This window comes from Tauraco erythrolophus, chromosome 9, assembly GCF_009769465.1.
Source record: "Tauraco erythrolophus isolate bTauEry1 chromosome 9, bTauEry1.pri, whole genome shotgun sequence".
Taxonomy (NCBI): domain Eukaryota; kingdom Metazoa; phylum Chordata; class Aves; order Musophagiformes; family Musophagidae; genus Tauraco; species Tauraco erythrolophus.
Genome location: NC_141473.1, coordinates 15,403,990 through 15,628,981, shown reverse-complemented (window position 1 = coordinate 15,628,981; position 224,992 = coordinate 15,403,990). Strand labels below are relative to the sequence as shown.

General features: G+C 46.1%; 2 protein-coding genes across 7 annotated transcripts; both read right to left on the bottom strand.

The window, feature by feature from the left end:
• Window positions 1–16,665: 16,665 nt before the first annotated feature.
• LOC104374396 (solute carrier family 2, facilitated glucose transporter member 5) lies at window positions 16,666–24,261 on the bottom strand. Its single transcript, XM_086616228.1, has 12 exons — window positions 24,124–24,261; window positions 22,962–23,060; window positions 22,332–22,492; window positions 22,127–22,251; window positions 21,781–21,926; window positions 21,565–21,697; window positions 21,004–21,191; window positions 20,764–20,874; window positions 19,438–19,539; window positions 18,810–18,885; window positions 17,140–17,267; window positions 16,666–16,905 (listed from the first exon to the last, which is right to left on the bottom strand). The coding sequence occupies exons 1-12, from the start codon at window positions 24,259–24,261 to the stop codon at window positions 16,666–16,668; spliced, it is 1,647 nt and encodes a 548-aa protein (XP_086472354.1).
• A 7,050-nt stretch (window positions 24,262–31,311) lies between these two features.
• On the bottom strand, window positions 31,312–154,119 carry BTRC (beta-transducin repeat containing E3 ubiquitin protein ligase). 6 transcript variants are annotated; one of them, XM_086616227.1, is made up of 16 exons: window positions 154,048–154,117; window positions 136,963–137,031; window positions 125,462–125,569; window positions 104,535–104,612; window positions 91,599–91,688; window positions 60,063–60,294; window positions 55,304–55,490; window positions 50,800–50,896; window positions 49,825–49,962; window positions 49,229–49,347; window positions 46,698–46,947; window positions 45,887–46,005; window positions 41,513–41,623; window positions 40,827–40,905; window positions 37,315–37,508; window positions 31,312–36,277 (listed from the first exon to the last, which is right to left on the bottom strand). In XM_086616227.1, the coding sequence occupies exons 1-15, from the start codon at window positions 154,093–154,095 to the stop codon at window positions 37,347–37,349; spliced, it is 1,887 nt and encodes a 628-aa protein (XP_086472353.1). In that variant the 5' UTR covers window positions 154,096–154,117; the 3' UTR covers window positions 31,312–36,277; window positions 37,315–37,346. The 6 variants fall into 6 exon arrangements, with proteins under 6 accessions (XP_086472353.1, XP_086472349.1, XP_086472348.1 ...); XM_086616223.1 differs by lacking the exon at window positions 125,462–125,569 and having other exon boundaries at window positions 154,048–154,119; XM_086616222.1 differs by lacking the exon at window positions 136,963–137,031 and having other exon boundaries at window positions 154,048–154,119.
• Between the last annotated feature and the right edge of the window lie 70,873 nt (window positions 154,120–224,992).

The following is a 224,992-nucleotide window of genomic DNA, read 5'->3' as shown; positions in this document are numbered from 1 at the left end:
TGGCTGGGGGTAGTCCTGTACCGAAGGGAGATTGGATGGGGCCTCCCTCTCCCTGCAATGCTGCTGCTGAGATGATCCTGGAGGATTTTTCCTAGAGCCTTATGGCTGGCAGTCCTGGGCTGGGACAGGGAGCGGAGCATGGGGCTGGTCACCTTGGCCCCTTGATGAACACAAGTTTGCCTCCAGCTCTGGATGCCAGGATGAGCTGTTCGTGGAGGGCTGGGGCTGTCCAGAGTCTGGGGCTCACCAGAGCCGCGTGCTGGGGGCATCACTGAAGGTGGGGGAGATATGGCAATGCTGGCACCCAGCTCCTTCCCCTTCATCTCCCCCCTCTCCAGGGACACAATTCACACCCTGGTGCCAAACAGGTGCTGCTGTAGCAGCGCATCAAAGCCCTGGCCCTGCTGTTTGTGCTGCTTATACTCGGGGGGAGGCCAGGCAAGGGCCTGCTCAGGAGCGGGACGGTTCATGTGGAGGCTCCTGGAGAAGTCCACCCAGCCCCCTGCTCTGTGAGGGAAGGGGCCTGATGTCTGTTTGTCCCCTCCCACCCCACAAATCCCTTCTTAGGAGCTTAGGAGGGGGCAGAGGACCCTCCTGTGGCCAGCTGCAGCCAGGTGGGCCAGGGGTGGATGGGGGTCATCTCCCCTGGGTGCAGCTGCGGCAGATGCAAAGGGGCAGGAGGTGAAGGAGCGCAACCAGAGAGCAGCTGCGGGTGACATTTCTGGGTGCTGAAGGCTCCCACTTCTCCCTCATCCTGGTACATGGGGAGAAACAGGAGGAGCTGGACTGTGCTGTCCACTGTGAGTCAGCCCTGGGCTGGATAGTCCCTCCTGCCCTGGGTGGAGGGGACAAAGCTGCCCCACACAGTCTCTTCCTTGTGCCCCTAATCCTGCCCTCCGTTCTCCTGGTCCCCTGAGGACCCCAAGGCAGGGGCTGACTCCAGCCCAGCATCCTCTGAGGCCACGTGCTCCTCTGAGACCCCTCTTCTGCCCTTTCAGCAGGGCATTACATGGCCACCTCCTTACCCCAGCACACCCCCACTCTTCTCAACCCTGGGATGCCACAGCTGTGAAGAAGGGATGGGGCTCCTGGGGTGCCTGGGAGGACATGGGTGCTGAGCCTCCAGGATAGGTGCAGGCAGGGTGAGCAAAGACAGTTTTAGGCATCTCTAATGAGGTGTCACCTCGTTCCTGCTTCCCAGGAAAGGGCTTCAGCTATTCCCCCTCCCCAGTGCACCCCCTTCCCACTCTCCCTAGCTGTGAGTCTGATCATCCTGAAAATTAAAAATAAACTCAAATGCAGCAGCACTTAGAGACTGAGGGGAAAGTCGGGGAGCAGGGACGGAGGTTCAGCAACTGTTGCAGAGCCCCTTGCTCCCACCCCCCCTCCCTGCTCCCCAAGGTGGGTCCAGACTGGGGACTCAGGCAATTCCTGTCCCCTCATCAGGCATCCCTCTGCCCCCCTCCAGGGTAAAAGGAAAAAAATCCTGGGCCAAGCGCTGCAGCTCTGAGCATTCGGCAGCAATTCCCACCCTGCTCCATACCCTTCCTCCGCTGTCCTGATGGTCCTTGTGCAGGGGTGGGGGGGTGCCGGGGCTGGAGGAAAAGGGGTGCAGAGGGGTGGTTTGGTTCCTAACGCCGGCACTTGGTATTCACGAGTAAATATTTGCTAATGGCAGCGCGGCCAGGCGAGCGTAAGGGAGCTGCTCCCCCCGCCCGAGCAGGCAGGGAAATGAATATGAATTTATCATGATTAGGTGAACCCAGCAGGGAGAGCCAGGGCCAGGCAGGGAGGGGGCGGGCGAAGATGGATCTGTGCAATAAAATTAAATAAGGACACCAAATAGAGTCACTTCTCACGTGCCTGCCCGCCCTCCCGCGTGCGGGGCCTCTCCCGCCTCCTGCGCTCCTCTGGCTTTGCTGATTTCTCTCTTTTCTCAAATTTATGAGGCCAATTACGAAGATGAGGTTGGAAGTTCTCGGAAGTTCACTAAATGCAAAGTGCGGTCCCTGCTGTTCCCATCAAATTAATTAACCAAGCGCTATTGATGGCCGGGCAATGTCAGCGCGGCGTGGAGCGCCAGGGAAGGGCTGCTGGGGGGCACCTGGGGGTGCTCTGGCAGGGGGCAGAGCACCCTGCGGGGTGTCCCCAAGGCTAGGGGATGCAGGGTGTGAGCCCTGCCTGGGCAACAGCAGCAAGGGTTGCAGCAGGGGATGCACCAAGTCCCGGCTTCGATGCTCAGCATCACAATCCCTGTTTCCAGCATCAGTGGTCTCCAGCTGAAGGAAGATCCAGCTGGGTGAGGGCAAGGCTGCCCTCATGGGAACGTGGTGTGGGTATGTGGCAGGATGCCATGCTATGTCCCATGGTGCAGGCTATGGCAGAGGCTGGTGTCAGCATGAGCCCGTGCCTGCAGGAGCAATGCCTGGAGCTGGTGCCCTCTTGGGCACTCCAGGATTGTCCCCCTAGTCAGATGGAGGGATGCTGACCCTGATCCTATGGGGGTGATCTGCACAGGGGCCTCACAGGTGGTAGACAAGTGACTTTCCCTATGGCTTAGCAGTGATGGTGCAGCCAGGACAGGCCCACTGACACCTTTCCCTGCTCCCCATGTCCCAGCAGCCCTCCTTGCCTCAATTTCCCTACCCTGGCTGTAGGAAACAACCTGCCTGTGATATGCAGGTAAGATCTCATAAGCTGAGTGCCCTGATCTGACACAGGCCCTTGGCCATCCTTCATCTTTGCATGAGGCGTCCCAGCTCTGCACAGGGCTCACAAAGAGGATGGGTGCCTTTGTGTTGGGGGCAGCAACCACGTGCCTAAAGCACTCCAGCTCTTATGGGGCAGTTCCTGTGCCTGGAGAAGCCATTGCCTCCCCCAGCGGTAGGGAATAGCTTTTGGGAATCCGACATGACCTGCATGTCTGCCATGTCCCATGGTGCTGAGATGCTGCCTCTGTGCTCGCTGCACGTGTGAGCAGCTGGGATGCTGCTGCTGCAGCGTGGGGGCTGCGCGTCCCTCGGCTGCTCAGGTTCAGCGCAGACACTGGGCACATGGCCCTCCCTTTGCCTCTCTCTGTGGTAAAAAATCACCCAAAGCAGCATATTCACTGCCCAGTAAGTGTCTCAACACTAGCTGTGCTACAGTGAGTGCTTGTGGTTGTAAAAGGGTCCAATACTGAGGCCCTGGATCAAACCCAGGGCATCTCCACCTGCTACACTGCTGCTCTGTGCTTGTGTCCCTCTCTCTTTCATTTCCTGAGGCTGTTTGCTCTTTGGGCAGGATCTGGTTTTCACTTGGTGCTAACAGCATTGCAACTCCTGAGGAGTCTTGGTAGCTTTTAGTGGCTGTGAGACATGGCCCCCAAAACCAGCCTTGTTTCACACTGAATATACGTGCCATAAGGCTCCCTGCTTGTACAACCCTGGCATAGGGACCATCACCCTGTAGTGCCATCGGGACCTTGACTTAAACCCTTTTTGCTGTCCAGGTCCAAGCAACCCAGCTTGTTGGAGGGGTAAAAGATGCAGGCTGTGTCCTGGGACCAGGGATCTCCCAGCAGGGAAAGACTGGAGGGCCCAGGGGTGGCCAGATTCAAGCACCCCTGCATGCACCCAGCTCCTGGCACAGCATGGCTGTGTGTCCCACGAGGATGGGTGCACGGCTCTGACCATGTGCCTCCACCTTTCCCTCTCCTGCTTCTCTTTGCTGGCTTTACTCCTGCACCAGTGATCAATGGGCTCTGGTTGGTCTGGAAAACGGCACAAACAGAGGCATTTACAAACCCACTGTCTCTCCAACAGGGCCATAACTCAGGCTCCCCGTCACCGCAGGGAATGGGAGGCAGGCGCTCCTGCTCTGGCAGCGGCAGCAGTGCCGACGTTTCCCCTCTCGTGGTAAATGTGTTACTTGGGGATAATTTACCTGCTTATGTCAAGTTTTAAAAAGAAATAGACTGCTCTGCAGTTCCTGACACTCGCAGCGTGTGTGCCTGGACACACACGTCTACCTGGAGAAAAAAAAATCACCTAAGCTGAAAGGAGTGGTTTACAAACGCCTGGACTTCAGAGCTGAAGTCCCTGCGTGGAGTCTCCGGTGTCTAGTACTGAGGCTGAGCTCTCGCCATGGTCTGTCCCTCCTTGGGGTCTCTGGGGTCTCCGGGCACCCACCTGGCTCCCCAGTCGCACCGAGGGCTGCTCAGGGCTGGGTGCCCCATGTTCCCCGCAGCCCGCCGGGACCATCCCCTGCGCACAGCCCTTCTCCGGGGTGGCAGACCGGGCTGGTGGGGGAATGCTGGTGCAGCCGCCCGTGGGTGAGGACCTTACTGGAGACCTGGGGCGGCTGAGGAGCTGCTGCCGGCCGGCCCAGCCCCGGCGCGGTGGGCTCGGGCAGCCGCCACCCTGGCAGGCAGCAGAGGGAGCTGGAGGACCGGGTATGGGCAGCGGCGGGCAGACTGCGGGCAGCACGGGCCCGCGCGGGGCCCTTCGGGCGGGCAGCTCAGTCAGCCCCATTGGGAGGATACCCCCCCTTTCAACCAGGCTGCCCCCCAGCAGGAGGTTCCCCCAGCCTGCAGACTGTCCCCTCAGCCCCGAGGTGCCACCGCTCTGACCCAGCTCCAGGCGTGTCACCCCCTATGGGCACCAGATCTGCTGCAAACACCTCCTGAGCTGGTCCTCCATCCCCCCTCTAGGCTTTTAGGGGCTCAGCCCCCCCGATTCATTTTGTGGAGCCATGGACTTCTGTCTGACCGGATCCCACTGTGTCCCTTTTTCGCCCATAACCGGCTAGGGTGGTGGCACAGTGCTTCCCACCGCCCTGAGGACCAGATGGGGGGACAGCATGGTTCCCAAGAAGCCTGGCTGGATTTGGGGGGTGGGGGGGTAAAGCCTCCATCCGTGGGCAGCATCCCAGGTCTGAGGCAGGGAGTCCTGCAGCACGTGACGGGTGCCTGTCACTGCCATTCTCCGGTCTCCTTGCCCATAGGGAGCTGATTTATGTCCAGGCCAGCCTGCACTGACCTCCTGCTTTGGCTCAGGCATTATAACTAATGGCAGGTCAGCAGAGCTACAGCGAAAGTGAAGTGGCTGGTAAGGGGCTGGGGTGGGGATGCAGGGCAGGGGGGAGCTGCCGAGGCTCCGCTTGCAATGGCACAGCTACCCAGAGCCAGCTGCAGTAGGGCTGAAGCTGATGTAGCTCTCAGGCTGTCCCCATCCACCCTGTCCCTGTCACCTCTCTTGAGGGCTCTCCATGACCATGCGCTCCTGCTTTACCCGCGGCGGGGTGCTGGGTCAGCAGCATCAAGCCTGGAGGGGTGGCTCATTGTTGGGGGGAACTGAGGCACCCACAGACTGATGGCTTCATGAACATGAACGGGAGGGCACCAGGTATCTGAGTACAGCCCTTGCCCAGCCCAGGCTTGCTGGGATAAGGGACCAGGAGGATCTGACACAAGTACAGCAGAGTGCGATGCCACAGTCGGTGGCCTGAAGCATCTCCCTTGGTCTATTGCCACCACCTTCATGATCCAAGAGCTCTGGGGTGCAGAAATCTCCTGGGGAGGTTACAATCCTCCTGTCCTGCCCCTTGGGACACACGTCCTTCCAGATCCCAGACCCCCCCACCCCAGTGCATATGGACCCCATGTCGCTCAGCCCCATCACAGCACATTCTCCATGTGTTTTGGCCACCCCAGCAATGCAGCCAGGCTATAGGAGCTGAGCTTTGGGGACATCTATTTCAGCTGCCACCCCAATCCCTGCCTGCAGCAACTGCTGAGATGGGACCTCATCATGGCTGTAAACCCTGATATTCATATACCCACCAAGCAGCTGCTCCCCATCCTGGGATGATGCCAGCCTGACCTGCCAGTCTGGGTGGTCTAAGAGGGTTGGGGAAAGCTCTTGGGGAAGCTATATAGAACATCTGCCCCTCTCCTGGCTGCACACCGAGAGCTCCCCACTGTCCGGCAATAAGGCAGAACAGTTCAAAAAATGTCAAGAGCACAAGGAGAACAAGGTTTCTGACTCCTGAAGCTCTGTGGGAGCGTTTGCACAACACAGTGATTCTCTTGCTGTCCTGTGCTTCGGTAGGATCTGAGTGTCACCCCCCCCAGGGGTGGTACTGCCATGTCTGATGTCATCAGTGCTCCCTGGGCTGGGGTTTCCCTGCCCCAGCAGGAGACCCGCTTTGCCCAGGCAGTGGAGGATAAACTGGGAATGAACCCAACCATGGTCCTGTTGCTTGGAGGCCTCCCACCCCTTGGCTGCACTGCAGGAGCTCTCTGCTTGCCCAGTCTCCTGATTCTCCTGATTTGGCTTTATTTTGCCGGAAGGAGCTCTCTCTACAGTGTATTTTCTACACAGTGTGTGCTGGGTTGACTGGGGACTCATCCACGGGATGGCACATGTGATCCCGGGGCAGTGCTGGATCCTGGGGCTGAGAGACAGTCCCTGGGGTGAAACCCACATCCCATGAGATGTCTGCACAAACCTCTCTCCTAACACCACCTCTGAGACTGAGCCAGGGCTACGTTTTGCCAAATGTTTGTACCACTGTTGAGTGAAGTTAAATGCCACTGGTCTTGCCTAAATTTCAAGTTGATGCTGGGTACTTGACGCAGCCTTGCTGACACCCTGCCTGTGCTCTCTGCTGGGAAAGGTGGAGGAGGTGGCAAACCACCTCTGTGTAAGACATCAGGGCTTTCCCCCAGAGGGCAATACCTGCCTGCTTGCCTGCGGAGGGAAGGGCTCATTTTTGGTGGGCTGTATTGCCAAGGGCTGGGATGTGCTGGCTGCCACCCCCTCGCCCGGATGCTCAGGGCTCTGTGAGCCTCTCCCAGCACTGCATGGCCATCCCACAGGTGTGATGGGTCTGCCTGGTCCCACCAGGCTTCCTCCTGCTGTTTGCAAACCAAGGGGTCCGCTGATGACCAAACTGACACTTTTTGTGATTCCCAGCTGATAACACGCATTTCCGCTCCCCTTTTCTCTTCCAAGGAGCATTAATTTTGCAAGGCTGCAGTGAAAGCTCACATGCTTGCCAGCAACCCCTCCCTGAGATATTTATCACATCCTTCACATGACCCCATTGCACGTCATTTTGCAACATTATGGGAGTGATTTTTTTTTTTTTTTTTTTTAGGATCCTTCTTAAGGCTAAGCTGGATTCAGGCAAGAGCAGCTTGTGGCTTGCACCACCCTTGACCATTGGCCACTGACAGGTCTGGGTGCAGCATCCAAAGCTCATCTCAGCTGGGGAAGGACGTCCTCCGGTCTGAACCTGCTGCGGAAGCAGGAGCTCAGTGTGTTCCCAGACGGCTCTCAGCAAAGGTGATTTGTTTGAAATCATTCCCATGGCCTCGGCACTTCTTTTGGCTGCTGGCTTTAGGAGAGCAGGTTAAATCTTTGCTGCCAGACAGCACCAGAGGCTGAGCTTTGTTCAGAAGAAGCCACTGGACGACGTCACTCAGTGCTTGCTCTGAACAGGCCTAAAAATAGATCCGGGATGTAAAAGTTCATGAGTACAGATAGGTGAGTCCGGCTCCAGATTAGCAGCTTTTACCACAGAGCTGGGATGCTCCCGCTGAAGATGGCTGCCCTTTGGGATCAGTTTTGCTCCAGCAATACTTCAAGTTTGTCAAACACACTTTTAAGACCTGGACAGTGTGGAAGGGGCATGGAGAGGTGTAAATCAAGTGGGAGCTTTAAAAAACTCCCTGAAATGACCAATAAATCCCCCAGGACATGACAGGGATCACTCATGGATCCCTCCAGAGGAAATCCATCTCTGTACTGAAAAGAAAAAGTACTTTCAAAAGCACGGTCAGTGCAGCACAACGCAGTGCCTGGGCAGGCAGCAGCCTTCATCCGAGCCTCCTTCTCCATCACCCAAGGACAGTGACATCCCCTGGCATCCACCTGCTCCACGGTGCAGAGTGGGTGGGGAGACTGCATCCCCTTGGCATCACCCACGTCAGGCCTGGTGAGGGCTGGGGGCTGCACAGATCTTCCCTGCGTGAGGAGAAGATGGAAAAACTCCAGCAATGTGGCCTCTCACCACGTCTGCAGGGTGCCAGTGGGGCCGGATCCAGCCTTGTCCAGGGACTCTGATGGCAGCGCAACTGCTCCATGCTCTGCGCCTGGACTGAAGGTGCTGGTGGAGGTACCCACAGCCCACCGAGACACCCCGTGAGTCTGACCACATCTGTCGATGCTCTTCAGGTCTCTGAGGAGAGGATGGGGAATGAGTTGCCCCTTGCACAGCTCCTTCTCCTGCACTCCAGTGAAAACACCCAAGGGGGCTAAAGATGTGGGGTGGGCAGAGGTGGGGAGGGAGAGCAGACCCACTTCCTTGCTGGGGTGCTGAGAGGGCAAGAGGGGCCTGCGGGCAGCTGGGCGAGTGAGGGACACTCGGCTGCAGTGGGTGGGTGGCAGCGGGGAGGTGCAGGGTCCATTGGGAGAAGTGCCTCCGTGCGACACCATCCCTGGGGTCATGGAGTGCTCATCCTCAGTGTGCACTCCCCCCTGCGGGGCTCACAGCCCCTCTTCCCCAGTGGGTGCTGGATGTGGCCCTCTCCCACCCTTGCTGGCAGCTGTGGCTGTCCCCTTGCCACTGAGGGCACGGCCGTACTACGTAGCACGTAGTACTCAACGGCTACGGACGACCATGTTCCCCAGGGTGGAGTCTGCCTCCTCCACCCCAACCCCATCCCAAAGCAAGTCACTGCTCCCCGTAAACATCCCAGGGACCCCCCATGCACTGTTCAGCCCCCTGTGCCCACCCCATGTCTGTCCCCGCAGGACAGGTGGCCGATGTCAGCGTCTCCGCTCCACAGCGACTGAGCTTCCTCCTGAGGTGACACTGTCCCAGCCCCTCTCCGCCACACAGCACTCCCCCCCAGCCTCGCCCGCTGCAGCAGATGGTGGAGGTGACATTTGTCTGCGAGTGACGCACTTGACGGTGGCCGTGTCCCTCCTCCTCCCTTCGCCTTGGATGGAGGAGCCGGGAGCCCACCTGGCAGAGGTGAGTTGGGCAGGCACAGGCTGGGGGGTCCCCCCAGCCTCCCACCTCTACTGCAAGCCCCCCCACACCTGCACCTCTCATCTCTCTGCATCCACCCAAATCCCCTCTCCCAAGGGGTTGGGACACCGGGGCGGCTGGAGGGGAATCGTTCCCGAGGGCAAGCGCCCATCACCGCGAGGTGCTGGAGGTGGGGGCCAGGTGGGAGCCGGGCACCAGGGACTCCTGTTCGTTCTCCGTTTTCTGCCTTAATTAGAACCCGGAGAGACCAGACGAAATCGCATTAGCGCGGGGCCCCGGTGCGCTGAGCCATCCATCTTTTTTTATTACAGCGTAATGGGGCTGCTCGCGAGGCGCCGTGCGATTTGTCACAGGCCTCGTTCCCTGATAACGGGCATTTGTCATCACTTTCTTCCCGTGTTAATGTCATCATCGGCGAGCTGACAGGCAGACCCGTTGAGGGAGCACTGGCGACAGACCACATCCGTCAACCTAATATTTCCATGGCTGTGGGGATCAGCCGGGCTGCGAACACACATTAAAGTGCTTATGAGGGGAGAAAAAAAAAAGAAAAAAAAAAAAGAAAAAAGACGTTGTCATTAATTAAAATGTTAGTGCGAGCGTGCGCGCGGGTGGTGCTGCGTGGGGACGGGGGGGGCTGCAGTGCGGTGGGCTGCGGGGTGGCGTGGGTGCGATGCGGTGGCCTTTTAACGGAGTGCGCATCAGCTCCTGAAACCCATTTAAAAGATATTTGGGACTGGGGAATCGGCGGAGAGCACGGTGGAAAGGTCATTGTTAATAAGGGAGAGCGCGCAGGAGCGCGCGGGGAGGGCACGGGCACGGCCGGAGGAGGATGGTGGAGACAGTCACCCTCCCTGCGCGCGGGGGAGGTTTGTCCCATGGGGTAAATTTGAACCATTCCTGTCATGAAGTGAGCGGCCTCAGCCCTGCATGGCAGCAGGATGAGATGGGGAGAAGGTGCCACCGCAGTGGGGTTGTCCTGCGGCTGAGCAAGGGCAGGGGTGGGCTGGGGTCAAGATGTGGGAGTCCGGGTGCCCCACTGCAAGCTGGGTACGTGAGTGTCCCAGGAGGGTGCAAAACCACTGCAAGGGGTGGGAGAAGCCTGGAGGGCCAAACCTGTGACACCTCCCCACTCCCTTAAGCAGCCGGCGAGGACCTCTGCCTGGGGCCGGCTCAGCGGAGAGGGGGCTCAGGTCCTCACCCCATAATATTTGGCTGTTGCCATGGAAATAGGTGGTGGTGATGGGGATGAGCGTGGGCAGCGGAGGGATGTGCGTGGCACCCTGGGTTTTCGGGCTGGGGGGCGGTCTGTTTTCTGCCCTTTTCTGGAATTCTTTTCATCATACAGAACTGGAAGGTTTGGGTGGCTTTTTTTGCTGTTGTTGTTAAATTAGTTTTTGGGGTGTCTGGGAAGATTTTGGGGTGGGGGTCTCTTGGCCAGCTCTGCCCACTGCCCTTCCATGACGTCCCAGTACAACCCCAATTTGCACGGCAAAACATGACTCCAGGAGCTCAGACACAGCCCAGGGAGGGTGTCCGGAAGCAGGGACCAAAATGCCTCTTCCTCTGCACAAATCCTGTCCGCAGATCCCCTGGGAAAAGTCCCGATGTTCCTGACGTGGGGCTGGAAGTAGTGCCAGAGGCTGGGGTGCTGGCAGAGAGCAGTAGCTGCGGGCAGTGTCAAACCCTGCGCAGTGCTGAAGGGGGGCACCAGGGCTGGCACACGTGGCTGTGCACGGGGGCATCCAAAAGTGTGGCTCCCCAGCCAGAGCCTGGGGCTGTCACCCAGGTTGGGAGTTTCTGGGGTGGGGATTGCTGGGAGAGGGGTAATTACCTTCAGGTGCTGATGGGGAAACTGAGGCACGGAGCAGGGATTTGTGGTCCTCATCCATGCTGTGGTTATGAGTCATCCCATCACAGACAGCACCCAATGAGTCTGCAGATGTCAGGGAAAAGATGTCTGGGAAGTTTTCTCAGAGCTGCCTGGCAGTGGCTGGGCTTCCCCATGACATTCCCGGCCAGGTCCCGCCCCCCCCCTACCCCCCCCACCCCCCCCCCCCCGGCAGCAGATCCTGCCACCAAACCCTCCCTTCACCCCAGCTCCCCACCATAAATCACTGCCCTCCATTGGCCAAGGACCTTTTAAAAACGATTTATTAGGGGGGATTTAAGCACAGGCAGAGATACGGTTTCATAAATTGAGAGACAACAGCGCTCATCATCACCAGTTCATTCGGGGGGTGGCACCCCCACTCCCCCCGTTCCCACGGCCGTGCTAACAGCCCCCTCCCCAGCACCGCTGCCTCTGCCGCTCCCCTTCGCCTCCCAGTCTGTGGAGACCGTGAGCGTGGAAAATCCCCAGACAGGGAGTGTAAATGCTTGTTCTTTGTAAATGAAGAACATAATTAACATTAAATTAAGGTAATACAAATGAAGACAACACAGAGCCTGACAGGATGAGTGTTTGGGGAGGCAGTAGAGAGAAGTGATTCATATTTTTAATTTACTGTACAAATAGACTAGCAGGGCTGGGGGGAAAAGGGCCATCCAAGTGGAGTGGGGATTTTTTTTTTTTCCCACTGTTGTTTTGCTGTGCTTTAAGCACACAATGACTATTAAAGTCAACTGCCCATATAATAGGACATCTCCTACATGACTGCTCTCCGAGAGGCAGCTTGCTGTAGCAATAAATTCTGAGAGTGCCATCTGCTGGTGCGCACCCTCCGATGGGCACCCTCGCCCTGGCCACTCTGACACTGGGCACCCACACCCAGACCAGCCCCGGCACCCCATGCCTGCTGCCGAGCCCTGCTCGATCTGAGCACCGGACATGGATCTGCCAGCATTAATACAGAACAATTATTTTTTCTACAGGGTAACAAACACTGTTTCCCCACCCCACCCCCCCCCCCCAAATATACCCCTAAATAGTTCATTATCTATTTTTCATTAAGAGTTTGAGAGCGTCTGGTTGATGCCAAGGAATTATTTTAGGCTCTTAAAATCTTAAGATTGCTGTTCTCCACCCCGCCAAAGTGCTGAGTTTCAGCCCGTTACCCAGAATACAGTAAAAAATCACCCATTTTAGGTTTTTCCCCTGAAAGAAGGCTCTTGACCAGACTCTGTGTGAATCGCAGGCTCAGCTGGAGCCAGCTCTGCACTTTGAGACGATGAGAGCTGCGGGCTCAGCCCAGCTAGACCCTGCTGCAGGATGGCTTCCAGCCGGGAGCGAGCCAGGTTTGCTGCAGGGAGAGGGTGTGTGTGGGGCGGTGGCATCTGGAAGGGACACACAGCCACTGCCACGTCCTCGTCCCTTTCCCTAGGAGACTTCTGTCACCACTGTGCAAACGGAAAAACAAGAGAAGGTGCCAAGAGGACCCATTCCTGGCTGAGATCACCCTTCCCAGGCAGAAGATGCCCTCAGACTGTGCCGAGAGACTCTTGCTGCGTTCCCAAACGGCTCATCTGGGAGGGGTGTTCCTGATTTTGGGGGTGCAGCCTTTGCTCTCTGGGTCACTCATGTCCTGGCAGTTATTACCATGAGCAGTGCCCATGGGTCTGGGGCTGGCTGGGCGGGTGGTGGAGAAGGGCTGATTCCAACCTCTTGCTCCATCATTTGCCACATCCTCCTCCTTTCCCATTTTTTCCTCTCCCCTTCTACGCTCACATCCCCAACCACCCCAGGATGCCTCCAGCCCATCGCTTTAAGCTTTGCCAGCCCCAAAGTGCAGCCAGGGCCTCTTTAACCACCACCCAGGAGCACTGGGGAGGGAAGAGAGGCTGGTGCAGGACAAACTCTGCATCCAAAGGGAAGAGGTTCCCTTTTGCCCTTCCCTGCTTTTACTGAAGGCGTGTTTGCACCCAAGGCTGTGACTTGGGGGGATGTGGAATGCCCCAGTGTGGGCACTGGGAGGTGGGGGGGTTTCCATCTTGCAGTCTCAGACCCCTCTATGAGCATCAGTGTTGAGTTTAGGTGCGGGGTCAGCTGCCCGTCACCATGGGCTGCTCCCAGTGAGGTGCTGTGCCAGGTGCACCCCATCCTTGCTGCTGTGTGGCCCCATGACTGGGTTCCCCCCGCTCCCAAGGAGAAACCAGAGAGGGCCAATGACGGAGCTGCGCTGGCTCCTCCAACAGCTTCACCCTACTTTGAACGGCCCCGAGCATCTGGGGCCAGCAAGGGCAGGAAAAACCACCCCCAAATGCCTCAAATGTGTCCCAGATGGAGGCTTCAGACACAGGGGCAGTTTGCAAACCGACCTTCCCCTGGACAGTGTCGCCATGGCCAGCACCCTCCTCCCACGACTGCTGCACTGGCAGTGTGGCTGAGTAAAGCGTGCATGAACCCACCCAGACCAAAGGAAACAATGGTGCCAGCCTGGTCCAGGAGGGGTTGTGCCAGGGGGCTCAGTCCTCCACCGCAGCACCTCGAGTTGTTTTGGGGTCCCCAAGGCGAGGGCATGGGGCTGTAGTGTGGTTTTGGGTACCATTGAGCAGCAGGGACCAATCCTGCACCCGCCTGGGCAGGGCAGAGGCGTGCTGCTCCATCTCTCCTTTCTCCATACGGAAGGAGGCAGGGTCAGGGTTTTCACCTTGCTCAGAGCGGGCAGGAATGGCACCCCTCTCAAAACTGGTCCCTGGTGGAGCCTCCACAGTCGGGTGAGGTTTTGGGGGAGCGAAGGCAGCCCTGTTGAGGTGACAGGGATGGTTCGCTGTTGCAGCATCTGGTGAAACCAGGGCAGGAAGGTTTCAGCCTCAGAGGCTTAGTGGGTCCCTGTCGTTAGCAGGAGCCATCCTGCTGGAGCCACAGGGACCATGAGCACTGGCAGGGCATGAATGCTCCTTGGCTTGTCTGGCCACAGTCTGGGGACACTTGCTGCCTCACCAGCCACTGGTGGTGGCACAGGGACACGGGGGTGTGTCCAGCAAGCTTTCATCACCTTCCCGGTCAGGCTGTGACCATTCACCCTGAGCCAGGCACTCTCCAGGAGAGCTTCCCTGTAGGATCTGGAGATATTCAGTGATGGGCCACCACCATTTCCTTGAGGAATCCATTTCAAAATATCTGGAGAGTTCAAACTGGGGCCTTCTTTCCCACCCCAGTTTGGCTGGGGTGAGCTCCAGCCCCGCCATGTGTATACCTCAGTGCTTAAACTCATCCACCCTTTAGCATTGGGTACATCACGAGAAGGCACCTAAGCTTTTGGAGAAAGTTACCTTCATCTTTGTTTCTGCAAATCTTAAGAGCATCAGGAGCATTTCCAGGCATCAAAGTAGTTTCTTGGGCTCTTCTTTGCACCTTCTCCAATCTCTCAAGGTCTGTTTAGACACTGCTAGAGGATATAGTCAAGCAGAACCAGTGATTTTGGAGGTCTGAATCCAGAGACCAGCTTCGGACACAGAGAAGCAGCTTGGAGTCCAATCCTCCATACCTTTCCCAAGAAGTGTGCATTGGAGCAGGTCGGAATGCCTCCCTGGGCAGGGCAAGCAGAGAGGAAGCCCAAATCCTGCTTTTGCAAGAGTACCAGACCTGTGGCAGGAGGGCCAGCTTGGACTGACAGTCCCAAGCAGAGATCCAGCCCCAATAGCCTAAAGAAAAAGCTAATGAGAAGCTAGTGTCCCATGAGCACCGGGTTTCCTTGCTCCCACTCTTCCACGTCCTGATGGAAAGAGGTTGGACATGTCCCTTGGCATGGTACCCTCACAAGGTCCCCAAGAGCAAATGCATCCAAAAGGCACCGTAAGATTCTCCCAGTGACCTCCAGTCCTTGGAAAGAGGCGACTTCTGGCCCTGGTGGTATCTGAAGCCCTGGCAGAAGCGTTTCCCGACCCCATGTTTCCCAGGTCTGCCCCATCTCACCAGCCAGGACAGAGCAGTCCTTGGCCATAAGGCACCACTCCAGCCCCTCAGATGGAGCTGCACCCAGGAGGGCCATCACCCCCCACGCGGAGGGCAGGGGGCATCTTCCAAGCCACCCTGCATGCTGGGTGAGATAAATAAATACCAGAATAAATAAATACAAGTGGCAAAGAGGCCTGAAATGATGCTGTCGTTTGCTGGGAATGAGAGACACAAGTGTAATTTAGGTTTTGATATTATGAAAGTCTCGCTGCTCTAAAACAGCAGGGCACTCAGTGCCTCATTAATAAAGGATAAACTTGGAGTCTATTTACAATGCACTTTTTGGGGTTATTTACACTCCATTATACATATGTAATGCTGCACATATTTACCGCTCTGTTCTGCTGCCGAAAGCAGCCGAGTCGGAGGGAGACGGCGTAGGAAGCGGCTGGTGCTGTGGAGCCATGACCCCTGCTTTGGCTGATGTCCCTTCAACAGCTCCAGCTGCAGGAGAGCCCCAAGCTGGCTGCTGAGGATGGAGGGGCTGGAATCAGGCACTGGGGTACCCAGCATGGCTCAGTCCCTGCCCCCCCCACCCCCCAAGGCTTTGCCAAGTGATGCGGGAAGGGTGAGCTCCTCGCGTGGGCTGGAGCCCAGCACACCGAGTGACCACGAGCACCAGACACACAAGCTGTGGGCCCATCACGGAGTAGGGAGCTGGAAAAAAGAAGGCTACGTTATTTGTAATGAAATAAATTTTGTCTCCATTGGCGCCAGAGGGTTGTGGTCATCCCGATCACCCAGCTTTTACCTCTTCCAGAGCAAAATTTTGTACTTTCCCTGCAAACTGCGGCTTCCAAGGGTCTGCTGGCCTGGGACCCCTGACCCCATGGTGTTGGTGGGAGCTGTTGTGAGGGTCCTGGGTCATGCAACTGCTGTGCCCATGGCAGTCCTTGGAAACGGGGCAGCCTCCACCACGGGATTCAGGGCAGAGACGTGGGAGAGGTCATGCTCAGTGGGCACCCCAGGTTCACAGCAGTTCACAGGGTGCAGCAAGGGGATGTGGGTGCACCCAGCATGGCTTTACCCTCAGCGGAGTTTGGGAGGGTGCAGAAGTCCTGAGGGAGCACTCTCTGCAGGGCCAGCGAGGGGCTGCCAGCAGGCCGGAGCCGGGGGCACAGTGACTGGATGGTCACCCCCAGCTCTGAGCTGCTCCACGTCCTTTTTGCAACTCAGCCTGTACTTGCATGACCAATGTGGCATAAGATGCAAGAGCATGGCAGCCACCCTGACCCCTGTCCTAGGAAATGTGGGGCGACTCTGACCTCCCCAGCCAGGCACAGCAGGGAGGTGAACAAGTCCCCAATCCCATCCTGGTGCTCCCCAGTACTCCCTGGCACCGAGGGAGCACCCACCCATGTCAGCATGCTCCAGCTCGCTGCCATCCCAGGCAGTGCTTGACAGACACTGGCTCTGTAGGCAATGCTCTTTATTAAACACCTTGCATGGGCAGCTCTTGGCAAGTCCACATACCCAGGAGCGATGGGAACTCCCTGCTCCCAGGAGGTCTCCCCGTTTTTAGGAGAGCATCTCTTTCAGCATGGAGGCAAGACACAGCAGCCAGTGCCACTGTGGCACACCATCAGAGCTCGCCCTGGCCACAGGCTGCGGTGCGGTGAGATATCCCGGGAGACACACAGTTGATTGAGTCTGAGCAAATTGGCCCCCACTTCCCTCCCCAGCCCTGAGCCTCCTCTGCCACCCCTGTCCGCCCCAGCCCACCCAGATTAGGGCAGACAGGAGCCCGAGCCCTCCGGGGAGCTGCTCTCCAAGGCCCCGTAGCCATCGAGCTTCATCATCCCGATGAGGTGGACTGGGATCGAGAGGAAGGAGCGGCGGGTGGCGAAGATGTAGCTGATCTCCATGAAGGTTTTGTTCTTGGTCTCGGGGATGATGAGGTAGACATACAGAGCCACCAGCAGGCAGATGCTGCAGAAAACTAGGTAGCAAAAGGCACCAGCTGACATCTGGAGACAACGAGAGAGCAGAGACGGGACAGTGAGCCAGGCACCCTCAAGCTGGACACGACATGAAGCAGAGACCCTTCCCATTCCCTCTGCCTGGGCTGGCCCTGGCCAGCACTGAGCTGAGCCAGGATTATGAGCATCCCTGGCGTTAAGCCTGGCTTGGCATCCCATCCTGAGGGAGCAGCAGGGCTGTGTCCATCCCCTCCTCCTCCCATGGCCCCTCCAGACCAGTACCTGCAAGAAGGGGAAGACAAAGCCAATGGTGAAGTTGCAGAGCCAGTTGAGGGACCCCCCCACGATGTAGGCGGCCGGGCGGTGCGACTGCGTGAAGAGCTCAGCTGTCATCAGGAAGGGGACACCGGCTGTGGAGGGAGGGGACAGATTGAGGGTGTAGGGGATGAGCTGCATCAGGCACCCCTGGGGCCAACAGTTCCTGCCCACTGCAGTCCTGTGTGTGGCCAAAGGGCCGGAGCCCAGCAAGACCCACAGGTCAAAGTGGTGGTGCGCTGGCAGGGCTGGACGAGCTGGGGAGCGCAGGGATGGGTGAACCAGTGTCCTGCCCTTGGTCTTCCTTTGGGATCCATCTTGGTGGGTGGGTGATGTCCCCGCTGGCCTATCACAGTTGCACTTTGCTGGGTGCTGAGGCCAATTTCACAAGTTAGAAAGTTTCAGACTGAGTCAAAATTGAGGGAGAGCACTTCATCTAGACCCTCATTTTGTAATAATTTGCCTAAATGCTGATATATTAAATCTCATATAGACCACAGGCACAGAGAAATGTGTTCCTGGTGCCCTCCATGAAGCCCTTCCCAGCCTCCCTTGATCGAAAGAAACGGTTTAGAAAATTTCCTTCTATGGCTGATTTACGCAGGAAAGAAGCGACCACATTTTCAAGCATCAGAATTTCCCGCAGGATATAGAAATGCCATTTTCCAACCAGCTTTTCTCATGCACGGTGAAAAAAACCCAGAACGACCAAAGACGATTGCCCAAGCCAACCTGGCTACTGAAAACTGGACATGGGTTTTGGCTACTTCTCCCAGAAGGACCCAGCTCCCCCCACCACGTGTCACTGGGCTGGAACCCCTGGGTCCCAGGGCTGTCCCTTTGCTGGAGGGCAGGATTCAAGGATTTGAGGATTTTGGTCCAGGGCACATCCCGGGGCACACGGGGATCTAGCAGAGGACTGTATTTGATGTGGTGACATGACTGGGGTTCCACTGCCTGGGACAGGGCTGACTATGACCTCTTTATAAAAGATGCTCCAATGGAAAAGACAAATGAAAAAAGTGCCAGTAAGTGAGGGAGAAGTGGAGCCCCTGACGGACTCTTACTCACAGCTCACCCAGAATAGAGATATATATTTTTTTGTTTTAAAACTCCTATTCATCATTGTTTGTGAACAATGAGCCATTAAAATCCTAATTAAAGATGTAATTACAGTGAATAAAGTCTGGGCTGAGGATGAATTATAGATCTGTTAACAGCTCTGCTAATACATCAACTGGGTAAACCAGTCCAGGTTTCACTCCTGGCTGTCGGAGCCTGCGCTCGTGCCGGTGCTTGGTTAGGGGCAGGACGATGCTTGCCAGCTGCACCGTGATGGGAGCGGGTGACACCTCCAGAGAGGTGTGGGAAAGGCTGCCAGGGCTCTCTCCCCGTTTGGCCCAGAAGCAGGGATGAGGAGGAGGAGGTGGTGCATGACCCGGGGATGTGTGGGGCTGGAGGGGCTTGTGGTGGGGTCTTGCTCGCAGGGTGCAGCTTGATAAACCCAGGCCTGGCCACAGGGAAGGGGCCAGAGCACCAGTCCTGCCACCTGCCTGCAAACCCCACTGCTTCCCGCTCCCCTGGGGCCCTGATTCCCACCCCACCACCCCCACAGCTCCCACCGGCCCCAAACCCACCTGGTCCCATGCAGAAGCCAGCGATGATGCCAACCACGCAGGCGACACCGACGTAGCGCATCCAGGGCAGGGCAGTCTGCGAGGGGACACGGGGACGGGGGATGCTGCTGGCATGGTGGCCCTGAGCTTTGTGCCCAGTGTCCCCAGGACGGGGCTTCCCTGACCCTCTGCTTGGTGGTAGCCCTCGGGGATGTTGGCCGTGCGGGGCAAAGCTGCTGAGTTTCAGCCTCAGCAAAGCTCAGTGACTTGTGATGCTGAGCCACCCCCAGAGCTGCAGGTGCATCCATGGGAGCAGGCAGCAGAGGAAGGACCCTGTGGACCCCTCCATCTCCCCTGGCATTTGAGAGCCTCCTCCTTGGGGACAGCTATTCTGCAAGAAAAGCTGCCAAAAGTGGCAGGATTCTTCTCATGTGGATTTGTGGTGTTTGGGGTTTTTTTGTTGTCATTCTTTGCTCGGAATTTTCCTTCCCTTGAACTTTAAAGGGAAAACATTGCTTGGAAAGAGCCATCTCACCTCTCATTTCCATGCACTCTCCCTCCCCTGGGGTGGTACCCACCCCTTCATCACCCAGCCCTCATTAAGGTACCTGGTGCTCCATCCCCAGCCGTGGCAGTGGCCAGACCCTACCTGCAGCAGCAGGGAGAAAGTGATGCCGGCCGAGCAGATGCCCATGGCGCAGAAGCCGGTGATGATGAGGGGCCGCCGGCCCAGCTTCTCGATGGTAAAGCACTGCCGAGGGAGAGCAGAGACCAATGGGGTGGTGGGAAGCTCCCCACCGAGATGGGGGCACGCCCTGAACCCCAGATCCAGCTCCCAGATGGAGGGATGCTCCTGGTGGCATCTGGGGGGGTGGGGGCAGCCCCAGCTCAGAGCTCCTGGGTTGGGGACAGGGCACGGGAAGACTCAGGACTCCTGGGTCCCAGGGGTGAGGGTGCACCAGGCAGCAGCAGGGTCCCACAGAGCCCTGTTAGGGTGCAGGGTCGGGGCTGGCTGGGGTGGCCCCATGGCTGCATTGGCATCAGCACTGAGCGGAGGTGCTGGGCTGGGCACGGGGCGTTTTTGGGGCAGCAGGCAGAGGAGGCAGGGTGTGGGCAGGCGGCACGGCAGCGTCTGGAGCAGGCAGGGTATTGACAGCAGAACAAATGCCTGTAATTTTATAACCAATCTCGGCATGTCCGTTGGGGGCCGTTTTGCGGGGCTGCTCCCGAGCAATCCGGCTGCACGCTGGGCAGCTGCCGGGGGCTGGGGCTGCCCCCTAGCCATGGCAGGGGAGAAGGGGGCGTCCCGCGGAGGGGCAGGGGGGGTGGCTGGGGAAGCCCCACTCTGCTGTGAGTTGAGCTACGGGGAGAGGGGAGCAGCCTTCTGCTCAGCTCCATTTTTCTGGGAGCAGCCACCCCCTATCCATCTCTCTAATTGTCAGGGAGCGGATTTAGTGCCGGGTGGCTCGGGCTGACCCCAAGTGACACTTGCAGATGGGACGAGGGCCATAAATCTGCCCGGCCCAGTGCTAACTCTCTGGCTAAATGAGGCCTGGCAAGGGGGAACGGGGCTGCTAGCCCAGGGCTAGGCTGGTGCTCGGCTGGGGGGGCAGAAGGGAACATGCAGCTCTGCTAACCGAGTGACAATGAAATCGGGAGCCAGAAGGAACTACTTATCCCCCTCCATCATCCCCAACCTGCTCCTTGCCTGGCATCTCCCCCCAACCTCCCTGCTACCCACTTACCACAAAATTTTCCCACCTCTCCTAGATGTGACCCCACAAATTGAGCCCCTCTTGTCTCATCTTCCCATCCCATTTCCCTGCCAAACCCTCTACCCTCCAGAAAAGGGGCTTTGCTATGGCATGGACAGCATTTGGGGTCCATCCAGTCCCCCTCTGTTTGATGGTGCAGGGAGCTGGTAACAAGGCTCTGGCACCGAGGGGCTGCATCTGTCTGTCTGTCCGTCACTCACTCCGATCAGCCCAGCAACAACTTCAATGGCACCGGTGCCCACAGTGGTGTAGGGAATCTGGGACACAGGGATCCCGGCGTTCTCGAAGATGGTGTTGGTGTAAAACCAGATCTGCCGAGAAGGGGACTTAGTGTGAGCTGGGGGGGCTGGAGACATGAGGCACTTGATGAAATGAATTGCCAGGTCTCAGCTCAGCCTCTGCAGAGCCAGGTCCTGGGCTGAGGACCCCACAGGGCTTACGGCGTCGATCCCCGAGAGCTGCATGCCGGCATTCACCACCACCACCGAGAGGGTTTGCCAGCAGATGGAGCGGTCCCGCAGCAGCTGCCAGACGGAAACCATCTCCACGGAGGAGAGCGACCGCTGCTCTTCTTTCATCTCCTTGATTACATCCTGCACGTCGGGTGTCCCCAGGAACTGGTGCAGCGCTGTGGAGAGAATGGCGGTCACAGGCACACAGCTCCCCATTGCAGAGTGGATGCTCATAGGCATGACACAGGGCAGGGGCAGGGGCTTAGCTCTGCCCTGGCTCAGCCTTGCCAGGAGACCTCCCTGACCCATGAGGCTGAGCATCCACAGGAACAAAGGAGATGTTTTACATGATGGTGATGGGCACCATGGAAATGCTACAGCACAACTGGGTGGGACAGAAGGGCTGAACCATACATAAGGACTATGGTGGGCTGTCAGGTCTGGGGATGGAAGGATGCTACAAGGCTGCACCTTGGTCTCAGGAGACCTCGGCCCAGCACCCAGCAGCTACCAGGGCCAATCTCGCCCAGGACACCCACACCCCCTCACCCTTGGTGGCCCCACAGACGTCGTTCCTCTCTATCAGCAGGTACCGCGGGCTCTCAGGGAAGCAGTGCAGCAGCAGGAGCTGGAGAGAGGCAGGAATGACCACCATGGACAGGAAAAGGGGCCAGAACCTGTCCTGAGAGGAGTTGAAACAGGACGTGTCACGGGAATGGCAGAGCAGGGTCCAGCGTGTGTGGGCTGGGGTATTGCTGTGCTCACCTCACCCAGCAGCTCTGGGAGGCCCAGGACCTGTGCAAAGAAAACCCCCAGGCAGATGAAGATGCTGGGCATGAGGCCCAGGAAACCTCGCAGGTTCTTGGGGGCGATTTCTCCCAGGTAGAGGGGGACCACACTGAGACAGATACCTGGGGGCACAGGAGAGACAAGGACGGGAGAGGCAGTGGGGAGAAGAGTGCCCTGCTGAGCCCTCTGTGCATCTCCTCCTATGCCCAGCACCATCCATGGTGGGGACCTCATGACCAGGGAGCTGGCCCTGTCTGCCCCATGGAGACCCCCACTGCAAGGAAGGGCCCGTGCACAGCCCTATAGCCCGGGAAGCACCTACCTGAGTGGATCCCCATGATGGAGCGGCCAATGATCACCATCTCAGGGGACCTCAGCTCCCGGCTGAAGCCCATGAAGCCACCGGCCAGGAGGACAAGGAGAGCACTGCGGCTCAGCGCGCCCTTCCTAGAAGAAGACAAGCAGTAGGGCAGCCCCTCCATCCCCAACCTGTCCCTCAACCACCCTGTCCCACGCCACCCCCTTACCTGCCGTACCGCTCCACCAGCACCCCCACGAGCAGGGAGCCCACCAGCCCACCCAGGGCGAAGATGGAGACAGTCAGGGAGTAGAGGAGGGTCAGGGAGCCAGGGGCCAGCCCGTGCCCGTACCGCTGAGACCACGTGGCGTTGTAGAAAGCCTTTATGTGCTGTGGGGCAGAGAGACACATACAGGCACCGAATGTGTTGGGAGAAAGGGGAAGACAAGGGAAGATGGGTCCTGTAGGGAAAATGTCATGGGTTTAACAGCATTGCAGGTGATGCAGGACTGGGGATGACTGAGATGTGCTGGTCTGGTTGCTCAGCCAGCCTCAGCACCACTGGGGTTTAAAGACAACTTAGAGATGCCGCAGGCAGAGCTGGAGCTGGAGCAAGGAGGCTATGGGGAGCTTTCCCCAGCCCCTGTCTTCGAAGGGGAGACCAGTTTGGGAGGTACAAGAACACAGGCTCCCATGTCCCTCCTGTGCCATCCCTCTCCTCGGGCTGCTCTCTGCAGGTGACTGCCCAAGGGAAATGCCAGCATTTTGATGTGGGGATGCTGGGTAGCGGTCCCTCCACCCTCCCAGGGAGGGATCCAGAGCCCTTCCTGTGCTCCCGGAGAGGCTTGCTGTCCCTTACCACCGCTGGCGAGTTCACGACAGCCAGGTTGTAGCCATAGAGCATGGAGGAGCTGAAGGACACCAGGAGAGCGACTGACAGCAGTGGGAAGGTGAGGTGCTGGGAGAGAGGAGGAGGAGTCGGCACAGACCCTGCCAGTGGAGCCAGGGGCCACAGTCACGCATGGCATGAGCTGTGTTGGGTCACCGCCCCTTTTCTAGTAGGGATGTCGCTGGCCCAGAGCACAGACCCCAATGCGACAAGAACCCTGTGCTGAGCATCACTCCAGACCATCACCCAGCCCAGCCGATCTGGCTTCCCTGTGGCTGGTCTTGTGGCTGTGGCACAAGGCTTTACCCTGGCAGTGGCCCAGCTCAGGCTGCCTGGCCTGGCTGCCAGGCCAAACCAACCGTGTCCCTGGGTGGGGAGGGGGCAGCAGGCAGAAGGGGGTGGGTGAAGGAGAGGGAGACACCCGTCCCCTCCCGTAGATGGGGGCACCCGAATGGCATGGCACTGCTGCAAGCTGCCTGCATGTACCTCCTGCTGGGGAGGCCCAGAGCTGCTGCAAGGTGCAGTTCCCTGCAGCAGGTCCCAGCTCTCCCAAAATGCCACATGCACCCACCTCCTAAACACTCGCCCCCCATCAGCACCTCCATCACCTGCTCCGGCTGCGTGTGAACAGGCAGGATGGGTATCCTCGCTGCAGGGAGCCGACGGACACCCTGCAGCCCCAACCCAGCTGGGGGGCTTGAGACCAGCCCACCCCGGGACCGGGGTGCCCAGCAGGACCCCCTCAGCCGCAGAGGCACCCCTGAGTGCTGCACCCGGCTGTCTCCCCTGGAGCAATGAGCATCCCACGGCCCCACAGTTATGGGGCTGTGGCGCAGTGTGGGGGTGTCTGTGTCCCCCGGGGGCAGTCCCGTGTTCCAGCACCCGGACCTCAGCCCCGCCGGGGGGAGCAGAGCCCGACTCTGCCCGCAGCCCCCCCAGCACGGTAGCCGGATCCGTAGCACCCAGCAGCTCCCGGCTCACGCACACCAAATCCCCACTAATTCCACCAGGAATCCCGAGCCGGGAAAGGTAGGGGTTAGATCGGGGCTGGATGGGAGGGACGGAGGGGGGACACCGTGGGGCAGATGGGGAGCGGGGATGGGGCAGTCCCCCCAGCCCGCAGGGAGCTCACCCCAGTGATGTCCCCGCCGGGCCGCGGGGTCCCTTCCCCGACCGTCGGGGCGAGGCTGCAGCCGGAACGGGGGGAGGGAGGAGGAGATGGAGGGGAGGAAGGCAGCCCCAGCCCGGCGACCTGGCTCGTCTCTCTCATTTTCAGATGGAAGAAGGAGAAGGAGAAGGAGAGGGAGAGGGAGAAAGAGAGGGAGGCAGGACAGGGCAGGGAGCCCAGGTGCCCCCGGGGCTCATTGGAGGCGCCCGAGCAGCGGGAGGAGGAGTCCGGGGGTGTCCCCCTCCTCGTCGGGGGCGGGGGGCAGAGGCAGGCCGGCACCTTCGAGCTGCCCAGCCTGCCGAGAGGCCACGGCCCGGGGACAGAGGGACCACCGATGTGGTGCTCTGCCACCCTTTAGAGCCCCTGCATGTCCCCTCCTAACGGGGGTGGTCCCGGGGAGCGTCCCTGCAGCACCCCCGAGGCTTGGGGCGAAGGGGCAGCCCCACATCACCCAACACCCCCGCATCCTCCCCGGCCCCTCTCCCACCCTGTCAGATGTGTGGGGCAGATGTGCCCCATCCTCTGCAGCTGGGGCAGGAGGGCCGGTACGCACAGGGCCATGGCTCAGGTCAGCTGCCTTCCCCGGGCACCGAGGGGCACAGTCCCCGGCCCCAGAGAGGAGAGACTCGGCTCATGGCAGCTCAGAGGAATCCAATTTTGCTGCGGCCAGGAGCTGCCTCCCCTGCTGCTAATGAAGTGCCTTTAATTAGCAGCCTAATAGCAAGCTCTTAATTTGCTGAACAGCCAGTTGAAAGGATGGGGACCCCACTAAGCCAAGGCTGGCAACGGCTCCAAGGGCTTAAAAGGGACAGGCCCTGGCTGGCCCCACCTCGGGAGGGTTCCCGCAGGGACGGGGGCTGAGGAGCAGGGCTGGGAGACCCCCATGGGCACCTCTGGGCCTGCTGTGCCCAACTCCAGCCGGGCTGTCTCAGGTGAGGGAGAGCCCGGGTGTCTCACACATGATGCTCCAGCTCCTGTCTCTTCCCTCCACATGAGCTTCCAGCTCTCCCCAAAAACACCGTGCCCTCTCACTAGCCATAATCTCTCACCAGCCTGCCAGCACTCAGCTTTTCCCAGGGCTGGCACCTGCTCAAGAGCTCCTATGTCTGGCTGAGACTCAGTTTCTTTATGTCTTGACCAGGACATGGCCTTTACCTTCATGCAGGTGTGCTGGGTGGCTGCAGAGGCCTTGGTGAAAGGACCACAGTGAGGGAGAGCTGCAGGGAGTCATGGTCCTTCAGGGGATGGTCCCATTTAATTCCCAGAACAGCAGGATGATCTATTTATCAGACATGCCCACAGGTGAGATGACTCCGCAGGAGGAGGATGTGCAGCCTGTGGGTACCAGCCATGCCCAAAGCACTTGCAGTGCTGCGGGGCAGCCCTTAACACCCCCAGGACTCACTCCAAGCCCTGTGCTAAGACAGGGCAAAGCAGCAAACCCAGGACAGCACAGTAAGCCAGGCCATGCTGTCCTACAGCCATGCTCCCAATCTGGTCATCCAGGTACACGTCTCACCTCTGGGACCAGCACCTGGAGAGTTATATGTGCCCAGCCAGTGGTCTCTGCCACAGGGAGAGGAGGAAACAGCAGCAGCCATCTCTCCCCCATCCTGAGCCATCCCAGCAAGTACCCACCTAAAAACCCTCCTGGAGCTTCCCAGCCCCTCTGCACTGAAGTCCTTATCAATCTCCAAACCCAGTGCTCAGCCCCATCGCCATAGCCCCTCTCCTGCCGCACAGCCTGATGCTGAGAACCAAGCAGGGACATCCTCAGGACGCTGCTCCAAGCCAAGGGGGTGGCCACTGCCTTGATTTAGTGGGTCAATCTGGGTTACTGTCACTGGTTCCCAGCAGCGGCTGGGATAATGGGAGCTGAGGTTTAGCAGCTGATATACAGGTGAGAAACACTTGCAGGGGGAGGGAGGAGGAGGAGGAGGAGAGGAAAGCCTGGGGTGCCAATTAAGGGTCACCAGGGAGCTGGGTTAATTGGAGACACTCCTGTGACCTGACCTGGTGACAGCAGCACACTGTAAGACAGAGTGCTGGCGAGAAACACCTGCTGCTCTGTGCTTCGAGGGAGCTCATCTCCGCAATTTACAGGCGTCCCCATTCCCCTGCCTCAGTGCAAGGACTCCCTGGCTAAAACACCCCCCTTGGCTGGGAAAGTGACTGTGAGCCCACAAACCACCCTCATCCCCTCCCACTGTCACTCCTTGGGGCTTCCATCCCACCTTTGCCTCGCTGCTGACCCGGTCCCCAGATGCAGCACTGGGTCTGTCCCTGTTTTGGTGCTCCCACCATGGGATGCTCATGTGGGTGCTCATACACCTCGTCTCCTTGAGGCATCACACACACAGCACCTGGGGCACACAAGGAAACCCAGGAGGAGCAGGAAAGGCAGAGCAGCAGGAAGAGCCGGTCTCAGCACACATCCTGCACAGAGCCATGGCACCTGCCAAGGCCAGGAGGACAGAGATGCTGTTGGGAGCCCCACATTCTCCTGAGGGCTTCCTCTGAGCTGATGGCGTGGTGCTGTGCAGGGTCCCAGCAGGGCTCAGCTGCCTGTGGCGTGGGCAGAGGCAGGATCCATCCTGCCCCAAGGAGCTTGTGTGGAGGGGAAGGACAGAGCCAGCCAGCTGCAATGGCAGAGGGCCTGGTGCCTCCTGGCTCCCTGCCCAGCTCCCCAGGGCCAGCCATGCAGGTCCCCACACCACAGACACAAAACACTTGCAAAAAACTGGTATGAGGAGTTCTGCAGGACTGGGGAATGCAGCAGCGGAAGACCGACTGGGAGACACCACCCCCTTTTCCAGGATGAGATGGAAATCCTTCGGAGACGACATGGTCTTCAGTGCTGCCTCTTGGTGCCAAGCACCGTCCAGTAAAAAACAGAACAAAGTCCACAAGGAAGCAGTAAGTGGCTCGAATAAATGCAGGAAAAAAGATGCATTGTTTAGCAGCTGCTGACCCCTTTCCCTGCGCTGGAGGGGAGGGAACTTGGCGGAATGGGTGCAGCAGGCAGAGCTGCTCGCAGACATCTCTGCAGCTTGAAAGGTCAGAGCAGTTTGCTGGTGCTGCCCTTTTGCAGCTGACACTGCAGAAACGGAGATGGTCCGGCAGCCTCCCCACCTCGCTGCCCCCTCGGAGGAGAAGCCTTCCTTGATCTGCCTTTGTAAATGCCAGCACGGTGCTTTGGGCATGGGACAGGGAGTCTTGGACACATCAGCTGCGTGATGTCAACCAGGTGCTGGAGTTTCTGCAAACCACAGTGGCCTCCAGAAGAAACTCAGCAGTGTCCCTAGTGAAAGCTGTCTCTGCCTTGTTGTGCTGGAAAGCCCATCTGACTGTTCTCCAGCTGCAGGAAGGCTAGTTATCTGTACGTACAGCTGAGACCTTTTCAAGCCCAGGTTTTCCTGCTCATATCCCTTATCCAACTTCAGTGGTTCCCTGCAGATCAGCCCCACAGCTCAGCAACCTCCCTGCTGGTTTGGAGATTTCTAGCTGCTCCTACCAGCCGGGTGCATGTCAGCAAAGCATTTTGGAGACAAAACTCAGGATGGGAAGATAACACTGATGAGAAACAAAGAATATCCTTTGGGGATATAGCGAATGTGTGTCTGAGCTCTCTTGGGGCAAAGCGAAGTGGCTGGTACTCACACACATGCACTGCTGGGAGCTTGCCAGAAGAGCATCACATCCCTGTCCATCAGATGTCCTCAGCCATACTCACCAAGGAAGGACTGGCCAGCAAAGGGGACAGGCTGAGACCTCAGACGGCTGCAGCCCCTTACGTTAGGTTTGCATGGGATACTTAGCTCAAGCAGGATCTTGTTTTCCTCTGCTAGTCTTCTCCTCCAGCAGTGCAGCTGCTTTCCTCCTGGGACAGTGTCCTGGGCAGTGTGTGCGTTGGCTGTGAAGCAACTTCAGCACTTGGAGAAGAGGAATCTTCTGCAGGCACAGCTAAACGGAGCGAGCACCAGGCTCTCAAACCCAGGTGTGGCATGTTATTCCCACAAAACGCTTAATCATTCCCACACCCTCCTGGGCGCTGCCAGGTCTGCCATCGCACAGGGGGAGCTCCGCCGCACACGGCCTGCGAACAAACGGGACCAGGATGCTGCCGGAGCAGGCACAGCCCGTCCCCGGGCGCTGCCGGGACCGCTCGCCCGCAGAAATCAATGGCGGCACTAGAGCACGTCTATCTGCTCAGGGCCTTTGTCTCCCTGGCCATGCTGCCTCCTCTGCCGAGAGCTCCCCATCCTAATACTCCTCAAACCGGTGCAGCACTACCCAACTGCTGAATTAATCCTGAACATTTCTTGTAAGAATTACATTAATTCTAGCCTAGCAGGTCTAAACTGTCCCATTTCCTCTTTCCAAAAACTAGCTTACTATACTCTTGAAAGCATATATATAATATCATAAAAAAAGAAACCAACTAATTCATTTTGAAGCTGTAGGCGGCGGCTCAAATGCTGTTAATTTGAAGCTATGGTAAACATTACTTTCCTCCTTCATTTGAAGTGGAAATAAGGCACACATTTTTAAACAGAAAGGGTAATTAACCACTGAATCTATTTAAGATAAGCTGTCTGGTGTTCATTCTTTTCCAGTGGAAATTTACAATTGAGATTGCTTTTCTTTCTCAAAGACTCTCTTTAGTACTTGAGTTTTTGGATGCCATGCCAGAATTCCTGGGAGAAGTTTTCCAGCCAGTGCCTTGCAGCACAGCACTGTCCCAGTCCTGGAAATCTGGAGTAAATACACTGATCCTTATCTTTAAACATGAAGGAGAAGGACAGGAAGGACTAGCTACAGAACAGCTAGAAATAACCCACAAGGAGAGCCTGTTTTTTCCATAGGACTGGGTAGTATGTGGGTCATTTGGGTACACACAGAGACCTGGGGCTGTGAGTACAAAAGCAAAGGGCTCTCATTCCTGTGTGCTGGCAGTCACATGTTGTTTAAGTCAAGATGCATCCTGCGTTACAGACCAATCCAAAACGATGGATGAAGCCTGTCACTGCAATTCTTCTTCCAAATCTATTATCGGATGGGAGGAAAGAGCAGGGAGGGAATAGAAAAGGTTAAAGGGATGTAAAAATACATATATATACACATCACTATATATATATATACACATATATATATACACACGCATATGTATATACATATATACATAAAAATGCCAAACCCTTTCCAAACAAAGCATGCGGCTGCTGGGATCTCTGTCACAAGGAGAGACGAGGATTGGAAGTGACGGGAATCCTGCTCCCAGCGCTTCAGAAAAGCAGGAGCCTTCGCAATCTCCAGTCACCCGCTGGCTCCCAAGAATGGAGCCAGCAGGGAGAAAGATGGCGGGAGCGCGGGATTTGTTTGTTTTCTGACCACCCCAGGAGTCAGGATTTTAAAACTGCGGTGGCCTTTGTTTTAAAAGGGGCTGTTAAGTAAAACGGAAAGATCCAAGGCTGCTATCCAAGAAGCATTTTTAAGAGAAAGGTATTCTGAGGGCAAGGGTGCTTGCATTAAAATTCAGGCGAGCCCTAAGCACGACAGCAACCCCAGCCACGGAGCTGCGTGGCGGTGCTGCGATATGTCAATTACTCACTCATTATTGAACAGCAGGATTCTGATTAGCTTATAAAACAAATTTGTGCTTCTCCTGCCAGGATCTTGCAACAGTACCCAGAAACACACAAAGTCTTTATAGCTTCGCCTCCCCACTTTTTTAATGGGCAGGATGGCTCCAGCTCTTCTGTTTCAGCCACATTCGTTCTCTGGCTTACAGGGTGGACTCATTTGCCCCAGCCAGAGGCCATCAGCTATGAATGGAGAGTTTGTTAATTAAAAAGTATGCGGTGGTTTTAGGAATAAGTGTTTTTCCCCACTGCCAGAGCAGTCTTTTATGCTGCATTCATCAATAAGCGGCAGCTCAGAGGTGGGACTGGCGACCGCAGGCTCCAGGAGTCTTGTGAAGCTGCATCTACCCAGGCCTGGGGGCAAAGACGTCCACCTGACAGCCGCAGCACTTCCAGGAGTTCACACTGCAAACGTGTTCACGATGTACAGTGCACGTGTAGCAGAAGTGTGACTCACATACACAGGGCTTGAAGAAGATACAGGCTTGGTATTTTAACAGTGTCGTTCACCCCGAAAGGAAAACAGGAGAGATTCACAGCTTAATCTTTGTATTTGTATTTAAGTTATTTTCTGAACAGTTAAAAAAAAAAAAAACAAACCACACTGTTACCATGATCCTAGCTCAAGTGAACATTAGTACATTAACTACACATCACCGTAACATAATCACAAAATTCAAAGCACTCATTACTTAAGAATCCAGATAACAAATATAGCAGAGTAACAAACAGAAAACTCTGGAGAAACCATGTTCTTTCTCACCTCTCCCACTTCCACACCCACCTCAGCCTGAGCAGGCAGAAGTGACGCAGCACAGGCTGGCCTGGCAGGCACGCAGCTCTCCTAAACGTAACGATGTAAAATGACTGGGAGAAATGGGACCTGTTATGCTTTGCCGAGGTCCACATTATTTTTCTGCCATGCTAAAACTGTGGCTAGGCCGAGCCCTGCAATGCCTCGCATGATAAAGACAAAGTAGCTGAAAGCAAACTTTTACGCTCAAAAGCAGCTCCAGATTTTCACATTGAATTGCCAAAAATTCCCACAGCTATCTCCTTGTAAAAGCCACTGCAAATAGCCCAGGACAGGCTGGCCTGCCTTCCTCCTGCATGTGGAGCTTTGCTCAGATGTAAATCAGTGTTTGAGTGCCAGCAGACTAAAACACTTCACCTGAAGAGGCAACAAATTGTTATTCATCATACAGGTACAAGCAGAGCTGCTCTGTGACGAAGACTGGTATTTCATGCTGATTTTCTGGCCACAGCTGCACTTGGCTCCTGTTTGAGCAGAAATCTGGGTATCTTTCAGGGTGACAGGCTATTAAAAAAAGAGATCTATTTAGGAGCTGGCTACAATATCTAAAGAGCTCGTTGTATATCCCTGTACATCAGCATCCCTCTGATTTTGAGAATATCAGCTGAACATCACTACGGATTAACCAGTGTTGCCAACTCCCATGGGATATCCTCTGGACAACAAATGTGGAAGTCCAGCGGTCTTTGGAAAGTCACAGGAAGAGTCTTCTGACAAGACAAAAGACAATTTATTCTGGCAGTGTGCCAAGGCTCACCCTGGGAGAGGTGCTTTGGGAATTTGCCAGCAGTTTGGCTACACCTCATTTAAAAATAAAATGGGGTGAGGGGGAAAGGAGAGGAAGCCAAACGCTGAGCCTCAGCAGGCAGCCGTTCCTCTCAACCTGCTCTGCTGGGGTTGTGGAGAAGGGACGCACCCAAGGGACCTGCTCCTCCTCTAAGTCTCTGAATTAAAAGTGGGGACAGAAAGACTGTGTCCCCCTCATGCCAATCAATCCAGTAGGGATTTACCGGCAGGAGGATGGAGGGATTTCATATGGAGATCTCCTCTGGGGACAGCTGGGTCACGTGCTGTTCCTCCTCCTTCTGGGAAGCTGCTGCTTATTGCTTCAGGAGGAACAACAGTAGGGCACAGCTCAGCATGTCAGGTGCATCATGCATGCCACTTGGGAGACCCTGGCAAAGTTCATTCTTCTCTTGGCAAGTGTAGTGTAGTCCATCCCTTTCTCCTCATGCCCTCAGGACAACCTAAAAGGGGCATCAACCGACAAGTTCAATGGTTGGAGGCCTTGCCTTGCTTTATTACCTCCTGATGACTTTTCATATTCTCATAGAAAACCTCTATTCTTCTGAGTCAATTACACAAGCAGAGAGATCTGTTTTCAGCATTGTCCCCATTTCTGTAGAGATCCATCTCCATCCCCGCACTCCCTCCTGGCTCTCAACTATTTGGGTTGTTTTCTTTTCCTCCCGCAATTGAGAGAAATCCTGCAGTAGGAAGGCTGGCTGCTCCTTCTCATCTGCTTCTCCAGCTAGGAGGAGCTGCTAGTATTTGTGATTTATCAATCACAAATATTCCCCCCAAAAGTGAGTTTATGAATTGTCAGCCACAAAAGGCAGATCTAAAATGGTGTTAAAGGAAGCTCACAATGTTAGGAAAATAGCCCAATCTGGAGATGTGCTTCCCATTGGAGCTGGGATGCCAAAAAACTCAGAACCAAGCCTGGAGAGCTCTGCTCAGACTGAGAATGGAACATGTGGCAGGGGCAGAAAACACATACCTAGGAGTGAAGAAACGTACATGATACTCTCCAGCTTTTTCAGTGTTCAAAAAAAATTAAGAAAAAAGGATCCTTTGGAGCAGGAGGCAGGTAGGTAGAGCATGGTGGTCCAAGTCAGCTTCCAGTTTAGAAACAAGCGTAAAGCACGTCAATGTTTCTGATGATCATGGACTTCTCAACTTGTCACCTGAATCCTTCCATTCCAACAGTGGATGTGTCTGTCCCTGAATGTTAATGGGGAGCAGAGGGAGCTGCTGCAGAGGAGACAGCTGCAGAAGTTTTCTCGCTGCAAATTCCTTCATGCTATTTTCTATTTGCATATTTTAAAGCAAGCTGTATTTCTCTGAGGATGAGAAATATTTGCAGCAAAACTGTGCCCTATTGCAAAGGAGTCACAAGCAGGAGACAGCATGGCCATAACGGATTGTCCTGCTCTGAATGCCCCACACCTCCAGTACTTCCATCCCATAGTCCAAGCGGGAAGGCTAGTGTGAGCTTCCTACTCGTGGGAGAAGTGCTGATCTCTATGCAGCAGAGGTATTTCATTTTGTTTCAAAGCGATGTGCAACACTTAAAGCCCACAGACACTCCCAGCCCTTTTTTATCTCCTTTCAGCAGACACGTTCTAGTTCTTTTTCATCATAAACTCTGCAATTACTCCAACCTGGCTGAGGGATTATCCATCCAGTTCATGCTGAAACCTCTCTCTCACATGCACTCTTGCACACTCACACACACACGCACACATACCCTAAGGGGGCGAAGTCTGAAAAAGCCACTTTCTTCTGACATTGGGAGATCTACTCACCAGATTGCTCCTCCCTGGGTGCACAACAGACACCACCAAATGTCAGGCTGTGGCAGTTTCAAGTTCAAGTTAGATCAGTTAACTTCAGTTTCCTTCTTAGCTATCTGAAAATTTGTACAGCTCGGGGAGTGGGAGAGGAATCCTCGTCCTTCTGCAGTTCTGTATGAAGTACCCAGACACACTCCCTTCTTGATGGTAAGACACCGTTCTTGTCATGTGCTGAAAACGGATTTCAGCTGTTGCTCTCTAGTTGTACCTTAACAGCTCTATACAGCAGAGTTCAAACTATGGTACCACTTGAAGACCCATCAGTGCCTAGAAGTTACAGAGTAGCAGTATGGAGCAGCAGGGCTATGACAACCAAGGACAATCTGCAATGGTGTTGTCTCTATGTTTGGCCAGCCAGTCTTCCAGTTCTTTCAAATACTCTCAACCAGCAAAATAAAATACATCCTTGCAAGTATTGTCCACAAAGATGCAACTAAAACATAAGGAAGTTCTTCAGCCTTCAGAGGCTAGAGCAACTGATCATTGTTTTCTACAATAACCTACATGTAAAAGACAGAGCATGAGCAAACTGAAGAAAATAACTATTAAATCTGCAGCCAAGGTCATATAAACCCCTGCTGATAAGCAGCCATGCTGCAGATCTTGTAATAACTGAACTTAGAGGAATGGTGTTCAAATAACACTAAAAATAAGACTCAGAACTTCAACTCAGCAAAGACTGGGATGTAAACTTTGATTCTCTCCGCTCCCTTGCCACTTTGGCTTCGGGACTGCCGTATGCCTGATACGTAGAGCTGCCCAAAACACAAAACAGCCTTCCTAGACTTAAAAGTAGTGCCAAAATTAGTTGTGGATGAACTTATCATTGTGACTCAGAACTTTTATGACTCTGTAGAGGCAAGTCATGCTGTTAGTGTTATCTGAACAGAGACAACTTGTTAACCTGCTTGACTCTTTCACAGTAATAGTTCAAACAGAAAACAGGAGCATCACCGCACACTCTGAGACGCTCCTTAGAACTGATGTAGTCTCTAGGCTCAAGGAAAATACAGGGAGCTGAGTGCTCAACACTGCGGCCCATGTGCTGCAGGAACTGCACTAGGTACTCCCCAAGCACCAGCTTTCCCTTCCTCTACAACTCCACTGCCTTCTTGTCTGTCTTAGCTGTCACCGAAATGAATTAAACCCTCTGGACTGCTCTTTGGGGACTCTTGGCCCAGCTCCTTGCAAAATTTCATTGGTGGAAAAAGCGCATCCCAAGCAATTAGAAACAAAGCAACTGCTTCCCCAGCAAAGTGAAGTTGATGAGAATAGCTTAAAAAAAATTCCCATCTGCCAAGTTCCAAGTTTAGAGGGTGTTAACAAAGCCTGTTTAAAACCCCTCCAGCCCAGAGACAAAGCGCCCCAATTTCCTACTGTGGCACTGGAGCAACTCCCCACTAAGGCAGCCGGGGTTATTCAAGACCTACAGTGGAAGATCTGGGCCCAAATGTGGAATGGCCAGGGACTGATTTCCACCGTCTTTCCTGATCTGAATGCAGGCCTGCTGCAATTCCTTCCAGCTCTGTGAAAAGCACATTTTTCTCCCACACCTCTCTGTCTAGTTCAGAGACATGCAAAATTGTCTCTCATGTCCCTCCTCTTCAGGGCTATTTTTATTTTCTAAACAACGGCAATTCGCAAAAGCCTCAGCTAGAAAGCAGAGATCCAGCTCAGCTATCAGCAAAGGGACTCAGCAGCCTGTATCCCTAAACCGTAATGCAGCATGCACGTAGGTTAGAGAAGCACACCAAAGGCTCTCCCTCTGAAGGCTTTCTAGCAAGGCCAGCCTCAGAAATGCTGCACAACTGGCCTGGAGCCACTGCTAACTGTACTGATGGTACTCATGGCCATACTCATTTCACACATCTGCCATCACCGGGGAACTGTGCCCCACTGGTGTTCATGTGAGCGAAATATTACTGTCACAGTCAAGAGTGTTTGTGTAGTGTCTCCATTCGAGGGTGGCTCAATCTCCAAAGCTCCACAAGGTTTTTAGCAGCTCCCTCTTTCAGCACCCAGCTACAGCCTCTCTGAGGGGAGAAAGAATGGAAAGGAAGGATCAATGTTCAGTTTTCCTCCTCACCCCAGCTTCAAACTTCCTCCAATTTACAGAATGATTCGTAAGCCACCAGCAACACACTGTCTTCAGGGAGGACAGCAGGAGGAAGATGGTACAGACAATCCCTTTGCCAGTGAAATAGCGCCCTGGGCCAACATTTCACCCAGGGTGGGGGTGGACAGGATCTCAGCCCCAGTCTATCATGCTTGGGACTTTGGCAGAAGAGAGTTTTAACTTTTCATTGACTAGCATTCCCCAGCCAAGCAGATGTTAAGGAAGAGTACAATACACATCCAGCTTCCAAAGGGTTAGCAGAGCAGGCAGGAGAGGAAAGAGATGGATTTTGCTCATAATAGTCAAATTTCAAGGGTCCCCTCTCCACAAAAAATAGGTCTGCAGTCAGAACAGCCAAAAGCCTCAGGGAAGTCGGGGTGGGAGGGGGCTGGTCTGGCTGTTTTAAGTGTTTCTGTTACTCTTCAGAGCTGAATGCTTTTTTGAAGGCCTAGCAATGGATATTGATTTCAGTCTGAGAGTAGCAGCCTCCCACCCACTCACTTCAGTGACTCTCTCAGCAGGATGCACTGTGGCTACGTGTCTTCTGCTTAACAGCAAAGCAACACATTCTGGCAACATCTTAAATATATTCATAGGACATCTGTGACTGGGTTTGGAGGGGAACCAAACAGGGTAAAGGGAAGAGGAGTGAACAGGAAGAGGGGGACGAGGGAGGAAAGGGATGGGAAGGTTTAAAAATGTTAACTGTTCATGAAAGATAAAAGTCATCTTCTGATATAGCAGCACTTTAGCAGTCAGCCGCGCTGAGTAGACCCTGTCTGAGATCAACCGCATGCCAACTTTGTTCCAGAAACAAGTCTGAGAGACTCTTCAGCAAGTATTGGTTACGTGGATAGTTCTTTTGTCCTGGCATTGGCAGATAATTTAAATACTGCAGCTTAAATGAGTCCTGGGAACAAAAAACAGAACAAAACAAACAAACCCCATTTGTACTAAACCTTTTAATGATTTAAAAGAACATCTGATTGACCAGAGTGTTTGAGAAAATCAAGATGGCTGATCTGACAGCTCTAGAGCATCACTGTATATTTACCAATCAAACAGATTTGATACAGGATGTGCCCCATGACGGAGTATTTTCATGGGAAAATGTCACTGTGGACACTTACTTGCAGAAGCCTGTCAGCTCTTCTGCCATTTTTCTCAAGCTATTAACAATAATTATGCATGTACCCACCAAAGTGGGCAATCATGCCACGCCACTCATATACATCAAATCCACTCTACAACTGACTCAAACATGTGAAACATTATGTCCTCCCCACACTGTGCTGGCCAAGACAAAAGGGTAAGGTGACGTGCAAACCAGGCAAGCTCTGATATGAACAATTTAACACCCGTGCTATGTTACAGAGAACGAGGGCTAGGCCCTATCAGTAAATGATTTTGCACATTGATGCATCTCGATTAAACTTGCCTGGGCTTGTGCCTCAGTGTCCCCTCCCCGAGCCAAACCGTTCTCTTGAATCAGCTTGCTGCAGAGTGAGAAGAATGGTCACCACTTCAGAGGGAGCAAACAAAGCTGACGCTTCTTGGCAAAACCCTCCCGTCTGGTGACAACTGCCCAGGGTCACACCATCTGCATCCCCTTGTTAGGCAGCAGCTGCTCTACTCACTCTGCAGAAATCTTTCTTCCTTTTGGACAGCAGTGATAGCTGATTTAATTATTGATGATGATGGACAGAGGAGTTCTTCAGGGGAACTCACACGTGCCACATGCCGCAAATCCTAAAATAAAGTCCCTATCCTAAGTTATCAAAACCATTCCTGTCCTTTTACAGGACACTGTAATTACTGTCCAATCAAGACGAGAAACAGTGATAGACCCAGCTAATTATCCAAGCAGCATGCTCACGCTACATCCAATATCACCTTTGCACCTCGTGTTTTTTGTTTTTTTTTTTTTTTTTTTTTTTTTTTTTTTACCTGTGCGAGTGTGAGGTACAGTGTAGTGTTATTTATCTTGAGATGTAGGTGTATGTTCTGGATGGGGAACGAGTGGATTCTGCTTGGGCAGCTGGGTCATTCAGAAAATCCCAGATGAGGATGGTGTCATCATGTGAGCTGCTGACGATCTGGAACTCATCAAACTGAAGTCGAAAGACTCTTCCAGAATGCTCCTAAATGCAAGTGGGAGACACAGCATGTTACAGAAGATGAACTTGGGAGTGGATTCTAGTGTTACATTAATTTCTCAGTAAACCCCACGTGATACACTGTGCATCGCCATCACATCGTGTAAATTAAGTCCTCTTTCAGTGAAAAGGGTTTGCCATATCCGAGTATTTGGCTCACAGGGAGTTTACATCACAGTTATCCTGTTACTCCTTAAATCCCAATACTGGACACCCACTGTGCAGAACAAACCAAGCTCCCTCCACCACACAATTCAGTCTGCTGAGGCTGATGGGAGCGCTGTCTTCCTTGTTCCATGGTGAAACTCCTTCCTGAAATCACAGCATTCCCAGATGTAGCAGGTTACAGGGGGAGAGACAAGAACTTTACATTGAAGACTTGGCACCATTGCCACTGCTGAAGAGGAAGAGTTTAATACTGGAGGACGCTAAGGAGCCTGTTGCAAAGTCCAATGACACAGTAGTAATTCCTCTTAAGCAGTTCTAAGAATATGAACTAGAAAGGGCATTCTTTATAGGCAGTTTGCATTCTGCTCCGAGGCTGAGTGGAAATGGCATGACGACTTGGCAAGAGTTCAGACTGTAATTAACAGAAGGTAACGGCAAGATCCTGGATATCACTATGCTTTCCCTTTTGTGTTGCTTATTTTTCCTTGGTGCTTACACTGCTGCAAGAGTGAGCAGTGGCCTCCTCCTCAGTCAGGAGGGAACAGAAACCATGCAACTAGGGCGAGCCCTATCTCTTCCATTAATACCTATTTCTCTTTAGTGCTCACATGTTGTAAGGGGCTTAGGGTCAGGAAAAGACATGTCTTAAAATATTTTAATACTGAAAACACAAGTTTCTCAACCATTTAGACAAATCAGAATTGTTAGCTACTAAATGGGAAGACTCTGTCTTATGGCACAGGACTATGAAAATACATCTTGGTTTGCAAAGCACAATAGCTGCTTTAAAGTGAATCTCTGAATCTTTACATTAAAATTAATGGAAAATACGCACACACAGAAAATTCAGATTCTAATTTTAAGATAAATTTTTAAAAAAGCCTGATCATTGAAATCTTTCTGATCTTCTAACTGTAACTCGAATTTGTCTTAAAAACACCTTATGGGTTTCTGTCTTCCCACCTATTCCAAAAGGAAATGTTTTTTCCAGAGTCTGTTGTAGCAGTGAAATAAAGAAGTTCTTGCTAAAAAAATATCACTACAACAGTCAAGTCCACGGAGGGATTGCTCACAGAGACACCGAGAAAGAGAGGTACTTCCAAACATTGTTTCCAAAACTCTCTTTTTTTCTCCCAGGCACTGGGGGCTAAGTAAGGTTGCCCTCAAAGTTCCATATAGCACCTGCCTTTTGCTGTTGCAGTGGCAATAAGCAGAATGCACACCCTAAGCTGAGACCACAAGGACCTGGACTCCTTAGCTGAACTGTGTGCTTATTCTGTGCCTGGAAAGCTTCTGTCAAATTCATGTAGCTGCTGTTCCAGCTAACGGAAGACAAAACTGGAAGGGACTTGGCATGCAGAGTGCATTTGTTATCTGTGCACTTTCCTCCTACTGTTTGAAAATTGAACATGAGCAGCAGGAGACTCACGATGTTCATTGTGCAGCCAGGTTTAATTTTGGAGGCCGAGGGAAGAGAGAGAAAAAAACAAACCATGGGTAAGCGAGTATAAGGACGCCCTGTTGTCATAAACATGAAAAGTCCTAAAAGCACCACAACTGCCTTCTCTGTCCCCCCTCTTCTGGCCCCCTCCATTGCTATCAAACAGGGATTTATGAGCATCCATGTGTTGAGATTCCTACAGTGTTTCCATCCCACCGCTTCTGATTTATAATATAATTAGCTGGGGCACTTTGGCTGTCCACTGCTGGAAAATGCAGAGGAAATCACACCAGTTAAATTAAGTCTACAGGTTAGTAGGCACACATTTGTCTCAGGCTGGAGCAGGAACACAACTAATACCAAGCTGAAGCCTTAGACTCTCAGGATATGTGCTCACGGGCACAGAGTTGTTCCATAGTTTGCAACTGGGTGGCCAATGACAAAGGGTTTTTCTGGATTTCAGCCATGAAACTATTTGCAGTTCTATTTGGCTAACAAGAAGGTTTTTCACCATAGTACCTGCAGGCATCCAAGGCTCTCTCAGACTCTTACTCTGCAGCTTACGATCCAAATACATGATTGGAAAAGAGTTAGCATGGCTTAATGATCTACTGCCTGTCAGCAGTCACAGTAACCCTCACAGCCTGCACCAAACCTGAAGTAAAATACTTCAGCGAAATCTACAGCAACAGCAGCAATTCAGGTGGCTGATGAGTGTGCAGAAGGTCAGCTAGCACAGCTCAGCTGGTGAGAGGCAACCACACTTTTAGAGAATCAGACAGCCCTAGTACAATCTTGGTTTAGAGCACAGTCTATAGTCACACACCACAGCAGGAAAAGGTCTAACATATACCAACTCCAACACTGCCCAAATACTTCTTAGCTAAAACTATAAATACATTTAGTATTTCTTTTTCAATGAGAATTCGGTACTAGATTGGAATCTTCCTTTAACCCTAGAAACAGTGCAAGTTTTTCAGGGTGAATGTGATGGAGGAATGCTTATAGGAACTATCCCGTGACCTCAGCTGTACTGGCATTTTTCTCACCACCTTCCCACACTGTTCTAAGACCAGTGAAGAGCTGCTGTTAACAACATTAACAGTCATGCTTAACACTTACACAACAATGTTTTAACCACACCATCATCAGACCCGCGCTAAATGTCAATGGACAGCATGAGAGGAGTAGCTGTTGTTTGAGTCAATTTCACTGGCTGTTCTGGTCCTTAGTCTCTCTTTCCTTAAACACCCAAAAGCCAGTTAAAAGCAATCCCAAGGTTGTTTTGGTTCTTGTTGCTCAAATTTGGAATGTACTACTCTTCCGTAAGAAACTCCATGTCAACTACTCAAAAAATGTACTACTGCATCATTAGGTACACACTGGTTGAAGTAAACCCACTGGCACACATGGATTCCAGGAAGGAAAAGTCTCAAATACAGATTTAGTTGTTAACTTCAAATCACAGAACAGAAGTGTTAAAAAGTGAATGAAATCTCTACAAGTTCTAATTTTTAATGCTTTATAGCTTGCAAGATTAAAAAAAACAACTGAACACCCAAAGAAGCCAGATCCCTAGAAATGATTTCTAGGTCCTGCAGACTGAGCTAAGCTGACTTGAGTTTTCATGGCTTAAGAGCCCTGATCAAGCACACTTTTCTACCCTCTCCACCACTCCTACCAAAAGCTCTTACCACAAGGGTTCGCAAGCAGAGGGTCCCAGCTGGAGCACGGGGGTCCAAAGCAGCCACAAGATCCCATACTTTAATTTTCCTGGTAGTGAAAAAATAGAAAAATATCACGGCTTTGTTAAAGAGAAAAGAGCAAGTGCTCATAGAAAAAAAATAACTGTTGATACATCTTAGCTAATACATCACTTCAAGGAAAATTACAGCAATCCTTCTGCTCTTGAGATCTGGTTCTTGCATTTCCTCTTTGTAAAGCTTACAGAACTTCATAGGAGAAAAAATATGCTGTCAACAAAGTAAAATGCATAAAAAGCAGGTAGCAATAACTAACAGAAACACGTGGAAGTGCAGAGACCTAGTCTGTAATGGCAAATGGTCCAGAAGACATAACCATGGATGGGAAAGATTGTTCTTTCCAGTGGTTCAGCTAGAATAGGTTTCAGGTTGAGTCAGTCAGATATTCTTACAAGCTAAAGAACTGGACCACACACATCAAATCACACTGACTTATTTCAAAAAAAAGAAAAAAAGGTATACTTTGTTGCATGATCCTGATTTACTGGTGATGAAAAGGTCCTCTTGGTATGACAGATAAGGAGTCTAATATTTATAAGGAAGATAAAGCAAAGTGGGATGTGAGACACTAAGACAGACAGGAAGATGCAAGGTATTGACTGCACTGACAGTCTCACCCATCATATGCCCCGCTGACTATCCTCTTGTTATCAAAGCGTATGCATCTCACCAACTCTTCATGTCCTTCCAGTACTCGTAAACATGCCCCACACTCGATATCCCACAGCCTAGAAGAGAGTACAAAGCAGCAAAAAGAATTTCTGAATATCTGGTCATTGCAATGAAACATTCAGTCTTTGCTTGTAATTAATGGAAACTTGGAAATAAAGATTATGATTGATGAGATAACAAAGAAGAAACAAACTACACATATCACTCCTTTCCTACTGTCAAGTGGATGCACACTTTTCATCACGACCCTGTTAGGTTACAGTACCACACAGAAAATGAGTCAGTGACTCAAAAATTTTGAGACCAGTTGTGTCTGGTATCTACTGTTCTAGTAACACAGGATATGTCCCAGTTGCATGAGCCTCGTAACTTTCTTTAACTGAGGCTGATTTTTCATAAAAGTATCCTGCCGTGATTTTAAGATGGTAAGAGGAGACTTACCAATTCACTTGGCAGCTTACTCCAATGGGTAAGATGACCTTCACAGGGCACATGCCCCTTTCTGTACCCCTACATGCCCGTTTCTGATTTGAAGACTACCATCAGACAAATGAAGACACCAACAGTGGTGAAAGGTGTAAGAATTAATCGTCCCTTTCTACTTGTCATTTCTCCCACTGAAGGTACATTTCCTCTGTAATCTAGACATCTTATGCATAAGCTAAAATGGGGATTCTATGTTTATTATTTGGTAATGCATTTTCTCCTTGCTCTCAAATAATTTCTGTGGCTCTCTGCTAACTGTTTCTAGTAATTCAATATTTTAAAGGAGTTCTGGCACCCAAACCAGGACACAATATCCCCGTAAGAGACCCAGCAATGTGTTATTCTCTCAACTGTAAATATTCAAGAGTTCTGGCCTTTGTGAAGGATTTTTAGCATGGAGAATAAATTAAAATACATTAAGTTTTACAATTACACAGTATCTTGAAAAAAATTTCAGAAACACTTGACAGTTATGAAGTAAGTCTATTTGCTCTCCATGCTTTTTTCAGCTCTTCTACATGACTCCAAATTACCACGCATAAAAAGACTGTTTGCCTACAAGAACTGAAACTCTTTGACACGCATTGTCTAGAGGCGTTCCACCTCTGGCAGAAACATGCTCTGCTTACACAGGAATCTGCTGTGGTTCCCTGACGCACAGTTGAAAGAAAGCAGTTGCAAATGTTTTTAACTACTCATTCAGTAAGAGTTCAGACTGACACGAACTTCACAGTAGTGAGAAATACCAATGATTCATGGAATTCCTCTGGGTGACACATCTCAAAGCAGCACAGCTGCTGAGGGGTCAGGTCACTTTTCCTTGAGACATACAAAAAGAAAGAGATAAACTGTTCCCACATATTTTACTCCTGAGGTCCCCCAGGAGTGTGGATGTGTGCCCAAGGATCCAGTGGATGTGTGCCCAAGGTAGGCGGATAATGATTGCAGACATCCTGCCACAACAAGCTGCTCTCACTTTGGACAACAGAGAAATGAGCAGAACTTTCTTCACTGTAGGACTGGGAAAGGATTTGTCTATGCACACGTCTGAGGCCAATGAGGAGCACAAGGTGATTCTTTGCTCCGTGAAGTTGATCTTTCAGGAATCTGTGAAGATCCCAATAGTCTTCACAGGAGAATCAGTGTAACAGTCAAGGTCAGAGCAAGTAACTCCATGGCAAAGGTCAGCCAAAGGCACTCTGGCTGGTCAGAGAGCATTAAGTCTCTCAAGGACTGTAACAGGATGGACAATGCCAGAAATGAACTGGCGCAGAAAGGTTTGAAGAGCAATCTTGTGCCAGGAACTTTCATGCCATGTGTTTCCATTCCTTGCCATCAGTCCAGAGATTGCCAGCAGCTCTGGGAGGCTGTACCACACTAATTCAGGCCTGTGTTTTCAGGTCCCAGTTTAAGGTTTTAGCTGAATCTGATTAGAAGAGATGATCATACCCCTACCCATGTAGGGAATGGGCCTTCATGTACAAAAGGGATAACTGCCATGTAAGAGCAGAATCTCCTTGCAGAACTGGTGCTACGGGTACCTCCCAGATTTGATAACCTTATCAAATTTCTACTTCTTTAAATAGTCAAAGGACCAAAGAGTAAGAGAACTACTCTAAAGGCTTAAAAACTCACTAAAGAAACTTACTACAAAGCATTCACAGTTAAAAACACTACCACTCTTCCTTTCTACAGCTTTGAGAGAACTTCTGGAAGTAGAGGGAGGTCTGCAATTATCTCAGTCTTTAATTTACTTGAAGTCCTGGCAGAGATGGAAGATACACAGAAGGCAAGTGACTTCAAATCTCCATCTCCTAGAGCAAATGCTGTTGTCTAAACAGTCCAGTATCAGATCCCCATCAACACTGGAGGTTGAACATGCACATGCAAATCAACCACTTGTTTAAGTATTAACCCAAGATAATGTAGTCTGATTCTATTTTCTTGCTCTAAATTATCTTTTTTGTTTTTCTTTTTTTTTTTTCTATACCTTGCTTGTCTGTAGCAATCAAGAACTTTAGCCCTGGAGGCTAAGATATTAAAGTGATTGGATTAAACTTGATGGACCAGTTTCTATCGCATGGAAATGGGCACAATGACAGCTATGCCTATGCAGCTGTGCCCTCTTACATTAGTGAAATTTCTGGCCTAAACCAAAACCTAAATAATTTCTATACACGGAGTCTCTCTACAGAAGGAAGATTATTGACTTCTCAGCTACTTCACATGTCCTTACGTTTGCAGTTGCAAAACTAGAAATCACAGAGTCATCTTTTGGAAAAAAGTTCCCCTGCTACTGAGGAACAATAAACTTCAAATTCTGTATCAGGAGGCAGCCCCTACTAAAGGCCAACACACAACATATGGCATTTTACAGCAGATTAAAATCAAACATTCAAAACATCAAGCCACCCACAAAAATTACTTAGTAACCTGTCCTTTCTTAATTACCCTTCCACTGACTTGTGCCCCTGCTAGTGGCTGGGAGAAAACAATGTGACCAGGTAAGTCTTTTACCTTTCCCACACACTTGCCAAACTTGACTTCCATTACGATTCACTGCCAACATTCCTGAAATTCTAGAACAATTTATCTGTCAACTAGGGATTTTGTCCAATGTAAGCATAAAAGTAACCGCATTCCTCTTTAGCATTATCACTATCTTGGCATTTATTTTTATTAATATTGCAAGTCATATTTTAGATCCTTCCCCAACTGGAGTAATATTGAACTATTTCTTAACCTAATTCTGAGACCAAGCTTCATCGAACAATGGCAGAGGGTTATTTTTTTGTATTTGAAGTGCAGGAATTCTCACCATGTATAAGTGGTGCTACTCCTACACAATACCTGTAACGCTTTTTCATCTGATTAAGAGACAGAAGTTCCAGCTCTCTTGGTCACGCTCTCAGACAGCCCTATACTAAAATCTGGCACAATGACCTGGTGATGTCAACCAAAGGACCACCATTTTCCTACAGAACACAAAGCAGGGAGAGGCAGCATGTTGCAAGCAAAGTCCACAAGCAAACAGTAGCATGAATCATTCTCACTGAGGAGAAATTATTACTGACATGCAAAGTGAAGGGTTTCCGCTTACACTGTTCAGATTTTAAGTTTCATCAGAAGGCAGACAATTATTTAAGGCAATGATAAAGACAAAAGAGAGGTTGCTCTTACTCCTATTTGCACAACAGACCCATTTCCCTATGTCACGTACACTACTATTCAAGCTTGCTACGTACACCCCAAGATTAGTGGGACATCTCTCTGCCAGCAGCTGCAGGATGTAAGGAGAAATCCTGGCTCATGATACAGAAGGAGTTAAATCTCAGATTGCAACCAGGGCAGCTGGAGAAGTGCAAAAGGCAGCAAACTGAACTTCGTCCTCTAAACCAGCTGTTCCAAACTTAACCAGGTGCCAAGTACCACAAGAAGAGTTTGGCAAGAGCCCAGGAGGATTTCTGCAGAGGATTAAATGCCTCTTAGTGCAAATCTGACCCCTTTAACTAGACACATTGCCCAATTAAAATATCACAAGAGGACATCACAGAAAGCAGTACTTGCCAGCTCCTTCATACACTAGAATTGTCAGAGTAATGCAACTTGTTGCATTAGTATGGGACTCTTGAGATCTAGAGGATGAAAGACAACACAGCACAACAGGCTTCTAATATCTCTTTCCAGCAGTTCCCAATGTTCTATACCAAGGAAAGCATATTTCAAAGAGGACAAGGGTACGGAGCACTTCAGTTGCCTAACCTCTGCACATCCCAGGGAATCAGAGACAATGTGCTGGCACAGAACTCTGCAATGGGAAGTGTGTCTCTCACCTGATAGTATTATCTGAAGAGCCGCTCACTACTAGCCTGTCTCTGTACTGCAGACATGCAATGCCTCGTTTGTGGCCATTTAAGGTGCGCACAAATTCGCAGGTACTAGTGTTCCATACCTGTGACAGGAAGGGGGGAGGGAACCACAGAGACAAAATTATTAAGAAGAGGCCAACAAAAGCTGATATTTGTATGATATATAGGTGCATCCAGAATGCTCTTAATTGAAGATGCTATCATTAAACATAGGAAAATTACCCCTCCGATGACTTGTGAATATAGCTGTTAGCAGCCTGGGTCACTGCACACAGAAGACTTTTGCCACACCGTATGAGAATTAGCTTCCAAAACCAGGCTTTAGCAGTCTCGGGCTATGATACAGTCTACACAGGATCTTGATTTTCCTCAGTTTTAATGCTGCAGATTGAGATCATAGCAGTAATGCTTAGGTGACTCCTATCCACTCACCTTTGCTTTTGCCCCCATGCTGCCCTGACAACTGCTGCTGACAACTGTCTGAATGACTGACGCTGAAACAGATTACGGAAGCGGTCAAATTGAAAAAGAACACAGAAAAAAAAGTCCTTTTTCAACTGCATCTGTACCTGGACCTGATTTGCCATACAGTTCTGTAAACAGGTTGTGCCAGCTCAACAGAGGAGGGACAAGTGGATATGAGCAGTAGGAAGAACACTGCTTCTAAAGAAAGATCTGCCTAATAACTGCCATGGATCATCTTCCCTGTCTCGTCACTGTTCTTAGTTACTAAATACTCCAGTGCTGCAAATAAAAACCTTCTGAAACACCTCACCTTTATAGTTCTGTCACCTGACGCCGATACAATGTACTTGTCATCAAAGTCCACTACGTTGACGGCAGCTCGGTGCCCTACTAGCACCCTCCTCAGGGTGATGTCTGTTGGTGAAGCCATGTCCCACACAGCAATGGAACGGTCTTTGGAACATGTCACCATCATGCCGTTATTGAAGCGGAGGTGCAGTACTGCTTCGCAGTGGTGAATCAGTGTATTCAGCATCTCGCCTGCATTCACGTCCCACACCCTGCAGTTTCAAACCAGAGAGAAGAGGGTTAAAAAACTGTACAGTGGAGAAGCAAACACCACAAGTTATATCTACATCTATTAAATAGTTCATCAAAAGGTGCATTATATAAACTTGTTGATTATGCATACATTGAGACAGTCCAGCAGCCAAAAACACTGCAATGCAGTTAACACTGTAAAAATAACCCAGTCAGGAAAAAAGCGTTCTTTAATTAAGGGAATTTAGTGTTGAGGAAAGGTGAGAGATGATAGCCTTAAAGACTTATGTTTCCTGGTTGTGTCAGCCTACCAAACACTCCATTTCCAGACAATGAGTACTTAATCATGACCTGTGGAGAAGCAAGTTTGGTGACAGGTTTAATTTTTGACCTCTCTCCCAGGAGTATCAATTCAAAGGATAATTTATACAGAAGCAGAAGACAAGATAATGCTTTTCAAACAAATATAAGTATTTGCCACAAGTTGCACCACGAATTGCATTTACCCTGCAGCGCGCCTGGTACACAGCTACATTCCAGGAATATGCTGAGTACCCAAATCAAGACAGAGCATTTATGTCAATTTAATGTTATTGGAACCAACTGTTTCAGCTGAAAGAAAATTTAAGATGAAAGTTAGATAAAGACTTCATACAGAACTTCTTGGACTTGAAATGAAGATTTTAAGCCTTAAAAAAGTTTTTTTTTGGCTGTTCTGTTGGCAAACTTCTTTTACCCTCCATAAAGAGATTCCATTTGGCACTATCACACCTGTATCCCAGATACGCTATGTGAGAGCAGAAAATGGCTGCATCATCAGGCACATCAGGCATTGCCGAAGTTAAAACTTTCCTCTGCCAATAAGGCGAGCAATTCGAAAAGGCAAGATGTGAGAAAGACTTCTAATGTCTTATTTTCTAACTTATGGAGGCTGAAGTGCATCACCTTACGGACTATAAATGAGAAAGAAAACTACATTCCAATTACAAAATGCAAAGGAGAAAACCTCACAGACTAAAGACCTGAGCCATCAACATATGAGCAGTTTGCGGACAGGGCTGCCAAACTGAACAGGAGCTGGAGACCTACTGACTTCTTTGGACAAGTGCATCCCTGAGATCTCAGAAGCATTAAGAGCCCATCTGTACTGTCTATTGGATGAAGCCCCTCTTCCTGAGGAGACCCAAGGATAAAAGTGATGCATCCTATGTGCCTCTGGGGTCTGTACAAACATTTACAGATACAGTGGGAAACAAAGTACTTCTGGGCAAGTAGCCAGTCTGCAATTTGGCCTGCCTGGCCTGATATGGAAGATGATAGTGCTTGTTACAAAAATCACCTTCTCCTTTTGCTATCTGTTTAGCACAGTGCAGTTCCCACACCAACCCCAGACAGGCAGTGTTGCCGTAATTCTGGATTCCTACTAATGATAAGACCCCAAAAATTTAGCATGCGCAAGTCCGCATACATGACATGTCAGGAACTAAATTTAATGGTTATTAGCTTAACAGTGGTAGTTTACATGCAAGCACGGTGATAACCATGAAGAGCTTGCAGCCATAGGAACACATGCTATTAGCTTCAGAAAAGGCCACTGACACAGCTTTTTGTTGTCAGTAACTTCACTGCATGGGAATTGTTTGTACTCTGACAAGAAGAGAATCTATAACAACATGGAGAAGACGGATTTGCTCCTTCACATCCAAGTTCATATTGCAATTCACTAACTCATATGTGCCTGTATTTACATGGCAGGTCTTAGACTCTCTGGGATCCTGTTATACATCTAGTGGACTTCACATCTGCACAACATGCAGCACAAGTGCTGACTTGAGGTGTCCAGCCTTTTGCTGGAGACTGGAAGGAAAGCAAGGTTAGAAAGATTGAATGAAAAGAAATATCATGCCAAAATTTAATTAAAAGTCACGGGAGATCTAGTCATACATCATTTGTAAAAATCGACAATGGATGACTAAACCTTCAAGTTTGCTTTGAAAACTTCAACCAACTTTTAAAGAGTTATTCTCAGAGAGAATGTAAAACATTCTGAGGCAGTGTCAAAACATGCAAAACCTTGGTGAAATGTCAGATGGCTTTCCTAATTCATCTTGACCTTGACTGGCCTTTGCTGAGGTTCTCATTTCTCCTTGACAGCCATTTGCATAGACATCTGATAAACAAGGACAGTACACTCCTGAACAAATACGCTGAACTCCTTCATGGAACCGAATGAACAGCACACATTTAAGAAAAGATCATTTCAGCAGCTTGCAAGGCAAGCTCCAAATCAGGAGCACACACCTGACTGTTGAGTCTGAAGATCCAGTAATGATCACCCGTTCGTCGTACTGGAGGCACAGGACAGAACCCGTGTGTCCGGTGAGAATTCGCTTGCATTCCAATGTATTCTTATCCCAGATCTAAGACAGCAAACAGTCAAAACCAGACAGCTCAGTAAGGTTTTCATCTTTTAGCACTTACTGGTTTGACTGGTCTGTTTTTTACTGCAACACATTATCCATAGTGCAGTTAGAATGTCTTTAGTGGCATCTGTAGAGTCTTTTAGAGGCTCTTTGGTGCAACACATTAGCATCTTTGATATTACAGGCTTTACTATGAACATTGGATTTACCTTTCTCATCACGATACAGGGCACAGTAATTACATAGTCTGTAATTACTGATGGACAAAAACTTCACTAGCAAAGTCTGTCTGTAAGAAAACAGGGCCTCTCTTGCCAGATAAAAGAGGCATACATGCTGTGCGGGTGTGAGGGTGGGGAAGGAGAAGGCTAGGTTACTAACAAGAGATTGAGTAGGTGTCACTGAAATTAGGACACTATTATTTATGGCACAGACACTGCATGCCGTTAGTACGCCATTTTGGAGCATCCTCACCTTAATAGTATTGTCTCGTAGGCCACTTACTATCTTCTGATCATCATATTGTAAACAATAAACTCCTTTGCTTGTCTCACTTCGGCAGTGGATCCTCTGTAAACTGTGCCTTCCACACCGCCAGTTTGACTCTATTGTCTTGAGGAAGGAGAGATAGGAGACAAAAGAGAAGTAAAAATAAAGCACAGAACTATCTCCCCTTTTTTAATTTGTTTGAGAAGACAGCAGACATTTTTCTTAACGCTTTTTCCTGCAATCAGGCCCATACAATGACATAACTGCTTTCTAGAAGAAGTAACACACGTAATAAAACCAATTAAACAGACGAGAGCCTGGAAAACGAATCATGGCCAAACTTGTCTGCGTTATCTGGAATGATGAGGGAGAAGTGACCTAAAAGCTTTTTTCTGTCTCCAACCTTTAACCTCCTGTGACTCAAAGACTAAACAACTGAAGAGAAAGTCTCAGTTGAGCTGTAGCTAAGTGCTTGTACAAACTTGTCACAACAGTGCCTGAGCACTGCTTTTGCCATTAGGAAACTACCAAAACATGGCATGATAGATACATGCTAGATATAAGGCAGCCATGCTCAGTTGCTTCCTGTGTCCTTGGGTCTTAGGATTGCTGCCTTCGGCAATGCACTTTCTCCCTGGCTCAGTTCCTGATATCTCCCTGTAACATCTTAGTAGGTCTCATCTGCACTGGGTGGAGCAAAGTACTGTGGAACAGAGAAAATCAAGAGGGTACAGTGCTGCTGTGACATCTGACGTGCAAGGTGGAGAGACTCCATCTACAAACAGCTCACTGACCAATCCAACTCACCCTCTGCCTAAAGGAGAAGTGAAGTCTGAGACCTTATTTAATGAAATATTTCATTGGAACAAAATATTCTCAGAATTTCAGCATCATGAATAAATCAGGGAGATTTAAAAGAACAACAACCAAACACCACCACACCTGGAAGCTGTTTCTTACCTCTATGTCCTGTATAATTTTGGGGTAAAGTGCTCTGTAGAAGGAGTTGGGTGGTGCAGTCCCATCAGGAGGTTTATTTTTAAATAGATATTGTCCCCTGGAAGACAAAGAACACTCCCATTGAACACAAATCATGTTTCAGCATTTTGGAGAAAGGTCCTCCTAGCATTTACAAATGGGTAACCACTGCTGAAAAGCACAGACAGATTCATATTCAAACTTAATTTGCTCAGTAAGATGGGGTGGTTCTTTGTTGGTTTGCCCTGCAACATGTCAGTGTTGCATTTTGACACTGAAATACTCATGAAAAATCTGTGCCTAGTCACTCAGGGAAGGGAAGCATATTATCTATTATGGACATGAGTCCATTCAACTCAACAGGAGGCAAGAACGGCTCATGCCCACAATACACATACCCATATCAGGGGTCACCTTTAAAATAAAGTGTGCAAAGAAAACGAAGGAAGCCAAGGAACCCTCAAACTCCCTATGCATTCAAAGCTAGCTTTTATCTGCATTAGCAGGAACAGTATCAGTTTTGGTACATGGACATTTTACTGCTACTACTATATTTTGGTAAGCAACACTTCATCTGTGGTGCCTTCCTCATTTCAACACTGATTTGGAATACTCATATCCCAAGCTAGATTTTTGCTACAAAAAAAATCCATAAACGGCAATCACTACCTGCTGTGTAAAAAACTTTAATTCCTCATCCTGAAGTTAAGAAGCCACCAAACACGGTGTGGAAGCTAGTAAACCCCACCATGGGCGTACTAACTGCTGTTCTGCCTGGCAACGTGCCTCACAAAATGGAGAGAGGCACAAATGCCTCCGAGTGTAATCCTGGCATCAGAGGCACAGAGTTTACACTGGGCCAGCTCTCCACTTCTCCCTCCCTTGCTCCATTATGGCATAATTAATTGTTCAATACTTCCTTGTGCATTTCTTTCTTGTCCTTTCCATACAGTATACCTTGGAACTAATTTGAGAGACTGTACATTAGCTTCCATGATGTATTGAACTAGGGAAATCACAACAATGAACTGAAATTTTTAGGTTATAAGGCAGTAGCAAACTGTAGGACTGAACACACAGACTAACAAATGCTCCAGAAAAGAACTTTTGATAATTCCTTAAACAAAATACTTTAAGTATGACTTGAGAGAAAGGTGCTTTCCGCTTTCGACAGAGCAATCATCTAAGTCTTCACATACAGTGACTCATACAGGGACAAATACACGTGAAGAAGGGGCGCATGGATGCAGGCAAACCACTAACTAGATAGTTGCTTATTTACTCTGATCCAGTCTGGAAATGCTTACAAGAAAATTAAAACTATTGGCTCAGGGAGATGAAAAATGCTTTGGAGATACACAGAATAACTAGGACACATCCTAGAAGACTTGGGGTAGTCTATGACAGTCTGTATACAAGCCTATGTGCCTGAAAACCTGTCTATTTGTTTCCAACTTTACTGGCTGATCTAGTACAAGGTCTTGTTGCTATCTATAAGCCCTGTCTTGCTGCATGTAGAGTCAGTTGTTTACAGTTCAGCTAAAGGATTGCTTGGAATTTCCACGGCATCCCAGTGGCTGTTTACTGTGGCTCTGGGATAAAGGAACTATTGTTTGCAGTTTTTGATAACTGGCCAATTCAATCAAGTATTCAGATGGACACAATCGTGCCCAGATTTCGGGCTTCTGGTTTACATTTCTCTAAATCTGTGTAACCCTTACTGCTCCCTGGCAAGCTGTCAGGGAAGGCTACCATGCTGCAGAACTGGGTGTTTCTGTTGTAAACCATGAGCTGCAAACGCTGAAATCAGGCAGACCATGTGCAAAGTGACGAACAGTACAGTCATCTGTCATTCTGAACCGTCCAGTTAGTCACCTCCTTGTGCCATGCACAGCGTTAGCATTGATTACAAGCTATAAAGCTCTATATGGCAGAGATGCAATTACACTGGATATTTCTTGTTTGCCTCTCTTAACCACCCCACCATGTCTGCAGTTGTGTCTTCTAGAGCTAATCAGAGGGCAATCTGAAAGCCAGGGCACAACTTGCTCCTATTGTGTCAAAGCAGCCTCCAGGACCCAGTGCAAATCTGAAGAAGAGGTGCAGTAACAGGGTGTGACTGTGCTTTGAGATGAGATGCAGAATTTTCCAACTGTTTTTAAAAATGTCATGTGCCTGTATGACTAGTAATCGGGGCTAGTGTTATTTCTAAAATCTGGAGGAAGCAAACTGAGAACTATTAGCTATGATCCTGACAAGACGCAGAGAATAGGTAAAGTTCCACAGAACAGGAAAAAGACAAATGTAGCTCTTGCATTTTAAAAAAAGGAAAGAAGGTCCACCAAGGAAACGGTGGATGGTCCAACTCAACTTTGACAGCTTAGCAGTTCTAGAGCACGCAGTCAATCCGATGAGTGTCTAGAAGATGACGAGGTGACAAACAGCAGGCAACACTGAACAATCCAGAATACACTGTGTCAAACTGACCTAATTTCGTCTCACAGGCTATTCTCATGACTTAGCAAGACAAGTATGGTCTTGGAAGATCTCAAGGGTGGACATACAAATGGCTGGAAAGCACAGTCTACCAATGGTTCACTGTCAAACAGGATGGCAACTGGGATCTTGCATAGAGCCTGGCCCAGACATGTCATTATTGAGCATTTTCATTAATGACAAAAAATGGAACAGGGGGTGCATTTATTACCTGGCCAATGATACGAAAGCTGGAGAAGATACAAGCACTTCGGAAGACAAGATTAAACTTAAAATGCTCCTGACAAAATGGAGAAATACCAAACAATAAATAGAACCTAATTCAACAAGGACGAGTGCCAAGTTCACCACTGAGTAACAACATAAGCATGCAAGATGAGGAATAACGGCTAAGTAGAACTTCCACAGAAAGGGTAATTAATTTTATAACAGTATTATAACACTGTTAAAAAAAAAAAACACGTTATACTGGAAAGCATAAAGCAGTGTCCTCCATACGGCATGTAAAGCAATGCTTCACACACCACCAAACTCTGGCGATGCCTCGGCAGAAATAAGACACCCAGCTGATTACACCATCTTCCAAGAACAGAGTAGAGTAATTGGGGAGGGTCTAAACAGAGAAAACCAAGAGTTACAAAAGGACAAGATTATGGTTTGTTAGTGCATCCAAAACGTAGGAAACATGATAATCTTCCAACATGGAAAAGATGACTGCAAAAATGAGAATGAGAAACTGTCCTGTGTGTCTGTGTAGGCTAAATATAACATGCCGAACTGTAGTTAGGAAGACAGTCTAGATTTCAGGAAAATCTTTCTATAACACTCAAGTTAGTGAAATAGTGAAATTCCTTGAGGAATCTCCATCAGTGAATGTTTTTAAGAACAAGTTAGACAAACATTTGGGATGACTTAAGAGAAACCTAGCTCTGCCTTTGGGAAACAGGAGGGACTAAAAAACCTCTCGCGGTCCTCTTCGGACTTAATGTGACCTCAACAGGGCAAAATGGAAGTCCTGGAGAAAACAAGGCACTAAAAGGAAGGCAGAAGTTACCACTGCCATGCTTGTGTTTATTTTACACTATTTATAAACATTACACTATTGGAAGCAGATCAAAATAGTATTTATTTTTAAAGGATGTTTCATAATCCTGATTTACTCACCTTTACTTCCTGATACAAACAGTATAACAAAATTAACCATAAAACAGGAGTCTTTGTTTGCAACTCTGTATCTTTTTCTTTTTAATAGCAACCAAAATGCCTGAGCTGTCACTTTTATCTTGTTTATGAAATATTCATACCCAGCTTCCTTTCTGCCAACATCCTAGGGACACCCTTGGAAAAGAAAATTATGTATTAAAGAATGTACCCCTGAGAGGGAAAGTTCTAATGAAATGTTAACAGAGCAGCTTCAAACTTGAGTGAGACACACACTGTAGTAAGGCTATTCCAGATGATTATTAACTAATCTATCTGCATTTCTAAAGTCCCCTATTCTCCGCGGTACCTACCCTCAGCTTCCAGTTTGAAAATTAAACAGATATCTAATAGTGAAAATCTGCTGAGGAAAACAAACAGACCTATCAGGAAAGAACTAATTCATAGCACATGTTGCCCCACTGCCACCCCTAAAAAAGCTCTTCTGCTCTGAACTGCTGACTAGTTTAGTGTTCCCCTGGGGCATACACAGCTTCTTAATTTGAACCGAATGACAGCTGGGTGTAAAAATCTCAGTCTGTATATCTCACTTGTCACAGTGGGATAAGAGCATGATCAGATGAGGAAGGTGAGGAAAAAGCCCCCACATTGCCGACACAGCCAAATGATGTCCTAACTCCCCAGTCCCCGAATTTGGATTTAAGCAGCTGTCAGGTTTGGAACCAACAGGTTTCAGGGTGCTAAATAACCCTCTTCAAACATGGTTTGAAACACACAGCACCTACTGTCCTGAATGGGGGCAAAAGAGGTGAAGTTGCAGTTTCCTCACCATCCTCTCCTCTCTGACAACCCCCTCCACAGGGAGTCTGTCCTGACCATTCTCTCGATGAGCTTCTTCCACAGCATGCCATCCGACGTCACCCGGTACCACTCCTTGCACACCAGCTCAGCAGCACACAACGATTTGGCATCCAGGTATGACAGAATGTTCTCAGCAATGTGATCCAATCCCCGAGCTGGGGGAGGGGAAAAAAAAAAAAAAAAGAAAAAGACATGGAGTTTAAAACAACTCCTCTTGCTAGTACAAAGATAACCTCTCCTTCCATCTCCTCTTCTGCATGCAGAGCTGGAACAAATGCACGGAAGAGCATTTGTGGCTAAGTTCAGGAGTGAACAGTGTTCACCAACTTCCTTTGGATATAACACAACAAGTCATTAAAAATAATAAAGAATCCAAGAAGTCATTCCAATCTATTTCGATGGGTTTTAGCACTAGGGGGATATTCTATGGATGGCATTTCCAACTCTGCGACGCAGCCCCCAAAATCTCTCTATATTAGGACCATTTCTCATCTCACTGCTACAGCTGTTCTCATGTTCCAACGGCTCAAAAGCTGTTTTTGCTAAAGCAGTAGCTTTTAAACGTAATGAAGAAAAAAATATATATTCCCAATGTGTGCCCTGAAGGGTAGTGGTACCTTTAGACATGGGGGAGGGAAAGATATGCAGATGCACAGGGAAGTCGAGAGGGAAGGAGAGGCTGTGTAAGGAGAAAGTGAAGCAGGTTTGCTAGTTTCATTTATTTTAGTGGGTGGAGGAAAAATACGCACCAAAATGGTATAATTTGCAAATATTTTCCAGAGCAAATACCAGGACTGGCTTTGTTTCAACATGGCTGGAGCGAAATGTAAAGCAATTGCCTGGTTAGCACCAAGCAGCTCGATGTAACGTCTGTGTAGCTGGGGGCCAGGGAAGGTTATGCTATGTTTCTTAACTGAATGGATGTATTCAGTAAAAATGTGCCCTTACCCACTCGAATTTAATCACCAGCAAGACTTCAGGAAAATAAGATGCCTTTTAAATGAGATGCTGCATAAACACAGCTTCTCTTGGAGGCTGTTTAATTCACAAGTGAGACACACCATCAAGAGATTATCTCACTTCACAGGTCAAATTTCAGAGGCTTTGTGAAAGTTGTAGTTTAGAACCCTTCATCCTTCAGGCATAATGTTCGGACTGACCAAAAAGGAAGCATGGCAGATTGGTATTACATGCATCTTCCCTCTGGTTCATGTTTGGGACAGAGTTAAATACGTCTTTTCTTGCTTTTAAAACAACAGCCTCAAAGACTAGACACTGCTTGTGACAGGGAAAGAAAAAGCAGCAAGTGTGTCTTTACAGTCACATGTCTGTACTTCTGCAAACCCAAACTGGGTGCAATCAGCTGATTCTGATCAGAGTTAGGAGACACAAAAGGCCCAACCTTTGTTTTAGTATACCAAAAGATCTCAAAATTATCTCCCAATGCATGAAAATGAGAAAATTCAGCATGCCTCCTCTTGCTCCTTTCAAACATCCTAAATTTATAATACACTTTAGGTGAGACATTTTGCCCAGTGTTTTATGCCTCCATTCGTATGTAGAAAAAGCAGGTGAATGATACCATGCACAACCAGAGAGTGCAGAAAGAGGTCTGACATTTCTTATCTTTATAGATGCAAAATTAGATGTCAACCTGCAAAATAAAAGCATCAGCAGCCTTTATTATGTATTTAATCTGAAAAGATATATATAGCCACTATACAAAATTATTTAAAAAAAAAGAAAAAAAAGAGTGTTTGTGAATTTGGATTGATTCTATAGCAATTCATGGAAAAAGAGATACAATGTTTTAGTGAACGTGAACTCGAATTTGCAGGAATCCTGCAATTTGGTAGAGCAGACGTAGACATCGCGTCCCCCTGCTTCCCCACTGACACCTGCAGCCCTGTGCTCTCCCCACTGGGTGGAAATGGCATTTCCCAGTCCATGTTGCTTCCAGTGGGCCCACAGACATTTGCAGACCCACCAGGGCATTTACAAATGCCTGCCTGTGTAGTATCCATCTTGGCAGCCTTGTGTCAGCAGAATCACAGCAAGAAATTATTTTATATGGAGAACCATCAGTGGCTTTAGGAAGCAGGGCTACACTGCATAAACTGGGCACAGCAATCTTCACCCACAAGTCTGCCTCTGACCCACCTGCCCTTTCTGGACTATCAGCAGTTGCACTTTACATGTTGCTGCAACAAGGTGGTGTAACTACTTCAATGACCGTAAGCCATCCTTTGCCATTGATCCTGGACACTTCGCAGAGAAGGAATACTGATGTTTTGGCCTCTTCTCTTCATGTTAATGGTAAGTGGATGGGCAGAGCCATTTTGGTCAGGATCCAAACTCAATTTTATTATTTTGTTTCCTAGGAACAGCACAATTCACCGAGGCATATATCTAACAAAGCATTGCTTCCTTAAAAAAGAGAAATCTCCAGTCGCAAAAGTTTTTGCTAAATTGACATGAAACACAATTAGCCCTTCGGCCCTCCATACCAACAAGAATATTTCATTTTTTTCACACATGAAATCCTTATAAATATGACTCTTCTCATAAAAAATATTAAACAGCTTGGAAATGCTAAGCAGAGACCTTTTTCAGAAAGGGAACAAAGTTTGTTAAGTACACAGTTAAGCTGTATTTTTCAAACAACCTTAATTCTCTTCAAAGTACTGGGAAAATAATCTAAAACTACCTTTAATCTTGGTCATTCTTTGGGACAGTGCTAGGAGGACAGAGATAAGATGCCTCATGATTTTGAAGTAGCTTTATTGTTTTATTTACTCAAGGGGGAGAACAGGAGAGAGAATGAAGGAGGAAAAATGAAACCAGAATACTGAACATTTGAGAACTTCAGAAAGCTAAAAAATACTTGAAAAGTTGTTGTTTTGTTTTTTTTTTATGTGACTTAATTTAAAATTTTAGGTTCATCACTATTTCCTAGGCAGTTTCTTACCTTCCCTTTTCCCACTTCCCTCATTAGAAACCTGCCTATGCTCTGGACATCCTGCACAGACTGGAGAGTCTGCACCAGTGTAATTCCTTGCCATTAATTTTCTCCCTTAGAACTATATTCACTAGGACATTAGCACTTAGCAAATACGCAAATTGATGCACATACATGATTTAAGTACACAGTTCCCACAACTATTCAAATATGCACATATCAGCTGCCTGATTCCTATCTGTTCTGCATTCTGAGATAGCAAAATTAGCTGCTCCCTCAGTAACTGGGAAAAGATCACTAATAAGTATGGTATGGCTAGGAAACTTTGAATGCCTCTGAAAATATTTATAAAATTTGCCCAAAACTTTCAGAAAAAGGCCTGTGGGATTCAATTAAGCAAGTGCAAATGAGATGTGCTGACTTGCTTTGACACAGTGTTGTGGAGAAAAACCTGGAATAATTGCGTATGTATACTCCGACTTTAAAAGCAGGAAACCAATGCACTGTCAAAATGCTCTATTTTTCTGAAACAGAACATGAGTTACAATGCTGCTCTAAGTACACGAGATTATTGCCACTGGACTACTAAAAACCAACATAAAGCACGTACTTAGCATAACTAAGATTTTTTTTAATGCTACAACAGCCATTTGATTACTGGGCACAATGAGCTTAAAAATCCAGTGAGTCTACATATTTAACTTTATAGCACTCCTGCAGTGCCTTTATGCTTTGTACAATTCACAGTTAAACATGCCTTTTTCCATCTTTTAACCCTAGAAGCTAAATTTCATGTTGAGAAAGCCCTTCTGAAGAATGATCATGACTGGATTGAACAAATTGTCAGAGTTCAGCAGTTCTCCAAAGGTATTCACAGAACAAGCTTTTGGCAAGAAACTCCTTTCTTCAACTAGCTATTTGAAGACAACATCTGTAGCACTTCTTGCTACACTCCATCTCAAACTAAGGACCTAGGCCATGGCAATACTAATCTATTAACTAACTATCTATCTATCCGCAGAGGTATGATCTAACGGTCTGAAAAGAAGACAAAAGAGTCAGGAACTTGACTGGTTCTGAAACTCTATTGCTGTATATGTTTTATCTTCCACTGCCTCAGTTTTCCTATCTATAAGACAGGGCTAATACAAAACTGCACGTACACTACTTCATGTGCACATTCTGTGAGATATATCCAATGCCACGTACGAGAACAGCTGGGAAAATATTCTCAATAAAAAGCACTATAGTGATGCAAAAAATAGAACATTGCCATCCTTTGATCTTATGTCCTCCATTCTCTATTAGCAATAAACACATAATCAAAGCATTGGTTTCAGGAAGGCATTTTGCTAGGAAAAAGAGATTAAAAAAAAAAATCTAGGAAAAGGGGAAACCTCCGCTGAGCAACCAGAAAGAGTAGTAGTTTTAATTTTAAAAATTTTCGTTATTCATGCATCGTTGTGGGCATTAGGAGTACAACTACTTGCCCTGTGGCTTGCTATGACTGTCCTTACAGTACATATGAGCTATCCTTTACTCGTAGCCAAATCATGGAGGTATTAGATCATGCCTTGGGAGATGGTAGGAATACGAAATGAAATATTACTACATTTCATACTGGTATAGAGCTTTAATTCAAAAGCTATCATCTGTTTTGCAAACTGACCCTAGAAGAGACCTCTCCAGCAGGGCAGGGCAGGTCAGAGTGGAATAGTTTTCTGAAAAACAAGCTGGAGGAGTGAGCTCCCTATGCCGGCAGAAATACCTGGCAGTGCAGTGATGAAGTCCCGCTGTAACATGGGTTTGAGGTATGAGTTTATATGCCCGTGCTGGTAGTGACACATCTGGGAGATGAGGTGCTCCACAAACTCCACCTGGTCAGACTCGGACCACTGTTCAAAATACTTGACGCAGAGTTCCTTCTCCTTCTCATAGCTTGCAGATAGTTTTCTTTGCTTGGGCACAATCATGCTGGAAGTGCCATTGGCAAGTTTCGTCTGTAAAGAAGAAGGAGACAAATAACCCAAATCACACATACGAAAAGAAGCTCAAGTGGCTTTATAATTTTCTTTCTGATACATAAAGTTGGCTGAGACCATGTGTCCCATTTGCTGCTGTCAGTCGGAGCGCAGCCACCGCGAGCTGTAACCCCTGCAGGACAATGCACTGGCTCATGCCAGAGTCACACACAAAGGACTCTGGTTAGACAGGAAACCTGGAGTGGCAATTTAACACAAATACAATTTTATTTACATTATGCAGACAATAAAATGTATTTAGGTTCCTCATCTACACTTACCAGTTACTTCAATGCACCGACAAAAAACTGCATTTGTATTCTGTTTGTTTGTTTTTGTTTTTTTTTTTCTGAAGAATGGACTGCTGCTAAAATTCATAGGGAATGAACAAAATGGATGAGACAAAAATTGCCAGTACTTCTTTTGAGTATAAAATTATACCTTGAGAGCAAAGCCATCTGAAACACACCCTGATATTTGGTACATAACTCTTTCACAAAGTAAAGGATTTTCAACTTTCTGAGCACTTAATATCTTGTCAGAAGGAGTCAGCTCAAAGAAGAGTTTCAGGGACAAAACGAAATACTGACATTTCAATTTACTACTTGATAGCAAGATATGATTTCTGCTTTCTAAACAATTTAACTGGAAGAAAAATGCATATTTTGCATTACAAGGATATCCTTTGTCCAAGTAAGATTAACTGTTTGCTGGGATTTTTTTTTCCCCTTACTGGTCAAATGGTTTGTATGAAATACTGAAAACGTGATTTTCCCTTTTTCATTGCAATGGTTTAACACCTGACAGCATTATAATAACAGTCAATATTATCACATCGTTTTTATTTAGAAAATGCATCTAGAGGTTCTCTATTAACTATCAAATAATTAAAAACAAATTACAGATATCAGAATATATAAGACATTGATGCAGGGATGCCATGTTTCTCTTGTGTGACGATAATTCCAGGCACTAATCTCACCAGGAGACTTTATCAACTTTAAGGGAAAAAACAAGTACCTAAATCTCTCTGCAAAGATATCTAATGATCTAAAAGAAATGCACGGATTAACTGATTTTACAGGAAAAGACAACCAAAAAGTCTTTTTTCAGCAAGTGCCAAAACAGTGTGTTATTTAGAGACCACGAAATCTATTTACCAAAACTAGGTTTGGAATGCAGGAATTTCTCATTTCTCAAGAGTAAATAATTCCTGTACTTCAACAGCCCCTCAACCCCAACAGCAATCCTGACTTTGGAACATGAAAAACCTCATAATTTGAAAATCTACTCAACTAATCACCATGTACCTTTCATTTTCTAGAGAAAATCCACCTTAATACTCTATTCAGCACTTCCAGCAGAGCTAGACTGACTTTTCTCTGGTAGAAAAAGACAATAATTAGCTGGCATTTTCAACAAGCAGTTTACTCTATTTCTGAATTATGGTTTGACTTAAGTTTCTTTGAGAACACAGAACATGGAGATCGCATCACCAGTGCTCAATTCTGCAGCTCAGTGTTTTCAACCTTACTTTTATCCCCACTCCTCCCTGCAAATTTCTGTGTGTATTAGAAAGATCACGCAAGATCAGGGCTATGACTGAGCTTCCCTATTTCATCTGGTCATCACATGGGCAGCACTGACTGCAAGTGAGTTGTACACTCAGTTATTGGGCAGAAGGAAAGAAGCACTCTCTTGAGCCAACTTTTTATACCAAGAAATCTCTAAAGGGATGGTGCACATGAAGTCCTAGGCGTGAAGGGCTGGAGTTATTCTAGCCAAGTCCACAGTAGGCAACAGCCTGGCAAAAAATAATAACCAATGGACTGCACTGAACATCGGTCTTAAGGGATTCTGGTCATTTTTGCTGCAGCTAAGCTCCTTGCAAAACAGACATCCCTGTAAAAATGCTGGATCAAGACAGCTTAGAGATGTTGTATTCTACAAGCTTGATCTCATTTCATTTCTCATTTTGTTTGCTGTGCAGCCAATCTCACAACAGGCTGTCTCTATAAAGCATATTTAAAAAATACTTCTGCCTTTTAATTTGAGAGACTGAAGTCTGACTAATATGCTGAGCTGGAGTTGATGTGCAAAGACCACAAAAGGGGCAACTCCTTTAATGGGGTTCCACCATGTTCTGGCCCTTCCTTGCCTCCTCAGCACCCTTCTCCCAGCAGCCTTCAGCTCCCCATTTACCTCTAAAACATCAGTTTGGGTATAAAACAGAAGCTGCAACATCTGCAAAAACAAGTAACGGCTTATGTGTGTACAAACAGATGGTTTAGATGGGACAAAACAACCCATTTTGCCTGGATCCCAAGTGAATACAGGCCTCTTGGGTGGGAATAATGAGTAAATTAAAGAGTCCATTGACCAACACTTGTAACAGCTCTGGAGTCAAACTCCAGGTTTATATAGTGGATCTGCTAAGAAAAGCACTATTCATGTTACAGTGTTTATGTTCAAATTAGTGGACAGGGGAATACTATAGTTTTTAGGTTCATGCACATGCTTTGGTCACATTCTGACAATGTCAGCTTGAAACCTGGTTTGCACCCTTGCCTGCTCTGGTTTCCCATCAAAAGGAGCGAGGACAAGCCCAGAGGTAGCCATGGTGTGCCCAGCAGGTCCTGTTGTCTATGAAAGCAGGGGCCATAAACAGGGCAGGCCATAAACGCACCAGTTCTGCAGAGTAGAGGCAGATGAATTCACAGGGCCCCCAACCCGCTCAATTGCAACACATGCTCATACGCCTCCCTCAGACTGCCTGTGGCTACAGTTTAGAACAAGATTTCAGAATTTCAATTTGAAGATTCCTGAAAATCCACTGGGGGTTCAGTGAAAAAGTCTATTATTAAAAAAAGTCAACAACAAAACAAGAACATCAAGCATCTGTATTATTAAAGCATTGAGGAGGGACGGTGTTACTATCAGTAAGAGAATCGATTTGCTTTATGAGAAACCCTGATGACTCAACTATTCTGATCAACCGCCTCAAGTTCACAACAAACCATCTCAGAACAACATCAGCAACTAGTTCCTGGAGCACACAATCGTCTACAACCTCCTCCCGCTCCTGGCACAATAACCATGCCTCACCTGAAAAAGAACAAACTATCCCACATGCCATCCATACTGCCAGAGTAAATATCCATCCAAATGTACTGTATAAGGTCACACTTTTTATAAGCTTCACTTCCAAAAGTGGCGAAGAAGAATAAGCACTGGTAGTCCATCTCCTGGGAAGAAGTTTGGCTATAATAGAGCAAACTAACAACTCGGAATGGATAAAGCTTTTCTGACTCCCTTTTCACAAACCCCTGTGAGGGCTGAGAGGTGCCCCAGCTGACTCTAGGCACAGCAACCCATCTGCAGGAACAGCAGAGGTGTCCTCCTACAACACTGTGCCTGAGCTAGTAAGCTGTGCCAGGAGACCCAGGGGATTGAGTGCCTCAGGTTGGTACTAGCTCAGGGATCTACGTACTATGCTCCATTGCAGCCTATAATTACAAGACCATTTCTCCAAATGGCTACATTTAACACAAAGCACATTTGTATGCCCAGTGAAGTAGAAGAGGACTAATATATGAGAGGATTTTAATCTAAATAATGGCTTGCAACTATAGGAAGGTGCAATATTTCAACACAGATAAATAAAGCCTGGATAAATCTACTGCTCTGCATATAAAACAAAACAGCCGAGGTATATCACAGCTGTAACCCATATATAACAACAAGGTTACTCTTGGTTTTGTTCAGTACAGGGGTCCAAGGATTCTCCTAAAACACAGAAAAAAACAAACACAAGCACAGTTCTCAGATTCTAGTATAGGTATAGTGTTTCCCCATCCATACGAGTGGTCACAACTTTTATATATTTTTTTTAAAAATCACTATGTCCTCTAATAATCACGAAGGACTTTGTTAAGGCATTTTCCACAGGGTGGATGAATTCAGATTTTATGTTTCTTAATGTAAGAAGACATCTCTTAAAGTCAAAGAAAAAGAGAAGCTGTCTCCCAGAACATCGAGAATGGCTTAAACGATCCCAGCAAGGTTTGGGATCTTCTGAACCTTCAACATATCTTCATGCTGGAGCTCTGAAAAGACTGAGAGCTTAGACGACCACTGCAAATCTCTCGGTTTCTCTCTAGACAAAAGGAAGGGACTTCCCTTCAACGTTCCGATACCGACAGGTCATACGGGGCTTCTCTCACCCTTCCTGGACTCCCTGGGACCACAGGCTCTGACAGAGAGATGTCTTCTACTGCTTATCTGCAACTGCAGCATTTCACCTCCAACTGCTTGCATCGCCAGTCATGGTGAAGTCACTGATCTAGACAGAGCCACCTTAACAGGAATTTTGGATGGGTCTTAGTGAAGGGGAGGAAAAAAAGAGGACATAATGTTTAATTATAAGAAATGATTGAAATAGGCACAGACATACCCCGGGTGCCTCTGCACTGCAGCAAGCTCTAAACTTGTTATCGTTAATGGTTTAAATTTCACTGTGCTAATCATTTCAGGACACAAGCCTTTCTTGATAATCTAATGAATTATTCCAACATCCTTCAGCAAAAAAAATCCTCCATGACAGCACTAATTACAAGACGTTTTCCCAGTGCTTATGTAAAATATGACAGAGCAGCAGCTTAGGGAATTGCAGAAAACTGCTTCTAATTTCCACTGAGAAACTGACAAACACCTCTCTTTCATCTCTCCCAGCTCTCAAGTAAGATTTAACTTTCTCATTTAGTTAATTACCGAGTGAGGATCATCATTTTCCCGGATCGGAGCGGCACAGAGCCTTTATCGTGTTAACTTGTGAACTTGATCGATGGCTGCTGCTAAAACTTAATAACTTCACCCCCTGGCAAATTGTAAGATAAATATAATAGGAGAAACTCTGACAGTAAAAACCTGCCAGAAATGAGCGCTGTGTTTATGTTTCTTTGCAGGCAGCAAAAAAACAACCGACAGCTTATTACTGGGTGCGTGTTACTTATATTTAAAAGACTCCAGGCAGTTAACTTTCTGCGTACTGTTCAAACTTTACTCACAAGATAAAAGACACTGGGGAAAAAAACAAGCAACGGATGACAAAGAAAGGAACCATGGAGGTGTATGTCCAGAGTGGGGGGGCAAGACAGGAACTTGACAATGAAAGCAAAGCCACACTTGTCTCTATATCCTGAATATTCTTCAGGATTAACCACATTAAAAATACCCACAGCGGTGAATCCAGACATGAAACTAGTTTCAGCAGCAGCACAAGGCTCAGGAATTTTTGAGCATGTTAGAAGCTGTGTGGGAAAAGCAGAGGGATTAAAAAGTATCAGTGTGGCAGTGAGATGATTCGGTTTGATGCCTGTAAAGCTGCTCTTAGCCAGAGAACTTCAGCATGGCTGGCTTTTCCAAAGCTACTTGTGTGGCCATGAAACTGCTTGTTACTGCCCATGATGAAGTACCACTCAATACCACTCCCATGTAGAATGTAACGAAAATGATGAAACGGAGCTGAGAACGTATGCCAGGCCTCCACGCTAAAGGCCACAGCTAGTATTTGAGAATTCTGTTGAAAGCGTGTTGTTTGCATGGCCTAAAGGCAATAACAGCATAATTAAGAGGATACAAGTTTAACTTCTATGGCTGGCTTCTTCTTTTTTTAGGCTTGTAACTACCAAATGCTGCAGAACTGATTCCCAGACAGTCAAGGCTAAGCAAAGAAGGAAAAAGTCCTTTGCAGCTTCTTATCGGCAGCTTCCTACTAAAGAGCTCCTTCGCTTTGAGAATTGTGGGGTGGCAAGGGGGTGTCTCACCATAAAGAGCAGGATCTCGTGAGCCATAGCACCTGAAAGACATGAGAAAGGCAGCCAGCTCTTCGGTTTTCTCCTTCGCAGGATGAATCTGCTTTTCCAGTGTTTGACTTGACAGCAAAGCTACAATGCTAGGTCATTAAACAACTCACTCCATTTACTTTTATTTTAAAAGCTTAGTTTAGAATCTACCCATTTCTGTCCGCCTCCATCTCACATAACAGCCTCTGTGAGGTTAACCATGGGTTTAGCACATATATGGACTCACTCTTTCAGTACTGAATTAGTTTCCACGCTGCAAAGCTCACTGCAACATTCTGAAAAACGAACATAACCCAGAAGCAGATGATCATCAATCACATCTGAGAGTCAAAAAGAAAGCACCATGAAAGAAACTACAGCATCTTTACTATTTACTTTCAAGAGAAAATTTGAAACGTACACTCACACTGAAATTAACAGTCCCCTGGATACCCAAGGAACTAGTAATTTTGCCTGTCTGGGGCTTTTAGCTGCTTGTCCACATCTGGTTTCTAATCACACTGCTGAAAAATTTTGATAAGAAAGGATACGTCTAGATGAAAGATCACTGGAATTATGCTGGACACAGCAGTCCAACCTGCTGTGCTTTCCGAAATCCTGGGGGGCCAATTGTTTTCAGAGGTACCATGTAAGTACCTCCGATATGCTGTCAGCCTGGAGAGCACCTAGCTAAGGATATTATCTCATACACAGAAGAAAGGGAGAAGGCTGGTTTGGTTTAAGGCCAGAGAAAGCTGCAGACACGAGAGAAGTAACATGCTGAGTCTCCTCCAGGGACTGGGGAGGCAGGACTGAGCCACGGGTACTTGCACACCGGCTATACAAAGAGCAGCAGTAATACCTTGCTGGAGAAGCTGCTCCCCTCCCACACTGCTACACAGTAAACAGCAACAGGGAGAGGAGATTAAAAAACTATTCTTTTAAGCTAATACTTAATGTTTCAGACAGACTAATAAAGTTTAATTGCCTGGAATCTCGTAGCTCTTACTGTAAACTTTCCTTTGATATAGGTCTCCCATCTAGATTTTAAGTGCTGGGAAAAAACCTCCAAAATAAGATTTCTCTGATGCCAGCAATGCATGTGAATTGGGAGTCCCTCTCCTCCTCCCTTATCTGCAAGTTGTCTTTGCAAATAACAAGCACTGATGAGAAATCTGCTTGCATCAGCACAGTGCTGGCATATGTTACTTTCCCAAACTACGATCCCTGACCAAATGCATATCTAGACATATGGGGGGGAGGGTAGACATCATCACTCTTAAAGAGCTAGACTTCAGAGCTCACCTTTTACTAGGTGTAAACTGGTCTTAGCAATCCTCCAATAACAACAAAACACTTCCACTGGAAGTTACCAAAGGAAATGCTTTCTTCCTCGGCATGGCTACCAGAACCAGAGCTGAACTGCTGGGACTATTACATGTTATTACTATTAATGGAGGGAAAGAATATGCCCATTATCACTTGGAGAACCAGTCTACTAAAGTCATCGGGTAACGGCCAGTAGCAGCAAAGGGCTCGTTTATGGCAAGGAAAGGCATAAGCTGTGCTCTAAAGCAGCAGTTTCATAGTTTTCTGGAACAGTTGCTTCTGTTTGTAAAACACCCAAGCATGATCTACTGCCTGAGTGAAGTTACTCTTTACAGGTGTTATTGTTGATTTTCTTCTTGCTCCAAGTACTCCCTTAACTCAGAGAGAATAGCAGCCAGGAACAGGACTATACTAGTGGGAACAACACACAAGTAGAGGGGGAGAATGACCCAAAAGATCTGTTATCTGCGCTCAATAACATTACTGAGATTTTCAAAACACTGGTTCTGTCTATGTAAAGCTTCTATCATCAAGAAACACAAGCCCTCCAAGACAGTTTACCCAGTATTATTTTCCACGAGTTTCCTCCTTGGAGATGCATTTTGCTACCAACATCAAAAAGGGCACAAGTGCAACAAACTACTTGGCCAAGGCAAAGTGAGTGATTCAGAATTGAAAGTCATGAATATACATGCTGGCTATCATATACCATTTCCCAGCTACAGGAGCACTACATATTTCCAGGCATACTGGCGAGATGCAATGAACAAAAACGCAGCAGCATTCTGAAGAATCACAAGATTCATGTATGTGCTTTGCTCCCACTGCAAATGTACTTCTTAGCTCTGCTGGCAGAGTTGGCTACATGAGCACTCCCTAACCTATTTCAGTCAAAATAAGCTTGTTAGCAAAGACCTGCTATTTAAACTGTCTAAGCTCAACACCTCATCTTAACTGAAAGCAGGTTTGCAGTTTTGTTGACAGATCCTGGAGGGCAGCAACCTGCATCTGCCAGACAAAGGCTGAGTGGTATTCTTTTCCACCAGTATAGCTAGATCTAGAAGAGGACATGTCATCAGCTCACACTGACTGATACCAATACTACTGCTGTTAGCAGCCACCACAGAGGCAGCTGGAAAAGTCCATAAAATACTCTTGCACAGTGTCAGGTCAAAGCTGTTGGGTGGGCTGCAGCCACAATCTTGTCAAGATTTGCCTTGTAGCCTCCCACAACCCCTACAAGAGAGTCCCCTAACTCTCATCAACTAATGTGCACTGTCTTCTTGAGATAAGCCAACCTTGCAGTCAAATGGTACCTTGCTGGCAAACTGGGGTGATTCCCATCAAGGACCACCAAGATTGTGAGGGGAGCTGGATGTATTTGGCCTGGAGAAGTCTGAGGGCTATCTACTAGTCTTCCACTACCTCAAGGGAGGTTACAGAGGAAAGTAATACAGAGTCTTTTCAGAAGTGCATTAAGGACAGGAAGAAGGGCAACAGGCAGAAGTTGTTACAAGCCAAACTTTGGACATTAAGAGGGAAAATTTCAAAACATGAGTGAACAAGGTCGCAGGCAAAATGAGCTGACTGTGAAGGTAATCCTCCTTGGAACAGGCAGTCGGACTGGAGATGTCCAGAGGTCAATCTCAACTTAAAGTTTCCTATGGATTTATATCTTCAGATTGTGTTGGTCCATTCTTTATTGGTACCTGGCAAGAGATTCACGACCTGAGGAACAAACCCCAAAAATACAAGCTGAGGACATTTCTCTAATGAATTCTGTATCTTCAGATATTGCGTTAGGTTGAGTTAGGCCAAATGCTGTTGATAGGTGAAAAGTACATCAAAAAAGAAAGGCAAGAAATGGTACCCTCTGCAAAAACAAGCAACCAGCTCCGACCATAACAGTGCTTCAGGAAGGTGTACTCAGCTTCACAGCTCACCAGACTTTCTCGCTATCAGCTGATACTCAAATTGCACAACCCAGAAGTCCAAGTCACAAACTGTCGCACTAGGGATTCCTCCTTGGCTCAGTGCTCAGCTGTCAACAATCTTTCAGAAAAATCCCTCAAACTAAAGGAGGGAGGGAGCCTTCCAGTATTCCACTCCCTAGAGTAGACTCAATCAAAGTGGAATTGTTTGAACATAACATATAAGCAACATAAAAATCCCAGTAAACCGGAGCAGAACAGGACTGCTAGCCTCTCTCGGTCTTTCAACACACTGTATTTTCCACATAATGCTCCTTCACTCAAAGGCATGATTCCACTACTCCTTTTAATGCGATTAATAAACAGGGAAAATAGTATCAATCTACCTGCATTTCCCTTTCTACAAATACAGGCTAAATTTTCTTCTCTTCTTTTCATCCCACTTCTGAGAGTTACTTTCCTGTCATATCAAGAATGTAATCAGTGTGGAGCACATTATGTGAGAAATTTTTTCCAACCTCATGCACTGATGCACCCCATTGTAAATTTCTCTAACAACCACCAACCCTTTCTTTAACTTCTACTATAATAATTGGTGAAACATCTAAGAACCAATTACATGCTCAGAAAAGTAGCTTTTCCTTCCAACAGTTTTAAATATATTCTCTTCTAAATATCTTTAGGTCTTCTATTGTGAGAATTGTCCTCCTTCATGAAAGGAAGGGAATATCAGATTTTACCATTGCATGCTATTTGTTCAACACCTCTGTGATCCCTCTCACTTGTTTCCTGTATTTTCAGTCAGTTCACAATAGCTTGTATTAAGTCTAGTATTAGCACACTTGAAAACACACTATTTGCATCTTCTCTTCTAGGAAGAGCAATTTGGGATTGTGTCGGTTAAAAGCATTCACAACCTTCTGATACAAAATAAAATTAATCATCAAGAAAGTTCTACGTTTGCTACCACCACCGTTTCCTTCCATAGAGCAAACTACAGATCCACCATTCATAGCCTGTTCCTTTGATCGAGGGGTTGGAGCTCCCTCTAGCCCTCTCAAAACAGAAGAGCCATAGATGCTAAGCTGTGACTATCTAGTCTCATCCAAAGCAGTCTTGGGTAGGGTTATCCCTAATTTTTATTTTATTTACTTTTTGCTGTCACATGAATAATTAAGAAAACATCTACTAGTTTATCTGAAACTCCGGAAAAACAAGTGTCAGGAGAAATTCCCTCTAAAACCGATTAAAAATACTCATATTGCTATAATTAACTGATCCTATTTTCAAATGTAATTTAGGATCGGCTGAAGGATTATCATGTCAGCTGTGTGTACAATGTGAAATGTAGCAAGAAATTAAATAAAAAGGTTGTTGAAAATTTTCAATTTTCACAGCCTAAAAAAGTCTTGCTACCTCACCCTCCCTTGCAGCTGAAAAACATCCTGATGCAGCTGACAGGTCGCCTGCAGCTGTGAATTACGTGTTTCTATTTCAGCATTAAATATTGAGTAACGCCGCTTAAGTAAAACTCAAAAGGTGCAACCCTGCTGAGTTCTGCACAACGCTGAAGACAGAGAAACATCTCATGACAGAAAGAGCGTCAGCCCTTTTTAATCACAGGTTATTATTTATTAATTCTTGATAAACTGAAAGCTGGCAGTACAATGTAAAAATGAGAAAGGAGAAGGGGAGCCAGGCCTTTAGAGTTTTACTCCTAACTTGCCCGCTGCCTTCTTGCACTGCCATGGGCAAGTCACTCCATTTCACAAGTCTATCGGTTAAACAGATGCATCCTAACACGCTTCACGCAGAGGCAAAGCACAGCTTAATGCTGGGAATGTCTTTGGAGGCCTCTGCATGAAAGGTGCTCAGTGAGGGATATGTCACCAGGTGACACCACACCACACTCTACACAAGTGCAAACACTTATTTGGACTTGTGCAAATGCTCTACTGGCCTCAAGTGCCAGCAAAAAATTTGGCACTTAAAAACTAAACAAAACAGACTCATCAGAAAAGGAATGGCCTTGACTTCACCAATTAGAAAAAATGCAGCTGTACTAACCATTTCAGCAGCCTTCCAAAGCAGGACCAAAAGTCGAGTGCTTTAAGAAAAAATTCTACCTTGAGTTTCCTCAAACCGAGCCACCGCATCCGGACACCACTCCTAAAATCAACACAAACATGGAAACAACTCGCACCCTTGAAGATAAGCACCCTAGGGAGGGTGCAATTTCATGATCGCAATTTCGGTATGCAACCACCGGGGGACTGCTGAACATTGCTTGGGTTTGGAAGTTTGCAATTTTAATATTAGTATGTGACAGAGACGAAGAAATACAATAGGATGTGTTAGGCTATGTACGGCTACGTTTTCGCTTCTCTGACAAGTCCAGTGAGAAAGACTAGAAGTAACTAGACCCGAGTAGATGACAGAAGCACCTGACAAAAACTTCCCAGCATCGCCGGCCGGTGTCCCTCAGTCCCAGCATCAGCTGTCCTTGCCATTCTGGGCCCGAACTCTGTACACAGTCCTGCTGTTGCACCCAAATCCTGACACACAGACCATCACTCCTGCAGTACAGATGGCATCCAAGGCCATTCCTTTTATCCCCTTAAGAGGACTTGGAGAAAAGCGCTGGCAACAACTTCTCTCTCCTCACACCTCTCGCATGTGGCAGGAGAGGATTACAGTCCGATATCTGACCTGTCCAGTGGGAGTGAAAGGACATCTGAAGTGAAAGCAAGACCTTCGCAGTTACAGATCTGTTAGTGATGCTGGCAACCCTCAGCTGCGTGCCTCTTTGGGCTGATACTGCCGTCCACCTGTTCTCCCCTGTATCTCCAAATAGTTGTGGCTTGGATCCGCATCAGAGACAGGTAAGAGAGAGGTTGTGCTGACCGAACAGCAGTAAGACACAGCCTCAGCAGGACTTCCCCACATACATACGCTCAAGTAGTAAAACTTTTGAGATCTCCCATCCCTTCAGTATATTAGAAGCAATATATCTCCCATCATCATTTAGGAAGCAGTTCGCAGCCACTGTTTAGGTGCCTTTGTTACTTCCAGACTGCGTAACTTAACGAGGTCCTTGGAACTATCATAGGAGATAAAGGAAGGCAGCAGCTAATGCCATACGTAGCCCTTCTCATGCAAACACATTACATACTCCAAGTCCTGGCTTGATTTCTGCATGCAGTAGGAGTTACACTTTTAATTGTAAGGGGGATGTTCTACATATGTAAAACTTGGGAGAAGCAGGTACCTACCAGTGGAGGTTAACTGGGACTAATGAATTCAACACTGACCATACTCTGAGCAGAAGGTTGGGCCTCCTGAGGTCTCTTCCAGCCCAAGTGACCCTGTGTTTCTAACCTCATAGTTAAAGCTCATCTACACTTCCCAGGCTTTTGGAGGGAAAAGCTATTTAGGTTTTGACTGAAGCCAAGTTATAGTTGTCTGATGGTGATGTATTTCATTTATCATAAGCAAAATCTGAAATTTTTTTTTAGAAGATGCTGTACAGAGAATTTTTTTTAACAGCTTTCCAACTCTGTGCTATTTTATCATTCATTTTTTTGTAGAAAATACCAGGTTCTTAAAGAGTACTGCAGATACACCTGCTCTCCGGCTTTGCAAGTTGACAGCATGCAGTGTTCAAGGGACCTGTCTGGACATCCAATCTTGACCTTCAATTTCATCTCTTCAACTATTCAAAATTTCGCAAAAACTGTTGATTTTGTTGTGATGCATGTGTTCTTTAAGCACTGCAGCTGATTCTCTCCACAAATTATTAAATTCTAAATTTATCTTCACTTATTACCTGAACCAATTTCAAAACTCAGTTCTCAAACAACGAATTAATTGACTGTGATGCCTAATTATCTGTAGTCTTCTAAATCAAATTTCAAAATACTCCCATTACAACCCACCTCAGAACTGTCCAGGATTACAAATTATGATCCAGAACAAAGCTGACAGATTTAAATTAACATGGCAGTAGAACTCCGTAGTTCACACAATTTTGTAAAATCCAGTGATTTGAACGAAAACAACACATGCACATAATTGCCATTAATTAAGCAACATTTTTATTATCTACAATCAAAGACTTACAAGGAAGGTTTACTTGTCAGAAAGGGGGATTTCTTTGCTGAGAAATTACAAGTCTTAACAATCTAATTTTTTTGGCAGTATAGTTGTTAAGTAGATCTGAGGGCTGGAGCACCTCTCCTATGCAGACAGGCTGAGAGAGTTGGGGTTGTTCAGCCCAGAGAAGAGAAGGCTCCAGAGGGACACCTAGCAGCCTTCCAGCACCCAAAGGGGGCCTACAAGAAAGCTGGAGAGGGACTTTTTAGAAGGGCATGTAGTGATAGGACAAGGTGTAATGGTTTTAAACTGCAAGCGGGTAAATTTAGATTAGATCTAAGCAAGAAATTCTTCAGTGTGAAGGTGGTGAGGCACTGGAAGAGGTTGCCCAGAGAAGTTGTGGATATAATTTTTCACTTTTATTTTCTTCTAAATTGATGTTAGTTTAAGCACAAAAGCTATTGTTTAAATTGACAGAAGCGGGTCTGAAAAAGTAACACTGAAATATTTTAATCATCATGTATTTTAACTAGATTCTCAGTTTGTGGTCACTGTTACAATGGTTTCATTTTGTGTTGAGAAGGAGCAGCAGGGATCTCAGACTTTATGGATATGAGAAGACAGTTAAATCTGAACCTGTGCACACAATTAGAACAGATCTATCGTATTTCACAAATTCAGGGCATCATGAAGGCAAGTTTGCCTGTTGGGACACAGGACCCAAACATCCTGGCTACATACAGCGCTCTTTTCATTCCCTAATTTCAAACTACTTTGAGCTGAGCAGGTAAGGACTACTTGTCTGCCAAGATTCATTATTAAATAAGTAATTGTAGCTACTTTGAGTACTATCTTCAAGTCTGCAAGAGCAATTACTTGGTTGCTCATTTTTAATTTTCCTCAACAATAAGGTTCAGCAATGTATACAGTGAGTACTGTTGTCTGTCTCCAAGCTGCAGCCTCAACTAAGCCGTCAATCACACGCAACGAGGGACTGCCTGCTTGCTGAAGTTACCTTGGATATGAGCTTCCACAGGCAGACTAATTCAAATCTATTTTTGTAAATTACAGATTGTGTTAAATATACATGAAGGAAAATATGGAACTTTCTTTCACTGCACAACATGAGTTATTGCCCATTCTAGGTTCCCTCAGAGAAAACTCTAAATTTAAAAATCTGCCAATTAGTGGCAGTGACTACTGGTGAGACCTAATCCAGTCAAGCAGTAGTATTCACTGAGTACTGCAAATGGCAGAAAAATGTTCCAAGAGAAAAAAGGGACCAGGATACCTGACAGTAACAAGGAGGAGCATGCAGTCATTTGCCTAAGCTTCCTTTTCCTTACAGAAGAAATGCAGGTTGTGTCACTGCCTTAATATGACAGTCAAACCGTAAGCTTTGCATCAGCCAGAAGAATTAGATCTTTGCATGTACATAAGACTGAGCATTAATAGCTGCAGTACAGTTTAGGGCAACAATTTGACAATTTCTGTGTGAGACAGAGCATCAGAAAAATAAACATAAATAAATTCCTCCTAGAAAACAAACTCCTCAACCACAAACACTCAAACATGTTCACCATTTCTCTTCTCTCATTTCTTAAATTAAGCCACTCCCCAAGGACCATTCAATTTATCCTAATAAAACAAAAGGGATATGACTGCTCTCTAAAAATATAAGGGGATAAACATCAAAAAGGGAAAAGGAACTATCAAAATAAAAGGGAGAAACAAGCTGAAGAACTAGAGGTACAATCTCTCCACGAATAAACTAGCTTGGAACCAAGCTTGGAGAGGATTTCCAGTTGTCAGAACAATTGGGTTCTGGAATCATCTTCTGATGGAAACAGAATGGAAAAAAAGACTTTAGACCAACCTTTAACTGGTTGCAAGACGAAACTCAGTAAGTTCACTAAAAGGACTAAGTAGTATCTGCAAGAGCAAGAAGCTGGAACAAGTGACCCACAAAGTCCCACAAGGCAGAATGATACAAACCAGGCAATGTCCTGTTCTGCAAGAGGACACTGATCACCTTATAGCTCAGAGTATACCTAAGAGGGTACAGATGCAAACTTTTTGACTGGTTACTGAGAAAACCACCTTTCAACGAGTAGAGAGCATTGATGGGACTGTGGGCTCCACTCTGTTAAAATATACAAAGGCAGAGCTTCATTCCTCTATCATGGATGATGCTAAGTGCTTCACTCAGAACAAGAGCTGCCAATTTTGAGTCTCGCCGTGCCCAATATGCTTGAGCATACCCGAGATTTATGAAATGTAAACTGTCATGGTTTAACCTCAACTGGCAGCTAAGCACCAGACAGCTCACTCCCCCCTGGTGGGATGGGGGAGAGGATCGGAAGGGTAGAAGTGAAAAAACCCATGGGTTGAGACAAAGACAGTTCAATAGGTAAAGCAACAGCCGTGCACAAGCAAAGCAAAATAAGGAATTCATTCACTACTTCCCATCAGCAAGCAAGCGTTCAGCAAACTCCAGGAAAGCAGGGCTCCATCCTGCTTAATGGTTACTCGGGAGGACAAATGTTATCACTTCAAAGATCCCTCCCCTTCCTTCTTCTTCCCCCAGATTTATATGCTGAGCATGACGTCATATGGCACGGAATATCGCTTTGGTCAGTTGAGGTCAGCTGTTCCAGCTGTGGAAGCACTGCTCAGCAATAACGAAAACACCCTGTGTTATCAACATTGTTTTCAGCACAAATCCAAAGCATAGCTCCATACTAGCCACTATGAAGAAAACTAACTCTAACCCAGCCAAAACCAGCACAACAACCTACAGCTTTCCACTAGGTGCTGAACTGCTGAGTTGCACGAACACACAGGAACACTATTTATTCTGGTATAGTTTTATCCTGCCAGTGACCAATGCTGATCTGCTTCGACAGACAGTATGGTGGACACACGTGTCTGAGCTCCAGACATACTATTTATATCGAGTCACTTGAGGTCTCACATACGATGACAAGTTCTTTAGGTCAGTATCAGGAATCTCTGAAGGTAAAAGTCTCTCCACCTGAGGACAGGATTTGAAGCCTGTTGATCTAATCTTGCATATTAGAAGGGATTCTAAGTGTCAGCACTTGATCCAAAGAAGTTACTATCGTGCCAGATGGTCAGAAATGAAGGCAAAGACAACTACATATTTGGAAGTAAACCAAGGGTAAGACATCAAGTTCTCCAGTGAGATCTCTTTTTCTGTTAAACACTATTGTAGGAGATGAGACTGCAGACTCAACAGCGCTGCTCTCATTTCATAACTGATAACTTAATTATGCTACCTAAATTCACATTTCTCTGACCCCACCTTCATGGGAACTACAAGATATATTTTAGGGACTAGTACTTTAATATATGTATTTATTTCATCAGTACAGCTAAGGTGTTATAATCTCTTTAAAGACATATTACTTTTCTGTAATAGTTTATAAATAACTGTTTAGCTATTAAAACCTTAATAGGTAAACTTACAAAATGATTTTGTCTTTAAATAAATGTTCTCCTTGTGTTTTATATTATTAACAAAGAGTTTCACGTAATTAGATTTTACAGATCCGATACCACGTTGCATTACTTGAGAAACAAAGTTAACATGTATCGTGTTGATTCATACTGTGTATATGAAAAGGAGACAGTTAAAATCAAGTAAAAACTTCGAATACTCCAAACTTTAAAGTGTTTCACTTATAAAAAGATACTACTGTAATTTTTAAGGCAGGAAAGATTTCTGGGGAATAGCAATATTGATTATACAGCTGGAAAAACCATACAAAACTTATAGATATATGAGATTTGCTAGTACTTTTTCAAACACACAAAAAAATCTTCTAAGTTAAATTGAGTCTGGAAATTGTGACTCAGTTTAACCCGGTCTTGTTGTTGTTGTTGTTTTTTAAAAAAAGATACAGAGAGAAATTTTAAAGAAAATGTTGCTGATGTTCTGTCAATAGCTAGTAGATAGTTTGCTGGCCCTCATAGAGCAAAGAAATGGATAACTGAAATAAGTAAAATATGGAGAGTTTCCTACCTAGAGGTAGGAAAATTCTAACACATAATAAACAGGCTTGGTTTTGGCTTTACCAACAGTATTCAGGAAGGCTTTTGGTGTGCTGGACAAAGCACATATATTCTTAGAGGAAGTGCAAAGGTATAGGATCTACGGAGTCTAGCATTCTGCTTGGGGCCATTACAGAGGAAATGCTTTGGGAACTTTTGTTACCTGAACAGAAGTGTTTGGTGTGTGCTTGGTTGCCTAAGCATTTGTTTCTAGCAATGTGTTACATTGAGTTTGTGGGAGCTCCTTGAAAGCTACAGAGCAGGGTGAGAGAGAGGGAAGGGTTCCGGGAAAATTTCTTCCTGTATAGGCTGTAGTTCTTTAACGATTTTCTGTACGAGATCCAAACTAGGCTGGCTTGTTCATATGACTTGCCCTGCAGCAGTCTGTATAGAGATTCTGGGTAGCTTACTCAAAGATGAAAGCTGTCTCTCTGCAGAGAAGTCCTGGCTAGGTGAGGATCTCTTTAGATCACAGAAGCCGATACACCTGTAACCTCTTCGGAGCACATACAACATTGTCTAAGAACCTGGCTGTACATCAAAGCCTTGGTGGCAGCCTCAGGTCACCATTAACTTTACAAAAGTAGGTACATTGCTCTCTGGGGTTCTCTTTTATGTTAGTGCTGATGTTCAAAAAAGTTACATTCATACAAGGAGTATTTCAGAGAGAGTTTGATGAAGAGGGGATGGTTATTGAACTTGTGATTAAAATCGGTGAGAGTCCAGAAAGGGAGCATATACCTCTGTGAAATGAAAGATGAACTTGCAATTAAAGATGAAGACTGGACTGTCAGTAGAGCTAGAGGACAATTTTATGAAGACTGGACTGTCAGTAGAGGTAGAGGACAAAAATTTTTACTCCTGGCTCTCTGCAGGTTTCCTTAGCCTGGCTAAGACACCTCTTTTCTCCTGAGATACTACGCGGCTACTTTGCGAGGTGTTGCAGAATGACGTTAATATTCCCTAAGCTGACTAAACCTCAGAGAGAAGACACTAAGTAGTAACACTCTACACACAGCTCTGATCCTGAAAAATGGTAGAGAAAAGCTTCAGAGAGATCAGGCAAAAAATGGGAAGGAAAAACTTGTTGGGGAATGACTGTCCTCCAGTCTCAAAGTGGCTCTCAAACTGAAGGGGTCAAAACAGAGAGAGGCAGGAGAACTGCACTGAGAAAATGCAAAATATTGAAAATTGAATGTGAAAAATATGTGAAACATTTTAAATTAAATTAACCGAAAACAGGATCCAAAAAACAACCAGTAACTTCTAACTGATAAAATCCCCCAGTTGCAAAATCCAAGCAGGGGCTAGAATAAAGTTATTTTATTACGTTAAAAAAAAAAATTAAGATTAGCTGTACGTCCATTTTAACATATAGGTAAGCATTAACAACCCTTAGGCTGCCTCTTAATTCACATGTGGTATATTTACACTATTTATGATATTATGCCCCATGCTGGGGCATCCCATTACAGAGTCACGGTAGTGGCTCCATACTTAAGGTGAATTCTGAGACACGTTGCTTCTTTCCCGTTATTCTCTTGCAGTAAGACTACTTTTAGACAAGAATTTACCATTTGGTTTCAGCCCACAAAGGAACCTCTTTGGGAACTGACAAACTGATTTAAGCAGCTGTGGAATAATTTACTGGGTTTTGTGTTTTATTGAAGGAGAACAAAAGGCTTTGAGAGCTTTCGGTGTTTTTTGCATCAACAACAAGAATGTTTGGCTTAGAAAGCGTCCACTTTTTCTTACACTTTCCCCTTGCCTCCCATAAGGATCGCATTTGATTGCAAATTTGACTGCAGCCATTGGTAAATGCATCTTTCCCATGATGTATGTCTAACAGCCTTTTAAAAATGCAGACCAACCTGGGGAGCGAGAAGGTGCCAGAGGAACAGAGCCCAAATCAACGTCAGGTGTATATAAACAAAAATAATTCTCGAGTACAAAACATGCTTCGACTGATAACATGCTTCCAGATCTTCAAATGTCTAATAAGGAAATGTTAAGCAGCATTACTCCCTTTTACAGATGAAAGAACCGAGATGGAAAAGCAGAATACGACAAAGACAAAAGATGTCACAAAATCTGAAGCCATAATTCCTAATCTAATATGCCTCCTGTGAGGCCCCAGTGCTTACTATAAATAAACTGTTTCCCCCCTAGATTTCAGTTGTAAAAGTAACTTTTGAACTTCTCCACACAAAAGGGATGCTGTGAGTCCAGCCCTCATCCCAAGAAACACTGGAAGGATTAATTAAGGTTTGTGAAGTACTCAAACTACAGGGGAAACCCTCTGGAGGAAATCTGTACTTCCATATTCTGACCAGAGCTTGAAAGGCAGGCAATACAGCCTGGGGCACAGAGCAAACAACACAAATAAAATAAAATATTGAACAGCTGTTTGTTAAGTGAATACTGTTCATCCCACACACCAAACTTTATTTCTGCCTCAGGCTGCTGGGAGTGGGGAGAATCAGACTGAGGCCAAAATAAAATTTTACTTCGAAGGGTTAAATAGTAGCAAAGTTATAAAAAATCAAAACCATTTCTTATAAAGGAAAATAATAGACAACCTTAATGGGCAGAACTGCAAGCCTCACTAATGATTATATGAGAAATACAACTGGTTTAGATAGTACAAAAGGTTGTACTCTGACTTATCAGGTTAACTTTTTTGCAGATGTGTAACGTCTTTCAAGCTACAAAAACTACACGGATATCAACAAACTCTTACAAAACTCCTTCATTTTTAAAGGAGGGGGAGGGAAGAGGTCACATCGCCATTACAAAGTAAGTTCCAAATACTACAGCAAGCAAAAATGGCAAGGCCTGCCTAGAACCAAAGCCCAAAGAAACCCAGAAGCCCACAGGCCTTGCTTTCCAGCACAGCTACTTACTGCTGCTGCCGCACAAGGCTGACGGGCGGCGCGAGCTTACGGCGGAACCGCCGTACGGTTTGCTGGGTGCAGCGCGCTGACTTTTGGCTTCTCTTGCAAACTCATACGGTTTTACTCGCTTTTCAGTATCAGAAAGTGGGATATCTAGAAGTGAAGAGAGCCTGTGTCCTGATCAGAAAAACGAAAGAAAAGCAGCACGGGTACCGTGTGCAGAATGATGGAGCCTCATTCTTCAACTGTTACAACTTCTTTGGGAATTATGGGGAAGGAGAAAAGTAACGCCTGAAAAACACAATGCAGAGAGCAAGGAAGGAAGAACAGGAACCGTGTTAATCAGAAGTAGCTGTATTCCCCTGCACTGCAAACATTAATACCATTTCATAATATTTCTTATTTTGCTTCCCAGAAATTGCCCTCTGATATCACTCTTTTTCCCACATGATTTTTTTCCTTTACAAAAATACCCATTTTCTTAAGACTCGTGTTCGGATCTAACAGTCATTAATTTCCATGTCTATTTTTAGAATGTACTTGAGAAATTGTGATTTTATCAAACCTCTAGGGAAAAAAAAGATCAAGTCCATCTTCTTAGCAATTACAGCAGCCAAATCTTTCAAATTACAATTCCTTGTTGATAAGTGAATAAACTGAAAAATATTGGCGCAAAAAACTCCATTGACAAAAATAACAACAAAAAGGAGCATTAGGAAATCAACGCAGTGTTTGATCGCTCCTCTTTTTTTGCTGCAGAAAGCCACATCGCATGCACAGTATTTTTAACTGAGGAGTCTCATTTCAAATATATGCCAAGGAATCTTATTTCAAATATATACTAAATAAGGAGGGGAGTAATAAAACAGGCAGTCCCTTACTCTAATTTTATCCGTTTCCCTCCTCTTCTTTCCTAGATGCAGTGAAACTTTAAATCCAACACCAAATCCCGTCTCTCTCTCTCTTTTTTTTCTGTAAACAGTGATCAACATTTTCCTAAATGACCCCCGAAAGGACCTACTTCGAAACTACTCATTAGTAACAGCCACGTTTGCAATATTAACCTGGATGCGGCTGTTTATTAAGATCTTTTAAGAGGTTTAGAATGAAGACACACTGCCAGTGTACAGGGAGCACAGAAGGGGTAATTTAAAACCCATGTTTTTCCTCCCCCTCACCGAAAACATGCCCAGCATCATGCAGCTGTGCTGCCAGCTTCATCACTCCCTCCATCTCCACTCTTGCTAATTAAAAGGTTGATCACAGAACAATGCTCTTCTCATTAATTTCGGCTTTCTGATTGGGCAGGATTCCCGCTCGCTCCGCCTGATCTTTTCCACACTGCTGAAGTTAATGTGACAGGAGCCCGAAGATGGATTACCCGCTGCCATATTGCCCATCACCTCCAATCAGCAGCTATCTGGGTAAACTGATTGTTCTAATTTGCTCTCATTATTTTTACAATATCAGGAGAAAATAACGCACACAGCTCACTGTCAAAGCCATGAAAATCAGCCATTAGTTAAACCCAGACACTGAGTGGCTTTATTAGAAGCACTGCAGTTTATTGATGCAGCTTCAGTAAACTAAGATTATACCTGCCCTCTTTAAACACACTTTTTCGGGCGTATTTATGTTGAAAGAAAATATTTATTAGGATACTTTGGGCAATGCTCACTGTCTCAGCCTGTTATCTTGATACAGTGACAGACAACGCAGATTAAGAACAATGGAGGCTTGACTTCCACAAAAAGAAGGGCAAAATATGCAGCATTATCCGCGCGGCAGCCTGCCTGCACATCTCAGCTACTATTTTACAGTTTAAACAAAAATCATCTCAGTACTAATATGACAGGTGAACATGTAAATACACCCCAAAATTGCACAGAACACAGTACTACCGCAAAGACAAACACAATACGGCATAATTGTGTGGGCTGTATGTACAAGGTCAACAATTTTGTTTTGGGTTTGTTTGGGTTTTTTTTGCTATGCAAAGGAGCCTGCAAAGCCCAGCATCAAAACACACGGACTGAGAGTAGGAGCTTCAAACTATAAGGGAAACTGTTTAACTGTTTTCTACAGCTGGGAACTATTTTTAGCCTACGAGAAAGCATTGTGCTGCCACAACTTGGGAACAAGTCAGAGCAGAAATGCCACTCCACACTGAAGCCTCACAGGATCCCATAGCTAAGAAATCAGTAAGTATTGTTAGCGGTATGAAGTCAGGCATTTTCACACCGTAGCAGTGGTAAGAACTACACCGAAAAACCTGGACCTCAGACGGTCTCTATGCCGTATATAAAGGGACCTGTATTATTTTGCCTGCTGACTATCTGCATCTTAGCAAAGGGAAATGCTAAACGGAGGGATTAACAGAAATATGATATCTTAAATCTTGCTAAACGTAAACCTTAAACTGGTGTCTACGATGCTGTAACTTGCAATGTGCTCCAAGAGTGACAGGCAGAGCGCAGCAGACTGATTTTACTTTTAAATAATATCTAAATTAGATTAGTTCTTTGTGTGGATCGGCATGAACCAGAGGGGACATTCATCATTGTGCCAAAAAAGTTAAATTCACTGGGGTATGCTCAAAGTGAATGGTTCTAGACCTACGTTTTATCTCTCAGACACATCACCGAGATGCTGTGCCAATATGCATGAAGCCAGCTAGGAGCTGCAAGAAAGACAACGGGAGAGTAACTGGATACCAGAAAAGGTTTAATTTTTCCCTTTGCAGATTATGAATTGCTTGGGACGGGATCTGTGGCTTCTCTGTCTTGTAAGCACAAAGCATCCCTTTCAACACTTGAGCTTCTTTTTTAATATTTAAACAGCTTAAATTTTAAAGCGTATTCTCCTCCCTCCCCCTCCAAAACAGATGTAATTCTAGTCCCTCCTCCTCTCTCTGCTATAATTTAAAATGCTACAATTTTCATTACCGCTTTTTAATATTTTCAAATCCTCATCAGCTAGAGCCTTGTGTTTGGGGGTTGGTTTTTCCTCCCTCCTAGAAAAGCCACCTCCCAGCTTTGTTTGGTATCTCTTTTGACCCTTGGTAATGGTTTTCTCTTGGAGGGGCGTGCCATGCTTTTCTCCTTAAAATTCCTGCACTGAAAGACTGCACCACACCACACTCTACAAAACGTGCTGATGGCACAAATTACAAGCCCCCAGCCGAACACTCCAGCCCCCACCATTCGGGCAGATTTATGTGGGCTCTTGCCGACGTTATTACAAGTCAGAGTTTATTGGGAAATTGTTACATTATGCGGAGTGTCTAACAAATTGCTTATGCTGCTATAATTGGATTACAACAGCCGCTTGCTCCCACCGGTAAGATTAGGCAAGTAGGACTCCTGCCGATCTCTGAGCGTTAGCAGTAATTTTATTTGCCTTGCCTCTCTCTTTCCTAACAACATGCCTCTTTCCCTGCCAGCTGTCTGCTGAAAAGGCACAGGCTTGTTCCTTGGCCCTAACAATGCAATTACAGCCCTGCAGATCGCACTGTTTGTGCATTAAGTACAGAGCCAAAACGAGGCGAATTGATCGTTTGACTTTTGGAGGAGCCATGTGATCTCTGCGTGCGGGTGATCCGGCATGCATCAGTGGGCAATGCTGCAGCACGCGCCTGACGACGAACTCGCTCCGCACTGCTTCCCCTCCCCGTCTGCTCCCAACAGCAAAGACGCTGGAGCCTACCCCACGTTAACCCCCATCGGTCTACGAACACGGGCTCCTTTTCAGCAGCTCTCTTGCTAGGTTAAACTCAGAACTTGCTCTGCCTTCTGAAATGCGACGCATGGTCACACCAATGGCTTCCCTACAGTGGGAACAACAGGAGGAAATGATTATTCCAGCGTTTCACAACACAAGCTTTAGCACAAGAATTGGACATATTTTTCAAACAACCTTTTCAGTTCTTCCATTTGAAAAATATTGAAGATACATCTAGTTAATGTCACAATGATGGTATTTTTATTCTCTACCATCTGAGGGTGCTGCCACTGCAGCTGACTACTTAAGCCATACCTTGTGTTTGCCATTAACCACTAAAGCCATCCATGACTTGGATTCCAAACTGTTTCACGTTTCCAGCACAAAAGACCCCAAAGTACTTTAGAAGTGCAAGTCCAGTTTGTCTGATAACTCTTATCGTGGTGAATGCTCCTCACAAACTTAACATGACAGGACCTGAACGAAGACCTCAAGGCTGTAATTCTTTATGCAGAGTATCAATCGCCAAATCAGCAAACTTGGGGTGGAACTACAGCACATGACACTACACACAATACAGGTGCAGGGGAATTTTGATTAAGGATGTCAGGTCAACTTCTGAATTTTAAAAGATTTCTCCTAAATCTTCACTGTCTGTATACTGAGAGGATCACAGCATGATTCAGTTTAGAAGGGGCCTCAGAAGTTCTCCAGCCCAACCTGCTGCTCAAAGCAGGGTGTGTTATGAGGCCCGACCAGGTAGCTCAGGGCTTCACCTAGCCTGGTCTTGAAAACCTCCAAGGATGGAGGCTGCAGAGCCTCCACCAAGCAACCTGTTCCAGTTGACTGTCATCACCATGCAAAAGTTTTTCCTTATAACCAGTCAAACTGAGAAGAAGTTTCTAAGATCTGTGTGGGAACTCTTCCAGTATTTACTGAACTCAGCTTCACAGGTAACATCATTTCCTTTCTCAAGATTCCAAACCCAGGGCTCCAAAAAGTAAAAACATCTCCAATGAGTTGACCAAACCTTGGAAATGATTCCTTATATTTTGCATATCACCTGTTCATCCTTACTGCAGAGCTCTGAGAACTGATCTCCAGAACACACTCTAAAGCAATTTATGAGTTAACCATTATATTAATATTTCTTCAAAGTCTCTTCTGCATTTTTTAAAAAAGAAGTGTTATTCTTTTTTAATTTGTGGCTTCATTGACACACAAAGTCATTTTGGGTGGTAAGAGAAGCAGAAATGGCAACCATTCCACAGTGTGCATAACTGAAGACTACAGAAGCCTGTTTACATGTAGTTTAACACTCAAAAGAAACTCTGAACAGCTGAAATGCCTTATAAATAGCTCAGACCCAGAGGAAGTGCAAACGTCTGCATTGTGAATTGTAGATCTTAATTACAGACAATGGCTGGTACAGCAAGTAGCATGGAAAAAAAAAAAGTGAAACAGTTGCACTGTTCATGGTTGGCAATAATTCTTCAGGAAAATATTTACTATCAATCAGTTATGAGAAAAGGGACTCTGCGCTCATAAAACAGCACGTTGCTTCTCATACCAGGACCATTTTGCTTCAGCATAATCTGAATTTAAACAGCTTGTTTCCTGCGGATATAATTTTGGAAATAAATAAAACAAGTCTATCAAAATCTGGAGAATGTGTATGGTAGGGTGGGGTGGGGGGAGCTCGAATATCACATTTCTTTCTCAGTCATTTGTGAAGAGGTTATTAGACCGAGGGGAAGCTAAAGCATAAAGATTGTCTTGACCTAAAAAAAACCGTATATATATAAAAAATGAGAAACTTGCAATTAAGACAAAAGTAGACATACTACTAAGAAAGGAAGATCATCATTAGGTTAAAGCTTTTAAATAAACTCCAATATTGTTTTCTATTTGTGCTGTCTAAATACTCAGAATTCACGGTTTCAAAGCACCTTTTAAACATCAAGTAATCCCAGCAATGTCCCTGCAATATCACCCTCTTTTTAGAGAGAATACCTACAACAGAATGGCAAAATGACATGCTTAAATCTCTATTAGCCAGTGGCTGAGGCAGCGTTTATCCAGTTTGCAACGGCCTCAAAAACCATCGTCTCCGAGGAAGGTATATTTAAGGCACAAAAGGGGACGCTGCCACTGAGGGGCCTGGAGCTGGAAGCGTGTCCACTGAGAGCCCCTCTGCGTCATTACACAGAAGCTTAATACTAAAAAATAAGGTATGGAGGAACATACTTTCTCATTAAGACAGCGGAAGGAGTGTCACAAAACTGAATGTAGCTAGTCAAATAATATTTGTTCATGAATAAATTGCTCTAACTTCAATCTCAAGGACTGGAAAGGCTTCAAAAGCACCGGAAAACTATGCATTATCTGAAGATATACCGACTCAGTGGTATATCACAGCAGAACTCTGAGTTGGTTGTGTTGTTCACGCAAAGTAAATGCAGGGACACTCTCAGGAAAGAGAAGCCATCAATCTGTGACATAAAGGGACTTCAGAGCACAAGAGGGACACTCTTCAGATCCATTTGTCCTAATGCCAACTGGAACATCCAGCCTGGAACCCTAAACGTTTATTTATTAAGGAATACTTGTGGTTTCTCCTTTGAATTCACACAAAAATTGTGAGCTCAATGTTATTATTGCACAGACTATTCTTATTTTAAAAAATAGGAAGTAGCGATGCAGAAAACTGACAAAGGAAAGTAGATTTCAATTACCAGCTACTTCCATTACCCCTTGCTTTAGCTGAATCATCCTTGAATGTAAAATGTGTAGCTATAGCTAAATAATACCTTGCATCTTTGAAAGAAAATTTCACCTAGCATACTTGAAGTGCCAAGCCCTGTTCTGTGTTTCCAGAACTGAGCAGAGCATAGCTCTATCCCCTAGACACGACAAACAGCTTGCTGAGCAGGCAGAACATCACTAAATGCTTAAGCAGGACTTTTCATCCAAGGGCCAAAAAAGCGTCATATAGTTAAATTTCACAATATTTCTGTGAGGAGAGTATTATTCAGATCCCTTTTTGAAAAAGGCCAAGAAAAGCCATCATGGCCACAGAGAATAAAATCACAATGCTAAAAATAAAGGGTATGAACCCTTTCTAGATTCCTAATTCAACACTGTAACCACTGCAGCATGCACGTTTAGAAGTATGATGAACAGCAATCAAAGATTCCCTAGAAGACACAACATGCTTAAAAGACCCTGAGAAGTCCCTTGGTCTGCTGGAACCTTAAAAACATGCTTAACAGATGCAGAGAAGCTCTCCCAGCTGCTGCTGAGTTCAGAACTAAGTAGAAACCTGGGGATGCTCTATGCCATTTAGAAAGTGTCTTTGTGCTGTCTCTGGCAGGTATGCCATAGGGTGCCTATCTCTGGCACATGAAGTAAAGAACTCAATGTGCAAAATGAAACTGAGAACACTTCTTTATATAGCTGATACAGACGAACTGGAACTGACTGCAGGAGTTAATAAACAGTAAAGACCTATCTAATGAGGAAAGGAAATGGGTACTGACTATAGAACTCTGTGAGATCAGCTGCACACCAGACTCTTGCTGGGAAGGAAAAGGGCACTTTGAATCAGAAACATATCTCCATGATTCAGGGAAGTGCGAAATCTAATGAACTTCAAGAGAATAGCAAAACTCAAACCTAATACAGTCCACATTATGAAAGGGTGAACAGGCAAGACCTCTGTTTGAAAATAGGGATTTATACAATCCATCCAAGCAAAGGCTCCACCAAGGAGACTGGAGACACATCAGAGCATCCCCCAATGCACAGCAAACAGAAAGTGTGAAGGTCATCACAGAAAGTAAATGGTCCCAGACACAGAGCAGAAAAGAGACTTGTTTGCACACCCAGGAGCATCACAAGAATCCTAGTGACATACCAGATGCCAGGGGATTTTCAACTGTACCCCTCTCTAATTGAGGATGAAGCACACACCAACACCATTATCTGGCCTGAAGATACTGGCTTACAAAATATGGAACAAACAATAGGAACAGATGCTCATTTGGCCAGATTTCAATAAGCCTCATTAAAACCAAACACCCTGTCCTTGGAGCTCAGGTTCATGCTACATTTCTACCTTATTTAAGCACCTAGCATCAATTCCTGAGAAAGCTGTACAACTGTGGTTGCACACCAGTAGTATCATAAAAAAAAAATAAATCCTCTCTCAGACATTTTTTGGTATCTAAAGAGACAAACAGAAGGATTTTATATATATACACATATGTGTGCGTGTGTATACATATATAAAACCACAGATATTTCATTTCCTTTTTAAAGACATTAGGTTAAATATACATCAGACCTGTTGATCACTGAAACGCAATGCACAAAAAGATGCCAAAAAATTAACGGAAAAACTCCTGAGGATAGAAGAGAAACAATGTTGCAGATCACACAGGTGACATCTGTGCACCACAATATATAATCTTTAATTCAAGATCCACCTTTTCAGTCAAAACATAAGCACACTTGAAACAACTTCTCTGCTCCTTATTTGCTTCTACCCAGACATGCTCAAGTCCCATCAATGGAGTTTCAGAGGACAAATACCAGAAAAGTACGGCTAAGAACAAAATACAGAGATTCATCTGAATGCGATATTCCAGCTTTATTTTTAAATGCCTGAATAAAACTAGATAATCCATAGGTTTGCAAAAGTCACTGAGCACCTGGCTCCACAGTCAGCATAACAGTGTATAGAAGGCCAGGCAGACAAGGTTTCCTAACAAACACAGACTTCCTTGAGTGGTCAAAAAGACAGTAGCCCTATGCTACTCTCCGTACTTGAAAATGCATATATGTGTGTTAAAAACTTCTTTTCCTTCCATTTTAAAAAGAATTCTAGTTGTTAGGTTGGTAAGTTACACCTGACAGTCCTATTCAGAAGCATTCCTTCACAAGAGAGCTTGATGGATGGACAGCACTTCAGTCTGAAAAAAGGTATCTCAATATTGGTGTGTGTGGCCTCAGGAGAAACTGCACGTCATTCTTTGAACAAACTTTAGAAACATCAAGCACATGATCAGCAAATGGCATTAATACAGTCTTAACAGAGCACAATTTTCTTTTTTGCAAGTAGGTGAAGAATTGGAAATTTTATTTTCAGAAAAAACATTGTCCCTTGCAGACTGACACATTTGACAAGCACGTGATAATGCTGACTGTGGCTCCCAGTCAGGGCTGATACTGCACAGCAAAATCAGAAAAGGTAAATCACAATTTCCAGAGTAATCTTTTTTGTCTTTCAATGCCATTTAAAAAAAAAAAAAAATGAAATCCCTTTACAAAAAGCGCTGCTATTAAAGAAACCCATAGTTAAAATTTCCAGTAGTCAGCCTCTTGACAAAACATTTTAAAGTCCAAGGCTGTAAGACACATCAATCGTGGAGGATAAAATTCGCCATGCGCACAAAGCTAGGAGAAGGCCTCTGAACTCCTTAAATCCCATTTAAGCCCTTCACCTAGGGAACATTTAACAGTTGTGCCATTTGCCTATGCCATCACTGAGCCATCTGCATTTAGCTAACTGGATTTATAAATGCTTCGATGCTTCTGGAATTTGAAATCTAGCTTTCTTAGAACCTAATTCATTTTGGTTTGTAGCTGGAAAGGCAAAGATGTATGCGTGTGTATGTACATGCATGCATACATGTATATATATGTGTTTCATACATACATATATGATGGCAGATTGTCCTACAGCATATAGAGACACAACACTTGAAAACATATGCTTTTTCATCGCCATGATGCTGGTTCAAATTCATCCTCGGAAACATGAAACAAATCTTGCTGTACCTGTCTTGAGCCCTACCCACACCTCCTACCATGATGCCACCGAAAATGTAATTTTAGGAAAGTTTATTATTTAGGGCATTAGGATGTTAAAGGTATGTCATTTCATTTAAAAGAGGCATCGCTTAAATTAGCTGTAGTGCTTGCCCATCCTTGCTCCTTAGTAAGATGATCAGGTCAAACGGGATGCTACAAAAGCACATGGGGCTGAATGGGTTTACTCTAGTCAGCTTCCTGTGAGCTGCTTCACAGCAGCAGAATGATACTGTACAAAAATATGATTCAGTCACAGAGCTGCTCTGGTGCCTTGTTTAAAGAGTTTCACCTACTTTGTATCATAAAGTGCCTTAGGAAGCAGTGTGCAATACCAGTTATCTTAAGAATGGCAGTATTGGTATTAAATATTAGCACTTTGTACCAAGATCTGTAGGTTCTCTCAGAAGTGCTTCTCCAGTGGAAGGTAACCTGGCATATCAAGCATAGTTTACGAGTGCTAAGCCACCTGCAAGCACCATGACAAACTTTTATGATGGCCAATTCCCTGACAAGAATCAAAAGTAATGGGACATCCAAATTCCACCAGCAAAGATTTAGCTGGGAAATTATCTTAAAGGTCAATACAAAAGTGGGCCCCGAAGGGACAAGGCACCTTTAACAACCACTCAAAGTATGAAAAAAAAGGACTTCAAGAAGACCAAGGAATAAATAACTGAAAGAGAAAACAGGCTTTTGAGTGGTCACGTTTGTGGTGACAGAGGAGCAACAAAATGCCAGCTGGTTTTGGTAACAGATGGCCGCGCGCACTGATCTGTCCTGCGTGCCCATTCCAAACTTCCTTTCAGTGGAAATACGAAGCTTGCACAAGGCTAAACGCATCCTTCGTGCAGCCTTTCTGTACATATTGCATCACCGTTCAAGTGTTTTCCATTCACAAACTGTCCTACATGTGTGTTGTTTTACTCTAGTTATGCTGGATTTTAAGAAAAGAGGGTGGCTACTGGCATCTCATCTTTTCCAATCACATCTACTACAATTTTCAAGGAACGTCTTTTCTCTGATGGGCTAATACATCCATTTTCTTACCATTCTGACTGCCATATCTTCCTCCTCCCCTCCTCCCTTTCCCTTAAATACAGCATTCACTGTATTTTAATTGAAAGGTCTTTCTTTTTGCACCTCGCCTCCGGTAGCTAAGAAAGGGAACCATGATACAAAGAGCTCTCATGCAGTATTTTTAGCATGTATCTGGACATTCATCATTTGAAGTTGCCACAGCTAATTACATGGCAGGCATAGGTCATCCCACTGGAAAAGCCTATTACTTGTATAGCAGAATGAACCCTTCAATCTTAGATAGCAGGACTCAAGTAATTATTTTGAACAGAAGAAAACAGCAAATCTGAAATTTCTATGCTGAAGGACAGAAAAGTCTACCCAAAACCCTTGCTTTCTGTTTAAACATTTTTTTCTAACTCTAATTTTTAACAAGAACTTCTCTTTGATTAAAAATGAACAATCCGCTAAAAAAAAACCCTCAAAACTAAAGTCATCCTCTTACTTACTTTGGCCACACAATTTTCAGTCTTCATAGCAGTGCTTCCTAGACATACTGTTTCCTGGTTTAAGCACAGTCTGGCACAGCTGTTGTAGGTCTGCAGAAAGATTAAAATGGTTATGAATAGAAGAACACAATTTTCTTTCAGGCACCACATTTTTGGCACAGGAACCCACAACAACTCTACATTTCCTTTTTCCTAAGGTGTAAACGTTTCAAACCAAAATAAACTAGTTTAAAGCGAAAGCCTATGTTCAGGGCATGCATGTCGTCTGAGAAGATATATATGATTTTATAGTTCTGAGATATAAAGGAAAAAAAAGATTTTTCTCCTATTTTCTTTTGAAAAATTAAAAAAAATATCTGATGTTAGTTGTTTGGTCTTTCACAAAATGCTGCATAATTGAACAGCTACAGCAAGGTGATTCCTACACACTAGTTATCACAGCATAAGTCAAATAAACATCCCCTGTTTTATCAGGTATAAACACATGGGGACAGTACGAAGATTATAATCAGAAGGGAGCAAATGCAGACCACATCTCACTTATATTCAATCTTCTCAATTTTGGAAAGCTTTTTCTTTTAAAATATGTCTTTTTTCTTTAACTCATACACTGGCCTGCCCAGGGGACCCTCAGCTGGAGCTGCAGACTTTGGAGTATTTGCAGAACACATTACTCATATTCCCTCCCTTTTTTAAGGGCAGTATATGAACAGTACTTATGAAGTATACTTAAAATTATACTTTGGCTGGTTTGGCTATATAAACTAAGACACCTGAAGAACTCAGAATTTTCTAATGGAGGCTCCTCCCTCCCTGTACTTTCAACACTTTTTTAATTACTACTTGATTAAGCTCACATTTTCTAGCAGTAGGAGGAGTATAGTAGCACCTAAGAGCTCCAGTATTCGATTAACACCCCCGCGCCTGTCGCCATTTACAGAAAACAGCTCCCAAGCAAAAGTGGCAGCCCAAAAGCAAGCACAAACTTGCTTTGTTGCAAGAGCAGTAAGTGGACCACAGAGAAGATGCTGCTACCTCAAATAGTTGTGTGGGGAAAACCCAAGAAGCACGTTGAAAGAAAATGAAATTAAACTTGCTACAAAGACATTTCCAAGGCCACTAAGTAAAACATACTAACATTCATGATATTTTTAAGATTGCCTTAAGGGGAGGATGCACAAAGATTTGTAGTGAACTGCCTGTCAGTTCTCTCCCCGTAATATTCACAGGCAATCTCTGAAGATCTTTCTTTCAGGGCTTGCTACGGATTTCTGTTTGTTTGACGTGAAACCAATTCAACCCCAAACCTGCCATAGGTTACAAAACTCGCGGGCAACACTGGGATGCCAAGGGCTCCAAACCTCTCCCTCTGCTCCAAAGCTACATCAGCAGAGCCAGGCTCTCTCAGGGCCAAGCACCAACAAATGATCTCCCCTTTTGCCCCTCTGCCACAGGCCTGACTCTGCACAGCTGTAGTCAGTAGCAACACACAAACCAGCAGAGGAACATATTGCAAAGGATGTCAGAGACAAGAACACAAAGAGATTAAAAGCGAGTTATGCTGAGCGACAGGAGATACATCCACAAACCCGGGGCTCCTAAGTCTCCAGCTCAGGAGGACAGTAAGCACCAACTGATGGGAACTGAGTGCTCACAATCAGTTTATAACATTATTCACCTAAGTTCTTATGATCCGTATTAAACGCTCCTTACTGCCCACCATGGGAAATCACTATACTGGCTCAGGTGGATCTATACTGGTCCAGCACAGTACCGACACTCCTGGGGAAATTCAGGAAATAACAGTCCTTTCCACCTTACTCCTTCACAGAGCTGCTTTAAAGTTCACCATGGAACAGAAAGAAAAAGGAGCACAGAAGCCCTGTCTTCTCCATCGCTTTAGCAGTTCATGTCATACTTCTCAGAGAGCTCTCTAATCAGAAAACCAACAGTGACAGACAGGAATGCTGAATATCCAGGCTCCAGCAGATCTTACAAGTTATAGTATCGATATCTGCTGCGACCAGCAGCCAGCTAGCAATTTCTGACTCTGGATCCAGAAGGAGAAACTGAAAAATTCAAACACAGGAATCCTTTCAAAGTGCCGTGCAGATGAACAGAGCACATCTTTCAGCAGGGGAGGTTCAGATTCAAACTGGGATTAGGTCACAAGCAAACAGACATCTGATGGACTCAGCTTAACCTCTTGCAAATATTTGCCAACATTATCAAACCATCACTCTGGTATGCACAGCACTTTCTCCTCAGAAGAAAGATCAGAACGCCATACACCATTATAAATTGTGGCTTAGATGCAGTGGCTCAACTGGTGGACAGAAAGTTGACAGCATCTGCTTTGCACTGATGTTCAAACAATACCATGCAAACCTCATTTTATAAGCATCATGTCAGTCAAGTTCAACCAGATTCCAAAGGTGAAAAACCATGAAGAGTTTGTAAGAGCCTTTGTTCATTGTTTACATTTGTGTAATTTAACTCATTTGTCATAAATCTGTGATTTCTTCCATTTGCAATTTAATTTCTAAAATTCCAGTAGCAGTATTTCTGCACAACTTATCTGCTACATCCTGTAAATTTCATGAGGAGCCCTGACTCAAAGAAAGCTACTCACTCCACTTTGCAGATGAAAAGCTCAGCCACAAAAACATTTACTGAAAGCGACAGGGAAGCCTGTGGCTCCATGAACCGAAGTCGGATCTTGTCAGTCTTTTTCCTCCCAAGACAGGTATGCACAAACCTTGGTGGCAAGCCAGCTTCTTAAAAGCCAGCCTTACAACAGGTTTTCTCTCACATTTACAAATGGAAAAGAGCAGGCAATCCAATGCCTGTGAAATACTAAATGCTAAATCTAAAAACCCTAGAACTTTCTGAGAAGGAAGGAAGCTCACTACAGCACTATTCAAAAGTTGTGTGTACATCAGAATGTAGGTACAAATAATTACTCCAGTGTATCGCTTAATTTTATTATTTTCATCCACACAGTATATCTTAGTGTGAACAGCACCAACTAAATTTGCAGCATAACTTGTTCATAAAATCCCTCAATACCGACTAGTAACACTTGATGGAACTAGCATAGTATAAATTTAAAGCAGAGAAAATTAAACACTTCTTCACACAGCAGGCAGTGAACTTCTGGAGCTTGCCACCCCAGGACACCGTGGAGAGAAACAACATCAGCAAGTGGAAAAAGGGATTAAACAAACCCATGGACAGCAGGTCCATGGAGTACTTGGCAGAGATATCCTCTGGACATCCCTAGTGCAACAGCAGGAGATGCTGCAGGAGCAGGAGGGGAATGGAGCACAGACCTGTTTGCTGTCATTCAACAGCATCTTCCAGTGACAGTGCTGGAGTCACCACTGGATGAGCGGGTGGTGGGTCTGACTGATCTGGGCATTCCCATACTCTCAATACCTCTCTGCCCTTTCACAACATGCCGATGATACTTCAATCCCTCCTTCCCAATCTTTTCAGCCACAGAAAGGAGAAAAGAACACACTTTTACTGCAAGAATCAACTTTTACACAGTAATTTTATGACGTAAAGATCTATGTAAGTGCCAAATTACCTGACAACCATTTAGTCTTTCAACAGCTCTGTTTCTCAACAAAAGTAGTGGGGAAAAAAAAAAAAAAGAAAATTCAAAGGAGTAAGCATAGTGTATTCAACCCATCAGGATGCAGATTCGAGAATAAAACATATAGTGATGTTTAGTTCTATAGTGATGTTTAGTTCAACAACCATCACTATGCTTGTAAAGTTACAAAGTTCTTCTGTTCTAATTTTCACATTCTCACAGAAGAATGCATTATTAGCCTTGTGGGATGAATAAAAAGAGGAAAGAAGATTCATGTGCATGTTCTACGATACGTTTAAAAAGATCTTGAGCAAAAACACAGATGAAAGCCTAGTTCTCCCTTAAAGTCCAGGAGAAAAAAAGGGTTAATGTCACCCTACTTAGTAAGTCTTAATGGAAACATATCGATAATGTTGCAAAGAAACTGCATCTGGCTCATGAAGTCAAGTTATAAGAAGCTGGAAGAACATATTGTGAAGGTAGACTGCCCTCTTCTAACATTCTTCTGTAGGTAGTAGTTTACTGGCTATTGTGAGACACAAGATTACTGCTGGACATGGAGATTTGGTTTCATCTGGCATTGTTATGTTTACTCTCACTAAGAGTTACTAGTTACTGTATTGTTATACTCTCACTAAGAGTTACTAGTGAATAGACCTGACTGAAAGTAGAATTAAAGTCCTATCATCGAGTAGTAATGCAGATCCCTACATTTTAGGTAAAACATTTGATGGTGTCTCACGCCACATCGCAACATCAGAGTACCTCCTTTCGTTCATTCTGGTGCCTATGAGAATAACTGGAAGAATAACTGAATAACTAATAACTGGTGCCACTGAATAATCTGGAAGAAAACCAAGAAAATCAAAACCAGAACCAAGACTCAGAAAAGCAAATTTGTCTAGCTCACCTTTAAAGCTCAACCCTTTTACGATTCTTATTTAATTTGCACCAAAACTGTTCAAGTTTCTCCTCACCTTTCATCAAGATAAGAGGTTTCTTCGTCAAGGAAAAGCAGTCTGAAATGGTAGCCTGGTTCAACGCCACAGGCAGATAGCTTTGCGTTGGAGTGCTTTAATATGTTTTTATATTGCATATAAAGCATGCAAACATAAACCAGTTTGTTGAAAACTACCCTCTTTGTGGAAGCTGGCTGTAATTCTGAACAAGTTTTCAATTTTCGCACTGCTGCTAGGGTAAAACATTTTAAAGAGTTTAATTTTTACAGTGGCTTCAATGACACGAGATTATCTAACAAAGTAATGGTTAATCAATAGCGGGCTTAGTTGTCAGGTGAAACATATAACACACTAAAAGGGATTGATTGCAAGGCTCCTCCTTATTTACTGGGAGGTATATATTTAAAATGACACAAACTTGTTACCAAGCTGCATTCCTTTAACCTTGCAAAAGCCGTTTGAGAACAGTGTTAAGCAGCCCTATAGCAAAACAAGCTCTAATGAAAAAAAAAGAAACCCTACAAATATATGGCAGCACCAAATCATGTCAGAAGCAGGGGAACCACAAAGCTGTATTCACTCTCAGCCAAAGGCTTAAAATGCCACAGAGACGCTAGACTATGGTTCACTAAAGATAGAGCTGTATCTGATCTCATTCCGTTAAGTGTCTGTGGTTACATTTTTCTTTTTAAAGAAAGTATGACCCTGCTCTCCAACATAAACACACCAACATTTCTACTCCTGTCCATGTAGAGCTCTTGATGAACACTGAACACCAACCTGAAGCCTCGAACTCCAGGCACTGTGTGTGTGTGTGTGCACAGCTTTTCCGACATCTGAAATCCATTTCTTTGGCCATTTATTCTGAGAATCCCCAGTCCCTGAACAAAACTCCACTTTTTAATAGAAGCTGCACCCCAGGAGTTCAATAAGATTTCCCCCCCCAATAGTTAATAATTACATGATTTATCAGAGAAAGATAACACTAATAAAAACAAAGCAAAAAGACAAAACCCATACCCTCTCTTCAAGTCATTTTCAGGGAAAAGATTATTAAACTGTTCTTTTTGAACAAGGGCTTTTGTAGCTAAGCACAAATTGCCAAACAGTTAGAAAAAAAGTTATTAGACTCAGAAGAATTCACCAGAAGTGAGAAGTTATATAAACAAATCACTCCGGCAGATTTGGAAAGATCGCTTTCATCTTACTTAGAGTCTTAGGAGACTTGCATTAATTACCCTTTAAAGGTCTTTCACATGGACTATTTAAAATAAATGCAATTTATTTATTTATTTCAAATGAGGTGCTGCTTCTGAAAGAATTAAGTAATCTCAACAAATTTAAAAACGTTTTTATAAACAGGTAATTAAAAAGACTACAATTAAGTCAAGCTGTAAGACATTACCCAGGATTCGCCACGATTATCTTCTCACGACAAAATTTTTGTTATCCCTAGCCCAGCCTTGGGAAGGTTAGTCTCCACGGAAAGTCGTAAGACAAAATAAAGACTAGCCAAACAAAAAACTAGATCATTCACAGTATTTTCCCTAAAGCACAGTTTGTCACATTGCAATTACACCTTGCCGACAGTGAAAGCCAGAGTCCTTAATATTGCCACTAGAGGGAAGACGTGTCTCAACACATGGCAATGGTAGTTGGGGAGTGGGTTTTCTTGAGCAATTACCATAACAAAGCTCCCTTGGCAGTGTGTACCTTCTAATTACTCAGTACAATTAAAATGACTTACCTAAAACAAACAAGAAAAAAAAAAAAAAGGCCCCCAAACCAAAAAAAACTCAAGACAATAGAAACGAAAAGCCTTACTCGATCTGCTTGTTATGTGAAATTACATTAAAGCTAAAGATCTTTTCTCCTCATCCATCAGTGCACGGGGGGGGGGGGGGAACAAAAAAAACAGAATACGCCACAATGCCCAAACACCACGGGGTTATTCAGTGACGTCAAAGCATTAAAACAAAAACAAAGAGCAAGGAGAACTAGATTTCTCGTTAAAGAAAAGAAGAAAAAAAAAAAAGAAAAAGGAAATGTTGTGGTATTTAGCCATCTGGTAGCTGCTTGAAAACAAATTGTCCTCAAAAGAGCAGAAATACAGTATGTCTCCTCTCAGTTCAATGGCTTATGAATTAGACTTTCCTCCCCTCCTTTTTTTTTTAAAAAAAAAACAACAGGCATGGTAACGTTAGACTTATGTTAGACTTCTCTGCTGCTGCTGCTTTCACTTCCCTCTTGTCCCAGTGTGCAAAGATAACCATGGTCATTCCTATCAGATCTGGTTATTCCAACTTGGATGCATTATTCGCAGTCTTTCGGGATACATCTTGTTGGGCCCATTGTTCAAAATCCCTCAGGATTTTTTTTCCCCGACAGCTACTTGCTGACTTTTAAACCCTTAAATCTTTCATTTTATGAGGCACATCATTAAGGGAAGATGGCAGCCAAGTGATTTTTCTTTCCATTGACAATTTGTGACATTTTTCCAGCAGCGTGCAAGGTGTTGAAAACCTGGCAGCTGTTACCTCCCGGGATGAAGCTCCTTTTTTATCCTCCCTTGACAGTTTAACTCAATGGGTCAGCACCTTTAAAGACTGCAAAGTACCACTGAAGTGGATGGAGGCTTGAATTACTGCTCCCTCCCTAATCAATGTAAACCCTCACTGCAGGTGAAACTCTTCATCTATAGAGGTGCATGGGGGAGGAAAATGTAATGCCCTGAGCCAGATGGTTTTCATCTTGTTTTTTAAAGAAGAAAGGAACAAGCTAACAAGGGGACAGCTACTTTGTTAGCTTCTTGGCCTCTCTCATGGCTTTGGATCCCCAGGGTTCCAGCCACACAAGAGAAAGAATACAGAAAAACATAAACACTTAAAGAAATATAACTAGGAGGCTGGCAACACGCTGCTTTCAAAGAGTTGAGAGCCCTGTTCAGTGCTTTATTTATCACTGCCCACGTTCTTCGGATGGTAAGTGGACATGGACACAAAGGGCAGGGGGGAGCAGACAACACTTGCAATTTACTCAATTACAGAGGAATGCAGAAATGCGGTGGGGTGACAGATTCCTATTAGCACTAATGCTGAAAGAGCTCAGTGGCCTTTCTGCCACAAGGCAGCATTCCCATTGTAACTCAGACTCTGGCACAACTCGCCTTGGTTAGTTTTTTAACACGCATTAATTGTCACAGAGGAATGGAAATGACTTTTTTGTTGTTGTTTGAGAATAAAGAAAAAAAAATCAAACAGAAAGAATAATCTGAAAAGTAAGACTAAAGATATACTTCTAGCAATTTCAGGAGGCTTTTCAACCAGGAACTCCTCACTGGCAAGTGTAAATAGCGTAAAAGATGAAGTAATCAGGATACCTTTACAGACCAGGTATGTCCTGCCGTGGCCAGCTTTTCAACAGAAGGCAAATTTGAACTGCAGCGTCTTCCCCAGAGGGAGAGAGGGAGGAAAGGAGGTAGGGAGCCGAAGGATCCTCACTCCCTCCCCAGTATGTAACCTTCTCCACCAGGCAAAAAGAGGGCTTCAATTTTGCACGGCAGAAATACTTTTGAGGAGAAATACTCCTGGAGAGAAGCCCTAAGCAGCAGGATGGGGCTACCAGCTGGAAGTGAACGGTTGACAGTTGCTACTTTTTGTCTTTCCTTTGCTCTACCTTCTTTAACCGCTTTCTGCTTCTTACGGTTTGCTTGCACTGGCTTTAAACTCTTAAGATCAGACTGTGCAGATCAGATTTAACTTTGAGATAGAGCCTAGAGCATGTTTCAAGTGCTACATGTAATTTTACAAACGGATCTCAAATCCGTAAGAGTGAATCAAGGTAATATTCTGTGCCAAAAGGGTAAGAGGGAAAATTCTTGAAAAAGCTAAGGGGCCTATTTGAATGGGGTAACAGGCAGGGATTTTTTTTTTTTTCCCCCCGGACTTCCATCTGGAGTCTTACAGAAAGACAGCAGAGTCCAGCGTGAGGTTTGCAGGAGGTACGGTGCGGCAGCCTCGCTGCTGCCAGCATTTCCCCACAAGGCACCTTTGCCCACAGACAAACCACAGCAGCACAAGGCACTTCATTATCACTCTGCCGAAGAGAAGGGAGAGAGGACTTTAAACAACCTGCATTGTGCCCATCTTTAAAAACCAGCGGGGTAATCAAGTTCAGGGCAGCCCTGGACAGCTGCCCTGTGACCTATTCATGCTGACCCCCACTATTCATCACTTTCCTTAGGACTATGAGGGCAAGCTCCCGGGGAGTGACCACCACAATAGACAGATACGAGCCAACAATAATACGGCTCCTGCAAAAAAAACAGATGGCACTGCAATAAATTTACAAATCTGCATTCATGGCTCTGTTAAAAACACCCAGAAGCTAAAAGGCTGGAGGGGCCCCCAGAGAGCTTCCCCTTCCCAGTTTCTAAAGGCCGGCTCTCTCCCCAAGACTATTGAGCTCATGTTCTTCATAAATGAAGAATGGAGACATAGCCCTTAAAATAACAAATGCCTGACCTAATCAATCTAGTGTTTGGGTCTAACGCTAAATGATAGGCACTGAAAACTAATTATGTTTTTTGGCAAGGAAGTTGAATTAAAATGGAAACACACAGGTTAAAAAGGCACTGAAGCATTTGCCAGTTCCTTTGAAAGGGTGGCGTGTGCACACACACACACTCTCACACGCAGGGCTTGAAACAGGAACCTGATTCAATAACTCATGCATTTATTTTTAAAATGAATCAGATTAGTCCCATGTGTGACCTGCCGGTCCATCTGTATGAGCTGGACTTAATGGGCACTCTTCTCACGCTTACTTCAGTTTGAAGTATGAGAGAGATAAATTTAGTTTAATTTTCAACAGATCAAGCTATCCATTTTCCAAATGGACCATCTGGATCAGCCTATTAAAATTAATTTATAACTTTGCAGTGTGAAAATTCGTTTGTTAGCTTAAATAAAGTTGCCAAAAACTTTTGCCACTTGTCATTGTTTTTTCTGAAGTCTGTTTCCATATTACGATTTTCAGTTTACACCTTCGAAATTTAATCTTGTCAGATCAAGCACGCAACAAGAACTGAATGTCTGCATCCTTACTGTCATTGCTGCGATCTTTTTTCACTGTTCCAGCCAAGAGTGTCAAGTTCATTGCCTTTTTCTGTTTCCTTTCCCTGTGCTAATCTTCATGTCTCTCTTGCCTTCCTGAACTTAAGAGTGGCCATGCCTCCCACTTCCAGCACACTGACAACACAGCTCCACTTGCTGAGACTTCTGAAGATATTCGTCTCCAAAAACCATTTTAATTAACAGAAGAATGATATTTCTCCTAGTAAGAGGTCCACTCCACTAAGCAATAGGTGTCTTCAGCCCCTGCTTACAACTTCAGATGATTAAGTAACCATTACACCTTCTTATTACCTCCACCTTCTGGTATGTCTGTTCCACAAACCCACTTGAGAAAACATTTATGGCTCATCTTCTTCTCTATGAGAATGGTGAGGCACTGGAACAGGTTGCCCAGAGAAGTTGCGGATGCCCCATCCCTGAAAGTGTTCCAGGCCAGACTGGATGGGGCTTTGAGCAATCTAATCTAGGGGAAGGTGTCCCTGCCCATGGCAGGGGAGTTGGAGCTAGATGATCTTTGAGGTCTCTTTCAACTCAAATTCTTTGATTCCAAGGCTGCGTACCAGCCCAGCAAACAAGGAAAGAAAAGGTAATGCACCTTTACTTAAACTTGTCAGCAGCTGAACACGTCAAGACATCACACTTCCCCTGAAGTGGTCTGATGCATCTCATTAATTTTCTAAAACTAATCAAAAAGTACTAAATATGTGGACACTTTCACTAGAAAGACCATTTAAGTAAACAGACTTCTCCTCTCCCCACATACACACATTCAGTTCTTCTGTGCATGCAGGCCCACGTTCCCCAATAATGAAATTTTAACAGCAGTGTCTTGAGAGGGACAGAAAACATGAAATTGTACACTCAATATTTACCAAGTTAGCATCTTTCCACTAGGTGCTAGTACAGAAGTCAGCCCTTTTTGTGTATTACTGCTTTGACAGCATTTGCAGGTCAGATCTTTTTGGTTTTACAAAGTATGGACAGATGTAAGACAAGGTGACCACTCTGCACACCTTTCTGGAGGAGATGCTGGTCTTTCCAGTAAGTATCACTTTACTCCTTGATTAGGACAGAAGAAAGCACATGGCTCCATATGTGCTCATTTTCTCCACCTAGAGTTGGAAAACTCCCCACTGCTTCTTGTTCGTCACTAATAAAGGAGGAATCTGAGTTTCCAAAATGCACTGACAGCTTCTATTTATGCCTAAGAACAAGAATTCATCTACTACAGGCTAAAAATCATGGTCAACTCCTCCTATGATCTAGACAAGAGGGTACTTGCTTTAAGACTACAGCTTGAACTTGTCCACAAACACTGTTCTCAACACAAAAGGCTCCAGACCGCAATCAGAAGAGCCCAGGATTTTGTCCTGCATCTGTCACTGTAAAGATGACACAAAGATGGAGACTGATACAACATCTCAACAGCATCGCGAAATACAGCTAACCATCTGGGTCATAAACAATGCCCATGTGAGTTACTTCCAATATGAAATATTTGGACAGTACAAATATATTTTTTAGGGGTATTCTTTATACCTAGGCACCTTGGTTACAATGGATTGTGGGACCATGGGAAAGCCAGCTTTCCCTGAACACTAAGAATACTTCTGCAGATTGAAATGTAACAGAACAGAAACTCAACTTGACAAACCATACCTTCTTGATCTGTATAAATACTACTCGTGAATATTTGTGCCCTCCTTAACCAAGAATCGCAAGGAAGGACTCAGTGCGATGAGAAGGCACACAAGACAGTGTTCCTTTTGATTTAACATCTCTTACGATGAACTTTTTTTTTGAGAAGAGACATATGCCTTTTCTTACTGAAACTGAAGGCTTTCCATCAATAAGAAAACTCTAAGATGAAAAAAGTTTTCTGGTGTGCTGGGCACCTTTCTGACTATCTTGGGGATACATAGCAGGAACCTGATAGCTTTGCCCTCTTCCTATAGCTTTTGTTATTTGTTGCTGAATATCAGAAACAAATTTAAGTTTGGTGTAACATATTTAATCAATTCTGCAAAGTACTTTCCTCAGCAATATCTGGGACCTCGCTCATTATCATAGCATATTGTCTCTTGTCTAAAAGACTTAACACTGACTACATCTGTTAGATGGACCTGTCTTAGCCACAGGCAGTCCTTCACATGACACCTACTCCCACAAAATCAAGTACTCTGAGCATAATACATTATTTAAAAAAAAATCAAAAAAAAAAAAAATCAAAAAACTCACCTCACCACCCCTCACAAAAACAACTTTGAGCACAAACACGCTATATTAAAAAGATATTCCTTTCTTTACCACAGCTTTGATCCACAAATCCTCTTGGAAATAGCAGCAGTGGAGCACTCTATTCCTCTGCCTGAGACTGCTGCTCCTGTAGCTGAGATGCAGAAGGAAATGTGCCAGTTCCTCAGCTGCTGCAATGTGTGGCTTGGGGTATTCACTTAAGTCACCTTCATCAATGGTTTTACTCTGATACACCAGGCAGCAAACTTGGGCAGCTGAGGCATGGACGTATTTTTGCTTCTGCTGCCTGAAGGCTGCAGTGAGAAGAGCGAGCAAGGTGCTGTGTAAAGCAGCATATGAAATCACTAAATCCAACTTAAATCCCCCAGAAGTCACAAGTCAGGCCCCCTTTGTTGACCACGGGGACTAAAAAAAGTGATCTTTTGAGTTGGCAAGAAGTTTGCTTTATTATATATAAAAGGCAAAGAGATTGTTTTATCAGCCCAGCCTTTCTCCTTTCTACCCGTCAGTAATCTACATGAACGTTGAAGAAACAAAAGCAGGTCATTTTTCAGGTTATTAACCTGGACATCACCTCCAAGAAAATTTACTTTTAAGGGTAATGAAAAGCTTAATTGTTCTAGAACACTTTGAGATTCTTGAACGTATGATCTGAACCAAGGCAAAATATACTACAAACAAGACAGGAACGATAACAGAAGAAAAGGTTAAAGAGGTCTTGATGAACATCAAATGAAGAAAGATAGAACTAGAGTCACAGCTGACTGCACAATGCAGAAGTCTAGATTTCTTTAGAAAGAGTCATCAGACTCTCCTGAAAGCTAAATCTGCGTGTCTGATTCTCCTGAGTACAATATGACTCGTTCAGACTTCGAAGCAGAAAAAGAAAGGATTTCCATGAGCACAGACTTCAGCTTCCAGAAGCATTTAAGGATTCAAATAGCTAGAAAGTTTTATTGCATTTTTAAAGAGACTGATCACATACCTGTCTAAGTGAATTCTTCTCGGGAATGATCTTCCTAGGGGGCTCATCATTATTACAGTCTTCTCTCTCAGAGGAATTCTGTGAAAGAAAGTAAGCTTTAATTCAGTTCTTATCCCTAATATTACTCTGCGAGGAGAAAAGAAACGGAATATTTGTACTACACAAGCTGTAGTATTTTATGCACACACATACTGGAGGCTAACTTGTACTTTTAAGCCAAACAGCTCGTTATGGCAGAGAAAGAATTTCTCCTCCTCAACACAACAATGCACCACTGTGCAGGTATCTGTTGAAGCCGCCTGTGCTTTGGGAATTTATGCTGAAACGACCAATAATGGCCACTTTGAAAAGCTGAAACGGTGGTTGGATCAGCACAGCAACACCAGTGCTCCTGAACACCCCCGAATAACTATTTAAAACAGTGGAACCTGTTGAAAACAAAAGGTTGTTAATGGGTGCAACTGTTGTTCTCTGTGCTCCTATGCCTTTAATCTGCCTAACAATTATTAATCGCACCGCATCTGCTTAGCTGCCAAAAATCATAAAGAAATAATGATAGAGCTAAATTCTGGTGAAAGAGGTTGTCAGAAGATCCTTCAAAAAAAAAAAATTGTGTAGGTAGCGTATGGCATTATGGCTACGTTTTTCACTCCCACCCCCTGACTCTACATCCATGTACAATTTCTAGAAAGACTGATGCTCCAAAACTTAAGCTGCCACCTCCAAAAAGAAAGCATCAGTAAGACAAGAGAAGGTGGACAAGAAGAAATACAAGGGCTTTTCTAGCATGAGTAAGAAAGATCATCAGGAGACTTTTGACCTGTTAACCTCAGGGTTAAAATGAATTATTACTTGCCTTAGAGTGAAGACAGGCTATAGTTTATCTCAGGATATGCACAGTCTGTAGCAAACATTTGGTTAAAAACTGCTGGGTACGTGGGGGGAATCCTGTCCTCACTGCCAAAGTCAGCTACTCTGGAAGACGGCGTTCCTTTCGCAGGTTCAGCCATCGCGTTGACGGAGTAATGACAGCCAGCTTTGGGGGAATCCCACACACACATCTAAAATCAGTTTGATCACCACAGTATTCATAGCCTTAGGCCACATTCCCACACATTCTGTAGTGAGCAACTAAACAGGTTTTAAAGAGATACAGAAAAACTGCTTAGGGAGAGCTCTGCCAGGAAAAGGGTGATTTTCCAGTTACTTGCAGACAAACTGAGGAGTGTGTGTTTTAAGACAGAAGTTTGCATTCTGTACCTCTCCCTCCTTGTCCCCCAAATAACCTGTCCTTCACTGAGCACGGTTCTGCCCGGTTTCTTGCAGAGCCAGCTTCCAGCCCAACACCTCGGGAGACAGAAGCGGCATCTGTTGGCAAAGGAGGAGCTGGGCCCTGCGAACAGCCAGCGTGGCAGAGCAGGGCTCGCAGAAAGCAGCCGGCTGCGGGAAGCCATCAGAAGAGCAGTGTGCTGGTGTGCCCACTGCAGTGCTGCGTGACCAGGCACCGTCTGGGCAGCTCAGGTCTGCTGGTCTGGCGAAGGGGAGGAAAAGGTACAGCCAGGAGGTAGGGCAGGGGTAGAAGCTGCTTGCTGAGAAAGGGCAGATAAGAAGGGATGGAGTGGTGGAACACAACAAAAAAAAAAAAAACACTTGGGATGTCATAAACTGGTCGGGAGGACTCTGCGTAAATCAAGGCTGGCAGACCAACTAGTGATTTTTGAGGGTCTTTTTTTAAATAAGATATAGAACCTGCAAGGCATTATGACATCTGGGATGCTGTAACCAGGGTTTTATAATGGAAATCAATCCTAAACAGGCCTGATAAATCACTGTAAGAGGCCAGCCTTTAAAAGTTTTCATATGAGGTCTCAGCCAGGACCAAGTTATTACATTAAATCCAGCTTAGAAAGGACTGTGATCATAAAAACATACAAGCTAGAATCACATATCTCCGAAAAGGAAGGTCAGGCATTAAAGCTGCTCTTTTCTGCTCATGAAATACAGTTTAGTAAGCGGTTAATTCAAGCAGGGATTTTAATTTTTGTGCTGTGCTTTGAAGAAAAAGACCAAGTGCAAGAAACAAGAATTTGTGGTGAATTACTATGCCTTTCCAGGAAATGCATTTTGTTTTTTGGTGGGTGAGGGGGTTGTTTACTATTTCTGGATGCTTTCTGAACATCCACCCTCTTCCCTACAATTAGTGTCAAAACGATTTCCACTTCCAAATCACCTTTCTACAGCAGTGAAATCTTGCATTCTTCTCGCCTTCCAAAGTCATTAAGGATCCTCCTTCAAAAAACATCAAAAAGCAGGAAAATTAGTGCTGCTGGTGAACTGTCAGCCCTTATTTTGAAATTCCTAGTTACTGCAAAGCATCAAGTTATCTACTTTTTCTTTAAGCTGAGCATCTAATTTTAAGAGCAAGCAGAGGACCATTTTGCATTCATTATCTTTATAGGTGGCAAGGCTAAGAGGTTGGCTGAACAAAGACCAGACAAAGACTGCCAAGTGCATATGGTGGTTCACAGCTTGGCGTCTCACCATTCTACAGCACCAACACAGCAGCCCCGATAGCAGACTATTAAAGAGGAGCGCTGCTCATGCACTTTTGTCGGCAAGTAAGTTACGCTTGGTGAAGACAGAATGACTGGAAAGCATTACACTTTAGAAAAAGCACAGATGTTTATAACTCCCGCTCATTTCTCAGGAACAGGAAACCCATCAATTCAGGTGCAGGTACAAGACCCTGCATATTTCAGGACTAACTGTAGCTACCTGGAAGTGAATTTCACTTGATAGGGCAACACTTAGCCGAGGCCGCGGGAAGAGCATAACGTAATCGACTGAAACAGTACATCTATATATCTCTCCTTGCTGAACAAGGTGGGAGGAGGGATAAACATGTGCGAGGTCAGATTAAGGTTTGCTTCGGCAGGACTTCAGCGATGCAGAGGGCCGCAGGAAATGCAGACAAAGGGAGAAATCGCTCTGAGCACCCTCTCGTGGTTACTGAAACACACATCTTGGGCACAGACCTGGAAAGAAGCATTTGGTATCCAGACGGTAAGTTGGGTGTACTCACTGGGAATATTAAAGATCTGCAGCAACTGTACTTGCTACGTAGTACAGGAATGCTGGAATTTGTTCAGGTGAAAGAAGAGAAGAAAACCAGTGCATACAGAAAGCTGAAAAGTCCCTTCCATCAGGGAAAATTTTTAAATCCCGCAGGCAAGCTTTCCTTCACAGACTAAAGCCAGACTGGCCAAAAGCGTCTGTGCTCACATGCAGAGAGGTCTCTCCTTTTGACTAAGTACAAGCAAGATAAAATGAGAAGGTCTGAAGTCTCCAAAGCACAAACTGATCAATTTTGGTGAGATAAATACCGCCCTGCCCCCTCCCCCCCCGCCTCTTCCACAGACAGGTAAAATAATTTTTTTATTTGCACAAGGTCACACAATGACAGTGGAAGCATTGGGAAGAAAAGCCAGGAAACTCAAGCTCACAGTTCTTGTAACCTTCATAATTTGTCTCTAGCAGGAGGTTCCTGTAAAGGGGCTCTGCCCTCTGTAGCTCATTTTTCCTAAAATGGCTACTGTCTGTAATGAGATCCTTTTAAATCTGATTTGCATTTAAAACTTCTGCCTGTAATTAACAGAATATAACTCCATGGCAGGTTGTCTTAAAGACCACTACAAAATTATTACTATTTAACTCTCCCCACGAAGCCTCCTCCACCACTAAACACAACATGCTACAACGCATACGAAATCCCTAGACTGAAGCGTTTGACAGGAGCTGACATGCAGAATTCTGTGTACACAGCCCAGCAAAACACTGCTGGGAAATAGATATAATGCATGGAGAAACACACTCCGAGGGACTACCAATTGGGCAGAGCTACCTTTAGCACTGCCTCGCTCGTCGTGGTGGAAATCAAACCCCTGCCAACTGGGGAAGGCTTTCTCCGGTGCTGTTCTGCCCTGCACTAATTATAAAAGAGTACAGACGCAGCCTTTTTCCAAGTGTGGGGAGGTGGGGGAGAAGCGTGTGTCTATGCGAAGAGCACAACTATTTTTTATGCTTTCAAATTCTTAATCCTGTTTGGAGCTGTCAGTGGGGGTTAATGGAAGCCTTGGATAGGAGAATTCCAATCTGGTTGGCAGATGGATAGGTTGGTTATAGCTGCATAACTATGTCTTGCCTGCAGGCACAATTCAGAACACTGTTAAAGCAATATAAAGTCTCTGTCAAGCTGAACCATTTGGATCAGTAGCAAGGAGAAATAATAATAAAAAAAGGAGTTCATTTCTGGGCCTTGCGCGTTTATGCTAGTATGCAGAAACTGATTAATTGTCATCATGTGCTGGTCTGCTATACTTCGGATTTCTACTTCTGGAGTAGATTTTGCATGCTAATATAATCATTCTCCCTCTTGAGACATTAGCAAATAATCAAATGAAAAACAGGATCATAATTTACTGAGATTCGGGCAATTCTCTATGCAAATTTGACTTGTTATTGCTGCTGCCTCGTTAATCTGAATGCCTTTGACAAACTCCTTTGATTTATGAACTCATGACAACTCCAATGTGTATATATTTTGCTAGATTGACATTATCATTAAGAGTGGGTGGACTGAGCTCACATGAATGGCTGATTTTATTCGCTGGTGTCTGCTGCTCAACAGCTGAGCATCTCCTTCTCACAAAGCCCCTGAGCACCAGGCTCTTCCCATCTACCCATCCATTCATCATCTCGATGTTAATTGGCCCAGGCTTTAAGCAAATTTTCAACACGATTTAAAGGCACGATGACACTGATTACTGACCCTCTGCCATACGGTGCCTATTGATTAACCTGACAGAGATGATGAGCTTGAGGGAAACTAGGTGTGCGTGGACCTCAAGGGGGGGAAAAAAAAAATATATATATACAGTGTTTATGCAGGCAAAACACTTGTCATTATCCCAAAGGCCAGAATTTGTGCTGCACTGGCCCTTAAAACACACTATTGCTTTAAACACCTGCATCCAATACAGAAAACGCTTGCTTGCTGTGGAAAAATGATTACAAATTTGATGTCATGTGCAGTCTGTATTTTAATCGAGTTCCCTGATAAATAGACCCCCTCAAGCCAATCAAGTCTCGCTCTAGCCATTGCATGCATATACATCAGCTTGAACAGAAGCCGGGGCAGGGTGTGTTTTTAGTGGTATCAGCAGATCCAACCGTATGTAGGAAATCTACTTGGGTATTTCAGGTCTCTAAGCAAATAATACAGCGGGAACACAGTGTCCAAACAGTTACAGTAGAGTAAATGTTTCAAGGGCAAACTGGATGCCAGACGTAGCTGTTTCGGTATTTCTGTTGTCACATTAAAAGAGAAATAAAAAAATAGTGCATCTCCCCTTTTCCAGTGCAAACTGTTGATACGACCTGACCCTCAAGCTCCTATTGAGTGAACGCAGCATTTTATCAGAGCTTGAAAATAACTGACACCCTCTTTCATGTTTCTTGAAGGATCCCCATGCTGCACTTGGTCCTCCTCACCAAGGACAGAGGGGTACTGTCTCAGCCAGGAGGGAGTCACTGAATAAAGCAGGTACATCAGCATTTTGCCTGCAGACTGGTGCTGCATGAAAGCAAAAGGAAGCAGAAGGCCCGTTTAACCCCCGCCCAGCCCCAGGTTAAGTCTGTCACTCAATGCACGCTTCTGTTCTGTCCCAATTCAAGCCAGCAGTCTGCCAGCAGTCAGGATGTTTCTCTTGTTTAGGAAGGGGGAAGTCAGGGGGATGGGGGGGTGCCCCAAGATACTAAGAAGTTAGCTGTCTTCTAATTTGCACCAATTGCTTGCAGGAAACAGGACAAGGAATCACTGGGTAAAGGTATAGAGAAATTAGCTGTGATCGCCTGATGCCCATGTCAGCCAGAGTGGACTGAAAAGGGGAGGGGGATGGAAAGAGGAGAGAAAAAGAGAGAGATGTGTGGAAATAAGTGCTAGTCTAAGACTTAGAGGCACATATAAGCCTTACGTTCCCTTTCCAATAACCTTTGTAAGTGATAGATGAGTCCGAGCCCATTGTTATCGTTAAGGGACTGTCAGCATCCTGATTTTATAAATGCTGTCTGTCAGTTTATAAATATCTCAGCCATTTCAAACAGTGCTAGGATGAATCCTGGCACAGCCAACATCAGCCTGAAAGCAGTATTACCGTTAAAAAAAATATATGGGTCTAACATCCACTAAAAACATTTAAGGATTGCTTCTCCTTTTCCTCCAATCTTGAGGCCTGAAACATTCAAATTCATGCTTATTTGGCCAGTCACTACAACACATAAAAGCAGTCCTTAACATGGGTAATGTTCTTTGAGAAAAACAAGTACGAAAGCTGCAAGTTTGAAGGCAATTCTCTGCCTGTTCGGCAGATAAAACAAAAATGACAGCTGTAACACACAGGGAGATCCACAGCAATGAAAATGCAGAGATAAGTATCAGACCTCATTTCTCTCTGGCATTTGCTGCTCTGAACATTCACTGAGATTAGATCCTTTTTAGACAACACCATAAATTGCCATGTGTAGGCACAAGGGGGTGACTTCAGCCCGGAATGAAGGCACGAACAAGTTTCCCAGCTCTTACAAGTTTAAAGTTAAATGATACTTTTGCAAGGGGTTTATGGCTAAGCATTAGAATGACGGAAGGAGAGGGCAGAGAAACCACAGCCTGCCTTGCAGCGACCAGTATCAGAAAAGGAAAGGGAATAAGCTAAACTGGCCTTCCAGTTCAGTGCCTGCTTCACAGACTGGTACGCACATGTGTGCCATGATTACGTATCTATTACTCTGTTAGCTGCACGGAATCCTGGCTTTTTTTCCTCCAATACATTTATAAACTCCCATGACACGGAGTTTTCCACCCCCACCCTGAACGTTTGCGTGGTGCTTAAAGAAATGTAGTTCAAACTCATGCCTGAGAAGCTCAGGTACCTACTATAAACTAAATTCTTAAAATTGAAGCTTTCACAGCAGTGAAAATGGAAAGGTACAACATTTCCCCTCCAACAGGACACATAACACGTACATTCACACAAGTTCCAGTTTGGTCTGCATCTACGTTAACGTTGCCAGCGATCACAAAAGTTTCAACCTCCTTTTTTTGTGGCTGAAAAACAGGACAATATTCTTGGGTTTACATCTGTAAAATAGATCCTTTGAATTTTCCTTATTTTTCATTCAAATCAATAATTAGAAAAAACACACTTTTAAAAGCAATGAGACTTGATAATGGAGCTTCATGACATCAAGAAGAGTTTCTTATCAGGTTATTTAACTTAATTATTGGTTGGTTACAAAGGGTAAGTTAAGGATGTGGGGAGTCTTGGCATTACTTAGAAGAACAGTAAATTCAGTTTAATGTTAGTTAATGATAGAATACCAAAAGCCAGCACAAATATGAAAGACCTGATGAACAGACACGTTTTGAGGAGCATGAATCTCATTGCAGTTAAAAACCCAACCAACCAAACAAACAGAAATCCAGGTGCTGGGAACAAGGCATTTAGGGAAATTTTAAAAAGCTAGCTTCACTTCATACACATTTCTCAAATGAGAGTGAGCGAGAGAAAATATGGCTAATGAGAACAGTCTTTCCACGTTCCCCGGGAAGCAGCCCTGCTTAACATTTCTGTTCTGTGAATTTAAGAGAGTCAGCAGTGGTAAATTTGTTTTTAATATTCAAGCTTTCAAGCCTTGCAAGCTAGTTGGCCAATGGCCCTTTCTATTCCAGTGTTTGTTGGTGCCTTATTTACACAAGCATTACATCCGGACAGCCTTTGAATATAATTTCACGTGGATTAAGGGAAGAACATTTGCTTCTGCTAATCAGGACATCTGGTTATTTTTGTAACTCACTGACATCTGCATTAGGCAGTTCGACTTCCCCATTCCTCATAACAAGGTTAGAGCTTAAGAAGCCTCAAGGACCTCTATTTGAATTTTATTATTTGCATTTTTTCACAGCCAGGTCTGCTTCAGAATTTCTTTTCCTAAATAGCACAAATCGATCAGCACCTTCACAGGTATACATATGCTTTTATAGCTTGCACTTTCTATGCATGATTTTATAGCGTACATCTTGTACTCCAAGATTTTATAGCAGTTCAGAGCTATCAGCATCTTTTTAAGGAACAGAAAGCACATATTCCTCAAAAGCATGCATGAAAACATTCAATTAACCTTATGATACACATAATATGGGTACACTTCCACATATCCAACCAGGCCACTTATGTAAGACTGGTGTGAGGACTTGTTCTGAATCTTGCTACCACTGTGCTTTGGTTTGTCTCTTACAAGCAGCTTATCCTGCATGTGTGCTCCCCCCACTGAACAGAACAGTGTTCTTCCCTTTCTATTCTTCAGGACAACCTTAAAGATTTCTCCGAGCTTTTAAATTCTTGCTCACATTCTTCTTTAGACAGTTTCACCTGAGGTTAATTTCTCTGCCAGACTGCAGAATTGTGCCACACATACTTCAGGAAGAGGGATTTTGCATGCAACAGAAGCTTTTTAAGAAGAACAGAATCAATCAGGGCTCGGCTCTTGCTTCTTTGTTGCTTTCGTTACATTCCTTTCACAAAAATTCATTTTCAACACCCATCCCAGGGCCTTAAAGTACCAAAGTTTGAAATTATACACTCTCACTCTCAGCTTGCAGAATTTTTCCCTCTCCCCCCATGAATCATGGCATTTTATCAGTGCTTTTGTATGCAGAAATAAGATGTATTTTTCTGATTTTTTTTCTTCCTACATGTAAGAGGAGGCAGGGAAAAAGCACAAAGTCAGCTTCTACAGGCTCTGAACATAAGCCAATATCCAAAAAAGATGTCAAAAACATATTTCTAATGCTAACAAGAGTTAGCAAGAGCCAAAGGATCCAGGGAGAGGTTTTTTAAACTTTTTATTTATTAAAATTCTCTAGATACAGCTTAACTTACTTTGTATAATATTTATTACAGCTTCGTTTGCATAGGAGCCGCAAGTGCTCTGAGAAATGGGTTGTAAAATTGGCCAGTTTTGCTGTAGATTTCATGTCCTCCTTGAAGCATTATTGTCTAACTTTTTATAACTACTTCCCTCAAAGGACCGATGCCATCTCACTGGTCTCACTATAAAACCCCTCCCCTCTCCCATCCCTGGTCATCACCTACACTTGATATTTTGATTTTTTCTTTTTATTTTTTTTTTTTTTACAAAACCTCTCATTCTGAGCTTTCCTGTCAAGTACACCAAAAGACCTCCACATCCCTTCCTAGAGCCTGCAGCTTTCTTGCTCCCAAACATCTAATTAAACCACACTGTCCTCATCTTAGTGTACTGTTTTAATGCTTTTCTTGTTGTTTTTTCCTTCCTATTTTTCATTGCAAGAAAGGGGAAATGGAGATACAAAACAAAGGTATGAGGCAGAAGTTAAGTTGTCTGTCCAAAGTCAAAATGACAGTATAGGGGAATAAACTCCAAATTCTATATCCCACACTGTGTTAACTTTTTAGGCAAAGTTCCTCCCCAAAATACTGAATGAAAGCAGCTCACTTGTTCAAAGAAATGGCTACTCAGTGAACTCACTGCAGTGTTAGACTGACATGAATTTACAGCACATTGTCTACACCACAGCACTTAGAGGCACTCACATCTTTATGTCTTAGACAACATGAGCCAGGTGACCCGGCAGCCAAAGCAACTTGTTTTTCAATCTAGAACAGGTTCAAAGTACCTACAAGAGTCACCACACAGCAGTTCAGGCAACATAGCTTCACCTCTTCGATGCACCTCACAGTAGCAATTTGCCCATACAGGCAGGCCTCAGTGCTTCTTCCAGCTTCCGAAGCTACATTCATTACAGGAAGCATCATCCACCACTGGACTACAGGGCAAAGTTAGTTAACTTCCAATACGTGGTGTGTTTACTTCCATAAAGGGCTGCTGAAAAACCTCACTGCTGACATAAAAAAAAAAGATGCGAGTCTCAACATGTCCCAATCTTCCCCCACATCAAGCAAAAAAATTTTCTAATCTTCTAATAAAAGAATGGAAAATTACAGATTAGGCATTGCACATTGTAACATCTGGCTAGCAAGCATCACGGCCTTTTAACAGCTGCCGCCCAAGAAACGAACCCCTGGCTCCTCCTCATCTGGCTAGACCAAATCCGAATGTGGTAACACCACCTCCCCTCCTGTAACATTTCAATGTAAAAGCTCACTATTGGGTTCTGCTGCTACAAAATAATTCCAACTCCCAAACACCATTTGCTTGAACCAGAGCAAGGAGTTACAAAACGTTATTGCAAACCTCACTCTTCTGGGTAAGGAAGAAGAGTTGGACCTGCTACGGAGGCTGTCAAATGGGGTGGGCAGTCAAGCAATCAAAGAAGGAAAGATAAAGGTGTATATAGTATCTCACTTTCAGATACCTTGGGGCTAGCAAACATTTTGTTCCTACAGGAAATCATACAGCTCTAGATCACTGCCTATTGAGATCCACTATTCACAGCTTTTTGCTACAACATGAATGGCTTATTAAACCTGCAACATATCTGTTTTAGTTAACTTCGTGGTGGAGAGGGGCCAGGAAAACAAAATGTACTTAAATGCTGAATTTTTTTTTCCAGGCTGAATGCCTTTCATCCAATAAGACATTCAAAGCAGTGACCCAGCAAATGGATTGAAAAAGCAATCTTCCGTCTCAGTGCCACATTATCATTCCTATTCAGTATTCTCGGTGAGATATCTCAATCAGCTGGATGTGTGTGTAAGTGACAGCGCAGCCCATTGCTGGGTTAATTAAACATTTGACTTTAACACCCTCCCCGTCATTAAGCAAATAAAAACAGATAATTCAAACTGCACTTCATCCACGGGGTACACAACATACATGTCAAAATTAAGAGAGTCCAAGGCCCTCAGGGAGTTCTACTCGGAGAGGTAATCAGTTTAAATCTTATCTGGTTTATCAATTATTCTATTGATTAAAGCAGGGTGATTATACAAAACTCCTTCTTGCCACATGGGATACATGTCAGCAGAGCAGGACAACACAGGGAGGCTCAAAAACGATTTAAAGAAAACACAGACAGATGAATAACAGTCTATTAGTGCATGCCAGCAATCCATAGATGGAAAGCCTGATCCTTCTTTTTAGGCAAGTGAATTAAAGTCCTTCCAAATTAGAGTGCCAATGTTGTTACCTCATCTGCTTTAAAGCCAGATCTATATGTTGAAAGGGCAACATTTCTTCGTTTTAAGCGATGATTTCTTGCCCAGTGTTTGAAACGTGTTCTATTGATACCGGTCTTGGAACATAACAAAGACACCAGACACAAGAAATCCCAGACCTTTAAAAGGCATTATACTTATCTATCAATGACTCCCAAAAAGTGGATAGAAAGGGCATTCTCAGCACTTCAACTCTCCCACACACAAACACAACGTAGTCCTAAGACGTTGTTTTTTAACGACTGAAGTGCAACAGCTTATCTCAGATTGTGCTTTGGAGTTCTGGACATTTTTTTGTTTTGCAGCCCTCCAAAATGAGACATTAGCAGCTGTGGGAGCTGCCACAACCACATTCTCCTGATTTTTCACGAGCTCTCACACAAAACCTCACCACAGCAGTCCTTATTGCAGCTTCTCTCTCGCGTACAGCCACAGTACACAAAGCAATTCCAGCTACTTCTCATTTTTTGTTTGCAGGTGAAGAAAGGTTGAAAGGACCTCTTGTCTCTCCCAAGGTCTGTGTCCTGGGTTTGTGAGCGCAGTCTCACCTCCGCTATCTTCCCAGTAACATTTTGTTTCAAGTTTTACTGTCATATCCTAAAGTGGATCCTAAACTGGCCTGTACAAGATCTTGCCCTATACATAGAAATCAGGGACCTTTTAAAAATGAAATACTGTGGTCTAGGAAAAAAATATAAAATTGACATTTATTTCTAAAAGCTCCCTCAAAGCAAACAATTAGCAGCAGAAGAAATATCAGCCTTAAATCAGGGAGACTTCTTTTTTTTCCCCCGTCACATCTTCTACATTGTTTCATGATGGTCAGACCAGCAGCACAAACTACTTATTAGTCATCAAATCACATCTCAATTTTTAACCAGGACAGAGGGTGCGAACCACAGTGGTCAAAACATCGACGAGCCAGAGAGCCCCAGTGCCCCACTGGCCAGTGCTGCTGGAGTTGTAGTCGCAGAAATTTTAAGAAACAACGACAGCTAAAAAGAAGGCCTGAGATATGCTCTTGCCCTTCACCTTCAGAAGGGGATTATATGCCACTCCATATTGGCACTGCGCGTGCATCCAACCACGCTTTAGCCTCTTCTTCGTAGATCTCTTCTTCTTTGGAAGGAAACTAGAAGCCTGCATTAGCATGCTGTATTTTACTCTCACCACTAGAAATACTGAGGGTGCTATTTGTAATTGTATTCTTTTAAGAGGTTTGTTCTCTGCAGCTGTTTTCTGCTTGCAGTGTATTTTGTGTAATCAGCACATCATCATAAATACATTGGCTGTTCCCCCGAGGGAAGCTGTCACTGTTTAATTTACAGAACAACCTGGCCAATGTGAATTCTAACACTACAGCACTATGGCAAGAAGTTACCACACTCGGAAAAACAGGTTTCTATGAATTTTTATATCAAGAGCTGGTCCCAGGACAATTTAGGTTCTAGAAATAGATTGTTTTTAAAAGCACTTTATACCCTGGATGGAATGGATTCTTTCCCGCTTACAGCTTCTTAAGGCAGCACCAAACTCACTCCCACATTATTTTACTGGTGACAACCCAAATCCCCCCAACACAACCATCTTCACTTCTGACTTGTACCAAAAGCAGGCAGTGTTAGGTGTCTTATGCTACACATCAACGTGTTAGTTGTCTTCATTTCAACAAAGTAACACACTCTGTTGCAAGGTCAAATGTTATTACCTACATCAAAAGGTTGCAGCACAGTTTATTACCCCGAAGATGCGATAGAAGAGCAAGGCGTACTCCTGAAAGAGTAAAAATGTATGCAGCTTTATTGGCTGAATGAAGAGTTGCTTCCTTTGTCTGCTGGATATATCATTGTATTTTGATTGAATACATCACAAGGATTTTTGTAGAAGGTAGGCAAAAGGTGGATGGTTGATCTTACTACATACGGACACAATTTACAAAATTACATAATGGTACCAAATTATATCGGCAACCATTTAAGAACTAAATGTGAACCCCAAATAAACATTTGGGCACGACCAATGAGTTATTTGGATATTTCATTAGCCATGGCTACTAGAAGCAGTCTACCTGATTACTTGGAAAGGGAGCAAAGAAGGCTGACAACTTGATTTTATTTTTACTTTTTTATATTATATATATGTGTGTGGGTATATATATACGCACACAAAAAAATAAAAATGCTAAAGAGAAACAACTACTAATGTAAATAAAATCAAAACTAATTTAATAGATAAATTTGTTTGAAAATTCTGCAAATGCAACACAACTATTTCATACATTTAAAAAAAAAATCTGCTTTCCATTTGGGGGGGGCAGCAGGTTGGTAAAAAAATTTCAGTGAAACTGAAAATTCTCAAGTTCTGTGTAAGGCAGCACTTTGCTAATTCTCAGTGGTAATTAGAAGTCCTGTTTAACATCACCAGACATGGGCAAGTATACAAACATAATAACAAAGAATCATGCACATCACACAGTATTCTTTATGTATTTTGACAAGCATAGTTTACTTTTACTTAGTCTGCAGAGCATTCTAGTAAATTATTTTCATCTATTTGAAAAGTAACAAAATCTGAGGAACAACCAGTGAAGCAAAATAAATACCATCTTATCTCTGATATGGTTCATGAGAACTATCTACCAAACAAGCTGAGTGGAAATGGCCAAAATTTTAAGGAAAACTGAGTCATCTGGTTGTCTATAGAAGAAAGAACACAGGAAAGGGAGTACCTGACAATTTTTATGCACCGTGTAAGTAAGTAGTAGCCAACAGAAAGAGGAAGAAATAAAAAGAACCTCACCTGACACAGTGTAGCAAAGTATCTCTTCAAGCTATGAATTTTAAGATTTAGCAATTGCATTTCTATGCTAATTGTTTGGGTTTGTCCCCCTGAAATTTGCATGTGGTTACACAAACACCCGATTTCAAAGAAGAAACATTTCGTTTTGCTCTTCCTATGCATGTGTGTGTTCAAAGTTACTCAGAATCACCTCTGCATGCTTTATTTCCCAAGAGTCACTGAATTCTGACTACAGTTGGCTTAAATCCTGGATGACAAAGTATTTCACGACTTCCCTAAATTTGTGGTAAAATTCCGTACTTCAGTTTTTAAATTTAAATTTATTATTTAATGTGGCGTTAGCTCTTTGCCACTTCTCCAGAAATAGGTAGAAATGATCTTGTGCAACTGGCTCCCTCCGAAGCACTGCCCACCGAGCCAGCAAATTCAGAACGATAGCCGAGGCAAGTGATTTACGACGGAACGTGCTGGTGCCGAACTCACAGAAACATTTCCAACTGCTGCGAGGGGACGGCAGTGGCGTACACCTAATGCCTCCTTCCCTCATACGAAGCCAGAAAGATTCAGATTAGTCAGGGGTGAGAATATTTGGAAAAGCGTGGAAAAGTCGCCCAAATGTTATTTTAAAAAAAGGAAAAAAAAAAAAAAAAAAAAAAAAAAAAAGAAAACCACGCTAACTCGAAGACGCTGTTTTGCTGGAGAGCTCGGCACCCCCCGGGCCCACGGGGAGGGCTGCGAGGGGCCGGGCAGCGGGCGGCCCCCCCCCCGCTGCAGTACCGGCCGGGGCCGTGAGGGCGCAGCACACTCCGCCGGATGGCCGAGCCCGAGCCCGCGCCCGCCCGATTCTAATTCAATTAGCGCAGTCTGCAACTCCAGAAAAGAGTAATTCAATTAGCGCATTGTGGAGCTCTACAATACCTCCAAGCAGATGTTCACGATCCTGAGGAGCTGGAACTAAGCTTTAGAAATACCTGTACGCCTTCCGTGCGGCGCTGCATATGCCATTTGTCACCGCGGCTTTACACACCTTTCCGACTTCTAACGAGGGAGGAAGGAAAACTCGGATGAGTTTTGCTTCATTTTTTTAAACTAATCAGCCAAACTAATGCCGGCATGCTAAAGACCTTGCCCTCTCCGTACCAGGACGAGCACATTACATAGTAATGAGATCATTAATGCGAGGCCGAAGGAGGGGAGGCTTTCGGGCTACAATGCACTTTAAATTAATCATCACGCTGGGCATGCTGGGGTGGCATTTCTCAGCGACAGACACTGTCACACTTCGTGATACTCAGGCCGAAGAACTAACGCACGCATGTGCAACTTTTGACAATCAATACACATGGAGAATAAATGCCAATTTCTAATTACAAAATTGTAACCTACTACCAAAAAAAACCCAAACCATCTCCACTGATGCGGAGAAAAGGATTTCTTTGCCATCTGAAAGCAGGGAAGCATCTCTTGTCGTTCCTTCTACCCGAGAGCTGACATCTCACAGCACAATCCGGAGGCCATCAGGTTTTGGTGGGCTTCCCAGCATCACCATGCAACAGCACGGGTTATGCCACCAGCCAGACAAGGCCATCAGGTTTAAAGAGGGATAAAATCTAAATATGTTTAACAAGCTGTTCTCTAGTCCCTGGGCATTTACTTTATTAAAAACAAACAAACAAAAAAATCCCCAGTTAGGATAACCCTCTTGGGCCCTCCTACTGTGAAGCTCCCCAAAGCATGAACCACAGACCAGAGCTGGAGTCAAGTGCAAAAATTACGCAATTAATTTGGCTTCATTTCTACGTCGTCTCATTTACCTTCTCATGCCTTTATAACTGTTCCTGCCAGGTGGTAGGACAAGGAGGAACAGAAGAAACTGCTGCCCAGCACCTCCAATAAGAAATTTTGCTTAATAAACCAGGAGTCACATTGTGGCAGTACAATATTTCATAGCCAATATACGGAATGTGCAACAACACTGCAACTTTAAATCTTTGCCTCCCGTGTCAGTCTCTCTCCTCCCATTGTAATGCCAAAGGGAACAGCAATCAGAGTGGAGATGTTCAACGTGATAGAGGTCAGGACACCGGTGGATCAACGTACCAGAAACACGACCTTGTTTATTTTTTTCCCCAGTATTATTGTTTACAGGGTGCTTTGCTCATGTACCTTGTGGTTCTTAGCTAAAAGATGAAATTACAGCCCAGGATGAAGCGCTCAGGCACACATCCAATTTGTGTTTCCATCTCAGAAAACAAAAAGCTTCTGAGGCCCTCGGGCTGCCATTCAAACTTGGAGAGGCTGACATTTTTAACAGCATGAACCAGAGACTGGCAGAGGGAATGATCTAATGCATTTCTGACTTGTCAATCAAAGATCTCACCTCTGCTGTCTTGTAAACAGTTGGGGGCCACCTAACTACATTCATAACCAGGGGAGAGCCTGCCGCCAGCCCGGGGGTGCTGGAGCCACATGCTCTGGCTATTAGTCACCAAAATTATGATTCCGTTTTAGAGGCGCACCATAAACAGCCCGCGGGCAGATTTCACATGGCCGCTGGGAGAGCGCGAGGTGGGAATACAAAGCAGGCTTGGTCCAGGGCGGCCATGTCTCCACACTGATGGAGTCTATTGACTGGACACCCCATCTCTCCCCCAGTTCGAGACAGAACTATGCACACCAGCAAACGTTTGCTCCAAAGCTGAACAGTTTCCTTCAAATGTTTTTCTCACCAATGCATTTCTGAGCTTGCTCAGCAGGCCCACCCCGAGACTTTAGCTTTAGCCTCCTACATAACCATAAATAATGTACTATTACTCACATTTACACTGTATTTCTCAGCAATAAAAAGCCAACTTCTAAGGCAAAAATGCACGAACAGGCTGAAGGAAATTTACAGACAACTGTTTCTAAGTTTACCAACAATGCTTCTTTAACAAATATTCCACTTCCTAACACAAAAATATAAATATTAGAAAAAAAACAGACCTAAAAATCATTTGAGAAATGAGTTCATCTCTTCCTCATGTGTGCAACAGGCTTCCATCATTACAGACCATTTACATCTTTCATGCTCTTGTTCTCCAAAAGTGATCTCAGTCCAAAGAAAGGAGCAGTGTATGTATATCATGTCCATGCCGCTCAACCTCAAGTGTGTTCCTGTTCAATTTGCACAGCAGAGTACACCCGTGCTTTCCTCAACCAGGACAGAGCTTTCTGGAAGACCAAGGAAGACACACCTTGCTTCAGCCAAACCAAGCAGAAGGCAGCTCCCTTCATCTGACAAAGCCCGATGTGCAGTTCTTTATGATCAAGACCTTCACTTCAGATAAAGCAAAATGTGAACTTCTGGCACTGAAGAGAGACACTTCTGTATTCAACCAGATGCTGCCTCCTCTGCCACAAAAGTTTATCCTTCTCTTTGACTACTAGAGCCTGTTAGAGAAATCGAGCTTCGGGTCCAGCCAAACAAAGCTGACAAGACAACTCTTTGCTTTTTCACTGCTGCCTAGGCTCCAGACAAAGTAGTAAAAGCATGACTCTTGCCCCAAAAAGTTTACAATCTAAACTGGACCTGATATTTGTGAGGAGTGTCAATTAGGTAAAAAGAAAGAGCTGGACTGCTCTCTGTGATTATCGTGATACATAACCTTTGGCAAGACTTTTAAACTGCTCCTTAAGTCTCCTCATTTATACAATAACTTACAGAAATAAACTCAAGGAAATGCTATGGTCTTCTGCAAACCTAGAAGGATGAATACAATCATTTCCTTGGCATATTTGATTGGTGTAATTGTAAATCAGTATTTTCAGAGAACTGCAACTATTAAAAGCAACACAAACGGAGCCTTGTGAGCATGCATGGAAAATATTTTAAAAGGGAAAGTAATTATCTTCAAATGAAAAATGACATGAAAACGGACACCTGATGGCACATCTGGAAACTTCCAAAGCACAGATTTCTAGGAAAAAGAATATACTCTGCATACATTTACTTTTTTCATTATTAAGAGAATCTACATGCAACCTAGTTTTCAGTTGCTTTGCAGAATAACAGTACAGTAAAACTTGGCATCCAAGACACTGAAAATGGAAGGGCTGCCCTTTTTCTCATTACAATATCCTCTTTGACTCCTTCCCACAGCACGTTATAGGAGTTCATGTTCCAATTTGCTGCCATCTTCCACCACGATCTCTACGAAATTCAGTTACACAATAGACTATCAGTTGCAAAGACCTTTGAGATAAAAGATGTTAAGAAGAACTGTTTCTATCTCCTTATTCCTCCATTCCTGAGTTTAGTCTTAAAACCTTTCCCACTGTGGGAAGATTGCCAATAGAGCTGAGGAACCAGAAGACTCTGTTTTCACACAAGTGTCTCCCATTATAAAAACATACAACGAAGAAAAATTAAGTTATCTGACATATTAACAGAACCATCTCTAAATCAACTATCTGCCAATGCTTCCCATGAGGAGTCAGCAGGGCTTTAAGTGAACTCTTCAAAAAGAACCTCCTTCCACATTTCTGTCTGAGCATCTCAAGGTAAGCATGTAAATAACTCCACAAATTCAGCAGTGACTAAGTAGCCTTCCAGATGGCATCTTCTCTTTTGCCACAAGCAAAGAACATTGATATGCTTCTCCAGTTACTTCAAGCTTGCTATGGAAAAAAAGAAAATAACAATATGAGAAAATTTGCTGGGCTACAAGAAAGTCTTTAATGCATTCCTGAAGATTCGATACCAAAAAAAGCATTAAAGAACGATGAAGTATTGCAACATCACAGCTTCAAGCAGGCTCCAAACCACTCCCAGGTAGACTTCTGTACTGGAAAATGCAGAAGCCATGCCTCATAGAGGGGAGTTTTCTTCAAACCATGCAAGTTAATGGCAATAAAAGCTCATTGAAAAAAATGAACTGAAATATGGATGACTCATTGCTGCAGAAGCTGTTGCTGGCAATTTAGTTTCTCTCTCAATTGGCACTAAATGTATTCCTCAACACAGGTGTCAGAGTGCTGTGAAGAGTACCAGTACACAATTTCAGATGGCAAGTGGGGCAGACTTCCCCAATTCCCACAGTCACTAAACACACATGGAAATGTCTCTCAAAATCTGCAGGAATGCAAATGCCAAAGTCCTACTACTCTCCCAGGAAGGCAGTACACAGTGAACAGTTACGCAGCTGACTCATTTGACCCCGAATATCAATGCGCTGCATTAGCAGAAAAGTTATTGTTCATATCTATCATTAGCAAGAACATCTTGAGCTAAAAGAGGTTAATTTCCCTTCCCCTTTGTAATATATGCTTATTCCGAGCAATCAAAAATAATTCAAGTAGAAAGAAAGGAGTCCCAATTTGAGTTTATAAATCGTTTTCCATACACTGCTAAGGTTCTCTAAAACCTGAGTTTAAAGAGATTTGAGATTTATTCAACAACAGAAAGCCCAAAAATGAGTCCCATTCAATTTAGTCAAATTATGCAAACCAGGATTACAAGTCAGAGTCTAAATTCTGTCTGTTGTCTCCAGAGCCCTCTTAGACTAATAAAAGGTCGTCTTCCCCCTCTCCCATGGAAAGCTCTGCTAAAAGCCTGCTTCAGCAAAGGAGGACTGGCAGGACACCTTCCAGAGTCCATCAGTGCTACTGCTGGGTCAGCAAAAAGAGTTGCAGCAAAATGATGCAAGACACTTAAGCTTCCCTTGAGATTGCAAGGATTATTTCCACAGTACTCTCCTAGCCCTAGGAGCAAGAAGCCAAATTCAAAATAATCTCTGCATGCTGTCCTTTAGAGGCAGGTAATGAACTTTTACTTGAAAGACTGAAAATTTCAGAAAGATTCTAGCTTATTTGTTACGTCTTATTTTGCAAGACGCTGGTGAATAAAACTCTCTGCCGCAGATTAGGTCAGCGGCAGCATAATCCAGCAGCACAAACCCTGAAGTAAACACACGTGATACCACAAGTACCGATGAACATGCAGTCTACAGAGATACTCCTAAGGCCCCTCAGTCACTGCAGTTTACACAGAACCTCTCAGAGACACAGGATCCAACACGAACATAACCTCTCTGCAGTTCAGTCTCTGCTGCTCTGCTGGTTACATCCACATGTCACCGTAAAATGCTTCTAATGATTTGAGAGCCTTGTCTACGTTTCTAGATGCTCACCCAACAGCTGCCTCACTCTCCACCCTCAGGAGAGTGGCTGTGTTTTGCAAGATTCACTGGTCACCCGAAGTGTCTGAACAAACCTGTTTGGCAGAAAGCTGTCTCATGACAGAGAAAAGCTTGACTCTAACAAATTCAGAGACCAAAGAAAAAACAAGCCTCCTTTATTTGCTTTTTGATTGACAGCTTACTTGCACAATAATTTTCTGTAGTCACAATGTCCAGACTACTACTAACAAACCTGAAGTAAACAAATGCTGGCATCAATTATCACTATGGCAATGAACCCACCCCCACAGTCCTCTAAGTGGCATACAGAAAATTCAGATAGGAGGGGAATCAGTGCATGAATAGCCAGACTGGAGACTGTGATGGATACGGTTTGCCAAATATAATTAAGTGGTATATTTTTGACACAATTGAAAGTCAATGGAAAAGATGATGGTATCAAGCCAATTTATACAAAATAATTATATTACATCGAGGTAATGGAAAAGCTCCCGTACTGAGCCGCCCTGAATCTACACAAGATGGGCTTAAATACCAGAGGAGATCTGAATGACATAGGAGAGGCATACAGTACAAGGCAGAATAAACGGAGGTCAAGCAAGCAAGGAAGTCAAGAAGGAGATGCATACGTACACAGATGGAGAGAAAAGGAGGAGCAGGGAGAGACAGAAAGTACCTGGAAAGCTGGGAGTGCGCCAGTCCCTGGGTTATACAGGCATCGCAGCGAGGGCATGCTGTCCGCCAGGCTGGAGCAGCCCAGCCACAGAGATCTGGGCATAGAGCACTGCAGAGAAAGGACAACTATGAGATGGGACTGTATGAGACAGGATGGCACAGATTACAGGAACTTTCAAGGCTTAGCCGAATGGCATCAACACAACTGCACCTGGCCTTAAAGACTGAGACATCCCTAAGAGAACACAAACTGCTGATGAGTCTTTTCGTTGGGAGAACCTTTACAGATGTCATAGTAGCAAGAAAAAGGCATTACAAATCAAGAAGGTAAATTTTTGACCAATTTTCTACACCAATGTGTGAGTTTTTCCAGTAACAAAAAGTTTCTTTCCAACTGATCGGACCTCTTCTCCATGCGCAGCCACACTCCATGCACAATACAAAGCAAGCAACTTTGCAAGGGAAGCAGAAAGGGAAATGACAACTTGAAGTGTAGTAGTACTGGCAGGGAAAGAAAAGGTTTTGTATGTTTGGTTTTTGTCTGTGAAGGAGATAAAAGGAAAAATCTGCAAAACAAAGTGAATAGGAACTTGGTGACACGAAAGTTTCATGTTTCTGCTTGCCTTGTTATTTGTTAAATAAAACACAATTATTATAATAAATTGATTCTGTTCCTCCAAACACAAATACAAAAAAGCAGCCAATCAAGGAGAATACTAGCCATTTTGATAGTTAAAGCCATTACTCCCTGAAATATAGAGAGTTGCTTGTTCATTTCACACCACTACTATTAAATTTAGGGATGTGTTATGATAGCAATTGCTTTTACCAGCCACAGAGTTTTTGATGCCATAAGGACTGCTGCATTTGTCTAATTACTGGCAAGGCAGGAGAAAAGAAGTATATTTAAAATGGGGAGATAGATATGAAAACTGTAGGATGTGATAGATTAGATGCTAGAGATTTCCAACCCTCATACTCTTCTTTTTTGCAATCCTCTTCCCCCCTTTTTTTTATGAAGGGGGATGGGAGGAAATCTGAGTGGAAAGGGCAGCTGGAATGGGTATGAAATGACAGCTGCCTTTGAGTCACCATTTCTCGCTGCTCTTAAGAAGGATAGAAAACCTTGCACAATCTTGCACTAAATTAGTATGTAGGAGCAACGTAACCCATCCTTGAACGAGCAGAAAGGTGATCACCAACATCCATAATCTGGTACTGTGCAGACAGCCACAGAGAGATTAACCCTGTCTATCACCATGTTCGTTGATGTATTTTGTTGCCATTTACACTGCTGTTCCAGAAATAGCATTAAAAGACTGCTGGGGAACATAACCTATACAAACGTGCTTCTTAGAAGTTTATGATATCTTAAAATAAATTCCTCACCTTGTTTTTGGTTTTAAAAAAACTCTTCACTTAACAAAGATACTGAAGCTTAAGAACTTGAACACTTTCTATTATTACACATCACATGAATTTGTAGATAACACCCCTCCTGAAGACAAAAAAATTACAACCATAGTATTATAACATGCAACAAAAATCTGAACCATACTTCCTTGTCTGCCATCCTAACCTCCCAGAAAACTAACGCTCCCACATAAAAAAAACCTTTCAAATGCCAGGAATCTTTTCTTTGTAATGTAATATGTATCACTCCAGCTATTACAAGCTGTTGTGACAATTAGTCTTAAAAAAATAAAAATATATATATGAAGTGGACGTCTGTGGTTGAGCATTTCACCAAATAAGTAATACATTGACCTAAATTGAAGTTGTTTATCACTCTCTAAGAATATCACCGTAACAAGGCAGATTAACTACAACATGGTACCTCCAGTGATGCAGAGCAAATTCGGTAGGTAAGTATCAGCTGCTTAACATCACCTACCCTAGGATTCATAACATAATACAAAATAAATATGAGGGGTTTTTTGATTTGTGGTTTTGGTGGTTTTTTGTTGGTTGTTGGTTGTGGGTTTTTTTTGCATACAGACTTATCAAAGTCTCACTCCAACCATTTATTCCCTCTTCTCAGGCTTTCCCATCTCTTGTGCTGGCTCAAGTTTTTGTGCTGTGATAATGAACTCAAAGAACTGACTGCCATTAAAATTAGATTGACAAGATAAAAGAGGTTACTTTAAATGTTTGTACTGACCAAAGCATGGAAAGACATAGAGTCAGGAAAAACGAGGAACACTCTGTCAGTGGCAAGGTAAGCTTATGTTGCCTCAAAGTTTATGTGAGATTATGTCTCAAGTCAGAGTCACTACAAGCTGCAGGTACGGCACCCCATTGTGCCAGGGCACTTACAAGGTAATGAAATGTCTTCCTCTAAAATTGCCATGATAACAAAGGAAAGCACTGGAAGTCTGTTCTGCAGAACTCCCTGCACTTACAGAGGATATCATTACTCACCCATGCACTCTCACTGCTTAGTATTATTCCAAAATCAGGAAGCATGTGGTAAAAAATTACCAACACCTTACTTGATTTCTGAATCCGCTCCAGTATATAACAAAATTTATCTTACTGATACAGTTCTGTTACCCATCTTAAAAATTAGTGTGAAGTTGCACACAGTGTGGGAGAAAATGTCATTCCTGTACTTGCCTTTTACCTATTGAAGGAAGCAGAGACGCTAAATTACTGTTGGTGACTGAAAGAGGCTTATTCACAAGCATGAACAAAAGGCCCCAGGTGCTTCAACAGAAACAGCTTGTGTGTAAATCAGATGAGTGACCCAACAGAACAACTTCATTTACAGCCTGATCTCTGAAAAATCCCAACAGCCTCTGTCCCCATCCACTGAGCAAGCCACGTGTCAAACACTCACTTTTGTACTGTCAGCTCCACAAACAAGGGACTGGCCTCAACGTTCACTACTTGAGAGCTGACTGACAAAATCCTCTCCTGAACTCAAGTCAATCTACATTGATTCTTCAAAACAAAGATAGAGAGGCACAGCGTTTGGACTACAGCCAAATGGGAATGCTGATACTGCTTGCTAAGTACAGGGGCAGGATGCAGCAGTCTCTACTTTCCTGACTCCTGATTGCTTTAATACTTCGGATGTCTGCACAACTTTCAGACCCAGAGACGCAAAGCTTTTGATTTATAAAAGCTAACCATCTCCAACACACACTGAGTGGCATAACACAGGGAATTATTTGACAAAATACAGATTACTTTTTTTTCCAACTGATTTTTAAGTCCAATTCCCTGAACTCTGAAATATATTTTTCAGCTAAAGAAATACAGGGAATACAGTTTCAAACAAGACCAGCACCCTCCTCCTGACAGAAGCTGGCACCAGCTGCTCCACTGGTGATTAAAATGTGCTTGTCTTATTTTGAATTAAAATAAGTTAAAAGCCTTCACAGTCACTGGCTGAGCTGAGTGGGCAGTAACTGTGAGCTGAAGGGAAGCAGTATTTTAACCCATTCAATTATTCTTGTAACTATATTATTGCAAGAACATTTTTGACTACATCAGATGTTCTGCCTCTAATAACCTACCCTCTCTTCCAATTATGTGATGTCCTAAAGACAAATCTCAATACCCACTCAATGGTTAAATTTTTTGCCAGTGCTAAAAATTGGTTATTTACTTTATTTGTGATTGCATACAAGTTATACATTACAATTTCAGACTTTTTTTTTTTAAAATCAAATTTGTTCTTTTCTAGTCCTTCAGCAAATACAATATACTAGGGGTAACTAACATAGTTTTAGTAAATTGTGTTACAGGTCAGAAATACATCACCTTGTCCTGTAAAACTAAGCGGCTCTACATGGGGGGAAAAAAACAGAAGTTCCTAGACTACTACAATTTACAACTATAGTGCACAGGCATGAAAATACAAATTAATTGTACTGAACTCACTGTAAAACAAGAACAACAGTGAAAAAAAAACACCTATCACAACAAAAAAACCACAAACAATAGTTAACCATATTTTCTTTACAAACACTTTGGAAAAATTAATTAGACAGCAGTACAGAATTACTGTCTTTAATTGTGGTGCATTTTAACATATTAAAGTGTAATAGCCGACGATCCCTGCCTGAACCCTGCACTCAATCTTATGATAACCTGTATGCCTAAAACGCCTTTGATTTACAGGCAACCTAACATATTTTTGCACATCTTCACAAGTTAGTGACAAAGTCAAAAAGGAAACCCAATTTTTTCCCAAGGGCTGTTTTTTTGGTCAACTGTACGTAATAGTAATTTCAGCTGCTAACCACATCTATTTCAGTCCTTCCCTAGTTCAGAATTATTTCCCTTGTAGTGCAGTGTCCCGTGCTTTATGCAGCTGAACTTTAAAGATAAACCAGTAAGAATTTCTGCTTCTCTTGGAAGATGAGAATTAAGATCCTGATCACCCAATATTCTCATTAAGGAGCATAAATAGAATGAGACACAGGTTGACAATTGCTGAGGAGTTCAAAGACTAAGAGAAATGGGACTTTTTCTGGTTGGTCCAGCCGATCATAAGCCAGGGAACTGGATAAGGCTACACAAAATAAAAGAAACATGAGTTGTAACTATTACAAAAACCAGGACAAGAGAGGAAAAGAAGTGCTAGAAATTCTACCACTTAAACTGGAGTGGATGAAACATAAGAGATGCTCTGAAGAGTACTAAAACTACATACACCAGACCTGAGCTTGATATGCAGACACGTCTTTCCCTACGTTTTTTTCATCACTTTAGAAAGTGAATATGGGATGGCTGGCAAGTACAATTCTCCCTGAAAGTCTCCTTAGCAGTACTGTTACCTGCATGCTCTCTCAAGTCTAATTGTCAGAAATGTGCCTTAGGAGTTTTGATCCTTTACAATGCTTTATCAAATGCATGCTCAGATGTTACTAGGATTCCTAATATTCACAATTATTTTTATAATATGACCCAAGAAATGTAAGAACAAACTCCAACACTTTTCGATCCCACTCAGTTCCTCTTACACTTTTTTTGGTCACATATTTAAGCCAATGTCAAAAATGGAACACACATCACTTTCACATTATGTTCAATGTGCACTATTCCTGTTACCACAGAATGCAACACACTATGTGAAACGTATCACATAAGGCAGCTGCTATTTGCATTAGAAATGTTAGTCTCATGAAACTTAACAATTCCAGAAGCTTACTTCTGGCTAAAAAGTGATTTTGGTTCCTTTTTTTGGTCCATTTTTCATCCTTTCAACCTATCACATACACACAAAAATGAAAAGGAATCTCTTATTTTCACCTCTACTGTCCAGAGATGTGGGTTCTTTTTAATTTAATATGTATGATATAGGTATAAAAAAGAAAAAAATTCCAAATGCGTCTTGCGTACTTTTGCAATTAAAAAACCTGCCGTATGTATTTCATTTTTTAGCTTGGGTAGCACTTGATCGTATAGGCTTCTTATCTGATAAAAAAGTATATAATACAGCTTCAAAAAAACCTGCAAAAATGGAATGAGGAATTTTTTACTATTACTATTTTAGCAGTTTTTTTGTGAGGCGTTGTTTTTACTTTCCCCCCCATCCCAACAGTGGATACAAGGCATACTAAATACGTAATTACATGAGAGAGCCACCCAGCTTCCAAAGGAGCAATTCCAGTGAATTGTGTAAATAATATGCCTTTAAAAACCCTAACATACAAATACAGATTTACCAGTTATGGAGCAGTTATATACCTGAGAGACAAGAATACCCATTTAAAAAAAAAAAAAATACTGCCTAATTATGAACTTACCAAAGAGACTAGTATGGCTCAGAGCAAATTAATACTTTTATAACTTTCTCCAAAAGTTTTTTTGTCTGTTTTCATTTGAAAATAAGAAAAATGTTAAAAGCTAAAAATCTTAATTAAGCCAAAATCACTGGCCAAAACCCATACAGTTAGAATTTACACCTCCTTACACCCCAGATCACTGATCCCTGCACTTAAAACAAGATAATTCTGAATTTCTTTGTCAGTCGCGTTTTTTCTTGAAAGTCTTTCCATGGTAAGAAGATGAATTTATAAAATAAAGAAGCAACTACAGTACTCCTCAGAGTGTGACCACGAGAACAATCTTCCAGGCTCCAACTAGCCCACAAACTGTCAGCTCTTCTAGCTGGCACATATTGCACCAGAATCATGACACGCAACACACAGTTGCTGACGTAACCAGTGCTTTTCATAATTTCTCAGCTTCTATTACATTCAGACATTTTGGTCACATTTCCACAAGCATGTATGGGGACGATTAAAAGTGGTTTGTGCTCCTGTTTTGGTATAATAAAAGTAACTGAGCCATCTTCTTAAAGATCCTTGAAGCATTCTCAAGAACGGCAAATCTAGCAACCCAATATCTCGCTTAGGGAAAGCTGAGAATACGTTCCTGGGACAACTGTAGGATCTGTCTTCGAAACAACTGTTTCAAATCAGAGGCTGAAATACACTACCAGGGTTCAATTATAACACTCTTCCTAGATTTCAAACATAGGAAATACTGGACTTGTTACTCCAGTACAGACCCTGACGTCAGTGCAGCGGTTTTCCCCTTCGCCCTATAGCTCAGGGGGTTACTACATTCTGCAAGCTTTGTTGTGCACATACAGCTTAAACTGCTGTATGTTATTCCTTTTCCTCCAGCCTCCCACTTTTCATGTAATTGCTCAGTAAATTTTCCTTAACATACATATTATGCAAACTCTTCTCTAATCTTCTGGTAACTCCCTAGCTTACAATAACTTTTTACAAGAGATTCCAGTTCACTAACTACTTTTAAAAATCAAAGATAAGAGACATGGAAAAGGATTTACATATTCAGATTATCCAAATAATTTCTTACCTGAGTGGGATCCAGGATGATCAAATCACAGCTTTTAGGTATATGTTTGTGAAGAAACGTTTTCCCCAAAGAGTGGTTACTAGAGTTCAACCTCTGGCACTCCAGATCAACAGAAGTTACACACCCCAGAAAGGGGATGACTTCCCATCTATAAGGTGCACAAGATCCTCAATTGCTTGAGGGAACTCGTGTAGATCATATCTAAACTAGACAATACTAATGTTTTCATAATTATAGCTCTTTAATCCATGAAGCTGATAAATCTAAACCACTGCACCTACAGAGCTTTAAGATTCAGATGCCACACCTTCTTTAAGGAGTATAACATTCAGAGACTTGTGTGTGGGTCTTCAAGCAACACCAAAGATGGTGGTGTTAAAAGGAAGCCCTACCCAAACTTAGTCAAAGCAATCTCACCAAAGTCTAAAGTATGAAACTACATGAAGGCTTAAAATGGAGATCTTGCAAGACCAAGAACACTAGGCTCTTTTGTGAGCAAGAAAACATAACTGCTATTAAGCTACATCATGTCCAAAGCCTGATTTTGCAGCAATTCCAAACAATTTAAAATCTTATTATGCCGTAAGAGATAAATCTCGTTCTTTGACATAGGCATTCTACATGAGCTTGGCCAGAATGATGTGGTGTCTCAGTTCGGCATCCACACAGCGAGGACAACAGAACTACCCCACCTGAGAGAGGTGTCAGAGACTGTGTCCCTTAATTTTGAAGCTCTGACAGAGAAGCACCAAAATCTGAAGCAGGGAGCCAAGAAGAAGAGAATGGTGAATCATCATCTTAATAATAAAAAGCAAAAGAGTAATAAAACCAACTGCCTAACCATCGCTGAACCTGAACAACTATGACGCTTTAAAAAAAAAAAAATACCCAACCCCATCTCTTCAGCTTGGGACACTTCTACAACTTTGGTCTAGACTTCCATCACACAAACTGCAGAGAACAAATCTACGTTGGTGGAGAGATGAAATGGAGGTTTCGTTATATTTTTCTCCACCTCTAGTTTTATTTAATTCCATAAAATCTCTCAGGATTATTGTTATGTTATGCACCCACCACACGAAAGTGTTTCAAGGGTAACTGATATGTCTGCGTAGCACTCCACATTCTTAAAGTACTATAATGAGTACCAAGTATTAATAACAAACTGCAGAAAGAAAGCTTATATCTACTTTCCACACAAAGAATTCATATCTGAGTTTTTAAAAGCATACGGATCCACTGAAAATAGAATATATGTTTTAGAAGTTAAGGAGGAGATGCTAAATGACAAAATTACAAAACCAAAATACTTCGAGAATCATTGTATTTTTCTCCTGGGAACGTGTAATTCTAGTAGAAGAATCCTGTTCTCCCCACAGTCCTGGTTTTCACTCTCTCTTTTCCAGCTGACTTGACTGAATTGCAGACCATTAATATCTGAAGTGCCTTGTTTTCATTATACTGGCCTTTGCTGGTACCAATCTAGTTAAGGTAGCACCAAGAATTTCCAGCATAAAACACATTTACAGGTTTATAACTTTGCTCTAAAAATTCTACTCCAAAAGACAGTGGGAGGCACAAAGGCTCAGATGAGTGTGTTATGTTACATGTTCTATGTGATGCATACTTGCTCGCAATGGTATGCGAAGGGGAGGGATTAGCTTTAACTCTGAATTACCATGTTTCACAAGTCACTTAAAACGATACTTTTAACTTCCTCATTTATGCAATCAAAATAATGTTTAGTGTTTCAGCTATTTAAGAGCCTAATTTGCCCAATTTCACAGTTTGGCTTAAATCACAGAAGGTGTCAATATAATACAGGAATTGGAACGTCATGTCTATTGACCATATTTATACACAAACACTTTCCCCCTTCCTTCCCTTCAGAAGTCAATTGCAGTTTGTCTTCAATAGGTCAACACCTAGGTGATGGGATGTTAGACTGCTAGCAGCACAACACTGCCATTCAGAGAAAGGCTTAAGTGAAGATCAAGGCTGAATAAATTAACTGTACACGTTTGTCTTTCTGTAAAAGACAAGCTCACAGGAAACAGCTAGAGTGAAGAGAGCTTTGCAGGTGACTTAAAACGCTATTCTTAAAGCAACACGTATTTCCAGCCATTGGAATTTTATTTCCTTTAGCCCACACAGGAAAACAATACAACATAACAAGATGACACAGCAACATTAAATATAAAAACCTGCCATCAAAGGGCAGAGGGTAATGGCATCAGTGTGGGCGACCCATGCTCAGGTAGTGTTCAACTATTATCTCCAGTTTAAGTAGGCTGAAAATACGCAAATCCAGTCAGCACAGTTTTTAGATAAAATTGTCAGTTTTATGGATATTTATAGTATGTGTCCAGTCTTGCAGAACTCCATCTTCCTCCACCTCATCTGTAATATAAACTGCTTTTAGCCCACATTAATACAATGTGTTACTGGGATACTTCTCACATTCTGTATAAGCCAGGCAGCAGATCAATACTCAGCTATGCTAAGGGGAAAAAAAAAATAAAATCATTATATTAGGATTCTGTTAAAAGCACAGACATCAGGAGGATAAACCTGATGCACAGACACGGTTCCATCTGGATGTATATGTAGATCACTGCTTTTAAATACATCAAAGATGGCTTTCCTTCCAATATACCACTTTAAAGAATCCTACAGGTAGGACCTTTGGTATACATCCTACATCAAATCAGTCTCATCTCACAAAATTTTAACCTCTCTGCTTCTCGTGAAAGCTCCCTCTCCTGATCAAAGTTTCGACCCTTTGTATCAACTCCTTTATCAATGTACTTCCTGTGGTGAAATCACCGCACTGAAATTGGAATAGCGAAGCTATTTGCATGACAGCATCTGCTGATGACACAAGCTCAAGTTTATAACTTTTCCTTGGATCAAAGAGTAAGAAGATTTAAGATAAAGACTTTAGAACCAATAACAATAAACTAAAAATCAAGAGGAAAGCAGCCACATGGAAAAACATTTTTTAAAAAGTTTAAGTTCTTCTGTTATTTGAGGTTGCCTAATTTCTCCTTGGAAAATTCACTAACTGAGCATTTTGGGGTTTTTTTCCCCCCTCAGTGTTTTTCAGATACAAAAAAAAAGCATATATCCCATTTCAATCAGAGCAATGGTAATATAACATAGCAAAACCAGATGCAGGTCTGTTTGCCTCAGAAGTAAAAGAAAAACAGAAGAGCAACACAATCCTTTTCCTATTGCTCTCCCAACCTACCACATAAGAAACAGAAACTGATGCCATGCCCCATAGGTCAACAAACTTGAGCTCTGTGAGATGATAATCCCAATCTCAGAGTTGGGATTCCTCTGAGACACCTTGCCTCCAGCTCAGCAAAGTTTAAATCAAGAAAACATCAGCTTCAATGTCCCAGCTGACCTTCACCGGTGTGGACTTGGAGAGAGAGAGAAATGGTCTCTTGGAGAGAAGCTCCCAAGCACGCTTCGCTTTTGCAACACATCACTCGTCCAAAGAAATGGTTTGCAAATATAATACAGGACTCAATGTCCATCTTCTTATAGGTGCTCAAGCTCTTCTCAGTTTCACGGCAGTCAATGTAAGCAGACAGCAGTAAGCAACTCGCACAAACAAGGGACTACTTACTACTTGTAAGATATTGAGACAAGACTGAGGAGAATCGAAGCCATCTGGTTAGCACCTGCAATGAAAGTCTTGGGTTTTAAGGGGTTTTGCTGCTGCAGTTTTTAATTCTCTCCCACTCCACTCAAGTGACTTGGCTCTTTGTTTCCGTTGGGCTCACGGTACCATAGATCCCTTCACCACCATGTTTCATCATTTCACAACTCCAGTTGCCACGACAACAGGATGCAGCTTATCTCTGCTGGTTTCATATTTCCAGGTTTTGTTGCCATAACAACACAATCATTCTTGCTTTCTACAAAACCAGCAACTTTAAGCCACATATTCTCAAGGACGCAGGATTCATCACACATGTGTCTTCATGAGAGAAGAGATTTGTACAGGCAATTTGTAAATTAAGCTATTTTTTCTGAAGGGGGATTTTTCACTCACAAATGCGAAAAGCTGACAGCAATTGCTAGAGGCAGACTGCTGAGACATCTAAAGCCTGGCCTTTAATAATAGCCAGAGTAATATAGCACTAGGCCACTTCCGAGTGGGGAGTCCCCACAGTGTCAGATTGTGTCAAACTGCACAATTGTTATGTGATGTGAGTAAACGTCCATACTTGTTTCACCCAGGCAGATCTGAATTAGACGCTAGATGCAATTCTCTGGAGTTTTAACCCAATGGCCTCCCCATTATTACCCGCACCACGGCCATGCAGCTTTGTGTTTGAGGGCCCATTTTAATTCTGTAATTTGAGCTGTTGTTGCAGATTTCTTTTCAGACTCTGACCCTTTTCGCTTTCAGGTGACTGCATTTTCAACTTTTATTTACAGGAAGTGCACATTCATAAGACTGGTGAGAAAATGTTATACAAACACAGCATGCATAAACACAAAACAGTGATGGCTATGAGGGGTATCAGCTAACATGGCACTGTAACTTCATTACACCCTCATTTATGTACTTCGCTAATGAGACAAGCACATGTGTCCAACACGGTCCCTCACATGAGATGAATAACAATAACACAGTCCAACCTGCTTTAGCCATGCTTGGTATCCAGAAGATATAAGTTGGAATCCATCTTTTGGCATGTGTATTCGGGGCTAGGAGAGAATAGACATAAAGAGAGACCTCCTTTTACACTGGGACCTAGCTAACCTAAGTCTAAATTCTGCAGCATTTCAAACAATGCAGATTTTATTTAAGCCAAGTATGAAGGTTTAGTCCCCAGATTAGTTCTTGTTTACTCCTCTGATATCAGCTGCTTTAAGAACACTTTTCTAATAAAGCCACCACCGTTTTAACGATTTCCACCATTTTACATTTTGACTCAGTATATATAGGTATTTCCTTAAAATTTCCACACAAATGCACTTGGACAAGCACAACCTCTGTGGTGGGTGCAGTAGTAGAGACCCATTAATGCTTTTACCACTCTATAAAGCTAAATGGTGTCAAAATAGCAGTAGCCAAGCTACAAGAGTGTTTTTACTGTTACCATCCTCACCACAGTCAGACCAGACACTGGACAACTTGAAAAGATTAAGGAAAGTCCCTGAAGAGATGTAGCCTTAATATTGGGGTAAGAGGAAACTATACTTGCACAGAGCCATAAATTATGCCTCAAACTGATAGATAAATATAGTCTCCTCCCCATTTATTGTTTTCAGGCCTTATAAGGTTGAGGAAAAGGCAAGACATCCAATTGCTCTGGAAGCACAAAACATATATAGTGTAACTTACAGCTAGAAAAAAATGCAACAAAAATGAAACGCTACCTGTCGTGACATTCATTTGCAGTTCGAAGACATTCTCACAATCAAGCGGATTCAACTGTTCCCCCCACCCAAAAAAAATAAAAAAAAAAAAAAGGAGATGCTTAGAAATTAAAATCACATCCATCTAAGCAACAGGACCAGACAGAACATCCACACACCTCAAGTCCAGAGATCTTTCTTCCTTCTGGAAACTACTTCACAACACCTTTCTTAATTCACTGCAGTTCCCCTCCAAACCAGTAGATGTGTGCCCCTATCACTACTTCTGGAAGGCTGGAAACATCTTTCTCATTTTCAGAATGGCTCTGTTCAAGGTGAGTTTATCCCTATTCGTCCTTGTGTCAGCACAATATTTAGTTGGTGGGAACTGTGTCCACATTGGTACTTGTAACACTAAAATACGCAATTGGTTGGAGAGGAAAAATGCATCACCATGGAACGACGAACCTTCACAGCTATGGCAGGATGGTAGTCTAGCCTTGGAATTTGAAATTAAAACAAGCGCTAGAACAGACTAGCCTTGGAATTTGAAATTAAAACAAGAGCTAGAACAGACTAAAATCTTGCCTCTAAAGAGAAGTACGCATACAGAATTTTACAATATGTTTTGAACATTAGTTATTTTTGCTTCTCTCCAGTTTGGATTTAAATCCTCCTAAATCTTTCAAAGCAGTAGTAAGATTATGCCCTGGTGTCCTTGCCAATTATGTCAGTTAAATACGAATTTTAATAACCACCATTGTGCTGATAAATTAAAGTCAAGTATATCTGGTTACTGCGTTCACCTGCTGAGTTTGGACTTGCAATGCTTAACATATTAACAAACTATGTTTTAGGGGACTTCTCACACAGCTAGAAGCATCATACTCCGAGACCTAATCCTTACTTCAGCACTAACTTCATGGGTGGTTAGTCTCTCTACTACTGTAAAATGAGGACAACACTCATTTAACCCACCTCACAGGTTTGCTGAGAGGAACTGCTGGCATTTCTACGTGCTTTGAAAATGGAAGAGGCTATATGAAGAGCTACGTATCTAGCAAGAACACTACAGAGACCCAGATTTTACTTCTGGCTCAAGTGCTCCAGGTGCTTTTTCAAAGTAGCACAGCAGAGTATACCTATCAAGGAAAAAAAAAGCCTTCATAAACAAGTAGAAATAACGATCTTTTGAAACCGCAGTGTCAGGAGTAGAGAGACCTGAATACAAGTCTTGGATCTGCCCAGGTTCACACAACAATCTATGAAAAGCTACTTAATTTCTTTCTGTTTCTGTCATCTAATCTACAAATTAACGGACAATAGTGAAGCTTTCTCTTAGGACTGGCAGGCTGCTTAACACTTGTAAAGCCCATCAGTCCAGAGTAGTTTGAGTAATTCATTTAAGACACTGACTTAAACCATTTAATTTGAAGACTCTGGTCCTACAAATATGTATCAACAAATCTATTGTCATCAATAGGATTACTCTCATGCAGAAGTGTTTCCAATACCAAAGACAACACTATTTTTATTTAGACAGCTCTTACCAACACAGGTTCTTTGTGACTTCAAAATAAAGTTATTTGAGAAACAGCAACAGAAGTACTCAGGACTTTCAGCAGATTAGCAGCTACTGTGAACTCAATTTACTTTTCAATGCTGACAATATACAAATAGGAGAAACTAAGACCCATCAACCATCCCTCAGCACCATACTTGCAAAATCCCCTCCATGAAGTAGGTCTCCTCTACATTTCATAAGCCTTCCCTCACCTAAGAAGAAAATAAATCATACAGAAGAGAAGCAAACGTTACCAGTACGAGGTATGTCATTACCCTCATACTGCTGCTTATACCATTAAAGTGAGTTATTTGCACAAGTGCGACCCCATTCATATCAAATGCAAGCACTGATAGGAAAGCGTGACTTAATTAAAATCTCTGGAGCTCTCACAAACATTTAATGCACATAGACTCACCACTGGCTAAGCTTTTACAACCAATCTCCTAAATTTTAGATTTCTGTGGTTCTTCTAGGCACATTGTGAATGATCCTCAGTAACATCTCCTTCAGCAAAGACAAGAAATTAAATAAGTATATCTAGTTAAAACTTTCCAAATTTCAGTGTCCGAATGACAGCAGACATACAACTACAAAATTACAGAAAAGGAAGTCATATATGCTTGGTAACTTTAAAAAAATAAAGTAAAATTGTCCCCTCTTCCCACGGCCTTTAAAAGATCTGGGACACAAGACAACTGCCTTGTTTGAATGTTGTACTATTTTCTCAATCATCACTAAAATCTTCCACAATTATGAGTCATTCAAGGCAATTCTATCAGCAATACAATTAATTGCCCAGCAAGATCTACTCATTTTTGTATTTTCATGAGCACACACCATTTATGCTCATGGCTCAATATCATTCATAAGATCTCTTCACATCCACTCCAGCATTTTCCATGACTAGAAGTCAGACTACTAGGGTAATTTTCCTATCTTTCAATAGCCACCTCAAAAAGTAACTCTGAAAGCACTATAACCACTGACTTCTATCATGCTATTTTGTGAATATTTCACATTTTTATCTAGGTGAGTAACTAATTTGTAATACAACCCTGACAATTTCCTTTTCCAAGACATTCACGTTTATTATTGAGGACTGGCTTTAAAAATGAGCCTTCCATCACCACAGATGGCTTATTCCATAACCATCAGTGACTTATTCACAGTGCTGAAATGCAATTTTACCCTGTGTGAAATGCCTACTTTCTCTTTAGTCTTTTTGGTGGCTGCAAAACTTATCAGCTATATATTACCAATATACTAAATTATATTATTATATATATTGCAATTGTCTATAAACTCATGAGCCAGAATAGCTTACTTTGCTCATCTTTTTTTCTGCAACCCCTGACTTTTTTCCTTTAGTAATCTACTCTTCCATTTTAAACCCATTTGATTTCTGCAGTCCCTAGCAAGGCCCAGAACAACAGAATGATTTCTGAGAACAAGTCAGTAGTTTAAAATTCAGTGGTACCCTCTTCTCTTTCCTGCAAAGGCTGATTTTTAAAGGACATTTAATTACAGGCCTGAGTTCTTATTTTCTAAGCCTAAACACAACTCCTGAAGGCTTACAATATTTGAGTCACAGCTGGAGCTGTGGTTACTATACGGTTTAAATATCAGCCTCTTTACTGTGCAATTTGTTTTGAAAATCAAATCAGATGCCGTGTCATAAACAAGTACTAATTAAGTACTGAGCGGAAATTGGGCTTTTTTGTGCAAGAAGGGTTCTTAAATATCTGCATTTTCACTTCCATAAGAAAGGCTAAATATGTTAAGAGTGATAATTATAAAAGGAAACCTACTATGCTACTTGCAAGGCAGCACTGCTGCTTCTCCATTTCGTCTGCTTCCGTGTAAGAAGAAATGGGGGGAGGGGTTGAGAATTAAATATATGAAATAAATATATATACACTAAGGATCTCATGGATCTGATATATAACCCATAATGCTTCCTTTTCCCTCAGAGAGGACATTCACTCTGGGTTTCCATCACGCAGGATTTCAACAGGCAAGCTAAACCCGTTTCTCTGTCACTGCAAAGCAACAGCGAAGCTACTTATATTTTCATTCCTTTTAAGTTATGATCTACACACAGTATTTATTTGACAATAACATCGCATCCATTAGACATAACACCTTGTTTGATAAATATCAAGTGACCAACAGGAATAATGCATTTTAGTACCCTGAATGTTGCCTCTGAGTAACAATATTCATGACTCCATTAACTAACAGGCTCTCAGCTACAATGTCAGAATTAGATGTCGGTCACTGACACAGGAGGGCACAGTCACTTGCACCGAAGACTGTCCGGTTGGGATGATTTCCACAGCAAAGGAAAATATCCCCTGTGGTCTCGAACTTCTTAATAAGTTTGTATGTATTACAGAAATAAACTGAATTCCTGCTACAGAATATATAACTTCATGGCCCAAACAGACACCTTACTCCACTGCCCAGAGCAGTACTCAAAACAAACCAAAGACAGGATTTCATTATTATTAGGAGAGAAAATCATGAGCGCTCTGATTCTAAAACCATAAACTGCATATATTTAAGTGTGCCCTTCGTGAGATTTTGTAGCAGGAATGAACGAACACTGAGTCGGTTGACTGTCAGATCTCACAGTTTGATACAAACTCCTCCAGAAGGACACGGCACTCTTTAACAGTAGGCTCTGACTGCCTGCAAACTTAAGGAATTCACCGCGCATGGTGAACACGGCTACTCTAGTTCTTTAGTGAATTTGTGTGGAGTACGTCGACCAGAATCTGCTCAAATACAGCTCCTACTGCAGAATGTCTATTTATATTTCTTGACAGATAAAAAGGCACAGGTTTTTATATCGTGTAAGAGAAGCAGCTACCAGGAAAACTACTTTTGTAACATGAAACACCTGGATACCTTCTTAAGGACTCACAAGTACACTAAGCTACAGTATTCAAAACCAAATGGAGACATGTGACAGCACTCCATTAATCTTTGGACAAAGTAACAGCAAGCTCTGTGAACATGCTTACTACAGCAGTGTAAAGAGATCCTCTTCGTGCCCATAAGTAAAAACATGCTTGATTTCACAACCACTTGACATTTAAGTCTGAAATTCAAGTCCTATATTCAGCCTCCTTCAAGACTGCAAGATCTGCGGTGAAGAGAAGCCACATCTCTCATGCTACTGTCTGAACTTGTGCCAGGTAAGTATCCAACAAGAACAGTGGCATCCACAGTGTAATCATTATGTATAAAAGAGAAGCTGGAAGCTTATCTAGAGATCAATATAATGAAGCTGATGCCTTTTAAGTATCTCGTCTTTTTTTCATAAGTCAATAGAAACAGTCAGAAAGCCCACCTGGATTCTAGTTTTTCACTGAGACTCAGAGCACCAGGAATATAGAATTCTGTACTTGAGAAAAAATACAGCCAAGGTGAATAAAATTAAGAAGCCTGGAAAACTACAATCTCCATAATCAGCAAAAGAACCTACAGTGCTTTCACCTTCCTCATCTCCTGCTGAATTTTAGGCAGCGAACAAAAAAGCATGCAGAAGAGATGGGTTGGAGGCCTGTGCCAACTATCCTGGAAGGAATCCTGCAGTTCATGCATTAAGCAGACAAATTTTTAAGAGGAATATAATTTTTTTTTTCTAAAGAAACGGAAATGCTTTCAAGAGCAGACTCCAGCACTCAATCACAACATCTTCTGTTTAGCTAGTGAGCTCTCGTCTTCCAAGCAGACTCAAGCCAAATGTACCCCTGTTCAATAAAGTAACCAAAAAACTTCCTTTTTGCAGGACTGGGCATTCTATCCCAAACCATTTCCCTCACAAAGCACTGTGCTACAATTACAATGTGGGACCTATTCACCCATCTTAAGTAACTTGGAATCCATAACTAATTGTCTCGAGTACTTACCAAGATATATTAAATTTCCTTTACTGATCTAAACACCCTGTACTGAGTTTAGCTCTAAGACAGTTCTCAACATCTTGAGACTGGCACAACATATAAAAGCTCCATTGCTTGCTTGACTAGAGGAAACTCCTCCTTAAAACGAGAAGTACCAAAGAAGTCTGCCTGCTGTCTCAGAGGACTATGATGCAAGAATGAAGCGGAGGCAACAGAAAAGCTGAAGATACCTAACAGGCAGCCTCTAGTTGCATCCCCATGCAGAAGTAGTATCTGTAGGAAGACTAACCAGAAGGAGTCCAAGTGTTGTAGAACTGACTTGCCAACCTCTAAAAAGAAAAAAAAAAACAAAAACCAAACAAACACAAACCCAAAACACAAACAGACAAACAGTATGTCCTGTCTCCCAAGATAGGAAATCTACCGAGACTGAGTACTGATAACTATTGCCAAAATGCAGCAGTCACCATGGGAGGCCTAACTAAATCTATTCCTAATTTAGAACAAATTAGAATTAGTGCTAGACTAACCCAATCTTCAAGAAGATCACTGAAGTCCAGACAAATGAGTAGTAGTTCAGCATTTGATAGATGACATGTAGGAAGTTACTAGTTAAAATGGAGAAGATTAGGATTAATACCAGAGTTGTCAGGAGGATAAGAAACTAAAAAGGATAAAGGATCGCAGGTTATTTTGAAAAAGGAACCATCAAGCTGTATAGAGATTGATCCTTGTTGAAATTCATTATTAATTATTTACAAGGACATGTAGTGACAGGACAAGGGGCAATGGATTTAAACTGAAAGAGAGGAGGTTTAGATTAGATATTAGAAAGAAATTCTTCACCATGAGGGTGATGAAGCACTGGAACATGTTGCCCAGAGAAGCTGAGGATGCCCCACCCCTGGAAGTGTTCAAGGCCAGGCTGGATGAGGCTTTGAGCAACCTGATCTAGTGGAAGGTGTCCCTGCCCATGGCAGTGGGTTGGAACAAGATGATCTTTAAGGTCCCTTCCAATCCAAACCATTCTATGGTTCTATGATTCACCTTAAAAGTAATGTTAAAATATTCTCAATAATGGCTAAAAAACCCAAGAATTACCAATGTGCTAATGAAATTAGTTGAAGACAAAGTTAAGAGACATCATAAATACAAAGGACACAGCATCTTGAAGACTTGGGTAAAAGAACTAACACAAGATGTACATAAATTAAGAAGTAACATTATTTCCACTACAAACTAGGGACTCAATAACTGAGAAGAGGGCAAGAGGCCCTGGGATATGTTCCTCATTAGATCACGATGGTTTACCAACAAGATGCAGCCATGAAGATGGCAAATATTATTATAGGATATTGTATAAAGTGAAAAATTTGCAGAAAAGATAAATTAGGATTACTGCTTTTGTGTAAGGAACCAATAAACTTTTCCTGGAATATTCTGTATAGCTCTAGTCAGTCATGTTCCAGGGAGATTAATCAAATTCTGCAGCTGTTTAAAAAGGTCTGCTAAGATGATCAAGAGTTATAAGAAACATCTTATGACAGAAATAAAAAGAAAAAAAATGCCTGACCAGATCCAGCTCAGAGTAGAATATGCTCTCCACAAATACATGCAGATAACACAGGAAAGCAAGAAGAGCTGTTTAAGCTCAAGGACAACACTGGCACAACAACAAACGAGAATGAATTAGCCATGAACAAAGTTAAGCTGGAAAATAAGAATGAGGATTCTAGCTTTCAAAGTAGTCAAATTTGGAACAGCTCTACAACGGTGTAGCAAAAAAAAATTCCACTTGCTTAAGAACTGATTTGAGTAGCTTGCAAAAGGGACTAGAGTGCACACTGCCTGCCAATGTTCAATGTCTTGAACCCATGCTCCATAAGACCTGTTCCAATCCCATGAGGAGATGTTTCCTCTCACTGATGGGCTCTGTACTGTTCGGCCTTTGCATAAAGTCTTATTTTAAGGTCATTGAGATATCAACACATAGGAATATCTTCTTGCCAGTAAAAAACTTTCAGGACATTTATGCTTGCTTACAAACCACAGCTGTGACAAAGCACAAGAGCAACACACTTCAGTGGAGTCATCCCAGTCAAAAAGAGAAAAAAGAAAAAAGTTACAAAAATAAAATGAACAAAGAATGTAGATTTTTGTTCTTTCGAATCTATTAGCAACAGAAAACACCTTCTGTTATATTTGAAGATGTATGTTAATACTGTCTGGATTTCTTCAGAAAACTGTTGAGATGCTTCCAAGACCCATCTTCTAAAACAAGATCGATCCATCGTTTTGTGAGACTACACCCACTTCTCATTGTTCTAATTTGCAGGAGATGAATGATAGCTGGCTGCATTTCTTGATCCCATTGAGAGTTTTGGCATATAAGAAGGGCATTCAGCAGACCCAGTGAACACCCCTCTGGAGAACTGCCAGCATCTTCCTAACAGAATTTGAGGCCAACTATCCATAAACTAAAAGCAACTCCCACATGAATGCTGCTCCATTCTGCATAGTTCTCACAACAAATTACCAACGATGTGTGTAGAGAGGCAGAGTGACTATATTGTATGACGGACTTTCATGCTAGACCATTTTTCTCTGAAACAACTAAAGACTGTTTTGGTTGCTATATGGGCAAGCCTGGAAACGTTAGGATTTTCTTTTCTAGTCAGAATGCAGTCTAGTCCTGCTTTGTATGCAAGCAAAGACAGCCATCACCTCTCTCCTGAGTATTTTATCCATCCTCCTACCTTTGAAAAAAAACCTCAGAATCTCTAAGAGTAGTATGTCCTCAGCTGGAAACATCAAGAGAGAGGACTTCCACAAACAAACAGAGAGAATCCACATGTAGGCACAAAGCCAGCTGACAGAAAAAACACACCAGAGTTCTGCACTGGCTGGTATCTCCCAAACTCCCTTTCTACAATCTTCTTCAGATCTGTTTTGCTCCAGGTGCTTCTGAAGAAGATGGGCCCTTAGACTCATTAGAATTACACTTATTACTGTTCTGCTAACATATAACTGCACTTAAGAACTACTTTTTCATTCCTTCATAGTATGTCCCTGCAACTTTTTCCTTCTTGCCATGAGACGAAGGAAATTATACCAGCACTAATGTTCTCCACTTCTGCTAGTCCAAACTGGTTACTCCAGTGCATTCTGCCAGGAGGTAGCATGGCTCCTGCTCACAGACTGTAAACACTTCTGTCCTTCCCTCAAGAAGACTGGAAAGACCCCTTGCTGAGCTTTCCCATTCTTCCTCATTCTCTTCTTCCTGCTGCTCTCATCAAGATGAATGTACAGACCCTGTTTCAGCAGGGGGGGGGGGGGGGAATTAAATGGGATGTTTCTCAATTCTTAGTATAGAGTAGGACTAGAAGCAGCTAGAGAGCACAAAATTATGATCAATTATTTGTTTCTGAGTAAAATCACTGTGGAAAAGTGAAATAATTTAAAATTGTAAGTCTTCATTGCCGCTTCTCAAACCTTCTGCCATCACAGCTAACAAATTTGGCTGTGCACACAGAGCTGCAAGCAGGCTGAGCACCCATTGGTTAATGGAACCAAGGAACTTGCAGATGAAAGAGAAAAAATGAATTTTAATGCAGTTTTTAGAAATACTTGTCATTGTTTCAGCATTGCCATTTAGTGAATGGGACCGATTTCTCTCTCAGTAGGGGATGATATTTTAATGATGTAACAATGTACTTCCCAGAAGAAAGACAAGCCTCATGAGGCAGATTAAAACTAAGAATATTCAGATCCCATTAAAAACAGACAGTTTCAAGCCATTTTTAAAATTAATTTTGTTTAATGATAAAATGTGTTATCTTAACAGGTGGCTAGCCAATTGTAAAATTAACCAAAACATGGTCAGAAGCACAAGGCTAGCTATTAGAAGAACCGGGTTTTTTTTATTCTGCCTTCTATTATCAGTGCACCATATGACCCTACACAAATTCCTTCAGTCCATGACCCCAGGCAAATTTCTGAGCTCCAGCTTTCTCTTTCTGCAAAGCAGACGTAGTATTTGTCCAACACCAGAATTTCTCAAGACCTCAGATAAAGAGACATTAGAAAGTATTGTTGTTTAATAAGCAGAGACATATTTAACGCAACTCCCAGGATGTTTATTTGCCACAGTTTCTGTGGGATCAAGAAGTTTTTCTCAGCACTAATCGGCATCCTGTCAAGAAAACAGCTTCATGTTTGATTGCTTATTAATTGTATTTTGAGTACTTGCTGCTTAGCTGCAGCCACTGGACTCTGCTATACTACAACTAATTTTCAGTTTCCACAGCTAAACGCACATTGCGTTCAGTCCTTCTGTGCAAATTCACTTAAAATTTATAAGTAATACATCTTGTTGAGCATCTGCTGAATTGTAGGAAGAAGGAAATGAGGAAGACTGAAGAAAATATTGAGTATTAGAAACACTAGTTAAGTTTGCCACTGAAAATGGTTAAATACCACACAAATCTCAGCAGCAGACGTGGAGGTTAGAGATGACACAATGTAAGCAGACAAGGAAGGGAGAAAACAGTTTATTGCATCTGCATTGTTGAATTTAGCATGAAAATTTTTCATACAACAAAATCAAGTTGCTTGGCTTGCTGGTTTTGCTGGTCTTACATGCAATCTAATCATTTATACCCTAAATACTGTTGTAGCAATCACTGAGACAATGACTATGACAAGAAATGCATCTATACGGATTAAAAAAGTTGGTGGAATCCTTTCATTCAATTCTCAATGAAAATTCACAATTTCCAGGTATAAATGACTCTTCTTGTTTCCTTAACAAGTTTTACAATACAAACTACCAGCACAGTAAAATCCAAAGAAAATAAAACTGGATCAACACATTCACTTGACAAGCATATCCAGTCAACATTCGTATGTCAGGAAATACTTCCTGATCCCCACTTTAAATGTTTTTAGAGCGTGAAGTGAATTTTAAATGAGACCAGACCATGAAGTTTCCTCTGCCATTTAACTTCTAGTCTCAAGCCATTCTTTCCCCTACCTCAGTAGCTGCTAACCCTGAAAATAAACAGGAAAACAACGTAACTTTATATTTTCATCTCATTTATGGCCCAGACATCAGAGCTTGGGTGGCCACTGGAAACGCTCCAAAGATCACCATTTCATTTTTTCATTAGGCACCTCTTAAAGAGGCAATCTCCAAACACTGGTCATTTCTACCTCACCTCTAAATATAATGCACTGCTACAGAATAACTTTATTTTGCTCTTCTGAAATCTTCATTACCTCTTTCCATCTCACAAACCACTACAGAGTATCAAAAACGTTGAGGCCACTGCGCATGTCTTGTACCTTCCCAGGTTTATTTAGGAAACCCTTTGCCTGACCAAACTTTGTGGTTAGAACAGTCTGCTTAATCTTACTAATGAGAATGATAATTTAGTATCATATACTCATGAGGAATTATAGCTCTGCTGACTGGCAAATAATTTGCCAAGGCAGATTAGTTTAGCTGCATAAAATAAATATCCACCTGCACATACTAGCACTAATCAGGGCGTGAAATTAAACTTTTTATTCAGTGGGAAATAACTGCTGCAAGGCGGCGATTTAGTCTCGGAAGCAAATATTAAGGTCAGCCTATTCTCTCTGATGTTTATAGTACATATTACAGCACGGAGAGCATGGTGCAACAAATTCTGCTTTTTAAGTCTATGAAACTAAATACTTCAGTGATGCGATAGCAAATTTGCCATTTGCTTTTCTAATTGCGTACATTTAATGGAGCAAAGTGGCTGATTTGAAACATTACCAGAGAAGCGAGGGTGAAGTTACTGAAGTACCAAAGGCCTGCACCAAGTGCAGAAAAATCTACGGCACAAAGGTTGGGGTAGAAGAAAATGTATCAACGTTTTCTGTACATATACTAGTCTCAACAAATCCTCAAACTAAGAGGATGTTATTTTGATTCTATTGGAAAAAAAATTACTAAGCATACGTTCAATATTCAAGCAACTCTGCATTTAGGAGGCAACTCTCCACTATCCCAGCTGTTTTACAAACATATTTTCATTGCTTTCGTGCCACCCTTGCTTGGATACGCAGGATTCTCTGCCACAACAACCACGACAGAAATATGTTATTAAGAAGACTATAAGGCTCTCACACAAGAGTTTTATAACAATAGCTAACAAGTCCTAGGTCTTAAAAATCCTAGTCCTATTGACACCATAAATCATACAGATTCAGTGTAAACAGAACCTCTTTTGAAGCATCAGCTTTTGTCCATCTGTTCCATATATATACACACACACAAACAGAAAGGAGAAAAAAAAAAAACAAGAGAGATTCCAAGTCTATTACGCTTCAGCCTTCAATTACACTGACTATCCCTTACTATATTACCTGCCAGTTATGTGGAAACTCTTACAAACATGAGAATATAGAAATTAAGGAACTTCAGGGTTTTCTACCATAAAAAAGAGGTGATAAAAAAAAAAATCAAAACAACCCACCCACAGATTCATCTTAAAAGACAACAGAAAGGTTTTGGTTTTCCTGTGAAACTGTAAGGCCATCAGGACCTCCTAGAATCACATCACCAAGAAAGAAAAGGAAAAGGATAATTTGGGAGTGAAACGGAAAAAAGACACTCATGGAGAACAGTAGTATCAAAATCTTCCTATTCACGAGCCAGGAAACTAAATGAAGTACTGTGAATTGATTCATTCAGAAAAACTGAGACAGTGAAACTTCATTAAATACCAAGCTATTGCCTCCCAAACCATCCTAGATAGGACCCCAAACTGGTCAGGTAACAGCTCCAAGCACTGCTATTTAAACACAACTGAAGTTGTCACTAGTCCATTCAAGAAAACAGATGTTGCTTCATAGAGCTTTGATATTTTTCTTAAATACCTTTCAAAATGAGGAACAAAAAATATGAACTCTTATAAAAAGGGCTTTATTGTATTTTTATAGCATATTACATACCTTGTAACAATCATTCTGTTAAGTGTGAATGTCAGTTTTATTTTCTGTCCCTTTTTTCCTGGCTATTTACAAGCTTTGTAAGAATCGTTCCTTAATTAAGTCTAAACATAGTTTTATATAAATGGATTCCTGGAATTAAAAACGTTCAGACTTAAGAAATGATTGTTACAGAGACTGTAACAGGCCGTAAAAAAGAATGCCACTTTAAACAAAGATTTCTCATTTTAATTAAAAAGATAATCATCAGAACATTCGTACACTTAACAGAACCATTTGAAGCTACTTTGAAAAAATATCTACTATTCTATGCAGGCATATGTAGTTTACTTTATACGACATTTAATCAAAGTCTCAGTCGAGCCTATCGCACTCATACTTTAAATACTGTATCTACAGTTTTAAACACTTTATTCAAATATGAAAGTTACTTATTGAGCACCTCACTTCTAGTACTTTTGTAAATGGTTGCGACAACAGAAATACCCTGTTCCTGAAGGCATAAAACCAGAGCTCTGCAAGGCAAGGGCTGTTGGGAGGGGGTTTTGGGGCTTTGGGAGGAGGTTAAGCTAATGGACACCTTTGCCTCTCCTTTTAGCTTGTGCATCAGTCTCTTACTGCACTTCATGAAGAGCGTACTCTTATCGGTAGCGTTGTGGAGACATGAAAATGGGCTGAGGTGAACTAAGACAGGTTCCACTCCGGCAAAATCCTTGCTGTAGCTGCAGAACACTGGACTACACAATTTACAAGATCGTATTTTAAATCTATGAACTGTCTTTCATTTAAAAAAAGCTTTGAAAGATGGCATGTAGAATACATGACAGAAAACACGCATTCACCAGCAAAAACAAGTCTTCCCTGCTGGGCAGTTGCTCAGTATTGCATGATGCTAATACACAGCAATTTAACATCAGAAATAAACTAGGCCTTCTTAAAACATAGAGGTAAATTGAGTAGGCAAATGAAGTTAAATAAATTACTTAAGCCTTAAAGTATTAGATTATACATATTGTAGCTGACCATGGATAACTAGGAAACTTGTAGCTGATATTAGATAAACGTAATATTGTTTCACTGGCAAGTTATCGAGCCAATAGCAGCCAGTAAGAAGGTGGCCGCCTTCTACTCCCATCAAAAAGTCGCATAGACATGATGAGCACACAGGGAAAAAAATAGAGCCCAGTTTGCCTTTCAAAGCATCAAATACAGATACTTTAAAGCAAGATAATTTCATTCATAGTATCAGCATTGGATGAAGTCTTCACATGACATTTTTCTGTTAGAGTTAGACAACAAAATACAAGACAAAACACCAGGTCTGTCTTCAGCTCTGTCTTGCCCAATGCCTTGTGACTCAAGAGCTGCTCAAATTCAACATCGAAAATTAGGTATTGACATTTTTAAGTGGAAAAAGTATTATTTTCTAGAGAAGCACAAAAACACTACCACCCACAGGGCTGCCCTCAATGTGTAATGAAACCTACCACAAATCTGTATCAAAAACAAAACTACCAGAAGTTGGAGAGATAACTGGTCTCATGGATTTGAATATTTACCTACAATGGCACTTGGGAAACTCTCAGGGAAAATCAACAATTAACAGCAAAGCCCAAACTGCAAGCCACCTAATAAGGAAGATGTACATGAAGCATATCACACACTTGGATGAACAAGATAATACACTCCGAATGATTCAGCACTGGTTGAGAGGATGCAGGAGCTGATCCACTACCTCTATGTAGATGATTGTACCAATGCCATTACTGCAGCACCTAAGCACCCTCTGAGTGCTAAAAGGTAGAAAATAACAAGATGTTGCCCAGGAGGGCCAAGCTGATACTTGCAACCGACACTTCATGTACCAAAACAACCTGACTGTGCCATACCTCCACGAAAACCAGAAGACCCCACCAAGTCTGGCAAAAACTTCATTTCATCAGAATAATTAGAGTCATGTTCTAGATATACGTGTGCTAAAGCAAAAGCCTGAGATATGTTAAACAAAAGCTCTTCTCACTCTCAACCTAAAAGCAAAAATACCCTAAAAAGTTCAGAGAGGACAGAGAGAAGCTACATCTTTCATTGCACTTTTTACAAGCATTTTGCATACAAGAGGCATTCTAATGAAACATTGATGAACTTGGTTTAGCTTTTAGTTCTCAGTGCAGCCTAATATTGATAATTCCTCCCTTTATCTGATGCTCTCAACAGATGCATCTCCTGTAAGAGCAGCTTTCTGTCACGCTCAGGTTTCTCCCTAGTGTCAGGAAGCTTTATGGTTCGAGTGGAACTCAGCCAGCTGCAAGACGGACAGGGATTCCCTCTGGTCCCAGGCTCAATCTTACTGAAGATTTCAAACACCTGGACTAAGCCCTTGGATGGGAATCTTAGCACAGAGGGGTGAAAAAGGCAGCATATGAGAAGTCAGCACAGCATGTTCACAATGCTGCCTGGCAGAAGACAAAAACATTTCAGCAGAAACTTTTCAGGATATGAAACTCACTATCTTAAGGCAGGTTGTAATTACCAAGCTTGGCCAAACACAAGCGCAATAGGATCTGGGACACTCCTTTGACCAATCACACACCAAAGAGGGTAGTTTATTATTACTAATTGCTACCTTGACTATGCAGGTATCCATAGCATTTTCCCACTCCACTGAGCTGAGACTCTATAAATGTGACAAACTTGCAGACTACTAATAAAAGGGTCAAAAAGTCTCAAGAGAAACAAGTTATACAAGACTAAAAAATAGAAGCCAAACAAGCGTTTTGAAGCTAAATTAAGAAATAAAATTTGCAACTGGCATTTCCTCAATTTCATTTTGGGCATATGTTCTGAAGGTTTAATAGAATTGCTTCTTCTTGATGAGCTTAGATTTAATTCTGTACCACTGGAAGCACTACTCCAAAACAAACTTATAGCAAGTGTTGCCAGCCATTTAAATGGTATCCTTAGGGAAAGAACAGTTTTGGGCATTCAAAATTCACACTCAATTCAGCTGGCATCAGTTTGTATTCATTTCTACATCTTGTATTTCTGGTCAAAACACTTACAAATATCAATAAATGAAGAAAGAGAATGAAACTATGGTTTAAGTGCATCGTGCCTCAAATCCAAGTAAACTAACCACATTTGAAGAACATCTTGGATGCAAGTAGCCCAAAGACTGTTTTCCATGCCAAAGGCCAACTCACTCGCAAACGTAAACAATGTAAGTGTTCGTCACGTACACTATCCACGATATGCTGCTGCAGCAGCAGTTGAAAGATATTGATGTCTTGATATATATAAAAGTGTCAGTATTTACAGCTCTCATACAGAATGGAAGGAAAAACAAAATAAAATCGCAGAAAGATTGTGAGCAGCACAAAAGGTTAGTCTAAGGTGTATAAATAAAGATAAAACCCCAAGAATTACATGTGCAACCCCTCCTGGTGCCTCTGGGCCCCTGTGCCAGCTCCTGCCTCACTCGAGTTTTAACTTCTCCCGTTCCCAGGTGGCACCTGCAGTCCCCTACCCGCACCCCCCCTCCCCCAACACAGTGATACTTTTCCACAGATTTGGGGGCCCCGCTCCCGGCACGCAGCCCTCACCGGCAGGCAGCCCCCTCCCCGCACCCCACGATGCCTCTGGGGTCCCGCTCACGGCCCTCCCCCACCCGGAGGACGAGCTGCCTCCAGCCAGCCCGGCTCCCCCCAGCCCAGGACGCCCGAGAGGCCCGGTCTCCCCCAGGGCCCCCTTCCCCATTGCCCCCAGCCCCATGTCCCCCTTTCTGCCCCTCCCCCACAACCCCTCCTCATCCCTCGCCCCTCCCCCCGGCTGCGCCCCCCCCCCGCACACACACACACACACGGGTGCCCACCCCTGCCGCCGCCAACGACCACCGCGGCCCCTCACCATGAACTTGAGGGCCTTCTCCTGCAGCACGGCCTCGGCCGGGTCCATAGTCCTACGCTGCCGCCAGGGCCGGGGCCGCCCCTCCTCTCAGCGCCAGGCCGCAGCCAGCGCAGACAGGAACCTGCGCTGCCCCGCGTCCCCACCTCCGCCTCGCCCCGTTGCCTGCAGAGCGCATGCGCCGCCTGCAGGCCCACGGGAAATGGAGTCCCGGGCCGTGCTGTCGGCAAGGGCCTGAGCGGCGGCTCTGAACTACAAAGCCCATAAGGCCTCCGGGCCGGAGGACGCCGGGAGCCGGTTGGCGCATGCGCTGTCCGCTGGAGCGGCGGCCGACGGGAGCTGTAGTAACGGTGTAACTCGCGGGCAGGGGCGGCGCGGGGAGATCCCCACGCGGGGCGGCGGAGGGCGGGACGCCGCTCGCGGGGCCGTTCGTAGCTCCAGGCGCCCCCCGGTGAGGTGCGGGGCTGGCAGCCACAGCCCGGCGCTCTTCCCCGTTATTATCTCGCGTATGGCTAGTGGTGGGGCGTGCAGGGCGGCAGGTTCCCCTCGCAGGACGCCTCTCCCGCGGCACCTGCAGGAGCGCCGCTGCTCCCTTGTCCTGCTCCGGTTGCACTCCGTTGGCTTTCAAGTCGGTCGTTGTCGGGTTTAAGGCGGCCCCAAACACCGCCTAAAGGAATCCCACGCGCTGCCGTGCCCCTGCGTGCACAGAACAGGCACCAAACACATCTGGTGACTTTCATCCAGACAGAAAATCGGTCCAGAGGGGCCACTGCGGCTTCTTGGCAGGGGACGTGAAATGGGGAAACTGGTGTCACTGGCATGGGTCAAGTGGACTTGCACAATTCTTGAGGGGTGTTTGTTCAAATACATCCCGTAAAGGCAACGCCTCACATAAACAGCCTCCTGTGGTCCTTCAGTGCCCTTACGCTTAACCTTTTTTTTCTAATAATGATGCTAAATCCATTTTCCCTGAAAATCGGGCCAAGTTCTCCTTGCTATATCAAACAGCAAACAAAAAAACCCAATTGATCAGCATCCCTGTAATAGCAGCTGCACATAGAGTGGAAGGTATTTACTGTATCTCCCCCCTCTCTTATAATCTTCTCTTTTGCACACCAAACAAGACTAGCTCACTCTTTGGCAGCCATCGCTTCTAATCCTTTTGGGTTTGTTAATTTTGTCTAACCTCTTTCCAGTTTTCCTACTTTTTTTACACTATGCCCAAAAGCTGTAGCCACCTCACATGGAGCACCAGAGAGGAATTACTTGCTGTGTCTCTACTATTAATTATAAGAGCCCAATAAATTTTTCCTTTCTCTATAGCAAACATGACACAGACTCCTACAGTTTCTCATCCAGTAAAACGTTCAGATTCTTTTCCTTGCTGCTTTTATGTATTTGACTCTGCGTCTTAAGTGAGTTACCTTGAATTTCTTCCCATTTAGATGCAAAGGAGCCAGGTACAAACATCAGCACTTGCCAACTTGCAGCTTAAACCCACACTTTTTGTTCCTGTACTTGACCTATAAGGTGAAGCTTCCCAGTGGCAGATATGAAACCAGTGTCTCCTGTGCACCAGCCCCTTCTCACATTTTCTCTAAACACCACATCTCCTCCAGATTTTTAAATAAGATAATCAGAGAGAAAATAACATAGAGGATGTGCCCATTACTGGATTCCTTGTAGGGATGTATTACCTGAGTGGTGCCTCATGACCCAGTGCCAGGAGTGTGTCCTCCAGCCAATGACCTGGCAGACTTGACGGGGAATGTCAGCCCGTGCGGGGTGTGAAGCAGGGATGAGCTACGCTCCCAGAGCAGTGGCTTGAGAGAAGGAGGCAGGAATAATCTTATGTCCTCCCTCTACAATCCCAAGGCATAGAAATCTTGAAAAGAAAGCTTTCAGGTCACCAGGACATGGGCTGCTATTCTTGGACAGGCCCAGCCACAGTCTTGGTCATCGTACTTTAAGCCCAGACTCTTAGCAGTGAAACGCCTGAAATGCTTGGCTGTAATAGTGCTGTGTATGTTCCAGACTGCTGACAGCACTGAAAACACTTACCACAATTACATAAATAACAGTAATTATAATGAGGGAGTCCTATAATTACAAAGGGACGGCTCCTGTAACAGTACTGCAGGCAACCAGGGGCCAACGGCACTTGGGGCATGGCTGTCCTGCGTCTCCTCCCTCCAGGCATCCTGCAGTTGGCTGGAATGTAAATGGATCCTCTTCGTAGCAACATGATGGGCTCAAGGCTTTGATTGCACGGTTTATTTTTGTCAATAGTATCTGATGCTGGCCTAATTGTAGGAAAATCGAAAAGTGTAATGCTTCAGCACTAGACACCACTGTCCCAAAGCCCTCTAGGCTGATTGATCTGCCTGAACTGTAACTTATAGGGGATTAACATCTCTGGGCCATAAAAAGCACAAATGAAGTGGAGTCAAAACTAATGAGTGTTTAGGTGCTGGGCTTAACCTTGGTGCAAGGAGAGAGGACTTGGGAGTGCTGGTGGATGAGAAGCTCAACATGAGTCGGCAATGCATGCTCGCAGCCCAGAAATCCAACCATATCCTGGGCTGCATCAAAAGAAGTGTGGCCAGCACATCAAGGGAGGGGATTCTGTCCCACCTGAAATACTGCATTCAGCTCTGGGGCCCCCAACATAACAAGGACATGGAGTTGTTTGAGCAGGTCCAGAGGAGGGCCACAAAGATGATCAGAGGGATGGAACATCTGTCATATGAGGAAAGGCTGAGAGAGTTGGGGCTGTTCAGCCTGAAGAAGAGAAGGCTCTTGGGAAACCTTCTAGCAGCCTTCCAGTACCTAAAGGGCGCCTACAAGAAAGCTGGAGAGAGACTTTTTACAAGGGCGTGTAGTGATAAGACAAGAGGTAATGGATTCAAACTGAAAGAGGGGAGATTTAGATTAGATATTAGAAAGAAATTCTTCAGTATGAGGGTGATGAAGCGCTGGAACAAGTTGCCCAGAGAAGTTGTGGATGCCCCACCCCTGGAAGTGTTCAAGGCCAGGTTGGATGAGGCTTTGAGCAACCTGATCTAGTGGAAGGTGTTCCTGCCCATGGCAGGGAGGTTGGAACTAGGTAATCTTTAAGGTCTCTTCCAACCCAAACCATTCTATGAATCTATGGTTCTGCTATACTGCTATCGGGACCCCACAGTGCAGGATGACTGCAGAGGGACAGGGCAAGAGTCTCCACCACAGCACAGAGAGTGAGGAAGGACTTGGAGAGGCAGCACTTGGCCCAACAGCACTAAGCATGGAGGTAACTCCTTGCCATGTGAACCTCGCCTGGATTCCTGCATCCACAGCCCAGCCTTGTCACCTCTTCCCACCACAGGACATTCGCTGCAGCTGGGTGGCCAGCACTGCAGCCACCAGCTTGCTGTGTCCACTGCAGCCCAGAGCAGGAGAACGGCCACCACCCCAGGCTGTGACACCCACCAGGTCCCTGCTACAGCGCTGTGCCGTTGGGGCATCACATCACGTAGCAGGAGTTGAAGGGGTCTGTGGGGTATAAGGCAGTGCAGGCACACTTCAAGTTCAGCAGATTTACGACCAATGAAATAGTGATTTGTTTGGATTGCAGGAACCAAGAGCCAGATATTTGTGGTCGGTGCTGTCTCTGCCACAACAGAGCTGCCCTGACCAGCTCCTTTTACTTTCTCCTTGAAACAGCAATCATACACCCCTGCTCCCTGCCCTCCACACCCTCACTGCAGAGCATGTTGCATGAAACAAGCCATACAGCGCACAGGGAGCTCACCGTCCTTCCAGATGAAGGATGCTACCTAACGGTAAAGATATTACTGTGATTATTTTTGCAATAGCATATTGCTCTGTGCATTCCGGACTCTGCGGACCACATCCACGCCTGGTGTAACGCCATGTTAATTTGTTGTGGCAATCATTAATTGGGTAAGGAACAGCTGGTGCTTTGCTTTAAGTGAAGCTGATTGGGTCAGTAAGTAACTGTTTGGTTAAGCGATCTACAGGATATACAGCCCTACCTCTCTCTGCACTCCAGAGGGGTTTCACTTCTTGTCCCAGTGACCCTTGGAGGAAGCAGCAAGATTTGGCCATGAAACATTGGGGACCTTTAATCAGTGCAATTCCTTTGGGCATTATTGCCTGAATTTTAATATTTTGAATAATAAAGGATGATTTTAAATTAAATTAGTGGGCTTGCCATCTGTGTATGCTTGGCCTCGTTTTCCTCTGCTTTGGCAGTCTCTTGACTTCATTCTTTCCAAGTTGCAGCAAAAAGAAAGAGAAGAGAAAAGAGGGGAGAGCACCGGTGGAGGAACCTTTTGTTATTCCCTTTGTCCTGCAAGATCCCGGCAGCAGCAGCAGCCGCCTTTGTTGTGGATGTGTTTCACAGTGCTGAGCACACAGATGATGTTTGATAGCGTAAGAGCTTGTGAGACAGGGACCCCTGCACCCAAAAATGTCCCAGTGGTTCAGCTCAGTCTCTCCATCCCAGCTCGTCCGTGATGGCGGCGTTTTTTGCAGAGGCTGCTGGCTTCTCAGCTAATGGGGCTTGGGGTGTAGTGGTCAGGGGAATCTGGGGACAGGATGGCTCCCTGCAGCCTCTGGGCAAAGGGGCTTCTTTAGGACAAAGAGGCCTTGCCACTCAGTTGTGCCAAAGCAAAAGAAGAGAGTCCAAGACCACGTAGTATGAATGATGTTCACTGTACAGCTGGAGCAGGACAGTACCCATTACCTGGTACTAAGGAGACTTGCAAGGCTGCCTACGTGGAGGGGATGACCAGAGAGAAAGACTGGTCTGCAGAGAAACCAGAACAGTCAGGCTATGGATTGACATTACAGGTTGAGCTGAGTTTATCCCTTGTGCTGCTGAAAAGGGAAGCTGCATCCCCTCTTCCGTCTCTGCCAGCCACATGCTTCCTCCTCCCACCTTGTGCCAGCTCTGACGCCTGTTTGCTAGCACAGTGAACTGTTTCAATTCACTACAGTGGCAGAAAAAGGATAATCAGGAAACAAACTAAACACTTCTTCGTTGGTGAGTCAAACTGGCTTTTCTAGTGATCAGACAAACCGCAGAGCTACTGTGAGGGTGGGTGGGGATTACACTCCAGGGCATGGAAGTGTAGGATGAGATTGGTCACTCTTGGTGCTGGGGAGCTGCTAAATTCAGCAGATACCAGGTGAAAAACCTCTCATCTTCACACTGTTAGGGTCTCCTAACCCTCCTGGGGGTTAAGAGCCCTCCCTGCTCACACAGTATCATCCCAGCCACTGGACACTCTGGGTGGCCAAGGCAGAGTGCTAGGGGATGTCTCAGGAAGGCTAGGTCCCTGGTCTTTGGGATCCTTGCAGGGATCCTGAGCTCATTTCCCATCTTACCACCGGGACTGCACATCACTGGTGCCCCCCTGGATACGCTTGACCACCAGGAAGCAGGAAATGCTGAATCTCTGATACCAGTCCTCTCCCTAGACTCCATATGTACTTTGTTTAAATTATGGATTAAAATAAATCAGGGTGACAGCAATGTTCTTGAACAGGAGCAATAGCCGTTGTCTGCAGCCTTCCCAGTTTCCCCCACAACCTTGCCAGAGGCCCCAGCATTGAGCACTGGGCTGCCCTGTGGGGCTGTGCACATACAGAAACCCGCACCCCAACTCACAGCCAGCCGGGCACCCCCCAGCACAGATCTGGAAGTGTTTCTTTACCCCCAAAAGCAGCTCCTTCACTTGCTGAGGTCTGGCCGCCTCCCCACACCCCCCACGCTTCTGAGACGTGTCCTCTGGTGTTTGCAGCACCTTCCGTCAGCCCGTCCTTGAGATGGCAGTGATGACGAATTCATCCATCCCTCGGTGAGTGCGAGAGCTGCAGAGGAGCATCGCCAGGGGCTCAGCGTTGCTGCCTGGAGGGTGACGAAGGGGGAAGAAAGATTTCTTCTTGTGAGGATGAAAAACAAACCCAAACCACCAAACCTGACCCGACAGAACAAAAACAACCCCAACAAGTACCTTGTAGTCAGAAAAGCCTTTTAAAGCCTCATGAATATTTAGCTTGTCCTCATGTAAAATATATGACTTTGTGTAAGGATCAGGCAAAGGAGGTGCATGATTTTTTTCTGATTTATGGGCCCAGCAACGGATTATTCATAGCAGAGCAGCTGTGTGGAAAGATTCATCCACTGCAAAATGTGATTGTACATCAGGCAGTGTGAGGGAACAGAGCTATGACTAATGGCTACTTTACATATAAATGAGAAGGTTTGCGCTAGGAACTGTAAAAAAAAATACAGTCGTTCAGCTGATGGGGCGGCCTCTTTATCTCAAGCACTGCACAGGGGCCGGGGAAGGATGGGAACAAGCCTGCCTGAAGGCGCTGCCTTCCTTCACGTCCTCCAACATGCAATAAATAAGGCAAGGCCGGTTGAGGCTTCCGAGGGCCAAATTTGTTGCTGGTGTCTATCTGCAGGCTGCTGTGGAGGAAGGCAGATGTGGTTTCTCCTGATTTGGATGCCCCTGGAAGTCCCCATCACCCTCAAAGGCAGAGGGGCAGCGGGAGCTGGGGTGCTCAGTGCATTCCCAGTGTAAGCCCTTCGCTTCCCCTCCCCGCTGCGATCACAGCCTCCCCCATGCTCGCTCTCCTAGCCGAGACGGGTTGTCTAGACATTGCAGATGTGGACAGATGTTGGGGCTGTAATTTATAACAATGGCCTCCAGAAGGCAATTCCAATTTGTTTCGCTAAAGCTTTAAGTTACAGGCAGCAAGATCTCCTGTAAATACTCTTGACTTACATAGTAAGTACATAAGAGAGTTTGCCTGGCGAAAGCCCGCTTGCAGCAGCAATTACAGCTTTCCCCATGCCTCGGAGGGACGTTACGATTCATAGGTCCAAAAGCAATTGCCCTCTGCCATGGACCCAGCGAGTCCAAGAGTGACCCGAGTTCCAGGTGCTGACACACGTGCAGTTCAGAGGTCACTTCTCCAGCATCATTCAGCTGCTCAGGGGAGGAGGTTGGGATCCTGCCTGCAGAGCCAATCTTCATACCCTGTGCACTGTCTCTCTCGTGATGCATGTCCCTGCCATTCCATGCTTGAAGGACAATTCAGAAAAAGGGAATTTCCCCAGCCCTTTAAAAGGTTTCCTAGAGGGAAACCTCTCCTGAAAGCAAAAAGACCCTCATAGGACAGGTTTCCTTCTAGGGAACCTTTTAAACCCAAAGGGAACTGAAGCACACAGTCTTGTTTCTGCTCCAGGCTCCTACCAGCCTGGTTCAGAGAAGCCCAGAGTAGGCACCGCAAGGCCTTATTCCTCCATCAGACACTCCCCAATACCCCAAACATGCTCCTCTTGCTGCTCTAACCCTCCTGTGAAAGACAACCATGGTTCCAGCTTTGCAAACCTGGGGCAGATACCATCACAAACGAAGGATGTACTAGCAGCAGCAATCCTGCAGCCACAGGAGAGGAGGGCACCAGGAAAGGATGCAGTCATGACCAACTGATGTGTGCACTTCTGCCATTCATAGCCTGCCAGCCAGAGGTGCTTCTGACAAGGGAAAGAGTATTTCTCTGGCACCATTTCATAGGACTTACAGTTGTTCTGCTTGTTCTCATCCTAGAGCTTGGGTTTTCATGCAGATTCTGATGGGAAAGAACAGGAGCTCTTAATGATTATTTGTGCCTGCAATTGTGCCTATGCAGGCTGTTCCTAAATTGAACAGCATGGACTTTTTCACCACTTCTGAAGGATGCAGGGCACTAAGGTGCTCTGCAGAGACTATATTGATGCATAGCTGCATGTGTAACTCCTAGGGAGGTGTATGCTGAACGGGAAGCCACTCCAGCAGTCCCTGATAAATTACAAAATCTGGTACTAACATGCAGCAGCCAGAGAGGCCCCAGAGATCGCACCCTGTAACAGATTCAGTTGTGCTAGGTGCAGTACAAACAAAGTGGATTACTGCCCAGAGAGCTAGCAAACTTGTTCATTTCAGTCTGCATAGATTTCCACTCATGCAAGGCTGTCTATCCTGTTGACCTCTGTGGCTTGTCCATCAGACTGCTAAGAACTTGTAGAAAAGCTCTGCATGGATAAGACCACAAGAACACAGAGACATGAGCTTACTTCTTATGTTCATCAGAAGTGAAGGTCATATCTGGAGACTGGCATATGGCCGAAATCCCACCTTCACGAGTTCCAGCACAGGGCATCAACCAAGAAGTTAAAAAGAAATATATAGATAGATAGATATAAACCATAAAGCATATAGTGTGTTATACACAAAGTGGGACAAGGTTGGGAAGATTTGTACCTTGGAAACTCCCAGTTTTTCTCTCAGAGGGGAAAGCTGGAGCACAGCCAGCCACTTATGGCAATTTCAGCCATGAAGTGAGGCTGTAGAGAAACAAGACTTTGCAAAGCCTAAGAGCCACAAAGTGCTTCAATTAAAGCATGTTCCTGTGAGGTTTGGTTGGGATTAGAGACATGCTCCCTTTGGATTAGCAGCTGAAAGTCTGCAGCCATGTTCCATGCTGGGAGAGTCTGAAAGAGAAACCCACTGATCTCCTAGAGTGGTGGGAGCAGAGACTGAAGCAGCACAACTGCGCTTTGTAAAATTTCTGTCACTTTTTTTCCCAGAGTTTGCAATTAAAGCAATGGGAAAAGGCAGTTTTCAGGTTTTCAGCCAAATTAAAAAGTCATGCTTTCCCCAGCCCCCAAAAGTTTAATCTCAGATTTAATGGAACATTTAATTTGAAGCAATATATCTTAATTTAGGGGAAATTATTTTTTGAATTAAAGTAAATAAAGTAATAAATTATTTATTGTTCTTTAATTTGGAATTTTTCTGCAGAGCAAGCAACTGAATTCAAGGTGAAATAAGTGTCTGAGCCTCCATTTACCTTCATCACCAAAAAGAGTATTTGACACCTCTTTCAAACTCAGTGTGGGACAGGAGAAGGTCTTGCGGGAGAGGCTTTTCTAGGAGGCGGATCAGGCTTTTGGCACTCAGCTCTTTTTGTAGCCAAAGGCACATTGCTTTGCATGCCTGCGAGTGTCAGTGCTGTGGAGGCACAAAGGTGCTGCAGCTCATTCTGCAGGACACGTCCAGCCCAGCCCAAGGCAGAGGGATGGTTTCATCTGTGGGAATTCGACTTGGAAGCTTTTCTGTGCCCTGAAGGACAGCATGGGGATTGGGATTCAAAAGTGGATTCACTCCCTGTTTGCTTTAAAATGGGAAAGCAGAGCAGGCCTCTCGAATTTAGGTTACTCTCCCAAAATGTATCCCAGTTGCAAGTTACCCACCTGCACCCTATCCAGTCACTGTTGAGCCCCAGCCTGGAGCTGTGCTGCCCCTGCCCCAGGAGAAAACCCAGCAGATTTTCATGGGAGAGAACTGAGTCAGCACAGGAGGGACAGGACCTGTGTCTCACTTGCACACTTTGTGCTCTCAACCAGCTTCCAAAGTAAAACACAGACCCAAATACTGCCTTTTCCCAGCCACTTCAGAGCTGCCTCCCTCCCGACCTAGAATTTCCAGAACCCACGTTGCATCCTACCTACTGACAGAGTAGGAAGCCAAGGCTGGGATGCATGGATGACCCCAAGGAAGCAAACAAGCCAGGCTCTGCAGCTTCCCCGGCTGACGAGGGGATGGGGTGGCCTTGGGACCAGCCAGCCCCATGGCCATGGAGCCCAGGGACAGCACTGCTGTTTCCAGGAGGCTGGACTGGACATCTCCCTCCCCTGCTTGCTCAAGCACTTCCAATTAAACCCGGTGGAATTCAATCTCTTACTCTTAATAAACTTCCCTGTTTCCTTGCCAACTCCCCTCCGGACACCAAGACGCTATTACTCCAAACACAACAGGAAAGGGCTATTTTTTTTCTGCAAACTTTCTGACTGAAGAGGCAAGCACGATTCCCCCTAGCAGGATCCAAGCCATTAGGATCCATGAAAATTAACTGCAAATAAACATTTGGGGATGGGAGGGGGGGGAATGGTGCCACTGAGCCACAGCAGAAGGGGTGTGCACACACGCACACACTTCCCAAGACAGGCAAACACCCACGGTTGCTGACCGGTGTGCGCCTGCACACAGGACCTGACAGAAATTGGGAACTTGTGTTGTGCTGTGAGCACGTGGATCTCCAGGGATGCTGACCCGTATCCCCGCACCACCACAGGGCCCGTCTCGTGCATCCCAGGCATGCAGTGCTGGGAGTGGGGAAGATTTAACAGCCCCTTCCCCATCACTGGTACCAGTTGGTATGGCATGCACACACAAGGGAGCTACACAGCCCCCCCTCCTCCAGCCCGGAGTCCTCATCCCCACGTGCTGCATCTCCACTGCACAGACCCGGAAGATTAATGCAGCCATCTCCCCTTTCCCAAAGCCCTGGTCACAGCTTTGCAAGGCAGGAGCTTCCTTCTCCGCTCTCCTCTCCCTGACAGATGCCTCAGAGCCCGGGGCCGCAGTTAAGGTGACAAGATTCAGCAATTCTTTATGAACATTTCATTCCCGCTCGCTACACGACGTAAATTAGATGGTGTGTTACATTCGGGCAAGAAGCACGATATGTCACTGTGGCGCTGGCCCATTGGATGGAGCGGCTAATCCTGCCGTGAATTTCATTACTGCTTTTATGCCGTCGGAATTAGCTTGGTGACAGCGAGCCTGATTGTCTTTCACTAGGGGTTTGTCGGGGCGCGGGAAGGCTTCCTCCCTGATGGGAGCACTACGGAGTGACCCCGCACATCGCGCCTTTGCCGAGGCAGGGAGGGAGCAGTGTCCAGCTCGTGGAGAGCTCTGATATTCCTCCTTCTCAGTGCTGGGATAAACAAGATGTAAGGAGCCCCTTGCATGGGTGGCTGGCCAGGATGGTGGTAACTCCCTGCCCATAACAGGAGGGTGTTGTGTCCCCCTCCCACCTTTACATGCACGTAGGCAGTTATCCTGGGGATGCTCTTCTTGCTACAGTGGATTCCTCGTTTCTCTCAGCACACACCACAGCTGGTACCAGCACTAGAAATCCTGAATCCTGGAGCTCAAGAGCCAGGGATAGAATCATAGAACCACAGAATGGTTCATCTAGTTCCAACTCCCCTGCTATGGACAAGAACACCTTCCACTAGACCAGGTTGCACAAAGCCTCATCCAGCCTGGCCTTGAACTCTTGATGCAGGGCTGTAATCCATGCTGCAGCTGGGCCAAATTCAGTCCTCATATCAGTTTCTGCACTCGGGAGTTTCGTGCCCTTGGCTACTACGAAAGATGAAGGAGATCCACAGAGCCATGTTTCCATCACTGCCCGCAGGTTCCTTATGCACTGATGCTCAGGCTTGGTTTGGCTGAGACACCTCTTGAAGCATCCTCATGGAGAATACCAGGAGTTCGGATGACTCAGAGCAGGCGTTGACTTTAGTGAGTGAAGCTGGACAAGTTGAAGCCATCCCATATCTATCCCTACATCTCTCCTGTTACAGAGCTACTGCTCATCAGGGAGCAAAGCCAGGAACACACAAAAAACTTCCCGAACAGCCAGCACTTACCTAAGGTGAGATTGCTGAGAGGTCAGACACCAAAAAGGTGGCTCTAAGCAAGAAGTGGCAGGGAACACCTGGAGAGCCCAAGTGAAACACAAACATGGGGCTGGCTGCATGCATGTGCTGTGTCCACCTAGCAAGTTGCTCTGTCCCTGATAAAATAGGGAGTTTTAGAAAAATGCCATAAGCTGTCTCCTGATGCCACCTCCAGACCCACTCATCAGGAGTCTCCTGAAACTGACCACCACTTTTCATAGATTCCAGGACTTCTCTTCTCCAAACCTAGCTTCTGGAAAGCCTTTCTCCCACAGGTTGTGTGCTGTGGCCATGACAGCCCACGACTCCTCTCCTTTTTTATGTCCTCTCCCATCTCCCCTGCCCACCCCAGATTTGCACCTTCACCAAGTTCCCTTTGCTACCTCTCTCCCAGGTTTAGGTGCTCCCATCCACTTAATCAGCAAGCACACATGTGCAAACCCATGCCTGCCCATGTCTTACTGAAGCACTTGACTTTTTTTTCCTGGTGCCTCCCAGCACTGCTGCCATTTACAGGGTTTAAAATGTCAGTGCAATGCCCTCCCGGGGTCCAGAGGACTGAGCTACAAAACACTTGAAGGTTGCAGATGACATTTGTGATGCCTACCAGGCTGATCCAGTTGGTTCTGCGCTCTAGCACAGGTTCAGAAACAAAATTGCAAGAGCACAGATAGAAGGCAACTTGGTCATCACTGTCTGTCATCCCAGTGCATCCCCAAAGCTCAGGCTGTGATTCTGCACGGCTCTGGCCTCTAACCCTCTGGTGCTGGGTGCAGCCCCTGGAAAAGGCAGGGGGAGCTTTAAAGCCAACACACCAGCAGGAAAAAACTCTCATGACATTCCTGGGAGGAAGGTCTAGGTATACCGCAGCTCCTGAAGTGCCCTGTACCACCAGACAGACCCCTCTCCTCTCCTTCTGGCCATCCTGGTGTCTTGTCCCAGGGCAGCTTTGGGTGAGCCAATGCTCAAAGCACCCGAGCAGGCTCTTCACTTGAGAACATCCCTTGGGGACTAAAGGAGCCCTCCTGCACCGGGTGCCATACAAACACAGCATGGGGGAAAAAAAGTCTTTCTTCCCCCAGGCAGGAAAGCTAGTACCTACAGCTGGCAAAGGACCATGTAGCACCTACTGAGACTCAAATCCACCTGTCTGGGGTGTTACCAAAGGGCAAATTAGATCTGAAACCCACCCCTAAGGGTGCATCTGAGAGCTGTAACAGTTCAACTATACAGCACAGTTTGGAAACCCAGAGAGAGACAGTGATACTGGTATCCTGAGCGCTGCTCTGGGCTCTTGGCCACCTCCTCCGGCTCTCAGTACCACGAGGATGCACAGCCTTAATGCGCATCTATTAGTCAGAGTGCTCTCCCCTTAGGTAAGCGCTTTGGGAAGCTTGCACAGTCCCTCGCAGTAATACTCCATTAGTCCTTCACTCTAAATCTAATTAGGGAAAGGAGGAGGAGGAGTGGGAGGGGATGAGGAAGAGGGGGAGGAAGTTAACAAACCTATTTGGGATGATGAACTACATGAGAGGTGTGTCAAATACAGGAAAAAGAATAAAAGCAGTCAAATCTCAGATGTTCGCAGGACAAGTGCCTGAAAGGTACATAGGAACAAGGTGCAGGAGAAAAGGGCTTCTGATCTCTCCCCCAAGAAAGGAGCAGGATGCAGCCTTTTCCCCAGCTTTGGGGCAGGGAGGCAGGCAGCACCCAAGCTTGCATGGGGATGGCAGCCCATTGCCAGCAGTTCTGGGGGTCTGTGTTGTTGGTTTCAACTGGGATGAAAAGAAAGCAAAATAAATTAAAATGAGGATAGAATCTGATATTGTATCCATAGCCTTCTTGCCAGAGATTTCCTTTCCTCCACAACCGAGCTGGATACAAACATGCCCTCAAAGAGCAGGGCCTGGGCAGGGGAGCTCGGCGCCCATAGGAAAGCAGAATGGCTGTGTGGGGTGTCATGAGAGGTGACACTTCAACCCCAGAAGGCAGAAAGAGTCCTTTTTCTGGGGATCACTGCAGTCCAGGTGTTGCTGTCAGAGGGACATCAGTCACCTGGGATAGGAGACAGGCTCTAGGCAGGTCCAGCAGGAATGAGTCACTGGAGAAAGCAACTGTTTGGACACCCACAGCACATGACTCTCCCTCAGACCAGCTCTGTCACCCCCCTCCTAAAGTGCCCCAGCCACACCGAGCACCCAGCCCACCAGCACACTGAACACCACTTCCCTCCCCTCCAAACCTCTTCTCTTTCGCCATGCTGGTCCTCCAGGTTTTGGGCAGACCCTGTTTCACAGAAGCAAGAATCCCAGCAACCAAGAGCAGTCTCAGCTGGGTTTGCCCCGAGACGTGAGGAAGCCTTGGACAGATCATTCATCGTGCAGCCCAACACAGCCGAGACAAGGCCAGCAGCTGTGCAGAGCAAAAATAAAAAAGTCACTGGGACTCCCCATATCATATATATATCAGCCAGCAACGGCTCCATCGGGAACAAAGGTATTCAAGCATTGGAAAGAGTGCTTAGCAGTAAAATAGGTCCTGGAAGCCCTCGGGCACTATTTACTGGGGAATGAATCTACCTTGGTGACTGATTGCAGCCTTTTAACCTGGATAAATCAGATGACAGATAAGAACGTCTCCCAGGTAGCCCTGGCGGCAGGTACCTCCATTACAGCCCCATCCATTTCAGCCAGCTCTGTCACCCACCAGGGGACATGTTCCCTACTGTGTGGGGTGAGCTCTGCAGGGGGATCAGTGGGCAGAGGTGCCTGCCAGTTTTTGGATCACCTCTGCTCTTCTCTTTATGGCAGGGAAGGCAAAGGCCAGCTCAAGAAGAGGCAGAGGCAGCTGCAATGCAGAGGACTCAGTCCTGCCTGGCTCTGAAACCTCAAGGTATCCCACATCCCAGGACCAGAGCACTGCTGGGGGATGAGGAAAGGACAAGCATAGCCTCCAGCACAGGTTTCTGAAGTACACCAGCCCAGCACTCTTTTGTCATCTGCAGAGTGCAGGCAGCTTCAGCAGAGCCCCTCGCAGTCTCTGGATCAGCCCATCTCACACCTGAGAGATAGCAGAGATTGAGCCACCCCCAAAGCCACCCAGACTGCAGCAACAGCCACCAGCTAGAGAAGAAACTCGATTTATATAAGGATACTTACAAACCATGAGTGCTTACAGCAGGAGCGAAGACAGCCTGTCCCAGTCTTTCACTCTGAGTGATGCCGTCTGCCACCCCACAGTACATCCTATCCAGGAGGGTTCAGTACCAGCTTTCACTGCAATTGTCTTTGTAATATGCAGCTTTCCTGCTCATCCCGCCCTGGAAAAGGGCTGCGGGGACAGAATCTCTGGTCTCCCGATGTCACTTTCCAGCTAAGCAATCAGGAGCAGTGGCAATTCTGCACAGCACCTCCGTGAACGAGGCAACCCCTGGCTATATGCTTTCCAGATGAGGGTGCTCAGGGCTGGCTTTGTGTTCCTCTATCCTGCCAGGTCAGCTGTGGCCCAACTAGTAGCAGTAAAGCATCAGCACAGCCGGCCCCATGCAGTCTGTCACCTCTCATGCACAGCAAGAGACTTCTGGTACAAATCAGAATGTCACTGCTTCTTCCTGTTTTCCTGACTGTTTTTCCCTTTGGGCACTCAAAACTTGCAAGCGAGCAAGACAACTCACTTGATTTCCACAATCTCAGCCATGGCATCCACACTTGCTCTCTACAAAGTCTAGGCAACATCCTTCTCCATTTCTGGTCCTAATTCATTTTATTGCTGCTTCAGACACCCTTTGGAGGACCTCAGTATCTCAACAGCCACCCCACAACTCTCCTGACACAGCAAGGGGTGCTGGTCAGAAGCACAGGCATTTCAACAACCACATGAACAATTTATGCTTTATGCATCCCTTTACCTTGCAAAAAGGAAAGCCAGCTCACCCACAAGCACCTTCCTTGAACAAAGCAGGCAGTGACTCTGCCTCCTTCATGGGACACACAGGCAGCTACCTTCCCCTTTCCCACTTTATAGATTTTAGGGAGAAAACAAGAGGCACAAACAGGTGTTCTTGCATCTTATAACCCAATCCTGTGCTCTGCGGCTCTCCCCAGCACAGCTCCCACCCAGGGCCAGCTGCTGATGTTTGAGAGAATTAATGACCCACCTCAAGATAATAACCCTAACCAAAGTACTGAGTGGGGAGGAGTTAAAGGAACAGTGCTTGGCTCTGGTATGGAGTCTGGCATTGGAGAACCTCACAATGCTCCAAGCCACTGCTGTCACCACATGAGAAACTTCTGAAAATTTTGGTGTTAGAGAAGAAATGGGGGGAGATGTGAGTGAATTGACCTTTGGCTTTGCATGTTGGATCAGCATGATCTGGAAAGGGCAAAACCAGTCCTGGTTTTCTGTGCCTTTGCATGGCAGTTTCTGGAGAGAAAATGGGAAAAAAAAAAAGATCAAACTGACTCATCTCGTTTGAGTTCTTGTGTATGAGAGTGCTCCCATCCATGCCATCCCCACGCCAACTGGGTGCCTGCTCCAGCCAGAGACATGCAGAGCAGGCACAGGGCATTCACTGGGGCTAGAGGCAGAGCAGCACTGGGCACAGTAATGCCCCAGTTACACCAGAACATACAGAGTGATGTTCCTTCTTATGGAAATCACCAAAATCGGTCAGGAGCCCTTTCTGGCTGATTTAAGCCCATCAGGCTGCAGCACTGGAGCTGCACAAATGAGCAGGAACCCCTGGTCAGGGTTATTCCCTAAAAGGCTGCAAAAGGGTTTTCTCCTCTGCAGTAGCCCTTAATGACATTGGCAGTGCTGAGACCCAGAAAAGGATGGGTCTGATCCAGCAAGTTGCTTTTCAGAGGGAAAATCCAGGCAATTCCCTGGGACAGCCCTGCACTGTGTAGTGGGTTGGACCAGAGACTAGATCCCCCTGTGAATTACTCTTGTTTTTTTTGTGATAGGGTTTGTTTTCAGCCGGATTGCTTCCCTGATCTGGTCTGTGAGCATCCTTAGGGACAGCAGACCTGCACAGGGTTAGACAAACAGCTTGGCTGAGCAGCAGGGGTGAGCTGCCAAAGGTGCCCTGGGGCAAGATTATTCCTGGCTTGACACATTTCCCACACACCAGAGCCTCCAAGCAGAGATAAGGAAGCTCCAGGGAGCCAGGCAGGGACTGAGGGGCTTCGAGGACCAACACACCCCCTTCACCCAGACACACGGGCCACAGCGTGTCTCTGCCGCGCTCCAGGTACATGACGCAGATGGGACAAGAAACCAGCTACTGCCTGTCCGTCCAGCCAGGTCTGTCTGTCCAGCCGGGCTCCACATATCCAGGAGAGTAAAAGAGAGATGACAGCTCGCGTGTGAGGACTAGAGAGCACCAGGAATCCACCCAGAGCCTGACCTCCTCCCTCCATCAGAGATCGCACCCTTGGAAGCCATATTCAGCCATCATTAGTATGCAAAGACTGTGATCCAAGAGAGGGGGAGAGAGAAAGAGAGAGGGAAGGAGGGGGAGAGAGGGAAGGGAGAGGGAGAGAGAGAAAAAGCCAGTTGTTTTATTCATGGCTGGTGATATTATAGACTGAGTGAAAATCACATTATCGTAATGGGAAAGTTAGAGTTGCCGTGATGATGCCCTGAAGCTTGTGTGCTGATTGGGGTGTGATTGCTATCTGTATTTATATGTAGAAAGCAAAGTTCACTGCCAGTTCAAGATGGTGGAGCCTGCTTCTTCATGCTACATAATTCTTCAGTAGGGAGAAACTCAGAGCAGCCGGGGCGGCTGAGCAGGCGTGGGGGCTCCTGGAGCGCCAGGCTGCGGGCAGAGGTGGTGAGATGGGGTGTGCTGCCCGCCCGGCTCCTGGCGCAGGGCTGCCACCGTGCTGGGAGAGGGGTGGGGGGCAACGGGTGGGAGCGGGGCGGGGGGCGGTAGGCGTGAGCACCTGGTTGTGTTTGTGTGTGAGTCAGTCTTGAAGCCCCGGTTGTTGGTGATGCTGGGGGAAGCTGAGGCACGGTTCCAGTTTTGGTGAGGTACATACAGCATGAGCTGTGGGGGTGCAAAGCAGAGAGAGGAGGGGAGCGACGTGAATGTCACCGTGCTGTTTGCAGGCTGCGGTGGGCTGCACAAGGCTTCAGGAACTTGAGTTAATGATGCCTGCTGGTGTTTGCTGCAAGATAGAGAGTCATCATGACAACCTGTGGACCCTGCATGTCCCACCCATCCATCTTGGCCCCCAAAGACTTCCTGGGGAGAAGAGCAGCCTTGAACCTTCCTGCTCCAAACTCCAGCCACTGCACCCGGGGTGGTTCTGGGTTTCTGCACAGCAGCAGGTAGTGGGGACGTACGTAAATCCTTATGGCATAAATCCACCCACAGAAAAGGATGATGCTCAAGGATCTCTTAAACCTCCAAGCACACTCCTCCTCTGCCAGCCCTGGCACTCATGTCTGGCTGTTGCAGGCCCTGTTCCCCATCCTGCCCCAGGTGCCCCAGAGATCCTGTAAGCTCAAGAGCACTCTCCAGTCCAGGAGCTGCAATCCCTCATACAGCAGCACTTGGGAAACACGGGACAAGGACATGCTGTGGCAACCAACTCCCCCAGACACTCACACAGAGGAGTTCCAGGAGTGGAAGGTCTCTGCTTTGCTTGGGATTCAAGCAAGTGCCCTGATACTGCAGCACAAGGGGACTTCCATTCACCAGTTTGGGTTTTTAGATCCCAAAGTGACACACTTTAAAAAGACACACCATTAACTGTGCATCTGTCAGCAGTAACGCTGAGGTTATACTGGCATCCAGGCGTCCCTGACGCCTCCTTCCAAGGACACACCTTCCAGCAGGCTCCTGCCTCTGCAGAGATGTGTTGGTGTCCAAGGGGTGCATTTACTCTCTGGTTTTGGGGTCTATTTGAGAGAACAACAACAATCCAAGTTTGAGAGAAACAGAGGTTTATTTATTAAATCACAGAAGAGGGAAATAAAAATAACCAGTGTTGCCAATGGAAAGTGAGGCAAGTCATTGGAGAAGTGGGAAAGAGTAGAGGAATAGGCTAAATCCTCTCCTTTCTTTGCTGAGTATCAAGAGGGTGTATACCACTAAACGTGCTCCAGTCCTACTGGGGATCCTTCCCCATAGTCACCTCAGCCACGTCTCCCATCTTGCTGTTGCATTTCCCTTTCAGCCCCCTGCGAGGCCCTGCAGTGCGGTCAGGGGAATGTCATGTGCATCTCCAGACTCTTCACCCTTTGGTGTGATGTACAGTCATTTGCTAACACACCTGGAGTGCATGAAATGCTCTTCTGAGGCAACGCTGCCGCACCCACATTTTGCACCAATGCAAGTAATGGCACGAGGTGCAGAGCCTGGAGCAGTGTCCCCAAGATCTACTCTCCCAGTCAGGGGGAAGACACAGCCTGGGAAGAGACGGATGAGGCCGGACTGTCCCCAGCCTGTGCGGAGAGCTGCAGCAGAGAAGAGACACTGAGGGATGTGGTGTGCTCCGCAGGGGCTGCTCAGCCCCAAGGTCAGAGGGAAGGACAAGTTTCTCTTTCCAGGCAGAGCTCAGGCCTGGCACTTCCAAGGACACGTGGTGGCAGAGCCAGCTCCTGGGTGCCAAACCCCCTGTGCCCTCAGCGCACCAGATGGATGCTCATGTTCCCGAAAGAGCAACCATTACCTCGCCTGCCTCCCTCCCACTGAGGGAGTCAAATGTGGCTCCGAACTGTGCCATGCTGCAAAGCAGAGACTGCCTCCGACTCCACCTGTCCCCTCCACCAGCCGGCACAGCACGGCTGCCAGCCAGGACGCCCCGTGTATTGGACACGGGGTAGGCTGGGACCGAAGGACAAGGAGCTGTGATGGGCAAGAGGCAGCAAGGGACTGCCTGGATACACTCAGAAACAGGAGAGTGCGAAGGCTCCCGGCTGCGTTTGAAGGCAAGAGAAGAGGTGGCAGCAGGACACGGTGGAGGTGGGCGCAGGGACAGCAGAGGCAGAGCGAAGAGCATCCCCGGGGAAATGCAGCCCAGGGGAACCTTGTGACTGCCCGTGCTGACAACAAGCGGGAACTGTCCAAATTTCTGCTCAAGAGCTGCAGCATCAGGGCCCCGTGCCCTGGCTCCCCATCCCTGGGCATGGCAGCCCTGCTGGCTGTGACAGCCGGCCAGGCATGAGGCTGGCTCCGGGCTGCCCTCTCTCCCCTTCCCAGCCTCAGGGGAGGCCGGGCCAGGGGTAGAAGGGGGGAGAGGCTGCTCCGAGCTGCCCTTGTGCCATGCAGGCTTTGCCGTGGCCAACAGCCAGAGGGGACAGCCCACCCACCTCCTTCCCCAGGAGCCTGCGTGTAGGCATTTAGCTGAGTGCGTGTATGGCCATGGGACACACACATGCTCCCTGTACACATGTGCCTGTCAGCAGGGTGAACAAGCACGCACATGTGCATGCAAGAGGAAGGAGCCCAAGCTCCGAAAACCTTGTTTCCCAGCCCTGGCTTCCCCTGGTGCTTAAGACACAGCATCCCTGCTCATCTGCGTTGCTGGTGTATGCAAACAAATAAAGAAAACACCATCTCAGAGGCACAGACCTCAGCAAACACCTACACGAAACTCAAGGTTTCCTCCTGCCGAACACCTGCACAGCGCTCTGCCACACACAGGAACACACTGTCATCCCAACACACCCACGTGGGGTCATCGCAGCCTGCGCCGACTGCTACACAAACGTCTCAGCCCAAACCTACCCAGAGTTTTCTCTGTGTATGGAGACATCACTCGTACATCCAGGTGCTGCAGACCCACACGTGAACCAGATAGTGGGAGCATGGCAGACCCAGGCTGTGCACCCTACAGTGATCAAAAAGGTCTAAAGGTCTGGATATTCCCATATGCACATGGTATACGGCACACACACAGAGACACACAGACATTTTGTTGCCGCAGACGCCCGGGCCAGGATGCCCGTTACTCCCCTCTTCCCATGACACTGCCTCTCTCCTCTCACTACCTTCTCCGTTTTTCACAGTTTAACCAGAATCCACAACTTCTGTCACCTGCTGCTACCTGGCACGTCCCTTCCCGCGCTAGCTAAATCTGTTTGAACCCACAGATGTGTGATTAAACACGGAGAGCGATAGTGCCGAAGCACCACTGCGCGCTCCCCGTATGGCTGATGAGCGTGCAGCTGGAGCAGAGCTCCCTGGGGTACCCTGCTGCTCGCTCAACACGCGCCGGGTCGGGGGGAGGAAGGTGTCGACATGGTGGGGAGGGTATTTAAGCATTAAGCCATTTCTTTTCCCTACAAGGATCCTGAAAATGCAGCTTTTCCTGTCTGGATGTGTCTGGCTGAGCCTCTGGTGGGGAGACTGGAAAAATTTTCCCTTGCAGGAGAGCAGAAGAAGACAGGGAAAGGGCGAATATGAAGGGAGAGGAGAAAACTGTGTATGAAATAGCAGAGGGAGCTGCTCTATCTTCCCCCAGCCCTGCAACATAGAATTCAAGGGGCTTCCAGGGGAACAGAACAGCAGAGTGCACAGGGGTGACACGAGGAGCTTGACTCTATAACTCACTGCCATGCAATGATACTGATACCAGACAAGAAGAACGAACCAGCCTATACCTTTCCAAAGAGGAAGGAAACCTCACAGGCTCCAGCATGTAAATCACCCTCTAGCTCCTCTCAGCATGTGTTCCCTGGATCCTGAGGGGTTTGGGATCCAGAGGACTCTGCTGGCTTATGTGGCCCTATTGCCCTGGAGTAGCCAGGCTGGCTCCGATGTGACCAGTGCTGCAGAAGAAAAGGGGAGGCAGAGGGAAATGTGCCTTGAAAGCACTGGAAAAAGTTTTTTAGTGACTTGCCCAAACAGAGTAAATCATGAGCTCAGATCAGAGCAGGGCACCTGGGTCCCTTTTCCAAGCTCATCAATGTGAAGCATTTTGGGTCAGATTTAAGAGACATCAAGAGGCATCTGAGGACAGATCCCAACAAAGGGGCAGAAAAGTTTCACATTTGTCTCAAACAGGTAACAACGCTGAGTTTTCTTGCAAGGCTGGTCCAAGATGCAGAAATACAGGGACACACTCGGGTAATGCAATAAAAACCTCCTCTCACAACACAGGATCTGCTGCCTCCTCACTGGCCCCAGCTGTGGTCCCTGCCACCAGAACCTGCCCAGCTTCTCCATCACCCTCCCGAACTGGGCACAGCATCAGTCTCCCAGTGCCGCAGGGACAGGATAACCCCCTGGGCCAGGATGCTGTCCACATCATTCCTGATGGGAGTGACATGAGGCTCACCTTCAGGATGCCAGCCACTGTCACCCATAGGGGCTCCAGGGGTGTGAAGGGGAACTAGTATGGACACAGAACTTTGGAGCATGGTGTCTTACCGTTTTCCTGCTGAAACCCCAGGGTTTGCCCTGGAGAGGGGAAACAGCTGGAAAAATGCTGACGGGGCTGAAGAGTAGCGTGGGACAGAGCAGCCTGCCAGGCTGGGGAGCCAGCAGCGCCGCCACTCACCTCCAAGAGACATGGAAGCTGGGTCCTGCTGCCTCTCTTATTACCTCTCCCAGCTCCTTCTTTCCCTGGGGGACGCCTTCAAGGCACCCGTGCACAGCATGAGCCCATCTGCTCCCAGCACGGCAGCTGCTGACTCTTTGCTCCTCTCCCTCTTGCTCGTTTCCCAGCAAACACCCCTTATTTCTCCTATCCTCACCTCTACCCTCTGGCTATCTCCCATCAGCCTGCATCCAAACCCCTGCCTCTCTGCTCCCCTCTGTGTTCTGTTTGCTCCAGGTCTCACTGGCCTCACCACCACCAGCCTCCTTGCTTCCGTGTGTCATGATTTACTGGGGAGCAGATTGCGATGCTCCTCTCAGAGCAGGCCCCGTGCCGTGGAAATGCTGAGGTGGCTGTTCCTGCTACATGCAAATGGTTAATGCGTAAATGGCAACTTTAAAGCCTATAAGACCACGAAGCATCATTCCTGGGGAATTAGGGCCGATACAAATTGACATTGTGCTCTGCAGCTGGTTTTCTCTGTGCAATGCTTTGTGCCAACAATTACTGCAGGCAGGAAGAGGAAGATAAATGGATGAATGGGTGGTTCGCGGAAGATCCATGGATGGAGGGATGGATGAAGGGCAGCCCAGATGGATGGTGGGTCTAGTCAAGGTTCCGGTGTAAATTCCCAAATTCCTCATATTAATTTACTTTCCCATCTGCTGTAGTGAAACCAAACATCCCAAACTTTTCCTTATTCCACAGTTTTCCCACTTTCTGACAACAATTTTATGCCATTCTGTTGGTGCTTTGCTTGCCAGTGCTTTTCTGCATGGCATGAAGCGCTGCAGCAAAATAGCCAGGATTCACACCCTTTCCACAAGTGCGTCGTCCCATCAGCGCCAGATACAGGATACTCCTGAGTCTGTATTTTCCCCTGTCTCATCTGTGACACTGTGTAGTCTGATCAGCCACCAAGACCTTTGCACCAATCTTCAGCACCCTGAAACAGGGATGAGCATACAAGGACTTGGGGAAACATGGAGGGTTGCTAGTCCCTGTCTCCCCCAAACGCTGTGTGACTTGCACACCATCAAAAAAGTCTGTAGACCTCTGGGACGTGAAGCTGATTTTCCTTCGATGATCTGAAGCATGGCTGGAATTACCCAGGGACACAGATCACGGGCTCAAGGCAGCAGCGATCTCCCACTTTACTAGATTTCAACCCCTTGGCTCTCCACGTCTCGCATCTGCTGCCCACTGCGGAAGCCAGACTGGTCAGAGGGCTCACAGAGATCCTGGAAGGGTGGTGCTTTGCATGCCACGAGTGGTTTTGGGGCAAGCAACAAGGTGTTATTTGGACGGAGTCAGTGGAGTCATAGCCTTATTTTCTTCATGAGATGAGAGAGAACAGAGCTGGTGACGCTGATGACTTAGCAGGGAAGGGCAAAGGATAACCCTGCTCATGAGCTCTGCACATCTGCAGCAAATGCTGATGGAGCTGGGTGGCATTTTGGACAAAACATTTCTTAAAGCAAACCAAGCCCTTTGCAGAAACTTTTCACTTCAGCAGAAACCCCCTTGTCATTTATTTATAATTCTGCAAAGCCCTCGTGTCCAATTTGGGTCACAGCAAGGCAAAATAAACAAAAAGTGACAATCAGGGGTTTGTTCTGATTTTTTGAAAGCCCAGGAATTTAACAAAATCTGGCTTTGAAAGCTGATTTTGGGAGAGAGAGAGGACAGGTTGCTTGCAGTCACTCATCCGTAGGAAAAAAAGTGAAGCCATTGCAGTTGCACACAAACTGGGAGAGGCAGAAGGAAAATGTCAATGCCATGTCACAGCTCTAGCTGGTACAAGACAGCTCTTAGACAGAGATGTGAAAGGGCTGTTTGGGATCATGTACCCTCTGTTCCATAAATTACGGGTGAGTTGAGGGGGGGTAGAGCAAAGCTGAGCTGGCTGGCGGTTTTGGGAGGAGGTCCCAGACAGTTCCTATTTCATCCAAAGTGGGTCACCTGTCCCAGCTCCTGTTCCCTCTCGCTTTCAACCTTGGCTTCCTCTAGCAAAAGTCTTTGGGCAGTGGTGGGCACCTTGCCATGGGACTTTGGTTCCGCTCAGAACGAATTTTGATCTTGCCCCTTTGCCTTTCTGAGCCCTTCCTTCTCAGGAGCCATTTGTGGGGTGGGCAGAGCCGAGGGGATGGAGTCGGCTGCTCCCCTTGCCCGCTGCCACTCAAGGTTCCACAGCAATGAAGCCTCGTGAGCCAAACAAGCACTGGCACGGTGCAGCTGGGCAGCCTGTCCTGTGGGCTGTAAATCACGCCTGCACATTCCTCCGGTGGCATCTTGCTCAGGACATGTTCTCCCCAAAAGAAGTACAGCAAGCCTGAACAGCTTCGCTGCCTCCACACTCCTGCCCAGCCAAGCTCCAGCAGCTCCCACCCCGGGGACCGACACTCAGCCCCTTCTTGTAATTTTGGGGCACAGAGAAGCATTAAATTGTAGTCCTCCTCCTCGGCACTCTTTCTCCTTCCCTCCTTCTTCTCCTCCATCCCAGTTCCCTCATCCTTCTGGGCCCATAAATCTTAATTCTGTCTGTGACTTGGATTTTCATTCCCTCTCTCTTGCTCTCTTTCTGTGTTGCTCGCTCTTTTCTTTTTTTTTTACAATGTTAATTAATCATGTTTAGGCCTGGTCCCAGCTGTTACCACAGGGAGAATCCCTTGCCAGCCCCCTCTCCCCACCCCCAGCCCAGATGCACGTCCCTTTTGGATAAATCCAACCCGTTGGAGGAATTCTTTGATTGTCCAGCAGTGGAGACACCAGGCGATTCATCACGGTCCCCTTGCCACCTCTGGGACGTGCTGCTTGCAGCTCTGCTCCCCTGGGCTGTGCCCACCCTGTCCCCACCGCCGAGAGGTAACTCTCAGCATGGCTGGAGGGGTCTCTCTGTTCGGAGGGTGCTGAGGGGCCTTTCGCAAGGAGGCTCTGCCAGCCAAGCCATACAGGCATCGGAGCAAGATGTGATTGAGGGGCTCCTGTCTCCAGCGCCTCATCCCTGCCTGGGAAGGATGCAGAGGAGAGAGCCAGCCTCCCTCCTTGGGAAACCATGTGGTGAACAACCTTGGCAGAGCTTCTGAGGGGTCTGACTGTAAGGTTAGGTCCTGTAATCAGCCTTCCCCTGCTCTCCCATCCCCTCTCTTCTCTGCAGTCACCTGCATCCTTGCCTGGCGCTGCTCCCTGGGAGCAGGAGCCGTGTTTGCATCAGCTGACAGGGCTGGCACGTCTCTGTGCCATGTGGTACCCTGTCTCCAGAGGTGACCTTGTATCTGGCACTGCTAGGATGCATGGGGACATGTGGGGAGGTGGCCGGAGAGTGCTCGTTCTCCCCAGAGCCTGTTGCCAGTGGATATTCAGTATCACAAAAAATGGAAAGATCCCTGCTTGTGTTACTTAGAATGGTTGGGAATCCTTGTCCTGGAAAGACAGGGGCTGGAATAGCAGAGATGGGAAAGGTCAGCCCTGCCATGGCATAGAGGATGTGCAGAGCTCCCCTAGCAGGGGCTGGGAGGAAATATGGGGTACAGGGAGAGCCCAGGGGTACAGTGAGAGCAGAGGGTGCCTGAGCCTGCTGCCTGAGCCTGAGCAGTGATGGCAAAACTGGCACTTGGGAGCTCTGGGAGAGATGCAGAAGACATGGAGGATACCAGCAAAGGGACAGGGTTGGACATCAAAGGCCTGAACTGTGCACCCCGACTGACAAGCAAGTGCAGCTAAAGCACGGATTTATCCAGCTTCGAACCATGCCTGGCTGGCACAGACTCACAGCATTTCCACAACTGCTTGCCTCTTGTGCCCGGTGTTCTATTGCTCCCCAGCAGTGTGCCAGCCCCTCACACCAGGGATCGTATGGGCCAGCAATGTGAACAGCCCATGAGCTCGCTCCAGTCTTGCCACTCACACCAGGCATGCTCCCCAGCACACATCCCAGCACCTTGTTCAGACCATTTGTGTGTCCCAGGCTATGTCCCACCATTGCCTGGTTGAGCACATCCCATTTCCTAATGCTCCTGGTTCTCTGGAAGCTTCCTTGAAGGTCCTTCTCTATTTTGCCTCCCTTCCCTGCTGCCTGTCCCTCTAAATTATACCCTTTCATCCCCCCAGGACTGGCTCCTAGTGCTAATACCCCTCAGATATTTGCAAGCTATCATCGTGTCCGCAGTGAGTCATCATTAGGCTAAGCTCTTGCAGTTAGCTCCTTTAATCTTTCCTTGTAAATCTTTCTCTTTGCACCTCTGCTTGTTTTCATAGCTTTTCCTGAATGTCTTCCAATCATGTCAGTGGCTTTCGGGTCATAGGCCTGGAAATGATCCTTGTAACTCTACTTGGACCATAGGCAAAGCTGCTCAGGGTGTTCCCAGGCTGATCCTTCTCTTTGCACGTCTGTGTTCGGTCCCAGATCACATCGGCATCCTTCCCATGGCAATCTCCTCTACTCATGACTGTACCCAAGCATGATATTCCCCCACTCCAACACTAGCTGAACTGACATAGATTGAAAAAAACATGATAAAATCTAATTCTACATATTCCCTTTGAAAAAAGCCAGCCTGTTTTCCTTTAAGCCCACAAGGAAAAAGGTGGTGTCTCACATGAAAAGTGAAGCAGGTAAAAATGGATCAGGATTCTTTCCTCCATGACAAGCCAAGCCACCGCTGGGTATTTTGGGTTGGGAGCTGGAATGAAGCTGATGGGGCCCATCTGTTACTTTCTCCTATGCAGATCAGCTGTGTTTTCCCAAGCTGACCTTCGTCTGCTATTTCAAACCCCAGGTCAGCATTCCCATGGGCTCTGTCCAGCTCCCACTGGGAACATAACCGGGTGCTAAATATTTTGGTGTCATTTCACTATCTGTTCCTGCCTTTACTACCACCTACAGGCTTCAGGAATGAAGCAGCCTCTTCCCAGATCATTAACAGGGAGCTTAATTAAGAGCTGTCATAACACCGGGCATCATTGCTGGAAAATGGTAGTCCACTTTGCAGCTGGGTGACAGGGTCACGCTGTTCTCATTTCCCTGTCGAGAACACACTTTCTTTATCGCTGACTCCGGGACTCGCGGTGGCTCCAACTCTTTTTTTAACAACTTGCCCCTCCTGTAACCTTTTCTGCCCTACTTAAAATTCTGTCCAATTTTTTGAATGAAAAATGCCACTTTGAAATGAAGAATGCAGGACTGGCAAAACAAATTGTTTCAGGTTGCTTCTGCCTCACCCCTGTCTTCTCTGGAGAATTTACCATGGTGAGACATTTTGGGGTATTAAAGCAATATGCTCATTAGAGGGTTTGGTGAACGGATGAAATGGTTTCCCAATATCCATTAAAAAATGTCCTTAGAATTAGATGGTGGACAGCTAGCAATGCCAGGTGTAGCCAGGCCAAAAAGCTCTATATGTTTTGTAAAAAAAAATGGCTCAATCATGCTATGTTCTTGCATCCTGGGTACCAAAAGCCCCATCTCACACCAAGCCTACATCCAGAAAACTCCCCACCCAGAAGGAAAGTGAGAATAATAAATGGATACTCTTGGTTTTGCTTCATTTTCACTCATCAGGAACAAAAGTTGTTGACACGGCCCTGTGCAAGATGTTTTGGGGTTTACCTGGTTGCTGTACCTTCCCTGCACCATGTGAGCCCCCCTTCTGTGGGTTTTCATACCCCATTTCTCTGCAATTTTGCTGTCTGGGAGCACAGCCATGACCCTGCCCCACTGGCACAAAGAGATGAGCCTCTGTCCGAGTGTGCTCTAATCCTACCCAACTCTCTGCACCCTCTGAGTGGGTAAAAGCCTTCAAAGAGATCAGTTGCTGTCCTGTCCCTTGCTGTTTTCAAAGCTAAGCCCCACTGGGATCCCAGTTCATGCAAATATTGAAGCACACACTCAAACCATGAGTGCATGAGCTCTGCCACTGCTCCCAGAGGACTTCAAAGGGTTGGGCCCACGTGCTTAAAACTGAACAGGTGTTAAATAAGCTGCCGGATCAGGGCATCAGTCATCTGCAAGGCAGGGGGCACTGGATATATCTTGTGATAATAGACCACTTTGCTACATTTGCACAGGCCTTTGCAACAGCCAATAAATCAGGCAAAACAGCTGCTGCTCAACTATGCAGAGACTTCGCCCCTCGACGCAAATTTTCTGAGAAGATCAGCCGTGATCTGGGCTAGGGGAATTTGAAGCTGGACTCCTGCACAGTCTGATGCCAGACTAGGGATGGTCAGAGCAGCCCGCCCCGCAGTGCCAGAGCACAGACTGAAGAGCAGTTGGTGAATAGGACCTGTGGACTGGTGCACCCAGCCAGCTGGGCTGAGCACTGGGCCACTCGCAGCGTGGGGAGCCCAGCCCAGCCATCGCTGTAAGAGCACTAAGCCATCCAACAGCTAAAGCACTTGTGTAGCTGGGGAGGTTATACCCCTGGTTCTGCTATCAAAGCTCCTCTGATCTGCCTGGTTCTGGTAAACCAGGCAGCATCACCAAACTTGGCTCTAAAACATTTTTTGATTTGCTGAGCAAGGGGAGACAGCAGGAACTTGGAACATGGGTCCTCAGTCTGACTCCATCAGCTGCTCCTCAACAGCCCTGTGATTTGAGCCACTCGCTTCCTTGCTTTATAATTGATCCTCTCCAGTTCAACCAGCAATTTACTGGTCACGGTTCCCCGGGTATGTTCTCTTTGGGCTTTATCACCTGCTGCCATGAAGCAAAAGAGAAAGAAACCCCCAGAAGCCAGTGAGACCTCAGGGACATGCTGTTGGAGAGACAGCAAGAAACAGCTGCTGGAGCAGGTAGCAACAAGAGTGAGGAAAGCCTGAGTACAGTCTGAATATAAAGAGGAAAAGAGGAGAAAGACCCCATTTGAGAGGAAGTCAAATGAGGCAAGTCTACAAGCTTCTCGAAGCCCACCATGGGGAGAAGGGCTAACGTTGCTCTCCATCAACATTTTGCTCCTGATCCCAGAGGCTCATTCCTGCTAATAGAGAGTGCTTTGTGTTGCCTGGGATCCCCAGGGTGACGCCAGCTCCCATCTTGCTCCTACACGCACCAGACATTTCAAGCCATCACAAGCCTGGAATCCATACATTGGGATTCAGCTGTCACCAAGGCGCTGGGGGCCTGACAGAGCACAGCTGCTAAACCAAGCACCTCCCATGGTGGTTGGTGCTGGCACGCTATCTTTCAGAGAAAATCTCTGCTAGGTTTTCCAGGGCTGGCTACCGCTTCAGAGCTGCCAAAATACTTGTTTGCAGCAGGAACAGGGAAAAGGAGTTTCTCTGCAGGACAGGAAGTATCACTTCCCTGCGTAGCTCCTCAGGGGAACTCAGCCCAGGGCCCTTAGATTTGAAGGGCAATCTTTACTCCGTAAAAGACCCAGCAGCTGATGTGTGAGATAAAACCACCAGCAGTGAGAGAACATGCTGCATTATATCAACCTGTCAGGCAACAAGTTTACACTGTCCTGGACTCACTGCTGTCAACCTCGGCAAGTATATCCAAGCAGGGGAGGGCAGCTGTGAGAAGCTCATTTGTGCCTCTCATGACCTCAAGCCAAGGGTGTAGAACAACTCCCGGAAAGCTCCTTCTGACCTTTGTCTTATTCCCTGCTACTTTTCTGCCTCCATCCTCCCCCCCAAAATTAAAAAACCCAAAATCTCCAAATGACTCCTGCTCCTCCAGCAGCAGCAAGAACAGTACAGCAGGGGAATTTTGCTCCATCGCTCACTCATTTTTTCACAACCATGGGTTAGTGCAAGGCTTTGCTCACAGAGATGAAAGTCTTGATGCTACGGCAGGGTCTGGTTGGGAATAGAGTGCTGTAGGTTTGGTGTTGTTAAAGGGCATAGCTGGGCAAGGTGCAAATTGTTATCATCTCACTGTGCATGACTCTACAGGACATGGACAAGTGTTGGGGCTTGTCGATAATCCAGGCAAAACGGCAGGACCACCACTGATACCTGAGGCCAGTGTTTTCCAATTTTCTGCACTGAGCTCAAAGATTATGCAGCTCAAAGATTATGCAGCATAAAGCCAAACCTGGAGGTGCCACTGGGCCAAGGAGACCAGGTGATGGGCTGCCAAGAGGAGGGAAGGTGGCTGACTGGCCACATGAGTTATAGGGCTCATTTGCCTAACATTTACAGCTGAGCACATCCAACATATTCATTTCAGTGTGAGATCCTTGAAAACTATTCAGGAACTCAGCATCTACCTGTATTTTGGGTAGACTCTGACCCTTACTTTCCACATCTCAGGTAGCCACATCTGTTCTCTATGTTTATATATGTTCCTGTCCAGTCCCATTTCTCTCTCTTTCCAGTCATCCATCCATGAGCAGCCAAGTGTCACCTCTTTACCTGTCCATCTCCACACTGTATCTCTCTCTCCATAGTCACAGATCCATCCTTACCTACCTGTCTGTCTATCTGCCAAGGGGATGAAGCACAGCATGTTTTGTTAGGATGGCATCAGCTGGCAAAACCCAATGGCATCCTGTCCAGCCGCCTGTCCTTACAGTAGGAAAAGCAGTGACATTGGATTATCAGGAGGCAGGAAGCCCCATGAGACAGTTTGGAAAGAAAACTGAGCAGAACCAAAATTTGGGGAAGATAAAAGGTGATAAATGTCTGTCTCTTCTCCAAACTTTTCCTCTTAGCCTCTTGCTGAACCCAATTACCCTAACTAAAATGAATGTGCTGTAATATGACAGACTTTTCTCTTTGATTAAGGACTTCCAGGCCTCTTGCAGGTGATGCACTCTATAACTCATTGTAAAGATGGCTGCATTTTATAACCAATGAGTTGCGTGGAGTTTAGGGCTTTTTTTTCCCCTTTCTCCCCCCTCTTCCCTGTTTCCTTGCTCTCCAGTTCAGACCGAACCGGGTTTAACTAGGCCTGAATAATTTAATAGAGTCATTATGCTCCTGTGTTTTTCCCTTACTGTCAACTGTAAAATCCATACAGTAGCTTCGGGAAATGGGGCTAATTTGAATTGATAATAGGAGACTCTGGAAAAAGTCATCTATTGCCGTGCAATGGTGGAGCAGATGCATGCTAAATCTTGTATAATGAAAGAATATGCTGGTGTCAATTATGTAAGAAAACGACTTTACAGTGGTTTGAGGCAATGGGTTAGCATTCTGCTTGATATTATCACATAAAGAAACACCCATCAAAACTTCTCATAAATATGGAACGGCAAGTAAGATTACATTATAAATTTGAATGTTATGAATGTGTATGAGAGAGACAGATCGAAGCAGGATACCCACCTCTCATAACTGGAAGTAAAAAAGAGCCATATTTCAACATTTACACAACACCATTGTCGGGAGAGCGGACCAGGAGAGGGGCCGGGGCTGTGTCCCTCCCCTGCCTGCCCCAGAGCCGCCGTCACAGCGTTCGCTGGGGGAAAGCACCACTGCAGGGCACCGTCTCTTAGTCGTGAGCCTGTGTGAAACAGCCGTTTGTCATGGGCCAAGGTGGCCAGGAAGGTGATGATGTTGCTGCAGGTGTAGGGGCAGCTTTCACTTCAAGAGATGTTTGCACAAGGATCTAAACTTCATGGCAGGCATCGAGCTCAGGGGATGATGCTGCTCTCAGCTTTCAGGGTTTGCTGCTGCCTGGGAACCTGTTTTTTGGAGAGGAGTGTTATGGGTGCCAATTACAGTTCCAGTTGCCACCACCCAAAACCAATACCAGCGGCCAGTTAGGAGAGGACGGCACATTGCTGAGCGCGTGTTTGACTGCAGAAGGATACAGCAGCTCCTGTTAAGCAGGTCATTGGGGAAGGGTCTATTCCCCCAAGGGGAGAGCTGTATCATCAGCTCAGGGCACGGTGGGGAGGAGTGAGACAGAAAGGATTAGCGGATATCAGAGGGGATTTGCTTCAGAGCAGATTCCCAGCACGTGCTGGAAGGAGGAGGTGCTTGGGGCGAGGGAATTCCAGGGCAGAGAGTCAATGAACCACGTAACTAAATTCAATTCCTCATAAAACACGAGCTGCACCAGGCGTAGAGGAGAAAAGGGACGGTTGGCCCAAGCCAATGGCAGGGACTGAGGGATCTATGTGGCCAGTCATGCAGCTCACATCTAGCCTGGGGCAAAGCAGGTCACCCACTGCAAACCTGCTGAGCTTGCACTGCCCACTCCAAATCCCCCTGAGATCCAAACACCGCCCAAGCTGCTCACATCACAGGGCCTCCAGCAGAGCTGTTGGTTAGCCCAGCTCCAGGACGGGATAGAAACTGGACCAGATCCAGGCTCCTTGTGCCCAGCTGATGGCTGAAACCTGTCAGTTTGCTCTCCCTGGGCTCCAGCTGGCCGGCTGCAGCCCGAACCCATCAGGCACTGTCAGCATGGTGCACTCAAGCTCCCGACGCAAATGGGAGGCATGTGCGATACATCAATTCGCAGCCATTCCCTCATGCTCGCCCAGATGTTGCTGCCCTCCACAGCTGGGACAGCTGAACACATCACACGTCCAGCCCGGAGCCACCCGGATCTGCCACAAGCTTTTAGTCACCGCTGCATCAGCACGGAGGGAAATCAGCAGGCACTGTTGGTGCTGGGGTTTAAGCTGTGACACTTTGGGAGCAAACATGCAGCCATACAGCTGCTGCAGTGCAGAAGGACAGCTTTGGGGCTGGAGACAGCCAGATAGTTGGGGGTACAGCACATCTGCCATCAGACCCTAGCCTGCAGCATTTGGGTTGTCCCTTGCTCTCCCTTGCTGGCTGCCCTGCCCTTCTGCTGGACGTTGCTACTCTTGGAGCAGAAAGGACAGAAGGGAATGTGACCTGCGTCACTGCCACCCTAATCAGCAGTCTGCAAAGTCATCTTCAGCGGTGGGTTATGTTGTTAGTGCCTTCTGCTGACTGCTCCAGAACTGGTCCCTCCAGGAGAGGCAGGGTGAGCGGTGGAGATAACTGCTGCAGCAATATTCACCTAAGCTTAACTGTACCAAATAATGCTTCAGCATGCTCCTGCTAGCACAGAGTACAGGCACAGCTAAAAGTTGTCAGGGAAGTTTCCCGGCTGCTACATGAGAAGCACCTGTGCCTCATCAAGACAGGTGCTGAGTCATGTTGATTGGCTGAAGATCACGTGACCCATGGAGGCTTAAAGGTGGGGCACTCCCAAGAGGGAGTGGGGCAGTTTCCTCCTGGAGGTTGGAGTGATAGGAGCCCCTGGAGAGCAGTGAGTCGGAGCTCTCTGTTGGAGATTAGAAGAGCCTTCTGATTGTGAGACACATCGTGGTCGCAACAGTCGTTTGGTTGCGACCCATCGTGAAAGGATACAGGCAGTCCGCGACATCTGGTGACCCCGACGTGATTCGTCGAAATGTGAACTGCCTGAACCGCAGGGTGAACTGCGGTGGAGATAAAACCCAGTGAAGCTCGAGAGCAGCAGGGGAGCTACAAATTGATCAGTTTCAACCTAGACACCTGGAACAAGGTGAGCTGCTGGGAGCTAAAATGGGCCAGAATTTTGTCAAGGAGAATCAGACCTTCACCTTTCTCAAATCTGCAGGGATGGCTGCAGGGCTCAATATAAGTAATGAAGATTTATATTACTAACTCAACTGGGCAGCGGGACATGAAGACCTAGTTAACCTCACCTTTACCTTTAACCTAGAACTTTGGAAAAGTTTGGGGGATAAGTTACTTTATGAAGCTGTGGTTAAGCAAAAGGGCCGGACCGACCTGCTGCGTACGTGGGAGGCCCTAGATAATATAATTCAAAAGGGGTCAGCAGAAGAGGAGGAAGAGGAATTAACAGATTATGTATCTGCAAGCGAAGGATACGAAGGGGGCAACGAACTGTCTGAGGGAAACAGTGTGGACAACGAATTAGACGTGTCCTCACTGTTCACGGAGATCAACAAAGTGGCGGGGACTATGCAGGAACTTTGCCCCACCCTCCAGGAGATACTGGAGCGTCCCCCACCCTTTGCCCCAGCAACCCCCCCTTCCTCCTCAGGAGGTATCGAGCCTACAGCTCCGCCGTTTGATTTAATAACCCCACCCCTGGCAAATTCATATCCGGCGACATACATGGCACAAGTACGAGCAATGCAGCCGTTATTAGTACGACAGGCCATGACAATGCTGCAAGGTATATCCCAGCAGTTAGCAACCGTAGTGAAGACGCTGCAGCAGGCCATGACCCCCCCTGCAGTGAAAGAGATTTCAGGAGAAACCCCTAAAGCAAGTGACAGTTCAGCCGGAAAGTTTCCACCGGTTTCTCCACCAAAGAAAAAGTCGCCAAAATCCGCCCGGCCGGCCCCTCTAGAGACATGCTTATCCCCCGCTCCACAGTTAGAAATGACAGAAATTACCCCGCCTGCCATGACAGTTCATCGTGATCCAGTACTTTTCTGGAACGAAGTTAAGAAAGAGGCAATAGAGGCCGGGGACTGGAATTTGATACAAGCTTTGGGGTTACCAGTTAGTAATAAAAAACTATCTGTAATGAAAATGGAAGGAGAGCCGAGTGCATTTCCCGTAGAACTGGCCCTCCCGGGTGCTAACCAGCCCAATAAACATTTGGGCTGGTCATGGAAGGTGATCCAGGACATGCAGAAAGCGGTAGCGCGATACGGACCAAACTCACTGGCGGTAACACAATTATTACGATTATTAAATTTAGAAGTTTTGGTGCCGTACGATTTTCAACATCTAGCCCAGGTCATGTTCCAACCAGTGCAGCGCTCCGTTTTCACAAATGTTTGGAGACAATTGGCCGACCAGCAGGCATTACAGAATATCCAATTACCCCAAAGCGACCCATGCTATGCTATAGGCACTGATGTATTGATGGGAACGGGTCAAGTATTTAGTAACCCGGCAATACAGGCTCAATGGCATCCCCAGATCCTCGAACAGGTTAAACAAATAGGGATGCAGGCACTATTACGTACAGCAGAAATGGCTGAGCCTAAAGCAAAATATTCAACAATTAAACAGGGGGCCAACGAACCTTTTCTACAGTTCGTTGAGAGATTGCAGGGGGCAATAGAAAAGCAGATATTTGACAGTAGACTACGGGCACTGTTGACAAAACAGTTGGCAAAGGACAATGCCAACCCCGATTGCCGGAGAGTCATTGAAGTATTGCCGGGGGACCCCTCCCTAGAAGAAATGGTGATTGCTTGTGCGAAAGTCGGGCCCGTAAAAAGCGAGATGACCACATTGGCCACGGCTCTAACCAAACAAAGATGTTATATTTGTGGGAGAATAGGTCATCTCGCCAAAAACTGCAAATCTAATGGCCGGCCGGGAAGCAGCAGAAAGAGAAAGTATGCACAGATGTCTTATGGTCCAGGCAAGCCCTTTGCCGGAACGCTGCAACAGCCGCAGACCAGTCCAGAAAAGACCGCAGAGGGAATGCTAAAGCAACCAGAGAAGCAGCCAGAGCAGCCAGGGTGGATGTATCCATCGTCGTCAGAACAATGGATATATCCACCGCCAACGTGGTATGATAAGAAAATATGAAAACGACTTCCCCATGACCTGGTCCCAAGGTGTTTGACAAACGGCGACGGAAAATGGAATTGAAACGTTGGAAACCCCTAAAGGCTGCGAAGCAATTTTTTTTTTTTTTAAAGAAAAGGGGGAATTGTCAGGGAAGTTTCCTGGCTGCTACATGAGAAGCACCTGTGCCTCATCAAGACAGGTGCTGAGTCATGTTGATTGGCTGAAGATCACGTGACCCATGGAGGCTTAAAGGTGGGGCACTCCCAAGAGGGAGTGGGGCAGTTCCCTCCTGGAGGTTGGAGTGATAGGAGCCCCTGGAGAGCAGTGAGTCGGAGCTCTCTGTTGGAGATTAGAAGAGCCTTCTGATTGTGAGACACATCGTGGTCGCAACAGTCGTTTGGTTGCGACCCATCGTGAAAGGATACAGGCAGTCCGCGACAAAAAGTCATGTCTTGGATGAGCTGGAGCTGGTGTGGAATTCTGAACATCCAGCTACTCTTTGGGACCTGGGAGCTGGTGCACATCCCATCAGAGAAGCTGGTCCACCTGGTTGAGAAAGTGGGGCTCCCAGAGACAGCACCTCCACTGAGAGAGAGACACAAGCCAAGGAAAGGTACTTCTCACCAGCAATGCCTGACTTGCATGGAAAACATAACTGGGGCTGGGGATTATTGCTCTGAATGCATCCAGCACAGCAGTCTCTTCATGGACTGAGCAGGCTCTGCCTTATACAAGCATTGACTTTGGCCTACTCTGGCCCTGTGGGATGCCTATTCCAGTCTCTCTTTGCTCTGATGGTTACAAATCTGCTCCTAATTTCCAGCCTACATTTCTTTCCTTCTGCTTTAGCCCTGTTTGCTCCAGTGCCAGTGTCCTCTTTTAGCTTCAGCAGCTCTTCCCTGCTGTTAGCCCTGTTGACGTATTTATGGACAGCAATCAGATCCCCTCTCAGCGGGTGTCATGCTGGGCTAAACAAGCCAAGCTCGTTCAGCCTCCTCTCTCCAAAAGTGATAAGGACATCCTGCACTGAGGCAGTGCAGCTGCTTTGCTTCTGCAGCCAGGTGGGAGCACATCTGGGCCAGATTCATACCACGCCAGCCCCCATGCCTCGCTTGCTGCCGTGGCCTTGCTAGGAGTAGGGGCAGATGTCATGTCACACCTGTCCCCCCAGGACAGAGATATACGTGCAGGAGTCACCATAAGCAAGAAGGGCACTGCCAGGGTCTTCTCCAGGGACAGCATGAAGCCTTGTGTGCTCCTGGAGAAGTTTAGAAGGGAAAGAGGGAACATCTGAACAAGCTAGTGTCCGTTCATCCGACAAGTGTCACCTGAACACTGTTGTTAGGAGGGTCCCTTCTCTGGCTTTGTGGAGGCGCTTCTTGGGGGTGGCTCTGTGCTTTTCTTTCATACCTTCACTCCTTCCCACCTTGGCTTTTCAAAGAGACCCGAGCAACATCTTGATCTAGAAGAAGGGAAGAGTGGTGGGGCTCCCAGCTCCCCCACAACAGCAAAAAAGGAAAGCACCATCTAAAGATGAGGCTGAAGGAGGATGTATTCCTAAACCCATGTGTGGGAAGACTGGAGTGGCTGGTTCATGCCACCTGATGAAGCGCAGCAAGATTGGCAGGGGAGGAGGAACATCCCTTCTCCCATTGCTTCACCTACTGTTCCCCTCTGATCTAACAAAGATGGTGGCTTTTAAATGTAGCTAACTTAAGAGAGTGACAGCTTATCTGTCAAGCTAACATACAGTCTTCAGTGCTGGCTCTTGCCAGAGGCACGATACCAGATAATTTAATATTCTAATAGGATACAAGCGGCCCTTTAAACTAACAGGGTAACAACTCTATTAACTAGCACACAGGAAGGGAAAATGAGGTGCTGCAAAAACAGAGGATGCATCAAATTTAGACTTTGATGGAGGAGTTCACATCACCCCGACATTCGCTTTGTTCCCCAACTCCTGCAATTTATTGTGTGGAGAGAGAAGGTATGTTAGTAGGATTAGCCGCAGGCTGCGTGTGAAGGCAGCAGTGAGGAAGGTGGTACAGCGATCCAACCACCAAGGTCTAATCCCTGGCATGGATCAATCTTTTGTGGTCTGCAAAGATGCCCAACTCTAGCTGACTGAATCCACAGCTAGTGTAACCTACGCAAAAGCCTGCTGGCTGCACGACTGACCTGGCCTGTTGTCTTCTGGGGAGGTAACCTTGAGTTTCGATGTAGTGGGGTCAGGGTCTGGCCCACTGAAGCCAAATTTGGTGTGGATAATAAAGACAGTTAAGGTTCAGCTCTGTAGAGTCAACTGGTATATCACATCCGGATCCCAAAAAAACTCCTCAATCTGGCTCCAAAGAAATCCAGTGGCTGATAGTGGCTTTTCTTCTCTATCGCTCATCCTTTGTATTCGAAGTCCACATCCATGATATGGAAAGACCTCAGCCTCTGTCAGTCCTCTTGCCACACTCTCCAGAACCTCAGTCGCAGCACTATACCCTCTGGGTGCTCTTGGGCGTGGGTATTGGTTCTCTTGGGCAGAGATGCTGGGTTGGTCAAAGTCCTCCCTCCTGTTTGTTATGTCCATTTCTGGACTCCTGCCTTCAGACAGTGGTAGTCTGTCAGATTTAGAAGTCATGCAGCCCTCTCCACCATCATCCCATAGGGACATTCATCATCTTTTCTTTTTCACATGGACACTTCCATATGGTCACATACTCTGACCAATGCTGCTTTTCTCCCACTGGATTTTGGGCAATGTTTGCATCTCTTTCCCCATTTGGATTTCTCACGTCCTCTGTCATGGTTTAGCCCCAGGCAGTAACTAAGCACCACGCAGCCGCTTGCTTGCTCCTTCCCGCCCTCCACCCACCACCGCGGCCATCTCCAGCCAAGTGGTGGTGGCCCAGCGTGGGCAGTCGCCTGCCCAGGAGGCTGGGGGCCAGCCCCCCCACCTCCCCCCTCTCTTCATGCAGGTCCTGCCTAGCACGAGTTCCTTCATCCCTTCTTAAATGTCATTCAAAGAGACACTGAAGGGCTCAGCCCTGGCCAGAGGTGGGTTCAGCCTGGAGCCAGGGAAGCTTCTTGCCTCTCCTTACAGGGGCCATTCCTGTAGCCCCTCCCTTGCTACCAAAGCCCCGCCACATAAACCCAGCACACCTTTCACCTCTGCCTATCTCTTTTTCTGTGCAGTAGAGAGCACAGTGTTTATTATCTATTTTGAACCCTATCAAAACCATTTCCACGCTGCCCCACCTGCAGGACTTCATTTTCACTCATATTCACCTGGCTTGTGGTCACCATGGCCTCTGGGAGCAATCCACCTTCTCCTGAATTCAGTGGCAATGCAACTACTCGATGCTTTTACTTATGAGATCTGTGTGCCAGGGTGTCTCCACTGACATCTGTTCATGCAAAACACACCAGCAGCTTTGATCTTCCCCTGCAACATAGCTCTGAAGGGCCCGAAAAATCAGCCCTAGAGCAAGATGGCTAAAAATATTTCTGCTGGACAGCAGTCATTCAGAATGGAGCATTCTTCCAACGTTGAAAAGATTTGTCTCGTTTTACCAGGATTTCAATTTGAAAGAAAATCCAGAGGATAAGTTTGATCAATGTTTAATGACTTCACTTCTGTGTTGTAAAAAATTATTATGCTTGGTGTTTAAAAACAACTTTTTATTTTAACATTTAAAAAGTGTGATGCTTTTAAACCATGAAATTAAAATGAAATTAATTAATCTGGTCTGAAATGAGTGTTCCTTGAGGACTTTCCTTTGCAGATAGTTTTGAAATCAGTGAAAGGAGAGAGAGAACGAGATGGACATTTCTAATTAAGTGTGGCACATCCAGAACTCTCAGCCTTCCCTCTCCCCTCTGGATTTTGCAGAATTCTTCACTTTGCAGAGCTCTGCCCAGCTCTTTGTTGTGCTTGATGCTATATAAGCATTTAAAAATGATAGTCCCAATGCCAGTCCAAATCCCAGAGCTTCAGTTCTTATGTAGTCAAGAGTTTTTCATTTATAAACATGGATTTTCTCCTAGAAAGCTGTTTCTTGCTATATTTTTGTCCAGCATCTGTGGCACTTTAGCCTGTCACCTCCTAGTTTCCTCTGAACACCCACTTGCTCTGCCACAGACCTCTTGCGTAATCCGCCAATTCCTCGGCTGTAAAATAGAGACACCTTCCCTAAGCAGAATAGTGTTTTATTAAATTTATCTCTCGATTTCCTGAAGTTAAACTGTTCAATGGACTTATTTAGACATATTTCCTATTTTATAAAAAAGTATAAACATTTTGAAGCAGTTTACATGCTCTACAATGAAGAAGTAGTTGTTTTCTGCTTAAAATGAGCTTTTTCTTTCTAATTGTGAAATAGTTTGATGAAAGGTTGAAAATTGAAACCCAGTGGTTCAAAGTGGCACATACTAAAATATTCATCCAGGTTTCTGACCACACAGTTCTGGTGATGGGAAGGGGGTTGCTCTGACTTTTGGTGGGTTTTATCCTGACATGGGATGGGACACTTCTGCAATTCTCCAAAAAAAAAGCGAGACTTTCTAACCTTAATTTCAACCATATTTTAAGGCCTCAGACTGTAAAACTCATTAAGATATAGATCTTTACCCCAACTTTTTCCCTGCCTCAGCTGGACAGGCCAAACCTGAAACCCTGGAGTGCGAACACCTGACCAGCTGGTTTCCTTGCAATCTTTTGCCTCTTTGCCTTTGCTTTTAAGCTAAGAATGGGGGAAAAAACCTCCCCAGCTGGCTGGAAAGCTCTCCCAGAGGTGTGACAGCAGGGTGGACCCCACACTGCCTGCAGTCCCTGGGAGCCTTGCCCACACGCTGTTCTCATGTATGGGAGGGTATTTATAGCCGTCGATGCCAGGAATTCGGCAGGGATGCTGCCGGGGAGGATAACAAGTTTCTCTTTAGGAGGAATGTTCCACCCTGACCGGAGGAGCAAAGAACAATAAAAGATGATTAATTTCCTCGCAGCCACCTTTGGAGCACGGCGCAGTACCCACGCCAAGCGTCCCAGTGTGCAGGGCTCCCTTTCCCTAGCCAATGTGTGCCACGTCCACGCTGCAGGATAACTCCAGCGGGCAGTCAGGGACCCATTTTCACTCTCCAAGCTGGGCACCTCGCATCATCTTTGCCTGAGATGAGTGATAAAAGGAGGAAAGGGAGGGAGGGCTTATAAGACCATCTCCCTGGGCCTTCAGGCACTTTCTATTTACATTCTTTGGAGTAAATTACCGAGCCTTAGAAATTTACAGGGAAATCGCTTTGATTCTTAAACTGTATGAATGAAGCTGCAGATGGAGAGAGTAATGGCTTAAATTTATTAGCATGCATAAAATTGTTGATGCTAATTTTCAGCTGTACACTAAGCAAACAGTCGATGGGATTAAACTGGATCCCTTATTTAAACAAACTCACAAAATGTAATTTACATCTAGTTATTGTTTCCGACTCTTCCCAGACCTCTTCCCAAAGCTCCCTCTAATGTTGCCAGGTCTGTATTGCACCCGCTCTTTCCTGCTCCTCCGTCACCTCTGGCAGGACAGCAATGCGACCGCTGCGGGACCTCCATGGAGAGAGATATATATATTTAGACAGAATAGCACTCTCTGAGCTTTCTTCTCGAGACGAACGGGCCTGGATTTTTTCCACTGGAGAGGCCAGATTTTCCACTAGAGATGCCACTTAAAGATGCTTTTTTTTCCACTACCAATACCAGTCATGAGTCTTTTCACCCTTTTTGGTTTAAGCCTTCACCAGTGGGCTCTCACAACAAAGGGAAATCTTGCAGGGCAGCACCGAGCTGTGAAGCCTCAAGGATTAAGTATGCAGCCTTGTCTCCTGCCCTGCAGGCAGTCTGGATACCACTTGTTCACAGCACCAAGCGTCTGCCCTGTTTCTCGACCCGTACTACTGATGGCAGCCATGCCTAGCACACAGCATCCTGGATCACAAGGGAGACTAGGGGGGATATAGCGGCAAACCAAGCTCATGGGGACCGTGTGAGACAGTCTCCATGCCAGCAGCTGCCTCATGCCTTGCACCAACACCTGACTTGATATCACCTGCATCTTGATATGAGCTATCTTCTGCCCTGGGAAGAGGAAAGCACAGTAGCTGCCCCTGAGCCAGCAGGGAAAACAGGAGAATCAAAAGGACACACAACACACGCTGTGTTTCTTCTGCATGTAAAACTCTGCAAGTCTAGTGAAGATTCATTTGTTAGACACAGAGTGTCTGACCTCAGAGTGGTCCATAGGTGCTGCAGGGATGAGAACTACTTAGATGGAAAGAATCTGGCCATCCTCAGCCCTTACCAGTCACAAGAGCTAATCCCATAAATTTATTCCCTGCCCTCTGGTGTCTCCCTATGAGAGGAGTCTGTGTTATGGAAGGTCTGGGTGTTGCTGGAGGGTGGGAAGGCTGCAGAAGAATAAAAGGGCTGGCAGAGCATGTGGAAATACAAGGATACCACAGGAGCTGCTAATCCTGCTCCCTGTGGCTTAGGGCCCTGCCAGCAAGACCCATGTGCTGCCATCCCATGTCTGCCAGCAGCAGTGGGGGGTACAAGCATTGGGCCAGCGCAGAGCACAAGCCATCCAGAAATGCCTGCTGAGGGAGCCGGCCAGGAGTGGCAAGGAAGACAGGGCAGTGTGGTCAGAGAGAGGATGGCAGGGAGATGCTGGAGCCACCTGTGTTTGCAGAAGAGCTCTCCATGTGGCATGGTTCTTGCTTTGGTGTCCCCAGATGGTGGTAGGGTCTCACCATGTTTCTCTGTGCCACGTTGGGGAAAAATGATCATGGTAGAACTGACTCAAGGTAAGGAAAAGATGAGAAAAATCAGGGATGCTGACACCTTCACAATAGGGCTGCATTCAGAGATTTCCCTCCCTCATCATAGAATCATAGAATCATCATAGAATCATAGAATGGTTAGGGTTGGAAGGGACCTCAAAGACCATCTAGTTCCAAACCCCCTGCCATGGGCAGGGACACCCTCCACTACACCAGGTTGCCCAAAGCCTCATCCAACCTGGCCTTGAACACTTCCAGTAATGTGGCATCCACAACTTCTCTGGGCAACCTGTTCCAGTGCCTCACCACCCTCAGGGTGAAGAATTTTTTGCTTAGATCTAATCTAAATCTCCCCTCTTTCAGTTTAAATCTATTGCCCCTTGTCCTATCACTACATACCCTTGTAAAAAGTCCCTCTCCAGCTTTCCTGTAGGCCCCCTTTAGGTACTGGAAGGCTGCTATAAGATCACCCCGGAGCCTTCTCTTTTCCAGGCTGAACAGCCCCAACTCTCTCAGCCTGTCTGCATAGGAGAGATGGCCCAGCCCTCAGATCATCTTTGTGGCCCTCCTCTGGACTCACTCCAGCAGCTCCATGTCACTCTTTTGTTGGGGATTCCAGAGCTGAACGCAGTATTCCAAGTGGGGTCTCACGAGAGCCGAGTAGAGGGGCAGAATCACCTCCCTCGACCTGCTGGCCACGCTTCTTTTGATACAGCCCAGGATACAGTTGGCTTTCTGGGCTGCCAGCACACATTGCCCGCTCATGTTGAGCTTCTCATCCACCAGCACTCCCAAGTCTTTTTCCTCCGGGCTGCTCTCAATCCATTCTCTGCCCAGCCTGTACTTGTGCTTGGGATTGCCCCGACCCATGTGCAGGACCTTGCACTTGCCCTTGTTGAACTTCATCAGGTTCTCACAGGGCTACCTCTCAAGCCTGTCAAGGTCCCTCCGGATAGCATCGCTTCTCTCCACTGTGTCCACAACACCACACAGCTTGGTGTCATCAGCAAACTTGCTGAGAGTGCGCTCAATCCCACTGTCCATGTCGCCGACAAAGATGTTAAATAGCACTGGCCCCAGTACTGACCCCTGAGGAACACCACTCATCACTGGCCTCCACTTGGACATTGAACCGTTGACCACAACTCTTCGAGTGCAACCATCCAGCCAATTCCTTATCCACCGAGTGGTCCGTCTGTCAAAACCATGTCTTTCCAATTTAGAGATAAGGATGTTGTGTGGGACAATATCAAATGCTTTGGACAAGTCCAGGTAGACGATGTCAGTTGCTCTTCCCCTATCCACCAATGCTGTAACCTCATCATAGAAGACCATCAAATTAGTCAGGCAGGATTTGCCCTTAGTGAAGCCATGTTGGCTGTCACCAGTCACCTCTTTATTTTCCATGTGCCTTAGCATAGTCGCCAGGAGGATCTGCTCCATGATCTTGCCGGGCACAGAGGTGAGACTGACTGGCCTGTAGTTCCCTGGGTCTTCTTTTTTTCCCTTTTTAAAGATGGGGGCTATGTTTCCCCTTTTCCAGTCAGTGGGAACTTCACCAGACTGCCGTGACTTCTCAAATATGATGGATAGTGGCTTAGCAACTTCATCCGCTAATGGCTGGGCCAGGGCTATCGTGAAGTCCCTGGGACACTCTGTCCCATGTGCTGGGGCATGCGTTGGTTAATCTGCTTGCGTCAGCTGAGCTGGTTGGAGTAGGTCTGGCTCCTATGTCCCTGCAGTGGAACAGACACAGAGGGATGGAAGCAGGACCAGTTTTGTGCTGCAGGTCATTCCTCTTCTTCTGAGCGCTACTGAAGCCTTGCCACAGGGCTGCAAGGACAGGAAGGAGACAGGGATGTGCAGAGGCACTTCAGTCTTCTCCCATCAAATGAACACACTTGTACTTGAATGGCATCTACTTGCCCTCATACATCCTCTACACCTCCAGCTCCTGGAGGCACCCCACTGGGAGCATCACTGCTTGGGATACAGAGAAGAGGCTGGAGGGACAAGTCATGTCCTCTTTGAGGGAAAAAGACATAGAGGTAAGGCCTGAGAAGCGGGTGGCAGGTATAAGCGCTGCTGTTCCTCCAGCTCCAGTGAGGACAGGCTTCTGGGCTTGGGTAGCAACTGGACGGGAGACCAAGGGCAGAGATGGAAAGCCACTTCAACATCTCCCCTCCCACCACGCCACTGAGGGCTGATCAAGCCCGTGTCACCTTACAAGCCACTTAATCCCTTCCGTCATGCTTCTCAAGGAAGGGGGTGTTCAGGCCAAGGTTTAGCTGCCACCAGCTGCCCCCAAGTCATATGCCGAGCGTCTGCAGGAGCATGTGCAGGGGGACATGACTGACACCTCGCTGGTCCCCCGCACCTGGGAATCGCCCAGCCCTGCAACCCCAGACCCAGCTGGCCCTTTGATCTCTGCAGGGGCTGAAGCTGTTTCCCCTCCACTCCAGCTTTGGAGAGGATCATTTTGATTTTGTCTGGACATCTCACATCCTGGCAGGTGTCAGTCTTGGCTTCCAAGATGCCTTGGGGGGGAGGTGGGAAAAGAGAGTATTATAAAAATAAATAGTGTTGAAAACCCACGTCTGTGCCCACCCTTCCTCTCAGTCCATGTGTTGAGGCCTTGTTCAATCTAGGGAATGGCTCTCTCGTCTACCAATGCCACCAACCTCCACAAGAGCAGCTATAAACTTTGTCCTGCAGGAAACGTCACTCTCAATGTTTTTAGAATACCCTGAAAGTGGAGATGTGGGTAGCTGGATGACATGGAGACAGCCTGTGCCGTGGCTCAGCACTGGACAAAGTTGTCCATGATCTCTACTGGGGAAGGACCCAGAAAGACCACCAGGCACATGTGAGGCTGGAGGTCAGAGCAAATAACACATGCTTTTCAGCTGTCCTGCTCTGGGTCCCACCAGCTGCTGCTCACACTGGCTGAACTGTGTAACGAATCAGTCTGCACTGTTCCCTGAAAGGAGCTGCTGTAGAAGTAAACCAGTTACAGACTAGGGCCCTCTAAAGCCCTGAGTGTCCTCCACCTGCAGTGGACATCTTCCAAGTCATACTAGGAGGACTGTAATACCGGGAGAGGTCTCCTGCTCTCGAGTACTCCAGCCCCAGACTTGGTAGCAATGAGAAAGAATGAGAGTTCTCTCACAGTGTCAGGCTCTTTCGGTCTGTTCAGGCTTAAATTGCAGACACAGAAGCCATGGTTGCCCACAGCTTCAATCTGATTCAGATGGGCCAAACACCGCTTTGCTTTGGACCTCATGCTTTCAGGATGCTTGACCTTTGCTCCAGACAGTAAGTTGATCTCATGCCTGGCTGAGATGGGATGTGTGAAATCTTACTGTAAATTGCCTTAAGTCCAAGGGCAGAGACATGAACAAAGCTGTGGCCACACAAGACTGCAAGGCAGGTCACCTTCCCCCTGCCCCAGTGTCCCATCTGAACCCAGCATCTGGTTTTGGGTGAGTAATGTTTTTAAGATTGGAGTTTATTATGCTAGAGAACAGACTCCTAAACAGGACCAAGTTTGGTCTGTCCTCATGTGAGTTTCTACAAGATACATTGATGCCTTCTTTCTCTTTCTTTCTTCGTGTTTCTCAGGTCTCCTTCTCTCTCTAGCTATCGAGAGACCCCAGATCACTGAGTCAGCCTAAGTGCCTTTCTGACAGCTAATGCTGAGCTCATTTTTTAGCAGACCTATTGTTCACTAACACAAACAGCATTCTGGGATGCTCAACAGAGGTGCAGTGCAAGCTAGCACACGAGAAGATCCAGTCGGGTCAGATCTAAGGTCCACACAGCCCGGCACTGTGTCTGAGACAATGTCTAATATGTAGGGTCGATATGCCATGATGTTTCTCCAGAATATTTTCCCAGTCTTCAGCAATTTTTGATGGGGGACTTCCTCAGCCAAACATTGTAGGTTTGTATTTAACAGCAGCTCTTGTGGATTTTTTCCCCATGCACTCTTTTGAGTTCCTTTTTGAACCCCTTTAAATGGCTCGCATCCACATATCCCAAGGCAAGGAGTCTCTCAGGTTAGCTGTACCTAAGAATTTCTAAGAAACTAAGAAAGAATTTCTCTTTCCATTTTTTCTCCTGCTGCTTTCACTTGGCAGCCCTGGTTCTTGTATTGAAAGAAACAGTGAACAGTCATTCCTTATTTATCTGTTCAATAACATTCACCTCTGTCACCTAGCCTGCCTCTAGTCTTTCACCAGCTGAAGTGTCTCAGCTCATGCTTGGTAGTGTCAATCCTCTGACCACCCTTGTAGCCCTTCTGTTTCTCATGAAGTCCTGCTAGATGCCCTTTAAGGGGGGACAGCAGAACTGCACTCTGGAGCTGACTATTCCACTTTGCTCACAGCAGGTGGGACATCCAAAGGGCTGCATGCGGTTTTTGGCATCGCACTGTAATAGAGATAAATGCTTTGGAAAATCTGACCTTGGAAGGAAAACTGAAAGAACTGGATTTATTTTGTCCAAAAAGTAAAGGACCAGAAGGCAGCAAGTAAAAAATATTTCCGTGTATAGGGGTTTTATACAAGGACATGGATGGATTGCTCTCCGTATTCATCGTGGGGACAAGATAAGGAGAGCAAGGCTGCATTTGAGGCAGAGATGATTTAGGTCAGATGTTAGGAAACTCCTTCAACTCTAAGCACACACAAACCCTGGAACAAGCTGTCAGGAAGGGATAGAGCCTCTTTCACTGGCAGTATTTACAAGCAGGTTGGACACCCATCTGTTGGGAGGGTTTGGGGAGAGCTGTCTTGCAAGGCTATCTGTCAGGGTCCCTCCAGCCTCACATTTCTCCCTCCATGTTCCCTCTGTCGAACCATTCGGCTAGGGCAGACCGTGCCATCCGGGGGCTAGAGACACTCTGCCAAAGGCCCTGAGGGGATGAGCAGCACTAAGAGGAAATCTGTGCAAATCTGTTATCTGTGCTCTCTGCTGAAGGTAGGGAAGGTCTCAATATCAGGCACATCCCCAGTGGGAGCTGCCTTCTCACCTCCCTCTGCTCCCCTAAAAAGTCACTGCTCTAATTCCTCACTCTAATGTGAGGAAATCACAAAGGTAGACTTGCCAGGGGCAATATGGATTTTAGTCATTTGAGGCCCCACTGACTTTTCTTTCTCACTTTTCAGGGACTTTTTGGGAACCCATGGACCACAGACTTAAAGCCATTGGTGATAATTACATGCCTTACATGTCATGGGCTCATGTCTCTCCCATGGTCACAGCATCTGGGACCAAGCTGAGGGACCCCATCCTCCTCAGCTGCATCGAGGTAGAGGTACCTGCTCCTAGCTCTGAGCCAGGCCACATGATGATGCTTTGCCACTTTGCAGAGCAGTGCTGCTGTTCAAGCAGCCGTTCCTCGGCTGCCCAGGGAAGATGAGGTGGACAAGCAATGAACCTCCAGCTGCCCGATGGATCTCACTGAGGACATTGTTTGAAATCTGAGGCACATATTTTTAAGAGTTTACACCAAAGGAGGCTGCTGATGGTTGCTTCTTTCTCTGTGAGAGTAGGGTGAGTTCCCCACCCATGTATGCTGTGGTGCAGACGCAGTGAAGAGATGGATTAGCTAGGCCAGGTGTGCACAGGCAACTCAAGAGTGTGGTGTCCCAGGCAGTCACTCCACTCTCTGTCCCTGAGGACAGACATTCTGGCTGAAGACACTGCTGAACTGCTCTGTCAACACTGCATTCATCATGGGAACCTTCATAAGTGACAGGGCTTCATTAATGTGTCCTCCATGGGCTATCAGGGTATGTGTTAACTGCAGAGGATCATTCAGGTTGCAGTACTGATCCAGAGACAATGTTTGGCTCCACTGGCATCTGCTGATGCCCAGCTCCCTCTCCAGACTTGTCTGCACAGCCAATGCTTCACACTGTTGTGTGCTCTCCCTTCTCTCCCTCCTAGCTCATGCAAGGCATGGCCACAAAGCAACCTATCTTTTTGCACTTGTAAACGCATTTTACAGAGTTGTAAATGCTCTTATTGATTCCTCAGCCTTATTATCCTTGCTGCTCAGCCAAGAATTAACTTCCATTTGAGGATAAATTATTAATCAGCCTTCTCCAGGTCTATTTCATAATCATTCCCACCATCCTGACTGTCACATAAGAAGGATTTGCATATTTATTCTGCCACTTTTCCCCAGAACGGTAGGTGGGAGTCCACGTTTACCTGCAGTCTCTTAAATCACTTTCCCTACCATATAAAATCATTGCTTTTAGACAGAGCAGGCCCTGCACAGCGCAGTCCACGTCCTTCTGACTCATTTACTTTGTGGCATATTTTTGCAGGCAAATACTTTTCCTTTTCACTTCTCTGCTTTTTCATTGCTTATTTATGATACCCTGTAGGGTAAAACTGTGTGGTTTGTTCAACAACCCATAACAAAAATGCACAAGCTTCCAGCCTGGTACTGACTGTCTTTGGTCCCCGGCCCAGCTTGCACAGGAGAGCATGTTGAGCTGGTATTTTGGCTTTTGGCACTGTTTTTTTTTTTCCTCCAGACAGTCAGAGATGAGCAGCCCATGTGCCCCATTCAAGGCATGGCTGTGTTCCTGTGGCAGGGAAGTGCTGCTCGATGCGATGCGTTTTGGGAATGGCGGGGAGGAAAGGGGATGGGAGGATAGTGAAGCTAGTTACACTTGTCTAGGAAGGGACAATGTTTACGGAAACTGTAAGTCAAATGGAGGGGACTGAGCAACACCAAGGGCTGGTGGTTTAAGTAGCAGCGGGGAAACTGAGGTACAGACAAAATGAATGCCTTAACACAAGACTGTGGAGGAGAGCAGTGTCGGAGCCAAGGAAGCCCTCAGGAATAGCAGCCTCTAAACACCACGCAGGAGGCCACACGCTAGGAGAAAGACCCGAGCATCCCGGTTCCGCTGAGCGCAGGGTGGGAAGGCGGCAAGTGGGCAGGTCCACCCCAGCGCTGCCTCGTCCGTGTGCCGCCTCCCTTACGGCTCCCAAGAGGGTTTCCGTGTGGCGGACAAGCGCGCAGGCTGATTCCTTCCAGCAGATGGTAGCAGGAGTATACGAGGGGACGGGTTTCCACACCGGGACCCCCGGCCGGACACCGCGGTGCTGCCCGGCCGCCTCGCCAGGGAGAGCGGCTGCTGAGCAAGCGGTGCCCGGAGCCGAGGTGCCCTGGGGTGCTGCAGCCGTTCCTCGGCACCCAGGCCATGGACAGCAGGAGGTTAATGGAGGTTTCCCTGCTCTCCCAGTGAATTCAGACATGAAATGGCAGGGGCGTGTGCTCGTAGACTCAGTGGCCAGTTGGGGTGGATCAGCTAAAACGGCTGCCATGGCACAGGCCAAGATGGCAGCTGTGGCACTGGCCAAGGCGGTTACCATGGCATTGGGCAAGATGGCAGCTGTGGCACGGGCCAAGACAACTGCTACGGCACTGGGCAGGAAATTATTTACAGCCTCGTTGTCCCCACGTTGCATTTGGAGTGTGGTTCTTCCACCTCAGACCTCGCACAGGTGACATGACAGCAGTCCTCATCCCCACAGCTCCTCATATTTACTCCAGTTCCTCTCCCCTTTTCCCTCCTTTGTTCTTCCTCTTCCCCCACGTACATCCCCAGCTCTCCTGCTTTATCACAAGCAGTGATGACTTTCTGCACATCTTCAAGTCCTGAATTCTTAGCACCAGGACACTGCAGAGAAATTTCCATGTCAGTTTCTTTTTTGGCAGAGAAAGCTTGAAAATGTGATGTGAGTGCAACAGGAAGAGCGAAGACCAATCAATAGAAATCAAAAGGAGCCATTAAACAAGCAGCTGAACAGAAGGACCCAGACGGTTGAGGTGTGCATGGTACATGGATCTGTTTCTCAAGCGGGGACAAAAAAGATCCTTTAAGCAACCTGAGATGAGGGCAAAGTGGGGAGACCCACCAGGAGGATGGACAGGAGGGTGGGCAGGGAGCTACCTATGCTGATGACGTGGTTGGCAGCTGAGCAAAGAGTGAAGACTGGCAAAATCCAGCTGTGTGCATTAATGAGCAGGATTGGATTTGGGGGGATTGCCCAGACAGACCCTTAGCACCCAGGATAGCATGCCATGGTGTCCACAACCCCACCACATCACGGTGGGGCAAGCAAGAGTGAGATGCAGCAAGAAGGGTAGATCAACAGTAAGAGCATCAACTGCATCTGCTTTTCTAAGGGAATCTTTTGTTTTGCTTCATGGTAAGAGGACTACATTACCATTTTGGCAAGCACATGGAGAAGGTTCTTTCAAGAAGCCTTGCTGGGAATAGCCATGTATGTGGTCTTATATATAGTCAGTATGTATAGCGAGGTGTAGCCATCTGCCAGAGGGTTTGGTAGCAGGTCTGTCCCACTGACTAGCAATGCATCTGATTCCTCCAAGCCCGATGCCTTTGTCCCCAGCCCTGATGTCTGTGATTCATGGTTGCTGCCTAAAACGCTGCAGTTTCGGGCTTTAGCTTGGGGTTTCCTATGGAGACAAGTGTTAGTTTTCCTGTTGTCATCTATGCCCACCTGTTTCCTCCTCAATGACTTTTGAAACTGTTGGACATTTCAAGTAAATTTGACAGAAGGGAGGAGGCCTCAAAGATATGAAGTTCTGACAGGCAAGTGCTTGGGAAGAGGAGAGACCTAAATTAACACCTTTATTGAGAGAAGGAGCTCAAGCCAGGAAAGAAGACCATTATCCCCTTGCTGCCTTTCTTTGCATTGCTCAGTGTAGCTAGTTGTCCCTGGAGCAGACAGTTTGTCTGCAAAGGTAATCCCTGGTTTGTCTGGAGGAAGATGCGGTGCAATGAAGACATGGCTGTAGCACATCTAGCAGTGAAGCCGAGAGACTTTTTCTCCAAAAGCCAGTGTACCCAGGCTCCTGGAGAGCTTGTGTGCTGGTTCGCAAAGCCATGCTGCTGCATCCTGGTTGCAGCAGCTTCCCACCTTCAGGAGGTCCGGCACCTATTACTCTGCCTGCTTTCCCAAGACCCCAGCACAGGACCAGATGATGGGAGTGCTCCTCTCATGAGGGTGTGAGGTTTGCACTTGTTGGGTGCTGGAGGATGGGGAGGTCAGGGCACAGTGCTGGCAAGGGTGAAGCCTGTTCCTGCTGTGGAGGGAGCCATGGGGCGAATGTTGCTGTGTGTGACGTTTGACAGGTCTGCAACACATGCTGCGCGCCACTGCTGGCCCAGGCTCCCCTCCGAATCAGCTTCCAGCCTGTCTCGACATGAGGTTAAATCCTCACTCAGGAGCAAGAAAGCAGAGAAGCAGCACATGGAACCAATCAATTCGCCATCCGAAAACCGATCAATTTGTGGGGACCCCTCCCCATCCAAAGGCAGGGTGGGAACCGGGTCTGTTTGCTGCGTGCATGCAGGAAAGATCAGTGGGCAGCCCATAATAAACCCTAAATGTATTTGCAGCCATAAAATGCTTGACATGCCTTCAGAGAAGCTGTTGAAATCCCTGATTTGCAGCTGGCACTCATTTTCCGTCGCAGGTAGTAAAAAAACTGGGCCACAGTGCTCAGATGTTTCATCGTCGGGGTTCATCGCCATTCCCCAGCCCCATAGCCAGATGGCCAGGACTCGCACGCCTCTTTCTCTTCCTTCTCGGGGCTCTCCTTTCCCTTCAAACAGAGGATCCAGACTCAGTGCAGGTAATGGGAGGATGAGATAAGGAGCAGGAGTGGCAATTTCAGGAAATGGTTGGGACTTGTAAAATCCTCACAGAGGCTTCCTCTGTCAGAGGAGCCATGCGGGGAGCGGGGCATGTGTGGGCTGAAGTCATGCCTGTTAGGGAGGTATTTGTTCTTCTGGCCCCCGCGGCCCAGGCAGGTTGTCGTAACATCCCTCGAGCCAGGATCTGGTTGCAGCAATAAAGTTGGGCGGGTTGGGTTCCTGGCTGGGCAGGAAAGAGTTATTGATCAATGCCATGAATCCTTCCCACCTTCCTCTCGCCCCCAGGGTGGATGTAACAGATACTAAGAGAGGCAGGAAGGAAAGCAAGGCTGGAAAGATGCTCTGGTTGGGAGCGGAGGGTGACACGGCCAGGGCAAGGACATGAGGAGAGGTTAAACATGAACTGAGTGAAGCGCAGGACCTTTTAAATGTCTCCAGATCAGGACTGCAGGTGGATGTGGTTCATTCTGCAGCTGAGCAAATGCATCCACAAATATAGGAGAGAGCAGGGTACGTTAGCATTTCTCCATCCATTTGCTCAGAGGACATCCCAAGGCCTTGATCTTTCCCTCATATCCCTCTGGGTGCCCGGGCTGCAGCAGCTCCATATAAGGGCACTAGTGATCAGTGCTGGGGATGGTTGCTCATGGGAGTGCTCCACCGTTCCCTGTAGGCTGGACATGTGTACCCAAGTTCACCAGTACTGTGTCTCAGCTCATTTAGCTGGGAGCAATTTGGAGGCAGTTCTTTGTGCTCTGGGCTGGAGAGATAAGGGGGACTCTGATCCAGGGCGGAGGTCTCACCACAGTAGGATAATATCAGGAAAAACTAACTCTAAAGGAACAACATATTTATGTTTTGCATTATATAGGATCTCCAGGGCTTATTTCCTTTCCTACAGTGGGGCTGGGATCATTGGTGGACTATCGCTACGTGCCCACTGGGGAAACGTTTGGCATGTGGCCTGAGACCCAGCCCTAGTCAAACTTTATCATTTTCAGTCCTGACCAGATATTATGACTATAATAAGATTGGTATTAGCAATACCGCTAAAATTGTGGTAATGCGAATAAAATAATATTGTACTCCTCCATCCAAGGACCTTGAAGCTTTTAAAGGAGATTAAGTCTAAGTCTCATGGTATCCATCCCACTTCAGGAAAGCTTATTTAAATGGTGGCAAAGCCTCCTCTACACCTTTGTGGAGTGCAGTCTCCTCCAAGGTGGAACACAGCAGCTATTTGTGAGTATGCAATAACAGTTCACGGCAATCTAGGCCAATTGCAGGAGTTATAAGAAGACAATGTACCAGGACACTCAGCTCAACCACTAGGCTTTTAGATGCATTAGGGGACTTTTTGTGGTGTTCAGAACCTGCTGTGGTCCATCACAAAGACCTTTGGTTGTGGCAGCAGCGTCGTTTCTCACCCCACCCTGGGCACCCATCTGCTCCTGATTCAGAAAGTAGGGAAGGCAGGAGCCTTGCTCTCTCCTCTGTGTTATTCAGTACACCCAAAATCCCACCCTGGAACCCTGCAGGAGGCATTTCTTCATGTGCTAACTTGGAGTTGTCCGCTGAGACCAGCAGCTTGGAGATGGAAAGCTCCCCGGCTTTCGAAAATCATGTTCCCCTTCAAGAGCTATGTTGGTACAAGCCTGTCAGGAGCAAGCAGTTCCCAGGAATAAATTACATCCACAAAAGCAGGTTCCTGATTACTATGAAGCCTCTTCAAGCCACTACCTTTTCTTCTGTGGCCTTGTGAAAGTCACAAACACCACTAGCCCAGCCTGAACGTCTCCAGTGGAAGCTGCTCCGGGACTTAGACCCACAAGGTGCTTGCACAGAAGAAGCCAAAGCATTTCTGCTCATCAGCACATGGTGTGCTGCCCTGCACTCCTGCAGGCTTTGAAGAATGCAGAACTAGTTAGCAGCACTGGTGTGAGTGGGTCCAAGAGGTCATGCTGAAAAATGGCACTTTGTCAAAAATGTCATTTCAGCAGCATTTCATTGCGTCTTTCTTTAAATGAAAACTTTCAGAAGGAAATGAAGCCAATGTGGTATTTCACTGTGATTTGAAATTTTTTGCCTGCTGTTTTTTTTTTAAACAGCTCTTCCCCATACCTAGGCTCTTCATCCTATTTCAGTATATTATTTGCAGCTTAAAAAGCAGAATTTTGTTATTCTTCAGAGAATGCAGTTTTTGTGTCACATCATAGAAACTCCATACTTCCTTTGCTTGGAAAAGATGTACAAAGGTAAGATGATATTTTTACCTCCATAGACTTGATCCTGTGTATGCTGCGGGTTTTTTTGTTTTTTCTTTTTTAAAATTGAGCAGTTTTCAGAGAGTTTGGCCACCTCTTTCTGCTGAACCTGGTTAACTGTGTTGGAGTCCCAATGCAGGAGGCCAGGTCTTTGCTTGTGGACACCAGTGGAAGCCCAGGGCTAATGCAGGAGGAGGGCAAGCATAAAGCCTTATTTTTCCTGGCTCCTCTCTCCCCCTCCCAGCCTGCCAGCCCACAAAAGCTCAGCCACATCACCTGTGTTTGGCTTTCCAGAAAAGATCCTTCCCAGATTCAGGGATCCCCAGGAACATAACAGCTACCTCTGCCTTAGGTTTGAGCTCCAGCAGCTCACCTCCACTTTTGCTTGAAAACGTGGGCTTTGTTGCTCATTTGAAGCCGTCTTGCTTCATCTCCAGCTCTCCATTCACTGCCAGAAAAGGTAGTAAGCTGTGGGGAACCCTCTGGCTTTCAGTATCATGGAGAGAAGAGGTGTGAGGGGTGGAGGAGCCTGTCCTAGCCCTCCTCACCACCCTCCCCCATCTCTGCATTCTTGCTGCCTAGGGAAGAGAGAGCAGGACCTCACCTAGGACCCTGGAGACAGACTTTCAGCATGGAAGAGGCTGCCGCTGTGCATGTCAGGAATGATTTGATCAGCAAGAGAGATGAGTACCTCTAGCACTGACATCAGGGGACAGGCAGAGGAGAGTGCGAAAAAGCTAGTGATGGACAGCAGAACTGCAGCACATGGCAGGGTGTGGAGACCCAGGGCTGGAGAAGAGCACACACAGACTGGGCACAGGTCTCTGCTGGCAGCAGCGGAGGGGCTGATGAGACTCTGATGCTGTGCTGAATTTCTTCTGGACAGTGACATGTCTTATTGATCCATGAAACAGAGTTTTAGGGGTCCTACAGCAGTAACAATAACGTCCTGTTATTTGCGAGACCAGATTTCCAGCAAGAGAATTCTCACGAAGCTTTCCAAGCAGAAGCCAGGTGCGACGCACACTGCACATACGTACATCTGCACATGTGCTCCAAACCACGCAGTGCTTTGTCTCCTCCTGCTACACCAAACTGTCAAGGCCACCAAGACCCTCAAGGTCCTTCTCTGGCCTCCCTGGCTCAGCAGCTTCTGAGGGTGAGGATACCAGCTGCAAATTGCTTTCAAGGGCTGGATTCTCACCAAGGACAGCTCAAAGCCTGGCATTACAAAGTGTCCTAGAGGAACATGGGTATATTTTTGCCTCTCATGTAGCCAGGCACTTCAAGGATATTCATGGGGAATAGGCCTCTGGGTAATATCTCCTCACCAGGAGCAATTCCCCTCCTTTAAGAACCAGTTTCCAGAGCTCTTTTAATACATTTCACTCTCATCTTCAGAACATTTTGTTAGCTCTTTGCCTTCATTTCCTTTGGGAACCACTCCCTTTTATCTTCAAATTCCAGGGGCAAAACGTAGCCAGGTGGTGTGGGTGGGGTAGCCTCTTTTAGCCTCCACCTTAAAAAAAAACAACAAACACACAAGAAAAGCCCCGGCAACCTCAAAACAAGCAAATCTAGACGACGAATTTTGCAGAGGGCCACGGCATGGTATTACCACCACATCTACAGCCAAGCCCCCTGTCAAAACCCACTCTACCCCTCTGCACATGATTGTCAGCCATACAGTCTGCTGGTGTCTCCTTGCCTCTATTTATACTAAAGCCCTTGCAGAATAAAACATCCATGTAAAATCCAATTTCCTCTGAATCTCTCTCAGAGACGAGGCCTCGAGATTGAGTAGATAACCTCTGCAGTAATTGCCTGAACCACTCCTGTTTGCTGGAAAGGTGAGATCCATTTTTCAATTATCTATCTGCAGTGACAGCAGCGAGCAACGAAGCTAAGAGGAAGGGGAGAGAGAGAGAGAGGGAGGGAGGGAGGGAGGGAGAGAGAGAGAGAGAGGAAATCCAGCCAACAAGAGCCGTCTGTGTCAATCCTGGCAAACGGGAGGTACGATAGATGTGGTCACAGTTCCTGCCATCAATATCCTCTAATATAAATGTCAGCGATGCCATTTTACCCACAGTCATTTCCCACAATGCTGATTACATTATCGTATAATAGAGGGGCGCCAGCCGCACCGCTTTCTCTCCTAACCCTCCTTGCGGTAATGTGTCAATAGCCTGCCTCCATGAAACAAGTCAATTTTCTGCAGGCTTGGCAGCGGAATAAATCTGCCGACTATCTAGAGAGCTGGAGATATTTATACACACCGCGTCCTCTCTCTCTCGCGCTCTCTCTCTTGCTTTCGCCCTCCCCCCTCCTGCCTTCCCTCCCTGTGTGTGCAAGCATAGATGTGTGTCCTCAGCAGAATTGAGTGATTTTCAGCCCAGACTCAATAAGAAGAGAATTTAGGGCAGTCCTACAGCTTGGCTTCCAGTAACAGCCCTACACGTTTATTTTCTTTAGCTTAACAGGAAAGAGAGAATTATGTTTAGATTTATATGACAAGGGCAGTTCTACCAAAACGCTTGCGATAAGCACTGTGGAAGGGGGAGGAAGGTGTGTGCATGTGTGGCGAAAACCAGGCAGGCCAGTGGCAGAGAGGGATTGCAACACCTTGCAGGTCACATCAGGGGGGTCCTCTGGGAGCTGGAAAAGCAGCTCTTATTTTAACCGACAGCTCTTTTTTTAGCATATGTCCGAATCGAATGCCAGTGGAAGAAGAAGGAGGGAGGCCATGGGCTCCTCCATTCCCACTGACAGATGAGGATGAAGGTGTGTGGCTTCATTCTCTTGACTCTTGCAGGCAGAGAGCTTGCTGAGGAAGAGATGCTCTGGCCACCTGAGGGATGCTCATTCTCCCAGACATGTCCCCAGGACACCCTGTGGTCCACCACCCCACACACCCCTGATGTGATTTCTGCCTTCTCCCAGCTCAGAGGGGACTCAACCGCCCCCAAAAACCAAGTGTCTCCCTCTGGCAGCCAGCGTGGGCTACTCAGGCCATCCTGGGCTCCCAGAGCACAGACTAGGATGGCAGATGCTGCTCATGCTCACAATGGCAAGACTTTGCCATGTTATGGAGACACAGCAGCAACTCAGAGTGCTCTGGACAGGCTCTGCTCCCTCTGGGTGCTGGCCAGAGAGAGATAGACTCTCAGCAAGTGATGTCCAATCCTTCTTGGCCTGAGCCAAGGGAACGGGAAGGGTTTCTCCTTCCTCTCAGCTTTGCTCAGCACAGAAGTCTTTATATTTAACCCTCAGTGGGGGAAGTTTTGATGATGGATAAAGTCGTCAACTATTTTTTGCCAAGAGAGAAAAAAAAAAGCCTGAAAAGACTAATAGCAATACAAAATTGCCTTCAAATTTCTGGGCTTTGTTTTTTTTTAATAAAAACCTGCAAATGTTCCATCTGTTTTCATGTTTTCATCAAAATTTTGTGCAAAAGGCAAATAATGCTTGGATCATTGCTTTTGGCTTGATTGCTCCATTCTCCTGCTCCAAAACATGGCAGTTTCTGGGCAGGGAGCTGGTGTGCCTTCCACTAGCCCTGGGAGCAACAAGCCCCCAGTGATGGGGAAGGCTCCACCCTATGAGACACCAAAGATGCACAGTTTGCAGTGAAAGGTTGTCCTGCTGGCTGCATACAATCACTTCTGGCAGCTTTCAGAAAGAAGATCTGGGAGAGGATGGTGACCTGCTGCCATGTTAAGGGGACCCCAGAGTCCTCATTCAATCCCTGGCCCTGAGCAGAGCTCTGCTTATGTACCCCTGCCCTTGATGAACATCATGCACTGCTTTACCCGGCTCCATTGTGACTTTGCAAAAGGTAATTTGTGACCCACACCAACACTGCAAAGTTCATTTCAAACACAAAGTCCCTCTGAACAAGAGCAGACCCAGCAGACACAGAGCATCCTCAGCATGGCAAGGTGACTTGGCACGGACGGAAAGCCAGGTAGCGAGTATATCACAGTATTATCCTGGGCTTGGGTTCTGGTTCCTCTGCAGAGGGAAGACATCCAGCTCTTCTGCATATGCCTTTGCAAAGGTGCCGGCAGCTTTTTTTTTCCCTGGCAGCTGTGTCAGTGATTGACAAGAGCTTTACAAAATTGGGAGGGAAGTGAGGCTCTGTGTCTTGGTGAAAGCTTTATTTAGAAATCAATGAAACCCACAGCTCCATCACACAAACTCCAGCCCTCCTACCCTTTCCAGCCCTGTCTGCCTGGGCTGCAAGTCATCAGCACCTGTCAGAAAGAGAGGCCCACGCCGGAGGTACCTAAGAAAAAACACGCACCATGTGGTCTCGCACCCGGAGGAAACTTAAATTCCTTCCATGCTATCTAGAAAAGACACTTTGTCTCGGAGAAGGTTGGTATTGCGTCTTTGTTGGGAAAGGCTCTCCCCACATCTGGAAGGGACAAATCTGACTGCAATGGAACCTAAGTCAGAGATAGTTGGGGCTGCCTGGTCCAAGAGCCATCAAAGACAGCAGGAGCCTTACTGTTGACACCATCAGCCTTCAGATGAGTCCAAAATTTGGAGACGTGCCCTGGATGACAGCCTTCGGGGGTATTGGGGCTGTTTTGTTGCCAATCCCCGAGACAAACTGCAAAGGAGATATACTGCATTAAGATACATTTCTCCAAAGTGAGGAAGTGGGGACCGACTCTAGAGGTCTGATTCAGATCCTTGTCTGCATATGTGGTATGTCATTAAGAGAGAAAAGCTGGCAGCGAGCTTCAGTCACTTACTACTGCGCTGGCAAGAAAGACAAATGCAGACCATAAGATAAATGAGGCACTTCCAAGTGAGAGAAAGTCAATACTATAGAGACCTTCAAACTGGAGTCTGGGGAACAGATTACGATTTAGCTCGCTAGTACAGACGGGAAGGCATCTCTGTGTGCTGAGAGCTTATCAACGCTTCGGACTGGTACATCCCAGTGGGGTGGCAAGACAGGCGGCCACATGGGACTGGACTTGGGCACAAGTCCTTGCAGAGACCCACCAGGAGGAATTGTTCATGCACCATCTCTGTTATGGGAACTCTTGAAGGAGATTAGAGCCTTGCTGTGCATCATAATGTTCCAGTAAAAAAAGGCTCAGTCCTGGTGCAAGACAGTCTCCATTGTGACCAGGCAAAGGCCAAGAGGGAACAGAAAAGAGAGTTCCCCAAAATCTCATTAAAAAGCCAGGCTGAGGCTGCTCTTCAAGACACCCAGAGTCATCCAGAAGCACTGGGCACCCAAAACACTGCCACATGCCAGACCCCATCCTATATCATTCCCTCTTCCCTGCTGCAATGCACATAGGGGACGCACCTTCTGCATGGCCCTGCAAGAGCCACCAGTCATGCTGGGCTCCAGCTTGCTCTGCTGCATGCTGCACAGCATCGTGGCACGGCTCTGTGCGAGACTGGATTAAATATGGCTCTGAGTGCAGGTGCACGTGCTCGGTCTGACAGCTGAAGGAAATGCAAACTGATCCACCAGAGGAGAGAAAGGAGTCACTGCCCTCCTTTTTTCAATTATATCCAGGTCCAAGGTCAACGACCTCTTCCCTCCTGCACTGCAGTATCTTGTCACACAAAACCCAGGGAGAAAGGGAAAGTGATAAAGATGAAAGTGATGTGGCAGGCTCGTATGTGAAAACAATCACCCTTCAATTAAGTGTGATTGATTTCCCAAATCAGAGATGCATTCAGCTTCCAACAGATAGATATGAGCGAAGGCCAGATGCTGGGGAATTCAGCGCACGTGCTTGGGCTAGGACATCGCAAGGAAACAAAATGGAGATGTTATAAAGTACCAGGTGCTTTGAGATGAGTCTGAGATGGGCATAAAGCCGAGCCAGGAAAATTTTCCCCCTTAACACAAAGCTCAGGGCTGAGAAACAAGGTGCAGAGAAAGAAGATGTTTTTCCATGCAGTGAAACTACGGCTTTGTAGAAGACTTTTTGTATGAGAGCAGCATCTGGGGACAGACCAAAAGAAAGCAAGGATTTTGCAGATACATAGAAGAGACTCACTGACATAAAGCTGGTTTCTGTACAGGACGGACAAGGGACACAGCCCGTCTCATGAGGGAGCTGAAGGCAGAGTGGGGCAAGGCACCTTAGTGACATCTCACAACGTTGCTCTAAAGCTTTTGACAAATGACTGTGAGCTCCAGAAACTCCATTTGCTTCTTCTAACGTCGGCTGTGTCCCCTTTCACATTCAGATGCACATGGGGCCCTTCCAACTGTTTTACAGACCCCTGATGCTTTGTGAACCAAACCTGCCCACCCACCACGTCCACGCTGCTGCTGCTGGAGTGAAGAAGCTCAGGGTGTTTCACGGCAGGCGGACAGTGGAATAGCGCAGGACATCCAAGAAGCCACTTTGCCCAAAGTGGAAGGAACTCTGCTGTAAATGTCTGCAGCAAGTCCCACTCTTCATGGAAGTGCTGCAGTGTGGCAGAGGAGCAGTACCCAGATAACCAACTTCCATGCACTTCATGTGACCTGATCCCTGTGCAGCTCAGTGCACAGAGCCCACGCACGTTGGGGCCGGCCAAAATATGTGCTGTGCTTTTAGAGGAGACGCGATACTCTCACTCTGGTTGCCAGCACTGCTCTAGCTAGCACCCTTCATCAGCACTGTTTTAACTGTGAAAGAGAAGCTTGCTACTCTCACAGAAATTTGCCCCCTCAGCTCTTATATGAGTGCCCATCATTGTGACATCCGGTCACACCATCCTCCTGAGTCCCACATGCTCCGCCTGCATTTATCAGCAATATGCAAGGGCAAAACTGGCAGCACCAGGGAGGTGTTTGGACAGGGAGAAGGGAAGGCAGCACTGCAGATTTAGCACAGTCCATGGCAGAAGAGCAGCTCCCGTATGTTAGTCTGGGCTGTTGTCCCGTTTTCCCTATCACGATCAGCCCCATCCATCTCCCCCTCTCTCCCCCTTGTCCCTTTCAGGGATTTCAAATAAAAGGTCTGCACTTGACCCCCTCCTCCCTGCCGGGAGAGGGGAAGGCCGTGAATAGAGAGACCCTCATGTTTGCAGAAGTGATTTTCACATTAATGGCAGCATATGTTTGCATTGATTCCAACCTGCGGGGCTGCGCGCGAGCACGTGCGTGCACGCTGCGGGCGGGGGGCGGCCGGCGGCTCTGCGTGTGGGGGCACCAGGTGCTTGCTGTCAGGCTGAACAAAAAGAAGTGTCAGCATTCTGCGCCGGGAGGCTGCGCTGGCAGCTCCCCCCTGCCTTCAGCCCTGCGCTCAGAGCATCCCGCCTCTGACAGCAGCATCCTCTTGCGTCAGCTCCTGAGCTCTCCTCCCCTTCTCCTCTCCCCAAATTGCATGGCACAGCACACTCTGACCCCAGGCTACCTGCTGTCATGCATCCCCACTCCTCAAAGGCTGATGGTGACCTTGGATGGACAGTGGTTGTGCAGCTTCCTTCTGCTGGAGCATCCTCTGGAGACTGCTCTGACCTCCTGCCAGGCTGGTGCATCTCACAGCCCATGTAAAGTCCTGCCGTACCCAAAAATAGATCAGCAAGGTCACTTGCTGAATTCACATCTCCAGCTCAGGGCTGGCTGCAGCCTGCTGCCTCCTTTCACATCTTCTCTCAGTGCTGAGCACGATGGGGCTGGCACCCCAACAAGCTCTCCAGGCTGTCCTGGCTGGCATCCCCATACTCTCTGGAGGAGAAGAGCTGCCACATCCCCAACACCCCATACTCAGTGTGAGTGGCACCTACACTGCCTGCATGGGGCTGGACAACCTCCACCCAGCACCAGCAAACCCCCAGCTCTGCCTTCCCCAGGGCAGTGGGGAAGACGGAGTTGCAGATTAAGAGCAGCAGGGACCAAAAGCAGATTGCACATCTCAGTGCTCTGCCAGGGTGTACCGACAGGTATTTCTCCATGATGATGAAGCCAGACATCACAAAGCAGGAGGCCTGACCCTAGTGCCTGGTTCACTCACATCCAGGGAATTTGCCAGTTCATGAATATACTCAAACTTTGGTCAGCAAAACTTTCTGGAGGTGACCAAGCCATAACCTTTTTTTCTGCTCTGTTTCTCCTGCCTCTGAAATGGGAGTCACTGTTTCTTTTTGCTGCACTGTGCATGCATCTTGTCTGCTTAGATCCTGACCTGTCTGGTGCCCTGGACATATGCAGCAGCTCCAACAGTAGGACCAGCATCTCCCTGGGGGTCTCCAGGCACTGCTACAATCATGGTAAGCTCATGAAGAATAAGAATTAGGCATGATCCTGCGAGCATGCTGAAGGGAATGGAAAGAGCAAGCGTGTAGGCGGTGCTGCTGCTCAGGCCATGGTGATAACAAGTCACCTGAGCTCTTCCCAGGTGAGCTCAGGCCTATGCCCTGGGCAGAGTTGCCTTATGCTCCCAGGTGAGTTCAGCTGCTGCAGGATCCCATCCTGAGAGCAGCAGAAATGACTCATCTTCCTGGGTAAGCCCACTTGGACTCAAGCATGGATGTCGTAGAATTTACAGCCTGTGCTACCTATTTAACCCCTTGATGAATAGTACATTTCTTCCATCCATGGATTTATCTCCATTGCAGGTGAGGATTGGTATGAATGGTGACACATGTGGGGTTCGCAGTCTGGAAATTGTTTATCTTCTACAGGACAGCATTGCACCATTGCCACAAGCTGTTCCACAGGCAAACCTCCCAGGAAGAGCTGTGTGGAACTTCCACACCCTCACAGAGCTCTCCTGGGACAGACTCAGGGCCCTCCAGGCAGCCGGCACCAAGATTTCAACATTCATATGCAGTCCCCAAACCAGGACATTTGGCCTGGTGCTTGTAGCTCCTTCTCTTTACCCTTCGGTTTTTCAGCCTGGCTGGACAGGAGAAGAAATGGAAACTTTCACTTGCCAGAAATCTTGGTGTTTCCAAATCAGTCTCTGTAGAGAATCAGAAAGGATAGTTGAAACATCTGAAAGCAGAAGAAAAGAGTCTCCAAACTGCAGACTGCAGCTAAACAGCAAATGTGGAAAGTGCAAACACCTGCAAGAAAAACTTCTACTTTGCCAGCGGAAGAGTAACTTGGGAAAGGGAGCGTTCTTGCCACATTTTAAAATGAAGACTGCCGCTCAGCCTGGGATTTTCAAGGTGGAATAATTTGTATTGTTACTTTGATTCTTCTGATCAGAAAATAAAAAGACCTGTACTAAAGTATTTTCCTTAGAAGAATCTTGTTGTTGGAATAACCACGTTTTTCTCCACGAGAAATTCTTAAGCAGAATAGATCAACTCCTTCTATTTAGATACACTCTAATCAAATTTTTCTTTCTGCTATTTGAACTATTAACAGGCTTGTTTTTCTCAGGAAAAATCAGAGCTGCCCATGTAATCACAGAATCCAGGAGGAAGGGCTTTAATGAAAACAGCAGATATCGCAAAGAGGCCAATGCTATCCATAGCCCAGACACTGCACTGCTATGGACTGGAAAGACAGGGAAGAATTTTGTGGGTACAACAGGTTGATGCCTTATTTATAGTGCAAAGCCGTGGAGCAGCCCTGGGCTGAGCTCCGGTCACCATTTCCCTGCTGTGCTTGCACCCAGCAAAATGAAAACATGTGAGACACGCTAAGCCGGTGTCATCCGCTCTCAGAAGGACACCTCGGAGGCAGGCTATTTTAATCTGTCTGGACTTACTGTATCCGCTGCTGTAACCACCTTCCTTCTTTTTCACTTGTTCTTTATGTACAGATGCCCAGTGTAGATTCATGGCCTCAGGCACCTGCTGTATGTGCAGGTCCGTATGAGGGGTTTCTTTATTTTCTCTCTTATTCTGATGCGAAGGGTTGCAGCACTGCTCTTGATGTACAAGAGATCTGCCAAGAAGAGCTCTGTAGAACTACACTGGAAGTGCCCAGGCCAGGTCTTGTTAATGAATGAAGGCTGTTTGCACTCTTCTGGACACTGGATCCATTGACTGTGAGACAAGCGTGGGATGCAGACAGCTTAAGAATTTGAAGCACTGAGTACAGCAGTGTTTCAAGTCTTGAAGACTTTACTCGTACCCAGCAAGCAGATGATCCGCCAGATCCTCCAATGGTACATTTGGTGGATAGACTTCTGCCAAGCTAAGACATGGGAATTGGGTAGATGACCTCATGGCATGGGGAGGTTTCCTGGTGGTTTTGTGGGTCAGAAATAACGGGAGAAGAAGCTAAAAGCATCATGCTTTTTTTTTTTCCCCATGCAGCAAGATTGGCCATTCATGGAAATGAAGGGTCCCACCCAATTTCAAACATTAAAAACTCAGTTGAGGCTAGAAGCCTGTGCAAAATGCCCCCAGAGCTACTGCCCTCTGACACCAAACTACAACACCCACTGCTCCTTTGCTCCAGGATAAACAGGCAGTGAGAATCACGGGCTGCCGAGCAGAGCACGGCTGCTGTCGCCTTCACAGCAGGGCAGAGTGAAGGGAAGCCCCATGCCCACAGGAAATAGAAATCCCTTTGGCTTCTGAGAACTATGTTTTTCTTTTAAGATCTCAAAACAGGCAGCATCCCCAACATGCAGCCACTCCAATCAGATCAGAGGTGCGAAGGTGTCTCGCACAAGGTCTGCAGGGCACAGCGGATTTTAACCCCACAATCCCAAACACATATGTAATTCCCTCGCCGAGTACCTTCCCCCCAGCATTCCTGCTTCCTGCTGACAGGATCACACACTCCCAGAACATCCCTCCTGCAATAGGAGGGCTACAGGGATGGAGGCTGATGTGAGGGCTTAATTAATCAGTTAATTAATCCCAAACATTTTAACCCTCCAAATCCCTACTGCGCCCTAGTTTGGCAATTTGTTCATTAGCGGAAGTTTTTTGTTTGTGTTTGAACTTGGATCATTTGATTTTTCCCCCAAGACAGAAGTGAAATATAATCATTTCATTAGGAGAGTGTGTCTTTGTGTGTATACTGCTGTCTCCTGTATAAGGAGCAAGCTCTGCTCGGGACTTTTCTGTGCTATTTCTAACCTCTCCTTGCATCCTCCTTTGCACTGGACATTGCAAGGCTAAAGTCAGGCTGTGCAGGGGTGGCAAAGCTCTCTTGCTCTCACTGCACTGGTCAAGCCACCCCAAACGCTCAGGCTGTGCTGATGCAGACACCTTTGCGTCTTCCTTGGGAAATGGTCTTGGGGGGGCTTATGCACATGTTCAGCAGAGGCAGAGCACTGACTTTCCTCCCCGGCAGTTCTAGGGCCACCCCACATGGCAGAGCTGAGTCACGACTCTCAGCTTGCTGGAGGAGCAGCAGTTAAACACATGGTCTCTGGCTATCATACGAAGTGGAAACCTGCCCTGCTGGGATCCTGCACTGCTTGTTTGGAGGTAACATTATGTCTAATGTGCCAAGACACCCTGTCCTGTCCCCTGGCAGGTGGGGACACCTAAATGTGTTTTGCAGAGCACCAAACTCTTCATCCACCCCTTTGCCCTGCCTCCATCCCTGTCCCTGGCTAAGCCGGACACCTGCCCACCTTACCCAGGCTGTTACCCACACCTCGTTACAGCCACTGTTTTCAGACCTTCATTTCATTCCCATTCTCTGCTCCTCTAAGTACATGCATTCACCACCCCTTGCTGAATCTGCAGCCTCTCACCTTGAGACAAGCCCAGCAGCTGAGCTCAGGTGCCCAAGCTCTGGCTGGCACCACTCAGAATAAGGACCTCTGGGCAAGTGAGAGGATTTACTGGTCTAGATCCTAAACGTTGTATCAGTGCTATTACTCTACTAGTTCACATCCCTGTTCCCTGAGTTTTTACAGCACATCTTTGTGCCACTTGGCTACAGTAATGAGGCCCCACCTAATTGTCATTCGATAAACTCCGGTTAAATTAACAGCTCCATCCAACGATCACCAACATCTGCTGTTCATCAGGTAGCCTTCCCTCCCCTCCTGTTCCCTGCGTCTCCTTAAATCGCAATGCCCCAAAATTCAGCTTGTCAGGTCCCTTCTGAAGGGGTTGTGAAAGCTGGTCTGAAAGCCTTGCCATGGCCAGGGGATTTTTATGGAGTGTGTGGAGGTGTTTCTGTGGGTGAGAGCAAGGGGAAAAGGTTGTGGGTGTGCAAGCAGAGAAAGGATATGAGAAAGAAGGTGTGTGTTCAAGAGGGGAAAGGCCAAGAGACTTTATGGCCTGGAGGGTATTGATATGTGTGTGAGAGAGACAACAAGCAGCAGGCGAAGGAGGGCAGAATAATAAAGAGAAGTGGGAGGCCCCAAGTGCCCAGTTAAGCCCTGGGCAAGAGGGTACATCAGGCAGGGCAGGTGGATGCACATAAGTGCTTGTGGCAAGTGGGAGGAAAGCATTCCTTTGTGTCCATGGAGTGTGCTCACGTGAGTGTGGCTCTGTATGGAAATGTTTGACTGTTGTCTTACTTCTGTGTTTGTTGTAGTAGTCATTTTCCATTTCTTGGGTCACAAGCTGTGAACTTTCATCTAGATGTACTTTTGGCTGAGATAGAATTAATTTTCTTCTTAGTAGCTGCTACAGTGTTGTGGCTTGGATTTAGTATGAGTATAATGTTGATAACACACTGATGTTCTGGTTGTTGCTAGGTAGTGTTTATCCTAAGTCTAGGACTTTTTGATTTCCCCTGCAAAGATAAGGAGGCTACAACCACAATTCGGCAAGATAAGAACAGTTAATGGCCTGCCTGGAGACAGAGAAAGAATCCAATAAGTTGTTAGAAGATCCCAGACCAGAAATCACCATTGGACCAAAAGGGCACATAAAAAATGCTTGAAGAGCCCGTGAGAGGTGAGTGCATGCGTTCTAAGAGTATAATTGTCCAGGGATTTCTTTGTCCAGGGTCCTACCTGGAGACACCCAACTCAAGCTGTTCTTTCTTTTTTCCAGCTATACCATCTGAATAAATTGTGGGGTTTTTTAAGATTTGATGCCTGAGATTCTGCTACTGGAAATCTAGGGTTTGAGCCTGAAGGAAGAGGAAGCACCCAAGAGTGAGCGTATGTGTGAGCGAGGAGTCTCCCACTGCAAAGGGGCTCCAGTCCTAGCAGTTAGTCTTGGATGGTGTGTGAATGCTTGCGTGGCAGCTTCTACGTTAACAGCGTTCACACACAAAATGTTTGTGATGGACATGAGCTAGGTGTAACTCAAACACGCTGTCTCTGTTCTCAGCTGAGTTTGGCCGGTGTAGGAACCTGCTCACATGTGTGGGAGCACATGCTTAGCTGCAATGATGGGACTAGGTGAGTCGGTCAAAGACGTAACTGCAAGAGGATATGAGCTCCCTGCGCCGTTGTCTTACAAACACCCACTATCTTGATCTCTGGCCCCTCTGTCACACTGGCGATTCATTTTCCTGACGTTGCAGGCAGAGGAACCGGTGAAGAGGGGACGCGACTCGCGCAGCTGACACCAGAAGGGACACCGGCTTCGCAAGAGCTTCACACTCCTTTAACTTGCCATTTCTGCATGAGGATTTAGTTGTGCATCAGCCCAGCTCTAACTGAAAATCGGATCCTGAATCTGACTTCTGTAGGTAGGTTCAGTCTGCACACAGATGTGTAAAGCCTGCCTGTGCATCGCCATCTCCAATAGCTCCACAGCAGCTGGAGAAAGGGAAGGTCACCTCTTTGATTCAGAGGTTAACAGGGTCATGCTTCACTTGTGGAAAAAAACTCCTGCCTAAAATTAAGCCTCAGCCTTGCAGAAAGGCAAGCCAGACAAGCCATTAAAAAAGGTCGAAGATATTATCAGCTCCTAATCCAATTAGATACTGATTATCTGTGAATTCAGCACAGCCTCACTGTTAGAGCTATGCTTAAGAAAATGAGCATCTCCAAAAAAAACAGTTGGAGATCGAGGGGGCTTTGAGAGCCGAGGCAGCCTTGTGAGAGATTATGCCACTGCCTGGGGAGCGCTAGTTGTAGCAAGAGCCACGTCAGGTTTTCATTGCTGTCTTTCTTTGTGCATGTCACCTGGTGGGTGATGTTTCCTTGCTGGTGAAGAGGGCAGACAGATCTGTAACTATTCCTTCTCCTGAATGTAAGTTTAACAACAAAGGGAAAAGAGAATTTCTGTATTCAATTAAAATCAGTGATGCAGCAGCCTGACTTGTTGGGAATTCTCCAGCAAAACATTTTTAATGGAAAATATCATTCTGGCAAAACCAACAGTTTCCATGGGGAAATAACAGTTTTACCATTTACTTGTTGTGGTTTTTTTTTTTAATTTTTGGTCAGGCCAGCAAAAAGCAGCACATTTTAAGGAGGCTTCCTACTGGTGATGTTCTGGAAAAAACATTTCACTGGGGTAGAAATCCAAGTGATTTTAATCTGGAACTTGATTACTTTATTAAGGGGATTATGTGATACGGTCCTGCGATACGAGGGGAATGGATTTGCTCCCCTGGCAGGTGGTCTGACTTTGAGAAAAGAGAGTTTGTGTGTTGAGTGCAGGCTGAAAGAGTTATGGAAATTATCTGTTCCCCCCCACTCCGTGGCTTCATCCTCCTTGTCTTCGGACAAGAAGGTCTTCAGTTCTCTTTTTCTTGCTGATAATAGAACTGAACAACGGCTGGTTTCTCTCCCTAAATGGAGCACCTAGCACATCTTGCTGTGGCAAACTGATTCCACGCAGGTGTGGATGGCTTTGGGTGGTTTCTTCTGTGGAAATAGCAAGAGGTGCTCGGGCCAGGGCATGTGCTGAGTGTTTGCCTGCTTCACTGAGGCCTTGCTTTCTTTTTAGGCTGATACATCCTGGCTGATGCAAAGGATGGATTCAGGGACCTGCTTTTGCAGCTCTCCCTTCCTGAAGGCAGCATCAGTTTGGTTTCTTATTTATAAAAAGCAACTGATGTAAATCTCTTTCCCTCTGTTTTACAGTCTCCCATGCCTGACTGGGCAGAGCTGGACAGCTTTGCAATAACTAGCTGAGCAGCTCTATGGATTTCCAGTGTTGCTGTTTGGTTGCAATGACACTTTGGCTGTAGCTTCTGCCTTAGGAAAATGATATTCTTTTAAAAGCAAACCTGTCTGTCAGCAGAGCCACATTTGGGCAGGGGCTTGCAGATGCTGGCAGGTGGGGGTCAGACCAGGAGGGCAACAGTCCTGATGGAGCTGGGACTCGGGTACCACTTCCTAACCTTCAGGTAAAAAAACCCCTTCTGATCACAGGCTGGACCCGCTGAAGATGTTCAGAGGTGCAGGAGTTGAACCGATCTGGAGCTGAGTGCTAACAGTGGTCCTTGCTTCTGATACAGATTTGCTGCTCAGCCTTGGGAGGATGGAGTTTCCCCTCCATGTTTTAGCTGGGAGAGCAGCTCTTTGGCCAGGCAGTAGCACTCAGTGTGTGCTTTGGGCTTACATCTGCTGAACATCTGGGCTTGAGGGTTTAGCCACACAGAAATGGTCACCAGCGTGCACTTGTAAAGGGCATCTATTACGCTGCATTAACCCCACGTGGACACGTGCGGGCAGGATTAAGAGGCCGTAATCACATTCAGCTTGGTGGGCTTTTGAAAGAGAAATCAAATGAAGGCTGTGAACAAGGACGTCCCTGCGGGGGCTTAATGCAATTTGTCTAATCCACTTGGCGTGTAAACGGTTTGTTCAATTTCATCTTTCCTGCCAGTGTGTATAAGAAGAGGTGGGTGTGAATGCATGGGGGCTTGAAAACTTCAGGTAAACTGAGTCAGGTTTGTTGAGGTGTCTGGATCTGGAGTTCCCTTCCCATTCCCTTACAGTAGGGAATCCAAACAAATCCATCCCCCTTCCTTGGGAATCCAAAACAAATGCAGGGAAAATGCGGTGGGCACAGCTGAGGGTAGGAAGCAGTTTCCCTGGCTAAGTGAAAGAAAGAGGAGGAGATGTTGGTAAATAGGCTATTAACACCCAATGTCACTCCATTAATTTCAAGGAATAAATCTGTCCTCTTTTCTTCCTCCCATCTCCAATGGCCTAAGATGGAGGCTGTTTGCTGGGCTGGAAGGGAGGACCCAACACAAAACCAGGGCTGTTCTTGGCTCGGTCCTCCTCCTGAAAGTTCAGGTGGCACCAGCACTGTCCCTTTGATTTGACAAAGGTGACCAGTGATGACAAATTATCCTTCCATGCCAAGAAAGCAGGAATTTGGTGGTGCTATCTTCTTCCCTCCCCTAGAAAGGCAAGCAGATGCCTTCCAGACAGTACCTGTACAGCTGTGCCCATCCTGCCCAGAGGATACCTCTCCTTCCACATCTGCATCTCCTCAGCAAGGACAAAGCCCACAGAGGATGGGAAGAGCTGCTGGCCCTGTCTCTGGGCCAGGGTCTTTGCTGATAGAGCAAAGACAGAGTTATCCATGCAGGAGACACCACTGAGGTATCCACAGCCCATGGCTGTTCACATCCCAGGCTTTTCTCCAGCAATCAATATGATCAAAGCAAAGGGACTGAGCACAAGGTGGAGGAGGAAGGAGAGGCAAGAGGTGAAGCTGGTGCTGGGACCACAGCTGCCCTGCAGGAATGGCCAGGCTTAGGGA

Excerpts from the sequence above, each read along its gene's own strand:
- BTRC (XM_086616227.1), bottom strand. The coding sequence starts at position 154,095 with ATGGACCCGGCCGAGGCCGTGCTGCAGGAGAAGGCCCTCAAGTTCATG. Across the intron at positions 49,348-49,824 it reads TACGAGACAATACTATTAAG|ATCTGGGATAAGAATACATT; the intron begins GTGAGGATGCTC and ends TTGCTGTCTTAG. Across the intron at positions 46,006-46,697 it reads CAGGTGACAGAACTATAAAG|GTATGGAACACTAGTACCTG; the intron begins GTGAGGTGTTTC and ends TTCCTGTCACAG.
- LOC104374396 (XM_086616228.1), bottom strand. The coding sequence starts at position 24,261 with ATGAGAGAGACGAGCCAGGTCGCCGGGCTGGGGCTGCCTTCCTCCCCT. Across the intron at positions 22,252-22,331 it reads CTGGTGGAGCGGTACGGCAG|GAAGGGCGCGCTGAGCCGCA; the intron begins GTAAGGGGGTGG and ends GTCTTCTTCTAG. Across the intron at positions 21,698-21,780 it reads TCCCAGAGCTGCTGGGTGAG|GACAGGTTCTGGCCCCTTTT; the intron begins GTGAGCACAGCA and ends AACTCCTCTCAG.